The following is a 288,358-nucleotide window of genomic DNA, read 5'->3' on the forward strand; positions in this document are numbered from 1 at the left end:
TTCAAGGTGTGGGAAGAGTAACTATTCAGATTCAGGGTAATAAAACAACAATAGTAAATATTATCTCAGTACAAGTGCCGGCATATGCTGGGACTTTATGATTATAAAATATTATTAGGATGGATAGGTCATTGTCTTACCTGAGGGTAAGAGCAGCATTTCTAGAATTCATATGCATCTATAGTAGTGGTTAATTGTGACATCACTCTAAAACAATGAAACTAAATAACATCATTTTCTCACACTAACCAATATTAGCATTTATCTTTAACCATGTTATATATTGGAGTCTGTTTCTCATATGTTTAAGCCTAAACTATAGATATTAATTGATTTTACCAAAATCTGAAGTGTTATTTTTTAATTCTTATGCCATAGAAACTTTAGAAAGATAGAGCTATTTTATGTATGGATTAGTAGGCAATAGTCTTTACACATTACAAAGATTCTTTTAGGTTTTTTTTAAGATATGACAAAACTTTATTGTGTGTGTGTGTGTGTTTGCCTTTGTAAGTAATTTATTAGACACTTCTAGATACTGAGGCTAAAGAGGTGAACAGGCTAGATAAATGTTCTATCTTCATGGACTCGATATATTAATGTAGGGAGACAGATAATATAAGCATGCCTACCTAAACAAGCAAACAAACAGGACCACTTCACATAGTCATGATTGTGATAAAGAGGAAGAATAAAAACAAAGTAAGGACTCAGGGGATCTGCAGCTGTAAAATTATGTCTTCTTGTAAAGAGTGGGAAGACGAGAGTAGTTAATTGAACTAGGATCTAAATGGTGAGAGGGAAATAAACAGGTGAGAGTTGAGGGCACAATATATTTCACGTACCTAGCACACAGGTTTTTGTTGAGCTAACTAACATTTTGAGCTAGACTGAAGAATATAATGAAATAATCAGGTAATATAACATAAGCAACATTAATTAACAGCTCAATATCAGAGCTAAAACAAACAATTGAGGTAAAAGCACTTTTAAGAAGACACATCTCAAAACAGGCAATACATTTTTTTTTCTGGCAATGTTTTCTTCTCTAGGTGTGCTGTGAATGGAAAGGATTTGCATATATTGATTGATTTAAGAAGCTGATTTTCTGTAAGATGTAGGCATCTATACTTTATTTGTGTTCATGGTACAAATGATATATGTAGTGCCTGAGACAGATATTCAAGGAAAAGTGCCTACTTTTTTCTGACATGGAAATTCATATAGACTTAGGATCAAGAGGAGTGTGTTTAGAATCTTGACTTTTTTTTTCATTGCCTTGTGACCTTTACCAATAGTTTAACCTGATTCCCCACTTTCTTATTTATTAAATGGGACTACTGACACATTACTCTAAATCTATTGGATAAAATGCATGAGAAAAGTTATATAAAACACTTTTTCTAATGTTTAGTCCATCATTTGGAAGTTTGTAGTAGTGGTCAGTGAATAATTGTATAAAAAATAATTTTATAGCAGTATTTGGTGGAAGAAATACTTTAATATGTATAAATGCAAATGTTTCTCCATTAACTTAACATCTATAGCAGCAGTCCCCACATTTTTCCCACCAAGAACCAGTTTTGTGGAAGATAATTTTTCCATAAAACTGGTCCCTGGTGCCTGGTTCCCCCACTGGATGGAGAAGGGGGATGACTTTAGGACCAAACTATTCCAGCTCACATCATCGGGCATTAGTTAGATTCTTATAAAGAGCACGCATCCCAGATCCCTTGCAAGCACAGTTCACAATAGGGTTCAGGCACCTAAGAGAATCAAATGCTATGACTGATCTGACAGGAGACAGAGCTCAGGCAATAATAATCCCTCACTCACTGCTCACCTCCTGCTGTGTGGAGGTGTTTCTAACATGCCACAGCCCAGTACCAGTCTGCTGCCTGAGGATGGGGAACTCCTGTTCTATAGCAGATGTATATAATCCCTCTAGAGCTATTTTACACTGCCTTCAATCAACGATCATAGAAAAGCTGCAATAGTCAATAAATACTGAGTTGCATACCTAATTGACCCATATTTTCAATGTACATCAAATTACAGTTAGATAGAGATATAGATAACATGAAAATGTGAAAGGGAATATCTAGCTAAATAATACCCAACTAAAAATAATAATGTATTGGTAAACCCAAAATTCAAAATAAGTCAACAATGAGAGAGAAAACAAGTTATCATATTTTTAATTAGTAGAAATTCAAAGGGGATGTTTATATTTTTAGTAGATTTATAGTTTTGTAAATGATAATGTACTTGGTTTCTGGGCAAACATAATATTTCCTGGGGTTGACAAGTATGGTGAAGAGTTAAGAAAATAACATCATGTGAAATATGTTTGATGGTATGAAAAGAATTTTTTAAAAAAGCACATGACACCTGACTATATGTTTTTGAAGAGTGAATAGATGGACAAAAAGAATTGAAATTATTCTGTGTCTTTTTTTTTTTTTTTTTTGAGATGGAGTTTTGCTCTTGTTGCCCAGGCTGGTGTGTAATGGCATGATCTTGCCTCACTGCAACATCTGCCTCCCGGGTTTAAGCGATTCTCCTGCCTCAGCCTCCTGAGTAGCTGCAATTATAAGCATGTGCTATCATGTCCATCTAATTTTATGTTTTTAGTAGAAGTGGGGTTTCTCCATGTTGGACAGGGTGGTTTCGAACTCCCGACCTTAGGTGATCCACCCACCTCGGCCTCCCAAAGTGCTGGGATTACATGTGTGAGCCACCGAGCCTCGCCTATTCTGTATAGTTCCAAATACCAACAAAGATAGATCACAAAACTACAGTCTCCCTTGTAGAAAGTGAATTCTGGGTGTGATTTAAGAAATGGAATAATCATCTATTAGGAAAGCTGTAATCAGACTCCCTGTTCTAGGTTGCAAATTGATTACATAATTTCTATTACCCTTTCAAATTACAAGATGACAAGGTGTAAACAATTAATATAAATACAGTCCTCTTCATTATTTGATTAAATCTTGGGAAGCCTAAAGATTGCCCCCATCTTCTCGACACAGTGAACCTGAAGTAAAATATTTGTGGAAGTGTTACTTGCCTGTCAGTCACTGCTGGGATACTCAGTTGTCTGCCTCTAAAACAAGAAAATAACCAATGAGCAAAGTTATTTCTCCGCCACCTCTAATAAACTTTTCAACAGAACCCCGAACAGTAATCTTGCTCCTTCCCAGCATGAAAGATAATGACTTTGATTTCATCAGTTGAAAAAATTAGATGAATAGTTTAATCTCAGATTGCTTTTCATATTTGCCAACATTAATATTTCATATTTGCCTCCATTTAAGCTAAATATCAATAATACTATTCTAAATTAATGTGAAATTTATTATATTTTTCCCAGTATAAAACCTTGATAAAATTAAAAATTAATGATTTTTGACTAAATTATAACTGAAGTTCAATGTTTTCAATTTTCTATAATTATCAAAAATCATATAAAATTATTAGAAAAATGAGAGTATTTTTGAGTTTTTAAAATTTCTTCCAAATGCTATTTCTAGTGAAATCACACTTCTATTAGTACCTAGACTGTTTTGAAACATATAAGCTTCTGGCTTTCTTTCCTTTGTCATACTTTTAAACATAATATTTATTTACTATATTAAAATTGAAGAAAATAATTATTGTTTTTGCAGGAGATAATAGAACATATAATTCGAAAGAGAAATCAATATTCACTGCTGCTTATGTAACAAATTGTCCTCCAAAAAATATAAATAAAGAAGAAACAGTTTAAATTATTATCTACTGTCAGGGTCAATTAGAAAGCCATCAGACCAAATCTACCTTGAGGTCAATAAAAAGGTTTTAAAAATCATAACAAAATGTTTTGTAACTGTTATTTTATAATTAAAGTAATTATAACAGTAAAGGATTAATTATTAACTTTAAGAAACAGCTATAATAAAAATAATTAATATGAACACAATCTACATACACATATATAATTATGTATATTCGACTCTAAAACTGTTATGCAATATTTAAATGTAAGAAACTTGATAAGACCCTTAGAAAGAACTCACAGAAAGAATCTTCCTCTGCTTCCTTGAGCTGCTGTCTTTTTTCTCTTCTTGGTAATCTCAGGTGATTGCCTGAAGGAATCAGACAAATATCAATTCTGGGAATCTAGATGAGCTATCTCATTTTTTGTTTTTGATTTTAAGGATAAAAGTTTAAGATGTTTAAGTGCCACAAAAATTCTGTGTAAAATTAATATAAGTAAAAACACAACCATTTGCTAGTCTTATGAACTGCCTACCAGTAGACCAGTTAGTTACCTTAATCTGCTCAAATGTAAGCCTCTACATCTATAATGAGAGTATTAGTGCATGTTATGTTGACTAAAATGGTTAATAATAATATATATTTTAAAACAATTAGTACAATATTATTCACCCATTTTTATATATTCAATTTTTTTAAAAAAAGAAAAAATATCACAAGGGAAATGCAATTATGTAACAAATGATTTAGCATCGCTTTGCCAAGACTAGCAAGGTCTTCCTCTACGCATCAAAGCAATAGAATGCATTGCAGAGATGGAGAAACTGATTTTGGAGAATTATCGAGGAGAAAGATGTTCAATGACATAATTAAACATATTGGGGTGCGACATCTCTGGATATAACTTCAAAATGTGATTAGATAATGGTATTCAAACTTCAAACTAATACGGATGGTTTTCTCATAAGAATATTTTCAATTTACTTTAATATTGCACTTCTCTCTAAGTGCTTTACTTACTTATTTGGAAATTACTCATATCTAGCAGCTATAAGCCCAAGAAAATTTTTCCTCTGGCTCTAGTTCATTTAATTCATGAAATTCCTATTTTACACTGAGCATCACCTATAATTCACTGTAAGTACTATATTGTTATTAGTAGAAGATACACCCTCAGAAAACACCAAGTTTTAGACTTCATTGCATGAAATTAAGGGCTGGGTTTAGGAAAGAGCTTGGAATCACTACAAAGGCAGCAGATGTACTTAAAGAATTCATGTTTTTCCAAATAAACAGTCATTTGACAGCAGCTTCCTTTTTCAGATGTGAGTAGTCATTAAAATTTTTTTAAAAAAGCAGCTTACATAGACTTTGTGATTTTCTTTTAGAACAGGAACTCATTTTTCACTAAGAAGAAGCAAATATGAAAGTAAGTTGGGAAAGCTAAGAGAATACATGAATATCCATGTAACAAGGATGGATATTCATTGGATATTAATTATAGGTGGAATAGAATCAATAAGCAAAGATCATGGGTTGGGGACTTAGACACACAAGTTTAAATCTCAGCTCTGTGCAAAATTGAAGAAGTATGTAAAGTCTCGTTTGTATTTGAACACATATAAAGGTGTGAGGGACTGATTGCCATCTCTGACAAACAAATGCTCAAATATCCTAAGCAGAGTGACCATAGCAATGATGGCAATGGTGATGCTGGTAAAGAAAATGAGGTGTGGACTACTGAAACAAACAGTTCTGTTCTCAAAACTCAAAGTCACAATCAATATCAGATTTTAATATCGGAATTCCACTTCGACTTGTCAATTCATGTAGTGCTGCCATGATAGGCACCCCTGCCATTCTTGTGCATCTTATGCAATGAACTTTTCTATTTTATTGAACTCTCATTTTTATAATTATTCGGTTTTTCTTTTATCATCTTCATACTCTTCCTCTTCAATATTTCAAATTTACTTTTTGAAATGGTTACATCATATGAAACAAGTTCAACTTATATACTCAATCACATTCAGAATGCTCACTCCACTCTTGGCACGTCCAACTTACATAAAATTTAGCTTATACTTAAAATTAACTAGAGGAAAATATTTTAATCATGAAGATTTGTTAAAATGGGATAAAGATAGAAAGATTTAACATTGTTTCTTCATGTAAAAGACTGCAAATTCTATAGCAAGTGGCAAACCATATATCTAAATATTTAGAATATTTCAGCAACTTCAGCCTGGGTAACAAGAGGGAAACTCTGTCTCAAAAGAAAAGAAAATAATAGAATATCTCACCAACACAAAATGACTTTGTTTTAGAAAAGTTATTTAGGGAGCATAAGACAATTGGCAAAGATTTGGGTAGATAATTCTGTGTAACAAAAGAGGGCATCACCTTAGGAGAAATAAAGGGAGTATCAACATATTGCACAAAATGTTAAAAGAAACATACATATAGTTGCAGTAGACAAAGCCTTATAGCATAGAAACATTTCAGATGATCTTTAGATTTGGAGTTGCCAGTTTCTCTGGGCTTCTGTTCCTCAAAAAACTGTGAATGCTTTGTCATATTTTCTCATAGGTCAGTAGAAATCGGCAAAATGTGCTAAAGGAACCTTCCTGATTAGGAAAAAACCAAAGTCAGATCTGTTTATTACTAACAGGACTAGGTTATCAAAAATCATGAGATGAATAACTTAAATGGAAATGTACCATGTAATGCCTAGAAATCTAAGAGAAGTGTTTAAGAATTCATGTGCAACCATCATTCTCAGCAAACTGACACAAGAACAGAAAATCAAACACTGCATGTTCTCACTCATAGCTGGGTGTTGAACAATGAGAAGACATGGACACAGAAAGTGGAGCATCACACACTGGGATCTGTCAGGGGGAAATAGGGGAGGGACAGCGGGGGGTGGGGAGTTGGAGTGAGATAGTATGGAAGGCAGCAAATCACACTGCCATGTGTGTACCTATACAACAATCTTGCAGGTTCTTCACATGTACCCCAAAACCTAAAATACAATTAAAAAAAAAAAAGATATGCAATACTTGTTAGCTAAAATTATAATAAGGAAAGAATACTTTAACATGTAAATTTCTATTTACCTGTTATGTCCTTGGTTTGCTTCTTTTCATGGAAATTACAGAAACAGCCAAATAAAACTAATTATTAGATAAAAAAAAAAAAAGAATTCAAGTGCTAGATAAAAAAACAGAAATAATGCGTTTTTCCTATTAGGGAACTGCTAATCTTGAAAAATATCTGATAGTCTTTATATCAAAAGTGAGTATTTTCATTAAAAATTACCTTTTGAAGGCGGGGCGTGGTGGCTCACGCCTATAATCCCAGCACTTTGGGAGGCCAAGGCGGGTGGATCACAAGGTCAAGAGATCGAGACCATCCTGGTCCACATGGTAAAACCCCGTCTCTACTAAAAATACAAAAATTAGCTGGGCATGGTTGTGCGTGCCTGCAGTCCCAGCTACTCGGGAGGCTGAGGCAGGAGAATTGCCTGAACCCAGGAGGCGGAGGTTGCCGTGAGCCGAGATCGCGTCATTGCACTCCAGCCTGGGTAACAAGAGAGAAACTCCGTCTCAAAAAAAAAAAAAAAAAAAAAAAAAATTACCTTTTGAAAATATCTTAGACTCATAATTAGACTCATAATTCTGTTTACGACCCGTGGCAAAATAGTTTAATCATTAGATATAATTCAGGATCCCCAGTATATAAAACAAGATCTATATTTAATTATTTTTATTATTTATTTATTTGAGAGAGAGTCTCACTCTGTTGCCCAGGCTGGAGTGCAGTAGCTTGATCTCAGTTCACTATAACTTCTCCCTGGTTCAAGTGATTCTCCTGCCTCAGCCTCGCGAGTAGCTGAGACTGTAAGCATGCACCACCACACCCAGATAATTTTTTTATTTGTTTTTAGTAGAGACAGGATTTTACCATGTTGGTCTAGGCTGATCTCAAATTCCTGACCTCAAATGATCCGCCCACCTGAGTCTTCAAAATGGCTGGGATTACAGGCATGAGCCACAGCGCCTGTCCCAAAATCTATATTTTATTAACTTATTGTAGTTAAAGTACAGCTTTATCTAAACAAATCAGCTAGAAATATATTGTAATCTAAATGATAATCAGATCCTACTTACAATGCAGAAAAGTACCCCTTTGTTTCCTAAGCTATGCACTTAGAGAGGTTAATATGTTGGCACCTTTTGAATAGTTAGCCTGAATGATATTTATACAAAAGGGGTAATTCCGTTAAATGAGCATTATACAAAATGATATTACATTTAAAAGGTAATAACAATTTCATGGAAAATTGCTTTCCAAAATACACAGAGAGCCAACAATAATATGTTTCAAGTGCACAAATTACCGAAGTTGTCTCCAGTTGCATTTTAGATACATTTGAAAAGAGGCATTTGTTTGCTTACAATATTAAATATCCTATTCAGTTGGCTGACACCTAGACAAATATTATCTTCAGAAGGAATGGTAAAAATTTTAGGAGATTATTTCCAACTTCCATGAGAGAAAAGCAGCAGAAAAACTGCTCATTTTTTTTCCAAGAAGAAAATTCAAGTTACAAAAATTAAAGTATCCTGATATTTCCTGGGAAGTTTGACTTCGGAGTTTTTCATTGTTTCTTGGCACCAGCTTTTATTACAGGTATGTGGACAAATAGTTTCCCTAGTAAAATAGCAAATGAAATCTTTCATACCTATGGAGGTTCATGCTGATGCTTACCTAGAAAAAACTGATCTTCTGAATAAGGTATTCAAAAGCCTATTCATCCATCCACATATTTAGAATAAGGAGCCCAGGATAAGCAAGAAGAGCCAATGCTTTTCTTCTAGTGAATGAATAGATGCTTTTGCCAGGAGGGTTTTTATCATTATAGTAAGGACTAAGGATAAGCAGTTATACTTCCACAAGAATTTCCTGAGAGAATTTATCCCGGGAGAGACAAATTGTTCCTCTTAGAAGTAAAATCCTTAGCTGTGGATTGCCATATATTAGTAGGAGAATAAATTGTTACTAACTTTACTTTCAGTAGATTTCTTTGTTAATGTATAGTAAAGCCACAAAATACTACATTTAACATCAATGTAGAAGTATTTGAAAAGTCACAAAATAAGCATATCTTTTGGATAAAAGATACCACTCAGAGAATTTATCTAAGATAGTTAATAGTAGATGTATATATTTCTGCACAAGGATACTCACTGCAGTATACTTTATATGGGAAAAATGTTAAAAATAACCAAAGTGGTCAACAATATGATTTGCTAAATACATTATCATTAATAATTCTAGTTTAGATACATATTTACAGACATGAAGTTTTTTCAGGATATAGTTGCTTAAAGAAAGCAGTTCATAAAATATTATTTATGTGACCACATTTACAAAAATATTTTGTATACATAGACAAAATTATAATCTTTACAAAAAAAAGTGTTTAAATCTGGATTTTGAGGTTGTAGACAATAAAGATTCTATTATTTTCATTGTCTGTTTTAATTGTAATAAAATATGTATTACTTGCAAAACTAAGATAATGTTTAACGAAAAAGATGAATCCCATCAACTTCTTCAATATTACATGAAAAATAATATCAGGACAAAAGATACAAGAATGATTGAGATAAAAGGCAAAGCAGTATAGGAAAGATACTCACCAGGTCTAAAAATGCAAAATACTCATATATCGAATATTTATATAACTTAAACGAACAGCAGACAGCTTAATAGAAAATGAGAAGAAATGTCCATGTAGTTTTTATGCATACAAATTAAAACCATATATGAATAGCCAAAACACAAAATAAAAGTTGATTATTAACTCATTAGTCTTGTTTGTAATGCAAATTAAAATGACTAAAGGGGTTTTCCATTTTCTATAATATTAACATTAAACAAAACTACCATCCTCTAAAAGTTATACACTCTGGAGAAATACATAGATATGAAAAATAAAATATGAAAACACTAAAAACCTATGAAGAGCAGGCATAACCAGGAGAGTAGCTGACAGAAAAGAGAACAACAGAGGCGAATTTATTTTATTTTTTAATTTTTTTGCTTTTCATCTGAGGACATCCAGTGTTAAACTGACTCAAACTTAGATACCAACAGGTAATATTATTACCTGAAGAATCAAAGGACAGTGTTTCAGAGGACAGCACAGATGCTAAAAACTTGAGAAATCTCAGAAAGTACAGATCCAAAAAAGGATAGCTCCAAATTCTGCATATAAACCATACAAATTACCGGCTGATCTCCAAACTCCACATGGGTGGGGCAGAATCCAAGAATGAAATATCTGAATAAAGATTTCAAAAACTCCCCAGAGCAGAAGAGACAGAGTTTGGAGTTTTGCTTCAGCTGACTTAAGTGCCCATTAAAGCAAAAAAGTACTACTTTTCAGAGTCATAACAGAATCCAAAATCACTAACACATAATTCATGATGTCTATGATACAATTAAAAACTATTAGAACTACAAAGGTATATGTATAGCCATTCCATAAGAGAAAAATAAAACCGTAAGAAGCAGCTTTTAGGTAAGTAAGATGTTTGAATTAGTACATAAAGATTCTAAAGCAACAAATACATTCCTGTTCAAAGACATAACACACACACACACACACACACGTGTGTGTGTGTGTGTGTGTGTGTTTGTGTGTATTTGCCAATGAAGAAATCTCAGCAGGGAGGGGAAAACTAGAAGAAAAAGAGCTTCTGAGATTTTGAAAGTGGTCTATTTCTTGACCTGCTTGAAGTTATCTATTTACCTTATGTAAATTCAATGAGTTGTGACTTTATTGGGGGGGGGTGTATATTTATGTGTTTATGTATTTTACATTTTATTAAACTTTAAAAAACCAGGTTTCTGGTTTATCTGTAACATTCAAAGAGCTTGGAGCTTGTTGTTCCTATCCTTACAAAAACAAAAAGCTAGACAAATTGAAAATCAAGATTTTGTTTTTGAAGCCATAGAGAATTACTGCTATAAGAAAACCATTACTTTGATAAGTATAGGACCAAGAGCATCAAGAGAGATGGAACCAAGTCTATTTACCTGAATTATAAGACACTGAAAGTCACAAGTATTAAAAACACTTCACACACACACACACACACACACACATGTATGTATGAAGTAATAAATTTTTATGTGTGTGTGTATGTGTGTATATATAGAAAGATACAGAGACATGGTCTCCCTCTGTCACCCAGGCTAGAGTGCATTGGCACCATCATAGCTTCCTGTAACCTCGAATTCCTAAGCTCAAATGATCCTCCTGTCTCAGTCTCCTAAATAGCTGGCACTACAGGTACATGTCACCCTGCTTGGCTAATTGTTTAAAATTTTTATAGAGATGGTGTCTCACTGTGTTGTCCAGGCTTGTCTCAAACTCCTGGCCTCAATGATCCTCCTGCCTTGGCCTCCAAAAGTGTTGCAATTATAGGCATGGAACACCATGCATTCACTAATAATTTTTACGAATTATGGGTGAGTATAAACAAGAGTGAAAGTTTAAGAAAATGGCATCTGAAAGTATGTAGCTGGAATGAATTGTAAAATGGGTTTACACTTTTCTGAGGTTTTCTTTCAGGAACCCCATCTGGGTCTTATGGAGAAAGGGTTACACAAAGGCTAATACTAAAACCTGTATCATCTTAAGGTAGGGATTTCTATCTCATTCAAGATGTCACTGGCCTTCCTCTTTTATCTAAGGTAAAAAAAAAAATGGGCAGGGCATTAAACAAATATATTGAGGTTGCTGCAGTGAGGAAAGTGAGTAGGGGGTGTTTGTGAAGGAGGAGACATGTGGCTAGAAGAGGGACAGAATACTTGTAGACAGATGCAACATACTAGAATACTAAGACATAATCAAAAGATTATGGAATGTACTCCTTCCCTCATACCCTACTGCTGCACCAAAAGGGAGCCAGAAAATTAAGAGTGCATTATAGCTAAAGGTGCCACATGCTACAGATTCACTCAGAGGAGAAGTGCTGAGGGAAGCCCTAAATCAAGAGGAGTGATGGAAAGAAAAAATAGAAGACACTAGAATAATTTGACATCTCTAGTACATATAGAAACAGCAAACAGTAAACACAATCCAACTCTTAGACACACTAATATAAATTCTCATAGTCAAGGCCTATTTAACTGATTTATACTGTTAATAGAACATGTTCAGCTTTCAACAACAAAAAATAATTAGAAATTATGAATAAAATCCAGAACACAGTCTGAAGAGACAAAGCACCCATCAGAATGAGATTCAAATATGAGGCAGATGTTAAAAATTTCAGCCATGGGATTTTAAACACTTTAACTAATGTGTTAAGATTGCTAGCTGGGCAGAGTGGCCCATGCCTGTAATTCCAGCACTTTGGGAGGCTAAGGTGGGCAGATAATGAGGTTGTGAGATAGAGACATTCTGGCCAACATGGTGAAACCCATCTCCACTAAAAATACAAAAATTAGCTGGGCATGGTGGCACATGCCTGTAGTCTCAGCTACTCAGGAGGCTGAGGCAGGAAAATCACTTGAATCTGGAAGGCACAGGTTGCAGTGAGCCAAGATTGCACCACTGTACTCCAGCCTGGCGACACAGTGAGATTCCATCTCAAAATAATAAAAAAAAAAAATTGCTATTTGCAAAAGTAGATAACAGGCAAATCTAGATGTGTAATGTCAGCAGAGATATGAAAACTGTGAGAAAAAATTAAAAGGCAATCCAGAAAAAGCACTTAATTCTCAACAATAAGAAAACAACTCAATTTTAAAAGAGTTAAGGTATCTGAACAAATACTTCATCAAAGAAGATATACTAATGGAAATAAAAATATGCAAAATGCAACATCATTTTTCGTAAAAGAAAAGCAAATTCCATAATAATGGACTATCACTAAACACCTATTAGAATAGATAATAAAAAATGGACAACATCAATTTCTGGCAGTTGCTGAACAACATCTTTTTCATTCCTGGTAAAAATGCAAAATGCACAGTTGTTCTGGAGGACAGTCTAGCAATGTCTTTTAAAATTAAACATAGTCTTAATTATAAAATCTATGAATCACAACTGAAAGGTTTTCACCTGATCTATTTAAAAACCTATATCCACACCAAAACTTGCAAACAAATGTTTATAACAACTTTATCCACAATCACCCAGAACTGTGGATAAACTGTTACAAATATGCAAAAGAGTACTATTCATGATAAAAATGAGTGAACTATTAATCCACAAAACAATATGTATGGATTTGAAATGAATATTACCAAGTGGAGCAAGCTAGACTGAAAATGCTATCAAATGTGTGATTTCATTTATATGACATTATGGAGAAGAGGAAGAAGAGGGAGAAGATGGAGACGAAGAAGAAAGCAGATTTGTATGTGCATGAGGTGGAGCAAGAGGGGAGTGTTGAATAGCTTATGCACAGAAATATTTTCAGGTCAATAAAATTATTCTGTATGTTGCTGTAGTGGTGGATATATGACATTATGTATTTGCCAAAGACCACAGAACACTATAGCACAAGTGAGCCATAGTGTATACAAATACATTTTTAAATTAAGTCTGGGATCCCAGAATAGAATGCCAATTATAATACAATAGTGTAATTGTATGACAAATGTATGACAACCTCACTGAATGTGTTGTGGACAAGAAGTTCTGACCTAAATAACTTTGAAAATTAGTAGAAGTATAAGAATACAGGAAAAATAAAGTATCCATTAATACTGAACTCAAGTTGGTAAACATTTTTTTTTTTCCTCTGGGTAGGGGTTTCATTATTTCAAAACTACTATACATTTTTAGTGGGTTTGGGCAAATAAGTGAAATGGATAGCATATGGTGGGACTTATGTTCCTCACTCATTGGAGCAGCAGATTAAAAACAAATGAGAGAGAAAGTTGGAATTAACCATATAATATAAACAGAGTTGCAGATATAGATTGTAAATATGGAAACAATTACAGAGATCTTTGCATTGTATAAACAGATTAGTACACATGGATATATTTCCCCAGGCTCTGTCCAGTGAGAGACCCTAGAAGCAAACATACTCCAGTAACAATAAACACAACCAGCAACCAAAACTAGGTTTCAAATTCTGTTAATTAATAAAAGGTACAAGATCTCCTTAGAGAAATGGCTGATTCTTGTTCTTGGGCAGTGATTACATGAGATAAGCCTAGAGTCATTTGCAATGCCAAAAGAAATGCTCAAGAAAGAGAATGATGGGGATGCATCAAGGTGACAGAGAAGCCAAATAAAAGAATTCCCAATGGCAAAGCTGGGAACTATTAAAGCTACAAAATAATGTACAAAAATATTAGTGTAGTATTGTATTACAATACAAATTATAAAATAAATAGCTATGCTTCTAAATGAGTAAATAAAAATAAATGGAAGAGAATAGGCAAATCTCCCACATAAAAAGATTTAAAATAATTTATGTAGATGTTCTTCTTAAAGGTAGTGGAACATAGCTTCCACACCTTGAATGTAATCTGAACATTTCAATTTCCTTCTAAAGACTACAGTGTGGAAAGAAGGAAAATGGAGTAATTTGAGTGTGGAATGATCTTATAAGCCCTTCCTCAGAGCAGGTATTCAAGGTCAATATCAACAGTGATGAGTCACATTAATCATCTGTACCTTAGACATGATGTATTGAGAACGGTCCTTTCTCTTTGCAGTCTTTCTCTAAAAAACCATAGCTTATGTCTCAGTAGCAGAGAAATGTTAGCAAATCCATATTAAGACACATTCCAAAATTGGATAAGTATTGCTCAAAACTGCCAAGGTGATCATAAAAAATAAACGTGTGAGAAATTATTTTAGCATAGAGGAGTAGGCAACATGATATAACTAAACGTAATGTGGTGTCATGGATGGATCCTGAAACAGAAAAGGGACATTATTCAAACTAAGTATAAACCTTAGTTAATAATATACTGACATCAATTTAGTATATTCAATAATATACCGACATCAATTTAGTCAGGTGAGGTGGCATATGGCTATAGTCCCAGCTACTATTTGGGAGGCTGAGGCAGAAGGATCATTTGAGGTCAGGAGTTTGAGGACAGCCTAGGTAACATAGTGAGAACCCTGTCCAGGAAGAAAGAGAAAAGAAAGAAAGAAAAAGAAAGAAAGAAAGAAAGAGAGAGAGAGAGAGAGAGAGAGAGAGAGAGAGAGAGAGAGAGAAAGAAAGAAAGAAAGAAAGAAAGAAAGAAAGAAAGAAAGAAAGAAAGAAAGAGGGAAAGGAAGGAAGGAAGGAAGGAAGGAAGGAAAAAAGAGAGAGAGAAGGAAGGAAAGAAGGAAGGGAGGGAGGGAGGAAGGGAAGAAGGAAGGAAAGAAAGAAAGAAAAAAGAAAGAAAGAAAGAGAAAGAAAGAAAGAGAAAGGAAGAAAGGAAGGAAGAAAAAGGAAAAAAAGATGAGTTTATTAATGGTGACAACTGTTTCCTATCAATGTAATACGTAAAGCAACTGGGGGGTGAGATACACTGAAACTTTCTGTACCCTTTGCAACTTTTCTGTAAATCTAAATCTACTCATAAAAAAGTCTATTTTAGAAAGTAAAAACAACCAACAATATTTCATGACACATTCTAAAATATTCCACGATCAGATTTTTGTCACTATTTTTTGCTTTAAGTTGCACAATTGTTTTTTACTTGGACAGTGATTCTTTTCATCGTCTGCTTCCTAAATCCCTTGAGTATAAGGGCATGGTTGAGTCTCCTAAGTGACTGCTCATGTGGGCTGAATCAGCTGGAAGCATGAACCTAGGAATCTGTTCCTCATCATTTGCCAGGAATATCCAATATAATCATTTCCACTGAGGCCATAAGACTAACTTTTTTTGATTTTTTTCCCAAAAGTCACTATTTCAGTCAACGAGTTTTAGACAGGGCCTTAAAACATGAAGGAAGACATGAAACCATCCATGATTCCGAGTCTGAATGCCTCAGGTTAATTTATCATGGAAACTGAAATAATCAGAATGGGAGAAAGCTGAATCACTTTTCAGGATATTGTACATCAGGATATAGACCTAACCTTAATTATTTCATAAGGACTCAGTCAATGATTTCCCAGAAGGCAAGAATGAATTTCAGACAGCAAAGGCATGAGATAAATTGCCAGGGCTTACAATCTCTCTTGCAAAGGTATGGATAACCGGAAATAAAATCTTAGATTAAAAAAAGAAATCTTAGCTCTGTCTCTCATCTCTGTTCCCATTCATACTGGTTGTTTCACTTCATTCCATCCCCTTATCCCTAGAGGTATTTTATTTTTTATTTGTGTATTTGTGTATACTTTTAGCATTTATTTATTTGTGTATCCTTTTAGCATTTGTGAAAATACAAAAATATTTTTATGTGTGTATTTTATTTATTATTTGTGTATCCTTTTAGCATTTGTGAAAATAAAAAAAACACATATACGTTTCCTCATTTCATGCACAAAGATAGCATAAAATATGCACTCTTCTGCACCTTGCTTTTTTTGTTTCTGATGATGACTCAAGAGTCCTTTGCAAATCAGAATCTGTTCATTTCTATTGCTATTGCCTTACCTTTAGTGTGGCTTAGCTACTTACTGCCCTTGCTTCTTCAGACCATCTTCTATGTCATCTTCCATGCCCACTGCTAGAACTAAGTTTCTTTTGCTTTGTAATACCTGTTTAAATTTCTGAATACAGAACATCTGGCTAATTTAAGGAATTGCTGTTGTCTGGGTTTGAATTGAGCTTTTATACCCAAACACCTAATACTTAACAGTTTTCTTCCCCTTAAGTTAACTGTAGTCAGGTGATCGAGGTCAAGTGGAAGGAGCTTGGTCATTCTTACAAGAATATAATCAGCCAGCACTGCTCCCCAAATAGAGGCTGTGGGCTTCACTGTTTCTCTAAGGAGGGGGTGGTGAATATGAGAGAGAATTTGATTGGCCAACCTTTTCACCTAGCTTAGTTCTCTCTTATTTCTGTTACCTGTCAAATAAAAAACAGATGATAAATGTGGCATTCTAGATTTTTTTGAAACTGGCTTATTCTACTTGTTTATTTCTCACTACTTTTAAAATTTAAACCTCATATGTATAACAAATCACAATCTCTTCATAGATTCAACTTTTCTTTTTTTTATTTAGTTTTATTTTTTTGAGAGGGAAGGAGGAAGGGAGGAAGGCAGGAAGGGAGGGAAGGAGGAAGGGAGGGAGGAAGGAAGGGATGAAGGAAGGAAGGGAGGAAGGAGGAGGGAGGGAGGGAGGGAAGGAAAGGAAGGAATTCAAGCAATGAGAGAGACATTGCCAACCTGGATCTAGAGGTTTACAAGTTGATTTCTTTTTTTGAGAGAAGGAAAAAAAAAATGAGTAAAGGAGAGAAAGAAAGAGGAAGAGAGAGAGAGAGGGTGAATGGAAATATTGCTTTATTCTGAAAAAAAAATGGGTATTAATAATGGCCAATCAATGTTTCATTTAAACCTATGAGTAGGTGTGATGTGTTATTGGCAAGAATGTATATTTTATGTATTTGAAGTGGAGAGCTCTATAAATATTTATTAAGTTTACTTGTTCCGGATCTGAGTCTGAGTCCTTAATATCCTTATTAATTTTCTGTCTCATTGAATCTAAGTCTCTATGTATCTGGGTGTTAGGACCGTTAGCTCTTGTTGTTATATTGATCCTTTTACCACTATATCTTTGTTGCTTTAATATCTATTTTATCTGATACAAGAATTGCAACTCCTGCTTTTTATTTATTTATTTATTATTAATTTTTTTTTTTTTTTTTTTTTTTTTTTTGCTCGCCATTTGGTTGGTAAATCTTTCTCCATTCCTTTGTTTTGAGTCTTTGTGTATCCTTGCATGTGAAACAGGTCTGGATGTAACATGCCGTTGGGTTTTGGCTGTGTCTTTTGATTGGGGGATTTAGTCAATTTAAATTTAGGGTTACTGCCATTTGATGTTAACTGACTGTTTTATCCATTCGTTGATGAAAATTCTTCTTTATGTTGGTGCTCTTTACTTATTGGTATATTTTTAGTAAGGCTAATATTGGTTGTTTCTTTCTGTGTGTAATGCCGCTTTCAGAAGCTCTTGTAAAGCAGGCTTGGTGGTAATAAAATCTCTGAGTACTTGCTTTTTCATAAAAGATTTTATTTTTCCTTCAGTTGTGAAGCTTAGTTTGGCTGGATATGAAATTCTGGGCTGAAGGTTCTGTTCTTTGAGGATGTTGAATATTGGCCCCCACTCTCTTCTGGCTTGTAGAGTTTCTGCTGAGAGATCTGCTGTGAGTCTGATAGGCTTCCCTTTGTGGGTAACCTGACCTTTCTCTCTGGCTGCCCTTAGTATTTTCTCCTTCATTTCAACCCTGGTGAATCTAACGATTATGTGCCTTGGGGTTGCTCTTCTTGAGGAATATCTTTGTGGTGTTCTCTGTATTACCTGGGGTTGAGTATTGACCTGCTTTGCTAGTTCAGGCAAATTTTCCTGAATAATATCCTGAAGGGTATTTTCCAGCTTGGATTCATTCTCTCCGTTGCATTCAGGTACACCTATCAAACGTAAATTTGGTCTTTTCACATAGTCCCGCAATTCTTGGGGACTTTGCTCATTCCTTTTTATCCTTTTATCTCTAATCTTGTCTTCTTGTTTTCTTTCATTAAGTTGGACTTTGACCTTTGATATCCTTTCTTCTGCTTGAACAATTCGAGTGTTTAAACCTGTGCATACTTCTCGGAGTTCCTGTATTGTATTCAGTTCCATTAATTCCCTTATACTTCTAAGTTGTCTATTCTCAATAGGATTTCATCAAACCTTTTTTCAAAGTTCCTAGTTTCTTTATGTTGGGCTACAACATGTTCTTTTAACTCACAGAAGTTTCTTATTATCCATTCCCTGAAGAGTGATTCTGTCACTGGGATGCGCTCATTCTCCATCAAGCCTTGTTCCATTGTTGATGTGGAACTGTGATCATCTTTAGAGGGAGAGGCGCTCTGATTTTGAGTACTGTCAGCCTTTTTACGCTGGTTTCTTCCCATCATTGTAAATTTATCCTCCTGTCGTCTTTGAAATTACCAACTTTCAGATTAGGTCTCTTGATTGGATGTCCAAGTTTTTAGTTCCCAGGGCCAGAATGGCGGCGTTAAGACTGTTGGTGCTTTTCTGCCCAGGATTCTCCTGTCTGGCTTCCTTCTTGTGTCCGTAATGGGCGACTCTGCCTTCCCCGGGCTCCAAACCTTGGTCAGAAGGGGAACCAGTCTCGTTTACTCTGCGCGGAGAGCTGCCGCACTGAGGTGCCGTCTCAGCCACTGCTCGGGTCTCAGAAGTTGAGCTGGTGACCCGTGTGGTTCCTCCACTGGGGATCTTCTGCTCCGTGAGCGACGAGAATTTGTCTGAAAGTGTGGCGTCCTCTAGTTCTCTGCTTTGACTGAGAGCTGCAATCCCAAGCTGTTATCGATCAGCCATCTTGGATCATTCTCAGATTCGACTTTTCTTTTACTTTTCCCAGGATTTTCCTTTCATGTAAATCATCACGAAAGTGTCTTCCCTCATCTCCTAAATCAGTGTTAATTGTTTCTTTATCTGTAAACCCAAAGGTCTGTCTTTTTATTTCTATTTTGTATCAACTAAAAGAAATTAATAAGCAAAAAATGATGGAAATAATATGTAAGCATTACATATACAAAGGACCAGTTTGGTCCTGTAAATGCATTAGAGCTTTTAAGTACTGATGATCTCATGCTTCTCTCACTGACACTGGCTAGAACAGCGTAGGAATTAAATTGAGTGTGTACATGTTTGTAATGATTTGCTGATTTTTTCATTGTTATTGTTTCTAGGAAGAAATCATAGAATGAATGGGGACAAAACTGAACTACCTCACTATTGCCCTGAGTAGTTAAAACACCTGGCAGAAACAGTGTTTTCTCTTTTTTTTCCTCTAAGTACAAAAGGGACAGATAATTATGAAAATAAGTCACCAAAAGCACCTCTATTTATGGATGACATTAATTCAGACATGACTGCAGCTTCACAGTTCCATCTTGAGAACCAATTTTTAGTTCACTTTGCAGTTACTGAACACAAAATTACTTAAGTCTTCAAGGAACTAAAAAAAGAAATCCATGTCCTCTAGTTGTATGGCCTACAAATATGCCATTTGTGAGTTTATTAATTTCTAGTGATAGGTCCATGTTTAAAATTTTAAAGAAAATTAATCAGAGCATGTATTCAGGGATGATCTCTAACTTCCAAGGGATTAATGTAATTATTTTAGCTTTTAAAAAATGCACTCTGAATATCATGCATTAATCTTAAACAGTTATTACTCAACAAATCAGGGAACTAATTGAAACTACTGAGCTAACAATACTTTAATCAGTTTAGTCATTTCTATCGAGCATACCGCTATAAATACTACCTATTGCTGGGTAGAAATTCAGGGAGAGTTAACCAGATACTGACTCAATTTCAAAGATTGGATTGAGTTCTAGAAACCTAAAGCCAACATAAGAACAGAAAAAAGCAGCCAGAAATGTCTAAACTGAAAATACGCAGATACAGATATTGTTGCATATACTAACATAGACATGGATAGCAAGGATGGGGCAATTGATGAACTATGCTAATAAGCTGAACTACACTAATAGAAGAGGGTGGAGCCTATGGAACTGATAGTCGAGCATACATATTCTGAAAACAAAATGGAGCCTACAAAAAATGTGAGAATTTTGAACATCAATGAATGTTTTTTTTTTTTTTTTATTAGTTATATTTTCTTTGGGTGGGTTGACCTGACTGAAGTAGGGCATAAGAAAGGAAGAAAGATATATGTTTTAAAATTGTAAAGAAACTCCAAAGTACAAAATTCTACCCAGACAAAAACCAATTTTATGTCAATATTAACTAATGGCCATGCAACTTTTTTCTGGACAAGAATATCTGAGCTTTTTTACTGTTGATATTTGAGACCAGATAATTATTTCCTACAGGTAGCTGTCATGTGAATTTCAGGAAGTTTGCCAGCATGCCAAGTGTCTACCCACTAAATGCCAGCAGTGCCCCTTCCTTAGTTGTGATAATCAGAACTTTCTCCAGACATTGTCAAATGTCCCCTAAGAAGCAAAACTGGCCCTTTGTTTAGAGCCACTGGTCTAGACCATTTCAATAACTGAGAACCCACATGAATGCCTATTGGATTAATGAGCATAAAGAGAATTATCTGTGGCATTTGAGAAGTGATCCTTTAAACCAAAAATATTTATTATATAGACGTTGTCAAGCACTAAAAGCCACAGATAATGGCAGTGCTGCTAGGCTTAAAGAAAGAACAGTGAACCTATAATATATTATCCCAGATAGGTGTAAGAGGGTAAAAACTTCCCATCAATTTCTCTTGGAGTCACATAGTGAAGTAGGAAGTGAAACTTGACTCTGGAGTCAGGGTTCAGACACTAAAGCAAATTGAGGACTAGCTAAAACAAGGACCGGGTGGAAGCAGCCCTCCGTAAGACATGCCTGCTAGTGCACCATTGCAGTGTACCATTGCCATAGCAGCACCCGGAGTCATGGTTTTCCATGGTAATAGCCTGATAACCCAAAAATTACTATCCCTTATCTAAAAATTTCTGCATAAACTTCTCCTTAACCTACATGTAGTTAAAAGTAAGTATAAATATGACTGCAAAACTGCCATGAGCTGCTAATTTCAGTACACTGCCAATGGAGTAGCACTGTTCTGTAGGAGCAGTCATGGAGCTGTAACATCTCCATTTCAATAAAGTTGTTTTTTTTTCTATGCTACCTCTGGCTCCCCCTTGAATTCTATCCTAGGTGAACACAAGATCCTGATAGGCTAAGTCCCACTTTGGGGCTTGCCTGCCCTCCAGCAGTGAGACCTGGCTTCTGGGGATTCCTAAGCTGACTGTGGGCCTACCTGGGCAATAGAAATTAGCAGCCAGAATGTACCATGTCGGAAACTGTGATAACATTGGCAAAGGTAAATAGTTTCTGGACTACATAAGCAAGTTTCCACTCCTAATTTATATTTTTTAATTTTTTATTTCTTTTTATTTTTTGAGACAGAGTCTCACTTTGTCGCTCAGGCTGGAGTACAATGGTGTGATATTGGCTCACTGCAACCTCCACCTCCTAGGTTCAGGAAATTCTCCTGCCTCTGCCTCCTGAGTAGCTGGCACTATAGGAGTGAGCCCCTACACCCAGCTAATATTTCAACTTTTAGTGGAGATGAGGTTTCACCATGTTGACCAGACTGGGCTCAAACTCTTGGACTCAAGTGATACACCCCACTCAGCCTCCCAAAGTGCTATGATTACAGGCATGAGCCATTGTACCTGGCCTTACTCTTAATTTTTAGATAACTTTCTACTTATTTTAGATAAAAACAGAAGAGAATTTCACTTTTATCTTTCCCCTCCTCACAACTAGCAAAGGGGACAAGGATATTTTCTAAATTTATAAAGAAAGAAAAGATAGCATGTCATATTAAGGATGAAAGAAAATCCAAGAAGCAGCCATAAAATGTGACTGGCAGAATTTACTTGGTGCCTAGGCAGCTTTAGCCTAGACCAGATTAAGTAGTTTACTAAATTTCATTGTTCACTAAACAATTCAGTAATTTACTAAATTTACTCAATTTAATTGAATATTTATGAGTCAATGTTTCTAGAAAAGTTAGAATTAATACATGGGTTTTGCTGTTGATGAAAAAGAAAGAGTCATCTTCATTTTAATCCATTTGTTTCTTCCTTTGTTAAATATAAATAAAGCATCTGCTTACTAAATGCTCTATAATTTTGAAACAGGCAATATCAACACAGCCTGCTGAGTTTTGCTCAACTCTCATGTGGATGAAAACACTGGACTTACTTTCTAGCAAACATAAAAATATATCCACCAAGCACATATACAAGTATACACATTAAGGCCAAAATGGGGATAGTTTCAAACAGGAAAAACAAAACAAAACAAAACAAAAACAGGAAGACCTCATACAAGAAAAAAAGAGAGAGAGAGAATGAATGAGAGGCATCTTCACTTTTTGGTGAAGAATAATTATTTGCTGTTATGTCTGGCCCAGATCTTTTGCAACTTTTTTCTTTTTATATTTGTTTGGTGTACCTATTCCTGGGCCATTATATTGGCTAATGGTTCACACATGCAATTTTCTTTAAAGTGATGCTCTTGAGCTGACTGTAGTGATGGGATGTGGTGAATGTGCTGAGGTCTAGACGTCCTGCACCCCAAGCTCTGAATGTCAATGACTGACCAAGATTGCAATGATATATGCAGACCAGCACTCTTGATTCTAAATAGGAAAGATTCTGTGGTACAATTAATGTTCTGGTGCTTACAGTGGGATCAGCTTGAAGTTAGACTTCACCTGGGGTCACTATTTTTTGCAGTTCTTTCATCTCCTCCTGCTTCCTTCGTGCCCTTACTTGGTATTCCTAAAAAATAGTGGCTCAAAAAAATCTCATGCACACAAATCTTGTCTCAGGTTCAGCTTCTAGTAATACAACCTAAGACAATAATTTAGCTGAAGAACTGTGTATCCTAAGTTCCTGACATGTTTGAAAAATATTGAATAACTCTGGATTTATCTTTAAGTTTTGTCCTCAATAACAAATAGTAACTACCAAAATGTTAATATTTTTGTGAATTCATAGTTATGATTTAGTAGAAAGCTCTAACACTGCAGGCAGACTGCTTGTTTCAAATTATGTCCGGTTAACAAGGAATACTCAAAATAAATCAGCATATGACTCTTTAGTGCTTTGGATTTTTCCCTGTTGTATTTTTAAGTTTTTCATAGATATAATAGAAAGTCAACAACTTGGTATGATTCAAAAGATAACTTCAAGATCACCACCCAAACATTCTCCTCTGCCATGAACTAAATCTTCTTCATTATAATATTAAAGTTTTTTTTTTTTAAAAAAAACATCATTATAGATTCAATTACTCCTACTAAAGAATTGCCTTACCTAAAATTTAAGAATTTTCATTGAGAAAAAAAACCCTGCTCAATTACTGAAGATGTGTAAGTTTGCTGCATGACCAAGTTGTGACAGACTAAAGATCATGATCATTTTAAATTGTTGTTTGCTATTTTGAGAGAAATACAAATTGTTGCTCAAAATAATTTTTTTGCAGGCAACTTCTTCCAGAAAATATTCAAAATAATTAGATGAATGTACAAACATTTCTCTCAAAGAATAATTTAGTTTTAGCATGTAATCAACTACATAAGCATTTTCAATATACTCATATCATATTTAGTCATTACTTAAAACATATCAACATTATTTGCAAGGTACACATGAAATTTACTTTCTCCATCCTTCTCTTTAGCTATATTTATCCCAGTGGTGGGCATGTTTGCTTCACAATGTGTGCTCAGCTTTTAAATGCTGCTTTTGTACATAAGAATGCCACAGCCAGAAATATTTTTTTTCTAGTGAATAATGGCAAAGCATCTATGTCAATGCACATAATGAAAGACTTCATTTTTCAGACTGTGAACATGCAAAACAAGGAAAACTGGGTTTGATATGGAAATAATTTCAACTGATACATACACTTCTATGTTATTTATACGAAAATATCAACCATCATATCCTCACCATAAACTGTGACAAACAGTAGTTTTGAAAGATGAGAGATGAATCACTAAGACCTTGGCAGTTGAATTGCTTACCTTTTTCGTTAACTGTCTACAGAACAAATGGGTAGGAAGGAAAGGAAGTAACAACAAAGGGAGGGATGGAGAAAGAGAGAGAAGAGACTCATTCTTTCCAACAGGAAAAACCAAATCACAAATATGTTTTCTTATACTCTACAATGTTCATGTGCTAATTTTTTTCCTGGAACAAGGTTCTTGAAATATGTGTAAAAAACTAATTTGAACTGCCGTTTTTATGTGCTTGCTGCTGGAATTCAATAAGAGATTATTAGAATTTTCAGTATGTTAGTTACAAGTTTGAAATAAGCATCTATAGAGATGTTCTTTAAAAACATTGTTTTCAAAGATATTTCCTTTAATTACCATATTTTAGTTTCCATGTTTTAATTAGCTACCCTTCAGATGAGTAACATACTAAGGTATACCTTCATTCATTTGGTTTTAATGTATATTTTTACTATTTTATTATTCCCCAAGAGCTTAGCTTAAAAAAACTTAAATAGTAATTTTAATATAGAGGCAAATGAATCAATATTTGAGCAGGAGACACTGCTGGAGAATATGACCCAAAACTTCACATGTAGTACTCTTTTTAAAATAAGCAATTATAAAACTTCTGGGATAGAGCCGGAGGAAGAGAAAGGAATCTGCCCTTGAATTATTTATTCTATGCTGACAGCACGAAGAAAACTGTGTACATTACACTGAAAATTGTGGAGGTTACACTGTTTACCTAGAGACAGACCACAAATCGTATCTAATCTTCTTTTTAATGTTTTTATTTATGAAAGTTTAGGGAGTACAAGTGTATAGGTTTGTTACATGAATAGATTGCATCCTCCTTTTTATCCATTGTGTGCCAAAGTGTATGTTAGGTTCTTAGCACCTGTTATCTTGTTTATTCCTCAAATTAATCTCACAAGATAAACATTTATTTTCACATAATACAGAAAAATAAACTGAATTTCTGATGAGCAATGAAATGTGTCTGAAATTACTACCAGTCCTGGACTGATGGGATGATGTGAATGGAGGAAAAATAGAGCAGGAAGGTGAACCCCCTGTGGATAAAATAGGGGTTTCCCTCTTAAGAACAGAGGCCCAAGGTAGGACATGGCACAAAAGCAATCTTTTGAGTCTGTTAAACTAATTAATTATTGCTGGAACTTTAATTTTTATCTTATGTACAGTATGAAAATATTTTTAGATTTCTAATTGGAGGTCAGTATGATTGAAACAGCAAATGAAAGTTTAACAAACATTGGAAAAATGATTGATTTTCTTTCTAGACTAATAGAAAACACACACAAAAAGTTTACTTTTTCATGTCTAAGCAGTTATAAAAGTGAAGCAATGTTGCAGAGGCAAGAAGTCCTATTATAGAAACATAAAAGAAGAGGAGAAAATATAGCAAAGTATATCTGAGGTCTCGCAGCTTTCTATGGATCATCTAAACTGCTATCATAAAAGTAGTTTTTATATATTAAATGCAACACCTTACTTCAAAATATGTTCCTTTTCCAACATTAATCTAAAAAATATTATGTGAATGCTACCATAATCACAAGCAACCAGAATTAAACTCTGGATTTATCTTTGACTGAATTACTTCCCTTTTCTTTGATCTCCAGTCACCAAGGTTTTTTCTTTTTATTGTACTCCTCAATTTTTCACCCATTTTCCACTTCTATCATCTGTTCAAAATCTGAGCTAATTACTGCATTCTTGCCAATTTCATGACTTCCCAGCTAGCCTGTGTCCTTTTCCATTCCAGTCTGTACCCCATAATCATTCTGCTCTGACCTCTAAAACCCCTATTTCCTGTCACTTCCTTACCTCATAACTACAATGTCATGAGGACACACAGAAAAAATTCCAAATTCTTCCAGTTCTCAGAAAAATGTAACCTAATTATGATGAAGTCACTAGATTTGATTACTGATTTTCAGGAAACACAGGAATAGATGAACATGTTACACACACACACACACACACACACACACACACACACACACACACGAGTCATGGAGTGGCAGTAGGCAAAGCCCAGACTGAGAAACTACAGGACAAATGATTAATTTTATTCAAAAATCCAATTCAAAATAGAAGAGAAAAAGAGAGACAGAGATGGAAATAGAAACAGAGAAAGGGACAAAGATAATACAGACAGAAATAGTGATAAGCACAGAGATAGAGATAATAGAGATAATGGAGATAGAAACAAAAAATGATAACAATGCAGAGATAGACAGGGGGAGAGAGAGGAATGACCGTGAGGGAAGGAACCATAGACTGAGTATCTATAATAAACATATTCAACCAGTTTCAGTGCAGAGACTTTTATATTCTGTCTCAAATAAATACACTTAAAATATGTGAAATCATTTGAACACTGAGTGGATATTTATTGATAAAATGTATTGTTAATTGTATTAGGTTTCATGCTGAAATATTTATGGCCAAAATCAAAAGGTGTATAAAGATGTCTAAGATGTGCATAAAATTAAAAATTAATCTAGCAGAGGAAATGCATCTGTCCAAGTCTAGATCAATGGTCGTCAAGCAATACTGTGCATCAGAATCAACTGTAGGACTTGTTAAAATGCAAATTGATAGATTTCGCCCTCAGAGTTTATGATTGAGGAGGTCTAAGACAGAGACTGAAGATTTGCATTTCAGACAGGTTCTTGCATATTGTTGACGTTGCTGGTACAAGGACCACATTTTTGAGAATCACTTGATGGATGAAACATCGTTCATAAGCTGATAATTATTGAAGCTGGGAGGGAGGTGTACTGAAGCTGAGGGTTCATTAAGACATGATATATACTTTTACATGTGTTTGATATTCTCCATATTTGTTGAAACGTTTTAGAATATATTTCAATTTTATTTATAGTATCAGAATTCAGCATACTATTTAATTAAGAAAGGGAAAGAGGTGAGTGATTAGGAAAAGACCCATCAGGAACTTCTGGATACGATTATGTTTTATGTCTTAACATAGGAAGTGTTTACATGTGTATGTTCACTTGGTGATAATTCACAGAAGACTACATTATAATCTGTGTATTATTTCTTGAGTTTAACTCTTATCTTTTCATAAACATCTTTAAAAATAAATACTACATCTTTCATCCTATCATATTTCATGTAAGATGGATAGATACATAGGTAGATGTATACAGGTTTACTAGAATTTGCTTCTTACTGAGATTGAAGGACACTGGGATGCATTTGAATTAACATGTAAATACATTGCCTTTTTTTTTTTTTTTTGGAGACAGAGTCTTGCTCTGTGGCATAGGCTGGAGTGCAGTGGTGGCATAATCTTGGCTCACTGCAACCTCTGCCTCCCAGGTTCAGCAGTCTCCTGCTTCAGCCTCCTGAGTAGCTGGGATTACAGGTGTGCACCACTATGCCCAGCTGATTTTTTTTTTTTTTTGTATTTTTGGTAGAGACAGGATTTCATCATGTTGGCCAGGCTGGTCTCAAACTCCTGACTTCATGATCCACCCACCTCAGCCTCCAAAGTGCTGGGATCACAGATATGAGCCACCGTGCCCAGCCCATTTCCATTTTTAGAAGGAACAATTAACAATGAATACACCTGTCAGCATAGCATTTCTATTCTTCCTTTTATAGAAAAAAAGTACCTTAAAATAATATTTTAACATACTTGTGTCTTCCTTACCTCCCTCTCTCTTATTAAATAAATCTCTGGAGCCATTGGCCCCAGACACTCCACTGAAGTTGCTTTTGTAAAGCTAATCAAAAGTCTCAACTTACCAGTGCTAATGGCCAATTCTCAGCCCTCCCCTTATTTGACCTACTGGCAACATTTGACACATGGATTCCTGCCCTATTTTCTTAAAATATATTTTTACTTGATTTTAGGGACATCTAAATGAAAATTGTTTCCCCTCTTATCTGACTACATACGTCATCTTAGGGGTCATTTGCTAGGTTTCCACATCTCTTTGGAGTGCCCTGAGATTCAGACCCCAAACCTTTTAGTTTTTTTTTTCTTTTTCACTTTATTGTAATGGGATATGTGTTTGCATGACTTTGTACTTTATCTGTATGATAATGACTTCAAAATGTACATCCCCACAAATTCTCTTTCTTTTGAATCTAAACTCATATATACGAACACTTATTTTAAATGCATCATGTGCAAAACAAATGATCAATTCTTAGTTAGAAATTTTTCATTCTTCAATTCTTTTTTTTTTATTCAGAGTCTCACTCTTGTCACCCCCGCTAGAGTGCAATGGCATGATCTCAGCTCACTGCAACCTCTGCCTCCCAGATTCAAGCAATTATCCTGCTTTAGCCTCCTGAGTAGCTGGTATTGCAGGCCCCCACCACTGCACGTGGCTAATTATTTTATTTTCAGTGGACATGGGGTTTCGCCATATTGGCCAGGCTGATCTTGAACTCCTGACCTCAGGTGATCTGCCTGCCTCAGCCTCCCAAAGTTCTGGGATTACAGGCATGAGCCACCATGCCCAGCCAATTCTTCAATTATTTACATGTTAACATATCACTAGCTTTTCAGTTCTCAAGGTAGAACCCTAGACTTAAGCTTTGATTTCTCTTTTTTTAACCATCAAAACATTATAACTAATTTTATCAAAAAGTTTTAGTTCAATGCATGGAACAGAAGTACTGATAACAACCCCAGGAACTCACCCTGCATATCCTGGACTGTGACCTACATGTTAATGAGGATTCATCCTTCTCCAAGTAGGGATGGGCTCCAGTGCCTTCCTTAATCAGAAGGTCTGTGATTTCCAATTGTTCCCAAGGTAAACATGAGCTGGACAGCTGGTATTCCAAACACCTGTGAAAGGCTGGCAGCCAATATGGATTGTGTGGCATCCAAAGAGTTTATGTGTTCATTTTCTAAATAGGCTAACCTTCTCTAAGAGGAAACAGAAGCTGGAATTGTTACATGCCTTTTTTTGGAAAGCAAATCCATCCTGTGGATTAAACTCTGACTCCAGGACTTCTATCCATTTGTTAATTGGGAAATTGTTCCTTGTCTTCTTGAGCTGACACTGACTTTGCAAATTTCTCCATTAAGCCTATTCCTTCATCTATGTCATGGGATTCTGAAAAATTCTTCTTCTTACTCTATTATATAAGAAGTAGCTAATAATAACTCACTTTGCCACCTGATATGGTTTGGCTGTGTCCCCACCCAAATCTCATCATGAATTCCCATATGTTGTGGCAGGGAACTGTGGGAGGTAACTGAATAATGGAGCAGGTCTTTCCCATGCTGTTCTCATAATAGTGAGTCTCATGAGATTTGATGGTTATTACGAGGAGTTTTCCTTTACCAGCTCTATTTGTTTGCTGCCATCCTTGTAAGACGTGACTTGCTCCTCCTTGCCTTCTGCCATAATTGTGAGGCTTCTCCAGCCACATGGAACTGTAAGTCCAATTAAACCTCTTTCTTTTCTTTTCTTTTTTTTTTAATTTTTATTGGATTTTAGGTTTTGGGGTACATGAGCAGAGCATGCAAGACAGTTGCGTAGGTACACACATGGCAGTGTGCTTTGCTTTCCTTCTCCCCTTCACCCACATTTGACATTTCTCCCCAGGCTATCCCTCCCCACCACCCCCTCCCACTGGCCCTCCCCTTTTCCCCCAATAGACCCCAGTGTTTAGTACTCCCCTTTCTGTGTCCATGTGTTCTCATTTTTCATCACCCGCCTATGAGTGAGAATATGCGGTGTTTTATTTTCTGTTCTTGTGTCAGTTTGCTGAGAATGATGTTCTCCAGATTCATCCATGTCCCTACAAACGACACAAACTCATCATTTCTGATTGCTGCATAATATTCCATGGTGTATATGTGCCACATTTTTCCAATCCAGTCTATTATCAATGGGCATTTGGGTTGATTCCAGGTCTTTGCTATTGTAAACAGTGCTGCAATGAGCATTCGTGTACATGTGTCCTTATAGTAGAACGATTTATAGTCTTTTGGATATATACCGAGTAATGGGATTGCTGGGTCAAATGGAATTTCTATTTCTAAGGCCTTGAGGAATCGCCACACTGTCTTCCACAATGGTTGAACTAATTTACACTCCCACCAACAGTGTAAAAGTGTTCCTTTTTCTCCACATCCTCTCCAGCATCTGTTGTCTCCAGATTTTTTAATGATCGCCATTCTAACTGGCGTGAGATGGTATCTCAATGTGGTTTTGATTTGCATCTCTCTGATGACCAGTGACGATGAGCATTTTTTCATATGATTGTTGGCCTCATATATGTCTTCTTTCGTAAAGTGTCTGTTCATATCCTTTGCCCACTTTTGAATGGGCTTGTTTGTTTTTTTCCTGTAAATCTGTTTGAGTTCTTTGTAAATTCTGGATATCAGCCCTTTGTCAGATGGGTAAACTGCGAAAATTTTTTCCCATTCTGTTGGTTGCCGATTCACTCTAGTGACTGTTTCTTTTGCCGTGCAGAAGCTGTGGAGTTTCATTAGGTTCCATTTGTCTATTTTGGCTTTTGTTGCCAATGCTTTTGGTGTTTTGTTCATGAAGTCCTTGCCTACTCCTATGTCCTGGATAGTTTTGCCTAGATTTCCTTCTAGGGTTTTTATCATGCCAGGTCTTATGTTTAAGTCTTTAATCCATCTGGAGTTAATTTTAGTGTAAGGTGTCAGGAAGTGGTCCAGTTTCTGCTTTCTGCACAGGGCTAGCCAGTTTTCCCAACACCATTTGTTAAACAGGGAATCCTTTCCCTATTGCTTGTTTTTGTCAGGTTTATCAAAGATTATATAGTTATAGATATGTTGTGTTGCCTCCGGTGCCTCTGTTTTGTTCCATTGGTCTATATCTCTGTTTTGGTACCAGTACCATGCTATTTTGATTACTGTAGCCTTGTAGTATAGTTTGAAATCTGGTAGTGTGATGCCCCCCACTGTGTTCTTTTTGCTTAGAATTGACTTGGCTATGCGGGCTCTCTTTTGGTTCCATATGAAGTTCATGGTGTTTTTTTCCAGTTCTGTGAAGAAAGTCAATGGTGGGGATAGCATTGATTCTGCCCAGTCTTGAGTTTTCCTTTATCAGCAGCATGAAAGCAGACTAATATACCACCTAAATGTTAACAACAAAGAGACCCATTTTACAAAACATTTATTAATCCTAGTTTCAAAATATATTTTGAATCTATTCTATCTTGGCTGATATATTATGTATAAAACTACTACAATCTTCTTCTTGGACTACTGCAAAGGTAGAAATCAGCTTTTTCTCTCTGAAATGTGTCAGTCCTTTCAATCTGAGAGATCTTTTTATTTTATTTTATTTTTTGAAAGAAAGAAAGAGAAAGAGAAAGGGGGAGAGAACAGGAGTCTTGCTCTATTGCCCAGGCTGGAATGCAATCTACAAATAGGTATTAAAAACCTCTTTTATGACAATAATTGTGCTTAACAGTGGAGACGGGAAGGAATAAGGGAAGAAAATGACAACCAACCAACCAACCAATATTCCATTTAAGTCTGTGAAATGCTATGCAAATGCTGAAGAGTGATTTACTTCCAATTGTGTAGTCACTCTCAAAATAGGTGTAATGTGATACTGAGAAAAATGTATGTTCTGTGGACCTGGAGTGAAGAATTCTATAAACATTCACTGAGGTTACTTGTTCCAAGTCTGAGTTCGAATCGTAGATGTCCCTGTTAATTTTCTCTCTCGTTGATTCATTGAATATTAACAATGTGGTGTCAAAGTCTCCCGCTATTATTGTGCAGGAGTCCCAGTACCTTTATAAGTCATTAAGAACTTGTCTTACGTATCTGGGTGTTCCTATATTGGGTGCATATACATTTATGATCATGACTCCTGTTGTTTCATTGATCCTTTTACCATAATGTAATGTCCTTCTTTGTTACTTTCAGTCTTTGTTACTATTGAAGTCTATTTTGTCAGAGACAAAAGTTAAAATGCCCGTTGTTTTTTTTTTTTTTTCTCTCCATTTGATTGGTAAATCTTCCACCAACCCTTGTTTTGAGTCTTTGTGTGTCCTTCCTTATGAAATGGATCTGGATACAGTGTACCAATTCGTTTTGACTTTTTATTCAATTTGCCTGTCTGTGTCTTTGACTGGGGCATTTAATCTATTTAACTTTAGGATTAATATTGATGTCTGATTTTAATATTGTCGTTTAATGCTAGCTGGCTATTTTGCCCATTAGTTGATACAGATTCTTTATTATGGAGATACTCTTTACCTTTTGGTAAGTTTTTGGGATGACTGATACTGGTTATTCCTTTCTGTGTATAGTGCTTCTTTCAGAAGCTTTTGTAAAGCAGGCCTGGTGGTGATGAAATATCTGAGTGCTTGCTTATTTGTAAAAAAATTTATTTTTCCTTCATTTATGAAGCTTAGTTTGGCTGGATATAAGATTCTGTGTTGAAAATTCTTTTCTTTGAGGATATTGGATATTGACCCCCACTCTCTTCTAGTTTGTAGGGTTTCAGCTGAGAGATCTGCTGTGAGTCTGATAGGCTTCCCTTTATGGGTAACCTGACTTTTCTCTCTAGCTGCCCTTAAAATGTTCTCCTTTATTTCAACCCTGGTCTAATGATTATATGTCTTGGGGTTGCTCTACTTGAGGAATATCTTTGTGGTGTTCTCTGTATTACCTTGTGTTGAGTATTGTCCTGCCTTACTAGGTTAGGAAAGTTTTCCTGAACAATATCCTGAAGAATATTTTCTAGCTTGGATTCATTCTCTTCATGACATTTAGGTACACCTATCAAACGTAAATTAGATCTTTTCACATAGTCCCATATTTCTCAGAGATTTTGTTCATTCCTTTTTATTCTTTCTTTTCTAATCTTATTGTCTCATTTCATTTCATTAAGTTGGTCTTCAACCTCTGATATCCTTTCTTCTGCTTGATCAATTCGACTGTTAAAACCTGTGCATACTTCACGGTGTTCTTGTATTGTATTCTTCAGTTCCATTAATTCACTTATATTCCTCTCTAAATTGTCTATTCTCATTAGGATTTCATCACATTGGGCTAGAACATGTTCTTTTAGTTCTTAGTTTCTTTACATTGGGCTACAACATGTTCTTTTAACTCACAGAAGTTTCTTATTATCCACCTTCTGAAGCCTAATTCTGTTATTGGAACACACACATTCTCCATCAGGCCTAAAAGGTGAGACTCAGGTGAGCCCCTCTTTCTTTTCCTGTAGTATTAGAGCCTCTTCATCTAGTCTCCCTGTTAGGATATGTGAGTTTTTACCTGGCAGCTTAGGGCTCCAAGAGAAGGTGTTTCAAAATGCAGGAAGTACAACCTGTCAATCTCCTGAGCCTGATCTAAACATTGACTCCATCACTGTGACAATATATTGTTGATCCAAGTTGTCACAGAATCTGCTCATATTCAAGGGTGGAGGACAAAAATCCTCTCTCTTATTGGGAACAGGGCTAAATAATTTGGACAATTTTAATCTACCATATGGGAGTTTGCGTCCTTACCATGTTGCCTAGAGCCCACTCATGATGTTTCCCTCCTTACTTCCTTCTAACTTACCTAAATTGTCAACACCTTAGGTTATAATTTCATGTTTTACCTATCAAAAATAAAAATTTTAAAAACTATTCATTATGGCAATATCTTATTTATTGACTTTAGATATTTTAGCATATTCTAAATTGTTTTTGTTGGTATTTTTATTATTCACATTCTCCTTTGCTAAATGTATTTGCTAAAATAAATAAACTTTTATGTACCTTGTTGACTATTTTTTTCTCTAGCTCCTAGCACTTTACTCAGGACACTCAAATTTTTGTTTGTTTGTTTTTTTGATCGGGGAATGATAAGGACAGTGAGGCTAAGAATGTGAAATGTTTTCTGGAGTATATGAGACTATATAGTAAAAGATTCAAGACAACAGCTGTCCAAAAGAAGGAAAGAAGAAAAAGAAAGGGAAAGAAAGAAAGAAGAAAGAAAGAAAAGGAAGGAAGGAAAAGGAAAGAAGGAAGGAAGGAAGGGGAAACAAGGAAAGAAGAAAGAAAGGAAAGAAAGAAAGAAGAAAGAAAAAGAAAGAAAGAAAGAAAGAAAGAAAGAAAGAAAGAAAGAAAGAAAGAAAAGGAAGGAAGGAAAAGGAAAGAAGGAAAGAGGAAGGAAGGAAGGAAGGAAAAGGAAAAAAGAAAGAAAGAAGGAAGGAAGGAAAAGAAAAGCCAGCACTGGACAAGTTAATAGGCAGGAAAGACTTTATTCAAGACTCTTGCAGTAGGATGGAGAAATAGATTCAACTTTGCTAAAATGAAAGGCAGGCTGGCTTGATGGTTCATGCCTGTAATTGCAGCACTTTGGGAGGCTGAAGTGGGTGGATCACCTGAGGTCAGGAGTTTGAGACTGGCCTGGTCAACGTAGTGAAACCCTGTCTCTAATAAAAATATCAAAGTTAGCTGAGCATGGTGGCAGATGCCTATAGTCCCAGCTTGTCAGGAGGCTGAGGCATGAGAATTACTTGAGACGGGGAGGCAGAGGTTGCAGTGAGTCCAGATGGGGTCACTGCACTTCAGCCTGGGTGACAGAGAAAGACCTGGTCCAAAAAAAAAAGAAACCGCAAGAAGCTTTTGTTTCGTTTTGAGACAGGATCTCACTCTGTCACCCAGGTTGAGTGAAGTGGTGCAATCACAGCTCACTGCAGCCTTGAAATCTCAGGCTCAAGCAATCCTCCCACCTCAGCTTCCCCAGTAGCTGGGACTACAGGCATGTGCACCACCATGTTGGGCTAATTTTTGTATTTTTGAGGAGACAGGATTTTGCCATGCCACACAGTCTGGTCTTGAACTCCTAAGCTCAAGCAATCCACTCACCTTGACCTCCCAAAGTGCTGGGATTATAGGCATGAGCCACAGCACCTGGCTGGCAAAGTTTTTAAATCCTGGGATGAGATAGTAAAAAAGTAGTGGAGGACATTAAGGAGGAGTTTGGTCACTGTGATTGGGTCATCTGCATTTGCTAACATGCTGCTTATCTATGTTCCTACTTTCTCAGAGAACCAAAAAGTTGGGGCTCTATCTTTGTTATCATTTCAAAAGGGTGGCACACAAGTCCTTCAGAAAGACATTTCCTGAGTTTTAAAACTCATGAGAGGCTGGGAGAAGACTTAATCTTAAAATGACAGAGACAGAATTTGCAATTACAAGTTTTCTAAAGTAAATGCTGTAAGAAAAGGAAATGCATGACGTTTAGTCAACAAGAAAGTCTAAAGTTTAGTCATGTTGGGGGAATTTTAAGGCTCTCTTGGTCACACTCTGGGACTTTTAATCACTGATACAATAGGGATACCTAAACATCTCTTTGGCCTCTGCCCAACATAAGGAGTTAGGACCATAAACAGAAATATATAGTGAAGTAATATTAAATAATTTTATTGTTTTAACATATGTATAATATATGTATATATTGTTTTAATACATGTATAATCCAATATGCATAATAGTGTAATATACATTAGCAGATAGCTAAGCATAGACTTGAACAGAGTTTCTATCAGTAAAATGGAACACAAATCATGAGAAATAAATTTGGCAAAGAATTGGTAGAACATCTTACCACCTTCAAAGAGTTGCTAAAAGCCCTCAAAATAATGCCACTTATTTTTCAGCCAAGAATAAGCATCTAAATGAATGTAAATTAAGGAGGGGGAGAGATTTGTGTATGAAGAGAGATGTTACAATATTTCCATCTATTGTGCTGTTGTTTAAATTCAATCTGACACATAATTTCAGGGATAGGTTATTGGATGTTTTTAAACAAATTCAGAAAGGATATGAGGAGTATCAGGAATAGTAATATTCAGACGCTACATTTATTCTTAACAGAAGGATCTAACTTAATCAAATCACATCCAGCACAGTTTACCTTAAGAAGTATATTTTCATTCATTCATTCATTGAACAAATATCTATTTAACCATTACTTTATGCCAAGAACTGTTCTAACTTTTATAGATAAGACAATGACTAAAGCATTTAATTGTCTTGCTCTAATAAAGCTTATATTTTAGTTGGAGAACACAGATGGTAAGCAAACACACATAATATGAGAGGCAATAAAAATGAAAAAAAAATTAAGCCTGTTTAATATAATATCTGAAGGGAGAGTATAAAGAAATTAAGCAAAATAACAGTAGATGTGGACAGTGTTTCAGTTGGTGGCTACCATGATGAGCTTAGAAAGAAACAGTATGCAAATTTTAAAGAAAAGTTGTGGGTAGATAAATAACACAAGAGGAGTAGTATTAAACAGAAAAGTTGAAAAAGAAGATAAGGCCTATATTATTCCAATCTTTGGAGACAATTGCATAGATTTCTCACTTTATCATCGTAAAATTGAAAGCTATTCAAAAAACATGAACTCCAAATATATATACATATATATATGAGTTTCTGGATGTATACTACATTTTGAACTGAGGGGATGAAGAAGAGAGTGATTAAGAAATTATATTTGTTTATTGCTTTGGTATCAGGAAATAAATAGGATAAATTATTCCTCTATAAGTATCCATTCTGTTAACAATCTCTAAGTATAGTTTGAGAAAGTGTAAAGGCTGGTGAGAAAGACATTGGAAAATATATGACTCATTTTTTTCTTTTAAATAATTTCTATTCTTGCTGTTTAATTAATGAATCTTATGCTGGTAATAGATTGGGAGCTAGGTCCATTTGTGTTTTCTCTTCTTTGAAAGAGTTACTGATTATTTTCCTGTGGCTCCACCCTGAGATATTCATTTCTTTGTCAGGGTAAATCATTATAAGCTCTAATTTCTTTATCTATATAAGATGTATTGTTTTAGAAACTGGAAGGGCACCATGAATTTCCAACTATGTGGCAAAACCAGAAATATATGTATTCCCCATAGAGGCAGTCCTATACCTAGAAAATGTCTCTGTTTAAATAGGGAAAGTAATAGAAAAGAAACCTGGAAGAAGTGTATTTGCTTGTGTATTAGTCAGGATTCTCTAAAGGGAATAATAATAATTAGTTCTGACTAATTATATATATGTGGGAGTTTATTAAGGAGTATTAACTCACTCAATCACAAGATCTCACAATAAGCTGTGTGAAAGCTGAGCAGCAAGGAAGCAAGTCAGAGTCCCGAAGCTGAAGAACGTGGAGTCCAATGTTCAAGGGTAGGAAGCATCCAGCATGAGAGAAAGATATAGGCTAGCAGGCTAGGGCAGTCTAGTCTTTTCACGTTTTTCCACCTGCTTTATATCCTGGCCATGCTGGCAGCCAATTAGATGATGCCTATCCAGATTAGGGTTGGGTCTGCCTTTCCCATCCCACTGACTTAAATGTTAATCTCCTTTGGCAACACCCTCATGGACACACCCAGGATCAATACTTTGCATTCTCTAATCAAGTTGACAGTATTCATTATCATAAGTCTACCCTTTGTCAACTTGAACTCATACACATCTCCTGTGATCATACATAATCTTCAAATAAAGACAGTAATGAGGCCAGGTGTGGTAGCTCATGCCTATAATCCCAGCACTTTGGGAGGCAGAGGCGGGAAGATCACCTGAGGTGAGGAGTTCAAGACCAGTCTGACCAACATAGTGAAACCCTGTCTCTACAAAAAAAAAAATGCAGAAATTAGCTGGGCGTGGTGGTGGGTACCTGTAATCCCAGCTACTCAGGAGGCTGAGGCAAGAGAATTGCTTGAACCCAGGAGATGGCAGTTGTAGTGAGCTGAGATTGTACCACTGCACTCCAGTCTGGGTGACAGAGCAAGACTCCGTCTCAAAAAAAAAAAAAAAGAAAGAAAGAAAGAAAAGAAAAAAGAAAAACAGAGAAGACAAAAATGAGGTCGTATTACAGCTAACATGATACAACTATCCTTTATACAACTGAAAACTCACCAATGCCCAACCCAAATACTATTACATAAAGTTAACAATACTTAAATGCTGATATGAAGTCAATAAATCTGTCACATGATAAAAGAAAAAGGAAATAAAATGAAGATATTATCTTAGTACAAGTGTATACATGTATAGGAACATGTTTCATAACAAAAGAAGGAGGAAATACTCATGATAGTTAACAGTACCCATTTCTGTAATGGGTCACATGGTTGTAGCTGGTATTGATGACTATCTTCTTCTACTACCCATTCTGTAGTACCTTTACCTTCGGCAAGTACCCCAGCAGGTCATGGTTTTTTTTCCTGGTGGAGTAACCCAAATCTTCATTCCTGAAGGGTCTGGGCCATTTGTAGTCCTGCCTGGATTGGGTAGTTTCCCACTGACCTTAATCACAGGGCCCTAATAGATCTCCTGTGTTCCAGGCATACTCTTCCTTACCTTCACTGTGGAATAGTAGACTGACTTCATCTTGATAGTCCAGTTCAATCACCCCAGCCAACACTGCAACTCCCTTCTTAGCCTGTTGTCTTAAAGAAAGGAGGAGCTCAAAGTGTCCAGGTGGTAGTCTTCACTTCCAGTTTTCCATAAAACTGGAAAGTTTTGGGACATTGTTGTGCCTCCTAGTGGCAGTGTTCCTCCTTCTGAAACTAAGACATCTAGGCCAAAGTATTATCTCAGGAACAGGGAGCAAAAATATTGTTAGTGGATCACTAGGGGTGACAATGAGTGGTGCCACTTCCACTTTTATCCCTCGACACCTGGACCTGTGAATCCTGGCTATGGAAGGAACAGTACTGTATACTGGATGCTGATTCAGAGCACATTTGGCTTTCTGGATAACTATTCTCCAGTTCTGCAAAGTATTGTCACCTACTTGGCATTGTAATTGTGACTTCAAAAGGCTGTTCCATGGTTCTCTCAATCCAGCTGCTTCAGGATGATGGGGAACATAATAAGACCAGCGAATCCCATGAACATAAGCCCAGTGCTGCACTTTTTTAGCCATAAAGTGAGTGCCTTGGTCAGAGGCAATGCTGTGTGGAATACCATGACAGTGGATAAGGCATTTTGTTGAGTCCATGGATGGTAGTCTTGGCTGAAGAACTGCATGCATGAGAGGCCAAAACCCATATTCTAGAGTAAATGTCTATTCCAGTGAGGACAAATCTCTGCCCTTTCCATGATGGAAGAGGTCCAATATAATCAACTTGCCCCCAGATAGCTGGCTGATTGCCCCTAGGAATAGGAACATATCAAAGGTTCAGTCTTGGTCTCTGCTGCTGGAAAATTAGGTACTTATCAGTGGCATAGCCAGTTCAACCTTGGAGAGCGGAAGTCCATGTTGCTGAGCCCAAGTATAACCTCCATCCCTGTCACCATGGCCGCTTTATTCATGGGCCCATTAGTGATGAAATGGGTGGCTGAGGAAAGAGGCTGAGTGGTGTCCACAGAACGGGTCATGCTATCCACTTGATTATCAAAATCATCCTCTGCTTAAGTCACCTCTTAGTGAGCACTCACATGGGATACAAATATCTTCACAGTTTTTGACCACTCAGAGAGGTTTATCCACATATGTCTTCCCCAATTTTCTTTTTCACCAATTTTCCAATCATGCTTCTTTCAAATACCCGACCATCCAGCCAAACCATTGGCTACAGCCCATGAATTAATATACAGTCACACATCTGGCCATTTCTCCTCCCTTGCAAAATGCACATCCAGGTATACTGCTTGAAGTTCCATCCCCTGGGATGATTTTCCTTTACTGCTGTCCTTCAAGGATGTCCTAGAAAGGGGTTGTAGTACCACAGTTGTCCACTTTCGGGTGGTGCCTGCCTATCATGCGGAACCATCTGTGAGCCAGGCTCTAGTCTTCTAGTCCTCTGTCAACTGATCACAGGGAACTCCCCATGAGGCCATTAGTGCAGGAGTAGAGTGGAGACCATGGGTATTTGAGCCACTTCCTCATGGAACTTACTTGTGACTTTAGGTCCTGCTCAAGCCAGGTCACATATATATCACTTCAATTTGATGACAGAATGTTGCTGTGCACCCACTTCAGAAAACACCCAGTTTCTGATAGGCAGTTCAGGTAGCACAGTGACTCGATGACCCATAGTCAAACATGCAATGTAACCATCACAACTTGTTAATTAATTAGTTCTTTGTTTGTTGTTTATTGTTATTTTGCCAAAGATGAGAGAATAATTTGAAAACAAACAAACCACAGACACAGAATTTTGTTATATGGAATAAAGTCAAGATTGGGAAAAGAAAGAAACAAATTAGATATTAAAATATTTTCCTCCAAACTGACAATTACATTTCCTTTCAATCTACCTGACCATTCATATACTCAAACTATTTCTAAAGTATCATTCATGGGACTTCTGACTTTTATTTTGTAGGGAGAAAGCATTTATCTTTCAATCAACAGCATCAATCTCCCTTATAATTAAAAGGATAAAGGACTGTCCCTTCCTGGCAGTGGCTAAATTTATTTCCATGATTTTACTTCTCTTCTTTAGGAAATATTAAAATGAAAACAACCACTGTAATTCCAGTATTTCTTAATAATGCATGGCTTGATTTATTATGTCAGTAGAATCTTATGGGATTTGTACTACAAAGTAAGGGAACTCATTTACATGTTAAGAACCCATTTTTGGCATATTTAAAAGCCGTGAGATTTACTTTACAATGTGCCAGGCCATTTATGATAAGAGTCAATTTACAACTGCTACAATAACATTAGCAATAAACAGGCAAACTATGCCTATTGTTAGTCTTTAAAACTATTGCTACTAGAAATATTCCCCAGTCTCTAATCCCTACATACATCAAATTGGATATTTTTCTTTTTTCACTTTTAAAAAAATAACTACTAGACTTTATTTTTGGTACAGTTTAGATTTGCAGAATAATTGAGCAGCTAACATATAGAGTTCTACATAACTCTACACCCCTACCCACAACTGCTTGAAGTTTCCCAGATTATTTACATCTTGCATTCTTGTGGTACATTTGCTATTATTAATAAACTGATATTTATGCATTATTATTAACTCTCATCTATAGTTGAAAATAGGGTTCACTCTGTCTGGTGCAGTTATATGGGTTTTTATCTACCACCTACTATTTTCAGACACGTACATATTTTGGATCCCTCTGCATTATCAATTCTATCATTCATTCATTCAGAATTTATATTGAATGTCTTTTATGTGCCAAAAACTATTTATGTGCTATGAATATAACACAACACAAAAAAAGTAAAAATCTCATCTTTCTTCGAGCTTATATTTCAGAGTCACAGGCAGACAGCAAACATGATAAATAAGTAATTATATACAATATGTTAGTAGATAGACATACAGCCTAAGGAGAAAATAATTAGATACAAAAGGGAACTTGGAGGTATCAGCAAGAAAGATAAAATTTTTCAACAAGGTGGTTAGAGAGGTACTCACTAAGAAGCTGAGAATGGAATGAGAGAGCATGTGCAGCTTAGGGAATGGCATAGCAGATAGAGCACACAGCAAGTTCAAAGTTCTATAGGCAAGTAGGAGCTGGAGTTTTCCAGCAGGAACAAGAAGCCCAGTGTGCAGGGTAAACAAATAAGAAAATAAAGTAGATAAAGTCAGAGAGGCAGTTGCAGGGGTTAGAGGGAGACAGATCAAGAAAGGGATTTTAAATCAGAGCAGAAATACACATTTTTGTTTTTTTGGTAGAATGGGAAAACAGAAAATATTTTGAACAGAAAAAATAATATAATCTGACCCATGTTTCCAAAGGATTCTGCTTTGCTGGGAAGAGACAGAAAAGGGATAAGGATAGAAGGGGCCTAGTTGGAATGCTGTTGCAAAGATCGAGGTGTGAGAGGAGGGTGCACTGGGTCAGAGTGGTAACAGCATTAGGTGGTAAAAAGAGGTCACGTTGGGGGTCTATTTTGACGGTAGATCCAATAGGATTTCATGATGAATTGGATGTAAGGTATCAAAGAAGAAAGGAAGTCAAGAATATGACCAAAGTTTTGACCTGAGCAAACAGAAGCATCTTTTGTTCTTATTTCTTAACCTCTTCTCAAACAACTCAGTTCTCATATTCCCTGACCATTAGAACAATATCTGATTGTCAACTCAAGTGACAACAGATCCATTTGACCCCATACTGCTTAGTGCCTCTCCTTTCTTTTAGAACATTTGGAATCTTAAACTGAATCTAACTCGAGCCATGCTGTTTTATTCTCCCCATTAGAAATGCAGCCTGTTCATTCGGCCTCTACTTTCATCCTGGTCTCCATTTCTTTGGCCAAGTAACATTCAGTGCAGCTGTTTGATATAGTAATCTAATTTTAATTAGCCCTTCACCTTCCGCACTGAGCTTCCAACATGCCCATTTTTATCAGTGAGCATAGAAGTAGGATGAAACAGTGAAGGAAACGTACAAGAATTAAAGGACATTTCTTCATCCTCCTTTAGGTAACTGATAAGTCTGACAGAATCCCAGGGCCAAAATGAGATAGCTCTTTCTGTGACACATAAAAAATAAAGAATAGCAATAGCATCCTTGGAATCCAGACTGCTTTATCTTATGTTTACAAAAAAACAAAAATTATTCAGACATTCTCTCTTCATTGCTCTGCTACATTCTCCTCTGCTTTTGTCTCCGCACTACACATCCTGCAAGGTTCAGCCCAGGCCCACTGCTTTCATGGGGAAGGTTCCTCTAAATGCTGAGTGTTATATATATATATGTGTGTGTGTGTGTATATATATATATATATATATATATTTTTTTTTAAGATCTACAGAACTCTTCCTCTAGAGAGCTTCTTTGGAACTTTCTTACACTGATTAATATTAATTAGTTGTCAACATGCATTTATGCCTGGCTTTCCCATATTTAATATTATGCTCTGTGAGAGCATGGACTTTATATATAATGCAGTGCATAAAGCCTGTAAATATGGATTGAACTGTTTCACTCCTTTGTCTCACCAACTTCTGTTAGTTGAACTTGTTTTTATTTGGTTCAAGTTTGCAAAGCAGAAAAAACCAACAAGTCTGCATTGTCCTTCTCTCCTGAAAATGAGCAATGCCCTGCCTGTGACTTCCCTTCCCTGTGCCCTGCTAATGAAGTCCTCATTGCAGTTGCTTCACCCAACTGGAAGATTTGATCAAATAATGGAATAAATATTAAAATGGGACTCACTTTAGAGAATGGATCTCTTACCCAATGTGAAAAACTTCTAACTGCACTGTCCAATTCAGTAGCCACTAAGCCCATGACTAATTCACATTTCAAGGGTAACTGAAATTCACATGGAATTCCAATGCTTATGTAAGAATATAAAATAGCTCATTTTTATATTTATTATAGTTTAATGATAATATTTTGGATATTTTGAGTTGTCAAATATAGTTTGTCATTTATTTTAACTTCCATTTTTTCTTTTATAATGGTAAAGAAAAATTTATAATAAGAAACAAAATTTATAATTACATTATATGGCTCACATTTTTGGTTCACATTTTGGGGTTTCTTTTTTGGTCACTGTTTTTCTTTCATATGTATTATAGGCTGAATACTTAACAGTGACAAAGAACCCAATCCTTACCTTGGCAACAATACATTTCCTTCCCCAAACATAGTTAGGCAACTCACGTATGTCTAAACCTTAAATACTTCTTCTTTATTGTGAACTAAATCTGATTTCTTATAATTCAACTCCATAGATTCTAATGATGCTTGCTCTCTTTATAAATAATCTGATAAACTTTTCAAATATGTCAACTTCATTCAATTATGTAACATATTCATTTAGTCTGCACCAATGCAATAAGCCTGCCAGGTATTAGATTTATATTTTACTATATCTTGCTTTAATCTAATAGAGTAAATTTTGTTGACATTTCTGCAACTATGTTAGGCTAATAGGTATGTTTCTCTTTGTTAGATTAACCTTAGAATCTCTGCCAAATTATAGCTTGTGAGGAGACACTACTTTTATACCTGTGAAGTTACCCTGTAGTCTTCAGTCTGATTTATCCAAGCATCTATTATTCCTCTCACATTCTCCTGTTTATCCTGTTGAAATCCTCGTGATGCCTATTTATATTAGGGAAAGATAATAAAAAAAAACAGCCTTTGCAAATGTTTCTTCTGCATGATAAATTCACTTGATTATGGGGGATGTAACAAAGCTACTATAGAAGAACAAGAGAGAAAATCAATTCAATTGATAATACTAAAAAGAAATCAACAGCTCAAATTAAACCAATAGGGTTGGTTTCTTCTAACTCTGTTCCATCACATTAACCCCCTTGAAAAATCACTGCTCAAGGTATTTGGAGTGTATATTGACTTTAGAGTGATTTTCTTTTTCAATTTTAAAGTGGCCTGGTAATATAAAAAACTCTAAGGAACTGTGTGACCATTATGTGTGCTTTTCTGAAGATATAATTCAAGAGTCTGGATCTAAAAGTCACAATACGTCTTGGTGATAAACTTGAAATATGCAAACGACAAATTTTACTTGCTTCTAATATGGAGATGAAAGAAGATGTGAGAGATACTTGTTTCTCTGCAATTAACGGTAATTACATGTTTTGGCCTGATCATTCCTTTATACTCAGAACAATGCTAGGTCCTTCTCTGATCTAGAGGGAAGTTCAGTCTCCCTCAATAATTATCCCAACCATGTGGTGTGGAGAGTAGGCCCAAGCCCACCCTCGTAAATAAATTACATAAGTAGTGATGTAAGACTCTTAAATATAGTAGAAATGAGAATTAAAGCAATTGACCATCCTATACATTTGATGCTTTTAAACTAATATTGTGCTTTTCTGTACATAATTTCTTATGTCCTCAGTTTTTATTACAGAACATTTATGTATTATCATTAATATTATTATATGGAATCATACTGATTTAAGGATCCAACCACAAACAAATGTTTTTTTCATTTGTTTTTCATCCCAGTTATGCTAGAACTGGGATGTAGTGGGTTGTCTTTTAGGTTGCATGAATATGACTTATGGGACCTACTTATATTTCAGTTTATTACTTTTCAATGAAATTGGCATAGATTAAAAAGATAGTACAGAGATGAAAATAAAAGGTAGCTCTCTCTGGTGAACATAACAACCAGGATTTAGTAGGTTATCTGCCAAATTAAAAAAAAGAAAACTGAAATTTAAGAGAATGGAATTGAGAATAGGTAACTATTGTGATGGCATTGGTTGGGGGGCCATGATATGAGGATATGAGGGTACTTGTTGTGTGAGAAGTGTCAAGACATGGAAAAATAGAGGTGCGATTCAACAGACATCAGTGTGGCCGAGAGTTAAATCTTGTTAAAACACGCAACTTAGGAACATTTATAATCAAATGCAGGATAAAAGAAGTATTGGTTTTAGAGGAGGGGTTACTGTTGAGATCTTTGAGAACTGAGATCTATGTCATTCAGTAGCTCAGAGGTTTTAGGCAAAACACTTCTCCATTTGTTTTGCTGACATAATACGACAAATCACAGTGAATGATGTGGTAATAAAAGAAGCGTATGAAAGTAGTTGGGCAAAATATTTTCACAAAGGGGTCAGTTTCCATCATAACTGGGATATTTTAAGGCTGCTTCAATTGGTGCAACAGTTTAAATCCAAGCTTATTTGTTTATATTTTGCCTAAACTGATAGGAAACAAAAACAGAGGAGTTATTTTTGAAACTGGTTTTCTATAAACAATGACTACACAAGTAGTCAGTGGTTGCACATCTGATGGCTGTTTGCTATAACAAGTAGTCTAATGTGACTTAAGACGCTGGAGCTGAAACCTCTGACTTAAAGAGAAGACAACGCACACACTTCCAAAGAAAGAATATGCACTGTTGCCTTTAAGAAGCACCATCATGGCAAATTCTAGCTACTGTACCATCACCAGAAATCCTTGTGATGAAGTTAAATAAATTGAAAGCAAAGAAACATTTACTGTTATCTGTGTAAAGCTAAAGCTATTTTGAAAAGCCAGTGCTGTAGTAAAAATTATACCTGAAGCTTGGCAGATAGTGTCATTGCTTTCAATTTGCTAGTATTTAGAACAAATCAACAAGGAAATGCTAATCAGTATGCAGTGTATGCACAGCAACATCTAACACCAACCACAGGCAACAGGAATAAAAACAGGTATTGGGAACAAAACAAGGAGCAGGACAGATTCCCAAAGGGAACTGTGTCAGGATGGGATCCACAGTTAGCTTAGAATCCATAAGGCCAGGTGTAGATTATTCTATGCCTGCTTCTCTCACCCCTTGTTAGTGATATTCCTAATAAGCCAAACATGTTATACATTGCCCATATCAGCTATGCATATTTAACTAAGAGATTATGCTAGTAAATGGTGAAATCAGACCCTGTTTCTAGATCATGTTACTCCAAAACCCCATACTTATTTTTTTCTTTGTAATCTATACCATCAATGAGAAATGTCTTCCTAAAATGTCTACCCCATCTCACCATGGAAAGCAATTATGAGAGGAGTCTCATTTTTCCACTTGGTGGTAGAGAAAGTGGAACACTAAGATAATTGGATTATTTATCAAATATTTTGCCACAAATTGCCTTTATCAGAAGCTGCCGACACCAGAAGGTAGTCTACATTCCTACAAAATTGGTTCCTGCTGCAAGGCCCAAGTTACAAATTTTCTGAGCTCTAGGGATCCCCATAGTTACTGCCAAATAGATTATTATCTGAGGAAAGGGAGCAATTCAGGTCATCAGACATTTTCTAATATATCACCTATCTGGATCGGAACTTCCAACTCTTATTTTGCTCCATTCTGCTTTATTTATTAAGTGCTTATATTTCAATCACAGTTTTACATCCTAAAGATTGAGCAAGGACTAAACAAGAAATGTCTCTTTCTTTGAAAAACCTTGTGTTCTGGTGGGAGAGATGGAAGCAAAACAGACATATCTGTAAAAATATTCAGACTGCTGGCCAGGCGTGGTGGCTCATGCCTGTAATCCCAGTACTTTGGGAGGCTGAGGCGGGTGGATCTCCTGAGGTCAGGATTTTGAGACTAGTCTGACCAACATAGTGAAACCCCGTCTCTACCAAAAACACAAAAAAATAACCAAGCGTGGTGGTGGGCGCCTTGTAATCCCAGCTACTCAAGAGGCTGAGGCAGGAGAATCACTTGAACCCAGGAGGTGGAGGTTGTGGTGAGCTGATATTGCCCCATTGCACTCCAGCCTGGGTAGCAAGAGTGAGACTCCCTCTAAAAAAAAAAAAATATTCAGACTGCTAAGTGCAATGAAGAAAATGAAGCAAGGCAATGCCATGACAAGAGTTCAATTTCAATTGTGGATCAGAAGAAGTTTTCTTGAGCAGAGATCAGAAACAGGAGAAAATGAGCAATAGAAGGCAAAGATGACACCAAGAGCAACTTCCTGGATGGGAGCCAGTGTGACCACAAACAGCCAGTAGGGCTGGACTTGGACAATCAAGGAAGAAAATGTTAGAGGAGAAAATCTGAAAGGCATGCTGGAGCCAGGTCATGTAGGAAAATGGCTTTCTCCTCTGGAGAGCGATAAAAAAGTGAATGCTCAGGTCTTTTCCCTAGAGGATATAATTTGACTGCAATGGTCAGGCCCTGGGCACAGTTATATTTTTAAAGCAGTCCAGGTGGTCTTTATCTTAATATAAATGCAGATTTCAGAGTAATTAAAGCAGGATGTACAGGCTGCCTTTTTCTCCTACGCCTCTTGCACCTCCCCCTTCTCCTTCTTCTTTTTTTCCTAAATGTGATGGGAAGATCCTGATGGGTGTTAAGGAGGGAAATGGAAAGATCTTATTTATTTTTATTTTTTTATTTTAATTTTTATTGTAAAACGTTGGAGAAAGTGCAAGCATTAAAAAGATAATCTTGAGAAAAATCTTGGGGAAAAGGTAATTCTGAAAATTGCTGAATTTATTCTTCAAGTTTTCACCATATATATTCTTTGGAATGGAGAAAACAAGAACAAAATTATACTATAAGCTACTATATTTGTTGCATTTGCTGGAAGAGTGGGCAGCAGAACATTTTTTTCAAAATGTAGATTGATATTGACATTTATTTTATCATTCTCAGCTTAGAATTACATGAAATTATCTTTTACTCTTGATGTAATTATCATTACTATGGGCATTATTTGTACTTTTTAAAGAGTAACATAAGAATTATGATTCGGGCATTAATTTGCTTTTAAGTAATTATATATTCATTCATACTGGCATCATTCAAAATCATTAGTGCACATATGCACCAGATATAAACAAGCTTGGAGATGTATTGGTAAATAAAACACAGTTTGCTCTCATTTTTTATATATAAATAGTCATAGCATTATGAAATGTGTGCTGTTATCAAGGCATGTGAGAAAAAGGAGTGCGTATACCATAAGGGCTAAGATCATTTCACTAAAAATTATTTAACTTTTAAAAATGCATAAAGATGGTGTGTGTACACACACACACACACACACACACACACAAAACAACACACACACACATCCCAGTTTGAATCCAATGACCAGAAACTGCTATAGAACCAAGAAGAGCCTATGCCTCAATTCAAAAGCCATCAGCCATCAAGAGCAGAACTTTCTCTTCTTTGGGGCAAGGTCAGGTCAGCCTTTTGTTCTGCTCAAGCCTTTGACTGGTTGAGGCCCATCCATCATGGAAGACCATCTGCTTTACTCAGTCTATCAGTTTGAATGTTAACTTCATCCAAAAGCATCCTCATGGAAAGATCCATAATTATGTTTAACTACATATCTGGACTCCACGTAACTCAGTCAAGCTGACACATAAAACTATCGTAAGAACTTTAAGCAATTACTTATGTTTCTCATATTTTCTCATTTACATTATATAATAAAATATAATAAGCTAAGATTGCTATCAATTAAAAGAGAGAAATCTGAGACTAAAATGACTATTTAGAGAAACAATAAAATACCCAATTTTGAGTTCAGTGATTTTCTTTGATTTTCATGAGGATGAGTTGTCTGGAAAAGTTCTGAATGGCTACAGAACAGGTGGCCAGGCACAGAAAAAAAATAGCATCTTGGTGTTCTAAGGTATCAGATTGAGACCACCAAACACTGCAGAGTTTAACAGCAGCAGGCATTTGTAACATCCATTTATGCTATACATTATACAATTATACCTTTATGCTATTTATTTCTCTCTCAAACTTAATATCCCTTATTTTTATCTCTCTGTATATATCCACACATACGTACAAATATACATACATGTTGTATGTGTGTATACATATATATTCCTCAAAATAATCATACTAAATGTTTCTAGATATTCTCAAATGCCCCTGGGTTGCAAAATAGCTGTGGTTGTAAACCCTTGTCACAGATGGATGTCTGAACATACAGTGTTCTGTGTTACAGGAGAACATGAAACCAGGGGAACCCACTCCTGTTAATAAGCCTGCTTTATTCTGTGGATAGACATTTCCTTATTCCTCAAAGTTACTCACAGCAAATGCAATGGATGAAGAGCAAACTGGAATATATACTTAGGGCATACATAGACAGACAGTTTAGAGAAAAGGAAAAAATATAGAGAAGTGCACCTCAATAGCCACACAATTGGCTATAAACTTTCATTCATCAATAAATAATAAGAAAATAATATTTAAATATATTCCCTCCAAATTTGTATTTAAGTTCCCAAACGTAATGTTCAAGATTCTCTGTTCTCAGTTTTTAGATCCTTTGCTCTGACAAAAGAGCCTCGTTTAGATTTAATCTGTATTACTTCATCACTAGAGAATCCTGGGATTCCTTGCATTGTAGTGTGTTAAGCCAGCTCAGCGCTCCTAAGTATGTAGATTGCATAGTAGATAATCCACAGAGTACAACTAACAAATGTACTTTAGTCAATGATTATTTTCTGATGTGATTTGCACAGCTCACCACCATAGGTGATGGCTGTCATAAGGAGGATATGGCTAATAGGGATTTCTTCCAATGGCAGATCCACAAGATCAAGAATGAACAACGAAATAAATCTAATTCTTCTGAGTCTTCACATACTGAATTTCTTGAAGATGGAAACGGATAGCACTGAGTCACCTCATTAGCAACACAAAATCTATGAGGCCTACATTGCTTTTATTGGCCAGCACCAAGGCAGAGACTTAGCTGTTGTTGGGAGAAAGAAAGAAACAGAGCACAGAGAACTTGCCACACATTTACTAGGTCTTTCTTTTTTTTTTTTGAGATGGAGTTTCACTCTTGTTACCCAGGCTGGAGTGCAATGGCGCGATCTCGGCTCACTGCAACCTCCGCCTCCTGGGTTCAGGCAATTCTCCTGACTCAGACTCCCGAGTAGCTGGGATTACAGGCATGTGCCACCATGCCCAGCTAATTTTTTTGTATTTTTAGTAGAGACAGAGTTTCACCATGGTGACCAGGATGGTCCCGATCTCTTGACCTCGTGATCCACCCGCCTCGACCTCCCAAAGTGCTGGGGTTACAGGCTTGAGCCACCGCGCCCGGCCTACTAGGTCTTATTTTTTTAATTTTATTTATTTATTTATTTTGTGATGGAGTCTCACTCTGTCTCCTGGTTTCAAGCAATTCTCCTGCCCCAGCCTCTTGAGTAGCTGGGATTACAGGCATGCACCACCACGCCCAGCTAATTGCCAATTTTTATATTTTTAGTAGAGATGGGGTTTCACCATGTTAGCCAAGGTGCTCTCAAATCCCTGAGCTCATGATCCACCCACCTCGGCCTCCTCAAGTGTTGGGATTATAGGCATGAGCCACTGCACCTGGCCTACTTGGTCTTAACTCCTCTCTCAGTGAATGATATTCTAAAGGCTTCTTTCTTCCTGTGAATTCATCAGTTGAGATATTTGCAAGATTGGCAGCACTGGTCTCTGGACTCTAACTGCAGTTACCATATTTTTACAAATGTCTCCCCTAAACCTTTAAAACATTAAAAATATTATCTTCTGTTTGATCCTTATTTTTTTGTTCAAAGTGGGCAAATGAACATGAGCTTGGGGTGGAATATGCTGTCTGCTGGGGGTTCTTAAAATTACAATTTTAAGTTCTCTACACTGATCCCTGCCAAATCTGTCCATATCTTATTCAGCTACCTAGGACAACTTGGAGAGACTTCAAAGTATGTTTCCCTTTTACTTTATATGTTTTTATCTTTAAACACATTTAATGGATTTGGATCTGATAACTGTTTAAGAATATCTTGTACGTTCATTGTCTTAATTATTATTTAGTTATTATTATACTGTAAAATCAAGACCTATCCATTGCTCATCCCAGTCTTCATCTTTTATGGGTGCTATAACAAAATGCCATAGACATTTTGTTTACACATGTGTAGTCTATAAATTTATTTGTCACAGTTCTGGAAGCTGGAAAGTCCAAAACCAAGGCTCTGGCATATCTGGTGTCTAGTGAGGGCTTGTTTCCTGGTTCATAAACGGCTAACTGCTCTCACATGGTGGAAAGAACAAGCTGGCACTCTGGAGTCTCTTTTATAACAGAACGATTTCCAATCAAGGGAGGACCACCCTCATGACCTCATTGTGTCCCAAAGTCCGCACCTCCTAATAATATCATCCTGAGGGTTAGAATTTCAACATATGAATTTGAGGGGTGGATATAACCATTCAGACCCTAGTGCCCTCCTCACCACTGCCCCCCAATTTTAAATGCTTTTTTACTCATTATTCAGACTATTTTTCCAAGGCAAACTTCATTTGCGTTCCTGACTTATACAACTTGCTCCTTTGTGTCCAGGACTAAATCAGAACCTCAGGGAACAATAGGCTGTCTCAGGACCATATCACATTGACTACCCTTATTTTCTTTCATCTTTATTAATTCCTCTTCCGTTCAATTTCCTGTATTAAGAATTTATCCCTCTTAGGTCTCCACCTCTCCCATTTTTCCCATAATAAGAAAGTACTTCGAACTGCAAATAACAAGTTAGGTTCAACTGATTCTACTTTGCATCTCAGACTTTGTTTTTGAGATGAAGTTTCACACTGTTGCCCGGGCTGGAGTGGGAAAGCACAATATCCACTCACTGAAACCTCTGCATCCCTGATTCAAACAATTCTCCCGCCTCAGCCTCTAAGTAGCTGGGATTACAGGTGCCCACCACCATGCCTGGCTAATTTTTTGTAGTTTTAGTAGAGACAGGGTTTCACTATTTTGGCCAGGCGGGTCTTGAGCTCCTGACCTCGTGTGATCTGCCCTCATAGGCCTCCCAAAGTGCTAGGATTTTAGGAGTGAGCCACCATGCCTGCTTAACATTCTTTTTTTTTGGCAGCCTCAGGCATCTGCTAAACATCATTTGGTTTTATTGTCTGTGTAGTTTCTGATGGCTCAGCAAAGACAGAGAGAAAGAGTATCACACACATAAAAGAGAAAGAACTTGTACAATAGACTAAGATTTATGTTCCCTCAAAATATCTGAATTTAAATAAATATACCTTGCCAGCATGATTATTAATTCTGTTTCAAATTATTCCATTCCATCTATTTGAGTTTCACATTTGTTCTTGAGATATTACCATAACTACATATTTTGTGAATTGTGACCTTGTTCTTATTAAATTAAGAAATCAGTCAACCTCTCCTCCTAGGGTTGAGTTTACTACCAAGTACTTTATCATCAATAAATAAGGGAAGGTGAAATGCAGAAATATAAAGGCTTTTCTCTGTTCTTCGGCCACTACAGGTAAGCAGAGATAAATGTTAATCAAGGTTCTCCTATTTCAATAATAGCACTGCCATCATGATTTAAACCAATCCCACTCCCTACTCAAAACAACAGATAGAAATATCTGGAGCAGTATATCCCAAATCAGAAATTAACTGAGAAAGCTGAACATCGTAAATGTGGATCTAGAATGTCTTCTCTATATTATAGCTCCGTCCTTTCCCCCTCCACCTTGCTTTTCAGGATCTGATTGTAATCCCTCCCCTCCCCTGAAAACAGAACTACAGACACAGTGGCATTTTTGTTGAGCAATACAGCTCATGACTGTAGTTGGTGTGCAAATAGAAATGTTTCTTCAGGCTCTTTCTCTCTTCTTTGATGTCTTTTCCTAACATTCTACGAAGGACAAACTACACAATTTGCAAGGCCCACAAAATGAAAATGCAGGGTTTCTTGTTCAGAATGGTTCAATTTGTTGAGAGGGAGAAAACAAGAGACCAAACTAAGTGCTGGAGCCCTTCTGAGGGTGGTTTTCTTTGTGGACTTCACAGATCACACACCCCCAGCCTCAATTTCATCACCATTCCTTCAGAGCTTTGTCCATCTTTGCCCTTCTCCGCTCCCTCTTCCTCTCTCTGCTCTCACTTCTTGCTTCCTTTCTCTCTCCTTTCTTCTTTCTTTTTTGTAACTCATTTTATTTCCCTCTCCCTCCTCCTTATCCAACATCAGAGAGTGATACTGAAGATGAATACAGTTTATAAATTTAGAAATGTTTTGTAATCTAAAACCAAATAAATAATGGTGGCTAATATCTCAATGTTTTTCTTCTCTATGTCTATTATCCTCTGATTTCTTGTTCTTCATTGATTTCTTCTCTCTTCTTTAAATTTATAGAGTTTCCTTAGAGACTCTCCATTTCACTATTAGCCTTCCTTTTCACTCTCCCTATGACTTTATTTTCCAAAGGCCTTTTGTCACAGGGAACATATAGTATGTAAAGAAAGAATGGAAATAATGGAAGAATGACAGAATTGACAATGTTCTCCTTTTGTTTTTCCTTGGAAGCTTAGATGTCTAGCAATACTTGGTTATAAATAGTCTATGCACATCATATAAAGGCAACATTTCAAATGTCAACAAAATCAATATAAGTGCAAACTGAGCTCTCTTCTGAAAAATAAATGAAATCTATGTGGAATTGATTCTGGATATTTTGCATCTAGAGCTCCTAAAATCGTGATGTCACATCTTTCCTGTCAATTGCTTGCTATGCACATAAAACACCAAAAAGGGAATTTAAATTTGGTTTTATTAAAATGTGCTTTTCTGACTCAGGTCCCAGATCAATTATATTTGCATGAATATATGAAGTTCCTAGAAGCCAAGAAAAGAAAATATTTGTGTTTGGAATTTATTTGTATTTGTACAGCTATGCAAGGCTACATAGTTTAAGAACCTGACCTTCAGAAAAAAATCAAGGCAGAAATAAATTTGAAAAACAAACAAAGACTTTTGACATAATATTATTGCACAGATAGTACTTTACTACATAAGTGGCATGTAACATGTCTTGTACTAGGTTACACATGCATTTTAATAATTCCTTTAGAGCCATAGCATACTAGTGCGAAGGGAACAGATATCTTCACCCAATGACCACTCTAATGATTCAAGGGAGTCCAGAACTCAAGTGTAAGATTTCAACTTCTGAGATGTAAACCTTCTATTTAAGAATTCCAGTCAAGTCATAATCAGTGACTCTGGGAGATCCTACCAAGAAGAAGCTTAGCATTTGAGTTCCAATAAGGCACTCAGATTAATTCCAAATAGGGGTGGGGTTTACTCATGCACACTGACAAGAATATGCAGTAAGGCTCTCTGTCCAGAGGAAAATACAGATGTAGCCCCTGTTTTTCAAAGTCAACTTTGTATTGACATAGAACATACATCTAAGAAAGTGTACAAATTAGAAGTTCATAATTCAATGGAGGCTCATAAATGCATAAGGCTAGCTGAGCATGGTGGCTCGCACCTGTAGTCCCAGCTAATTGCGAGGCTAAGGCAGAATTGCTTAAACGTGGGAGGCGGAGTTTGCAGTGAGTCGAGATCATGTCATTGCACTCCAGCCTGGGTGACAGAGTAAGACTTTGTCTCAAAAATAAATAAATAAAAATTAAAATAAATAAAAAATTAAAAAATGCATATGGCTAGCCGGGCGTGGTGGCTTATGTATGTAATTCCAACACTTTGGTAGGCTGAGGCCAGCAGATCATGAGGTCAGGAGTTCAACACCAGCCTGAGAAATATGGTGACAGCCTGTCTCTACTAAAAATACAAAAATTAGCCAGGATTGGTGGTACACTCCTATAGTCCCAGTTACTCGGGAGGCTGAGGCAGAAGAATCACTTGAACCCAGGAGGTGGAGGTTGCAGTGAGCCGAGATTGTGCCACTGCACTCCAGCTTGGGTGAAAGAGCAAGACTCCATCTAAAATAAAAATAAATAAATAAATAAATAAATGCATACACCTATGCATTTATTCATGAAGCCATCATTCAACTTCAGTTGCAGAAAAAAATTATCCCAGAAAAATTTCTCTGTGTACTTCCAAGTCAAGAATCCTCATTCAGACTTAGCCATACTTCTCATTTTTATTAGCACAACCTTTCTTTTTTGTATTTTTGAATTAAATATACATAAATAAATAGAATGGCACAGAATGTGTTTTCTTGTGTCGTTCTATTTATTGTTTTGTATATTCTATTTTCTCGTTTCAGGCTCTTGTGCCCACCATCAGACCATGTAGTTATCCATGTTATGGTACATAACAGTACTTTGTGTTGATTACTATTCAAAGTCCCAGTAACAATAACATAATTATTCATTCACTGTACAGCTGATGAACCTTTGGGTTTCGTCTTGTTTGGGGCTATTGTAAATAAAGTTGTCATGGCCATTATTATACAAATCCTTTGTCTAGTTCTTAAAATTTAATGTTTATTATTTATTTATTATTAATTTATTTCCTTTTGCTCTACACTTAGTGAAAGAAATACTAAACATTTCTTGTATTTTTAGCATGAACAGATATCTACTTACAATTTTTCTAAGTGATTATACAAATGAATATACATTTACCTTCAATACATGGGTGTTTTAGCTGCTATAAACACTAGCTTGCTCTTGATGTCATTAGTCTTTTCAGTTGTTCGTAATGATATCTCACTTTGTTTTAAATTTGCATTTTGTAACGCATAATGATGGTGACTCTCTTCCTTACTGTCATTGGTCATTTGAATTTCCTTTTTTGCAAAGTGGCTATTCAAGCTTTTTACCAATTTCTTTTTTTAATTGTGTGTATGTGTGTAAGTGACTCTTTATTCTGAATTTGTCAGGATACTTTACATTTTATAAAAATTAGTCTTTGGTATTTATTTGCATTATGAATATTGTCACTCACAATGATGTTTTTTGATGAACCCATTGCTCATAAATTTAAAATACATTTATCAATATTTTATGTGCCTTAAGAAATCATTGTCTATCCCAAGCAGAGTTCACTAAGATACTTTCTTATATATATTTAGACATGTTGTCTTGCTCTGCCACCCAGGCTGGAGTAAAATGGTGTGATCATGGTTCAAGGCAGCCTAAAACTCCCTCTCAAGGGATCCTCTTGCTTCAGCCTCCTGAGTAGCTGGAATTACGGACGTGAGCCATCTTGCCAGATACCTATGCTGTCTTTAGACATTTTGTTACTTTACCTTTTATATTAAAAAAAAAAGTATTTTAAGTTCCAGGATACAAGTGCAGATGTGCAGGTTTGTTACATAGGTATACCTGTGCCATGATGGTTTGCTGCACTGAACAACCTGTCATCTAGGTTTTAGGCCCCACATGCATTAGGTATTTGTCCTAATGCTCTCTCTTTCTTGCCCCCTACCCCCTGTCAGGTTCCGGTATGTGATATTCCCCTCCCTGTGTCCATGTGTTCTCATTGTTCAACTCACAATTATGAATGAAAACATGTGGTGTTTGGTTTTCTGTACCTGTTTTGGTTAGCTGAAGATGATTATTTCCAGCTTCATCCATGTCCCTGCAAATGACATGATCTAATTTCTTTTTATAGCTGCATAGTATTCTACGGTGTGTATATGCAACATTTTCTTTATTCTATCATTGACGGGCATTTGGGTTAGTTCCAAGTTTTTGCCATTGTAAATAGTGCTGCAATACACATATGCGTGCATGTGTCTTTATAGAATAATGATTTATAATCCTTTGGGTATATACCCAGTAATGGGATTGCTGAGTCAAATGTTTACGTTTTATATTTAAAGTCATAATTCCTCTCAAGCTAAGTTTTGTATATCGTAGGAAGAGGGATCATGTGTTGCTTGTTTGTTTTATCTTGAGATAGTCTATAATTCTAATGTCATTCATTGCAAAGAAAAATACTGGTTTTTACTTTGTTTGCTTTTTCGTTGTGATAAGATCATGCTTACTGTGTGCAATTCCGAAAGGACACAACTTGTTCATCCAGCTAACAGTTGATAGGGCATTGAGTCCCAACACAGTGTTCACATTTTGTATTTTAACACTTCCTTATTTTATTTATTTATTTACTTTATTATATTATAATTTTAAATTCTGTTTTATTTATTCATTTCTTTTTGAGACAGGGCCTTGCCCTGTTGCTCAGGCTGAAGTACAGTGGCATACGCATAGATCACTGCAGACTCAAACTCCAGCTCAGGCTATGCTTGTGCTTCAGCATCCCCATTAGATAGAGCTACAGGTATGGGCCACCAGGCCTTCCTAATTTTTCTTTTTTTCTTTTTTTGTAGGGACAGGATGCATTTTTTTCTTTGCTCCACCTGGTCTCAAGCTCCTGGCCTCAAGTGATTTTCCCACCTTAGCCTCCCAAAGTGTTTAGATTATAGGCATGAGCCACTATGCACAGCCTTAAGACATTCTTATATTGCTACAACTGAATTTTTTTCCTATCCTATGCTACTTCTTTAATGGAAAGAGAATATATTAAATCAATAAGGATATATTAAATTAATTTTTTAAACTTTATTATATAGACCAATAAAATAGGTAAGTGGGGAGGTCATGGCTAGTTAGTTACTATAGTCTGACAAGTAGATATTTTACTCTCATCAGAAAATTATATTTCTGGAGGCAAAAAGCTACACAAATTTCTTAAACAGAGAATCTATTATCTCTCTCTCTTTCTTCTGAAATGTTAAAACATGATTTAAAGAAGTGATTGGGTCTCTCTTGATTAGGTGATACACTTGCCAATATTTCTAATTTTATGACTACAAATAAAATTGCTGCAAGATTCAGTTTGTGTGATTTCCATGCTTTTAAACTCCCCTTCCACAGCAGTTTGGTATCTAGCAAATGCAGTAGGCCTTTCAATTTTTTAAGTACAAGCAGGAGCTATGTTATGCGTGAGAAAAGAACTATGTTGATTTGAAACTCCTCAGCAGCATCAGAAGCAGAGACAAAGAAGCTGTATCTAAATTGGGCAAGAACAATGGGGTAAAAAGAGACCAGGTACATGGCTCACACTTGTGATCCCAGTGCTTGGGGAGGCGGAGGTGGAAGAATTACTTGAACTCAGGAATTTGAGGCCAGCCTAAACAACATAACATGACATTGTATTCACAAAACTTAAAAAAATTAGATAAGTGTGGCAGTGCATGCCTGTGGTCCCAGCTGCTAAGGAGGCTGGGGTGGGAGAATTGCTCAAGCCCAGAAGGTTAAGGTTGCAGTGAGACAAGATCACACCATAGCACTACAGCCTGGGTGGCAGAGTAAGACTTTCTCAAAGAAAAAAATAAGAGAAAAAAGAAAAATTAGATAGACATATGCTGCTAAGTGAATTTTAAAAAGCAATGCTAAAATGGTGTCATTTTTTAAATCTACCTTAGTTCTTAAGAACTTTTTACTTGATTAACTTTTTCAGGTAATTGTATGCAGGTTTGCTGGCTCTGCCAAAACTGCAGAAGATCATCTACAGTATTCTAAGACACTACTGGCTACTGTCACTTGATCTAGAGTTATTTTATCATTTATTCTATTATGGCGATATTGGATCAAGGACAATGTAAAAGACAAGTCTAAGGGAATAAAGTGGGAACCACCAGTCAGACTCTGAGGAAGCGCATGCTACTCAGATGGTACTAAAATTTACAGCCCACAACCAGCAAAATAAAAATAGGAAGAGAGAAGAGAATATTGCAAAGTGTATTTTGTAGGAAATTTCCATTCTTCTTATTGGAATAAGACCATAACACACAGCAAGATAAAATATCTATTCCCCTGTGACAACTTCCAGAGAACATTTGAGCTTTTTATAAAATTTAACCGCAGCAATAAAAACAACAAAAATACTCAACCAGAAAGGTAAAACATTTGTGCACCAAATGATAAAACATTAAAGAATTTTTAAAAGACATCTCATATTCATGGATTGAAAAAAATTAATATTGTTAAAATGTCCATACTACTCAAAGCAATCTACAGATTCAGTGTGATCTCTATCAAAAGCCCAATGGCATTTTGTTACACAAATAGAAACAACAATCTATTTGTTACACAAATAGAAACAACAATAAACTAAATATGAAACCACAAAATCCTTAAGTAGTCAGAACGAATCTTGAGCAATAAGAACAAAAGACAGAGGCATCATGCTTCCTAACTTCAAATTATTTTACAAAGGTATAATAATCAAAACAGTATGGTACTAGCATAAACACACATATAGACCAATGGAAAAGAATAGAGCATCCAGAAATAAGCCCATATGTATAAAAATCACCTAAACTTTGACAAGAGCACCAAGATTTACAAAATAGAAAACAAATAAACCCTTCAGTAAATGGTGTTAGAAAAACTTTATATTCCTAAGCAAAATAATGAAATTGCCACCTTATGTTACTTACACAAAAATCAACTAAAGTAGATTGAAGACTTAAACGTAAACCTGAAAATGTAAAGTCTCCTAGAAAAACAAAAAAGCAGAGTAGAAAAACTCTTTGGACAACAATTTTTTGGACATGACACCAAAACACAGGCAACAAGGCAAAAATAAACAACTGGACTACATCAAACTAAAAATTTTGTGCAGCACAGGAAACAATCAGCAGAATAAAAAGGCAACTTACAGAAACATTAAAAAAGTTCAATCCACATATCTAATAAGGAGTTAATATTCAAAACATATAAAGAACTCATACAATTGTATATTAAATAACCAATGAAAAATAATGGGCAAGGGACATAAATAAATACTTCTCAAAAGAAGAAATTAAAGTGGCCAAAAGGTATATGGAAAGATGATCATATTTCTCTAGTCATCAGAGAAATGCAAATCAAAACCACAATTAGATATCACTTCACAACCTGTTAGAATATCTATTATCTAAAAAATGAAAGGTAACTATTGCCAAGGACATGAAGAAAAGAGAACTCTTGCATGCTAGGTGAGAATGTAAATTTGTACAGCCATTACGGAAAAGAATATGAAGGCATTTCAAGAAATTAAAAATAGTACTATTAGTAGCACAACACACACATACTACTACTACAACACAGACACACACACATACACACAGACACACACACTGTCAGAGTACATCAAAAGAAATGAAAATCGGGATCAGGAAGAAATACCTACACCCTCATCCCTCATGTTAATTGCAGAATTATTCATGATAGCCAAGTTATGGAATCAACTTAAAGGTCCTTTGATGGAAGAATGAAGAAAGAAAATCTGTATATATATATATGTGTGTGTGTGTATTATACACACATATAAAATATACACACATATTACATATATATGTATATATATGCACTCATATATATGTGTATATATATACTGCCTAAAAAAAGGAAAATCCTTCTATTTGCGACAACATAGATGGAGCTGGAAGACACTATGCTAAATGAAATAAGGAAGACAAAGAAAGAAATATGACATTATCTCACTTACATTGGAAATCTATGAAAGTCGAACTCAGTACAGTAGCTGAATGTTGGTAGCCGGGGGGTGGGAGATGGGAAAAATGGAAAGATATTGGTCAAAGAATACAAAGTTTCAGTTATGTAAGACAAAGAACTTCTAGAGAGGTAATATACAGCATGGGGACAATAGTTAAAAATACTGTAATGTATACTTGGTATTTGCCAAAAGGATAGATCTTATATTTAATCTTTTCACCACATGCCTGCACACATGCAATGATACCTATGTGAAGATAGATATGTTACTTAGCTTGACTGGGGTAAGCATTTCACAATGTATACTTAAGTCAGAACATCAAGTTATAAAATTTTATATATTAGTATCTTAAAGCTGTTACCAAACAATGTCATTTTTAAATAAGGAATTTAATTGGAGAGGACAAGGTAATCTCTTCACCTGTTTCATGTTAAAGAACTAGCTCTGTTTAATGGTAAAAGGCATCCATTATCTGATCAGTTTTTATTTCTTTATAAAAAGATTTTGTATAAAGGAGGAGGTTGGTTTTTTGGTTTTTTTTTGCCTGGGAGCAGAGCAGTGAGATTGCATTAAACACACACATACAAACACATTCACAAAAGAGGACTTTTGCATTTCTCTCACCAGATATGGTTTCATCATGTCCTATTTCTAGCAAGATAATTATGGTATAACTCATAGAAAAATGTGAGTATGAAGAGCTTCATTTTCTCCCTAGCTTACTGAAGATCAAAGTTTGGTAACCTATGGAGAAAGCCTTCTAGTGTGAACACATCATCACATCACGAACAGCAAATATAGCATCAGCTTCCCTCCTGAGTCTTGTGATCATTCTGTGCTGGAAGGGGATAATCAGTAGAGGACATCCTGAGGAAGTGAAAATCAGCTTTGCCTTACTTCATTTGTACCAGCTTTCAGAATAAGATGATATTGCCACTGATGAGTTTCTTTTAAATGACTGTTTTCTCCAGCGGTATTTTATAAATGGTTGTTGCATTAAAGAGTAAATGAAACTTCCCTGAAGAACACACTCCACCATGCCTTTAGTGTCTTTTCTGACACATCTGTGAAGACGGATGGACCCTAAAGAGCTAGCTGCAAACTAAGTGAGTCACATTTATCTCCCAGGAATGTTTTATATGCTGCAAAATGTGACAAAGGCCATTACGGAGATTATATTTCCCAGTAATGAATCTGCTGTCCATCCTCTGCTATTCCAAACATTCAGAAAATTGCTATGGAATTACCGATGGCCCAGAAAGCAAGCAGTCATTGACTAGCTGCCCTAATATTTTCCCTGAAGATAGGGCAATGACAGTAAATTTCTTAAACTGAGAATGGCTTTTGAAATACACGAAAAAAAATAACTTTCTAAATACTACTCAAAGTTTTATATAAAAATATTTTTCACACATTATGTTGATAATTCAAGTACTATCAGCTAAATAAAAAATTTCAACATTGCGAAATATATATTCTTGTCTTTAGTCATCTTTGCCACCTACTCATTTACAGATGTTAAATTGTTTAAGTCAACAAAACCCTAGTACTATTTATTGAGAATTTTTAAGCTAGGAACACAGTCTCTGAACTTGAGAAGATTATTAAAATAAAATTTAATGACACATATGCAGCAAAAATGCTCAATTAAGAAGTAGACTATTAGATGCATATCTGAGCACATTAGCAGTAGATCCATTTACAGGAGGCAATAATAGTCGATGTTTCCAGGAAGCAAGTCCAATACACGGTGGTCATTAAAGGATGAACTGTTAATTTGGCAAGTCCAAATTTGGGATGCACTTTTAAGACTCTGATGGATTCAGTAAAAATGCATGTGTTGTTTATTAAAGCCACATCACATCCAGGCATGAAAGTTACTATTTGGCTCAATACACCCATCAGCGTCAACTACAGTTTTTCATGCTGCTTTTGGTTTACAGGCAGTGCCTGGATTCTCAAATTGCTCAGTTTCAAATCTCTCTCTGAATCACAGCTTTTAGCCACGGTTTTCGGCATTTCCACAATTTTGCTCTTTGAAACTCCCAGTAACACCTTTGTAAGGCATTTCACTTTATATGCAAGGTTCTGTTTCTCAAATAATGCGCAGAAACTCCTGATTTCTCTTCATTGATCTGTGCAAGTAACTTCATGCGCTCCAGGAATAGGACCAAGTTGTACTTATGGTGACAAACAGTAAACACAATGTCATTCAGAAACATAACAAAACAAAACAACAAAAACAACAACAACAACAATGTATATAACCTTACCTGGGCATTGATTTTCCTGAAACTAATTGTTTAGGCATATGAGAATGACTTTTGAAGCTCTTAACCATAACAGTATTCATCATCTATAGTGTTATTATGTTTGTGTTTTCAATCAATAACTGAAATCTTGCAGCTTCATCCTTTTACCAAAAAAAGCTTAATGCTCACTGAAAATCCTGATGTGGTCCCACAAATAGTCACATGAAAATAATTGATTGTAGTGAATGAACCCACTTTCTGTCACCTCAGAAGGACAATCAACTTTTAGGACCATTCTTATATTTAAAGGACTTGGAGTAGATATAGCTAGCAAGAGAAAACATAAAATGACTGAGACTTAACACAACATAGAATTGATCTTGAATAACTGTGAAAGCTCTAGCTCCTGCATATTCCTATGACTGGAAGATTCTGAACTTACTGCTTTTATCTGGGCCCCAGGTTACTTACTGCTATATTGAATAGTAGTCAATTGCTTAGAAACAATTAATACAGCTTGTTTAAATGAGAATCTTCTTCACCCTTAAAAACGTATGTGTGAGTGCATGCATTTGGGTGTGTAATGAAAGCATAGTGTATAAATATATGTATTCATTTTTATTACACAGTTTGCCCATTCTAATAAGTTACTGAGAAGGAATTAATTATCAGTCCATGGTATGGGAGGGGAAGGAAAACTTACTCTTCAGCAGTCAGACAAGCAACAAAGAGAAGTGGACTGAAATGACTCGGAACACAGCAGAAAACTGGAATTAATGTCAGGAGCTCAAGAAGACAGAGTAGAGCTAATAAATCAGTCCTGAACATGCAAGGTCATAATTGTAGAGAGCAGTGAAAGGATCAAGAAGTGAGCATGATAGAGCTGGATGAATCAGTAATTAGCCAGGAGGCCTAAAGATCTGAAATTGTTAGTTGAGCCTTGAGTGTTATCTGCTTCTACACCTCTCTACTTCACAAGCCAAACCACTTTTCAAAAAAGGTAGAATGTCTCCTATTCTAAAAGAATGTAGGAGAGAAAATCAATACATGATTCTTCATACATTATTTTTCATGTTATGTTTAGAAAAACATATATCCATATTTTATAGTTAAATATATGTATAATATATGTCTATAATTTATAATTATAAATTGTATAATGTTTATATATATGGACAGAGAGAGAAAAAGGAAGAGGGAGAGAACTGGAGATTGGAGAAGTCATAAGACATTTTGAAATGGGCTTCTATGAGAAATTTAAAGAATGAATGCATCCACAAATAAATGACTAAATCTAGAAGAGTTAAACAGGTACATATCACAGTAGGTGCCCTTGTCTTTATCTAGGCGGGAGGAATAATGGGCTATGTCTATGGAGATTGTCTCTACCTAGCATATTTTTATTAACCATATTTTTATGTCACAAGTTAATAACTGAAATAAATCATAGCTATTCATTATTTTACACCACATTTGGTTACCATTATCTCAACAGGTGATTACCAAACAGCTCCCAAATTTAAATCCTAGTTACTCATTATTCTTCCAAACTTTATGCTTAGGATTACTGAACTATTCCAGATGTAGCCTTATTTTCCAGTTTTTCCACTTTATAATGAATTGTTTTGTGTTATACTGAGATGATTGCTGTGAAATCACCTGGTATATGTCAGCATGTTATGACACTTGGGGTAATTTAATCTTACTTAGCACATACTGCAACTTGTTACAAATGAATGGATAAACGTATGAACTATGTACCCCCCTAGCAAATCATGATTAAATAAAGGCATTCAATTTTGTTTTTCCACAGGAAATTTGGAAGTAACTTCTCTGAATAGGCAACATGCAGTTTTGAACCCTGAACTCTGGGGTATCCACTGATGAGATCAGTTGGTGAAACAAAGATCATGCTTTCAACAGTAGTTATTTTCAAGTAGTTCTAATTAACAATTTGCTTCAGTGGTTCCTGTGGCTCTCTGTAAGAAAGGACCACCTCGAATTTCACGTAGGATCTCTCTGATGGAAGAGAGAAAACCTCTCCTTTTATTCAGCTTTTATAATATATTTATAGCTGTTTGCCTAGTTTACCTTTGGAATAGAAGCAATATGTTTTACTTCCATAATACAACTCTAGAAGATAGACACATAACTATAATTGTATAAAGTTGTATGATTTTAGGTGCTCCTAAAGTTGTTGGGTTGTTGGAATCACATGTTATTCCTTTATGATGAAATTCTTTTTCCCTCTAAGAGTCCACCATTATAAGGCATTTTCCCTGTAATTTAAGATTTAATTTCATGCTAAAATAAAGTCATCTGGATTTTATAACCATTTAAGTGTCCTTAGTTGCTTATACCATATAGCATTAGAAAAAATATAGAAATCAATACTTACAGGAAGGTACAGATAATCTTTTTTGAACTAACTGTGGTAATAAGGAAGAAATGTCCATTACTGCTTGTACATTTAGTCCCATAAGAATACTATATGTGAAGTTCCTATGTAAACTGTAAAGTAGATATTCATAATGAACTATTATTTTACAAAGGTAACTGGTATTCTTTTCATTTATTATGTTAAACCCCAGCTTCCAAGTGATAAATCAATGGGTATTAATGTGCTATCAGATATTAAAATAATTTTATGTCCAGAAACAGAGAAAGAATATTACCTTCAGACTTGACCAAACATGACAGAATCTCAATTCTCACACTTACCTCGTTACCTTGAACAAATCACCTCACTTCTCTGAGTAACCATCTCTTCAATTACAAAATATGAAGAATGATAGATAAGCCATAGGCCTGCTGTAATTTGTTCTGAACATTCTGTAATATATGACAGGTCCTCAATGAAAAGTAATTGTTGTTGGAAATATTGCAGTGTGGAAACTCAGCAAATATTTGCAGATAGACAAGCAGACGACCATACGCTGTTGCAATTTAGCATGTTAAATGCAAAACTGCAGTTTCTGAATTGCCACTCAGGAGACAAGAACTAGAAATTCCCTCTTTCTGCGGTTTCAATGAGAAAAAAACATGCTGTGCCTGGAGAGTTCTTATAAAAACAAGACAATTTCACAGGTTCAGAGAAACCATGCAAGGTAACAAAATGGATATTCAATCATTTGTGATTCAAGGCAGTAACTCAATTGTTAAATTCAGATATAAAATACTTTTTACTCAATCACAAGAAACAGAAAATTAATTATTGTTATCATTACTACTACTATTATTATTAGCTGATACTTTAGAAAATGTACCCTAGACTAGGCATTGTTTTAAAAAAATCTTTAACCTTTGATATCACAGCAATAAGGTGGTGGTCATTTGGATAAACCATCTCTGTTGTACAAATGTGACTTTTGAGGCACAGTGTACAGAATAGAAATCGACTGGATGTATTGAATAAATAAATTACTAAGTAAATGAATTTATTGAATGACTATCCCTGTCAGAAACATAATCCAGTGCCTGCAGTCTGAAGTTTGAAGGTACTTAAAACTAGGGTTCTCTGTAGAAGTAGAAACAGCATTAATATTAACCTGGTTTAATTTTCTTGGCCAGTGTCATTGCTCAAATTAAAACTAAATCAACCTCAGCACCAGTGCCTATATGTGCAGAATGAAAGGGAAGGATACAGGTTTAAAGACGAGGACCATTAAGGTCTTTGCATCCAAATGCATTCAGTTCCTCAGAGATTAGAGACTGATAATTCCGTACTAGCGTTCGTTCCTCTGGTCCACATTTGAAACATTTTAGACATACTGATGATTCCTGGCTCTGCTCCAGTGCCACCAAAGCAGAATCACAGGAGATTCTATACATCATCAGCCAGAATTGAGACTAGCTGAAATACTTGCCCTGACTGGAGGATCAAGGTGAAGGTTAAAGATTTTATCCTATCTGCTCTCAAGCCTGGAGAACAGAACTCTACTGGATCATTTGAATAAATAAATGTGTAGTTGAATTAATTAATTGAGTATCCCTGACAGACTTGACTTTCTAATTAACATTTGCATGTTTCATAACTAAGTTTAAAAGCACTTAGTGACTTCTATTTCCTATAATAGCTCTGATTGCTTTTCTAATCTCTTGCCAACCTGGCACAGCCTCATACTCCACTCCTGGGTGCCCAGTCTTCTAACTCCTCTCTAGTCAGTATCCCATGGGCAAGTAATAATACAACATATCATTCAATGATAATCACAATTATTTTAGCCACTTTAAACACTGAATGCTGTATGTTTTGCAGTTTTATTTCCCACTTATAAGCAACACAGCTATAGTTTATTAATACCAAAATATTCATCCACAGATGCACACTTCATAGTTCATACCCACAGCTTTTGCTCATGTTGGATCTTCTGTTGGCCTCTGGGTACTATTTTGCAATATAAGGGTCTCTGGAACCATCTCTACAGGACCAATACATGAAAGCTATAGAAAGTTGGACGGATTGACTTAACCAATCTTGATCATAGTCATCTGCCATTCTGAGACCACCATTGTCCACACACTAATGAAATGCTGTCTGCTGATGATAGCTCTCAGGTATCATGGTGAGCTCTCCAAATCACACCAGTAAATAGATAGTACTTAAGTGATATTTCTTCTCTTTTTTTTAATTGAATTTTATGTTTTGGGGTACATGTGAAGAACATGCAAGATAGTTGCATAGGTACACACGTGGCAGTGTGATTTGCTGCCTTCCTCCCCTTCACCTATTATCTGGCATTTCTCCCCATGCTATCGCTCCCCAACTCCCCACCCCCTGCTGTCCCTCCCCTATTCCCTGCAACAGACCCCAGTGTGTAGTGCTACCCTCCCTGTGTCCATGTGTTCTGATTGTTCAACACTCACCTATGAGTGAGAACATGTGGTATTTCATTTTCTGTTCTTGTGTCAGAGGGATATTTCTTATTTCTTCTTCCTGGGTTACATAAGCAATACTACTTTAGGAATCTATTGTACATGGGGGAAATGTGACTCAAATTAGACATTTCTAAAGCCTCATCTCCAGCAGTATAAAACTTTGAGATACTAGATTGTTTCTTCCTTTTTAATCATCAATTGTGAGAAACATATATATTTGCATGAAAATAGTACAGCTTAAATTTTCTTTTATTTTATTTAGCTTTTTTTGTTTCTTTGTTTTGGTTTGGTGTTTGTTTGTTTGTTTGGAGACAGGGTCTCACTCTGTCATCCAGGTTGGAGTGCAGTGGTGCAATAATGGCTCATCAAAGTGTTGACCTCCTAGCCTCAGCCTCCCAAAGTAGCTGGAACTACAGGCATGTGTTGCCATGCCTAGCTAATTTTTAAACTTTTTCAGAGAGGGTCTTACTATGTTGACCACGATGGTCTCAAACTACTGGGCTCAAATGATCCTCTCACCTTGGTCTCACAAAGTGCTGGGATTACAAGTCTGAGCCACCACACCCAGCTGAAATTTTCTTTATACCAATTAGCAGAATACATGTCACATTGGAGTTAAAGTACAAGACTAAATTAAGTTAGTATAATGTCTGTCCAGTAATGTTTCCAAAGCACATCGGTTTGTGGGATAAAACATTGTTATAGTGATGATGATGATGATATTAATCACTATAATTTTTGGCTATTGTACTAGGTCCTTTCTACTCAAATCCCAATATAATTATGCAATTAACAATTCAATTTTATTTTTAAAAAGAAAAATTTACTAATACAAGTTAACTCTTTAATTAACACTTAGCTACTTAATAATGACTCCACAATTTAATTTAAAAGTGTGATATGCCCAAAATGACCTACACTTGTACCTAACACTCCACTACACGATGGCTAAAAATAATAGTGACGTGTTAGTCCTGAAATGTCCACGGCTCCTAATCCTAAATAACTAGAAATTTAGTACCATTTGATAATTAATTGATTCTAACATCTAGTTTAGTTGCAAAATAAAGTTCAGAAAACTATTTCAACTATAAAAAGAAATGAACTAGTATCAAACATTAAGGATAATGGTTCTCCAGATATCCTCTGCAATGTCTTTGCAATAGTGAGATTCCTCATTCTTTGTCTTGTTTTGTTTTAAATCTTTATGTTCTGCAATTTAGACAAACTTCTTGCAAATATAAAGCAAAACTATAAAGCGTAATAAAAGAGTCAAATAACGTAAGTGCCTTTAATGGAAAGAATACCAATTATTATGCTCTAATTAGCTCAGAAATAAAAGAAATGTAATCCTACAACAATCCTGGATTAATCATAATAAAGTAAGTGGAAAAGAGAATTTCACGTTTGTTTTTGTTTTGTTAAATCAGGTGCAGTAAATTATAGAAATATGAATGAAAATTCTTATTAGCCTAAATTTTCAACTGTCATGATTAATGCATTATGACAAATAAATTAGTTAAAATTATACTTATATGTTCTAGATTGTCTTATTAATTTTTAGAATTAATTTTTTTCACTTCAATGGCTCAGTAATCTACCTAATTCCTGCAGAAATCCTCTAATGTAGATATAAGCAGATTTAGTGGCTTATGTAACTGTAACAAGGTTGCAAACACTTATGTGGTCCTTACTACTTGAAGCTGAAATTGTTTAGTAGCTAAAAACATGAATTTTCACATTATGTAGATGATTATAAATTCTTATTTCCCTACAATGCGATCTTAGGCAAATAATTCAAACTCACTAAATCTCAATGTGACACAGTAGCTCCTGCCTGTAGTCTTAGTTCCTCAGAAGCTGAGATTCCTCAGAAGCTGAGATGGGAAGATCTCTTGAGCACCAGAGTTGGAGTTAAACTTGGGTAACATAGCAAGACCTCACACCTCATCTCTAAAAAACAAGCTTAAAAAGAGAAAGAAATACAAACAACTCACAAAATCTCAATATTCTAATATGTTAAAAATGTGGATATTACCTTAAATATTTTTGTAGAAATTGAATAAGCTTATGGCATACGTGGTACATGTTAAGCATTTCATAAATAGTATTTTATTAAAGGCATTATCATCCATCAGCATAAAAAATATATCCAACTTACATTTGCTATATCCCTTCCACATACTGCTCTAGCTGTTGCATGTACAAATGTTCTTTTAAAATTTCTATAATCAAAAATTATATTTCTGTGATAGAATAGACACGCATAAAAAGTAATAATAATAATATATATTGTATTGGTTACTGGTGAGTACTATGATGAAAATAAAAGTGGAGAGCCCCACCAGGCTTCAGTTAAGAAATGGAATGTTTTGAAATTATAAATGAGGTGGATAGGCAAGGCTTCACTGAGAAGAAATATTTAAACCTGTGTACCTTTCTACATTTTGGTGTGTGTCAAAACTCATAAAAAGCCTGACATACAGAATTCCCCACTCCATTTTGGTTTAGATTTTGACAGGAAAAAAATTAGGTCCAGTTGAAATTATTTATATATATACTTCTGTACTGCATTGGCCATATTAATGGAGAAACACACTTGCACTCAGAAACACACATATATATGTAAACTATATAAAAACTTGTATATATTTTATATTATTTATACTTTTTATAAATGTATGCATATTTCCACATATTTACATATACTTACATACCCTTGCGTTGCATAATAGACTTCAAAGATATTTCAAATCTCATTGAATGCTCCATTAGAAATGGACAAACTGACATGCATGATAAATTTTATGGAGATAGAGCTTGCTAGACTTAGTACCTGACAAAAGCTGCAGGTTGCAATAAAGGAAGATGTCTGGAAGAATTCACAGGTTCTAGGCTGGGCAACAATGTAAATGTTCGTGACAGGCAAGAAATAAAAATGTAGAAGGAAAAATAAGATTGAATAGAAATATAACATGTTTCACCAGAATACACTGAGGTTGAAAGATCCAGGTAACATCAGATATAGATAAACGCCAGGAAGCAGCTTGTTACATACGCTATCATGTGTAATAGCCACATCACTCTCACCTCAGAAAGACTGATTAAAGTCATGTGAAGCAAGTTAGCAGAGGACGGTTTCAAGAAGTTTGATGAGCAAGTAAAAAGATCATTGTATGTGCCAATGATGAGATCATGGTTAGTTGGGGCAAGTGAAGACTTAGCGGAGTCTTGTGTGTAGATGGGAGTTAGTAGCTTGAAAGCAAACGGGTTGTGAGATGAGGAGGTAGAGCTTGGTTCTGAAAGATATATTAAGTCGTCCGTTAAGTGCCTCCATCATCTTGATGATTTTTTCTTTATGACTCTTCTACATCCTGTAGTTATTTGTCTCATGTCTATATCTGTAGCCAGAGTATGAGCTTGACATGATGCATTATTCTCTTCAGTGAGCCCACCAAAGTAACACAATTTTGGCACATGGGTATTTTTTAAAGAATAATGTGTTTGAATGGATCAGTAATGAGAAAAATAGGCAAGTTATTTTAGGGCCGCAAGGATTCTTTTATTTTTTAATTAAGTGTTACTGGAGTTAAAGTGTATAAGTACAAAGCAGAGGAAGAGAGAAATGAAATATTGAAAATATGGAAGCATGATAGGTAGATACCCTCAGTCTTGGTTGAAAAGACGTGTAAGGATTGTTGAGAAAGGAGAATAGGGGAGGGAATAAAATGAAGAATGAAGTGGGAGGGATAATCCTTGAAGAACAGTAGCAAACCTGCTCTGAGAGTTGAAGACAATATAAAGATCCAGCCACAGCTTTCGGTGTGGTAATGGAAAAATAACTTTGATGTTTTCTATTTCTTTGTGTAATAGAAAATAAGGTCATATACTGGTGGTAGGAGGGTAGGCAGAATAAAACACATATTGATTTTGCTTTAGCTCTGAAGACTAAAAGCCACCTGTACTTAAACAGAAAATTCAGATTTATTATACCAGTAGGGCTAGTCCTGGCTTCTATTTAGTCAGAACTTTTATTTTTCCAACCGCAGTTTTCCTACTTTCTTTTTACAGTTGACCACAGTATAGCCTAATGCACACTTTGATTTTGCATTAAAATGTAAGACTGCCCTCTTTCTGCAATAATTCAAACTGCAGGATGTTTGCATATACTTAAACACTGACACGTTGTCCTACCATTTTTCAACTGTGTGCATAGTAAAGCTCTAAGTTTTTTCCAGTTATTTAATTTATATATTAAGTTTGTTTAAGTATAAACTTAATGTTTATTGTGTGGGGGGTGTGGGGGAGAGAGAGAGAGAAAGAGGGGGTGTGGGAGAGAGGAAGAAAATGGACTTGAACAAGAATTAAGACACAGAAAACTTTATTGAGAATTTAAGAAAACAATACTTATTAATTTTTAGAAGTACAAAAAAAAGTGTAACGACAAACTAACATTCGTCTTTATTGTGAATCCACTGACAGGTTTAGTCCTATGTCTGGTAATTCTTCAAGGAGATATTCAGGAATATATTCCAAAACCCCATGTTTACTGTCTTCCGTAAGCTTTGGTTTGCATGCTTTGCAGGTAGGGCCATGGCACAGCTCACATGTGACTTGCTGGGCTGGCAAACTGCTGATGTGACCAATTAGTTGGCTCCATTTAGAAACATAAATATTATGCTTAGAAAATAGTGTTGCTAAGTGAGTTTCTCTCACCCTCTCTTATTTTTTAACTAATTGAGCCAGAAGGAATGGATTATACATATTTGTTGTTTTGCATATATATTGGAAATTACTCCTTTCCCCTACCTGAAGTTGCAAATAATGTTTCCTCCACTTTTATCTGAACAGGAATCTCCACTTTTAGATGAGTCCTCTCCAAATTATTGGAAAATTATAACATTTGCTGACAACCTTCTTCAAAGTGATCAATCAAACTTCCCCAAGAGAAAATTATATTTTTAAAGGAAGCTTTATAACATTAATGGCTTCAAAGGTCAAGTTATTTCTTTTCTTCAATTTAAGGGCATGTTCTTGAGTCAATCAATATTAATTCAACATAAGATCTTAGTCCCCAATTTCACCTCTTACATTAGCTAACATAATTAAACTGTGTTGCTGAGCAAAATGCCGTATACCTTTTTCTTATGGACAAAGTACTCCATCTGGGTTTTCTTTGTCAATTTTCATTAATTTAAAAGAACAAATTTATTGTTACTGTATTGAGCACAGAATAAAAGCTTACCCAGTTTGCTTCTGAATTTGATAATGAGGCTTTCCCTGTGCCCCCTACCCATCTGGCAGGCATAGAATTGGTCAGACTCTGGTGAGCAGCAGTCATTTGGGATGGTGCCTGTTCAGTTCTCGGTTCCAAACCCTCAGGACGACTCATTTAAAAACTGACCGAGGGCCGAGGCAGGTGGATCACGAGGTCAAGAGATCGAGCCCATCCTGGTCAACATGGTGAAACCCCGTCTCTACTGAAAATACAAAAAATTAGCTGGGCATGGTGGCGCATGCCTGTAATCCCAGCTACTCAGGAGGTTGAGGCAGGAGAATTGCCTGAACCCAGGAGGCGGAGGTTGCGGTGAGCCGAGATTGCGCCATTGCACTCCAGCCTGGGTAACAAGAGTGAAACTCCATCTCAAAAAAAAAAAAAAAACTGACCGAGACAGAGCTCAATGCACTAAAGTCTTCATGGCTCTCAGTTTCTCTTTTAATATCATGAGCATTGTCCTGAATTAGACTTACTATTCTATCTTGATACTTAATTTCTGCATAATGCTTTCCATGGAATTCTCTAGAATTCTCAATGTCTTCGTTTTAACTGTTGCCTTAGATCTCTAGTAATTTCTTCAGAAACATTTCTTCCCTTCCATTTTATCAGTACTCAAAGCCCAGTGTAATGTGCTTCTCAAATAATAACAATTCTAGGCCTCATTGAATCTACTGCACGCGCAATTACACATCTAGAATTTTCTTAATGCTATGAACAAGTTTATTCAGAAAAGAAAATAGGAGCTAAAATGTAAAATTAGATGGTACCAATAAACTAAATGTCAATAATGTCCATTTTTTAATATTCCATTCTGAAACAAGGCAGATAATTGTAATACTATCTGATATATTAATGTTGACTGACCTCTCTCCTGACATTTAGAATAAGAAATGTTCATATATTGCTTAAGTAAATATTATGAGATTGCTAATTGTACATCATTTCATTATGGATGTGTACACTCACACATATAAAATTATATACACTAAAATATTTGGACTGGTATGTGTGTAAATGTGTAAAGTAAAAAAATGATGGAGAAGACCCAGATTAAAATGTGAAGTTAATGAAGCTGCTACTCTACACCGTCTTTTAGTCCAAAATACTTCAGCCTCGTGAACATTACAGTATGTATTGGTTGGTTAGTTTAAGCTAAATAGTGTATGGACAGTTTCTCTTGTTAGAGAATTCAGAAGCATTTGACCCAACATTTCAACGCATTAATAATGACTTAAGTTTTTGGCTTTTTTTTTTTTAAGACAGAAAAATAAACCCCAAAACGCCCAGGCTGCAGCCTCCACCTTCTGGGTTCAAGCATTTCTCCTGCCTCAGACTCAGCTGTAACCACAGACACACGCCAGCACACCTGGCCAACTTTTTTGTATTTTTAGTAAAGACAGGGTTTCACCATGTTAGTCAGGGTGGTCTCGATCTCCTGACCTCGTGATCCACCCGCCTCAGCCTCCCAAAGTGCCTGGATTACAGGCGTGAGTCACCGTGCCTGGCTGACTTCCTATTTTTTATATTTCTGATGCTTTGACATCTGAGGCCTTGCTGATCCTAGAAACACTGTCCAACAAGGGCTAGGCAATTCCTAGAGACAGTAAAGGACTCACTAACCTGCAAGGGTGATTTTCATATACAAACTAACCAACTAGCCCACATTCCCACCACTTCCTTTATCAGACTCACACACTCAGGGTCACTGTTCCCCTGCACTAATCACCCAAGAGCCAATACCAGATAACGAGGGACAATCCCTGTGCCCCAAAACATACCGAAATTTTTCAGATCATCAAATCTTGAACCTGCTGAGACAGAAATCACAGTAAAGGCTCTTGCCCACATTCCACATTTTTCTTTCACTTTTGCCTGTTGACTCACCTTGGTGCTTTCCCCAAGTGGCTCTGCATGGCGTGGAATGCCCCTTCCACTTGGAAACTGTGAGTACCAGATTATCTTTTTAATGACAGTCATCCCCTAATCTGTTGACGTAACCATACCTGAGTAAGAATCAACACTCAGTACTTCACTCCAGGGTTATCATAAAATAAAAGCAAATACCCAGCACACTTCTGCATTTCATAATACATTTCAAGGCTTTTGTTCATTGTTCCATCTATCAAGCATAGAATTGGATAGAATGTGGTGAGCAGTGGCCACTTGGGATGGTGACTACTGGGATAGTGAATACACACACTTCAGATACACCTAATTCATATCTAATCCAGATTTTTGCTAATTGTCATTATAAATATTAAAAATAGATTTTCATTTGTGAAAGTAGACACATGTTTTTAACTATTGTGGGTGAAATGTATAATCCTTCTTTAATGAAATAAATATTATTCGAGACATGTGGATGAGCAAGAATAGTTTAGAGATAGTCTGCTAGCCTAAGTTGGATGTGCTACAATGAAAAGGCCCTGTGTCTGGTCTGCTTTGGAAGCTTTAGGTTGCCTACATTTTCCATACTCTTAGTATATTTAATCCTATCTCTATAATATTGTTGTGTTTTATTCTAATAAATGTTTAATGCCACATCAGAATACTCACAAGATAGAAAGCTGGTGCGTCATCTATCTTATTTAGAGGGCATGTTACATGATTGTGTTGTGAAGTTTTTCAAGTATTTTTTTTTCTCAATTAAATGTGGGGGCTATATTGTAGTTTGATATTGGATTTTATTACCTTAAAAGGATAACAGTGTGGTGAATTAACTAATTAAAATTTACCTTTAAGTATTCAATGGCTCTAAAAGTAAAAAAAAAAAAAAAAAATTCCTTATAATTTTGTATGGCCAAACTGACTTAGGTCAGTTCCAATTCTCTGAAATACAATATATATTTTTAAATTTCTCATCCTTTCTTCTTTATATGTTCCTATAATGAATCAATCCATTTCACACCCATATACTTCCTAGATCTTCTGCAACTACCATATATATGACTGATTATGTGTGTGTTGGGGGAGGTTGAGTTTAATGATTTAATAATGTTGATTGAAACAAATCTGGCTAGCACTCAGAGTCTGTACCTAGTGGTGGGTTTATTCAAATGGGCTGTTTTAAGTAAGTATTTTGCACGATACTAATATTTCTGCAACTTGATTATAAGCTCTCTGTGTATTTATGCTATTGTTTACTCTTTCAAAAACCCTAGCTAAATGCCCAAGTACAATTTCAAGTGTTTGCATCTTATGGGTGTATTTCTAGGAACAGTACTGTTATTTCCTCCTGCAATGTTGAATTAAATGGTTATATCAATAAATAATTTTCTGAGTGCTTCCACAGGAGTTACAAATGTAACTCTAGGAATCTCCATAGGCAAACTGTGGCTATTCTCATGGTATGTTTGAGAAAAATGATATATTTTTATTTGCATAAATAATCATTTGCTAAATATTTAAAATATGTAAAATATTACAAAGGGCACTGGGAAAGGAATATGCAGTGTTAGCAAAGCAGCCCAGGCTTTCAGGACACTTAAAATCAAATTTGAAGAGAAAATATATTTGAAAACAATTGTTTGTATCAGATGGAGGTGAATGAAGGCCACCTTTCACCAGTGGACTTCATATGAATGGTGCGTGTGCCAGCAAATATTTCTTCACCTAATGTCTTTTCGCCGAGAAAATACCCCACCTTTCCCTTCTGTTTAAGATTGTTCTCTTGCTTTCTTCTTTCCTTTTCATTCTGTTCTTTCTTTTCCCCTTCCTTTTTGTTCGCTTTTTTACTCATCGCCTAACCTGAAAATCCTTTACTTTTCATTCCTGGCATTGTCCAAGTTTACTTCCTTATATTTCAAACCAGGATTAACCCACGCCTCTGATAGGACATTTTGGTTAGTGTCATATTTGATGTGTGATAACATGCATAATTTTAAAATTGTTTTTATTTGTAGTGTAACATAATATCTATCTTCAAGTATATAGCTTTATAATTGGTTTGCACTCAGAAAGATCGGGTAATAAAATTCCAGAAATCATATTCATCTTTCTTTATCTAAATTATCTAGGAAGTTTTGTTAATTAATTAATAAAATTAACATGATATTTCTTGTGTGAAGTCAGTAACGTCCAGTCAGTGTGTTTGCTTTGAAACACAGTAAGGATCCCTCCGCTTTTTATAATAGCTATAATAATTTGCAGGCACAATAATTTTTGAGCACTAGGCAGTCACATTAGTTCTTCAATCTTGAAGGGCACACACAAAACTTGCTATTCTTCTCATAATACTGGGTTTTCTTGGAATAAACACTTTAAGCTATATATTATCTTGAATGGGTAATTACATATTCCCTATGATAAAAACAGGTGGCAGAGTTTTTAGTGAACCCACTTGCCTACTTGCTGGATTTCGGTAGAGGAATTGTTTTATTGTTGTTTACTCTCTAATAACATTGGGAAAAAAAGGAGATTTATAATGTTCATCTACCTATAAATGTGTTGTGCTGCCAATATTTATATAATAATTTTTTTGAGACAGAGATTTGCTTTGTTGCCAGGCTGGAGTGCAGTTGCATGATCTTGGCTTATTGCAACCTCTGCCTCCTGGATTCAAGCAACTCTCCCACTGTAGCCTCCTGAGTAGCTGGGCATGCACCACCACACCCACCTAATTTCTGTATTTTTAGTAGAGAAAGGGTTTTACCATGTTAGTCAGGATGGTCTCAATCTCTTGACCTTGTGATCTGCCTGCCTGCCTTGGCCTCCCAAAGTGCTGAAATTTTATATTTTTTAATGGTCAGAGAAGCTTATTGACAGCACACCAGCTTTTGATTGGATATTTTCCTGGATGAGATCTCTCTACCCTGAAGCAGAGGGACTGTCCTGACAAGTATCTTGGTCTGGACTTACATCAGAATCCCCTGTTTGGTTGGGGGAAAAAGTAGAATAAGTACTATACAGAAATGAACACAATGTACTTTTGAGGAGCCAGTATCAAAAGGTTAATGAAAAATTGTAGTCAGCTTCATAAACAAGTTTACTGGACCTGAGCCCTACAGAGTGAGTAGAGTTGCTCTAAGAGTGATAGGAAAGATCATTCTAGGCAATGGGAACACCCTGAGGCAAGCAAGCCATGAAAGCCTGAAAGTCCATGATTATTTCTAAGCTGTGATGGAGACAGGTTTAGATATATTTGAAGATATGTGTGGCGCTTTTTTACATTAATTTGAGAGTTTCAATGCTTGAATACTAATAAGCCAACACTTCCTTATATTTATAAAACATTATATAAAATAAAAATTGAATGAATAAGTTTTTAAGTTTCACTTCAGATACAAAGTTGGCATATAGGATTGCTAGGGACTGCACAAAGTTGAGAAAACAATGTACTTTGTTTATTTTTTAATGGCAAGAGAAAAAGGACAGGTTTCAGAAACTCTATAAACTATTACCATGAAGCAAAACTATACATTCAGTCATAAAGAATAACATGGAGGAACCTCCTCAGATGTGGTTTGTCCTGCTCTATGTACTACCAAGTCCCTTAATCTCTCTTGTTCCCATTAAAAAACACTAACCAAATCTCAAAGATCCATTCAATACCAGTCTTCTCTAAGCATTGTGTCTGTATTAGTTCATTTTCATGCTACTATGAAGATATACCCCACATTGGGTAATTTATTAAAAAAAGAAGTTTAATTGATTCAAATTCTGCATGACTGGGGAGGTCTCAGGAAACTTGTAATCATGGTAAAAGGCACCTCTTCACAGAGCAGCAGAAGAGAAAATAAGGGCCATCAGGGGAAATGCCAGATGTTTATAAAACCACCAGATCTCATGAGAACTCATTCACTTACATGAGAACAGCATGGGGAAAATTGCCTGCATGATTCAATTACCTCCTACTGGGTCTTCCCATAACATGTGGGGATTATGGGATTACAATTAAATATGAGATTTGGTTTGACACAAAGTCAAACCATATCATTCTGCCCCTGGACACTCCCAAATATTATATCCTCAAATTTCAAAACAAAATCATTCCCTTCCAACAGTCCACAAGTCATAACTCATTCCAGCATTAACTCAAAAATCCAAGTCCAAAGTTTCCTGTGAGACAAAGTGAGTCCCTTCTGCCTATGAGCCTGAAAAATCCAAAGCAAGGTAGTTATTTCCTGGATACAATGGAGATACAGGAATTGGGTAAATACACCCATTTCAAATGGGAGAAATTGGCCAAAATGAAGGGATTCCAGGCCTCATGCAAGTCCAAAATCCAGTGGGGTATTTAAATCTTAAAGCCACCTCCAAAATGATCTGTTTTGACTCCATGTCTCATATCCAGGTCACACTAATGCAAGAAGTGGGTTCCCACAGCCTTGGACAACTCTGCCCATGTGAATTTGCAGGGTACTGCCCCACACTCCCAGCTACCTTCACGGGCTGGTGTTGAGTTTCTGAGACTTTTCCGGGTGCACAGTGCAAGCTGTCAGTGGATCTACCATTCTGGGGTCTGGAGTACAGTGGCCCTCTTCTCACAGCTCCAAAAGGCAGCATGCCAGTGGAGATTCTATGTGGGGGCTCCAACCCAACACTTCCCTTCCACACTGCTCTAACAGAAGTTCTCCATCAGGGCTCTGGCCCTGCAGCAAACTTCTGCCTGAACATACCTCTTCTAACATCTAAGCAGTAGTTCCCAAAACCTCATTTCTTGAATTCTGTGCACCCACTGGCTCAACACCACATGGAAATGGCCAAGGCTTGGGGCTTACACCCTCTGAATCCATGGCTCGAGCTGTACCTTGGCTCCTTTTAGCCACGGCTGGGACACAGAACCAAGTCCTGACTGCACCGAACAGCAAGGCTCTGGGCCTGATCCATGAAACCATGTTTTCCTCCTAGGCTACTGGCCCTGTGATGGGAGGGGCAGCTGTGAAGACCTCTAACATGCCTGGAGACATTTTCCCCATTGTCTTGGTGATAAACATGTGGCTCCTCATTACTTATACTCATTTGTGCAGTTGGCTTGAGTTTCTCCTCAGAATACTGATATTTATTTTCTATCACATAATTAGGCTTCAAATTTTCTGAACTTTTATGCTCTGCTTCCCTTTTAAACTTAAGTTCCAATTCCAAACTCATTTGTAAATATATAAAACTAAATGCTTTTAACAACACCCAAGTCATGTCAGATATCCTAAATCATCTCTCTCAAATTCAAAGTTCCACAGATTCTAAAGCAGGGGCAAAATACCACTAGTCTCTTTGCTGAAACATAGCAAGAAGCATCTTCATTCCAGTTCCCAATAAGTTCCTCATCTCCATCTGAGACCACCTCAGCCTGGACTTCATTGTCCATATCACTATCAGCATTTTGATCAAAACCATTTAACAAGTTTCTAGGAAGTTCTAAACTTTCCTACATCTTCCTGTCTTCTTCTGAGCCATCCAAACTGTTCCAACGTCTGCTTGTTACTCAATTCCAAAGTTGCTACCACATTTTTGGGTATCTTCACAGCAACACCCCCACTACCCAGAACCAATGTACTATAGTTATGTACCAATGTACACTGCTATGAAGAAATACCTGAGACTGGGTAATTTATAAAGAAAAATTATTTGAGAGAGATCCAAGACGGCCGATTACTAGCAGCTCAGGATTGTAGCTCCCAGTGAAAAGCACAGAGAATGAGAGGATGCCAAACTTTCAGACAAATTTTAGTTGCTCACGAACCAGAAGATTCCCAGCGGAAGAGGCCCATGGGTTGCCAGCGTGACTCTTGTGGCCGACTCAGTGGTTTTGCTGGCACCACCGTGCAGCAGTTCTCGGTGCAGAGCAAACGAGACTGGATCCCCTTTTGGTCGACGTTTGGAGCTCCAGGAAGGCAGAGTCACCTATTCAGCTGATTGAAAAAGGGACTCAAGAAGGAAGCCAAACCAGAGATACCCGGGCAGAAAAGCACCACGAATCTTAATGCCACTGTTTTAGCCAGTGGAGTGGGTGGCTCAGATTCCGGCGCTGGGAATCAACAAGTTGGACGTCCACTCAGAGACCTAATTTGAAAGTCAGTAATTACAAAGATGACAGGTGGATAAATTTACAATGATGGGAAGAAACCAGCATAAAAAGACTGAGCATACCCAAAATCAGAATGCCTCTCCCTCTACAGGGGATCACAGTTCCTCATCAACAAGGGAACAAGGCCTGATGGAGAATGAGTGTGTTCCAATAACAGAATTAGGCTTCAGTAGGTGGATAATAAGAAACTTCTGTGAGTTAAAAGAACATGTTCTAGCCCAATGTAAAGAAACTAAGAACCTTGAAAAAAGGTTTGATGAAATCCTAACGAGAATTGACAATTTAGAGAGGAATATAAGTGAATTAATGGAACTGAAGAATACAATATGAGAACGCCACTAAGTATGCACAGGTTTTAACAGTTGAATTGATCAAGCAGAAGAAAGGATATCTGATGTCAAAGACCAACTTAATAAAATGAAACAAGAAGACAAGATTAGAGAAGAAAAAGTAAAAAGGAATGAGTAAAGTCTCCAAGAAATATGGGACTATGTGAAAAGACCTAATTTACGTTTGATAGGTGAACCTGAATGTCATGAAGAGAATGAATCCAATCTGGAAAATATTCTTCAGGATATTATTCAGGAAAACTTTCCTAACCTAGTAAGGCAGAACAATACTCAACTCAAGGTAATATAGAGAACACCACAAAGATATTCCTCAAGTAGAAGAACCCTAAGACACAATTGTTAGATTCATCAGAGTTGAAATAAAGGAGAAAATTCTAAGGGCAGCTAGAGAGAAAGGTCAGGTTATCCATAAAGGGAAGCCTACCAGACTCACAGCAGATCTCTCAGCTGAAACCCTACAAACTAGAAGAGAGAGGGGGTCAATATTCAATATCTTCAAAGAAAAGAATTTTCAACCCAGAATCTCATATCCAGCCAAACTAAGATTCACAAATGAAGGAAAAATAAAATTTTTCATGAACAAGCCAGCACTCAGAGATTTCATCAACACCAGGCATGCTTTACAAGAGCTTCTGAAAGAAGCATTACACATAGAAAGGAACAACCAGTATCAGTCATCCCAAAAACTTACCAACGGTAAAGAGTATCTCCATAATGAAGAATCTATATCAACTAATGGGCAAAATAGCCAGATAGCATTAAATGACAATATTAAACTCACAAATATCAATATTAATCCTAAATTTAAATGGATTAAATGCCCCAGTCAAAGACACAGACAGGCAAATTGAATAAAAAGTCAAAACCCATTGGTACTCTGTATCCAGATACATCTCATAAGCAAGGCCACACAAAGACTCTAAACAAAGGATTGGAGGAAGACTCACCAATCAAATGGAGAGAAAAAAAAAAAAAACAAAAAACTGGGAGTTGTAACTTTTGTCTCTGACAAAATAGACTTTAATAGTAACAAAGACTAAAAGAAACAAAGAAGGACATTACATAATGGTAAAAGGATCAATGCACCAACAGAAGTCAATGAGCATAAATATATATGCACCCAATATAGGAGCACCCAGATACATAAGATAAGTTCTTAATGACTTATAAAGAGACTTGGACTCCCACACAATAATAGCGGGAGACTTTGACTTCACATTGTTAATATTCAATGGATCAGTGAGATAGAAAATTAACAGGGACATCTATGATTTGAACTCAGACCTGGAACAAGTAAACTCAGTGAATATTTATAGAATTCTTCACCCCAGGTCCACAGAACATACATTTTTCTCAGTATCACGTTATACCTGTTTTGAAAATGACCACATCATTGGAAGTAAATCACTCTTCAGCATTTGCATAGCATTTCACAGACTTAAATGAAATTTTGGTTGGCTATTTGTTTGTTATTTTCTTTGCTTATTACTTCCCGTCTCTGCTATTAAGCACAATTATCAGCATAAAAGAGGTTTTTAATACCTATTTTTAGATTGCATTCCAGCCTGGGCAATAGAGCAAGACTCCTGTTCTCTCTTCCCCATCTCTTTCTCTTTCTTTCTTTCATTAAAAAAGAAAGAAAGAAAGAAAAACTATTTAATTGACTCACAGTTCAGCATGGCTGGGGAGGCCTCAGGAACCTTCAGTTATGGCAGGAGGCCCCTCTTCACAGGGTAACAGGGGAGAGAATGGGTGTCAGCAAAGGAAATGCCAGATGCTTATACAACCATCAGATCTTGTAAGAATGCACTCACTATCAAGAAAACAGTATGGGGAAAACCACCCCCATAATTCAATTACCTCCCATTGGGTCCTTCCCATGACACATGGGGATTATGAAATTACAGTTTGAGATGAGATTTGGGTGGGGACACAAAGCCAAACCATATCAGTGACCTTTCTAATGTTTTTGTCATTGTCCTTCACATTACTTTTTCTAAACTTTAAAGTATCCCCTCAATACACAACATGCATTGTTACTTAAGAATTCAAGCAAGAACACCTTATTTTTATGACTAAACTACAAACTCTTAAAGAGATGTGGGCAAGGATCACTTTAAATTCAACCTTGTACCATATTAAGCCTTATCAAATATTTGTTTAGTAATAATCATTAAAGTGAATCTATAAAGTAATATTGTAGTTCTTAGTCCCTTGAATCTTTTGAATGTGGATAATTTCAAAATGCAATGACACATATAGCAAATAAAGGTAAATCAGTAGGAAGCCTTAATTAATACTTAATTTTAGAAATCCATATATCTAGAGAGAATGGCACATTCTAAAACAGAGCCCTGGCTTTATGCACCTTCTCTAATGACCTTTCTAAAGCAAGAAAGTAGACTGAATAATATATATGGATTATGAAATAACAAAAACAATTTGGAAGTAAAGTCTCAGTTAACCCAACCTCTTGATTAATTACAGCTTTCCACTTATTAAGCTGTACTTTTAATTAAAATGTTCTTATTTAAAAATTCTAAGATGCTTTATTATTTAGAAAAAATAGTAAACATTGGACTTACATGCCATCTACCTTCCACAAATTTCCTGTTACATATTCTGTTTTCTAAATAAAGCAGCATTTAGAAAACAGTAAACAGAACTTTCAGAAGGTATATCATAATTCTATCTGCCTTTTGGATTGATACCATGATTAAGCAGTGTGAGTTTTATTTCCTCACTTAACAGAATTCCATATTACTTGGATATTAATAATAGTTGCTTAGCTTTTCCCTATTTCAATGCTGGATAAGTTCATTTCTGAATAATGACTACATAAAGTTGTTAGAAACATGTATTTATCACTTCCACAATTATTTATCCAATATATATTGAGTGAATACCTACCAGGTAGAAGATACTATGCTATATGTATGTGATACAAGGAAAAGCAAAGGTAAGATAGTTACAATCATACTAAAACTTCTTCCCTACCACTTGAGTATCTTTTTCAACAACTCTACCATATACAATCCTATTTATCCAAAAATGTTGCCCATACAAATGTAGAGATGATGAGTAATCTTACAAATTGTTATTTCTGTACTAATTATGTATCCTTAAAGAAATAGTATATATTTAATTTCTTCCATGTAGAAATAGCATGCCTTACTTGTTGTTGTTGCTGTTGGTACTTCTACTGAAGTAGATATCGGTTGATCAACTCATTAATTCACATAGTATTATCAACTCCACTGTTCTATTTTAATGTAGTTTTGTCATAACATATAGCATTACAGAATATTAGCACAGAAAGGGTCCTCAGAGTTCAAGTAGGGCAAATCCCAATTTTACTATAAACGTTGCCCAGAGAAGCAAAATGAATCATTAAATGTGTCTAACTCAATTACTTATTATTAAAACCGGTCACTATGATGCATTACAATACATTGTGAAAACTTATTGCATGCTTAGAATTTGAAAGGCACATGGTATCAGTTAATATGCACCATTTTGTCACATGCTCCTCAAGTACCATTTTGAGAAGTTTATCAAACCACTAAGAAGCATCAATGGCTTTTTAGTGATTTGCATTACCAATTTTTTAAAAATATTTATTTTAAATTTACAAGCAATAAAAAATTTAAAAATCACATTTTAATTCTTCTGAATTATTTAAATATAGACTTTTACTATGAACACCAGGATATTCCTCAAAGGAAACCAAATTTCATTCTATGTGAATGTATATTCCTAGCACAACATAGAATAGATTATATAATTTCTTCCATTTATGGAGCCAGAATATTAAAGGAATGTAACTCCTTCATGAGCCAGCTGTGATACCGCTATGAGATTTTTATGCCATCATATAAGACGAGTACACACTGCTACTCCCCTCTAATAATAACCAAGTCAGAGATACCTCAGCTCAACATTGTTCTCTCCACTGTTGTTGACTCCACTGAGTCAACCCAGGAAGACCTCAAATACTTTTGTCTTGGCAGCTACTGCTAATTGGTCAATTTTGACAACTAAAATAAAATCTACTTAATTTTTTGGATAAATTACATCTTCACATTAAATCACTTCTCTTTTCTATTTAATTTTTCAGAAGCCAGCATTTGTTACAATTTAACAGTAAATAATGTAGCATTATTGTAGCTGCTGTGATGCAATATAATGCAGCAGTTGACTACCCATATTGATATAAAATGTAGCTAACAAGTTTTTTGTTGTGCATATAATATATTTCAAATACTGTGCCCTTGTCTTAAGATTAGAGATCAGATTCTGAGGAGACTATATGACTAAGTAATTAAAATGCCAAAATGAATGTTAGGGTGTGTAAATTTGGTAAGAGTTCAAAGGCAGCAAAAATACTTTGGGTCTAGTAATTGCAAAGGACTTACTAGAAATTGTGGCATTTGAGTAAGACTTGAGAGGGTTAATTTTTTTTTTTTTTTTTTTTTGACAGGGTCTTGGTCTGTCACCCAGGCTGGAATGCAGTGGTGTGATCATGGCTCACTGCAGTTTTGACCTCCTTGGATTCAGGCAGTCTTTCCACTTCAGCATCCCAAGTAGCTGAGACTACAGACACATGCCACCATGCCCAGTTAATACATTTTTATATTTTATTTTATTGTTTTGAGACAGGGTCTTGCTTTGCTACCTAGGCTAGAATACACTGATGTGATCATGGCTCACTGCAGCCTCAACCTCCTGGGCCCAAGCAATCCTCCCACCTCAGCCTTCCAAAATAAACCTCAGCTTGGTCTACAAGTGTGCACCACCACACCCAGCTAGTTTTTATATTTTTTGTAGATATGGGGTTTCACCATGTTTCCCAGGCCAGTCTCAAACTCCTGGGCTTAAGCAATCTGCCTGTCTCAGCCTCCCAAAGTATTGGGATTATAGGCATGAGCCAAGCCTGTCCTAATTTTTCATTGTTATTTTTTATTTTGAAGAGACGGAGTTTCACTGTGTTGCTCAGGCTGGTTTCCAACTCTTGGCTTCAAGCGATGCTCCCACCTTGGTCTCCCAAAGTGCTGGGACTACAGGTGTGAGCCATTGTATCCAGCCCAAATTTTAAATTTTCTTCAAAGCAGATAGCAAAGGGTTTAAGATTGAAAAAAAATGTACCAAAATAAATCTACACTCTAGTAAGTGATGAAGCATATATACAGCAACCTAATTCTTGTAACAATAACAGGAAATAAAAGAAGACATTTATTTCATAGTCCATTGGGGATCACTATGATACTTTGGCAGGTAGGGTTTACTTCACTTATGAAAGTTCTACAAGAAGTAAAACATAAGTGCTTTCTTGAGCATAAAGCAATTCACTCCTGTGTTATTCACTTCTGCATAACCTCTGTGCATCTTGGAAATATGGGTGAAGAAAAACTAGTTTAAAATGAATTTTAGCCTTGAATAATGAAAATAAAACATTTTGAATTATTATACTATATTATTGGTGATACACTGTTAAGTAATTTCATGAATTATCTCCATCTTAACAGTAGACAAAAAATTTGAACATTAAAGATTAAATGACATGATTATTATCACATACCTACTAATTGTTAAATCCTAGGCTGGAACTCATGTTTCAGTAATTACATGAGAATGAGGTACTGAAATAAGGAGGTCTTCTTTTGTTATTGTTGTTCACCTTTGTCTTGTTTTTTGGATGATGACCTCATACGAACATCATCTTTGATGATCACTTGTCCTGCAAAGTGCCAGCTTTTTAATTCAATTCCCAATTCATAACTCCCTACATGAAAAGGATCTGGAAACATAATCTTTATTATAGCTATTATCACCACATAACACCCACAGGAATGATCACAAGTGAGGAAAGAAAGAAGGCACTTCATTTTTAATAGATTGGACCTAGGAATTATGGGGCTGCTTGAGTTATTCTTCTTTTACAAAGGAGATTCTGAATCTTTGGCTATTGTGCCATGCTCCAAGCACATTAAAATTTACAAAAATCTAAAACTTTCAAAAAAACTTTAAAAGCCATTAGCTTTAATAGATATAACATAGGGAAAATCAGTGTGAAATCTGTTTTCTGCTTGTAATGCTATTATTAAAAGTTATATTTCTAAAGATTTTGCTGTAAGACTGGGCTGATTTAGTTTATGCCCAAAGGAGAAGAAATTCAAATTTATTTTAAAAAATGAATTATGACAACGGACCAGTTAGGAGAATCTCAGTTTGGGAATTAATTTAATGTCTAAGTGTACCAGGGAATATGTCGTGATATTGTGCTTACATTTATTAATCACAGTCTCAAAATTAAAGAATAATCTCTCAAAATCATGGTATTTAAAAAATGAAATTTGGTAGGGAGGAGAAGCCATTAAGAAAATATATTTTATCAGTATCTCCAAAATAATAAAAGTATTTTTAAAAGTTTCAATTTTTTCTTAAGACTTTTAAAAATAATTTCAGCCATTATCACACCTTGAGTTGATGCAATCATTGAGGTATCTCCTGGCATGTAAATATTTGTTTAGTTGAACTTTTAATCTTTAATGTACTTCAAGTATGGAACTATTTAAGAGAATTTCTTCTGGTAGAATATGAAATCATGTTTAATTTAGTGAATGTCAAATGAATTTCAGAGTTGCTAAGAGATGTAAAATTCCAGAGGTTGAATATTAGCAAAAACTTTCATCTCAGCAATATACAATGCCAAAATAGGTTCTATTTACCAACTCTTTCTTGTCCAAATGTTTATCCTTCAACCAAGGAGACTTCAGAGCTTAAAAAAGATAAATAACTGGAATTACACAGATTAAATCATTACTATATAAATTAAAACACTAAATTTGAGATTTATTAAATGAGTAACACCACATAATAGCAAGTTTATGGCTAAGCCTAGAACAATAATTCTAGTAGCTCCTATCCCACTTTCCAAGAAAACTGAATATTCTTAATTATTTAGTTTGTGATGAGACATTTATACATATATTATTCTCTTCAGAACTTTGTTGAAACCAAGTCACCAGACCTGAGTAACATTCAAAATGTGAAGATCCTGATATTTTCTCATCCCCTAGCCTTCTATGTAGCATGTAATATGTATTTATTTAATCTGTACATTTTTATTTCAACAAAGAGCATACAACTTATTTGGTTGCATTGGCTTTTGTTCTATTTGAAGATGTAAAAAATTTCTAATACAAGATTGTTTGGGAGTAACCTGCTCAGAAAACACTACATTGTTTTATCTAGGGAGAATAAAACAAAGTAGATTACTTGAGGCTGATAGGAGCCGTGATCCTATAAAAGAAAATGCCCCTTAAAACTCTAAGATTAATTTTATTTGTTCAATTATAATTGAAAATAATCAATTCACAAGTGTGGCAGGTTTATTACATATTTTATTTTATTGTCCCAAGCACTACTTATTAAGCACTCCATTTTGTAGTTCCACTTAAAAATTCTTAAGTTAGATATGTACATGGTTGCTTTGTATTAAACTATGTTGGTATTTTAAATCTATAATTTGGGGTTAACATCGAATTAATTTAATTGATAGTTAATAAAAATCCAATAGTAATTTCCTTCAAATAAAAATGAACAAGAAAACAAACTCAAGCATTTCATTTTATCTTTTTCATGTATTCCCTGATAAAGTAATTATGCAATCCAGTAATTAATCACCTCTAGCCAACAATGAGGGTATTGTAATTTTGGAAAATAATGCATTATCCTAAAATGGTTGGATAGTAACCAAGAGAGCTTAGCACAAACACTGGGATAATAGAAAAGAGATGATGAAAATATGTTGTGCTTCACTGGAAAAGCCAAGACAAAGTAAATTAATATGCAAATATGCAAATAAGTGGAAGGATTTCTGAATGCACATTAAAATGGAGAAAACTTTGCTGAAGTTTCACTTGCATTTTCACAGGGATGATCTCCTTTGCCTTTGCCTGTTACAGATTAATAAGTTGTCTAACAATTTAATCTCAAAGACATTTTGGATTCTAACATTCCATAGGTTCTTAAACAAAATTCTGTGGATAACATTAAATAAATTGTGATTGATAGTGAATATTGTAGTAAGACAAAGCACGACACCATATAATATGAAACGAATTGCCATTTTCTACCCACTAGGAAAAAACAGTTTCCTTAACTTATGCCTATATCCTTTTAAAAACAGCCAGAAAATAACAAAAGAATAAGGGAATCCTACATCTAATACTTGTTTATCCATGATATTATTATGTTATATTAATTACTAAGCCTTTCATAATTTTGAGATATTCCACATATTTTGTTTAGAGCAAGTGTGGTTATTTGTTAACCCTCAAGATATAGATAGATGATAGATAGAAAATAGATACCAAGGTAGATAGATTTGTTTTCCTCATCATCTTCTTCAATAATTCCAGCTAAGTACCTTCCTGTGTACCTAATTTGTCCTAATGTCAGTGCCAACAATTTTGGTAATTAGCATAAACTTTTTGAATTTGTATGGGTTTTTTGCCACAATTATCTAAATTATTAATGGGTAATGATAATTTCTTAAGCTTCCTTATAACCTGAGGATTAGATATCCTTTCAGTCACATTTCCAGAAGTAATTAGGTAATGTTATAATTTCATAAGAAATATCAAATTTTATTGTTCACATTGTTAAAAAATAGAATTTTTAATAAATGAATTCATTTAATGTAAAAGCAACAATTTTGGAAACTCAAATAAGCACAGACCTGTCTCCTTTTTCGTTTGAAATATGACTTTCTCCTCTAGAAAGTTTGGTGCAAGAGAGAGAAAGATAAGTTGGTGTTGAGATAATAAAATAAATAAAGTGGCATTATAATGGTAAATATCGTTAAAATACTATAGGAGAATTGGAAAAATGAACAATTATGGAATGACTGACACTGACATAAGAAGCATCTGTGGTCTTTGTAATAAATGAAACCTATGCTCATTTTTGTTCCTTAATTAAATTATTAAAGTTACTTTCACAGTTAAATGCAATCTGATAACTTTTGGGAGAAGTTTTATTTATCATATATTATTTAATCTGTGCTTGGAGGAAGAATAGAAGAAGTATCAGAAGTTAGAGGAGGGGAGTCCTCTCTGGGCTTCACAAGTGCAGCCATGTGTACTAACTTCCACAGTCATGGTGAGACTCTCAGCCTCTGTTTGGTAGAAATATCCCACTTAAAAGATGGCCAGATTTCAGGCTAAATGGTGGGCTTGATTGCTATACTTTGTCCTTATAGACCCATATATGTGAAATACTTTGGTAGAATTATTTGGAGAGGAATCCTGTACTTCAATATCAGATTTTCATTTGAAAAGAGAAATTTACTAATATGCAAGATATTAAAACAGCCTGGGTGCGGTGGCTCATGCCTGTAATCCCAGCACTTTGGGAGGCTGAGGTGGGTGGATCACGAAGTTGAGAGATTGAGACCATCCTGGTCAACATGGTGAAACCCCATCTCTACTAAAAATACAAAAAAAATTAGCTGGGCACAGTGGCGCGTGCCTGTAATCCCAGCTACTCAGGAGGCTGAGGCAGGAGAATTGCCTGAACCCAGGAGGTGGAGGTTGCGGTGAGCCAAGATGGCGCCATTGCACTCCAGCCTGGGTAACAAGAGTGAAACTCCATCTTAAAAGAAAAAAGAAAAAAAGATATTAAAACAGTGGCTACAAAAGGGAAACATGAAATGTCATTGTGGTGGTGAAAATATTCTGTATCTTGATTATGTCTAAGCACTTTGTCAGCTATAAAAATGATCAAAAAATGAAAATTGGGTCATTTTTGTCATGCTGTATATTTAGCTATGCTTGTAGTTATGAAGATGATTATGTCATCTGATATTTTATTTGATTTTGAGTTAAGTTGGAAATGCTTTGAATTAAAAACCAGTAATGCTGTAGATTAACTTACTTGAATGAAACCGTTCACAATTATGTTGTGAGTGGAAATCATAGATAGTTGTGAGATACTGAAAGAACAGTAGGCATCAAATGAGAAGATCTGTGTGATCACTAATCCTCACAATAACACACACAAGCCACGGAAAGAGCATGTCACATAGTATTGCTAAATAAAAAGGCAAATTGATTTTGTTTTGAGACACCTATGGTTTAAAGGCATTATTCTGCTGAAAATTTCCATTATCTGATTCTAGGGCCACTTTGTTAATGACAATGATGATTTTGTTACCAGGAGATACAGAAAAAAAGTAAAAGGATTTTTTATTTCCACTAAGACTCCTCATATTTTTTTTCCTATCATTGTCAGTCTCCATGAGAAAATGTGGTAAAAGGCCATTTGAATAAAAGAGAAAGAAAACTTATCTCTGCATCATACATATATGCAGAGATGACTAATGGTTGGTCTGAATATTATCTATAAACACGTGGCCTAAACATAGCAAGGTTAAGCTGTTTTTCTATGTAAGTATTTACAAATTGTTCATAGATAGGTAGGAGGTAGATAGATGATGATATGGTCTGGTGCTGTGTCCCCTCTCAAATCTTATCTCAAACTGTAATCTCCATAATCCTCACATGTCAAGGGAGGTCCTGGTGGAAGATGATTGAATCATGGGGGCAGTTTCCCTTATGCCATTCTCATGAGAGTGAGTTCTCATGAGATCTAATGGTTTTTTTAAGTGGAGGTTTCCCCTGCTTTTTCCCTTTTCCTGTCTCCTTTTGAAGAAGGTACTTGCTTCTCCTTTGCCCTTGACCATGATTCCTGAGGCCTCCCCAACCATTTGGAACTGAGTCAATTAAACCTCTTTCATTTATATATCAACATTTACATTGAACTGAATAGGAATGAAAATATAACATATGATAACTAGTTGGGCACAATTAGAGCAGTGCTGAAAGAAAAAATTATAGCATTATATTCATGCATTAGAATAGAAAAACACCTCAGTTCAACAATCTAATCTTCTACCTCAAGAGCCCAGAAATAAAAAAGCAAACTAAATGCAAATTGAGAAGGAGGCAATAAAATAATATGAGCAGAATATATAAGGACCGCTCAAGATAAAATTTTTTTTAAAAAAAGAAGTTATTGTGATGGTTAATTTTATGTGTCAAATTGATTGCATTACATGGTATCCAGGTTAAACACAGTTTCTGGGCTTAGTGGTGACAGTGTTTCTGGATGAGATGGGCAAGGCAAAGAGGAAACATGGGGTTGAAGCCCTTACACAGAGTCCTCAGTGGGCACTGTCTAGTGGGGCTAAGAGAAGAGAGCCACTGTCCTCCAGACTCCAGAATGGTAGATCCACCAACACCTTGCACCAGGAGCCTGGAAAAACCACAGATATCCTATGCCAGCCATGAAAGCAGCCAGGGGACTGTACCCTGCAAAGCCACAGGGGCAAAGCTGCCCAAGGCCATGGGAGCACAAATCCTGTCATCAGTGTGACCTGGATGTGAGACACAGAGTCAAAGGAAATTATTCTGGAGCTTCAAGATGTAATGGCTGCCCCGCTGGATTTTGAACTTGCATGGTGCCTTAGCCAATTTAACCCATTTGGAATGAGAGCATTTAACAATGCCTGTTTCCCTATTGTATCTTGGAAATAACTAACTTGCTTTTGATTTTACAGGCTTATAGGCAGAAGGGACTTTCCCTGTCTCAGATGAGACAGAGAGACTGCCTAGAAATCAAAGATCAATCACTCCAGTGGAAGTTTAAAGGGACTCCTTTCATAGGATAGAAAACTTGAATAGGACAGGAATAACTCCCAGGTTAAAAGTCCCCTTCTCTCTCATCTGTTAGGACTCTATCTCTGTATCCCCTTCCACGACATCATGGGGGCTGCTTTTCTTTCTCCTTTTTCTCTCTCTCTATCTAAATAAATCTTTCTGCAAAACTCTTTGGAGTCCAATATTTATTTAAAATGAGCTCACCATGCCCAGCAAGGTCCTCTACCCCATTCTTGGGTGAGTGAGGGACCAAGGACCTGGAAGAACACATCCTATCAGGGAGCTGAGCCTCCCCAGAACCCCAGAACCCAGTCTCATCTTTGGTGAGCCAGCCAGGAGGTACAAACATCAGAGTGGTGAGGAAATCAGATGCCTCTCCCTTGCTAAAATCTGTCCTATCACTTTAAGGAGAAAGTGCAAGGTGCAGAGCCAGCCAGACCTATGTGGTACCTCAGGGGTCCTGGAGGTGTCTGCAGAAATCTCCAGCCAAATTAACAAGCATGCGGCACCCAGCTTCCTCCAAACTCATTCTCTGCTCCCTCTCTATCCCTCTGCTGTATCTCTGGGCCAAGTTACTAGGCGCATGCAGGGGCCTCAGTTACCAGTGCTGTGGGTGGGAGTAGATAGGCAGGGAGGGGAGGAGGTATGGCCTGGGCCTGCATGAGGCTTGTGGCCAACAGCACTCAGGGTGGGCTCCATGACTTGCAGTCCCAGCTCTTTAGGAGTGCAGCCCCAGAGGCCAGATTTTAAAGGTGCATGCTCCCTGAGCCAACTGAGGAGCACAGCAGCCTGGAGCACAGCCGGGCAAGCCTCTCCGGCATCCCCAGGTCAGAGGCAGTGGTGCAGGGAGGGGCCCAATGCTCATGTGGTCCCAGCATCCAGCTGTGGCTGGGCTTCCCCCTCCCTGCAGTGACACAGGGTGCAGCATTTCCATTCAGGGGAGGATTAAGGGAATGTCCCAAGGCCCATTTTTGAGGGGAGGCAGCAGTGCAAACAGGTGCCCAAGGTGCGCACATGGTTCCATATGCCATGGCAACCTGGGACACCACAAGGTTGGGGCGAGCTTTCCCCTTTGGTGCATAGCAGAGGCTGCCTGTGCCAGCTATGTGGAACACACCTGGCAGCCTTCTAGCATAGGCTGCCTTCTGGTGAAGGGGATAAGGCATTGGGCTGACAGCTGCAAAGTTGCCAGTTCAAATCCCTGGTAAGGTGCGACTTGTGTGGGGGAATCTTTTGGGGAATCCAGAAGCTGAAGGCTATGGGACATTGTGTTTCATGTCACCTGTACATTTCCCAATGCAACTGAATAGTGCCAGAATCTAATAATGTATGATTTGCCTTGCTTAGGATCGGTTCTCCCTGTAGCAGAAATTCTCCATCTAGAAGATCATAGTAAAACCAGGTCCTAACATATTCCTATAACAGAAAATGGGGTGGGGGAGGAGGCTTGGGTCCTAAGGGCATTGTTAGGGCCTTTGCCACGTGGCCCTGCCTTCTCTGCATCCTGTGCTCTAAGGTTTCTCCCTAGAAGTTTGTACTCCTAGGGCAGTTTTGTAATCTGGCCTACATAAATTGAACTCTTGTTGGGGCATATTAGTACCCATCTCCAGAACCTCACTGGCCTGGTTCAGTGACGCACTGATACAAACCACCCATCCCAGCATGTCTTTATGGTGGTCACTAAAGGCATGTAGTGAGCCTGAGTACCCACAGCACTGGTAACATGATTAAATCCAGTACATGAGAGGCACCAAAAAGATGATCACACATCTTGGTCACACAGAAATTATGAGGTGCCATGACTGGGGAATATCCCAGCTCTGACAGCATGATTGGGGGACGTCCCAGTGATAGTGATCACAAATTAATAGCCAGGGGTGTGAGCATTCCTGTGTTCGACTCCAGATGGGTGCTACTATTCCCAAAACGAGGTCCCCATTAAAGTACATTCTGGAGAACTGGGACCATTTAGCACACGTTCTTTGAAGAAGAAGTGGCTCAGTTTTCTTTGTCAAACAGTGTGGGACGACGGTTCCCAGGGCCTGAGGTGTCTAACAGATGATCGAACTTCAGGACTGAGGGTACCTGGGGCAAGTGCCAGTGCACGTCATCACCCTCACAGAGCCCTGCGTAAGCTGACCATAAGGGCCAGGAGGTCAATCTCCTCCTGGACGCTATCACAGGTTCTCAGTATTACTATTCTGTCCTGAACAGTTGCCCTCCACGTCTGTAACTGTCTGAGGAGTTCTAGGACAACCAGTCTCCCGACAGTTCTCTCAGCCCCTATAAAATGCTTTATGGTCAGCCCTTTCTTACTAATAACCTTGTATTAGACAAGGAAACAGTAGAACTAATTAAAAATACAACCTCCTTGGCTAAGTACCAACAGGCTCTTAAAACTTTACCTGAAGGACACCCTTGGGAAAAAGGGAAAGAATGGTTCTGCCCTGGAGACTTGGTGCTTGTTAAGTCCCTCCCCTCAGACTCCCTCTCTAGGCCCATCTTGGGAAGGACCATTTTCAGTTATTCTGTCTACCCCAATGGCAGTTAAGGTGGTAGGAATTTACTCATGGACTCATCTCACTGGATTAAAGCCTTGGAGACCTCCTGAAGAAAGTCATAAACTCTCCACTCCACAGCCTGAAGTGCCAGGAAACGACCCTTCATACACCTGTGAGCCATTAAAGGCTCTACATCTGCCCTTCCGAGAAGATCCCGAGGAAAGTAACTACTCATGAGTCTAATTTACATCCTGGCATTAACAGGACTACAACTCTTAACTTTTCTATCTCTCAAACTCCCATTATTCCTTCAATGGGGGGTGGAAATCAAAAAATAGAAAAACTTGGTGCTTGCATTGGAAAACTTACTACCTCTATTCAGTTACTAAAAGATATCGCAGGAGTTAAATAATAGCATAAAAAGGTTGCTAATTCTCTCTGCAAAGGCAGCTCACTCTGCAAAAGAGCTTAACTCTTTAGCTGCGGCAGCTCTTCAAAGCAAAAAGGCCCTAAATCTGCTAACAATAGAGAGAGAGGGAACCTGTCTCTTTCCAGAAAAAAATGTTGCTACTTTGTAAACCAATTAAGTGTTGTTGTAAACAAAGTTAAAGAACGCAGGAATCAATCTAACACAGGGCTAAAGCCCTTCAAGAAATAGTATTGCGAAGCTTAACAACTGGCTGTTCTTGTCATATCCTCTCCTAAGCCTGTTTATAATCATTTGATATTTTTTGGCCTCTGGGCTTTTCATCTTTAACCTCCCTGTCACATTCATTTCTTCTAGAAACATAAGGTCACATATAAGACTGCAACTGGAACCCCAGATGTCCTTGGCTCATGAGTTCTATCGTGAACCTCAGGAACAACCTGCACCCCTGAAAGGCTCCCCTCTAGAGGAAACCTCAACTACAAGGCCCCTTCTACACCCCATTTCAGCAGGAAGTACCTTAAGAGCGATCAATGCCCCATGTCCAAACAGAAGTTGGATTTTTCTGTTCAGAAGGGGGACTAAGGAAATGTATTCTCTTCCCGGGTCCACAGGGGAGCACAGTTTCAAAAGCAACAACTTCCCAACACCGTACCTCCACCCACATCTCCATCCAGGAGCTTAGATGTCTTTAACTTTCGTGGCCACAGGAAGATAGATAGATTTAGGGGATGCACATCTGATTAATTAAACACTGAACATGAATGTGAAGGAGCAGTAACAGTTAAGGATGACTCCAAACTCTATAACTTGGAAAACTGTGGAGTGGATTGTGATATAGGAGAGAACACATGTTTAGCAAATAGAAAAATCCAGAGAGCCATTTAAACACACACACATACACACACAAAATGGTCTGTGGAATAATCAGTTGGAGATCAAGCACACCTGCCAAGTCCATGCCATCAGGTGCCTGTGATGGTTACTAATCATCTGAGGACTTAGTCTCACTCAAACCATAAACCAGTGAAACCTTAATTGATGGGATGCCTGTTGTTGGCTCTATTAGTCAGTGCTGTTTTGTAATAATCTGATCTCCTGCTACCTGGTTTCTGTTTTCCACTTGCCTTAAAGTAAGTAGTGCCCTAATTTACATAATACTGTATACTAATCCTCCGACTCAGATGGTCTATCTGACAGACTGATCAGCCGAGCTTGTCTTTATGCCTGTTGCCTAAGTGGCAACACCCCCCTTATTCTATAATTTTATCCGCTTAGTTGCTCTGGGTGTTCTTGCTTTGCTAGACCGGACTTGAAATGTCCCCAGTTTCAAACTTTTCTTTAGCCTATCAGACACTATCTAAAGTTGGCTCATTTCTCCAGCCAATATTTTATTTTAAACATACTTACTCAGAGCCATCTCTTTGACAGGTGCCCACTTGTTTTGAGATATGGTACTGCTCAGGAAATCTATATATTATGGAAAAGTTCCAGGAGTCACTGATCAATATGGATTTTGTCTCTAAGAATAGAGGTAGCATGATCTAGATTTGGCTAAACAAGAGGTGGTAAAAGTTGAGGGAACTTTCAAAACATAGAAACCCAGCCTCACAGAAGGTGACCGAAATCTATAAAGTCAGAAACTACTCTGTAAAAGAGTAGGACACAAACGGAAAAATCTAGAGATCAGTTTTCTATTTAATAAATAGTTCTGCGGAATCATTTTTCTATTCCAGCCTCAGAAAAGTATCTGGAATATTGTAATTATGATGTTCCTGCTTACCGAGAAAACCTAATTGCTTAACAAAACTTCTTTTTATTCATAATTAGATCACTCATAAAGCATATACCTTCATGTGAAGGAGAGACAGAAAAGAAAGCAAAACAAAGCTAAAGTAAAAAAGAGAGATTCTTTTATATTCTGTTTGGCAATTATGTTTCTGTATTCTAATCTAGTTTATGTAAAAAAATTTGTTTTAAAGTTTCATAAAAAATCAGTTTCTTTGTTTGCACAGAATAGCTATAAATATTTATCAAATAAGTAAGAAACAACTTTGATTTTATTGGCATTACCTAATATGTTTTATAGTAATATTTTTGAGCATTTTCAATTCTATAATCTCATTTTACACTACAGCATAGCTGATGGTCCTGAATGTTTATTCTATTGGTTCCTCAATGGAGAGTGACTACGTTATTATCAATGTGTTCTATGGATTAGATCAATGAATTCTCCTGCTAAAAAGTTTGCATCGTTTATTATATTCACCTGCCAATATTGTAAAGTAATACAGATGCAGTAGAAAATTTATCAAATGAGTAAAGCATTTCCAAGAGAGTGGAATATAGATAGATAATCCTTTACTGTCATTATGTAAATGGAGGTGAGGGCAGGGGATTTCAGGTGTTATGGAATAAAGAGAAACACTGTCTCCTGAGGGAAGAGAATGTGGCGCTTTGGAATTCAAAACGCCTGAGTTCTAATTCTGACTCTGTCACCTTCTAGTTGTATGACTGTTCACAACCAACTTAATCTCCTTGAATACCAATTTTACTATCTGCAAAACTGGGATAATAATATATATTCACTCAAGTCAGTATGAAGTTTTATAGAATAATGCATGTCATGGGCTTAAGTCAGTCCCTGACTTACAGCAAAGTACTTTATAAATAGCTAAGTAACATGATTTTCTTTATTTTTTCCATGGATGATATTTTAATATGTAGATCTGGAAAACCAGGCAGATAACTGTTGAATAGAAAAAGGGAATGTCTGAGGGTCATGGGAGAGAAGACTACTAGACACACTCAGAACAAGCTTCACAGTGCTGCGTGGTACTGCCTTTACCTGCAGGAACCCTAATTGTATCTTCTCACAAAACTAATGTCCTGATTCAATTCCGGTCATTTATCAGAAATATCTTTCTTCAGACTCTTAATATACAGACAATTAGAAATGAGATCAGCTGACTTCTCCATCCTTCTGTCCTAACAACCATGCAAATGCACATCAATATAGATTAAGGCAAAGGAAGAAAGGACAAAATAACTTGCTGTCTCCTACTGGTCTGGCTTAATTCTACTCTCTACTCTAACCTGGCCTGTTTATCACCATAATTAGAATCATTGCTTTGTTTTCACTGAAAAATTCTGTAGACAAGTCAATATTTCTTCTTCATTATTATGCATTTAGATGTACAACCTCTGTCTAGTATGGTTGCCTCTGACAATCTCCACCTCCATAGTTGTCAACGAAAAAAGGAAAGGACATTCTGTGAAGACACAGTGTATGCTACACATTTTAGTGTAAGAATTAAATTGATTCATATCTTAGCCTAAATGAGATCTTGACTCCCTCTTAGTGAGTTTTTCTCTTGCATAACTTGAAAACTGTGGGCTGGGAGAGCTAGCTATTCCTGTTTGAAATATATACCAACCTGAAAATGCCCAAGGTGAGCAGATTGGATTTGATGGCTTGATAAAATTTTGTGTCCTATTACATCATTTACTCTCACTTCCATCACCTGGTCTGTTCTTACTGTATGGTGGCAAGTCACAGAAGATTAAGATTAGGCCTTGGACTAATTAAGAAGTCTAAGTTAGCACCTTGCCCTGTCTCTAAACTGGGTAGAATTGGGCCTCCACATGACCCGCACAGATTTCAACATGGCCAGCATATGACAGGCCCATAGAAGCTTTGCAAAAATTACTTATTTGTTGTTTATATTCTACACAACTCAAATCAAATCAAAATGTATGTGATGGAGCTCAAGCATAAGTTTACTTTTATAAAATGATGTTTAGGTTACTTTAATATGTAACCAAGCTTCAGAATCCTTGCTTTGAGTCTTAATGTAATTATGGTGCACACTTAGATTTAGGGATCCATCTGATTTAGGGCTCATATAATGCCCACTTTAAGCCTCTGTGCACATTTATCTGTGGTACTTTCAGAAGAGTAAAAGACAGTGACTTGTAGATAAGATTTGACTGTTCACATTCTTGCATTCCTACCATTTCTCTTTATATCTCATATGGTGTATCTATCAATAAGAATATATATTAAATACATAAGTCATTTGTATATAAAATTATATATACAAATATAGATTATATATTTATTAGTAGGAAATTGTGGGGCTTACTGAGTAGCTGCATTGCTGTCCTACATCTAATGCCACAGCTTTGAGTCCACAGGCATGCAGAAAAGAACATGTGCAGCCTGGATCACATAAGTATGAGACGAAACCTAACAAGGTTGTTCTGATAGCCTGTGTCAATTCTTGTTTGCTTCTCATCTAGTGAGGTATCCTATAGAAACTGGGTGCCTTTCCCATGGTACTGAACCCACACATACACATAGACACACACACACACACACACACACACAAACACACACACACCCCTAACCCAGGAATCATCAGGAATCACAGAAACTGAAGAAAGAATCAGAGAGAGAGCAGAGCAATCATAAGCCCAGCTACCACTTCAGACAAGGTGAGTCACTAAATCAACAGCAGCAAGGTAGGTGTGGGGGTTTTAGAATGTAAACAATTCCACTGTTTTCTCTCTTCTCTGCATCTCAGAGAGAGGGCCTTAGTCCCTTTTAAAAGAGATTCAACGTAATGAAGTCTGGGACAACAGAATATTCTACATTTTGATGAACTCAAAATCAACTGATAATGGAGTTTAATTATATCTGCAAAATCCCAAAACAGCACCTACACTAGTGTTTGATTGAATAACTAGGAGAAAGCATCTGTATTGTACATAGTAGCTGCTGCCTTCCTCTGTCTGCCAACTCCTGTGAGACAATCTCCCTTGTAATCTGCTCTAACTAAAAAAGACTAGAAAGGGAATTCTGGGGAATATATTTCAACTCAGTCAAGTTGACATATCATAAAGCTATCATAAATGGCTTTTGTGTATCAACAGCAGTTTCCTAAACTTATTCCAGTGTGAGGGAGACCTCTGGTTGAGATTGACAGCTACTCAAGACAAATCAAATCAGAGTACCTAAGTTGTATAGCTGGTGATTGAAAGTTTGTTTAAGTTGTATAGCTGGTGATTGAAAGTTTGTTTCAAATTTAGTGCATGCCTCTCTTCTAAAGGCAGGCACCTCAGATCAAAGCTTCACATCTCGCTTATCCCTTACTTTCTTGTTCATGCTCTTTGTGTCTTCCAAGTTTTATAGGGCTAATTAATAGAAGTACTGGACTTAAAATGACCTCTTCAGTCTTAGCTTAGTTCTCCTTCCTTTATGCTTCTGTCACTAGAATAAGCAAATCAAAACTCCATTGATTTGTTACATTTATACAGGCATCCTAGAACTCTCATAATGCTAAACACACTCATAATGTTAACACCACTGATAATGAGAAGCCTGGCTTTTTTGAAGTAGGTCAATTTGCTTGTGGGATTGCATTGATTGTGCAATGATCTGTTCAATTGCTCACTCACCGAACTATGAAGAATCAGTCCAGTTAGTCACATAGATACGCTCATGCTCTTGCTAAACACTACAAGTGATTCAGTTTTTATTTAAAGTGGTCATAAAGGGCAATTTTGAAAAAAAGACAGAAATTCAAGAGCTATTTGGGAGGAAATCACTTATCCTCCTGTATTCATATGATAGCTTATGTTGCAATTACAACTGGCTACTGAATGAGTTATAAAGATAGGGCTACTTACATGTCCCCAGAATGGACTAATCCTAACCAAATTTATGAAAGGGCTTTTTATTTTTTTTTATTAGTGCACCAAGTCTGCCCTTTGGACAAATACTGGCAGAAAAAAAAATAGTAATTCCAATACATTCTGGTGAGTAGCAGTGAATTATCTTCTTCCACATTCTCTCTCTTCAAAACTATTTTGTATATGGTATGAATATGTTCCATCTCAGCTTGAACACATTTAATGCCACATGTTCTGAAGAACCTACTGTAACATGGACAAAATACTTACGTGGATTAAATTAATGCAATTAAGTTTTAATGGTGAAGTGTAAATCATAATTAACAAGTGAAAATAAACATATAAAAACAACACAATTTTTAGGCAGGATATATTTAAACTTTGCTAAGTTGGGACTCTAAGACTGCCTAGAACTTTTACAATTGTTCCAAATGTGCATATAAGTACTTGGTGGGAGGTACATGTCTCTAGATCTAGCAGTCAGAGCAGTGAGACAGAAACATCATTGGAAAAGTCATTTAAATTCAGTCCCATAGTTACATGATCTGTGATAATTTAATCTTAAACTCAAATACCTACATCTCTGAATTTAAGATATGACTTCTGTTCTTTTTTTGTTGTGGTTTACTTCACAGCATTTTCTTAGTTCCAAAAACCAAAATAAAATAATACATTGGAAAGAGCCATGGATATTACATTACATTGTACTTAGATGAGTTGATGTCTCATTTAAATCTTATACATTATAAGCAGGCAGGGGCACAAAATCCTTCAAGAATTTGTTCTAATATAATGTAGTATCCAATTTACTCATTGTTCACTTGCTAGGTCTTGCATAGTCAGTAAGACTGTTCTATTGATTATTGTCTTTAATGCAAATCTTTAAATTATAAACAGTGTAAATTCCAGTTAGGTTCTGTCTGCATCATTTCAGAAGACATTGCAGCTTGGCAGAACATGAGTGTAGTGTGACACAAGTAGCTTAGCACCTGGTTTCTTACAACAACCAGCTGTGTTGAGACTATATGCAGCTGTCATTCCTACCTAAAGTGGGCATACAATTTGAAAGAGTGAAAATAATGTGACTTCAAAGCCACACAAAGCACTCCATCATAGATATAGGCATGATTATGCAGATTCATCTTTTTTTCTTTCATGGCTATATGAAAATTATACCAAAAAAATTAAAAGGTATAAATATGACAAGATATGAAAAATAAAATAGGGGTCATCAATTGCTAGGGGCTTAACAAACTTTCACAAGACAGAATAAATTATGCAGTATTTGCTAAAACAAGGGATACTGCATCCTTGATCGTGTGACATGAAGAATCAGAATGAATGAGTGGGGCGCTTAGCCCAGAAGAAATTTGGGCAAACTTTCAAGTGCCAGATACCAAAGAGATGAGCAAGAGAACTGGAGTTTGAAGGAGGGGGAGTAATTGAATGTCTGGGTATGAAACAGTTGACCCTTAACCAATCCTTTCCTCTACAGGTATGGACTTCTGGCCAAGTACACCTGGGGTAAAATCTCCCATCCAGTGAGCTCTAGAGACCACTGTCATCATTTAAGAGCTTTTTGTGAAACACACACACACTCATATATGCACATACAAGGGCACACATTCACGTGTACATCCGATTATCAAACAAAATGACAGTTATTTTAAGAAATCATGGAGAATAAAAATTAGAGATTATAGACAACATAGATACATATTGAAATATCACATTATACCTCCTAAATATAGATAATTACAATATGTCAATTAAAAAATAAATTTAGAGACAGGTGGTGGTGTGCACCTGTTGTCCTAGCTACTGGAGAGGCTGAGGCAGAAGGATCACTAGAGGCCAGGAGTTCCAGGCTGCAGTGAGGTGTTATCATGTCACTATCTTCCAGCCCAGCTGACAGAACAAAATCCTACCTTTAAAAAATTTATTTATTTATTTATTTATTTATTTTTAAAATGCGCTATTAATCCCCCAAAATAGCTTGTTCTGAAGGAAAAATGATTGGAGGAAATTTGATTTTAAAATGATTCTAATATATACTTTCAGAGAGAATTACAAAAATACCACATCCATATGAAAAAAGTAAAATTATTTAAAAAAGGAACAACTTAGGGCTATTGGAAATTTAAAAATGTAAAGAAAAGTTAAAAAGAAAAAAGAAAGTCAGAAGAGTCAAAGCAAAGTATATACTTGAGCTACCAATAGTTGGGCGCTATGGGAGAAGTGTAAGTGAAGAATTAATTTTCTTAGTAGACACATTTTAGATATTATGCAAATGATTAAATAAACAGATAATATGTTGTTGACATATAGCAATGAGAGTAATACGAAGAAAGAGATCTGGAACTGAAAGTGTTGCTTTTCATTATGAGCCTTTTTGCACTATTCAATATTTTAAACAAGAACAATGCATTGTTTTCATCCTAAAAATAAAAATCATGTACAAAACATAACTGTATTTTATAAATCTATATAGTATATCACACTTTAGGTTTTGAGATAAGACATAATTGATGTGATGATTAATCTCTGCATGATCACTCATTAACGTTGTTTCATGTTTCTATTATTTTAGTACCTCTGAATCATTGTCATGAAGTAAAAATAATATGCCTGAACCAGGTAAGAGAATTTGTATTCATAGGATGCCACAGAAAAATATTATTATTATTACTGAGTTGTTAAATTCATCCTATTTCTTTCTTCCTATCGGCATCACTTTTAAAGCCATGGAATTATCTCTCCATTATTGCAATGATGTGTAGAGTTAAAAGAAAGGGGAGCATTGTTGATTCCTGTGTCCTCTGTCTCAATAGAAAGGAAATGCTTTTTTGCTACATACTATAGTGAAGTCCATGAAACTTCACACAGCTATAAAGAAACCCTGCTGCTAAAGAGAGTATGTTTTGCAGTCAGAACAAAGGTTAATTTTTTTACCCATTTTCAAAAAGCAAAAAAGACAGCTGGCAAGTATCGTTCTCATTGGCTGAGATGACAGCTTCTACATCAAGCCTAAGTTTAACTTATTTTTTCTCAGAAAATTGTATTTCTAAACAAATACTAGAGCCTGTTGTTTTTCTTCGCCAGTTTGCTGTTATATTTTAAAATATACTAATGGGAAGCATTCTTGCACATCTAACATGTAGTCAAAAGAAAAAAACAAAATACATTCTCAAAAGGCAATGACATTAAGTTCATCTGAAATGTATTTTTAGTTTTTAACTTAAGTATAATAATAAAACCAGTGCTGTGTGGATGTCTTTGCCCAGAGGTTTCTATATGAAAAGAAACTGAATTGAGCAAAAAAGCCTACAAGAAGTACCATCAAGGTAAACAAAGCCATTAGATTTGTACCAAACTAAAAACTATAAAATAGAGGGAACATGGGAGAAGAAATGTGGGATTTTGTTATCTATGTGGTCCTCTTCAAGAAACAGATACATTTCCAGGTGAACAGCACGTTTTGAAGACCAGTCCCATGGTCCTCACATTCTGACATTGTGGAATTAGGAAAACAGCTGGCAGGGGCTTCTTGAGGGCCTGATTGGATTTATTTTCTCATTCATTCATTTATTTATCTACTTTAACAACGAATAGTTATACCAAGCATCCCCTATGCCAGGAGCTGTCCCAATCAACGGAGAATAAAAAAAAAAAAAAGGTAGATGTGCTTGGTCCCCATGGACTGAATGCTCTACACTGCTTTTATCATGGGTGGGGGAGACAGAGGAAAAGAAGTATGAATGTCCTTGAGCTCCCGGTTCAACTGACAGTCCAGGAAGTTTCACTGTGGCCAGTTAGTGTTGAGTGAATTCATATTAACAAATGCTTGTTTAGAGATCACTCTGTATTAGACTTTGTGTCTGGGCCTATATATATTATTAAAGATGTCTTTCATATTTTCTCTCACAAATAGATGTTTATTAAAAATATTTACACACACTCAAGTCTCCCCCATCTTCAAACAAGTATAAACCAGTAAAAAACAATGCAACCAATAAACTTGCCACTTGCTCTGCTCTTCTTTATTCTTCAAAGGGCATGAAAGCAGGATTGGGGATGTTCTTGTTTTGTCTCCTTCTTTAAAAGCCAAACTTGTCAAAAACTTGTTTTTCCTACATTCAGCTTTCATTATTTCACCTCCTGTTTTCTCTTTATTCAATTTATCATAATTCTCTTTGGCCCTAATTATGACAAACACAAATATGCTTGCTAAAATCACTAACTACATGTTGCTGAACAAAAGCAACATATTTTGTCTTTTTTTAACTTTATTTTTCAACAATACCTCAAATACTCCCCATTACCTACCTCTTAAAATTTTCATCCTTTGTCTTCAATACCTCTGTAGTCTTCTCTTGCTTTGGAAGCTTTTTCTTAGTCTCTTGTATTTCATTATTCTCTACAAGGCAGTGAATATTGGCATTTCTGAAGCTAATTTCTGGAATTCCCTCTTCTTTTTAGCCTCCTTGTTCTCCCTCACATGTCTTATTTATGTCTTTGGTACAGATTACTCAATTCTGATGATTTCTAAACTATGATTTCTTGTACAAACCTCTTATGACCTGATGTGTTAGGTACACAATCTGGCAAAATGTTTCACTCAGACATTTTGAGATTACTTCAGAAGGAAGTGTCCCCAAACAGAATGCATGTTTTCTCTGGTGGTTTTCTCCTTCTCTCTGTTATCTCTGTAAGTGGCATCAACATTCATCCGATTGCGCAAGATGGAAACTTGAATTATCCTTGAAATTTCTTTTCCCTTCCCTTTTTACAAACAACCCATAACATAAGCCTATTGCCTCTATCTCATAAAACTATTTTGAATGTGTCCACTTCTCTCTTTCTCCATGAAGACTCTTTTATATATGGTAATAAGCATACTAGTGGTCTTTTATCATCCAATTCCATCTCATTAAAATTTATTATTCATTTTATAGCCAGACAGGGCATATACATATGCCTATTTTATTGTTACTCTTCTGCTGAAAGCTCTTAAATTGCATTTCAAATTCCTAAACAAGGCTTTTAGTTTTGCTGTGTAAACCTTGGTGATAATGGAGATCTTGCCCAAGATGTGTAGGTTCTTGAGTTTATCTTCTCTCTGTTTCACTCATTCGATAAATAATTATTTAATTTCTGATTATATAAAAGGTATTATTCTATGCACTAAAAATATACTGCTGAGAAAGAAAGATAGCCTGGAAAAGCCTTTATAAACAAGTGTTCTCAGGTAAAGGAGTGGCAGTGTTGTAATTGTCTCATTTGCTACTGTGATAGAGGACACTGCCATAGAAAATAAAATCACTTTACTTGCTCTCATGAAAAATCAGCTCCAAGTAGTGGTGTGGATCCCCAGAGCTAAGGATCATTGTAAAATGAGAGTTCCCCTTAGTCCTAGATGAAGGAACACAAGTGACCTGGCTAGATCCTTCATTTTTCTGGAAGTAGCTCTGGTTTTCAACATAGAATACACTTCCCTGTGATGGTGAGGATGCCTCAAGTCCATCTTTACATATCACTCTCAAAGGTCAATGCAAATAAGGCAACATATTTGTAGAAAGTGTGAGTTCAGAAGCCAGAATCTAAAATATTATAGGTATTCCCTATGCAATAAGTTTAAGAATTTTTTGTTCCTTTCACACTCAAACTTTGGTCCCTAATGCCCAATATTTTTCTAGTATTTGAATTATGTTAGAGCCCCTCCATGGCAGAGATGAAGTGGTGTGTAGGTGGGTAAAATATCCATATTTCATATATAATATATGTATACACTTAGAGAGATAAAGAGGAGAGAGTAGTTAAATGTTATATAGAAACATGAGAATGATGAAAAGAGAATTATAATCAATATGTAGGTAAGCCCACTGATGGAAAATTAAAAAAAAAAAACAAGAGACTTATAACAAGTGGAGGAAAAAAAGATTTTGTTGAAAATAAAGATTGGCATGTACTTAGGGACCAGATCATAATTATTCTGGGCAGCACGCAAAGAAATATGGATTTTATTCAAAAGGCAATTAAGAGGTTTATAGATTTTTTTTATAAGAAAGTACAATAAGATAAAACCTAGCAAAACTGTTTAAAACTCAGAAAGTTAACATTTGTACTAGACAGCCAATTGAATATTTTATATTAAAAAAACTATTGGTTCCATTAGGGAAGCCTAGAGGCAAAATTTCAGACTAAAAGACAATTTTGTGAGTAGAGGAATGTAAATAATAAAGCATCCTATTGGGCTATTCTTGTCACAATTTCTAAATTTTACTGTTTGATTTAGCATCCTTCTTTTACCAAGCAGATCCTGAAATGTCCTTGCTGGTTTGATCATGCTGGCCTCATTAATCTTCTCACTCTCTGGACATATTTTGGTCATCTATCTTTGTATTTTAATCATTGAATCTGCCTCCTCCTAATTTTTGCTAATCAGCGAGTTTCTTCAAAGCCTGCCTCTAACCACAGTTTCTCATATAACATTGACTAGCGTTATTTTGAATATCACCCTATGAAGTGCATTTGTGTTTGTGCTTGTTGGTTCTACTTCAATTTTATTATGTCTTCTTGTTTTTATTTCCTCATAGCAGCAAGTACAATGCTGGGCACAGAAGAGGCACTTTGTGGTCGCATTAAATTAATAAACAAATTATCTAACAGTTCTAAATTAATGATTTATTTTATCTGGTATGAGTCATGTGTGATATCCAAAATAATAGAAGTTGTCAGAATTTTTGAAAAATTTAAGATGTGGCTGAATAATAAAAAAAAATTCAGGAAGCAAGAAAAACATAAAACAATGATGCCTATCTCATTGTGTAAGTCTCTTCATGGTGGTAAATTAGGTAAAAAATGTTCCTGACACCTTTTATTTTCTAGTTAGCAATATAGAAAAATGACACAGATTCATAGCAGGCTTAAGAATATTTCTGATTTTTTTTATTTTAATGTAGCAAAGAGAAGCTTAATTTCCAACCTATATAATCCCCAATGTGGCATTTTCTTCATTAGCTCTGGAAGCTGCACTCCTCCTTTCATCTCAGTTCCCACAGCAATTAGTTAATGCACTAATTTATATTTCAAAATTACGTAATTTCTCATAAACTTTGGTAGGACCATAAAAAGAGCCAAATCACAGAGTGAACGTAGTGGCTCAGACCTGTAATCTTAGCACTGTGGGAGCCCAAGCGGGGAGAACTGCTTGAGTTCAGGAATTTAAAACCAGCCTGGACAACTATCTCTACCATTTAAATAAATAAATAAATAGACAAATCACAGAATCTGACCTGGAATCTAATAAGCAATTCTTACTGTTTCTTAATATTTCAATTTTTTAGCAGCTTTAATAATGAGCATTTATCTGATAATACATTTTAAGATCCAACCTTCCTTCTTTCCTTCTTCACCATCTGCCCACATCTGGGGAAGCTGAAAAGAAACTTCAGTTGCTCTTTGAAATTCCAAGCATGCAAGACCCTGCTTTTGCACAAGAACTTTCACCCCAAACTCAACTCCAACTCTTCATTTACCATAAAAAGCCAGTCCACCAATTTCCCATCTCTGCTCTCTAGACTTACTTTTAGATCAGCTTGAGAAATCTGATTGCTCTCCCAAAAAGCCACATTATGTGAATAAAAACCTTTCCAAATTTTTGTGTCTGTGTTTATGTAGCATTATACGTCTTGACATCCAAATCAAATTTTGGGTGGGAGTCCATCTCATTTCTAAGTGGTATAATATGGACTTTCTTAATTTTCAGACCTTTTCTCCAGAATATGTTTTTTATTTTTCTTAAAATAAGTCTATGATACTCATCAGGGCTCTCATTTTCTTGAGGGTTCAGGTCTCTGATGAATTCCTTTATTTACCATGAGCTAAGTCAAGAGACAAAAATTTTTAATAGTAATTTATATTGAATTTTATGTGTTGCTTTACTTGGAGCAATTTTTAAAAATAAGCTAGTTTGTTCTATGGGCAGAAGAATACCCTTGCCATATCTTAGAAACTACTGCACTATCCTCTATCATTGATAGTACAAAAATATTTTCAGAGTACAGGAATTAATATTTGTTTGTTTCATAATGTATACATTTAATTTAATATCCATTATAAAATACATATACATGAAAATTTGCATAGCAACTTTCTGTCAAACTTCTGATAACATGTATTTTATTTCATAGGTATAGAAAATCTACCCATCTATATATGCATGTACATTCATACATATTTATAAGTTGTATGTAAAAATATAAATTATTTTTTTCACAAAAAGTATTGCATAGGAAAAAGAATTTACAGTTAGCTTACATTTTATGTAAAGAAAACAGAGGGAGTTAGAAACCTAAAGGGCTAACAAGAATGAAGTAAGGAAAACATTGCTCTATTTTATTCTTTCTCCCAGGCTTTGAAAATCTGTGTTTAAGTACGCTAACCTTGTCTTTTCACTTTCAAGTTTTAGAAGCTTCTTTATTGATAGTTCAGACCTGTTAATGGGCCATGCAATGCAATTGATGCTTTCAATTTACCTGCTTCTCTATTTTCACCTCTAATTTCTACCTCAAAGACCTGCACTGTAGTAACAGATTTTACTTTAATTCCTAAAATGTGCTATGGACTATAAAATACTTTCTTATACTATTCTCTGTGTTGAAAAGGAAAGTCCTCCTTATTTCTGGCCTACTAATAAAATTCATAATCGAGCTTCTGACTCAGCCCTTCAGGAAAGGGAAAATCCCCAGTCTCTTTCCCAACAGCAGTAGCTATCTCCTTTGGTATGTACAAGGCAAATTACATAGGCCTCTATTATAGTACTTGCCAGGTCAAATAGTAATTATTTATCCATAGTAGGTCTTCCATACTGTTCCCTTAAATCCAAATGGGAAGTGTTTATTTCACAACCATCAGTAAGAACCCTAGCACAGTGCCTTGCACACACAGCAGATAGTCAATAAATGTTTGGAACCATATATAAAAATCAACTCAAGAAGGATTAAAGACTTCAATGTAAGACTTGAAACTATAAAAATCTTAGAAGAAAACCATAGGAAAATCTATTCTAGACATTGGCCTATGTGGCACATATAACAAAGTTCTCAAAAGCAAATGCAATAAAAACAAAAACAAATAGATTAATTCAACTAAAAAACTTCTGCAAAGGAAATTTAAAAAACAGAGCAGAGTAAAAAGACAACATATAGAATGGGAAAAATTATTTGCAGACTATGCATGTTTAACAAAAAGCTAATATCCAGGATCTACAACGAACTCAAAGAACCAACCAAACAAACAAACAAAAAACAACCCATTAGAAAGTGAGCAAAAGACATGAACAAGCATTTTTCAAAAGAAGACACACAGGCAGCCAACAATCAGTTTAAAAAATGCTCAATATCACTAATCATCACAGAAATTAAAATTAAAATCACATTGAGATGCCACCCCACATAAGTCAAAATGATATTATTAAAACTCAGAATCAACAGATCTTGGTGAAGATGTGGAGAAAAGGGAATGCTAATATACTTGTATTGGGCATGAACATTAGTACAACCTCTAGGGAAAACAGTACAGAGTTTTCTCAAACAACTAAATATAGAACACCGTTTGTTCTAGCTATCCCACTACTTGATATCTACCCCCAAAAAAATAAATTGGTTTATCAAAAAGACAATTGCACTTACACATTTATTGCAGCTCTATTTACAATAGCAAAGCCATGGAATCAACCTAAGTGTCCATTAATGGATAATTAGATAAAGAAAATTTGGTATCTATCTATATATGTATATATATTATAGATACGCACACACACACACACACACACACACACACACATACACACACACACACCATGGCATACTACTCAGCCATGGTTTTACATGATTTTATAACAAAGAATAAAATCATGTATTTTGCCGTGACATAAATGGAACTGGAGGCCATTATTCTAATTGAAATAATTTAGAAATAGAAAGTCAAATACCATATGTTTTCAATAAGTGGGAGCTAAACTATAGCTACTTATGGACATACAGAATGAAATAACAGACATTAACAACTCCAAATGGTGGAACAGTGCAAGTAAGATAAGGGTTGGAAATTACCTGTTGGCTGCAGTGTTCACTACTGGGGCAATGAGTACATTACACGCCCATATTATGCCACTATGCAATATATCCATATAACAAAACTGCACTTGTACTCTCTAAATTTATAAAAAAAATTAAGAACATTCTCTTTTAATAAAAAAGCTATATAAAAATGTTTCATTTATCTTTCATAAAAGCTTAACTTTTTAAATGTTCCATTAAGGACATTTAGGTAGAGGATTGTTTAATGGAATTAATGTTCTTAATAGCTTAACACAACACTCATTTGGTATTTTTCCTCTAGATTCAGAAATGTTTTTGTGATGACAGTGTCTAAAGGGGCAGAGTATAGCCTGTAAGGACCATAACCCTTTTCTTCTATGTCAAAAAGAGTTAATATAGAAAGTCTTACTATCATTCTTTCAAATGCCTCCTTATAAAGTTGGCTCTTAGCTGGTATCTTGGAACTTAGCTTTCAGATTTCCCACCATGCTCAGAAATGATAAGAGTAAATGACCATGTCTGAACTGTTTGTACAAACAATATGATTTATACTAAACATCTGTTTTTCTTGTGGAAGCCTGCAATTTTTGCATGTACGAGTAAGAGCTGGCTACTTGACCAGACTCCAACAAAAATCCTGAGTAGTAAGTATTAACAGCCTTCCCTAGTTGTGACATTTCAGAAATGTCACAGCTTATTGCTGGGGGAATTCAGTGAGTCCTATGTGACTCCACTGGGAAAAACCTTTAGAAACTTGTGCTTGGATTCCCCAGGGCTTCACCCTATGTGCCTTTGTTTTCTTTTCTTTTCTTTTCTGTTTGTTTTTTTTTTTTGTGTGTGTGTGTGTGTGTGTGATTTTACTTTATGTGCACTTGCCACAGTAAATTATAGTCATGAGTAGGATAATATGCCAATATGCTGAGTTCACCTAGTGAATAATCTAACCACAAGGGTCTTGGGAACCTCCAACAATTTCAAACCACCTCTTCTTCTCTAATACTTTCTTATTTTTGCCCTCACTTAAAGCCGCCTTATATCTGCTCTCCAAACTTTATTTTTCACTTCCTTTTTTTCTTCCTTTTCCTTTCTTCTCTACATAGAAAACAGAACCTGTTAGCTGTACACTTCCTTGGAAACTGATCCATTTATGTATTCATTCTTACACTCAGCTATGAAAACTCACTGATTTATTCAATAAGCATGTAACAGGTGTTTGTTACATTCCAGGCTTTGAGAAACAAGCTCAGTAAGAGTCCTATTTAGTCACTTTTTAGCTCACATGTAGTTCTCCCTAGTAGCAACTTTATGCTTTAAAAGCATTGATTCTTAGATTTCCATTTGTCGCACTTACTGAGACAAGTCTTTTAGTGATTGATTTAAAAACCTTCATTTAACATGATGCACTTAAAATTTGGTTAGTTGTCTGTAATCTTAATATGTCTACACACTAGATTAGTGTCAATAATATAGCTCATTTTGACATATCTTTCATCTTTGACTTTCTGAAAAGGTATTTTATCTAAATGGCTGAAATCATGATACACAATTAGTTCCAGATTGCAAAGAATTGTCCCCAACTACATTCTAAAAATTATCATATGCTCTGTGTGACTGAGAATAGCAAAAGTCTCGGTTTTGACAGTAATGTTTCTTAGAAAGGAAAGACAAGAATGAGTCCAAAAGAATGTCTCACTTTTCTAGCCTCTTATCATGCCAAATAACATAAGGCCCAATATTGCTAGTAAACTAAAGGGAAGTCCTACAAAATTAATTTTCTTGTATACATTTGTTCTTACAACAAATATTGATCAAGCAACTTCTATATTAGCCTTACCATATCTTCATATATAATCCCAGGGTCAAGCTGATATTCTATATTAAGTTGTGGCCTGTTTGGTTTGTTTTATCTTAGCCACATTTTGTAATGTGACCCTCACATCATCCTTGAGAAGAACACTAAATATGTAGAAATCTATAGTAGGTGGAAATCTATAGTATAGAAGTGATAAATGCCTGCAGGCTCTGAAAATATTCCCTTTCACCCTGAGATTTGTGTATTGACAGGTTTATAACTACTGGTCAATGATTCCTTCCTTGGCACTGAAGTATGTTCTGGACTTTTTTAAAGATAATGGTCAGAATTACTTACAGGGAAGAAAATTAGCCAAATATTGTATATCGGAAATAAACTCTAATCAGTTTCTGAAATGTAATGTTTATAGACAAATGCAACTTTTAATTATAAAGTACTGGGGTTTTGGCAACAATTGTAACAATTATTTTCATTAACTGTCGTTGAGTGGAAGACCACATAACATTAAAGGCATTAATTGGAACAGTGCAAAATAGATTTGACTTTCCTTCTCAATGAAACCAGACGTCTTGAGAGATTAACTAACTAAACAAGTGTTGGACAACTCCTGAGAAGGTAGTTTATAGTCAGGAGATGGTACAAAGGGTCAGACTAGTATAAGACATTTGTTTTATTAACACTAAGCATATTGTCCTATTAAATTTCTGTAGTAAAAAATTTATGGGTAAAAATAGGAATAACCATGTAACATAAGAAATGATGTTTCAGCATTCCATATATCTCCACAACTTCTTTTGAGTATCCTTCCTCTACTGAGCTTTGTCAACATCAAGGTCTGCCTTTTTGTCCTTGAAACATTGATGTTTGACATTTATTGCTTTCTTTCTGTCTAAATAATTAGTGCTTATAACTAATGGGCACTAGGCTTAGGCTTAATACCTGGATGATGAAATCATCTGTACAACAAACACCCATGACACAAGTTTACCTATATAATGAACCTGTTCTTTCTGCCCTCTTCAGTGTATCTTTTCTTATTTCTGTGCTACATCCAGTTACTTGAAGCCACCACGTGAATGGATACTGGTTCCTAAATGACCCATAGAGATTATGACTTGACTAATATTATTATTAAGCTACTGATATTAGGGGATGCTTGTTTCAGCATTTGCCATTATTTGCCCAGACTGATGCAACTTTTCACTTGCCATTATTAGACTAGAAATTGAGTAACTGTCATGCTCATTTGCAGATGTGTATCAGATTTACCTGGACACTTTTGAAGATAATGAATATCTAGCCCAGTCCAATTAGGTTGATAGTGAATACATAATACACATGTGTGTGTCTCAAAAACTTACATATACAGTAGTCCTGTCTTATCCAAGGGCATACATTCCAAGACTCTCAGTGGATGCACAAAATCATGGAAGGTAATGAACCCTATATGTACTATGTGATTTTCTAACATATGCCTATAATAAAGCTTATAAATTAGGTGCAGTAAGAGATTAACAACAATAACTAATAACATGAAGCAATTATAACATTCCAACATCACTACTATTGTGTTTTAAGATCATAATTAAGTGAAATACAGAACACAAGTGCTGTAATATCAAACAGTTGATGGGATCAGCAAGACAGCTACTATGTAGCGTATAGAGCACCAGTATGCTTAACAAACAGATGAATGGAGCAGGCTGGGGCAAGATTTCATCACATTAGTCAGAAGAGTGCACAATTTAAAACTTATGGATTGGGACAGGCACGGTGGTTCATGCTTGTAATCCCAGCATTTTGGAGGTCGAGGCAGGTGGATTACCTGAGGTCAGAAGTTTGAGACCAGCCAGGCCAACATGGTGAAACCCTGTCTCTACTAAATATGCAAAATTTAACCAGGTGTGAGGGCAGGCACCTACAATCCCATCTACTCAGGAGACTGAGGCAGGAGAATTGCTTGAACCCAGGAGGCTGAGGTTGCAGTGAACCAAGACCTTACCACTATACTCCAGCCTGGGCAATAAGAGTGAAACTTCATTAAAAAAATATGGATTATTTCTGGGATTTCCTATTTAATATTTTTGGACCACAGTTGTTTCTCTTGGGTAACTGAAACCACAGAAAGTGAAACCACAGAAAAGAAAGGGCTGCATAATTCTGATCCTTACTTATGGTGAGGAATTTCTCTCTAAACTTCTTTCTTAGGAGTATATTATCCTTCATAAAGACCAGCTTACATTAATCATTTCAAATTTATTATACATATATCTGCAGCTATCACTGTAAGACTTGGTATTCTTAAAATTTAAAATAATTATGTTTGACTTATCCTGGGTCAAAATTCTAGGTAACATCATGTATAGTAATTATCAGAAGTAACCTTAAATATTTTAGATAAAAGGAAAATTCAATCTAATATGGTCACCTGGCTGACCACTTTGTTGAAGGTAACTCAGTTTTCTGAGATGCAATTTAGACTTACACATCTTACATTTACTTTTCATCTTAAAAATTTCTGCCAAATAACAATGAATAAATTTAGCCTACTTGGTAGGATATAAAGGAAGACAGTTTTTTTAATCTCATATTTCATCTCAGAAACTGACTACATTTATTGAGGACACAAAAAGACAAGGAAATATTGGGATAACGAGGCTATCTAAAATATCACTGATGAGTCGGTGGATCCAAAAATACCTACATAATGCATAAAGATATAGATTGATAATCCATATGTAAACTGTAGGTTAAATTGTCAAAGACCTCCTTTATTCATTTATTCTTTTATTCATTCAAAATTCAAAAATATTTATTGGGTAATTCCTATTTTTCAGGTCTAGGATTTGATAGTAGAACAGTGACTACAGTGTCTTTCCTTTTTAATGAGATACAGTTCACAATATGTTTGCTGTCTGGCATCAAAGAGTGAGCAAAGAACTTAACAGTAAGAAAGACATTCTTACTTCGAGTTTGGAGAAAACAAGTGATAGGTCTGGGATCCATCAAAAAGAGTCCACTCTTTGTTTAAGAAAGATAGTATCAAGGTAGCAAGACAGGAGCCCAAGCCAGGAAAAATTTGGAAAAGAATTAAAAACCCATACACTTGCTTTTTGCTGCTGCTTATGCTATTGTTGATCTATTGTTCACAAACAATTTTTAAAAAATCAGCACTAGAAAAGTAATAAAGAATCTGGAAAAGAAGAGGAATAGTGATTCAGTCATGTAGGTAGTTTGTTAAATGTCTCTAGTCTTATGGGTTGGAAGGCTGTGGAAAAAGACTCAATCAGAATCATTATTACAGTTTGGATGCAAAAGAAAATTCAGATAAAATCGAGAAGGAGAACATTTTATATTTTTATAAGTGTGTTTATAATTTTTAATTAGTTGAAGGGTAGTTTTATGCCAAGATACATCACACCTTAATGCTTTGTATTGCTGAGTTGTACATTTCAAAGTCATCAGTAAAAACTTTTGATTTTGAAGTGTATGACAGAGTATAAATTTGTTAACAAAGGCCTTTAGGCAGTCACATCCATCGATGGCGTACCTCTAACAATGCAATGGGTTTCTCACCTAGTTGTATGCAGAATCAGTAGGTATGTGTCACCTTATTATGGAAAGTAAAACTTGAGCAGTAATGGCAACCTGCTTTCCATGTTTTGAGACTAGTCTAGATCACAGTCATTGACTCTACCTGATTTCTCTCATAGCCCATGTGTCTGTCAGTTTATCAAGCTGGAATATGTGATGTCCTATGGCAGAAGATTAAATGGTATAATTCATGTGGAAATTCTGAAAGTTGTAGACTGCATATTAGTTATTGCACTGCATTATTCATGAACGAATATGATGTTTCAGACCAAACAAGCTTGGCAGTAAGTTACTTGTTATTTTGTTGGCACTAAAAATGAATCTCTGCTTAGTATTTTTCCAAACAAGTTGCTGTAGGAACCTATATTTGTGTGTGTGTGTGTGTGTGTGTGTGTGTGTGTGTGTGGTGGGGTCAGAGGGAGGGGGTTAGGGATTATTCCTCTAGGGAAAATGAGTGTTCTATTTGTAAATCCTCTTGGGAAGTTAACACGCTAAGTAAGCTACCATCCATTTTCATTTAAGAATAAAACAGTGTATTTTTCTTTCCCTTTGAGAGCAAAATATTAAAGAATTTAAGATGCAATAGGACAAAATTCAGGAAGTTTGCAAAGCAGTGTAGACTTTTCTAGAGAGAGAGAAAATAGATGAATGTCCCTGGCAGCAGGAAAAAATTAGTGTGAATGAGCCCTGGTTGGAGGTAGGAGAATCCCAGCTGCATCTTGGCCTTGCCATCAATGGCTTTTATATCCTTAGAGGTATCTACTATTCATTCTAGATGTACGTATTTTAATGGCAATATTGCCAAAGTTTGAAAATTCTGAGCAGTTTAAAATATGCAAGAACATTCTAAGGAGTATTTACCTCTTTGCACATAATGTAATCATAGACAGCCTTAACGTCATTTATTTCCCTAAACTTTACATTTCATATCTACTAGTTCTAATAGTATACAAATTTTCATTTGGTCTATTTTTTTCAAATTCATTATTCTAATTCCTGAAGTAGAATTAAACCAGGCTAATTATTAACATGTTATTGGTTTATATTAAATATAATTAAACCTATTTAAATAGTAAATAAAAATTGTTTTCTAGATAATTACATTTTTAAAAAGAATTCAAACTAACCTTAGTAAACATTGATTTCGTGATTAGATGAAAATGAGTAAGAAACATACAGATTAAGTGGCTTTAAAGAAAAGTAAAAGCAGCACTGCAGAATGGAGGCTTTTTGCTTTAAAGTTTAAGATGTAGATAACACTAGATTTATTCTAGTTAACATGTGTTGTTCACATTAAACAAAAAAAGCGAAACTAAAATTTTTACAAAGAATTTTTTTCACAAGCATCTTTTAGGTTTATCTCTGCTGTTTTGATTAAATTGTTTTGATTGAGAAAAAATTTATGTTTTACAGTTATTTTTTTCAGAAGAAATTCAGCTTTACTTTACATGTGTTATTTCTTTTTAAGCTATTTCTCTCTCTCTCCTCTTCTTTAAGCCACTTTATGTTTCAGTGTTTCCTGTTATACCTCATTGGGTTCTGATTATAAACCAAAGGTCAAGTAGTCAAAGGGAAGAATTCAAATTTTAGGTTTGCTTGTTTTTGTGTATCATTTACTATAATGTTCACTTATCCCACAGAATGTACAGTTTTTAAGATCTTGTATTCTGGCTTTTCCAGCTTTATCAGGGCATAATTGGCAAATATAAATTATATCCATTTAAAGTATACTCTTGGCCAGGTGCAACGGTTCACACCTGTAATCCCAACACTTTGGGAGTCCAAGGTGGGTGGATTATGAGGTTAGAAGTTCAAGACCAGCCTGGTCAACATGGTGAAACCCATCACTACAAAAAATACAAAGATTAGCTGGGTGTGGTGGTATGCATCTGTAATCCCAGCTAGTCAGGAGGCTGAGGCAGGAGAATCTCTTGAACCTTGGAGGCGGAGGTTGCAGTGAGCCAAGATCATGCTACTGCACTCCAGCCTGGGAGATAAGAGCTATACTCCATCTCAAAAAAATAAAGAAAGAAAAAATAAATTATGTGTATTCTTTCGTTGTTTTATTTATTTTGGTTGCCTAAGTTATGTCAAACCTATATGAATATGACTTCTGAGCCTATGAGACTCCTTTTAGGTACCAAATTCACCACCACAGCATGCATTGAACACCATGAGAAAAAAAGGCTTTCCTGTGCATATGCACTCATGGTATTAGTTTCTGAAAGAACCTCCACAAATTCTTACACACATCGCAGACACTTCTGCCACTGACCTTGTATTCAGGTCTTTGTGCTAATCCTTGTTTTATACTTCATAATTTGATATCTTGCTTTTGGATGTTTGAGTCTGCTCAACAGTGATTATCTTTCTTCTGACCCCCTATATCTCCTTCTGTTTCAGTGATCCAGAAGCCAATCTGAGCCTGAATCTACTCCTCACAGGCTGTGCAACAGCTGGGTAGCCGTTGTTGTCACTACAAAAAACAAGATCTGAGGAAGCAAGACTTCAGCATGTACTTTCATAATTTTGAATCCATGTCAAATGGATTCTAAATATAGCATGGTACCTCTAAGTCAGTTAATAATAATATGCATTTATTAAATTACTGCCAAGACATGATAATCAGTACATTTTATGCATCTTACCATTTACTTCATACAACAATATTAAAATACTTACTTAAAATGAGGAAACTAAACTATAGAAAGATTAAATAACTTTGCCCAACCATTTAGCAATGTCAATAAACTGGTAAATAAAATGTTTAGATCAATTATAATCGTTATTTCTGACACCAAAGTCTATGCACTGGTCCTTTAAAAACATAGATATACTTAGATAGACCTATAGATATAAGCACAAATAGAATTTTAGGTACTTAAAGATATGGATGCTAATATATAGTTTTCATCATACAAGTAATGCTTCCTTTTCTTTTTGAGATGGAGTTTTACTCTGTTACCCAGGCTGGCTGGAGTGCAGTGGCACAAACTTGGCTCGCTGCAACCTCCACCTCCCAGGTTTAAGCAATTCTCCTGCCTCAACCTCCCAAATAGCTGAGGCTAGAGATGTATGCCACCATGCCTGGCTAATTTTTTTACGTAAGCCACCAAACCAAGCCACAAGTAATACTTCCTTAATATGAAAAATTTGTAAGATTATAATGAACTAAATAAACATTAATAACAGAGGGCACTTTTGCAATGTAAGAGTAAAGTACTCTAAAAGTCCACTTGGCATAACGACAAAGAGAATAGTGGCAAAACTTGTCTGAACCAACTTCTTTTAAAACTCTTTTATTAAATGCTTGAAATTATCTGAAGAAAGTTAGTTTTTTTAAAGTGACTGGATCTATGTAAGAGCAGCTAGCTATGTAACATTTTAATCTACGCTAATCCTATCACCCTCCTCCCAATTTTTTGGCAGCCTTGAAAACCAACAAACTCACAACCAGAATATCTATGAAAACCAGCAGCATGGGACCACTGGAGTAGGCAGGGTGAGTATGGTTCTCCCCAGAAGTCCTATCACCAGAAATATTTCACTCTTTGATCTGACTGACGGCTAACTGAAAAGCTTGGTATTACTTGTTCTGATCCAGAATGAGCTCTCTATAACTTTACTCTGTGTGCATTTGTCAAAAAACAACCAGCAGCAATAGTTTAAGAATTACAGCTGCCTGAAATGATAATACCAATTAAGTCTATGGAAGTCTACAATATTAAAAGAAAATCTGTGAAATAAGATGTCCATAAAAGGTTTTGAAACACTGACATATTATTGAGAATCTATACAACCACACTTATGTCCAGGGCCATGTGAATGTCCATGAAAAACCAAAGACGTTCCTAGCCTCTCATCTCCAGCTGACATTAAGTCTCTGCACAAGCAGAAAGTGAAGACAAAGACAGACGTTAGTTGCCTGTTGAAGAATTAAAGAGGTACCACAATACACACACGGACTGGAAAATAATGATGTATCTCAGGTATTTGAGAAAAAGCTGTCCAATTATGAGATGATCAAAAAGTTACCCAAGTACAGATTTTAGTGGTTGCATAAAATAACTCACTAAACTTTACATATTAGTCCAGTAAAGTCATTAAACAAACAAAAAGCAACAAGAAAAAAAAATTAGCAAAAGCAACAAAGCTTGGAGATCTGATTACTAGGATTGGCATATGTTATCTAAAATGTCTAGTTTTAAGCAAAAATGTATGAAAGCTATGAAGAAACAGAGTAATATGGCCTATACAGGGGATAAAGAGATACAGAAAAGCAGTCAATAATATCCATCTTTAAGGAGAATTAGACACTGGACTTACAAGACAAAGATTTTAGTGCCATTATAAACATGTTCAAAGAACTAAGGGAAACAGTGTCAACAGAATTGTAGGATAGCATGAGAATAACTCTTCATATAGAGAATACTGATAAAGTGGTAGAAATTATAAAAATAGAACCAAGTAAAATTTTGGAGTTGAAAATTATGACAACTGAAATATAAAACAAAATGAAACAACAAAAACAAAACTCTAAAGAAGCATTCATCAGCAGTTTTTAACTTGAAGAAGAAAGATTTGTTTTTAGGAAAAATACCTTGAATTTCATTCTGAGGAACAGAAATCAAAAAGAAAAAAAAAATGAACACAGCCTCAGAGACTAGCAGGCACTATAAAGAATACCTGCATATGCAAAATAATTGTGTCAGAAGGAGAGAAAAGAGAGCAAGATAAGGGGATAAAGAAAGAGTATTTAAAAATCGAATGTCTGAAAACTTCACAAACATGATGAAAAGCAAATCTACACATCTAAGAAGTTAAATAAAATCCAAAGAGGGTAAATTTAAAAAGATCCACACTGAGAAACATCATAATCAAACTGCTGAAATCTAAGGATAGAACATACTAGTTTTCTGTTTGTTTTAGCTCCTAGCATTCCAGTTACTTTGTGTCAAAACGCTAGCAGGGCATATAACACACAAAATCAAATACAGTAGCTGTAAAAATAATTTGGAAAGGTCACTAAACAGCCATTAGCAATTTAAAAGATAAAGAAAAATCTCAAGTTTGAGAATATTATTTGAAGAGTTATCACATTCAAGTGTCCAATTTTCTTTTCTTTTTCCTTTTTTTTTTTTTTTTTTTGAGATGGAGTCTTGCTCTGTCGCCCCAGCTGGAGTGCAGTGGTGCAATCTAGGCTCACTGCATCCTCCACCTCCTGGGTTTAATTAGTTCTCCTATCTCAGTCTCCTGAGTAGCTGGGATTACAGGCGCATGCCAACAAACCCCACTAAGTTTTTCTATTTTTAATAGAGATGGGGGTTTCATCATGTTGGCCAGGCTGGTCTTGAACTCCTGACCTTGGGATCCACCTGCCTCAGCCTTCCAAAGTGTTAGGATTACAGGTGTGAGCCACTGTGCCCAGCCTCAAGAGTCCAATTTTCAACAAAACATTGCAAGGCATACAAAGAGAGAAAAATATAGCAATTTTCTCAAGGAGGCAAATCCGTTAAAAACATAAATGCAAAATCAATAAAATATTAAAATAATTGAAATTAGCAACTTTTAACAACGATCATATACCATGACCTAATGAGATACACACCAAAGAATACAAGTTTGGCTTAATATAAAAATTAATGTAATATCCCATTTTAATAGAGTACTTGACAAAAAGTACATAATCATCTCAATAGATGTAGAAAGAGTATTTTTTAAAACTAATGCTTCATGATTAAAAGACAACATTCGGCTATACTCAATTGTTCATGTCTGTAATCTAAGCACTTTGGGAGGCTGAGGCAAGTGGATTGCTTGAGGCCAGGAGTTTGAGACCAGCCTGGCTAACATGGCGAAACCCTGTCGCTACTAAAATTACAAAAATTAGCCAGGTGTGGTGACTTGCACCTGTAATCCCAGCTACTCTGGAGGCAGAGGCATGATAATCAATTGAACCTGGGAGGCAGAGGAGGTTGCAGTGAGTGGAGATTGTGCCACTCCAACCTGGGCAACAGAATGAGACTCCATCTCAAAACAAAATGAAACAAAACATGACATTCAACAAACTTGGAATTCAAGGGAACTTCCTCAGTCTGATAATGGAGATCTGTTAAAAACCCATAGCTAAATGTTATATATAATGGTGAAAGATTGGCTGATTTTCTTCTAAACTCAGTGAAAAGCCAAGGATATCTACTCTTGCCAGTTCTATTTAACATTGTCCTGGATGAATGCACAGAAAAGAGAAAAAGTGTGTCAAAAATGAAGGGAAGAAGTAGAACTATTTTTATTTGCATAAGACATTAATTTTAGTATAGAAAATCATAATTAATCCACAAAAACTATTTACAATAATGAATGATTTTAGCAAAGGTTGCAGGACATTAGATCAATATACAAAAATCAATTTTTTTCATATAGTAGCAGTAAAAAATCTGAAAATGAAACTATATAATCAATTCAGTTTATAAAAGCAAACAGAATAGAAATAATTTTAATAAACTCAGTGTAAGACTGCAATAGATCATTGGAAGAAACTAAAGCCATAAATAAAATTTTAAAAATTCTGTGTTCATGAACTAGGGGGCTTAAGTCATTAAGAATGCAATGATTCCCCTCAATTTCTGGATGCAATTTTACAAATAATTCCAGCTGCTAATCACAACAGAAATTGACAGGTTGTTTCTAAATTTGATATGAAAATTTAACCACCGATGAGTTCACCTTGCCCACTTCCTAGACAGAGCCGATTTGTCAAGATAGGGGAGTTGCAATGGAGAAAAAGTAATTCACACAGAGGTGGCTATGCAGGACACTGGAATTTTATTATTACTCAAATCAGTTTCCTGGAGCATTCGGAGATCAGAGTTTTTAAAGATAATCTGATGGATAGGGGCTTGGAAAGTGAGATTGGAAAATCAAAATGCTGATTGGTCACATTGGAAATGGAATAATTGGAGGTCAAAGTGAGGTTTTCTCGATGTCTTCTGTTCCTGGGTGGGATGACAGAACTGGTTGAGCCAGATTACTGGTCTAGGCGGTGTCAGCTGACCCATCCAGAGTAGGTCAGACCTACAGAATATATCAAGACAGCAGAATATATCAAGTGCTCATCTTAGGTTTTAAAATCATGATCTTATACTGAGGAACAATTTGGGAGTGTTCAGACTCTTGGAGTCAGAGGCTGGATGACCCCTAAATTGTAATTTCTAATCTTACAGCTAATTTATTAGTCCTGCAAAGGCAGACTAGGCAAGAAGAGGGTATCTTGGGAAAGGGTTATTACCAATTTTGTTTCCAAGTCAAACCATGAACCAAATTCCTTCCCAAGCCCAGGAATGAACAAGATCAGCTTAAAGGTTAAAAGCAAGATGGAGTTGGTTAGGTCTGATCTCTTTTACATAATTTCCTCAGTTATAATTTTTGCAAAGGTGGTTTGAAAAAATGCAATGAACCCAGAATACATAAAACGATTTGGTAAAAGCTAATTTGGATAACTTACATGTCTTGATTTCAAAACTCACTACAAAACTGTAATAATCAAGTCAGTGTAGTACTGTATAAGGATAGATATCAAATCAGTGGGAAAGAACTGAGAATCCAAAAATTAATCCTTATATTTAAGGTTAAATTGTTTTTGCACCAGTGTAAAATATATAGATAGTGCAAAATATAATAAAGTGGGATCCCTACTTCAAATCATACACAAATAATTAACTTAAAGTGAATCAAATACATTAACCTAGATATAAAAGTATAAAACACTTAGAACAATACATATAAGTGGATCTTCATGACCGTGGATTAGTCAATAGTTGCTCAGACATGACATCAAACATACAAATGACAAAAGATAAACAGTCAAATTGAATTTTATTAAAACTAAAAACTTTTGTGCTTCAAAGGACATCATGAACAATGTGAAAAGAAAGCCCACAAAATAGGAGAAAACATTTGTAAATCAGATTATCTGGAAAAGGACTTGTATCTCAAAATGAGAAAATAGCAGAAAAACTCCCAAGTGAGAAACACTCTATTAAAATAGAAGAAATGGAGACTATATTCTTCAAATATCTCAATGCTCTAAAAGAAAAATTGTGTGAATGCTACAAACTAAAGGAGACTAAAATGATGTGGTACCTAAATGCAATACTTAGCCCTAGACTGGATCCTGTGCTAAAGAATAAAAAATACTATAAAGGGCATTGTCGGTCAATTGATGAAATTGGAATATGAATGTTAAATTAGAGCAAAGCTTTGTATTAATGTTAAATTTAATCAAGTTAATAGCTCTAAAAGTAATAATTCTTAAAATAATAAAATTATAATAATCCAATTAAAAAACAAGAACTTAAAAAGAGGTTTCTCCAAAGAAGATATATATACCATGTCAAATAAGCACATGGAAGTTGCAAAACATCATTAGTCATTCATCATCATCATTGCATTTGCAAAAATGCAAATCAAAACCACAAATCAAAAAAAAAAGAAACAGTTCACACTCACTACAATGGCTATAATTTGAAAAAAAAATGAAAATCACAAGTGTTGGCGAGAATGTGGAGAAACTGAAACAAGTATACATTGCTGCTGAGAATGTAAAATGGTTCAGCCTCTATTGGAAACAGTCTGGCAGTTTCTCAGAAAGCTTTTAAAGAGTTACCATGTAGTCCAGAAATGTCATCACTAGCTATAGGCCCAAAATAACTGAAAACATATGTCTACAAAACACTTATACATGAAAACTTATAACAGAACTTTTATAATAGCCAAAAAGTAAGAATAATCCAAATGCCTATGAACTGATAAATAAATGAACAAAACGTGGTATATTCATGGAATGAAATATTTTCAGCTATAAAAAGAAATGCTATGCTAAGTTGTGGAATAAACCTTTAAAATACCATGCTACTCGAAGGAAGCCAGACATTTATAAGGCCACATATTGAATGATTTCATTTACATGGAACGTCCATGATAGGCAAATTCACAGAAACAGAAAGTAGATTCACATTTCCTAGGAGCTGGGAGGAGGGTCATAAATGGCTGCTAATGTATATTAGGGATTTTATCTAGGAGGCTACAAAAATTTCTGAATTTACAGAGTGGTGATGGTTGCACAACTCTGAATACACAAAAAGTATCAAAGGTTTTATGTTGTAAGATGAACTTTATGGCATTGGATTATATCTCAATAAAGCTTTCAAGAAACAATAGACAAACAAAAAGAATAGCAATTATTTCTTACTCACTCCCACCTTTCCTCACTCCAGGAATTATTCTTTTTTGTTTAGCTCTATTGAAATATAATTGATATATACAAAATTGCACATATTTAATATATAAATTTTGGTAAATTTGGGCATATGTATAGACCCATGATACCACCACCACAATCATAATACTATTCATATCTGTCAGCTCCAAAAATGTCCTTATGTGCTTTTGTGTTCTTTCTGTAGTAAGAACATTTCAAATGAGATGTACTCTTTTAACATATGTTAAAATGTACAACACCATATTGTTAACTATAGGCACCATGTTGTACAGAAAACTGGAATTATTCATCTTGCATAACTGAAACTTTACATCCAATGAGCAAAAATTCCCCATGTCCTTACCCCAACCCCTGCCAACTAATATGTATTTCCCTGCTTCTATGAATGAGTTTGACTATTTTAGATACCTTATATAAGTGGAATCATGCAATGTTTGTCCTTCTATGACTTGCTTATTTCACTTAGCATAACGTTCTCTATGTTCATTTATGTTGTCACAAATGGTAGTGTTTCCTGTTTTAAGGCTAAACACTATGCCATTTTATGTATATGCCATATTTTTAAATCCATTCATCTGCTGGTGGGTATTTAGTTGTTTTCATATTTTAGATATTATAAATAATGTTGTAGTGTACATGAAAGTACAGACATTTCTTCAGAATCCTGATTTCAGATCTTTTGAATATACACCCAGAAGTGATATTGCTCATGAAAAAAAAAAAAAGGAAAGAAAAGGACCTTAGGAGTAAACTTAAGTAATGATGTAAAAACTTTTATAGTTTATAAAACATTGATGACAAAAATTTAAGCAAAAGTTTAAACATTTATCTTTGTTGTAAAGATAAAAACAAATGGAAAGAGGTCCCATGTTCATGGGTTAGAAGATTTAGTTTTGTTAAAATGTCCTCAGTACTGAAAGCAATCTACACTCAAGGAAATGCCTATCAAAATTCCCATCACATTTTTCACAGAAATAAAAAAAAAATCCTAAAAGTTGAATGGAACAACAACAAAAAACCATATACTAACATGATCTTGTGAAAGAAGAAGAAAGTTGAAGGCATTATACTTCCTGCTTTCAAAATATTACAAAAGTATGATAATTAAAACAGTATGGTACTGACATTGATACATATAGACCAATGAGACAGCACATATAACTAGAAAGAAACCACACATATATTGTCAATCGATCTTTGAGAAGAATTCCAGAACACACAATGAAGAAAAACATTTTCTTCATTAACTAATATTGAAAAAATGAAACATCTACATACAAAAGAATAAAATTAGATGCTTGTCTTATACCATACACAAAAATAAACTCAAAACAATGACATAAACATAAGACCTAAAATTATAAAACTCCTAAGGAGAAAAAAAAAAAAAAGAAACTCAGGGGAAAAGCTTCTTGACATTGGCCTTGGTAATCATTTTTGGATATGACACTAAAAGAACAGGGAAAAAAAGCAAAAAGCAAAAAATTACAATTACTACATCAAACTAAAGAGCTTCTGCATAGCAAAAGAAACATCAATGAAATAAAAAGACAGCCTATGGAATGAGAGAACATATTTGTAAGCCATTCATCTGATAAGGGGTCAATATCCAAAATACAAATGAATTGCCAACATCTCCATAGCAAAACAAAACACAAATAATGTGATGTTTTAAAAGGACAAAAATTTTGATAAGCATTTTTGGAAAGAAGAGAAACAAATGGCCACCTGATTTAGGTTTAGGAAAAAGCGTTCAACATCACTAATCATCAGGGAAATGCACATCAAAGCCACAGACATCATCTCCTGCCTTACCTGTTAGGATGGGTATTATTCACACCTAATGTATGTGTGGACCTACCCACAAAGAAAAAAAGTGTTGGCAAGTATGTGAAGAAATCAGAACCCTTGCATACTGTTGGTGAGAATGAAGGATGATGCAGATACTATGAGAAACTGTATAAAGGCTCCTCAAAAATTAAAAAATAAAACTGCCAGCATCATTCTTAGTAAATAGATTTCCTATTTTTTTTTAATGCATCCACATGTTTCCTTAGCTGTAACATGAAAATATATTTGTTATTTTTCACTCCCATTTTTTTAATGTGGTATTCTTTTTCTAAATGATATCCCAAACATGTTTTCTTTTCTTTAAATTTAGATTACCTTCTCTGTAATTCTGGGGCCTATTAAGAGCTTGGCAAATAATCAATATTTTGCAAATGTTGAACCAAATGAAAGCAATGTACTGTAGTCCCAGCTTGTGTTAACTCATTGATGAGTTAGTAATATTATCTTGCTTAGCCTCAGTTTTCACATCTTCAAAATGTGTATAACAATAAATCATTTCCATAATTTTACTGTTTAGATAATTAAAATAACTGAGGACCTCTATTCTCTTGCATCTCTAAAACATAGTCAGATATTGATATCATGTGGATAAACCTCATTGCTAATTTTTTCATTTCCATTATTATGCTTAATTATTTTAAAATTATTTTTACAAACATGTATTATGCTTATGACACACTAGATTTGATTCTAAGTACTTTATACATTTTAACAAACTTCATCTGACTAATTACCCTATGATTTGGGTTCTATTATACCTATTTTATAGATGAGAAAATTGAGGTACAGATAAGCTGCCTAGGTTCATACCATCATTCATAGAGCCTGGATTTAAATCCATTCATGGTGTTTAATCACTCCACCATTCTGTCTCTTGGCTGGAAGAAACATGTATTCTCTCAGGATATCCAGCAAATGCTTTTACAAAATGCTAAAATATGAGAAGCAAAGGTGGTACATACATTTTTCAATACATACTCACAATTTCTGCCCCCAAAATGTTGCTCAGCCCTACATAGACCACTGGAGGTCCAGAACTGTGCTCTCCACCCATAGTATGTATATAAATCACCAAGGGTCTTGTTAAAATGCAGACACTGCTTCACTAGGTTTGGAGTCGCCCAAATGTCTGCATTTTTAATAAGTTCTCAGGTGCTGTTGATATCACTGGTGGATGGGTAAGACCTTTGGCAGCAAGATTACAAACCCCTGGAGGTTATAGGCCAGAATAATAATAGTGATGAAGTTTTAGGATGATTCTAGCCATAAGTATGCAAGATGGCTTGCTGAGGAAAACGTAAGGCTAAAGAAATCTGAACACCTTCAGATTTTTTCTTCTGTATTAAGGCTTTTTGCATTTTCTTGCAGTATAATTACTTTAAGCCTTTCAAATTTTATTTGATATAATATAGAAAAATAAAATTATTATCTATGTCCAAATTAATTGTCACAATTAGTCTGGAAATACCTTGCAGTTAGAATATGAATTATATACCTTAATATCACCTGGGACAAAGAAAATTCTAATATCCATGATAAAAAAGTAATCACCTTCAGAAAGAATGGAAGGCTGAGGTTCAGAGTTATTAAAATTCTACTAAGATGGTAGCAGAAGAAATAGAGGACATAAGGTATGCAAAAGACCATGGAAAAAGAAGTGAAATTCAGTTTAGGAAAAGTGTGTATGAGGTGGTGAAGGGATCTGGCCAAGATCATTTTAGGCAGTTCCAGGACCCACTTAATGCTCCAAGAATGTGACTTTCTGACAGCAAACAGCTTCTTGAGAGGGGATACCACCCTCAGGAGTGATGCTGATAGCAGAACAGGGACATCTGGAAGAGAAACACTGGAGTGAGATGTCTCCCTTGTGGCAACCCAGGCTGTGTTTCAGAAAATGTAGTGCTCACAAAACTTTTACTGCTTCCAAAAGCACGACTCATAATTATGAAATCAGGAGCATTTGTAGTTATTTTATAACCTTAATTGCCTCATTTGTGATAAATTTTTAGCAGCATTTCTCTCATGATTTATATACACCAGGCAGGGGAGAAGGAATAGGAAGAGAGAGAAAGAAACAAGGCATAGTCCCAAACATCAATGTACTCTTTGTCCAGAGAGAATAGAAAATTGTAATTAAAGAGGATTATTTCTATAATGCAGTTGCTTTCAGGCCCAAGGGGTAATCATACTGGGAGAGTCATTCTGCCTTAATCAATTGAGAAAAAGGACAGTTTCTAGATTATGTAACCCAGGGAACAATAAGATCTCTGCTTCTCCAGATCTTTCCCAATAATATAATTTTTTAAAAAGCACCTGCTTTAGATCTGTAGATGGAAAATGTGAGGTCAGTAGCAAAAGCAGCCTCTGTTAAAATCTAGCCTACCTAGGGTGCATTGCCAAGAGTCCTTGGCCTAATCTTGTTTAGAATAGCACATTAATGACTTTGTATGAATCAGAGATTTTATTAAACTTGACAATGCTGTTTCATTAATTAACACAATTTTCCATCAACACTCATGGATTCATTCTTTTACCAATTCAGAAACATGTATTAAAGAATTTCTTCAAATATACCAACCTATCATCAAGTTTCTTCACATGTGTGAAATTCATTATATGTTAAACCTGTCTTTACATGCCTATTTTAGCAATTTATTTGAAGATGATGAAATATTTAGACAAATAATTCCATAAACTGATAACACACAAACCTTTCCTATAAAATGCTAAAAGTCAAATGCCTCTGTTCAAAACATCATAAAAAATAACACTGGGCTATAGCCAACCTTAGAGGCTGTAAAAAAGCAAAACTGAGATCCATAGAAGAGAGTGACTAGGTAAAGGTCACACTGCTAATTGGCAGCTGTGACATTTAGAATTTAGGTTCTGCTCCAATGAATTTCTTTTTGAGAAAATGGATTTTTGTAGAAATCAAGCAAATTACTTGACAGCGTAGAGATTTCACGGATGGTAGGTGGGAAAGCTTCAGAAAGACTGGGAGAAGCTGAGCGAAACAGCAGAGAAGGAAAGGAATTGTGGTACATGTGCTGTGTCCATTAGGGTTTGTTTTCAAGGAATCCTGAGTCTGTCAGTGAGGTGGCAGATCATCATGCATTGAAGGACAGATGATGACTGGTGATGTGACCTTCGCCTATGTATTGAAACTTTGGGTCTAGATACCCCATCTGAAAAGTGCAGGAAAATAATACACTATCTCACAAATTACTATGAAGATTAAATATTCACACATTTTAAGGGGAGCACATAGCCTACTGTAATCTCCAAGATATGTTAATTCATATGAATTGTGGCACTGACTTCCAGGAGGACTGTGTTTGTCCCAAATTTGCTGCTCCTATGGAGAATTAGAATCATTGAGGAGGAAAGCCTGAATGATGAAGACCTTAGGGACTTACTGTTCAACATGTAAATTTTGGGTCCCAAGGTGAGAGACGGAGTAGTAGAGTATATATTTTTCTGTGTCACTAGAAAGTCAATCACATTGATGTCAGTGCATACAGCAGTGCAATCTGGCGATACAAGGAGAAACGTTTAAAAGCATGTGTAGCACAAATGGATGAAAGGCTAAAACACAATGCCCTCATTTGCTATGGTGCAATAATGAAACCCTAAAACATCAGACACGTTAATGATCATTGTAAGTATATTAGAGATCAGTTAGTCAAGCAGGCCCTTTTACGGCTATGGATCCTGATATTTTGGAAAGCAATTTTTATCAAGATCACATATTACCACATAGAATAATTGGAAGACAACTCACAAGTTCTTGACTTTCAGTCTAGTAAACCCAAGCAAGCGAAGCTGGTCCTAAACAAATCAGCATGGGCAGCATTAGTGTATTTTACATGTGAATTTCCTATTTTTTTGGTATTGCACCCTGACATACCGTCTAATTTCTCTTTTGTACAATGGACCAAACCAGAATGTATCAGAAGCTAGTGACTGGACAGCGTAGGGAAGACAAAAATCTAGCTCTTTCCTCTTAGCATCCATAGCTGGGCATAGTGATTAAATAAACATATAATAGATTAACAAAGGAAAAGCATAGATGTATGTTTAATATGACTTGGGGTCCTCATAAGAAAATGAAGACTCAAAGAATTAGCAAAACCTAAGTACTTTTATATTAGGTTGAACAAAAAGACACAATTGTAGAAAAGTAACTAAATTATGTTGTAATACGAAAGGGTAAGAAATTATTTATTTGTTATTATTATTATGTTTTTGAGGCAGTCTCACTCTTTTCCCCAGGCTGAAGTGCAGTGGTGTGATCTCGGCTCACTTTGCAACCTCCACCTCCCAGATTTAAGTGATTCTCCTGCCTCAGCCTCCTGAATAGCTAGGATTACAGGTGTCCACCATCACACCTGGCTAATTTTTGTAGTTTTAGTAGAGGCAGGATTTCACCACGTTGGCAAGTCTGGTTTGAACTCCTGCCCTCAAGTGATCCACCAGCTTTAGCCTCCCAAAGTGCTGGGATTACAGGTATGAGCCACTGTGCCTGGCCAATAAGAAATTATTTTAACAAAGCCTGTACAGAATTGTCTCAGTTATGACTCCCCTTTGAGGGTAGTTTCATTTTCTTTAGATTAAGGAGGGCATCATTAACATGGGAGTTTTGCTCTGATGCTTTCAAGAAGAAAAAAGAAGATTAGAATGCTTTTCTTACATCTGCTGTTTTTCAAGTAACTTTAGCCCAAAATAACCCTAAACCAAAGTACCATATGTGAAGTGACATATTCTGCTACTCTTCATCAGTATCCAGGGACAGGAAAACAGCCAGGAGTCCCTGGAGTTAAGCCTTCCATATAGAGTAGCAAGATCATCAAGCAAGCAGGTTATCAGCACAGCCCCTGCAACCCAACATGAGTGAGCGAAGTACACTCCAAACTTCAAGATTATATTGGAAGCACAGCATTAGAGGAATGTCTGTATTGAACTGTGAATAAACAGCAAGGGCGTTGCCTCTTCCTAGAACAGTAGAATTGTATGAAGTTGCAGGAACAAGAATTAAAACAAGAACCCAGTTACAGTTACTAGAACCAAGCCATAGGGTCATAGTAGTACTAGCCAACAGACTGACTTAATGTTGAACCTCAGAGGCAGCCTTAGGCCCTTTATATTTCTGCTGGTTTTAAGAGTAGGTTGCTGAACTTAGGGCATATACAAACTTGTAGTAGGGCTAAGAATCCTCAGGAATGTCCATTTAACTGTGTGTGAGATAAAAGTCATGAAAATGATTAAAAGTGCCTGACTATGTGCTTATAATCTTGAGTACAAATTAGATGAGTGGTTAATGCAAACTGAACTGCATTAACACTAGAGTTACTCAGAGACACTCGTGGCTTCTAAGGTACAGGCAAAAGGGTCAAATAGTTGTTGATCCCATTTCTCATTCTCCCCTTTTCCCCCCTTTTTTTTTTTGGAAGTCACCAAGGCTGGAGCTTAGTGGCATAATCACAGATCACTGAAGCCCTTGGACTCAAAAGATCCTTCTGCCTCAGCCTCCTGAATAGCTGGGATTATTGGAGCATGCCACCACTCTCAGCACTTTTTTAAAATTATGGGGTCAGCTATGTTACACAGGCTGGTCTCAAATCCTGGCGTCAGGAAAGCCTCCCACCACAGCCTGTCAAAATTCTGCAATTAGAGATGTGAGCCACCAAACTCAGACTCAGTCTTCTTTTATCTATTTCATATGTAGGGCTTGATATACATTTTATTTAAGGAAAATTGCTGCTGCTAAACTCTTCCCCAAAGGTCCTAGATCTGATACACAACTTTAGAAAAGTTTCAGGATGCAAAATCAAGCTACAGAAATAAACATTTCCATACACCAACAATGTCCGAGTGGACAGCCAAATCAAAAATGCAATCCCATTCGCAATAGCAATAAAAAGAATAAAATACCTTTTAGTACAGTTATCAGGCATGCGAAAGATCTCTACAGTGAGAATTAAAAAAATCCTGCTCAAAGAAATCAGAGATGACACCAAGAATTGGAAAACATTACATCTTCATGGATAACAAGGACCAATATAGTTAAAATGGCCATATTTCCCAAAGCAACTTACAGATTCAATAGTATTCCCATTCAAACCACCAATGACATTCTTCACAGAATTAGAAAACAGCTATTTGAAATGCACGTAGAACCAAAAAAGAGTCTGAATAGCCACGGCAAATCTAAATAAAAAGAACAAAGATGGAAGCTTAATGTTGTCTGAGTCAAACTATGTTACAAGGGTACAGTAATAAAAACAACATGATACTAGTACAAAAACAAATACATAGATCAATGGAATAGAATAAACAAAGAGTCCAGAAATAATGTCACACATCTACAGCCATCTGATCTTAGACAAAGCCAATGAAAACAAGCAATGGGGAAAGGACACCCTATTCAACAAATGGTGCTGGGATAACTGGCTAGCCATGTGCAGAAGATTGAAACTGTACCCATTCCTTAAACCATATGCAAAAATCAACTCAGGATGGACTAAAGACTTAAATGTAAAACCCAGAACTATAAAAACCCTGGAAGATAACCCAGATAATATTATTCTGAGCACTACAGTGGACAAAGATTTCATGACAAAGATGCCAAAAGCAATTGCAACAAAAGAAAAATTTGACAAGTGGGATATAATTAAATTAAAGAGCTCTGTGCAGGAAAAGAAACTATCAACAGGGGAAACAGACAACCTACAAAATGGGAGAAATTCTCTCTAACTATGCATTGACAAAGGTCTAATATCCAGCGTCGATAGAAAACTTTAATTTACAAGGAAAAACAACTCCATTAAAAAGTGAGCAAAAGATATGAACACTTCTCAGAAAAAGATATACATGCAGCCAACAATTATGAGTAAAAGCTCAACATCACTGATTATTAGATAAATGCAAATCAAAACCACAGTGAAATATCATCTCGCACTAGTCAGAATGGCTGTTATTAAAGTCAACAAATAGCAGATGCTGACAAGGTTGCAAAAAAAGGGAATGCTTATACTCTGTTAACGGGAGTGTAAATCATTTCAACCATTGTGGAAGACAATGTGGTGATTCCGCAAAGACCGAAAAAAAAAAAAAAAGAAATACAATTCAATCCAGAAATTCCATTACTGGTTATATACCCAAAGGAAAACAAATAATTCTGTCATAAAGACACATGTACACGTATGTTCATTGCAGCACTATTCACAATAGCAAAGACATAGAATCAATCTAAATGTTCATCGGTGGTAGACTGAATAAAAAAATGTAATGCATATACACATGGAATACTATGCCACCATAAAAAAGAATGAGGTCTTGTCCTTTGCAGGAACATGGATGAAGGTGGAGGCCACTATCCTCAGCAAACTAATGCAGGAACAGAAAACCAAATACTGCATGTTTTCACATTTCTCAAAGAACTTAAAACAGAATTACCATTCAACTCAATAATCCTAGTACTAGGTATATATCCAAAAGAATAGAAATCTTTCTTTCATAAAGACGTGTGCACAAATATGTTTATCACAGCACTATTCACAATAGAAAAGACAGGGAATCAACCTAAATGCCCATTAACTGTAGACTGGAAAAGAAACTGTGCTACATATGCGCTATGAAATACTATACAGCCATTAAAAGGAATGATATCATGTCCTTTGCAGGAACATGGATTGAGCTGCAGGTCATCTTCCTAAGTGAAGGAATGCAGGAACAGAAAACCAAACACCACAAGTTCTTCCTTATAAGTGGGAACTAAACATTGAGTACATAAGAACACAAAGAAGGGAACAATAGATACCAGGCCCTACTTAAAGGTAGAGGATAGGAGGAGAAAGAAGATTGAAAAACTACCTATTAAGTACTATGCTTATTATCTGACCGATGAAATAATCTGTACACCAAACCCTCATGACATGCAATTCACCTATGTAACAAACCAACACATGTAGCTCTAAATTTAAAATAAAAGCTAAAAAAAACTATAAAGTTGCAAAACCACTATTGAATACATGCTCTCTTTCTCTTTTCAAATCTTTCCTGCCCTGATTCTTATTCTTTCAAGTTCAAATGCTTGTGAATATGATTAACTTTATTGAATTCAGATATTTACATGCAATAATAGCATTATTCATTCGTTTCTTTATCTGTTATCTATCTATTCATCCTGTCAGCAAACACTGAGAGGATATGAAGCACATAAGATATGAATCACAATCCTGTGTGCTGACAGACATCCAAACAAACAAAACAGTGCTGTCAGTAAAGTACAGATATAGATTTCTGCCAGAAAATGTGAAGAAACAAGCTCTTCTGGGGGTGTGGTGGGGGGTGGGGGGTAGGGTGACAGTCAGGGGCCTCCTGGAGTAGATAACATGGATTTTTAAAGGGTTGTATCGATCACACAATGAGAAGTAACTTATAGTCTAAGAGAGCAACAGGTTCAAGGACATGTTGAATTTTTTAAAAATAATCAATAGACCACCTCTGTTGGTTGCTACATTATCACTGTAACAGGCTCCTCCTGACTCAAGTTAACTTTTGAGAGTCTTTGTGGAAGGTTGCTGGAAGCCTGTCTTTGGTGTGGCTCTGACCACCACCTAGCCCTGGATAGTACAAAATCCTGGATTTCTTGTACCGATAAATTTTTTTCTGATTTTTTAAAAATCATGGAAACTATCATCTAATGCAATAAACATAGATTGAGCTGGAGGTCATCTTCCTATGCAGGAACAGAAAACCAAACACCACAAGTTATTCCTTATAAGTGGGAACTAAACATTGAGTACATAAGAACACAAAGAAGTGTTCTTCCTTATAAGTGGGAGCTAAACATTGAGTACATAAGAACACAAAGAAGTGAAGGAAATTATTGTCAAAAAATAATTTGTCAATAAACTACTACCCCAAGTTAATGTGAGTTTTGAGAGAAAAGACCTGATAATGTGACCTTTTAACAACAGAATATAGGAATTATTATTATCTTATTCGATGTGATGGCTTGGCATTGGTATAAACACATGCCCGATTTAAAAGGTGATCATTCAGAGGGTCTGATTTTCACAGCAATATCCTTGAGTTCCAGCCTCAGAGGTGGCTTATCTAGCAGGCAAGCGAGAACCCTATATCATTTACAGTTGTAGATGTTATGATATTTAATTTTTCCAAAAATATAAGAAGCATTCATTAAAAGCTTGATGGGATCAATTTATTTATAGACAAAATAAAGACTGGAGAAACTTCCGGGAGAAAGAACAGAACAGACTGTATTAAGAGAAAATATGGATTTTAAGAAACAAAAATATGGAGCTGTTTTGTGCCATGTGATGCCATCCTGTCACAAACAAGGGAAGCAATCCCAAGTGTATGTACCTGTCCTCTCTCCTTCTCTTTCCCTCAGGAGCTTAACCAACATCTATAAGAAAAGTCCCGGTGTGAACTTCACTTTCACATCTGCACAGCAGCTCCAGACACTGATGAACCTCATGAGCAAAGGGCTCTCAGCAGAAGAACATGATATGTCAGTGTTGACAGCCATAGAGCAAGATGAGAGAAGCACACACCTGTGAGTTATGACTCAGAGCCTTTAGGGGTAGGCTGTTTTCTTAGTGTTGCTTTGTTTTTGTGGTTTGTTTTGTTTTGTTTTTTGCCTTATTATCTCTCTGTAGACTAAATCATATTTATGATATTTACAATACCTTCTTGGTCTGTGACTGCTTAGCTCAGATAATTAAACCAAGTGGAGAGTTCTAATGGGATCCATTTCATGGAGTCAGATGTTTGTGAAACAGGCTTTGAGGCATTATACTATTCCCTGGTCCTTGTCCCTTAAATGCTATTACATAGTTTAAAAAGGTGACAGGTCTAGGTGAAAACAAAATTAGAAATCAAAAGAAGGCTGGGCGCAGTGGCTTGCACCTGTAATCCCCGTACTTTGGGAGGCCAAGGTGGGCAGATTACGTGAGGTCAGGAGTTTGAGACAAGCCTGGCCAACATGGTGAAATTCCAGCTCTACTAAAAATGCAAAAATTACCCAGATGTGGTGGCAGGAACCTGTACTTTCAGCTATTTGTGAGGCTGAGGCAGAAGAATCACTTGAACCTGAGGTTGCAGTGAGCAGATATCATGCCATTGCACTCCAGCCTGGGTGACAAGAGCAAGACTCCATCTCAATACAGCAACAACAAAAAAATCAAAACAGAAGCATCACAACTACCAGACAACATACACTATAATAGCTCCTTCCTTCCTTCCTTCCTTCCTTCCTTCCTTCCTTCCTTCCTTCCTTCCTTCCTTCCTTCCTTCCTTCTTTCCTTCCTTCCTTCCTTCCTTTTCTTTTTCTTTCCCTCTTTTTTAAACAAATTAGTTTATGAATAACATCATCTGCAGTAACAGAAATGCAGTGAATATCCTTAGCCCATCTGGTACTGAAAGAGTTCCAGGATGTATCTAGATTTATAACTGGATAAACATAGAAATCTAGGTATATTCTAAATTGTCCCTCAGTGAATGGAAGTCAATGCTTTTCCCTCAGTGAATGGAAGTCAATGAAAAGTTCAGCATTGACCATAACACTGTGGGACTTCTTTTCTTGGACCCACTAGGGGTACGGTTTCAAAGGCAGGAGTTTCTCAGCTCCAGGCCTCCATCTAGGAACCAGAGAGGTTTCAAATATAAAGTTCTTTGTTTGCCCACAGGCTAGGTAGAGAAATCCAGGTGAAGCTCCTTTGTTCCCCCCCAAAAAACCCCTGAAACTCTGGGAGGAAGCGGCTCCGTGTAACTCAGGGCTGTGGACCAATCAGCGAATCCGATAAAGATCAATCACTCCAGAGGACGTTTGAAAGAACTCCTCTCATTGGACTAGAGCATGAATAGGAAGGGAATAACTCAAGGGTTAAAATTCAGCGGTTCCTTACCTGAACAGATTCCTTCTCTCGGTCCCCTGCTATGACAGTGTAGGATCTCTCTCTCTCTCTCCCTCTCTCTCTCTCTCTCTCTCTCTCTCTCTCTCTCTCTCTCTCTCTCTCTCCCTCCCTCCCTCCCTCCCTCCCTCCCTCCCTCCCTCTCTCTCTCTCTCTCTCTCTCTCTCTCCCTTTGTCTAATAAATCGCACTTCTGCAAAACTCTTTGGGTCCACGATATTTATTCGAATAGCAAATTCACCATGCCTCCAGGGCCCCTTTCCCCATTCTTTGGGGTTAGCAAGTCCAGGAACCTCTTAGGAACTGGGAGCGTCTTCTGGACGCTCCCTGGGTTACACCACCAGAAACTATATTTTGATTTTAGCCTCAAAAATTCAGTCAGATTATAGAAAGAGACAAAAAACAACAAACTGAAAACTTGAAACAAGGCCTACAATGAGACTATCAAATACAAACAAGTCACATCAATGGACTGGACTTCAAAATCGCATCAGACTTGTAACTACTAATATCAATAATGTACAATGGCTACAATGCCTTGTAAAAGGAATATATCTTGGGCCCCCAAATCACTAAGCTAAAAGGAAAATGCAAGCTGGAAACTCCTTAGGGCAAACCTGCCTCCCATTCTACTCAATTATCCCTCTGCTCACCGAGATAGATGCATATTCTGATTGCCTCCTCTGGAAAGGCTTATCAGACACTCATAAGAATGCAACCATTTGTCTCTCACCTACCTGCGTATATTGATTGATGTCTTGTGTCTCCCTAAAATCTGTAAAATCAAGCTGTGCTCTGACTATCTTGGGCACATGTCATCAGGACTTCCTGAGGCTGCGTCACAGCCGTACCTCCTCAATCTTGGCAAAATAAAATTTCTCAATTAACTGAGAGCTGTCTCAGATTTTCTGGGTTTACAGCCTTCAACATTCTGGGAAAAAATTATTTTGAAGCCTAATTTCTATATCCAGTTAAACAGTAAAACATGAGGAGAACTATATTAGTAAACGTGCAATTACTAATACAAAAACAAAAAAACAAACCTTGAACGTTTTACCTGACCCAAGTAGAGAGCTAGGACATAGTCTTTCAAGATCAAGGAGATAACCTAAGAACAAAGAATTCATGTGATCTACAAAACAAAGAGCCAAATGCAGAAGGGAGGCGAGCTAAAGTTGCAAATTTGCAGGTCCATGGAAAAGAACAGTGACAAAAAGAACACAATTAACCATCCCACATGTTTATACTTATAGATAGTTGATTTAGGCTGCTGTCCTATATTTTGAGATACAGGAATTCCATAAATAAAATGTGACAAATATTAATTACATGTGAAAAAATTAACAAGTGTTATATGTAAATTTTTGGTGCCACAAAAGAAGCAGCACTCAAATATAAATTTCTTCAGCAAGGCAATTTGCTTCTATAGAAGCGTGCATCTCCCAGATGGAGCAATGGCGAGTGCACACCTAGAAAAGGGAGGGGAAGGGGTTTTTTTTCCAGACACAGGTAGCCCCTACTGTTGTGTCATTCCTCTATTAGCTAGTGTTAGACCACACAGTCTAGGCTAATTCCAATTTACTTTCTTAAAGAGAGCAGGGGTACGAGCCAGAGTGGCAGGGCGGGTAGTTTGGAAGGAAGGACAGTTACAGGACAGGTCAGATAAGGTAACCAGGGGTAACTCAGGTCATAGCAGGTGATTGGAGTAGGTGACCAGAGCAGGTTACCAGGATGAGTCAGGATGGAGAAGGGGACCAGGGAAATAGATATGAACTATCTATTTATTTCCAGCAGGAGTGGCCACGAGAAAGGATCTCTTGGACACGGAATACAGGAGGAATGAATTCATTTCAGCTGGGAGCAAGATGGCATAGGTACCTAACAGCCAAGCTCCCCTAACAAAGGGAGGTTCAGCCTTTATATAGGCTTATACTTTAGATGTTACACATGGAAGAACCTTAGGTTCATAGTTCTAGGACTCACATGTGAAAAGGTTTTAGTTTACAGTTTCAGGAATTACGTATGAAAGGGTTCCGGTTTACAGTTTTAGGACTCACATGTGAAAAGGTCTCTGTTTACAGTTTCAGGAATCACATATGAAAGGGTTCCAGTTTAGTTTTAGGATTCACATGTGAAAAGGTCTCTGTTTACAGTTTCAGGAATCACATATGAAAGGGTTCCGGTTTACTGTTTTAGGACTCACATGTGAAAAGGTTTCTGGGTTGATCTTGTTTTAAGTAAATATAGTGCCTTCTGGAGAGTTTCCCCAAGGCCTAGCCTGTTGTTTTCAGGAAAGAGCTGAGCAAGGAGGTGCCAGCTGGCCTACTCTCTCTTCTATTGAGATGCACAGGGAATGACAGAGGGGGAGAGAATCCCAAATGCCTGGGTCTCCCTCCTCAGAACTACTGATTAGAACTGGTGGGGAAGATTGTTTACTGAAACTACAAAGAGGTTAAACTTTAAAATGGAGGACAAAGAACTGAACATACTGACATGCTGGTTCTTTGAAGAGAAATTTAGAACTCATTGTATTCAACACAAGGGAAAAAATATAAGCCTAGTTCATAACATGAGTCAGCAAGGAACACTAGTTCAGACTCATGGTAATATAGACTATTGATTTAATCAAATGTAAGCAATATATTCAAGGATGAAAAGAAGAAATGCATTTACAGAAATGCAACGTGTATGTGTGTTTGCCTGTGTGTGTGTGTGTGTGTGTGTGTGTGTGTGTGTGTGTGTCTGTGTGTGTGTGTGTTATTTTGAGGGCAAAATGAAGTTAGATTAATGTGGACATTGTAAGGGAATGGCCACGCTTCATTCTAAGCCTTAAAGCTTAATGTCATAAATTATAAAGCACAACATCTACTTTGATTGAAATATAAATTAAGGCTGAGCACAGTGCTCAGGCCCATGATGCCAGCACTTTCAGAGGCAGAGAAAGGCAGATCACCTGAGTCCAGAAGTTCAAGGCCAGCCTGGGAAACAGAGTGAAACTCTGTGTCTACTAAAAATATAAAAATTAGCTGGGAATGATTGTGCATGCCTATAATCCCAGCTATTCAGGTGGCTGAGGCACAAGAATAACTTGAACCTAGAAGGCAGAGGTTGCAGTAAGCAGAGATCGCACCACTGTTTTCCAGCAGTGGAGAACAGTGACAGAAAGAGACACAGTCTCAACAAAATAAAAAACAGAAACATAAAGTAATCTATTGGTCATTTTTTCAGAAGCTGTTGATTCAGACCATGGTGTTCTAGAGTTGATGTTTTGAAGGAGTTACATGCTATCTCTGATGATGTGTAACATTACTAAAAAACAAAAATCTGAGAAAATTTGTGGAAATAAACAGAATGAGAGAAAAAGGGCAAGACACTGGGAATTGCTGCTTCTCTCTTCATAATCAGCCTGTGTGTCATTCTAACATGCATGCTGTAAATTGCTTATTACAAATTCTGAAATATGCATGCAACTCAGTTGGGTCTTTTTTCTTCTTTCCTCCACCCCTGGCTCTCTCTCCTCCTGCTCAATAATCTACAATTTTGAAAGTCACTTTCGTAAAACTGCTCATGTATCCCCTTTTAAAAATCTAAGGTATGCTATATAATAATCTATTTTCTCTGAAAGGTGTTGGGAACTGCTCAGAGCAAATCTGCCTCCCATTCTATTCAGAGTCATCCCTTTGCTCACAGAGACACATATCTGATTGCCTCCTTTAGAAAGACTTAACAGAAACTCAAAAGAATGCAACCACCTTTTTCTCACCTGTGACCTGGAGGCCCCCAGCCAGGGGGCCTTGCTTTGAGTTGTCACTGCCTTTCTGGTTAGAGCTAATGTACTTGTTACATACATTGACTGATGTCCCATATCTCCCTAAATTATATAAAACCAAGCTGTGCCCTTATCACCTTGGGCACATGCTATCAGGACCTCCTGAGGCAGTGTCACAAAGGTGTTTACAGCCTTGGCAAAATAACTGTGACCTGTCTCAAATTTTCCACATTTAGATCCCTACATAACTTACTCTTATTTATTATGAGTAAGCTGGTTACTTTTTCAAAAATAAATGTGAAACATTTTGTCTGGGTTTTGTTGGTTGGGAATTTGAGTTGAGCTTTGTGCTTTGTGGTAAACAGTTTTCCTCCTGGAAAATAAATTGTGCTGGCAGATTTAGGATTAGCCAGTGTTTGAGGCTATTTCTGCCCTCCAGCTCAGCCTTTCAAATAGCATTTTTTTTTCCTGAGAAATGATAATGTTAAAAGTTTGGCCAGGCGTCTTTTTTGGATGTTAAAGACCCAGACAGACCAAGCTTAGATTTACCAGTCAATTACTAGAGAGGAACTTCAGAGTTTTATTTTGGAGATCTAGCTTCACTGATTCACTGGCTTTATATCTGTTGCATGTGTCACTATAGTAACAACTTATCTAATTTGTTAGGAGCATGTGTGATCCTCACTGTTATTAACTCAATTTCAGCTACACAAATTTGTGAGGATTCAATATATTGACGGATTAATGTCTGGTTCACAATCTATTGTGAGAAAATTTGATGAACAACCCTGTTTGTAAATGAGATTCTGTAGCGAATGTTTGGCCTTCTTAGGAGAGCAAAAATATCTAATGGCTCTCACATATTAGCTATCTCCATGCTAATTGATTCTGCTTCTGATATGGCCAATAGATATATTAAAAGGGTTGCTCCTTGAAAACAGGTCCTAAGCAATATATTCTAATTACCATATGATTTTGAAAGTAAAGTTGTCTTTTATGTACAAAGGCTTACTTGCCTTTAGCTAGATCTTTTTTTAGCTGTTAATTTATTTAGGTATTTATCCAACACAAATTTATTCAGTGTTAGATTTCATAGATGAATGAGACATGTTCTGTTCTCAAAGTTTGCATAGTTCATTAGAAAACAGATATGTAAAAGATTAGGGCAAATTTATTATTTTATAAGTGAAATTGTTCTATTTAATTAAGGTATGGGTGGCTTAAAGAAACAAAAATGCTAAGATTTTCTCCTAAAGGGGCAGATGACATAGAATGGAGAGAAAGTATCTACATAACTCAAGGAAACACATTTCCTATGGCTAGAGAGATAGCTGTATGCCATATGAAAACCGTTCTTATAATAAACTCTAGGACCTGAAAGTGTAGACAAAATGAGATGCCAGTGGAGATCTGTTGATGGTCACAAACAAATGAATAATGTGAATAGAATTTCAATCAGAAAGCTGTTCGGAATGGCTATAAACCTGTAGACAGGGGCTTTAGTTAAGGGACCAAGTAATTCAAAAAAGAAAAAAATGTAACAGACATTCCTAAGATCAGTGTCAGAATTTTGCTTTCTCTACATTTTCATCAATACTTGTTATTTTCTATTGTTTTTGATTAGATGTGAAGTAGGTGTGAAGTGGTGTAAAATGATATTTTATATGTCTGTTATATATATTTTTATATATCTGTTTTATATATATAACTTTTATTCAATATGTCTTATATTACCAAGCATACAGCAGATTTTATATATTTATGTATATGTATTATGTATATACTAATTATAAAAATGTATAACTGTCATTAACTCAATTTGAGCTACACAAATATTTTAAATTTATAAAACTATATATCTGTTATATATATACACACACACATTCATATATATAATATGTCATTTGATTCTAATTCAAATCAGGACAAATCCTTAAAAGCTTTCCTTAGGTGTGTATTTACAGAAATTTTGAATATTTTTGTAGCCAACATAAAATATTGTGGATGTACAGTGACAAATTGTGGATATTCCTAAAAGAGAATACTAACAACAATGAGAATGAGCTAGCTATTACTACTTGAGAAAAGAATGAATAAAAGTCACAAAGATAATGTTCAAAAAAAGAAGCTGCACACAAAAGACTACATGTTATACAAGATCATTTATATTTTAAAAACATACAAAACTATATCATGTTGGCAGTCAGGATAGATATTTTAGCCTTAGGTAACTAATACCTGCAAATTCATATGAGGAGGGTCTAGTCATGTTCTATTTCTTCATGTAGGTGCCTGTTATACATGTGTGTTCACTTCACCAAAATTCCTCAAGCTGTAAATTTATATTTTTTGTACTTTTCTTCATAGGATTTTTGCAATTAGTGAAAAAAAAAGGGGGAGAGGAAAAACAATAAGAATTTTCTATTTGATAAAAGTTTTCATGGATTTTTTCTGAAGTTGAATTATACAAGTCTAAATCTTGGTTGGCCCAGTCCAGCAACAGCCATGAGGCATGGATTATCACATGTCAACTATCAGTGCCTCAGCTGCTGTAACTGTAAGATTGGAGAACACATATTTCCTTGAAGGGTTTGTAATGAATAAAATAAAATACATAATATGTATATTTTCTGCCACAAGATAAACATTTACTAAGTGTTGCTCCTCTTTCTCTCCATCCATCATACGTGTGGTATCACAAAGCTGAAGTTATTTTCAGCAGTTAACATGATGAAATTTTAATATCATCTTGCAACCATTTAGGACATTTATGATTAATCTATTTAAGAGTCAATTAAAAAGAATCAGCCTTTCTTTTAATTCTCTCATTTTAGACTAGCTTAAAAACATAAATTTTTAATTAAGATCTTTGTGTGGTTCTATGAATTATAAATTATAACTTAGATAAAGAAAAAAGATTCCTGAACAGATTTTCTATAGCCATAGTTTATGGATATTCTCATTTTAGGGCACAAAATAATTTTTTAGCTCATTATATATTCAGGTTTTTAAATCATACTCCATCAACCCTGAGGTTCTGAATAATAAGTCATGATTTATATCTCAGAAGTTTGCATTTTCAAAGTTGTTAGGTGACTGCATTAGTTACTCTGTGGATTATATTTTGGGAAATACCGTTGTTCTGGTCTTCATCCTATTTTAACTCCATCCTTTTTGTTTTTTTTAACTTTTTCCCCTGTTCTCTCAGTATTGCTGGGATTACACAGTGAAAGAAAGAGAAAATTAGAAGTGTCCATCTTTCTCACCTCAGAGCGGATATCTAACAGTCCTTGTGTGAGTTGGGACAGAGCCCCATCCATGACTCTATCTCCTATCTGAGAGCTCCACCTTGGTTCCATATTCCATCAGTTAACCCTTGATTCTCAGGCTCTATGACATCATAGCCTCCCTTTGTTTCTCCACCCTGAGGAGTGAAAGAGCTTTCCTGCTTTGAGTAATGCTCAGATTGCCACGCTCTCCTCTTTTTTGTTCTTAGCTATTCCCTCACATTTTAAACCAATTCCCTATGCTAAGGTTCATCTACTTTAAATATTTAATTGAGTTTCTCTTTTCTGGTTTTGAACATGACTGATACAACTCCCATAGTTTATTGCCCTGATATTAAGTTCATGATTTCAAATGTCACTTGAATTAATTAATTCCAAGTTTAAACTGCACTTAATGCCAGCCAACTGGAGCACAGGAACCAAATTGGTGACATGGAGCCAGTATAAGAGAAACTTCTATGACAGGTCCTATAGAATTAGCAAGTAGGGATTTTATTTTTTCACTTAATACATGTATTTATTGAAGTACAGAAAGTAGCAAAAAAAGGTAAAAAGAAGGACAAAAATAGGTAAAAATACTCACTGATTTGTTTTACTCATTAAGGTTGCCACACAACATAAAGCAAATAAAATAACATTCAAAGACTGCTGGAACTGAGACTCATTAAATCTTTTTTTTTTTTAATTGCATTTTAGGTTTTGGGGTACATGTGCAGAACATGCAAGATAGTTGCATAGGTACACACATGGCAGTGTGATTTGCTGCCTTCCTCCCCTTCACCACATCTGGCATTTCTCCCCATGCTATCCCTCCCCAGCTCCCCTCCCAGCTGTCCCTCCCCTATTCCCTCCAATAGACCCCAGTGTGTAGTGCTCCCTTCCCTGTGTCCATGTGTTCTCATTGTTCATCACCCGCTGATGAGTGAGAACATGCGGTATTTCATTTTCTGTTCTTGTGTCAATTGCTGAGAATGATGTTCTCCAGATTCATCCATGTCCCTACAAAGGACACAAACTCATCATTTTTGATTGCTGCATAATATTCCATGGTGTTATATGTGCAACATTTTTCCAGTCCAGTTTATCATTGATGGGCATTTGCGTTGGTTCCAGGTCTTTGCTATTGTAAACAGTGCTGCAATGAACATCTGTGTGCATGTGTCCTTATAGTGGAATGATTTATAGTCCTTGGGATACATATCCAGTAATGGGATTGCTGGGTCAAATGGAATTTCTATTTCTAGGTCCCTGAGGAATCGCCACACTGTCTTCCACAATAGTTGAACTAATTTACACTCCCACCAACAGTGTAAAAGTGTTCCTATTTCTCCATATCCTCTCCAACATCTGTTGTCTCCAGATTTTTTAATGACTCCCATTCTAACTGGCGTGAGACGGTATCTCAATGTACTTTTGATTTGCATTTCACTAATGACCAGTGATGATGAGCATTTTTTCATATGTTTGTTGGCCTCATATATGTTTTCTTTTGTAAAGTGTCTGTTCATATCCTTTGCCCATTTTTGAATGGACTTATTTGTTTTTTTCTTATAAATCTGTTTTAGTTCCTCGTAAATTCTGGATATAAGCCCTTTGTCAGATGGGTAAACTGCAAAAATTTTTCCCCATTCTGTTGGTTGCTGATTCACTCTAATGATAGTTTCTTTTGCTGTGCAGAAGCTATGGAGTTTGATTAGGTCCCATTAGTCTATTTTGGCTTTTGTTGCCATTGCTTTTGGTGTTTTGGTCATGAAGTTCTTGCTTACTCCTATGTCCTGAATGGTTTTGCCTAGATTTTCTTTTAGGGTTTTTATGGTGCCAGGTCTTATGTTTAAGTCTTTAATCCATCTGGAGTTAATTTTAGTGTAAGGTGTCAGGAAGGGGTCCAGTTTCTGCTTTCTGCACATGGCTAACCAGTTTTCCCAACACCATTTATTAAACAGGGAATCCTTTCTCCTTTGCTTGTTTTTATCAGGTTTATCAAAGATTGTATGGTAGTAGATATGTTGTGTTGCCTCCAATGCCTCTGTTCTGTTCCATTGGTTTATATCTCTGTTTTGGTACCAGTACCATGCTGTTTTGATTACTGTAGCCTTGTAGTATAGTTTGAAGTCTGCTAGTGTGATGCCTCCTGCTGTGTCCTTTTTGTTTAGAATTAACTTAGCTATGCAGGCTCTCTTTTGGTTCCATATAAAGTTTAAGGTGGTTTTTTCCAGTTCTGTGAAGAAGGTCATTGGTAGCTTGATGGGGATAGCATTGAGTCTGTAAATTACTTTGGGCAGTATGGCCATTTTCACGATATTGATTCTTCCTAACCATGAAGATGGAATGTTTCTCCATCTGTTTGTGTCCTCTTATTTCGTTGAGCAGTAGTTTGTAGTTCTCCTTGAAGAGGTCCTTTACATTCCTTGTGAGTTGTATTCCTAGGTATTTTATTCTCTTTGTGGCAATTGTGAATGGCAGTTCATTCTTGATTTGGCTCTCTTTAAGTCTGTTATTGGTGTATAGGAATGCTTGTGATTTTTGCACACTGATTTTGTATCCTGAGACTTTGCTGAAGTTGCATATCAGTTTCAGGAGATTTTGGACTGAGACAATGGGGTCTCCTAGATATACAATCATGTTGTCTGCAAATAGAGACAATTTGACTTCCTCCTTTCCTATTTGAATACCCTTTATTTCTTTTTCTTGCCTGATTGCTCTGGCTAGAACTTTCAGTACTGTATCGAATAGGAGTGGTGAGAGAGGGCATCATTGTCTAGTGCCAGATTTCAAAGGGAATGCTTCCAGTTTTTGCCCATTCAGTATGATACTGGTTGTTGGATTGTCGTAAACAACTTTTATTATTTTGAGATACATTCCATCAATACTGAGTTTATTGAGGGTTTTTAGCATAAAGGGCTGTTGAATTTTGTCAAATGCCTTCTCTGCTTCAATTGAGATAATCATGTGGTTTTTGTTTTTGGTTCTGTTTATGTGGTGAATTATATTTATAGACTTGCATATGTTGCACCAGCCTTGCATCCCTGGGATGAATGCTACTTGGTCATGGTGGATAAGCTTTTTGATGTGCTTTGCAAGTGGCTTGCCAGTATTTTATTGAAGATTTTTGCATCTCTGTTCATCATGGATATTGGCCTGAAGTTTTCTTTTCTTGTTGAGGCTCTGCCAGACTTTGGTATCGGGATGATGTTGGTCTCATAAAATGATTTGGGAAGGATTCCCTCTTTTTGAATTATTTGGAATAGTTTCAGAAGGAATGGTAACAGTTCCTCTTTGTGTGTCTGGTAGAATTCGGCTGTGAACCCATCTGGACCTGGGCTTTTTTTGTGCAGTAGGCTCTTAATTGCTGCCTCAACTTGAGACCTTGTTATTGGTCTATTCATAGTTTCAGCTCCCTCCTGGTTTAGGCTTGGGTGGACACAAGTGTCCAGGAATTTATCCATTTCTTCCAGGTTTACTAGTTTATGTGCATAGAGTTGTTTGTACTATTCTCTGATGATGGTTTGAATTTCTGTGGAATCTGTGGTGATTTCCCCTTTATCGTTTTTTATTGCATCTATTTGGTTATTCTCTCTTTTCTTTTTTATCAATCTGGCTAGTGGTCTGCCTATTTTGTTGATCTTTTCAAAAAACCAGCTCTTGGATTTATTGATTTTTTGAAGGGTTTTTCGTGTCTCTATCTTCATCAGTTCTGCTCTGATCTTAGTTATTTCTTGTCTTCTGCTAGGTTTTGAGTCTTTTTGATCTTGCTCCTCTAGCTCTTTCAATTTTGATGATAGGGTGTCAATTTTGGATCTCTCTACTCTTCTCATATGGGCACTTATTGCTATATATTTTCCTCTAGAGACTGCTTTAAATGTGTCCCAGAGATTCTGGTATGTTGTGTCTTCATTTTTGTTTGTTTTGAAGAACTTCTTTATTTCTGCCTTCATTTCATTGTTTATCCAGTAACATTCAAGAGCCAGTTGTTCAGTTTCCATGAAGCTGTGCGGTTCTGAGTTAGTTTCTTAATTCTGAGTTCTAACTTGATTGCACTATGGTCTGAGAGACTGTTTGTTATGACTTCAGTTCTTTTGCATTTGCTGAGGAGTGATTTACTTCTAGTTATGTGGTCAACTTTGGAGTAGGTGTGATGTGGTGCTGAGAAGAATGTGTATTCTGTGGATTTGGGGTGGAGAGTTCTGTAAATGTCTATCAGGTTTGCTTGTTCCAGGTCTGAGTTCAAGTCCTGGATATTCTTGTTAGTTTTCTGTCTGGTTGATCTGTCTAATATTGACAGTGGAGTGTTAAAGTCTCCCACTATTATTGTGTGGGAGTCTAAGTCTCTTTGTAAGTCATTAATAACTTGCCTTATATATCTGGATCCTCCTTTATTGGTTTCATATATATTTAGGATCATTAGCTCTTCTTGTTGTATCGATCCTTTTACCATTATGTAATGTCCTTCATTGTCTCTTTTGATCTTTGTTGCTTTAAATTCTATTTTATCAGTGACAAGAATTGCAACTCCTGGTTTTTTGTTTTTTTTTTTTTTTTTTTTTTTGGTCTCCATTTGCTTGGTAAATCTTCCTCCATCCCTTTATTTTGAGCCCTTGTGTATCCTTGCATGTGAGATGGGTTTCCTGGATATAGTACACCGATGGGTTTTGGCTTTTTATCCAATTTGCCAGTCTGTGTCTTTTGATTGGTGTATTTTGCCCATTTACATTTAGGGTTAATATTGTTATCTGTGAATTTGATACTGCCATTTTGATGCTAGCTGGATGTTTTGCCCATTAGTTGATGCAGATTCTTCATTTTGTTGATGCTCTGTAGCATTTGGTATGTTTTTGTAGTGGCTGGTACTGGTTTTTCCTTTCTATGTGTAGTGCCTCTTTCAGGAGCTCTTGTAAAGCAGGCCTGGTGGGGACAAAAATCTCTGAGTACTTGCTTGTTCGTGAGGGGTTTTATTTTTCCTTCACTTATGAAGCTCAATTTGGCTGGATATGAAATTCTGTGTTGAAAGTTCTTTTTCTTTAAGGGTGTTGAATAGTGGCCCCTACTCTCTTCTGGCTTGTAGGGTTTCTGCTGCTGAATCTCTTGGTCTGGCTTACTGTTTAAGTCCCATTTAATCAGATGAATGTGCTAATCTGCCTTCCTAAATCTCAAATTGCCAGTTTAACAGGGCAACCAGACCAGTGTATTTTGTACGGAGTGCCACTGCGCTGCAGTGCTGGCCGAAACAGCCACACCGGCCAAAACAGCCGTGCCAGCCGAAACAGCCACGCTAGCAGCCCATGGGGCTCCTACACCTGGGAATCTCCTGGTCTGTGGGCAATAAAGATCCATCTGGAAATGCGGTGTCCACTCATCCTTGAGCTTTCACTGGGAGCTGCAATCCTGAGTTGCTCCTAAATTGCCATCTTCTCTTCTCCTAGACTCATTAAATCTTTTAGGAGTCCATCATGATGCTTTGTATTAAGACTCCATGGAGGAAGAGATAACTTCGATGCCTTTTTTTTTCCACAACACTGGCTTTTTATACATTGCTTTAATTCATCAATACAAATTGTATGTGTAAGGTATACAACATTATTTTTTGCTGTTGTTTTAAGAGAGACAGGGTGTCACTCTGTCACCCGGTTGGAGTGCAGTGGTGCAATTATGGCTCATCGCAAACTCCTAGGCTCAAGCAATACTCCTGTCTCAGCCTCCCAAGGTGCTAAGACGACAGGCACATGCCTCCATGCCCAGGTATTTTTTTTAAAATATTTAAATGTTTTTGTAGAGGTGCAGTGCCATTATGTTTCCCAGATGGTCCCCTGGCCTCCCAAAGTACAGGGATTATAGGTGTGAGCCACCACACCCGGATATCATAATGTCATTGTGGAGGGGCAATTCAAACTAATTAACATGCATTAACTTTATGTACTTTTCATTTTTACTGTTAGAACCCTTAAAATATACTCCACAATTTTCCAGGGTAGAATTGTGAAAGGAAAATAAAACTTGGGATATTAATTTCACTAGGTCAAAAGAAAAAATAAAGTAAGCTGAGTTCTGTAAGAAACTACCTTTTCTTTTGTTTCTAAGCAAATAGCTACAAATAAAAAGTTAAATATACTTACAAGTAGCTACTCTGTGTTCACCTTATCTTTTATAAAGTGTCAATTTATGAAGCATGAGACAAACATATAATTGACTATTCCCCTACTTGTTCCTTTTCTCTCTTGCAACAAGTCGATTCAGTAATGTGACCATAGTCTTCCTCTTTCCCTTCCTGCTTGCTTCTCCCTGTTTAAATACTGAACCCCTCAAAGTCATCTTTGGAGAAAGACATCAACCTGTCTCCCAGTCATGTATCCTTAACCTTCTCCCAGGCATATGTCCTTAACTTTGGCAAAATAAACTTCTAAGTTTATTGAGACCTGCCCCAGATACTTTTTGGTTTACAGAATACACTAACTATAGTCACCAAGATATTCAATAAATATCTTGAATTTATCACTCCAATAACTTTTATTTTTGTTTCATGCTGCAAAGATTCCGGACTAGAACTGTGAAGCCATGGACTCTTATCCTAACTTTGCCACTAAGTCAGCAAGTGACTTGGGGCCTTGTTCTGTCCATATGCAAAATAAGGGAGTTCTAAGGAAACCTCTACCTGTAATACACTGTGATTTTTGCTCATGCAGCTTTTTGGTTTTTTTTTAATTTTCTTTTGTTTTTTGATTGGTTGGTTATTTTTCTCCTTAGGCGGCAATAAATAGCTGACGTTAAGTGACTCAATGCTAGTGTAATGTATGAGTACTTATAATGCCAACAGAAGAAAAATTAATCACCAAATAACTGCACACATGCGCTTTCTGTTTAGAGAGTCTGTGTAGCAAGAGCCCTCTTCCAACTACATTAGCCAGGCTACACAATTGGACGGAATTATGATGCAACCTTGCTTAACTTGTGACAGATAATTGTATTACATTTGCACAGAAGATGTTTTATTCTACAGTAAAAAAGACTGAGTTTTATACTAATTCTTAATATATTCTTTGAAAATATGCTTTAAAAAATTTTTGAAGAAATGTAAATTTCTCTTCAAACATATTTATTAGTAGTGATGCACAAAATAAATCTAATTGTGGTAAGTTCTCTAGTCATCATTTTTTGTGAATCAATTTGAAAATATTTTAAAAATAAATTGCCAGAATTACAAATGAGGAAAGAATTAAAGAGCAAGTGAAATACTTTTCTTTTTAGGAAGAAATTCCATACATTCTCATCTACTCCTTTGATTCTCTAATCTGATGTATTAATTAAGCTCTGGAATTCCCAGACCTTCTGACCCATACAACATCTCTGCCCATTTCTCTTATCAAACTATCAATTTCCTTTAGCTTTTTCTTGAACTTCCCTTCTAGCATTAATTTGTATTCACATAGAGTTTTTGTCATTATTACTTTACATTTACTAACTCTTTTTTATGCTTCTTAAATCCGTATCATTTACTTCCTTCTTCTTAACATCATAATGGGGGCCCATACTTCACTATTAGAGTGTTTCCTGTACTCTGTCACTCATCACTGTTTTCATCCTTCAGGGTTGCACCTTCAAGGTAAAGAAACAAGGATGAGGCCTTGCACGGTGGCTTACGCTTGTAATCCCAGCACTTTGGGAGGCCAAGGTGGGCTGATTATGAGGTCAGGAGATCCAGACCAGCCTGCCCAACATAATGTAATCCCGCCTCTACTAAAAATACAAAAATTAGCTGGGCATGGTGGCAGGCGCCTGTAATCCCAGCTGCTTGGGAGGCTGAGGCAGGAGAATCGCTTGAACCCGGGATGTGAAGGTTGCAGTGAGTTGCAATCGTGCCACTGTACTCCAGCCTGGGCAACAGAGCCAGATTCTGTTTAAAAAAAAAAAAGAAAGAAAGAAAAGGAAAGGATGTATGCTTTTTCACTTTTGGCAATGATCAAATGCTACATAAAATTCATAAGACTACCACAACCACATATATATATATATAAACACCAACATACATAAATATGTGTGTATGTGTCTGTGTGTGTGTGTGTGTGTGTGTGTGTGTGTGTGTGTGTGTGTGTATGGTTCTGGGATATATATTTTATATATATAATTCTGATATATATAATACTGACATATATAATTCTGATATATATAAATCTGATGTATATGTACATCAGAATGAACTATTCTAGAACCAAAAATGATTAACATTTTGTCATATTTGCTTTATGTCTTGTGTATACATCACTTAAGTCATCTATTATTACCTAACAATGAAATTCTACAACCTATAATTAATCACTATCCATAAGTGATGTGTGATGTGGGTGTTTGAGTTCGTTGTCACTATTCAGCGAATCTTGAATCTAACACCTCTCTCTTGTTTATCTCCAATTCCATTGCCCTTCTTTAATACTGCCATTAGGAGAAGCTCAATATTCTACCTAACTCCATTCTAGACTTTTCTTCAAAATTAGGATGATGGCAAGAGAATATTTTATGTTTAGGGTATTTTCTTTCTTAGGAATTTGAATTCCTATTTTGATCCAGCTGGATGGTAATAGCCTTCTCATGATTAGGCATCTCCTATAAAGATACTTCGGTTATCTAATTTTAAAAGGCCTGCAGCAGGCCTTTGGGAAAAAATCTTTTAGTGCTCCATTGTTTTTCTTTGTTTAGATTTTCTTTTATTTCCTTTTTCTCACCATTGTATTAATAAAAATTCTGAAGATTCTAAATTAAGGCACAAGCCTAAGAAAACACCAAGAACTAGTCTTGACACATACTTTCATGGTTGTAAGACCTAGGTGTACCTGGAGAAAAAACAGAAGGAAACATCCTACTTCTACATAATTAAACACAGTTACCTGGACAAGAAGTGATGGCCTGAAGGAGATGCTTATAAAAAAATGTAATGTTGCCTGGAGCATTCTGCAATCATTTCTTTCATAAATCTAGTACAGATTTAAGCAATTTCTCAGTGACAAGGTTTCCCTATCAGCCAAAAATATTTTGATGAAGGTGTTTACTTCTTTTTTATGTGGTATGTTAAAGCTTGTTGGTGTTTCCTGCTCTATTCAATCTTCAAGAGTACATAATTCCCAGAATTCAAACTGTGATTCTGTTTGTTCTTTGCTTTGTATTCACCTAGTGACCTTATTTGTTTGCAGTTCTTCAACTGCTATCTCTATGTCATTCATTAAAATTCCGTAGTCTTATCTGAAAATACTCTCGTGATAAACATATTTTATAATGCCTAGTGGACATTTTTATCTGCAAATTCAGTGGCACTTAACATGTATGCAACATAATTTATTATCTGTCTTACAATTTATGTCCCATTTATGACCCAAATCTCACATTTCTTTATTTCTCTTAATAATACTACATTTCAAAAAAAATCCTTAAAGTTAAAAGCACAACAAAAATGACAAAAAAACTTGGTGCACAATATGTCTCTCAACTCTATGTAAATAATCACTATATTTTGTCAATTGTAATTTAGATGTATCTCTGAATCTGATTTTTCTTTCTATTCATGCTGTCACTCATTTTATTGAGTACTTGTTATCTGCTGTTTGAATTTCTTACTGCTGTCCATGCCAATGAATTTATGACCACTTCAGTCCATCTAGCACATGGCTTTTCACTTCCCACAGCCATGGGGTAAACTTTATGCCTTATTCCTGTCTATATTTCTATTCTCATTTCTCACTACTAGATTAACACTGAATTTCTCTCCATTACATTGATTAAATAGGACCAAATTTCAGCTCTATAGCTTTGCATGTTAAATGTCATTTGCCCTAAATGTTACATGTTACTCCTTACTCATACATGTGACATACTCATGCTCATTTTTTTAGGATTTCAAAAAAGTGTGTGTACATACACACACACGCATACACATACACACCCACACTCACATATATTCACACATATATTTATGAGGTGGAGTTTCACTGTGTCACCCAGGCTGGAGTGCAATGACATGGTCTTGGCTCACTGTAACCTCTGCCTCCTGGGTTCAAGCGATTCTCTTGTTTCAGTCTTCTGAGTAGCTGGGATTACAGGCACTCACCACCACACTGGCTAATATTTTGAATTTTTAGTAGAGAAGGATTTTTACCATGTTGGAAAGGCTGGTCTCAAACTCCTGACCTCAGGTGATCCGCCTGCCTGGGCCTCTCAAAATGCTGAGATTACAAGTATGAGATACCACACCCAGTCCAAAAATGTATATCTTTAATAAATTTTTTCTTAGCAACTAGAGAGTGAGTTAGTAGTTCAAATATCACATCCAACTGATATCTCGTTAATAACATATTAATTTAAAAATATGTTTGTATGAGAATTCAAGTGTACAGACATTGGATCTTCTTCAATCCATCTATATACATTGTTGAATTTATCCTACAATAGGGAAAGTTTATTACATATGCCATGCTAGATAAAGAAAAGGCAGAGATAAAGAAATACCTACTGTATGCCTAAAATAAATTATCCATGATTACAGAAAAGTCATATAAACAAACTTGAAGAGTACATGTGTGCAATGTAAAAACATATACATGATATCTTGATAACTCTAAGGAGAGAGTAATTACTTCTGTTTTGTACATGACCAGAGAAGGATTGCTTTCAGAAGTGATGTCTGATATGAAATTCTATGGATGAATTAGCATGGGCTAGCTGTACTGAACACAGGTTAGAGAAGACATTTCAAAGACAGAGGATAACACATACTAAAGCATTGTCTGTCTGTTGAATTAATTGTAATGTTGCATTCAATCATTCACCCAATGTTTCTGATAACTATTATGTGTAAGGAACAGGTGATATTAAGGATTAAGGATTTAGACATGCTCTTGCATTCAGAGTTCAAAATGTAATATTATTACTCACTATCCAAATGATAAATATAATTGCCCAAATAGTAGGGATCAGCTTTCTGCCGCATTAATGCTTGTCATGGTTTATCAATAAGGCAGCAAATACACTACAAGCGATTCATTACACATTAGCAAATATAAAATTATCAGAGAAAGCTCTGGCAACCCAAAATGCACTAAACTACAAAAACAAGAAAGCAATGTTCTACTAGTTGGAACTCCCAAAGTTTTATTTTCCCCAGAAGCATAAAGATGGATGGGCTTTTTGATTTTTATCCCAGCACCTGTTCATTCTATTCACCAAGCTGCTTAATCATGTGCTCCTGCCAAAACAGTGGCAGACCATATTTCCTAATATGCTTTAATAGTTAAAATTACGAAATAGTAGATGTGATTTATTTGATGTAGCAACTACAATTTGGGATACTCCCAAATGTTCTCCTAGGCTATTTTAGGCAAAAATCATCCTCTGGAAAGGGGAAATGTTTTGTATAAATGCAGTCAAATCTTGATTGAAGGCACTAAAATTTAAGGAGAAACAGTGGATAATAAAAGAACATGTTTTTTAAGCATATGCATATATTAGCTGTGTCTAGCAACACATTACTCTTTAGTTTTTTTTTAATACTTGGACATTTAAGCTGATTTATAATCTCTAGCTAGGTACCTACTGACTCAAAACCACCATTTAAAATGTTTGGGTCAGGTCAATGCAGCCTGGCAGAAATTAGAACACACATTTGGTTTTATACATTTCACTCTCCCTTAGAGCTTCTGTTAGATGTGGAGTTTCTCTCCAAGGACATGTCAGAGCTGGACCTGTGTAAGAGCTGATGTGGTCTAGCAATAATAAAAAAACAAAACAGGGAAATCATAGGCAAAATTTTTACTATGGCAGGCAGGTACTTTCTCTCTTCAAGAATAGCATTCTTATGGTACTTAAAGAGATGGAAATGAACACATAAGCAAAAGGATGTTCAGCCAACCTAGTGGGCTTAGATGAGTAAGTCCCACTTTAATTGTCAAAAATAGTTGAAACAAACTTTCATCTAAACACAGGAAATAAAAATTCCCGTTGCCTTGTCAGATTGGAGATAGTTCAGCAGGAAATCTTCCTTGATTTTCTTATTAGTCCATTCTTACACTGCTGTAAAGAACTACCTGAGGAGACTGGGTAATTTATAAAGAAAAGAAATTTAACTGACTCACACTTCCACAGGCTATACAGGAGGCATGGCTGGGGAGGGAGGCCTCAGGAAACATACAGTCATGGCAGGAGGTGAAGGGGAAGCAAGCAGGTCTTCACATGACAGCAGGAAAGAGAGGGAAGGGGAAGGAGGAAAAGGGCTATACACTTTTAAAAGTACTATACACTTTCAAACAACCTGATCTTGTGAGAACTCATTCACTATAACCAAGAACAGCCCTCTTAACACAATCACCTCCCACCAGACCTTTCTTCAAACGTGTGGGAATTACAATTCAAATGAGATTTGAGTGGGGACACAGAGCCAAACCATATCAGTCATCCACATGTTAAAACAAGGAAGTAAAACAAAAACAAACCTATTTTTAAAAATTATCTTTTTTACTACAATACTCTGGAAATTCAATGTACCTTCCTAGAAATTCAGGTGACCTTCCTGTAAATTAATCATTGTTTGTCTAACTGTTTAACCTCATTAAAATCCTGAAAGCTCTGTTTTATCACAATTTTGATAATGCCACACACAGGCTGATCTACAGATTAGAGGAAGTTTTGATTATTCTTTTATGATGGGCAGTTAAGAATAAATGTCACAGACTCACAAAATCATTGTAAGTTTTAAATATACTCATAAGCTCCACATTTACTCACACACACACAGCACAAATATTAGAGTGGCTATTGGTTACTCTTAGCAACATTTGTTTTGTCAGATGAGAAAATGCCAACAAATTAGAGCACAACCTACAACTCTGCATTATGAGCTTCTCAAACTTAACAATAATATCCAACTGACAAATAACACATCACAGTTGCCTATTTTCAAAGGGTAGTGACTCCCAAGAGGCTAATCTATAAAAAACTGTCTTCTCATCTTTCTAAAACATGAAGGCAATAGAGAATTAATGTCATGTTTTTCTCTCTCAGATGATGAAGGGAAAGTTACTATATTGTTATTTCCTTTTCAGGGATGTAATCTGTTCTGCTCTTTCAAACAGGATGGTCAACTAATTCTCAGTGGTTTTGCAGCATAAGCCAAACAATGGGTTTCTGGGCAACCTCTGCAACCAAGTGATTAAGAACTTTATTACCGTAGCACAGTGGCTCACGCCTGTAATCCCAACACTTAGGAGGCTGAGGTGGGAGGATCACTTGAGCTCAGGAGTTTGAGACCAGCCTGGGCAACATAGAGAGACTGCAACCTTACTAAAAACAAACAAATAAAAAGTACCTAGGTTGATATTATTTGACTGTATCCCTACCCAAATTTCATTTTGAATTGTAGTTCCCATAATCCCCATGTTTTGTGAGAGGGACCCAGTGGGAGGTAATTGAATCATGGGGACAATTTTCCCCACCCTATTATTGTAATAGTAAGTTCTCATAAGATCGGATGGTTCTATAAGGGGCTTCCCCATTCACTCAGCTTTCATTCTTTTTCTCATTGCCATCATATGAAGGATGTGTTTGCTTCTCCTTCTGCCATGATTGTAAGTTTCCTGAGGCCTCCCCAGTCATGTCAAAATGTGAATCAATTACACCTCTTTTCTTTATAAATTATCCAGTCTCAGGTATGTCTTTATTGGCACCATAAGATTAGACCAATACATGGGTGTAGTGGCACATGCCTGTAGTCCCAGCTACTCTGTAAACTGAGGTGGGAGGATCTCTTGAACCTGGAAGATAGAGCCTGGGGAGTTTAGGCTGCAGGGAGCTATGAGGTGAGGATGCCACTGCTTTCCAGACGGGATGACAGAGCAAGACTCTGTCTCAGAAACAAAAAGCAAACAAACAAAAAAGAACTTTTTGAAAATTGTGGCTGCCTTGACACCTAAATAGGACAATTTATTTTGACCTTATTTATAATTCTTTGTTTAAGAAATATCTTAGCACAACATTGTTTATCCATAGTTAATCTAAGAAATTTTTTGAAGAAAACCAACATGTGACTTTTGAAAACTTGAATCTGGCACTGCATTTTTTTATTCCAGCCAAACACCAAGTGCTCTTTCTCTCATCCTCATTCTCTTATCTGTAAGAACAGGTATGAAACAGAGATTTGGGAGAAAATGAATTGACAGTTATTCCTTTCCAGGTCCCTAAAAGGCAATATACCTTATACCTAAAAATGGAATTAGCATTGACCCTAACCTTCAATAAGTAGTGACAGGTTCACAGAAAATGAGTTCCTTCCTTCTTAACAGTGCACTCACGAAGCCTGTTCATGAAATGGCCAGGGCTGAAAAGAAGCTGCATAAATCCCTAATTGATTAGTCCTATGACCTTGTACACATCATTTCATCTTTCTGAGGCTCATTTTTCTTCATCAGGAAAGTACAGATACTGCTCTAGTTCCCTTCTGCCTTCAACTCATCATATTTATATAAGCAACTTTTTAGATGAACTCACAATTCATCATATAATTATATAAGCAACTTTTTAGATGAACTCACAATTCATGTATGATGCTTTTATTATATTAACTCATAAAGAGATGTGATAAACGGTATTGTTTATCAACAAAACAATCTTTTTAAAGTCCTATTGTCCCTCACTTTCCCCCAAAATGCTTATACTCCTAATGTTGGAACTAGCATGGCCTAATTACTTTTTTTTTGAGACAGAGTTATCTTACTCTGTTGCCCAAGCAGGAGTGCAATGGCATGATCTCAGTTCACTGCAAACTCTGCCTCCCAGGTGCAAGTGATTCTCCTGCCTCTGCCTCCCAAGTAACTGGGACTATAGGCACAAATCATCATGCCTGGCTAATTTTTGTATTTTTATTGGGGACAGGGTTTCACTATGTTGGCCAGGCTGGTTTCGAACTCCTGACCTCAAATGATCTATCTACCTCGGCCTCCCAAAGTGCTGAGATTAAAGGCATGAGCCACTCTGCCAACCCTAATTACCTCTTAAATGTTCACCTCTTAATAGTGTCACATTGGCATAACCTGAATTTTGGAGTGGGTACATTTAAGTCGTAGTGCTTAGCCATTCACGATTTTGACTTATTCACTCATGCCCTGTGGCTACTGGCTGGGTTTGGACAATAGGTGGCAGTAGCAGGAGTCAGAAGTGCGGAGAGACAAAGATGTCAAGAAGATATCATTCCTAGCCCTCTTTCCCATTCTCACAGTAGTTGCACTCCACAGGACAGATAATATCAGATGGCCATTCCTTTACCATGGAAATTTACTTTACTGATTCAGTCCCTTCTTCTGCTGTCATTTTAGGCCCAGGAGTGGGTGATAAGAGCCTTTCTGTTATTTCTAGTTTCTTGAACTCCACTACCCTTAACTATGCCTGCACCACTTAAATAATCCCTTAATTATTCTATTCATTTTGACCTTCAAGCTTGGCAATTGTTTCCTATGGGGTACTCAGTGCTACAGTACTCTGTATACTCTTTTTTTTTTTTTTTGACATGTATCTGTCTAAATGCACAACTTTTTTTTTTTTTTTTTTTTTTAAGGGAAAAAGAGAAAAAGAAGGGAAAAAAAAGAAAAAGAGGGAAAAAGGAATATTACTTCATTCCTAAAATGGGTTTCAATAATGGCCGATCAATATTTTGAGTGTTTAAAGTGGTTAATGCATATTTTATGTGTTTAAAATGGAGACCTCTATTGTGTTTATTTGTTCTGGCTCTGAGTTCAAATCCTGGATATCGTTATCAATTTGTTGTCTCGTTGAATCTAAATCTCACTATGTGTCTTAGGTATCTGGGTGTTAAGATCTCTTATTGTTACATTAATCCTTTTACCCTTGTATCCTTATAGCTTTGAAATCTATTTTGTCAAATGTGAAAATTGCAACTCCTGCTTTTTATTTATTTATTTTTGCTCTCCATTAGGTTGGTACGTTTTTTTTTTTTTTTTCCAACCCTTTATTTTGAGTCTATGTATATCTTTGGATATACCGTTGGATTTTGTCTGTATCTTTTGATTGGGAGATTTGGTTGATTTAACTTTAGGGTTGCTGCCATTTGATATTAACTGGCTATTTTGTCCTTTTGTTGATAAAAATTCTTCTTTATGTTAATGCTCTTTACTTTTTGGTGTATTTTTAGAAAGGATCATACTGGTTGTTCCTTTCTGTGTATAATGCTTCTTTTAGAAGTTCTTGTAAAGCAGGCCTGGTGGTAATAAAATCTCTGAGTACTTGCTTGTTCCTAAAAGATTTTATTTTTCCTTCAAATGTAAAGCTTAAATTGGCAGGATATGAAATTCTGGGCTGAAAGTTTTGTTCTTTAAGTATATTGAATATTGGCCCCCACTCTCTTCTAGCTTGTAGGGTTTCCGTTGAGAGATCTGCTGTAAGCCTAATAGGGTTACCTTTATGGGTAACTTGATCTTTCTCTCTGGCTGCCCTTAATATTTTCTCCTTCGTTTCGATCTTGGTGAATCTAACGATTATGTGCCTTGGGGTTGGTCTTCTTGAGGAATATCTTTGTGGTGTTCTCTGTATTGCCTGGGGTTGAATAGTGTTCTGCTTTGCTAAATTAGGAAAATTTTCCTGGATAATGTCCTGGAGAGTATTTTCCAGCTTGACTTCATTCTCTCCGTCACATTCAGGTACACCAATCAAGCGTATATTAGGTCTTTTCACGTAGTCCCATATTTCTTGGAGACTTTGCTCATTCCTTTTTATCCTTTTTTCTCTATTCTTGTCTTGTTGTTTTGTTTCATTAAGTTGGTCTTCGACCTCTAATACCCTTTCTTCTGCTTGATCCATTCGGCTGTTTAAGCTTGTACATATTTCACTGAGTTCTCGTGTTGTATTTTTCAACTCCATAAGTTCATTTGTATTCCTCTCTATATTGTCTATTCTTTTCAACATTTCATCGAACCTTTTTTCCAAGTTCTTAGTTTCTTTACATTGGGTTAGAACAAGTTCCTTTAACTCCCAGAAGTTTCTTATCATCCACCTTTTAAAGCCTACTTCAGATAATGGAACACAGTCCTTTTCCATCAGGGCTTGTTCGGTTGCTGATGAGTCCTTTTCCATCAGGGCTTGTTCGGTTGCTGATGAGTCCTTTTCCATCAGGGCTTGTTCCGTTGCTGATGGGTTCTGATTTTGAGTATACTCGGCCTTCTTAGGCTGTTTTTTTCCCTTCATTATAGATGAACCGCCTTTCTAATTAGTTTTCTGAGTCGACGTCCGACTTACTGATTCCCAGTGCTGGGATCCGAGCCACCCACTGTGGCAGCCTAAATAGCAGCAGTAAGACTGATGGTGCTCTTCTGCCCGGGAATCTCTGGTCTGGCTTCCCTCTCGAGTCCGCAACAAGCGGCTCTGACTTCCCCGAGCTCCAAACTCTGGTCAGTAGGGGAAGCAGTCCCGTTGGCTCTGCATGAAGAGCTGCTGCGCCGAGACGCCGGCAAAACCGCTGCGGTGGCCACAAGAGTCACGCTGGCGACCCGTGGGGCTCCTCCACTGGGAATCGGCTAATCGGTGAGTGACGAAAATTCGTCTAAAGATGTGGCGTCGTCTCGTTCTCTGAGCTTTCACTGGGAGCTACAATCCTGAGCTGTTAGTGGTCGGCCATCTTGAATCGTCTCCCTCTGTATACTCTTTTAATTATTCCAGATAAACCATTTATTCTTTTTGTCTTATCCTAAAATAAAATTAATTTTAACTGTCATTACAATTTTATTAATCACACATGAATGCAACTGAAGAAAATCCATGTTTAACTTCTTTCATCAACCCATTCACACATAAAGCTCCAATATGGTTCTCTTTTTATTCAAATATGCATGTTTTCTCTCAACAAAAATGTCTGCCTGTTTCACTGAGAAGATATTTTATATAGTTTTATGTCTTTACATTTCTTACTGCTGTTGAGAATTGGATTTCATTAAATTTTGTTTCTAACTTATGATTTCTGGCATAGAGTCACATTGTTTTATATAACTCTATTGTATGCAGTCACTTCCAATTGCTTTATGAAATCATTTTATGTAAAATAATTATATTTCTATATTTGTTTCTATATCATGTATACAAAGGCTGGAATTTAAACAGTGATGTTTAATGTAAATGCTTCACTATGCATGAAAGAAGAAACCTAAACTCACCATACTAGAACTTCCCTAGAAGTGGCAGCTTCCATTGTCTAAAATATCAAGATTTTTCTATAATTTTCAATAATCTTCTTACTGTCTTTCATAAGAGTAATTGGGGAACAGCAGTTGAGGAAAAACAATAAGACCTTTATATTCTTTGAGCCATGTTTCCAAGAGGACAGGTCTACCATATTGAGTTTGCTAGGCTTGCCTTGCTAAAGCATGAATCTATAAAGCAGACAATAATCTCTGTGTAGCTGGCTGTTAAGTATACTTAGACTCTACCTTATGACCTAGATTCCCCACAGGTAGATTCCTCACAGGTAGATGTCATGATATTGATTCAAGATGAGACAGTAAGATGTCTCTAACTTTGGCACTGGGCTTCAGCATATATTTCAAACCAGTTGAAACTTGGCAATCCATTATTTTTTGAGAAACTTTATTTAAAGACATGATAGCCCATGCACATTTTACTCACTGTATTCGTTTGCTTCAAAAACACTATTCCAACCACAGAGAAGTAGTAACTAACATATTCCAACACACAGTTGTATTATGTTTCTTATTTTAAGAGACAGGACTGCTGCGTGTGGTGGCTCACGCCTGTAATCTTAGCACTTTGAGAGGCCAAGGTGGGCAGATGACCTGAGGTCAGGAATTCAAGACCAGCCTGGTCAATATGGAGAAATCCCCTCTCTACTAAAAATACAAATTTAGCCGGGCATAGTGGCACATCCTTGTAATCCCAGCTACTCAGGAGACAGACAGGAGAATCGCTTGAACCCAAGAGGAGGAGGTTGTAGTGAGCTGAGATTCTGCCATTGCACTCTCCACCCTGGGCAACAAGAGCAAAACTCCTTCTGGGGTGAGGGGTGGGGAGGAGAAAGGATTTTTAGCATTTCACTGTTTAGCACAACATAACTGTAGCATATCCAGAATTCAAAGCACTTTCACACATTTTCCATGGCAAAAATCTCATATGCATATTTCTCCATTCTGCCTTTCAATGAATGCATGATTTCTCAAATCAGAAGCTTCGCCATGTTGCACATTTACCATATATATATATTCTAACTCCATCTGTCTGGCATACCATCTCTGATATTTCTGAACTCATTTGTTTTCAAAATTCCGTCTTGAAGCATTCATTAATTATTCTGGTATGATAACATTCTGAGTCACATTGAAATTTCAATGAAACCTTGTTTGAGCCAACATATTGTAATAACAAGTAAAACAATTATAGTATCTAAATACATTAAATTCTTAGTATGACTGAAGCACTAGGCCAAACATTGGCCTATATGTAGACACAGAAATGTATGTGCATCCTATGCTAATATACACACAGATTATATATTTATAATATATTTGTAAGGTAGATACATTTTCATTTCTATTTTGAAAAACTAGAAACTTGGATCAAGATATTAGCATTAAATTATTTGTTTATTGGTCAACATGAATGAAGTATAAGAGTTGTCTTTTCATTTTTTAATCCTAAATAATTTTTATTTTATATGCAAATGGAAAGCTTTGAATGTATTTTTCTTCACACCCCACCCAGCCTGAAAAATATTTGTTATAACAATGTGCAAATCCCTATTTGAGAAATTTGAAATGACTGGTTTTCAGGTCTTCGTATGCAAGCCTGAAGCCTGAAAGTCTGAAGTCCTGCCTGCCCCAGCTGATGTCTCCCACCCCCTGCCTGCATTTGCCATTGTCCCTGATCACCCAGCAGAGCTTCCCTGGACAAGCCCCTCACCCAACACTGCCATCTTAACTGTTCTTATGGTAATGTAAATACCTCTCACTCAACCCCACCACTGTAACTGAACTTACTCTGCAACACCCTGCCCCCCAAAAAACTACCCAAATCTATAAAAACAACTCCTATCCCACTGCCCTTCGCTAATGCCCTTTTCAGCCTTAGCCCACCTGCACCCAGATGGATAAACAGCCATGTTGCTCACACAAAGCCTGTTTGGAAGGTCTCTTCATTCAAAGTGTGCATTTCTCAACACTGGTGATATGTGCATTGGACTGGAGAGGTATGGAGAGAGTTAAGAATATCACTGCAGATAGCAAGGACAAGTGCAATAAAATGTAATCTCTGCATTGATTTGTAAAATATTTCATTTTTTCTGTTACTTTGTGAAAGAGATTAAGAAAGCAGAAGGAGTTGACCTTGTCGACTGCACTGAAGGGGAAAAAAAATGGACAAAGGGTGTACTCACTGCTGTCTCCAGAAATTAAAGGAGCAAACATGCTCTAGCACAACCCTTCCAAAAAAGTGCACTAAGGAAAGACAGTTAATTACTCCAAAGTGATCAAAAACAAAGCACTTACTAATGGTGGCATTTCCTCTGGAATTTTGTAGAGAGATATTATATTGACAGAGAACACTAGCCTGGTATCCCTGAAATCAAACATATAGGGCAATTTTATATGTAAATGTAATTATAGATGAATTAAACCAGCCATGTGCACAAAGACTTTCAGGTTAATGCTGGCTGGAGGATCTCTGTAAAGCTGGCTTGGCAGATTCCTGAGTTGCCAGTATATGAAGCAGTTTTCACTGTTTTACATCATATCATCTTTTCTGTTCCTCAAATTCCAAACGTTGCTGGCCAAATGAGAGATGATTTATGAAGATGATATTTGGCTTCCACTTTTATCTCATTTGTGTTCCCCTAGACAATGAACTGTATTCCTGAAACCCTGTCTTTATGGAAATGTTTTCAAAACTTTTTGAATATTACAAATCAGATAAACATGAAATAATTGACCACCATAGACTCTTAATGGAAATTCAAAAATAAATTTTCATGAAAGAAATACTTCTCTCTTGATATAGCATTAATAATTATAACTTAAAAGATTTCCTTTTAGGACACTAAAGTGTTTGAGGTAAGGAGTCTAAACATTTGCTCTTGCATTTATGAAGTGAACGGGAATATTGGCCCTTAACAGTTTGGTCGTATAGGCATTGCATCTATTTAGGTAGTTTGTCATGACGGTGAGGACTAAGCTGTGATTTTTCATCTCACCCAAATTCCTTTCTAAGGGGTCTGGGGAGTCATGCCCTACAAACCACAAATTTTCATCATATGAGTTTTATGTAAGCCTGTATATCGTGACTTACTTTCCAATCTAACGCTGACATAATGAGGAAGAAAATCAAAATGTTTTACTCCAAAATATATTTCCTTGCCATACCTTAAAATTCCCTTGCAAAGTCTCTTGTGGGAAAAATCCACATTCTATAGAGAATCCCCTTCACCCTTTGTTTTCCTTCCTTCCTTCCCAGATCCAGGAGATAATCAACTAGGAGCCCTTAAGTCCAATATAAAACAATTTACAGCAGCTCTCTCTAAAGTCTGCTATCTAAGAGCTTCCTCTGCACAATAAAACTTGGCCTTCACAATCCTTTATCTTCAACCTGAACATTCCTTTCTACCCATACCAGGTCTTCAAATAACCTCAACTGTCAACCAGAAAATGTTTAAATTTACCTATAGCCTGGAAGCCTCCTCTTTGAGTTGTCCCACCTTTCTAAACCAAACCAATATATTTCTTAAATGTCTATGTTTGATGTCTGATACCTTCCTAAAATACACAAAACCAAGCTGTACTCCAATCACCTTGAGCACATGTTCTCAGGACCTCCTGAGGGATGTGTCACTGGCCATGGTCACTCATATTTGACTCAGAATAAACCTCTTCAAATATTTATAGAGTTGAACTCTTTTAGTCAACAATGGTAATTGCCCTGGCTGCATGATTTTCACTGGTGAGATGGTGATTCATATGGCCTTAATAGGCAGGGCATGGTGGCTCACCCCTGTAATCCCAGCACTTTGAGAGGCCGAGGTGGGTGGATCATCTGAGGTCAGGAGTTTGAAACCAGCCTGACCAACATGGTGAAACCCCATCTCTACTAAAAATACAAAATTAGCCATGTGTGGTGGCACACACCTGTAATCCCAGCTACTCAGGAGGCTGAGGCAGGAGAATTGCCTAAACCCAGAAGGCAGAGGTTGCAGTGAGCCGAGATCCTACCATTGCACTCTAGCCTGGGCAACAAGAGTGAAATTGTCTCAAAAACAGATGGCCTTAATGTCCCTCTCAGTTTTAAAGAAACTTTACACAAATTTTTTCCTGACTATAGTTCCCTTATCTCACTTTTCTTGGAGCATTTACATTAATACTGGATAATTGCAAATTTTCTCTCTGCCCTTTAAGGATGTAAATTTTTTAAAAAGCCTATTGGCCAGTTTTAAGACCCAGGGGTGTCTTAAAGGCCTGGGAGCCATCCCTTTGAAATGAAATCATCAAGGAATAGGGAGTTTTCACCTTTCAGTTTTTATGGGAGGGCAGGAGCCTAACTTTTGAATTTCATAAGCAACAATTAACAAGTAAAGATGGCCAAATCACATTGACCAACCTCTCCCCAGCTTCCTCCAATACATTTTTACTAGCTCACCCCAACATTTAAAACTCTTTTAGTCTTTTGTTTCAGTGAAATTGATTTCATTCTCTCTCCCTTATTGAAATAGTCTTGAATAAAGTTTTCTATTTAACTCAATCCAGTAAATTTTTCTTTGACAATGGCTAAAGGATATGTGAACCTGTCTCAAGAGTCAGAAAAGAGAGTTTATTCTGAAACCTGTGTTTTCAAAATGGAGTTTCTTATACTTTCCAATCTCTGAGCATCTAGTTATAAATGTTTTTTCTTTCTTTCTACTCATATATTGACAATATAAAAGCTGAGAATTTAACTGCCGATAACTGTGAAGTAAATTTTATAGTTGACTTCATTCTTATGGCCAGGGATAATCTTAGCAATCTAACCAAGCATAACATAACCCTGATATTTGCAGAAGTGAATTCTGTTCATGCATACATCATTTCTTCCACAGTTTAGAAAAAAAAAATCATAATTTAACTACTGTTCTAATTCACATAGTGACTATTCTTCTAATACAGACATTTAAAAAAAATCAGAATGCATCTTCTAGTTGGTGTTTCAGATAGGTTTTTCTTTTCTCTATAGTTTCAATGAAATATGGTGGCAGAAGAGAAGAGTTCTACAAGTGATATTCTGGGCCCAGATACACAAAATAGTCTCTGATCTTGTGTGATTGCCAAGAAGACTTTAGGGTCACATCCCGCTAAAATCTACCCAGGTCTGACTTTTTTATTATTAGAAGTAACAACAAAATCTGTTACCTCAGAAAGCCTCAGTTGAAATTACAAGTAGTAGCTAAGGAAAGTTATCCAGACACTTTCCATTAACATGAGAGTATGAAATAGAGAAGATCTAAGTGGGGGATTGGAGAATGAAAGGAGTGAGACTCATATAGGGAGAAGGTAAATTAGCCAGCCATGAGTAGCAGGGTTTCCAAGGATGCTAGACCATTAGCAGTCTTTTTACAAATTATTAAATTTTTAAATGTCACAAATGAAAATTATAAATCAGAAGTTGATAAATTATTACAACTATAGTTCCTAATTTTGAAATTTCTGTCTAGGTTCACTAACAAAACAGCCTGTATGTTTCTATTTAAGAAGACCAAAGATAGACACATTCACCATAAGAACAGCTATTGTTTGGGTTTTTCTAGTTAATTGCTAATTTCCTCACTTTGAAGAGACAAGGAAGAGTAGATTCTCTGTTCAGACCTAGTGAGAGCTTATTCGTAGAATGCAGATTTACCACACATAAGGAAATCTAAATTAAGCTTTGTTGCATTGCCACCTCCTGGTCCAAGAACAGAGAATAGCATTGTCTTTAGTGCAAAAACAAGTTTTTTACTACCATGTAGAGAGAGCAAGCCCATAGCAGGGAGGGAAGTGATCATGCTTTCCTAGGTTTGACAGACCTTAGGGAATGGTGAGTCAACAGAAACCACTCAGGATGGACAATAGAAATCCCACAGTTGGTTCCAGCCAGTGCAAGAAAATAAAAGTGAATGCATTTCTATTCATTACTATAAAATCTATTATTTCAGATTACGTTGGGAAGAAAACTAAAGGACTTTGCTTAGATGGGATTGACTGGATTTTGTTTTAACTCTTACCTACAGCAGAAAATTCCTAACCCTCACTGTTCAAGAACAGTCCACCCTTCACTTCCCTCAAATTCAGTCACTAAACAACCATTCATACTCTTATTTTAACAATCCATTTGCATCTAAATTAAACAAAAATAAAAACATCATTGTAGCATCTTATGTACATTTTAGGACCAATGAGCTTCCGCAAATTTAAGATTAAAGTTGACAGTCAAAGATACTAAAAGAAAATTATTACCAAGTAGCCTTTACTAGGAGGGAGCAGGTGCTCTCAGGATAAACTATGGATGCAGAACTCCAATGGCAATGGTCTTCAGTAGTCAAGCCCAGGCCATAATACTTCCTAAGCAATGTTGCAGATGAAATCTAGCCCTGATTTCCATTGTCCTAACAGATGAATTTCTAGCCACCAAATGCCACAGCCAACTCTTGATTTTTTCATCATGCTTAATGACTTCAAAACTTGAAATTAAAAAAAGCCAGTGCCACTGTTTTGGATTTTTTTAAACATGTACATTTTGGGAATCAGATTTAGAAAGCAATATAATTTAACATACCTCCTACCACTGTTGGTTAAGAGTCATCAGTTTGAAGCCACACCTGGACATGTGTAGCTGACTCTGATTGGAATATAGAAGCCATGTTAAGGTCAACATCATTTCTAACCATGTTTCCCAATTTCAACCCAGGTGTCCAGAGAAGGTCCTGCCAATTCCAATCTTACTGTTTCAAAATAGATATTTGGCCCTTATTAGTACTACCAAATCTAGCTACCCCTCCAAATAGGGTTCTATTTTCCTGTTATATTGAAGAGGAAAGGAAGAGGCATCTCAGATCAACTTCCTCTTTGACTATCACACTGCATTTCAATAGAATAAAAGGCTGACTGACTGGCACCTCCGGTTTTACCTTTCTGTAGGTGGCAGGCTGGGCCTTGGGGAAACTCTCCAGAAGGCCTATTTTTACTTAAGACCAAATCAGAAACCTTTCACATATGAGTGCTAAAACTGTAAACTGGAACCCTTTCATATGTGATTCCTGAAACTGTAAACAGAAACCTTTTCACATGTGAGTCCTAAAACTATGAACCTAAACCTTTTCATATGTAATTCCTGAAGCTGTAAACTGAAACCCTTTTCATATGTGATTTCTAAAGCTATGAACCTAAGATTCTTTCATCTGCAATATCGAAAGTATAAGCCTATAAAGGCAGAATCTCCCTTTGTTAGATGAGCTGGGTTTTGGACAGATTACCGCCAAGGCTCCGGGCAGTAATAATAACAATAAACCCTTCTTCCTCCTGTATTCAGTATTCAAGAGATCCATTTCCTGCGGCTACTCCTGCTACAATATGATTGGCAGTCAGCTGCTAGGCAGATTTGTTTCAGGCAATGTCATAAATTATTTTTCTTAGTTTAAAAGGCACTTAAGTTGTTAAATCTTTTTATTCAGGAAGGAAGTCTAAGCCTTTAAGAAAACCTTCTGGTTTAAGTTAATACATTTGAAATCATGAGCTGTGATGCCTTCTAGAGAAAAAATTAAAAAAAAAAGAATATGTTTCGAATCTAAGATGCATGAACATAAACATGTTTAAGTCTTTCATTTTTACAATTATAAATGTAAGAGGTCAATAAACATTTCAATTTTTTCCAATTTATAATGAATTGAAATGTTTATTGATCTCTTAGTTGAAATTTAAAATTTTAATTTTTGAATGTCTTATTTAACTTAGGGTATCCATGAAGTGACCAATACATGTAGCTGCCAGTGTTCTACACAAAATAAAATTATGATTGGGTAGAAATCATATAGATAATATCAAGAGTTCCCTGTTATTATTAGCCTGACTCAGTAAGCCAGCTACTTTCAGCCCATTTTTCAGATAAAATATCATAACTACTCTCTGCATAATAGGTTGAAGCACATGAAATTGCAATATTTGAACTTTTTTTTATTTTCAAAAACAGCAATTTCATAAGGCTCAATTTAATAGCTATCCTAGGCTCTATTTTGCTGACAAGGAAAGTGAGGACTAAGAGGTTAAGTAACATGTTCCGAAAAGCACAAAGCCTGCAGTTAGCATAAACGGTGCTCAACACAGTCTCTCTAAAGTTCAAACTTCACTAAGTTGAGGGTCTACTGACTTGAGGTAGCCTGAGGGTCTACTGATTTCAGGATTCTCAAACTGCGATTGCCTTTTTTCAATCAGTTCAGTTTGGCAAACTGCCTGAAATAAGAGTCATAAATGAAAGTAAGATTTTTTTCTTACTCTGTATACTATATGCATTCAGGCTTTTTGGGCTTGACTTTGAGTACAGAGCCACTCCTTTAGGACCACAGAAAGAAAATTGTGTATTCCCAAATAAATCAGGCAGAAGCCTTCTTGATTCTAAGTACCATTTTGAGCTGTTTTTTTTTTTTTTTAAACAAGATAGGGGTTTTCAATGCTGGAGAGTGGAGTTTCTGCCTGGTGCACCTGCTTGCGCAAGTGTTATTGTAATCTGATATGAATAGCATCACAATTAGCTTCTGTGATGCAGACCTTTGGTTTGCCATATGTCTCTATTTCTGTCTTGTTCCAGACAATCCCATCCCAGATCCCCACTGCTGGCTCCCTTTTGGCATGTTCGTATATCATTATAGTTAAATGTTACCAAATTCAAATACTATCAATAAAACAAGTCATATGCCCAACTACTGGATATTATAAAAGGAAGTGCTATGAATAATCAAAGCTTTAATAATAGCTCTAGACATTTCTGGTCTTTAAAACAAAATTTAAAAAATAAAACCAGTTAAGTTTACTTTTCCACAAAACTTTATACTTACTTAGGACCATTTAAATTCTATGACCACAAAATATGCAATTCTTTGTGGGCCATGAAAAGGTTTAGGCTGTCATGAAACAAAATATATAGCTACTAAAAATGAGATTAACAGATGATCTAATATGCAACCTGGGATCTGAGGAAGTTAACTCTATTTGTTTCTTTAGTTGTGATCTCTGAGACAGTGCCAATGAACTGAGAGCAGATTTCCCAAATAGTGTTTGTAACATGATGTATTTCAAAAGACATTAACAAGTGTTCCATGTAGGAAAAAATATGGTCCATATGTCTGGCAAATACCATATAACTTATTCCCCTTTGGCAGATTCACATTATATGACATATTAAAGTCTTTGCAATTTCCCAGGGGTGAAATAACCTATGCAACTTTTTTTTTTTTTTTTTTTGAGACGGAGTTTTTTGCTCTTGTTACTCAGGCTGGAGTGCAATGGTGCGATCTTGGCTCACTGCAACCTCCACCTCTTGGGTTCAGTCAATTCTCCTGCCTAAGCCTCCTGAGTAGCTGGGATTACACGCACGCGCCACCATGCCCAGCTAATTTTTGGTATCTTTAGTAGAGACGGGGTTTCACCATGTTGACCAGGATGGTCTCGATATCTTGACCTCGTGATCCACCCGCCTCGGCCTCCCAAAGTGCTGGGATTACAGGCTTGAGCCACTGCGCCTGGCCCCCTTATGCAACATTTTTTAACTCATGGCACTACAATCCAATACACAGATTTTCTCTGACCCTGGCACAGGTTTTTCCCCCCCTCAGAAAAGAGATCTTTTTATTAAGATGTGCTGCAACACTACTGTTCAGTAGACCTCATTTTGAGTGGCATTGACATAGAAGAGGAAGATCTGAATCAGGATCAATCAGAATCTTTATTAAGCAATTATTATGCTAAAGGCACTCTGCTTCATGCTCTTTGTGAAACATGCATATGAAGAAAAAGGTCTTGCCCTGAAATTGTTTACTTTCTCAGCAGAACAGTTAGACATTACCAGGGGTTGAAATGTGTTCTCACAGGAGATACTGAAGTCTTAACCCCCAGCATCCGGGACTGTGACCTTATTTGGAAATAGTCTGAGGTCATTAGTATGGACCCTGATCCAACATATAAAGGCAAAATTTGAACACGGGGATGCACACACACGTAAAATACCATGTGAAGGTTGGAATTATTCTGCCACACACTAAGAAACTATAAGAAGCTAGGTGAGAAGCCTGAAACAGGTTCTCCCCAAGTACCTTCAGAGGCAGCACGGTCAGGCCAATACTTTGATCTCAGACGTCTAGCCTCCAGAACTGTGAGACAATAATCTTCTGTGATTTAACATCCAGTTTGTGATATTTTGTTTCAGCAGCCCCAAGAAATGAATGCAGAAATATTCACAAAATAGCAGCTAGTCATATAGCTCATTATTTAAACATCAAATGACTAGTACAGGTAATATTTATTAAAGGAGTTCAGAGGAAGTAAGATGGTATGAAGTCTAAATATGAAGAGAAGGCTGAGGAGTGGAGGAGGAGAGGAAGAGGCTGCTGGTTGACTACTGACAATTCAACCTCATCCTGAAAAGAAAAGTTACTACAGAAAGTGATGGATATCTTAAATTGCTTACTTGTAGTAATCATTTCAGTATGAATATGTATATCAAAACACCATACTTGTGTACCTTAAGTTTGTACAATACAAATTAATTAATTAATTATAAAAACTATCCACTTTCTCTTATTTTTCTCACTGACCGATACGGTTTGACTGTGTCTCCACCCAAATCTCATCTTGAATTGTAGTTTCTATAATCCCCACTGGTTGTGGAAGGGCCGGGTGGTAGGTAATTAAATCATGGGAGTGGTTTCCCCCATGATATGCTCATAATAGTGAGTAAGTTCTCACAAGATCTAATGGTTTTATAAGGGATTCCTCCTTCACTCAGTTCTTACTCTTCTCCCTCCTGCCACCTTGTGAAAAAAGACGTATTTGCTTCCACTTCCACCGTGATTATGATTGTAAGTTTCCTAAGGCCTTCCCAACCCTGTAGAACTATAAGTCAATTAAACCTCTTTCCTTTATAAATTACCCAATCTCAGGTATGTCCTTATAGCAGCATTACAGTAGACTAAGAAACTGACTGAGCCTGTCTTCTAGGATGAATATTGAAAACAGCAGAATTTTGTCTTTCTACCCTCCCCTCTTGCAGCAAGAAAAATGGATGTGACCCAGTGCTGGTCAAGGGGAACTGACAAAGTCTTCAGGGGGTTCCTGGAAATCTTTATTCCCCAGGAAAGAGACACATGAAGGGAATTCCCCATTTCTTTTTCATGATATATGGTTATATTTAAGTGAAGCTAGAATTTCTATGCTCAGCATTCTCCCATGAGGGAAGAAATTGGTGAAAGACCAAGAGTAGCAGGTATAGGAAGCATCAGGGTCAGTGTGGTATTTCCCCAACTCTCAACACACCTTTTTTTTTTTTTTTGAGACAGAGTCTCACTCTGTTGCCCAGGCTAGAATGCAGTGTCGCGATCTCAGCTCACTGCAACCTCCGCCCCCCTAGGTTCAAGCTATTCTGCTTCAGCCTCTTGAGTAGATGAGATTACAGGCATACACCACCACGCACAGCTAATTTTTGTATTTTTAGTAGAGATGGGGTGTCACCATGTTACCATGTTGGTCAGGCTGGTCTCGAACTGCTGACCTTGTGATCTGCCCTCCTCGGCCTCCCAAAGTGCTGGGATTTCAGACATGAGCCATGGCACCCAGCCTTGACACATCTTTTATACAGACTCCTTACACATAAGCTGATATAATTCTTTATCAGTTTTAGTTAAACCTTACGCTATTTGCAGAGATAAAGATAATTCTAAATGACAAGAAAGAAAAGGAGAAACAGAAGGGTAAAACAATGGCATAATCACAGATGTAGAGTCAGGGTACTTAACCTATTCTCAGGGCTCACCTCAACGTTGTTAAAGACCTTTTCATTTCAAGGATTTTACTTAAATACCATGCCATCCTCTAGGCCTTAACTGATTTGCATTCCTCCTTTTATGGAACCAATTTCCTGTCTTCCAACTGAGTTGCCAAAGTACCTAATCTCTATCTTCTTAAAACATAATTTTACTTTGTCCCTATGTTGTGATTGCCAATACACAACACCCTTGTTCAACTGCCTACAGTTTTATACCGAATCACTGAGCATGTTACCAGCAGAGAATTCATCTGTGCCTGCATCAACCTCAATTCTTGCCTCTTCAGAAGAAAGAATGTGCCTGAGGAGTATAAGGCAGAAGGAGAAACAAAGGCAAGTTTTAGAGCAGGAGTGAAAGATTATTAAAAAGCTTTAGAGCAGGGACAAAAGGAAGAAAAGTACACTTGGAAGAGGGCTAAGTGGGTGACTTGAAGGACAAGTGCAGTTTTACATTTTGATTTAGGGTTTTATTTTGATTTAGGGTTTTATGTGTTGGCATATTTCTGGGGTCTTGCATCCCTTCTCCCCTAATTCTTCTCTTATGGTGGGCTGTCTGCATGCACAATGGACAGCTAGTGGTTGGGAGGGGAGCATAAGCAGTGTTTACTCGAGTTGTACTCATGCTCATTGAGGGCTTTCTTCCCTTTACTGGTGGAATGGCGCTAGAAGGTCACACAACAGTTTAAATCTGCCATTTTGCCTTTTAATGTACCTTTGTCTTTTAAGCCTATTCACCCCACTCCTGAAATCTTAGGAAGCTGCTAATCAGCAGTTTCAGGTATTTTCTATCTATAGAGAGACTGCCTCTCCCTGGCACTGGCTACAACCAGTTATTTTAGAAAGACAGTTAAACAACTGACTGGCCATCACCTGATGGTCACCTGACATGCTTGGTTGTGGAAGAGGCTTCTTCTGTCCTTCTCATGTTTGCCTGACTATCTACTATAACAGGCATAGGCACCTGACACCATGCAGGAACTCAAGCAACTCGCATTGTTTGAATGTACAGACGAACGAATAAGAATGAATGGGTGCCTCTGCTGCTTCAGTCACATAGTCCTATACAAAAGTGTCTAAATCCAGATAGTTTTGCTTTTCTGTTATTTTCATGCTAGGTACATTTGTAAGTGTTAGGGATACAGCACTGATTTGTGGTACTATGCCCAAAGGAAGGCCATTGAGTACCTCTGACAGGATTAACTTGATCAGATTTTGGCAGAAGCTTTAAGCATGGAATAGAGGGGAACTATTTAGGAGAAAGTTATGAACAAGTGACTCTGTAATAGCACTGGTCATAGATAATGGAATTTTGCTGACAATCAGTAAAAAGAGTCCTAAGAATAACAAAAAGAGATGGAGGAGGTAACATGAAGTTGATGAATACCTGAGAAGACGTAGAGTCTGCAATTTTATATAGATTTTTGGCTCAGGTTATTAGCCAGCAAAGAAGTAAGATATGAAGTAGACAAGAGAAATCAGAGTTGTTGTTTTAATGGGGAAGACATCAAGATCATTCGAGGACATTCTCTGTCTCTGTGCTAGTCTGAGGGGAGAGCAGTACATTGCTTGTCTTGCAGTAAGTCTGAACATGGAGGGAAATGTGCCATACCATTATACTTCACATAAAAGATGGGAGCTTATCATGGGATCCAAAGCCACACTGACTTGGGCACATGATCATCTGAATATTATGTAAAATTTACATTCAAATTTATTAGTGTTATTGTTAAAGGAAACACACAGGTCAATTGAAAGATAGTGATGTTTTATATTTTTAAGGTATTTTGGTTTCACCACACTATAGATAACATATGATGCTGATAAACATAGAGAATTATAGAAACTATATGCTTTGTTGTCAGTTTTATGGCATAAACTTAGAGCTCTTTCCTAGGAAATATGCAAAACAAGTTCTCTCCTAATGGCTTCAGTAGAAAAAAATGCACACAGATATCTTTACAGTATCACATTTCTAGTACTATAACTAAAGGTCAGTTGTCATATTTACTATCATCTCTGATATTTCAAGCGTTTATAGCTTATCAAATCACATCTGGCAGAAACTTGCTCTGAGGCTTTTCAGCTTCATTTAAAAAGGTTTGCATTCTGTGAAATACGTATTACAGTAAATTTTATAAAGATAATAATTTTGTCAAAAATTTCGAGAAATTTTGGAGATAACTCCTCCTCTCTCTTTTAAAACACAAACCTGGGAGGGATATTTTGCACAAATACTTAATTAATTTTAGCATTTGACACTGCAAAGTTAGATTTGCATATTTACAACTAATTCTTGGGACATCACCCGCTGATACCATTATTGTGGTAATCTTGACAAAACTTGGAATGTTGTCATTTACATTATTTCAAAAGGAGCAGTGTGTTTGGATAACAAAGACAGTAATTAGAATAGTACTCAGATGATGAGAACTACCATACAATAGTAAAAAAACCAAAATCCCTTGATACCGTGTTTTTCATTTCTCTGGTGATATAGAGTAAGAGGGAGATGACTTGCTAAATTCAGAAGGTCAGGGTAAAAGAGCTGGATTAGTCATCTAGTATAAGTCACTACATAAATTAAATATAATCTAACCTAGGTAATAGGTCTGAAAATATCCATGAAGAGTTAAGTGCTTGAAAACTGAAATTTGACATGCAGAATTGAAACACAGCATACACACTGAGTGGAGACAAGTACCACAATAGCATAGTTCATAAGTAAGGCAGGTTTCAGGGGAAACTTACAAGTGAGTAGCAGCAAAATATTCATGGTTTCCTGAGCCTTCATCCTCTCACTATGCAGAATGATCTGGAGAATGCCATCTGTTCTTGAGCTATTTCACAAATCAAGCAGGAACCTGAAAGGCAACAGGGTCATGATCACTTTACTTCACTCTTTATTCTTTTCTTTTTTGCTTTTCAGACTATAATTTCAAGTAACCTGTCTTCCTGTTTGGTGTGTGTGTGTGGCGGTGGGGGGGCGGGGTGTTTTAATTCTTATTGTTGGAATCTGCTGTATTAAACTTGAAATTTAATTATTGTATTGTCAGCTCTAGAATTTCTTTTTTGTTCTTTGTAAAAATAATTTCTCTTTGTTGTTATTCTTGTTTTGTTTACATCTCATTTTTCTAATTTTTCTTTAATTTTCTATTCATGGTTTCCTTTATCTCACTAAGCAAATTTATGATAGCTATTTAAAGATATCGTCAAGTAGATCTGAAACCCGTGTTTCTTTAGGGTTAGTTTCTAAAGATTTATTTTGTTAATTTGGATAAGTCGGATTTCACTGTTTCTTTGTATGCTTTGTAGTCTTTTGTTTAAAACTAGACATTTGAAAAAGCAGCTACTTCTTCTAGTCCTTGTAGATTATATCTACACAAAAGAAAACTTTCACTAAACAACCAGTATGAAAACTCAACGTCTTTTCAAGTCTTTCCCGGGAAATTGTGCATGTGTGTGTGACTTCCCAATCTTTTCATATAGATGATGTGTTAAAATGTGTTAATTTGCTTAAGTGTCTCACCCCTGTCTCTTATCAGGGTCTTAGACATTTTATTGCATTCCTCGGTCTACAATGTCTTTTCCCCAGACACTCACAGGTCTGGAGTCCCCTGCAGCTGGCACACACTGCAGCCCCGACTACTGCTTTCAGTGACCTCCAACTTCATACCCAAACCATGCCACTTTGTTATCAATGCTCCCAGTTAGGCAAGATAGAAACCAGTTACTCAAGAAGCCTACAAATAAGCTAGAACATTACAAACAAGTTCCATGCTTTTCCTTCCGGTCCTGAGGGGAAAACTGGAAAATGGACAACTTTCTCCTGACCATGCCAGGCCCCACTGGATAAAGAGGGTGGGGCAAGGGTGAGCAAAACGCCACACATTTTTTATCATTTTGAATGTGGTGTTTTCTTTATTAGGGGTTTCTCCTGGTGGCAGAAAATTCTTACCTTGTTTTTAGAGTTCTCACAAAACTACTTTGGACTATAATGTTGTTGTTTATTTGATATTTCCATTGCAGAGCTGGAACCTGGACTTTCCTATTCTGCCATTTTGCTTGACTGAATTCTGGACCATTCATTTAAAAATTCTGTTTTATCACTCTCCTTAAAATTCAAATAATTTCCACTTCTATCCTTAAGTTTACTGATCCTTACATTTTCCATATCCAAACTACTGCTTAGTCTACCTAACTTGTTAAAATTTTATACACATATATTATATTTTTAAAAATTATTTACATTTTTTGCTGAGCCTTATTATCTTTTGTAGTCTGTGAAAATATTTATAAAAATCTGGTCTAAAATCTTAATTTTGTAACTCCAACACATGGTTCATGTCTGTGTTTATTCTATTGACTGCTTTTTTTCTTAAATTGTGGGACAGATTTTCCTGTTTCTTTCTATAGTGGACCTTGTAGACAGGATCTTAAAGATCATACTTAGTAGGGACTCTAGATTCTCTTATCTTCTTATGATCATTTCGATTTTTTGTTCTAGCAAATATGTAAATTACCAACTAATTACTTGGTAACTGTAGAGGCTTAGTTTTATGCTCTTTCTCTTTGAGTTGTGCCCTTATTCATATTGCAAACATTATAGCTCAGTGACAAATTTTACTAGAAAAACTTGGTTCTATTTAGGTTTTCATGTTTATTCCAAGGTGCTAGTTAAATTGCTGTGACTTGGTAGGACATGAATTATAAACTCGAATTCTAAACGGTCTAGCAGTTAAAGCCTCTGCCTGACACTTGCATCCTTCTAACTGTTGCTACATATTGGGCTCATTGAAGTCTCCACTGCACATGCATAACTCATCAAACAACAATGAATTTGAGACGGTTTAAACAGAAGTTTTGAGATTCTTCCCTCTGTGGCTTTCTCTTATCTGGGAATTCACCTGTCTCCCCAAATTTCAACCAGTGTGGCAGCATTGAAAAATACTCTCTCCTACCTCAAGACAGTAAGACTTCATGTTTGTATTGGGTTCTAGACATTAGATAGCTGAAACTATCCAGATAAATTCCTTTGCACTCCCTTGTTATCTGCCCTTTGCCATTTGCCTCAGGGTAAGAACAGAGGCTCATGTTTCCCTGAAACTTTGCAAAATTTCCCTGCCTTTAAAGAAGGTCTGGGTCTTTCTTGTAATTTTTTTCACCACCCTGACCCATCTCCTACAAAAGTTTATTTTTGTTATCTAAACGATTGATTTGATTCTAGCTTCTCCACTGTTAATAAAATAAATAGCCCATTAAATATCAATTTGACACCATTAAAGTAAAGAGAAATCAATATCAGGCTGAAGAGTTTCTGAGCAGACAAAGCCAGTTAGGCCTCATAAGTTACCTTAGGCTTCTTGATTTGCAAACATAAGCAAAACTTAACTTGAGCTATTTCTTGTAAATGGCCATATTAAAATCAACAATGACAATAACAGAACTTAAGCTCAACCAATCAAAAACAGCCATCTAACTTAGAATATGTAACTAGAAACTTTCCAGTGGAATAGACTAAATAAGGCAACCCAATAAGGTTATACCTAAGTATAAACACTGTTATACTGAATAAGGTATAATAATAACCAAACAAATATTTTCTATCCTTTATTGCAGTGCTATAAAAGCCTCTTTCTTTTTTCTTGTTGGAGCTCCTGGACCAATTCTGATTTGGAGCTGCCCATTCATGAATCGTTTACTTAAATACACTCTTCAAAAAAAAAAAAAATTTACTGTGCCTCAGTTTACCTTTTAAACATCATTATATGGAACATCTCAAATAGAAGGAACAAGAAGATAAGAAAGTACGGAATGTAATCTGGAAAATATGATAACCAGTATTATATTAGCTATTATCTAGGTTTGCATTTATAATTCCTGGCAGAAATAAATTTTCCCCATTGTCCTATAATAAAATCATCTGACAGAATGTAAGTGAGCTGGATTTAGTGTCCATTTTTTATTTTTAAGGGTAAGTAGCAGTTGACAAAAAACTAAAATTCATTGATTATTCTTAAGTACAGCTCTAAAGTGTTACTAATAATTATACCATCACATAGTTATTAACCTAATTTGGATTCTCAATTCTTGCTGGTTTTGTTTGTATGTGAGAAATACATTTTATTGTCATTCTAAATGCAGTAACACTTTGTTTCACTCTATTACTTCTCTCTTATCTTTTTGTGTGTGTGTGTGTGTGGAGAGTTAAAGAGAACAAGCCATTTCTTCTATTTTGGTTTCCTGTCATACAAAAGAGAAAAAGGATTTTTTCATTCCTTGTTTTATTTTACAAATGATGGTCAACATTACCAAATCCATTGTTTGAGGTATAGTTGCCAAAATATGCCATTTTCTATGCCTGGCAAAAAATACAGGGATTGCTTTGTGGCTATAACCACATGCAATTAGCATATTTTGCTTATAAACTGAGATTGCATGAATAAACATCATAGGCAGATACGAATCATTCATAGAATACTTCCCAGTCACTTGCAAAATATTTTAGCATCAGGAATAAGCTCAGTCAGGAGAATTCACTAATGTGTAGATACTGTGGATTGAAAACTATTTGTAGAGATCAAATACCTAAAACACCCATTGTTTTTAAGTCTATAATAAAAGATAAGCAGTTACAATTTTTAGGATTACATTAAAGAAAACAAAAAATAGTGAGCAAAATTGTTCTTTATTCAGTCTGCTTTAGTATAATCAGAGAATATTTTATGAAATTTTACTGTAAATAATTTTAGTTCAGGGAATTTAGGGAAAAATACTTTAGGGAATTTTGTTATGAAAGAATACATGACAATATATCATTTAATCACATGTGTAGATTCTTGTAACTACCACCATTAGCAGTGGTAAAAGTCCTGACTTTCACCAAGCCCTCTTCTGATTTCCCCTAGAAAGGAGTGGAGGGCTGCCACATTTCCACCAGGTGAAGATGGAAGTCCAAACTCCCCATCTAGTTCCCGACTGACACCATGGGAGGGAACCCTTTTACTGCCAGTGTAAATGAAATTTTAGCTGCCTATTTGAACATATCTGATACTCATCCTCATGGGGAACTGGGGTTGTCTCATTGTAGCCTAGCAAATGTGGAAATCACAATCTCTACTCAAACTTAGTTGCTGTGAGTGGGGTGTCATCATAATTTTTCATGACAGGGTAGAGCAGTTAATGTCTAAAAGTTTTCTTTCTGCTAGGCTACCCCATTTTCTATTCTTTTTGGGATATTGTTTGTCTTTTGGCTAGAAAGAACATTTATCCAAAAGAACTTATTTAATTATTTATTTATTCACCATTACTCTGCAATGCCAGCTTTTACACAAATCAAATCTGTTTTTCTGGGACTCTTTCTATTTCATTGTTCCATTTATTTATCTTATACACATATCTTAAATTCCTAATTGTATAATAGTCTTAATTTCAGGCAGAGTGTATCTGCTTTGCTCCTATTTCTTCTATTAATTTTGGTCTTTTAAATATCTTTCTATATTTTAATTTTTTAGTTTAGATGTCTTACGCATTTTTGTTGGAATTATTCCTAGTTTATTTGATTCTTCTTTCTGTGCTTATTTTCCATAATTGAAATTATTGACAATCTGATAAATTATATTTATGGAATGCAAACTCAATATTATGTTTTTTTCTCTCCAAATCAATATATATTTTTAATAGAATCACAAAGAAGATACTCATAGATTATTCTATGCCAATATGAATTTTAGCATAAGAAAAAGATTAACAGTTTTTTTTCTGAGATGGAGTCTCACTGTGTCACTCAGGCTGGAGTGCAGTGGCGTGATCTCCGCTCACTGCAACCTCTACCTACTGGGTTCAAGCAATTCTCGTGCCTCAGTCTCCACATTAGCTGGGATTACAGGTGCATGCCGCCACACCTGACTGTTTTTGTATTTTTAGTAGACATTGGGTTTCACCATGTTGTCCAGGCTTGTTTTGAACTCCTGACCTTAAGTGATCTGCCCACCTCGGCCTCCCATAGTGCTAGGATTGCAAGCATGAGCCACTGCGCCTAGCTAAGATTGACCATTTGATACATTTTTCCCTAAATGTTATAAAAATATTAAGCATCATTGAAAAACTGATTCTATCAATATATGGAACCATCTTTTTAAACATTCCTGTATTGATTGGCATTTTGAATAGATTTCAGTTAGTTTAAGATTTACATTGACAAGTTTGAGGTAACTTCAATTTTCTTCGCAGATAATTCATCTATGTTATCTTATTCTCACAGTGACATTGATGTAATGACGCAAAACATAAAGCTTTATGAAGCGGAGATGTTAGATTCTATGGCAAGACCCTTTCCTATTCCTATTTTACTTACTAATCAGAATTAGGGAGATTATAACTTTTGGGGTTTTTGGGCTGGCTGAGGTAAAATGAAGGTGCAATCTGATGGATAAGAGTTTTCAGATGCCAGCTGAGAGTAGTTAGAAAGGGCAGTGCTTGACAAGAATCTACACTTGAGTGGAGAGCAAAGCCTGTAGCTCAGAAAAATAATGACTCTGCTTAAATCCAATCTGATGTTCATTTTATAACAAGCAAAGGGATTTTCAGTAGAAACAGGTAAAATATGACCAAATCTTTTTACCTTTTTCTCTTAGAATTTTTTACTTATCTAGGATAAATTATTTCCTCCTTCAGATGTGTATTTATAGTAGTGGGGTATCCAGTATTTAAACTTAGATAAACACATAAATACACTACTGGAAAAGGAATTTTATAAATAAAACAACACTGGAATGTAAGTCCTGATGACAGAATTTCATGTCACCATCATACAAACTGTACACAGCAACAGGCAATTCATAAAAATCATGTTGAATATTTGGGCTTATTATTTAATATATGTAGGATTCACTTTTCCACTTTAGAACATAAAGATTTGTTTATGGAAAAAATAAAGTTCTGATTGAGCACACACATCTATTATCTTCCTTCTGAAAATTTTATTGTGTCATTCCCCAAACCATTTGCTCACAGTTTAAAATATGCTGCTCTAGGCCAGGAATTAGCAATGTATTCTTTTACTCATTTTATAAAATCAAAAAATTGAAATCAATGGTGCATAGTAACGGTATAAATAATGCAGAATCAAAGTTACAGTAAGTGTGGAATTTTAACAAATTTTTATGTATAACTGAGAGAAGCACAACTATTTCTTTTCTCTTTAGTGCCATTTTTAACCCTTTTAGCTTTTCGTGCACACATTTTACAATCTAGATCTTTATTAGTCTCACTTGTCAATCACAGTATTTTTTAAATAGAATCACCTGAAAGCAGTTTGTTTTGGGTCAACTATTGCATAATTCATTTTTATATTCATGAATTATTCATGGAGTTTCTTGCAATGCCAAAGAAGATTAAAGTGTAATACTTTGTAAGAGTGTGTGTCTGTGTGTGTATGCATGCACGTGTGTGTTTGAAAGAACGGGGGAATGAATATGAGCGCAAACTACAGGTGTTGAGGGAAAAAAGGTCTTACTCCTATGAAATGGAGCTCATTTATCTTCCTTCCCATTTTATCCTAGTTTCTTCATCTTCCTCCCACCAAAATGTAATGCTAGTATGGGTTAGTGTTTCCCAGTATGATGAAATGTAGTTGCTCATTCAAATTCCACAAACCAAAAAGCAATCAATACACTATGGCAGGTATGTTGTTCTAGAAGAAAATTGTTTTTGTGCGTCTTAAAGGAAGAGCAATGAGTATCTGGGAGAAGAAAAATCCAGCCTGAAAGTAACTACATTTATCTTTCTTGAAGAGAAAATTTATAAAAAAACAAAAAGTTAACTTTAAAACAATGATTAACTTAAATCTCTTTCATAGGCATTATGTAACACCATACTAAAGGAAAAATACATCAGTAACCTACAGAGAAAGTAAGAGAATGCTATGTAAAGATCAAGGAAAATGTGAATGTTTAGTGCATTTAAATCACGTACCCAAGTTTACATTCAGTTTATTTAGGGATGCATACATTTCTTTTTTAACGTATATTAAATATGCAATAGGATGAGTAGCAATGAAAGCCTAAGTTTAAGATAGGTTCCTGCTTGTTAACACTAAATTGACTCTATAAAGCTTTCAACATAAGATGAGGTGGGACTTAAGGCATCAGGGAATAAACATCATTAGACTTATTGAGGACTCTCCGACACTCTTACATATGACTATATCTGAAGGACACATACATAAATTCACATATAGGTGAAAGACTTTGAAAATAAAAAACATTTTTAGAAACTGATGGGTTGAGATAGTCCAAATTGAAGTTGAATTTGTAGTAAAAGTCCCTCCCACAAAACTCATCAAAGAGATTACATGACCAGTTACATAGACTTTATTTTATTCAAAATCATTAGTAATATTGTGTCCTAAATAACCTAGTTTTATTCTATATATCAGTATATGATTTACATATGTTATATATGACCAGGACTAGGGGCATGTGACAGGGACTTTCTTGAGTGCAAAATTTAATGAGATGACAAAACAGTAATCAAGATAGACACATATTTTTAAAGACATATTTTATTTAACTTAAGGTATATAAAACTGATAATTTTTAAAAAATAATTTCAACTTTTATTTTGATTCAGGGGATACATGTATATGTTTATTAAATGAGTATATTGCATGACACTGAGGTTTGGGGCATAAATGATCCCATCACCAAGGTGGTGACCCTAGTATCCAATAGGTAGTTTTTCAGCCCTTGCCCCTACCCTCTCTCCTTCTAGTAGATCCCAGTATCTGTTGTTCCCATCTATATGTTCATGTGTACCCAATGTTTAGGACCCACTTATAAGTGAGAACATGTGATATTTGGTTTTTTGGTTTGTGTTAATTTCCTTAGGATAATGGCCTTCAGCTGCATCCATGTTGCTGCAAAGGATATGATCTCTTTTTTTTATAGTTGTGTAGTATTCCATGATATATACATACTACATTATATTTTTGCAGTCTTCCATTGATGGACATTTAGATTTATGCCATGTCTCCTATCATGAATAGTGGTGCAATCAACATATGAGTGCAGGTGTATTTTTGGTACAATGATTTATTTTCCTTTAGGTATATATCCAGTAATGGAATTGCTGGGTCAAAAGATAGTTCTGTTTTAAGTGAGGATCAAAAGGTAAATTAAAGATAGAATAGGCATATGCTTATTTATGCATTCCAATATGCTGTACCTGTCTGGTTAACAAGCTTGTGGACCCATGACCAAGGCCTCATCCTAAACAGTTTAATAACTTTTGAACACAAAAACACAATCTTAAATTTGGCATAATTTCACAATTTTCTTAGCATATGCATGTTCTTAGCATAACATATCCAGTCCTTCTCAGCTTCACAGAGTACACTGTTCGGTGGTGGCAATTCTAAGGCATCTTTCTGGAAAATCAAGGCACCTAAGGAGCCTCCTTTTGCATTCTTTCCTAACATGGATGGCATGAGTAATACTCATTTCTAATAACATTAAACTGTGTCTCTATTAAAGAAGCAATCAGAGAAAATACTCACTTCTCGCAGAATTATGCTATGTATGTATATATGACTGAAAGCTGCTGAGATAGTTTATGACCACAAAGCAGAACTTTGATCTGTTAAGTAGAATTGATGTAGATTTTAGCATGGAAACTTTACTCTTAGATGAACCAATGAAGAGATGAAAAAAAATAGGTTTTAGTACAGTCCTTAAACATCAAAATTAAGATCCTTCCAAACAGAAATTACCTCCCAAATTTAAAACATTACACAAAATATTTTTTTATTGATGTAGTTAATTTAAATTGTATCTTATCAGACTAGATAGTGTTCTAATTGATATTAGCAATTTATTTGACATCATTGTTTTGATATTGAAATAAGATTGTTCTTTAAGTGATTGTGTGTTGATATTATTTTATCTTTATTTTAAATGTAACAGTTGACATGCAAATAGTGTTTCTATAATATCTATTTTATTTATATAGAATGATAATACATCAACAATCATGAACATAACATTTGTGAAAGGAAAATACATCTTGGGACCCCAGAATCACTAAGCTAAAAGGAAAAGTCAAGATGGGAAATGCTTAGGGCAAATTTGCCTCCCATTCTACTCAAAATCATTCCTCTGCTCACTGAGATAAATGCATAGCTGATTCCCTCTTTGGAAAGTCTAATCAGAAACTCAAAAGAATGCAACCCTTTGAATCTTATCTACCTATGACCTGGAAGCCCTCTCTCAAGTTGTCCCACCATTCTGAACCAAACCAGTATACATCTTTCCTATATTGATTGATGACTCATATCTCCCTAAAATATATTAAACTAAACTGTGCCTTGAACCCCTTGGGCACATATCATCAGGACCTCCTGAGGCGGTGTCATGGGTGTGCATTCTTAACTTTGGCAAGATAAACTTCCTAAATTTACTGAAACCAGTTAAGATATTTAGGGGTCACACATTTACTACACTAAATGAAATGTGTGTACCTGACATATATTTTATTTATAGACTCCATCACGATTTCCCAACATTTAATAAGGTTAACCCAATTAAATTTATTGTGATTTACATTAAAGTTGGGCTCACTATTTCCATGTTTCCTTGTTACTGCCTTTTTATTAATATTTGTTTTATTATTATAAAAATTTTGTTGGCTTTTTAACTCAATTTATTTTTTATCTACTGGTCTAGTATTTATATAGACTAGTCAGCCATAAAATTTTACTGTGCATATTTAATGATATCTAAATTTAAATAACATTCTAAATCCTCTTCTTCATCTCTTTCTGTGTATCCTGATCTTGGCACTCCAAGCCTTGGACCCAAGATATGATTTTTTGAGTGAATGGATGGGTTCTCGCAGACCTCTTTTGCCACCTCTGGGTTCATCAGTCCTACAAAGAATGTATCTTATGCATAAAATAGGTGCTATTGGCATAGGTAACTTCAGGGCACCTGTCATACCATACACACATAATTGGAAGTGTGTTTATATTATCTTTATCAGGTCATGATATGGCTTTATATGGCTATTTTGAAATCATTTTGTTCTTTTTTTTTTTAAAACTCTCTACTGATTATTTTTTTAATATATTTGAATTCCGATCTTTCTCAATAGATTGGAGATGTCAAAGTCACCTGATATTAAGCTTTGTTTAGATGATCATTATTTAATAAAATTATTTATTTTATATATATATAGTGAAGTGATTAAGACAATTAAGTTAGTTAACACATCTATGACCTCACCTAAGTACCATTTTTCTTGTGTGTCAAATAGTATTTAAGATCTATGACCTTAGCAAATTTCAAGTATACAGTACATTATTGTTAACTGAAGTTACCATTCTATGCATTAGCTCCTTGGAGTTTATTTATCTTATAACAAAGTTTATACCTTTTTGCAATTATCTTCTGATTTTCTTTACATGATTGCCCATGAAACCATCATTTTCTTCTGTTTCAGGAAATTCTAATTACACCAAAATTAATCGGTGTATTCCTATTTATAATGTCTTCTGGGCTCAATCAAATTAGTTTATAATTAAATAAATCATACATATGCTATTGTGACTTTTAATGGGCTTCTATGTTCTTCATAGTCATTATCAATTATTCTAAATTGCTTTTGTATCTCTGTAGATTTCTTATCCATAATTATACACTTGCAAGTTTTTTTTGCAATTTTTAAAAATATTTTTTATTATTTTGGCTTAAATTTACCTATTAACAGAATTCATTATTAGTTTTGGTTATCAGTTATAGTTTTCTCCCTCTTTTAAAATTCATTCACATATTCTTTAGTTATTTCCATATCTAGGCACATTTTTGTTTACCTTATAATATCTTGCTTTAAATGGTTAAATTCTCATCTCTGAGGCATTCCTGAAATCATTTCACATAAGATTTAATCATATAATTGCTGTCTTAGTGACACTGCAAATCTTGCCTCTTCTCTTACAGTCACTGTCCTTGTGACCTTTGGCACATCACCCCTAATTTGCCTCTGTTAACTCTTCCCTAAGAAAAAATTGATAATAAGGATACAAGTCCCTTATAGAGAGGTTATTAGGATGAATGAGGTAATAAATGCAAATTGCACCTGGCAAACTATAAGGTTTACATAAATACTACATTTTAGAGTTGTCATTATTATTATAATTTTTTTACATTATAAGAATCTCTTAATAAAGTGTCTATAACAGCTTTAGTGCTTAAATTTTACTATTAATTTCTATGTGTATTAGCTATGTTTACTGCTGTGATTCAATAATGAATTCTATTTGTTTTTGCTATTTATTTTCATTTTCAATCTGGCCTTATATAGAATTTTATAAAACATGAGTTTCGTTAAGACTACAAAAAAGTGTACTGTATATGTGCATGTAAACTTTTTCTTGACATTATTTAGATCTTGTTTATTATGTATTTTTATTAAAATTTTTATGTTGCAAGTATCCTGTCTCTTCATCTATCAGGCACATGAGGAAGTTAAATTCCTTAATCTCTTTGTAGTTAAGACTGCAGTTATAGGACAAGTTCTAGTCAATAAGTAAGTAGACAAAAAAAAGTAGGTAGAGGTGACGTGGGTTATGTTAGGACTTAAGCATTTAACAGTCACCCAAATATGGCAGCCTCTTCTCCCCTTTTTTTTTTTTTCTTTTCCTGAGACAGAGTTTTGCTCTTGTTGCCCAAGCTAGATTGCAATGGCAATAGCTTGGCTCACTGCAACCTCTGCCTTCTGGATTCAGGCAATTCTCCTGAATCCATCTACCATCACAGCCGGCTAATTTTTTGTGGTTTTAATAGAGACAGGATTTTATCATATTGGCCAGTCTGGTTTCCAACTTCTAACCTCAAGTGTTCCAGTTGCCTTGGCCTCCCAAAGGGCTAGGATTACAGGTGTGAGCCACCATGCCCTGCCGCCTCTTCTCTTCTTTTGTGACAAAAGTGAAGGAAGTCTTTGTTAAAATGTCAAGTCAAAGTATCCAACAGCCTGAACCAATGAGTCATCATATGCAGGACTATGGCTTTGAGGAGTCCTCCAGTCTGCAGGGGACTTTGAGTGAATGAAAAACAGCTTTTTGTTTTACTAAGCTACAAAGACTGGGATTCTTTGTTAACTAACTAAGTCATAATGTTATCATACAAGACAATAAAAAAGTAAAATAAAATGAAATAGATTAAACTTGAGTTAGAACTTTAGGGCAGAACGTATTTGAATTAATGAGCAAAAAGGGCAGTGTGTCAAGCCAGAGAGTACAGAGTTGCTTGGAGTTGGTGTAGCGATCAGCCTCTCAGCATCTAGAGGGCAAGAGTTTGGACTATGAAAGTTGGCAAGAGGACTGGCCTGCACAGAAGGACTTGCTTCCAGGATTCATAGCTGGTCGAATCAGTGACAGAAAAAACTGAAACTCAGCTGTAAAGCATGAGTACAGGAGAGATGCAGAGGATGAACAGGCTTCCAATCTTTACTCAGATCTAGGCATTGATTCAGTTTTCCAAGATTGCTACTCTTCAGAGAAATGCAAAACTATCCAGATTACTAATAACTATTGATTGTTGCATAGCAATTAGCAAGAGAGATTATAGGTCAACTACTCATCCAGGACAGAAGAGAATAATACATTATAAATATATCACATATTAAAATTGTGAAAAGAAGTAAATATATCAATTATTTATTCTAAAGTTCAGTGCTAATCAACTTTTCTAAAGAACTTACTGCCTTACAAAAAGCCAATCAAATCTCAGGTGACTAGGTCAGAAGGATGAGTTAGTGACACTGTGCTACTGCAGTTGTTTTATTTACCAGACTCAGTGGGGTGAAACTGTAAAACAAACTAGCAAAACAACAAAAAAGACTATTGATTAAGTCTATTTCGGTAAATTGTAATCTTCCTTATATGTGATTTGACTATGTAGAAATGTTGAGTTTGTCAAGGACACAATGAAACTGGCAGAAAAGGTCAAGTAAGACATAATCATATGGAAGGATGTCAAAAAATGGCCTTTAAAAAGAAAAAGTGGATATTGGTGCCTATGAATAAGAAAAAGATCTTTATTCCAGTAAGCTGGGCAAGAAAGATGTAACTTCAAACTTTGAAGAAAAACAGCAATAAATAAATAAATACATTTAAAAACATCATAAATTGTAAATTATAAATTTAAATTTGTTCTTCTTACCTTTAAATACAGTATCTATTGATTTTTGCCAAAAATTCTTAAAAGATGAAAGAAAAAAGAAGACAATTCCATCAAAGATTATTTATTGTTAAGTGTCAGGCTCTTTTAAAAATGCAGTAGATGGATATAAGTGTGAATAAGATTAATAAAGTCTTTGCTGTCAGGGTGATGATAAAGGGAGCACTTTCAGAGTAGGATTCTCTGCAACATGGGCATTCTGCTGCACTTTTAAGACATTCAGAAATATATACCCAGTGCTGGTTATTGTACTTTAAAGAGACTCCATTACCAATCTGTTTAGGATTGTTTTTCCCTCAGGTTTCATTCTTTTTATTCTGAGATTAGCTAGATTCTAAACCTGTAATTAGTCTTTTCTCATGTATGAAGTATCTTCTTCTGTGGTTAAGACTATTCTTTTCAATACCCATTTTAGTCTCTAGTTGGTGGTCATCAAATAAGTCCTCAGTTAAACTAAACTAGCTCAGAAGTGACAGCTCATGTTAAATAGTTCTACAATTTGGTCCAATAAAGGAAAAGTAGATATTCATCAGCTGATTTAATTGAAGATTTTTTTTTTTTTCTTTTTGATGTTATAATTCTTGTAATACATCTTATTTCAAAGGTTGGCTATTCCTATCCTGTTGATGTATACTTAGGTTTCCTAAGTTATTTTTCTCTGCTTGATATTAACAGATTTTCATTTAAGGAAATACAAAAACAGTGCATTAAAATGTAGGAGAAGTTTTAAACAATAGTCCAAAAATACTTTAAAGTATTAAGACATCAAATATTTCTGTTTTAATACAATCAAGAAGCAAAATACTTTGAAGAAAGGGAATTTTGTTTATAAAGAACTTTAATATTTGGATACATATCTTGGTCTTATAGATAAACTATCAAAGAACAAACTTTAGCACTGTTTCTTCCTTTCTATATGATTTGGAGCAAGTTATTTAATTGCTCAAACATGGTAATCTTGAAGAATTGCCTTTGTCATTACATGCAATAGCTAAATAGTTTTTTAAAGGTATTTTATGGAAATTTGGATGAAAAAAAGAAGAAAGCCATATTTAAGAAAAACAATCTTTTATATGCTATATAAATACCCAACTTCATTATCCAGAAATGTAATGCCAACAAGTGATTAGCAATATTTTGTTATATCATTGTATTATAAACTTACTAGTATGATACTTTTTATTGTTTCTGTATTGAGAAATGGCCTCTTAGGGCAAATATTTGATTTTTATAACTTGTCACCTTACAGCTCCTTTATTTTCACTTGTATAAAGAGCTAAAAGAAAGAATTATCAAAATATAGATGAGAAGCCTGTGCAGGTAAAGTATTTGAGATCATTATTCACCCAAGAAACCCCTGAATCAGCAGCAGAAACACTTTGGCATAATACCTTGCCTTTTAGCTGTGTACAGAAAATGGACTAAAAAGAGGAGATTTAATGTGCAAATCTCTTGTTTGAGTTCACCAAGCAACATGTTACATGATGTTGAACTCTCCTGCCAAGGGGAGGAATACGGAATTCTCCTTTCAAGGAGAGGAATACTTTAGATACATGAGTTAATGTTTTCAAATATAGTTGTTATTCAGAGGATAAACATAAGAAAGTGAGTTTTTAAGGAGGGCACTACCATGTTGGTTTATTCTCCATTTACTCCATTTTTACCCCAGCCCCAGGCTCCAGATATATTAAATAATGGCAAATATCCTATCAGCTTGTCTACTCTAGTCTTCCCTATGAAAAACAGCTGCTGCAATGAATTAAAACATAAGTAATTTTGATAAATAGAGCTATTAAAGTAACTCTCCTTCATCAAGAATGCCAGAACTGGTGCTACTTTTCTGGTTAATATAGGGACGGTTTTCCCAAGTGCTTCTTTTTTTCTCTCTCTCTCCACTTCTTAAGGAGCACTTTAAGGGTCACTTTGCTGTTTTGCACAATTCCCATTGATTGTGACTATGCCCATCACCCTCCTCACTATTGTTACCCTTCAGAACCCATACACTATCCACTCCCTCAGGCACTGGCTCTGGAATTTTCAAAATTCTGAATCACTTGATATAGTCAACTTTACAAAGTATTTAAAATAATATTATATCAAAGTTAATATATAATAATGTTGGTTTTGATATAAAATAATACTATGCCCATTGTAAATATTATACTGTGGATTTTTTTTTTTAGTTTAATTTTATTTTTATAAGACTCTAAAGAAGGCACTCCTTGATTAAAGAGTCATTCCAGAACCCTGGAAAGTATGTTTAAAATTTAGGCCTAGCTACGCTTTTTTTTTAATTTGAACCCTCACTTTTGTTGCCAGGGCATGAGTGCAAAGGCATGATCTTGGCTCATTAAAACCTCTGCCTCCCAGGTTCAAGTGATTCTCCTGTCTCAGCCTCCCAGTTAGCTGGGATTACAGGAGCCTGCCACCATGCCCAGCTAATTTTTTTTCTTTGTTTTTTTTTTTAGTAGACATGGAGTTTCACCATGTTGGTCAGGCTGGTCTTGAACTCCTGACTTCAGTGATTCACCTGGCTCGGCCTCCCAAAGTTCTGGGATTACAGGCAAGAGCCACCGTGTTTAGCTTAGCTGTGCATTTTTAAATGAAAATTTGTATACAAATTTCTCAGTAAAACCCTGCAGGATAAATGCACTGTGTCATGCTTCACATCTTGCTATGCTCTCTTGGTTCAGTGCTATTTGGACAAGAGCACTGTTGACTGTGATCCTGTGTCTCATGTGATTGCTTGTTTAGTTAAATCAACATACGCAAGTCCTGTCACAACATTTTGATGGTTTCGTGTAAGATTTGGAATTTAAGTTGGTGTGTATTTGTTAGATGTCAATAACACTGCCAAATAAATGATATTTTCTCCCATTGAAACTGATAAACAGTTGAAATACTAAATCTAGCATAATATGGCTGGAAAACAGAAAGACAATACTGTCTAAAATGTGTTCTACTGGTATGTCAATTGAAGAGTTTGCTTTTATAACAGAGAAAAAAATAAATAGAATTTCAGTAAAATTTCCAAAATAGTGTCACATTTCAACTCTGGCATACTCAATGGAATAGTATACAACCATTAACAAAATGATAAAATCATAATCTTGAATGAACAACTATAATGGAATGTAATTAAAGAATGACCACACTTATTTAAGAAAAAACACAACACATGTCAGAAAAATAAATCAAATAAAATCAGACCTTAAAAATTTGATTAACCTACTTAATCACTGTGGTCTACTACACTTTAAAATTGTGACCATCTACATTCACATGGCATATCTATTAGGACTATACATTGAGATAATCTCTGTCACCATGACTAATTCTTTGGTCCAGGGAAATTTTCCTGTGAAAGATAAAACTCTAAGCCAATAAATAATTTTACTGTTCCTATTAGAAATTTCCTGCAGACTAATTATCTGATACAACAGTCTCCTGACCTTAGGAAACAATTTATTTAAGAAACTACAGTTTAATATTTAAGACTAACCATAAGACCTTTGCTTTGCAATGCCCACTAATCCTACAGTATTACATCAGAGACTTTGTCCAGTCTCTAATAGTGCCTATCTTGGGAAAATCTACCATAAAATACCAAGTCCAGATACCAAAGGTTATAAATACCTACTTTGGCTCCCAACTTCTTAGACACTATTGTTTCCCTCATTCTTTCAAGCTGGTGTTCTCCTTTACTGTAGTGAGTTCAAACAAATTTAACTCTGCTATATTAGTATGCTATATGTTTAGGAGAGAGTTCAGTGGAATGTTAAAAGGCAAGCTGACTTTGACTTGACCTTGAAAGTCAAGTTGACCTTTGTAGCGATAGACAAGGATATCAACCCATTTACTCATATTTTCCAAAATGTACTTGCATACTTTCACTCGATTTTGTGTCCTTCAGTCCTAAATCTTAACTCTACATCAAAAATCAATCTCTAATGAGGTTCCTACCTATATTTGAGGGTCAGTTTGATTATTTACCTCTTACACACTTTTTCTCCTCTACATACACCTTTTAAAAATACTCATTTATTCGATATTTCCATTTCTTAATGAAACCTAACTCCATAATCACATTTTTGGATCCAAAGAATTTCATTGTCATATAATTATTATTTTTTAGTATGTCTGTGCTGGACTTTCTGCTTGAAATAAATATCTCAAATAGTTCTTAAGAAAGTGAATATTGACAAATTTGAAATATTTTTTTCAGATAACTAAACCTGTATTTTATTAAAATTAATTGCTCAATGGTTTAAGGAACTCTTTCACACATTGTATGTTTCAACCTTACCTGTATGATTATCCCTGTGGTGTATGAAGAAACAAGGTTTCTGTATTAGATAATTAATTCAATTATATGACTTAGTGATATTTTTCATATGATCAGCCTATAGCATCTTCCTGTCATTACTGAAATAAAATGTTGTACAATTTCTTCTTTATATTATTTACCTTTGTTTCTTTAACACCACATAGCCCTAAAGTTCAATCAAATCTGACTTTTTCTGGATAATTTTGTTGTAGAAAAGAGAAAGTAATTGAAAAAAAATAAATGAATGTTTCCATATAGAACTCTGCTTTGTCACGACTTTACCCTCAAAAGATAAGGATCTTCAGATAAGGATGATGTCACATGTTTCACTGACTCTCCCAAAATAAACTGCTTATTAAATCTTATGGTAGATATACACGGAATTGATCAGGCAGCTTTACTCTTATGTAACTATGACACTATGGATGACTAAAAAGAACATTCGGGAGCAGCTGTTTCACAAAGGCTTCTAATTTTACTCTTCATCTCAAAGTTATTCCTTTAAAGTTCCCTGAAGAAAGGAAAGTGATACTTACTGTACCTCTTCCATGTAGCTGCCTACTATTCACCTTATGCTTCTCATGGAGACTTTCACCCACCAATTCTTATGTTTTTTAGAGAGATTAATTAGTTCACAAAGTATTCTGGTAGGCCTGGTACATACAATGCAGACGTAAGGAAAATATTGAGGTGGAACCATTTATTCACAGTGCCTGGCCTACTATTGAAAGTTAAAAGCCAAAAAATATCACCCCAAGTTCCTGATTTTTAATAATATATGAGATTTTGTGAAAGCCAAGATTTTTATGATAGGTTCTTAATTACTTCTACACCTGTGCAGTAACATAATGTCTTTCAGACAAAAGGAAAGTCAAGGACATTTCTTAACCATTAGCAGGAAATCAAAGACACAAACCAGCTAGAACTAACTTTGTCCATTATTTTCCTACTATAATTTGCAAGGTAAACTATGTTTGCATGTAAGATATGAAGCTGAACAATATACAGAGTTGTTGGTTTTCTACTTTTCTTTAAAATTGGACCATGTGCAGTCTACTGCACCCGACAAAAAGTTGATGTTCTCTATAAGAAATTTTTCAAAAGCTTGGTAAAATCATCAGCCCTCATTTTAATAGCCAGTACAGTAAGTTTTGAAAAGAATATGACTGCTATGCTTTAATCAGTTCATATTTTGTTTTTGTTATGTTTCAAATTTAGGAAAATGTACTCTCATTTGTGTGTGATGAAATGAAAGTGAAGGATGTGCATGGTGACTCATGTCTGTAATCCCAGCACTTTGGGAGGCTGAGGCGGGTGGATTGCCTGAGGTCAGGAGTTCAAGACCAGCCTGACCAACATGGCGAAATCCTGTCTCTACTAAAAATACAAAAATTAGCTGGTCGTAGTGGCAGGCACCTGTAATCCTAACTACTTGGGAGGCTGAGATGGGAGAACTGCTTGAACCCAGGGGTGGGGGCGGAGAGCAGAAGTTGAAGTAAGCCAAGATTGCACCACTTCACTCCAGCCAGAGTAAAAGAGTGAAACTCCATGTCAAAAAAAAAAAAAAGTAAAATGAAAGCAAATGTAGACGTCATGTTGAGAATTATTCAAGAAATTATCTACTTAGTGAAGACCTGCCAGTAGATTTATAATCTAAAGTTGAAATTGCCTCCATGAACTGTATGTGTTGTGAGTTCTGGGAATGTAAAACAATCTCCATACTAATCTTCACCAAACAGAAAGATGGAAAAGCAAATGTCCTTTATCAAATGACCTGATAATTATTAAAGAGAGATACAACGATTTTGAACAACAAAAACAACTTGTGTTACAATTTATGATATGCTTTTACATGCATTATAATCCCCATAAAACCTAGTGAGGTGGATATTATTTTTATCACTGCTATTGTCCCTCAAATTAACTTAAATGATGAGAGAATATTGCTTTATATACACATAAAATACAATTCATGTCTGAGTAATTCTATTTGTCTCCATGATACAACTCTTTTCTCCAGTGCCATAACAAAATTTCTGTACATACAGACTGTATTTAAACCAGAAATACAAAAATACAATAATCGATGACTCTTAGCCTTTGCACCTAAACTAGCTTCATTCTAGATATTTAAAGATTGACACAGCACGTAGACTATAACACTATTGTGTTACAGACTTTGATCTCTGTATTCCTAGGAATTCCTATAATACCTTGGGCATCAATATTAGAGATTACACAAATTTCATGACTGGGATTCTGTTGTATCCCCTATGGATATCAGCTTTTCACTAGTGCTAGAGTCTATTCTCTATTATAACTTAATTATCTTAGTTCATTATCTCTCTTTTTTCATCCAAGGCTAGTTACTGCTTCAAACCAGATGGGCACTTCTAGCTCTTAGCACCATTGTTTTACTACCTACCTGAATACATGAATGGTCACGTCTAAGAAGTTCTTCTACCACCAGCAAACATCACATTAAGCTCTGGATATTCATATGAGTCCAGATTGTACCATCATTTACTACATATACATTTTGACTTTCACCCTTGTTACCGCACTACAGCAAGAGGACTACTGAAGGCATCCTCCCATGTCTCTCTCCTCACTGCTCTATCTTGGTCATTCAATCAATTTGGCTCATTTAATCTGTGTTTTGTTCTTAAAATAAAACATAAAACAGCACAGTATCTTTCCTGTGCATCAGCCATTTTACCTCTCTAAATTTTTGGTCTACCTAGTTATTCTTGTTATTTCCTTCTTTATTTTAGATCTCTAGCTTTATAATCAAACATTTTTGTATGACCTGGATTCTTTTTGTTTCTCAGCATCTTGTATCTCTTACTTATTGAGCTTTATCCTTCTACTTAGTATTGAGCTTATTTATTAATCCAGTCATACTGTTTATGTAAGGTCATGTAATATTGACCCAATTTATTTCTTCATTTTTATTATTGTATAAGGTAATTCTCCACTCCAGAATTCATTTCAAAAAATGCCACTAGATATACTAGCACTGTCACATTCACAGTGGAGAGAAACCTGACCCATTTCATGAAGCCCAGGTTTCCTGAGGGCTTGCTGCCCATCTGATATTAGAAGTAGCTCAGAAGCTCATGTTTTGCACTTGATTATAGTGATCTTTTGACAAACTAGAGTGGAGTCATTTGTGCTAAGTGCCATATAATCATATTGACCTTTGGGCCAATTTAAAAACAAACAAACAAACAAACAAACAAACAAACAAACAAACAGAAGATTTCAGTCAACGTGAGTCAGAAAATTAGAAAATCCCCTCTCTTTAAACTTTGAAACAGCCAATTTTGTTATTTTGTTCTTCTTTCTTCAGCTCTTTTCTGCTTATAAAGCCATGTTCTTCTGCTCAGTTCATTGGAACACTCATTCTATTGTATAATGTTATTACCTATTATAGAATTGCAAATAAAAAGCAATTAAAATCCTTAAAAACTAAACTTGTTATAATTTTGTCTTTTGACACATATTATCACAAATTTGAGTTAAAAAGTATTATGACAATCTCAGTGTATTATAGAATCTCAAGCACTATCAGGTATCCAAAAAGCCTATACTCTCATTTGTTTAGGAATTAATAGACAGAAGGCCTCATAAATTGTATCCAATCTACATAAATGCATTCTGATGCCATTTGGCCTGTACAATGTCACTCTCATTTTTCTTCCCAGTAACTTTGACATAGAATTTGAATAAGCTCTAAACTAAAGCTTCGCTGTGTTCTTATGTAACATTCTAGTATGCTCTTTAGTTCTTATTTCTTGTGATCCCTCAGTAAGAGATGAAATTTTGAGGCTATAGTATTTAAGATACTCCATAATATTAACATAGGCATTGCATGTCTTAGATTGGGATATTTATCACTCTAGAACAAACAAAGTTAACCAATATCCAGTTCACCCAGGACAAATTAATATACATAATTGAGATGCTGCAGTTGCTCAAAACTCTGTGCTTTCATACTGATTGGTGACTAGCAATTCTGAAGCAACCCCCTATCATTATACCAAAAATTGTTGCTGCAAAATGAATGTAACTTTGGTTGCCTCGATCTTGGTCAAAGTTAATAAACCCATGTAAATGTAAGAATTGCTATGAGGAATATAAAGCAACTCCATCTTTGATGCTAATCTGCCATGGTGATTTTTAATTAACCCCTATTCTAGGAGTGCTTCTAAGATTTCTATTTTATCCACTATTTCTTGCATGAGAGTAAGTACTTACTGTAAATCCTACTCTTAAATCAAAACCATCCTTGATATTATTGTACACCATAAATTTTGCCATTAAGTAATTGTCCTGCCTCTCCCTTCTGAAGCAGGTATACTCCTTACTGGGTCTAGGGGGAAATGGTAGGGGGATATGGGAATTCGTCTTATCTTGTGGTTGTCTGGGATATGGTTTCTGTTCAAAAGTTCTTAATTTGATGTTTTGTTCTGAAAAATTAGATATATCAGCCTGTTTCTTCAGCCTCTCAGCTCCTTGATCTTTGGAGGTAGATTTGCATAGACCTCACTGTAGATCATGATAGAAATAAAGGTTTCTTTTAAAATACAGAAGAAAAACCTCAGAAGAGGTTGGCATTCTTCAACAATTTGTTCTGATCTCTCTACCCTGGATCATGTGACAAATATAGAAATTCAGTTCTGGTATGAAGTGAGTCTGAATTAATTGGAATTTATTGTCCCACCAATTGCATGCCAATCAACTAATTATGAATGAGAATGCTCTTATGTCTATCATTGATTACCTGTCTGGGACAAATCTCCCAGCCCAAGAATGGTAGGACCATGTATTTGTGATTAGCATAATGATAATTATGAAGATAAAACTGGCTAGTTATAATGACTCTTCCAGAGAAATATTACCCAGATAACAAAGCTGAACTTGATGCAACTGTTGACTCCTTTCTGAAATCATGTCAATAGCCAAATGATCTTAATCTGTCTGTGAAGAATGTGTTACTATGAACATGTTGAGTCATTTTTCTGTCAACTATTTGCTAGATTATAAGTCCCAGGAAATAATTTTCTTGTTGATGATGACACTAGTTAGGAGTGCATGTTTAATATGTTCCAGTATTAGGGGAAAAGATTGGAAGTATAATTACTCAACAGGTTCTTCCTGCCTGCTCCACAGAAAACAACAGTTTATGGAGACCATGGTATTGCAGAAAAGGAAGTTTAATTAATAAGACGCTGGCCATATAGGAGAACTGGAGTCATCACTCAAATTGGTCTCCCCAAGGCTCGGAGGTTAAGAATTTTCAGGATAGTTTGGTGGGCAAGGGTTTAGGGAATGGCTGTGGCTGATTGGTTGGGGATGCCATGAGGGGTGTAGAAAATGATTCTCTTGCATTGAGTTTGCCTCTGGATGGAGGCCACGGGACAGGTTGATTTATGAGTGAGTCATGAGTCTGTTGGGTCAGTGGGTTGCCAGAACACACACATCTGATGAACATCTCCAAAGACCAATATTAGAGTCTACAATTGTGATGTTATCTGTAGGAGCAGTTGGGGAGGTCAGAAATCTTGTTGCTTCTGGTCACATGACTCCAGAGCAATAAGATATTATTGAAACCACATCTACATTTTAGCAGAATTCAGGCCCCTCCTATAATCATAATCTTAAGCTCTTTTTATGAGTTTTACAAATGTAGTTTCAACCACTGAACATAAAGAGGATTAGTTTTTGAAGAGACTGTAATGTTAGCATCTTTGCTTCAAAGTTAATTATAAATGAAATTCTTCCCATGATTTGGCCTCTGCCCAGGAATGAGAGAAGACAAGCAGCCTGTGAGGCTAGAAGCGAAACTGAGTCAGCCATGTTAGATTTCTCTTCCCGTCATAATCTTTGCAAAGGCAGCATCGGAAGGGTGAAAAATCTACGCAGACTGGACTTGAATAAAAGAATGAGTTTCATGTCTGCCAGCCTGATGAGAGGAACATAAATACACAGCTGAGTGTTACACTTATGAGGATGCAAAGAGATCTCTGCTTGTCAGTCCACTCACAGCACTCCAAGACTGACTGCCTCAGTCTCATTTAAGAGCCTACTTACTGGTAGCAGGGAGTTTTCAGAAACCCCAGCTTTGATTTCTATAAGCTCTGGGCCTGAATTTAGTCTCTAGCTATGGTGACTAAAAAAATAATACAAGTTTCAGAGTTAAATGTGCCTGCATATGACTCTCATTTCTGGTACTTTTTGCTGTGTACCTTGGTTGAATTACTTAAATCCTCTAAAATTTCTTGTTTCTAAAAATTATTTTAAATCTCAACTTATTGGATTGTTCTAACTATTAAATAATATATTTTATGTAACATACTTAGCAAAGTGCCCTTAATAAATAATGAAAGTCCATTATACTAGAAACAATAATTTTAATAGTAGTAGTAAAAGCAGTATCTACCATTATTATTATTTTTTTGAAAACATAACTCTAGTTTATTATTTATATTTTTTTGCCATTGGTAGCAGTTTCTACTGCTCATAAATCTCTGACATTTTTCTTTTCAAATGCCATGGTTAACTTGATATTCAATTATAAACATTTAAAATACATGTTCTCCTTCATTATACAAAACTTCCAAAGTAAATTGTATGCAAGAGTAGAATAAAATTTGCTATTTTCTCAAAATGCTATGTAGCAGAATATATGGATTGTTTCTTTGTTTCTATTTCTATATTCCATCCACATTATATTATTGATTTATCAATGTGCATCTATAGTGTGACACTGTTAAACCAATGCTTCATCAAAAAAGGCCAGAAGTATCATCCCTGGTTTGCCTCAAGGTTAACTTCCCTGTCAAAGCAGAGAATTGGGTTAGTTCACGGTAACAAATCAATGAAACCCACAATTTAATGATTTTATGGTTTTTAATGTTCAGTGAAGTGTTCAGGGAAATATAAAGCAATAAATAAATGTTGCTGTTTATTGCTGCTCTTTGTAACACTTTGGTTTTGCTATTATTTCCACCATGTGGAAGTGGAATTTTTCATGAATCATTTCAGAATCTTGAGGAGGTTATAATAGAAAAACAAATGAAAAAGTGGTATTCAGAAATTCAACAGCTAATCCTGTGTTTACAAATTGCCAGTTGTGTACTAGCCTCTTAACCACACTATGCTTTGATGTCTCCCTCTGCAAAGAAAACATAATAATCCTGCCTTGCTCAAGTCACAGGATTGTGGCTGTTATCAAATATGCTAATAAATAAGTGATTCATAAATAATACAGTTGTGTTAAAAAGTCAAACTCAAGCTTCCTTGCTGTTTTTAATAGACAATGAAAATACAGGTCAACATACTGTGACCTCTTCTTTCTACTTGACTTACTTAATTCCCATTTTCTCCACTTGCTAATTATATAGGGGCAAGGGAAGTATTGGGAAGAGAAGGGCATGATCCCTTCAGATGATAAGGAAGGGAGGAAAGGAAGAGTGTGGTCCCTGGCTAGGGCTCCACCTCCCAGCCTGCACCCACAGACCTAAGTGAGGAGATGCATTTTTGTTTTCCTGCCCAAATGTTCCATTTCCCAAGACCACCCTGGCCTGCCACACCTTCATTCTGTGCCTCTAACAACCCCAAGACCATAGGAGGCACACACAGGTAGCTGTACATTGAGAGGAAGCCACTGACAGGCACCTGCATGCCAGTAGGCCAATGAGGTGGAGTTTGGCTGGGGCAGTCAGAAAAGAGCACAGGCCTCTGAACACCAGAGTCCAGGAGAAAACCTTCCCACTTTATCCTTCTTCTGGCTTCCCCACTTGCTGAGAGCTACCTCCACTCAGTAAAACTTTGCACTTATACTCCAAGTTCACCTGTGATCTGACTCTTCTAGTACACAAGGCAAGAACCCAGGAAACAGAATGCCCTCTTCTAACTGAGCTAGTTAACACAAGCTGCCTGTCGTACAACCTGCGAGGGGGACAAGGGAGGTTTTCCCATTTCAACAACATATGCCACTTTAAGCAGATGTTCAACTGAAAAATGAGATGTCATTCTCTCTTTTGCAAGCATTCTTGCTATCTAAGAGAAATATACAAGTGATGCCTACAAGCAATGGGAAAGTGTATGATCCAATGCTGTTTTGTAAAGGTTGGTTACAGAAGGGTTGTGCATTATGATGACTATTTATTTGTAATATGAGTGGGTGTGGGTGTGCATATGTGCATTCATACACATACAATGAAATAATCTGTACCAATATCAGAGAAGTATTTATGACTTATGGGCAATCTATCTGTAATGTGTACAAAGAAATATGAATATATGCATGCTGTTTTGTTTTTCCAAGTTTATTTCAATTACTATTCATTATCTTAGTAATTAAAACAGTTACAGGGGCTTGACATACCGTAAACATCATAAGAATCATGTGAAAGTTAAGACCCTTTGGAAATGTGTATTAAACTACTTTACTTTTTTCTTTACTTCAACACTCAACATGCCCTCTCTATGCAAGCCAAATTAATGATTTGCTGTCTTAAGGCTGCATCATGTAATTTCTTTCTCCCACACTATTTCTACTTTTTTCTCCTATAAAATTATTGGGATAAGGAATCTTGCATTTTATACTCTCTCACTTTTAGTGTTTATAGTAGCATATATTCATAGCAGGCACTCAAATATTCTTTGATTTTTCCTGGTCCAACTGATTAGTTCTTGAACATAATTATCCTCACTGGATTTAAATAAATATACTTCTAGCTTCTACTTAACCACTTTTTCTGACCCCTGAAACAAGTGCAAAAACAAAACAATAGAAAATTTCCCACCATTTGCCACTTTTATTTCTATCTCAGTGATCAAAGGGGTTTGTTTTTTAAAGACAATGACCTTAAATTATTTTCCTCCATTTACTGCCTTAGAGGATCTAAAATAATGAATCGAAATAAAAGGTACAAGTTTGGTGAGACCCATCACATAAAATAGAAAATCAAAACTAATGAAAAGAGGAAAATAATGTTAATCGTCAACACCAGTGATTTACAAACTGTTGGTTTATAACAGTTTTAAAAATAGACGTTTTAACAAATAGACATTCTTTGCTTTAAACAAGATCTTTCTTGAAAAACCAACATCTTTAATAGGTTATTTGGAGCCTTCCTAATCCGAGTGAAGCAAGGTAAGATCCAAAAGTACTAAAAAATATACACTTCTGGAACTCCATGTTTGGAACCACTTCCATGAACACTCCCTTCATGGAAGCCTGTTTTCCCCTCCTAAACTCCATCTCTATTCCCTTCCACTCAGTGTGGAAGCTGCTTTCCTCTCCTGGATTGCATCTTTCTGGATTCTCTCACTCAGTGTGAGAGTTAGCTGTTTCTTTCTCTCTCCTTCTCCTGTTTCTCTAAATAAATCACTTTCTACAGACTTTTGAGTAGGGCATTTACTGCACACTGCACCATGGTCCCCTCTCTCATTTGTGAGAGGGCAGGAGGCCAAGAATCTGGAGAAACATCCTCTCAGGGGAGCTAAGGGCACCCTGAACTCTTGAACCCCAATATTACATTTTGGCAAGCCAGCCAGGAGAGGGGTACACCAGAAGAGGGGTACAGCCAGGAAAGGGGTGCAACCAGAGAAGATGACCATAATTGTGAGTAAAACCAGCCCTATTCTGTCCTGTCTCTTCAAGAACACCGGAAGCGGCTGCAACCAGGCAGGGCTGGGGAACCTGAGTGGAGGTGCCTCAGAGGCACGACCCAGCCCCTCTCAAGCACGGCCCAGCCAGAATTAAAAGCACGGTTTTTTACCTTCAAGCTCTGTCTCTACTTTCTGTCTTCTGACCTTTGGATATTATCTCTAGGACCAAAACCTGAGGGAGCCTGTGAGGCAGAGTGGGCAAGCACTGCCCCCCGCCCCACCTTTTGCTCTTTGCTGGTGGGAACAGCCCAGCCCCAGGGGCAGAAGCCAGCTTGCAGCGCTGGGCTGGAGAAAACAGCGGGGAGGGGCAAGGTACAGCTGGAGCCTGAGGGGGACCGCGGAGGGTGGCAGCCTGGCACATGGCTCTGGCAGGCCCCTCCGGCATTCCCCAGTCCCAGGAAGCAGGGTAAAAAGGCTCCCCAGTGCGTTTACCTGCTGGCCATGGGTCCCTGTGCGGGCAGTAGCTTGGGAAGTGGCCCAGGAGTGCAAGTGGTTCTGGCGGGGGTCAATATGGCAACGAGAGGGCAGGGGAACTAACGGCAGCCCAGCAACGGCTGTGAACAGGGCTTTTAAACTGACATGGCAAGCTGCTTTTTTCCTCAGCTGGTGCGGCTCTGAGGGAAAGGAAGCGGCCAAAGCTGCTGCTAGCCATCAGCCCTGCTCGGCTTTTAGGCAGGCCATGTCACCTCAGGGTGCAGCATTCTCATTCAAAATACGGCTTAAGGAAACTTTCTGCCATCCCTTGATGTAAGTGGTCTGTTTGCACACTTAGTAAAGGTGTAGGGCCTGTAATTGCAAGGTTGCTGGTTCAACTCCCTGGTGGAGTTAGTCTTGGGTTGGTGAAGCCTTTTGGGGAAAGTCAGAAGCTGAAGGCTATGGGACTTTGTGATTACTGTATTATTTGTCATGCTTAGGATTGGCTCTCTCTCTGGCAGAAATTTTCCATCTAGAAGATCTTAGTTAAATCGGTTCCAGGCCCAAATAGTCAATGGCAGGACTCACAACCTTAAGAGCATTTTCCTACAAAGGAAAATGGGTTGGGGAGAGGAGGCCCCGTCCTGAGGGTATTGTTCCAGCCTCAGCCACGTGGCCTGCCTTCTTTGAACTGTGTGCTCTAACGGCCCCTCCCTAGAAGTTTACCCTTCTGGGGCAGTTTTATAGATTGGCCTGTGTAAATTGGACTTCTGATGGGAAATATTGGTACCCATCTCCTGAGCCTCAATGGCCTCATCGGGGCTTATTGGTATGTGAATATCCAAACCAATAGCTCCTCTTGTTCTATGTGTCTGTGCTATTTGCTGGAGGTCCAGCAGGCAGTGAGAGTGGTCCTATAAAGCTGGTAGGTCGTGACTCAAATTTAGTACATAGAAGGCCCTCTGATAAGATGAATCATGCATCTTGGGCACATGAAATATCGGGGTACTGACTGAAAGACGTTTCATTTTAGTACCCATTTTACCTGGGGGACACCTTGGGTCAAAGCAGCTGTAATTTCTTTAACCGGGGATGTGGGCATCCCTTGTGTTTAATTTCAGGTGGGTGCTTCTATTCCCAAGCTCAAGTCACCATTAAAGTGTATGATGGAAAATTGGGACCAATTTGACACACAGTATTTAAGGAAGAAGCAGCTCATTTTTCTCTGCCAAATAGCGTGGCCAAATTACCCTCTGCCACATGGAAAACCTAACCCCCAAAGGGAAAGGAAGAAAACCCGACAGTTTTCCTTGAGTGATTGTGGAAGGCTGAAGGCAGTACATCCCCTGTCACCAGACTCCATAGAGGGTCAGTTAATGCTAAAAGACAAGTTTATTACTTATTCAGCAGCGGATATAGGAGGAAGCTCCAGAAGCTGGCTTTGGGACCAGAGCAGAGCCTAGAATCATTACTGAACCAGGAAACCTTGGTATTTTATACTAGAGACCAGGAGGACCAGGCTGAAAGAAATACGAGAGATCAGGCTTAGTCATGGCTTTCAGGCAAGCAGACCCCAGGGGCTCAAATGAGGGAAAGGCTTGGGTTAGCCACCAGTCTGGCAGAATTTGTTACCACCAGTGCGGTCTGAAGGGACATTTTATAAGAAATTGTCCCCAGAGGAATGGACCACCATCTCGTCCATGCCCACTGTGCCAAGGAAATCACTGGAAAGCACACTGTCCCAGGGGACAAAGGTTCTCAGGGCCTGAGGTCTGACCAGATGATCTTAAAAAATGAAAAATGGCCGGGCGCGGTGGCTCAAGCCTCTAATCCCAGCACTTTGGGAGGCTGAGGTGGGCAGATCACAAGGTCAAGAGATCGAGACCATCCTGGCCAACATGGTGAAACCCCGTCTCTACTAAAAATACAAAAATTAGCTGGGCATGGTGGTGTGCACCTGTAGTCCCAGCTACTTGGGAGGCCGAGGCAGGAGAATTGCTTGAACCTGGGAAGTGGAGGTGGCAGTGAACCGAGATTGTGCCACTGCACTCCAGCCTAGTGCCTGGCAACAGAATGAGACTCTGTCAAAAAAAAAAAAAAAAAAAAAAAAGAAAAGAAAAATGTCTAACTCTCAAGAGTTAGGTTAGTATAGGTTAAGAAAGAATTTTATGAGGAGGGGTCAGTTTTATATGTAATGCTGGAAGTTTGTTTATTCATAGATCTTGATAGCCAAAAGTCTATAAATACATTTCTTTTTATATTTGGTGAGAGCAAAATTAATGTTGTGATATGGGAGGGAGAAATAGTGAAAAAGAAATTCATATGAAATAATAAAGAGGTTTAGCTTTATTCTGCATTATTTGCAGAATAAAGTGATGGGCAGATAATAAAAAGGTGGTGAACAGGAGATGAACATTTGAGATAATATTCCTGGCATAGGTATGAAGGGCTGAATGAACAAAAGCCAGTGGAGACTAGAAGATTACCTAGGAACTTATTATGAAAATCTAGAGAAGAGACAATGAAAACCTGAGTCAAGTCTGAAATAGTGAAAAAAATATTCAGATACAAATCTGTATAAATCAGTGAGTGACTATTGATTGAAGATAAGAAGTGGCTGAGGAAAGAATTACATGACATTTCAAAATGTTTTATATAAGAAGACAAAATGAATGTTGCAACCATTGCTAGCATTTAAACAACTCAGGAAAACAAGGAGAAGAAAGATTTGGGTTCACAGATATGTGTTCAGGTTTGTTATTATTGTGATAGATACAGCCAAAAGAACATTTATCTCAGCACTTTGCTTTATTCATTTCTCTTTTACATAACTTTGTTTCTATATTTGTCTCAGCATGAAAGAGTAGCATAGGCATATAGGTTCATATTCCAAAGCTAGACTGCCTGATTTTATAACCTGGCTCAAAAATTATAGCCTGTATGAATTGGGCATGTTATGCCTCTAGTCTGCTTCAGTTTAAAATCTGTAAAAGGGATCTAAAAATAAAATTGGCAATGCCTGTTTCATGGAGTTGTAGGGAGAAATACATTACTAATATGTGTAAAAAGCTTATATAATTGTGAATTATTATTATACATTTGCTTGATATTTTCTCAATACATTCCACTGAAATATTTTTGTTTACATAACTCACAGTGTTTTAAGCACAAATTAATTATTGTTGCCCATCCCTTCCCCTGAAAAATAACCAGTATTGTCTGCCCCTTTACTATTTGCCCAGTATTATACCTGGTATTATATACATCCCATAAAATATGTATTTGCCACATGTATGCAGCAGCCTATATAATTGATAGGAGCCATGGAGGTGAAAAAGAATGTTAAGTATTAAGAATAAACTGAATCAATTACACTTGGGGAGATGGAACCTAGAATTATCTGTATTAGAGTGAAGTTTGAAGACCTCAAATTCAGGGTCTTGTAAGTACAAAAATAATTTTGAATTTCAAAAAGAGGGCAAAGACAAAGAACCTTATGTGAACGGAGTTCTAAATGTAGAGCATTGCATAAATAGGGAAAGAAATGGGAATCAGTATTGGGATAACAGCGATAAACCTATGGACTCTGAACTAGAGATGGAAAGTGAAGAAAAAGCAAATAGAAACCAAATCAGAAGAGTTCAATTGTCAGCAAATGGCAAACTGAGTATTCTGGGAGTAAATCCCTGCTGCTAAATACACAGAAATGCTAGATAATATATTTTTAAGAAATGGTTATAATAAATGGATAGTGAAGTGAAATGACAAAATAAGATAACTTTCCAGGGTGGGTTGGTGGGAGGAAGAATAAATATGAAGAGTAAAACACAAAACTGAGGGATAAACCTGAAGGTCTTTGCCAATATCAGAAACAGAAACTTGGTGTTTAACTACCACTCCTGGAAAGTTAATAATTCCTTGAGCTCCTCAAAAATAGAAAGCTAGAACTGAAAACTCCACCTGAAGACTGAAAATTTTTCTTTCTATAAAAGAATAAGGTAGGAAAAAAAATAATTCTAATTGACAACCAAAATGGTTTCTTTTTATCTTAAATTTAAGTGAAAAACCATATTGAAAAGTAGCCTCTGGAATTCAAAATACAGCTCTGCACTCATCTGCATTTAGTATTTCAGTGTATAACACTTGCATGAATAGAAAAATTCCAAGTCCATGCATGAATTTAAAATCTGTTGAACTTGGTAGTCTGTGGAGGATGATGTAAATCTGACATGGAGAAAGTAACCATAAAACAAATCCCTTGAGATGCCTGATTAACTTTAAAAAATATAAGTTCAAGCACAAATATATGTATGTGTGTATGTATTTACATGTAAATATATACAAACTTGCCCCCATAATTGACACTTGGAATAAATAAATGATCTTTAGACTTATCTTCTCAGAAGCTACATATATTTAAATAGTAAGTAAGTATGGTTACTATATTTGAAGAAAATACACAGCATTGATTATAGGTCTAAGAAACAAGAAACCATTAAAAATGACAAAACCTATTACAAAGAAAATTACAGCAGTTTTTCTAGAAAGGAAAAATGAAATCAGTGAATTAAAAACACCTCAATTAACAAAATGGAAGCAAATTAATAACAAGTTACAAATTAGAAAATAAATAACACAAAATACACAAAAACATGCAAAATTTAAGAGATAATGGTAATGATTATGAATATACTGGAAAAAATATAAGGCACCAAACTTTAGATTCAAGAAGTCTAGTGAATCTCCACAAATAAAAATAAGCAGAAATTTCTACCTAGGAGTTTCTTTTCAGGACTCTTTCCTGAAAGTCTTAGGAAAATCTAGAAAGGTGGAAGAAAAGCAGATGACTGTCAGATTAGCATTAAGATGATATAGTAACAGCAAAAATATTTCTCTAAACACAGTGGGAAAATAACTTCAAAGTTATGAAATTACCATGTACTATTACTGATATGTTCTATAATTTCATAACAGGAATTTAGAACTACCAGCAGACATTCAATTTAAAAAAATATATAACTTTTTCCAGGAAGAAAATAAATAATCCTATAAAAAATTCTGAAATACAAGAAGGAAGAGTCTACATAATGTAAAAGAAGCTAGGCGCTGTGGCTCACACCTGTAATCCCAGCACTTTGGGAGGCTGAGGTGGGTGGATCACCTGAGGTTGGGAGTTTGAGACCAGCCTGACAAACATGGAGAAACCCCATCTCTACTAAAAATGCCGAATTAGCTGGGCATGGTGGCATATGCCTATAATCCCAGGTAATCCCAGTTAATCGGGAGGCTGAGGTAAAAGAATGGCTTGAACCTGGGAGGTGGAGGTTGCAGTAAGCTGAGATCGTGTCATTGTACTTCAGCCTGGGCAACAAAAGCAAGACTCCAACTCAAAAAAAAAATGTGTTAAAGATTAGCACCAGCATATGCTTATCTATGAATGATCAAAACACATTAAACAAAACAAAAAAGACTAAATGTAAGCAGAGACCAATAGTAGCATAAAATTCATCAGTGGAAAAGTGGGATGCTAAGCATCCTAAAGTCTTTGAATTGTCTTCAAGTTGAATAACAACAACGGGTACATTTAGATTTTTAAGTGGTATCTTAAACTTTAAGGGTAAAAATAAAAGGATAAAGTAAAACAGAGAAATAATAGTCACTACAGATGAGAGATAGAAAAGAAAAAGGTAAAACTACCCCCCAAAAAAAAAGCCTATAACAAAAAAGAAGAAAGTATTCAAAATGAAGATCAACAAAATAAGTTGATAGATTTTAATCCAAATATATGATAGCAAATTGGGTCTAGAAGATGTTCTTAATCTGATTATGTATATTTAAAAAGAAAAAATAAATATCTAGAGGAGTAAGACAAAACTATTTCCTTTACAATAAAATACAATTCAGATGTCTTCTATTACTGATTCAATTTATGGTGCTGATGGTTTAAAGCAGCAGAAAAAAATACATGTTTTATTCACATATCTCTAAGGAGATTTAATTTGCCAGCAAAAGAAAAAAAAAAGGTAATCTAAATACAAATCATTCAAAGTAATAAGAAATAATAGCAACAGTATTTAGTATAAAGATAAGCATATCTTTGGATTAAGCATATGATAAAATGAGTAAGTATAGAGATAAAATAGTGAATCTTATAAATCTACAGTTGAGCTTAAAATACTATTTCTAAAATAATACCAATTAAATAGTCAGAAAAGAAGATACCTAGGAATAAATCTTACAAAAGATATTCATAGCTTTTATGGGGAAAATAAAATGAAGTTACTGAAACATTTAAATAAAACCAAAATAAATGGTGCAATACATTATGATTACATATATAAGAAGAAAGCATGGAAATGATATAAATTTCTCATATTAATCCATCATTTAAAATATTAAGGAGAGTAAATATAAATTTGCAAACCTAATAAGCTTACTCTAAATATTACACAGAAGAACACAAAGTCCAAGAAGGACAAAAATAATTTGAAAAAAAACAGAGCTGGTGAATTCATCTTACCGGATATCAGCTAGAGAAATCAATAAAGTGAGGTGTTGGTGCAGTGATAAACAAATAATTTGCATGTAGTACAGACACACAGAGCCCATGAATATGTGAATATTGGTACATACCATTTGTGTAGTTCAACACACTGAAGGAAAGAATGAGCTTTAAGAAAATGGTTCTGGTGCAGTTGTTTTGAAACAAGCCACTTGGGAAAACCAGTTGGTTTGGATTAAACCACTGCATTCAAAAGCTGCCTTTTGTAAGAAAAAAATTATATAAGCATTTATCTTTATAACAAGAAAATGACGGAAATGTTTTAATTAGGAAAGAAACAGCTAAACCATAAAATGAATAGCGATACTTCATACTTCAAAGCATAGAAAAGGTAAACAAACAAACACCTATAAACCAATAGAACAGAGAAGAGGGAATCCAGAAATAAATCCACCAACTTATAGTCAATTTATTTTTGACAAATTCATCAAACATGCATTGGAAAAGCACACTCTCTTCATTAAATGGTTCTGGAAAAACTAGATATTCATATGCAGAATGAAAATGGATCCTATCTCTTCCATATACAAAAATCAACTCAAAATGGACTAAAACCTTAAATGTAAGACCCCAAACTATAAAACTACTAGAAGAAAACATAAGATAAATGCTTCATGACATTGGCCTTGGCAAAGTTTTTTTTTTTTTTGGTTAAGACTTCGAAAGCATAGGCAACAAATGCAAACATAGATAAATAGGATTATATGAAACTAAAAGGCATTTGCACAACAAAGGAAACAATCAATGTGAAGAGTGAAGAGACAACCTGTAAATTTAATGAAAATATTTGCAAACTATTCATCTGACAAGGGATTAATATCCATGATATAAAAGTAACACAATAACTCAACAGCAAAAACAAACAAACAAATAATACAATTAAAAAGAAGCAAAGGATCAAGCATTATATTCACCTGAATTTAGAGGGCATCTTTGTTCATTTCTGTCCCTGGTAACTGCACTTCTGTAGTAGCAAAAACCTGCCACTATGTCTGGAAGTTAGAAATCCAGCTGGGCACTCAAAGAATAATTTAAACCCTAAGTCTATGAAAGACTTATCAATGTGGCAGATGATAGTAACCAAAACAACCAATCAGTTGTTTTATTTCTCTTCTTTCAGACTCTAATGGACTATCTTTTCTTTATTATTATTATTATTAAATTATACTTTAGGTTCTGGGGTACATGTGCAGATCATGCAGGATTGTTGCATAGGTACATACATGGCAAGGTGGTTTGATGCCTTCATACCTCCATCACCTATATCTGGTATTTCCCCCCACGTTATCCTTCCCCATCATCCCCACCCACAGCTGTTCCTCCCCTAGCTCCCCCCAACCGATTGCAGTGTGTGATGCTCCCCTCCCTGTGTCCACATGTTCTGATTGTTCAACACCTGCCTATGAGTGAGAACATATGGTCTTTGGTTTTCTGTTCTTGTGTCAGTTTGCTGAGAATGATGGCTTCCAGATTCATCCATGTCCCTATGAAGGACATGAACTCATGGTTTTTTATGGATGCATACTATTCCATGGTATATATGTGCCACATTTTTTTTATCCAGTCTATTGTTGATGGATATTTGAGTTGGTTCCAGGTCTTTGCTATTGTAAACAGTGCTGCAATGAACATACCTGTGCATGTGTCTTTATAATAGAACTATTTATAATTCTTTGGGTATATGCCCAGTAATGGGATTGCTGGGTCAAACTGTATTTCTATTTTCTAGGTCCTTTAGGAATTGCCACAGTCTTCCCCATTGGTTGCACTAATTTACACTCCCACCAACAGTGTAGAAGTGTTTCTATTTCTCCACATCCTCTCCAGCATCTGTTGTCGCCTGATTTTTTAATGATCACCATTCTAACTGGTATGAGATGGTATCTCAATGTGGTTTTGATTTGCATTTTTCTAATAACCAGTGATGATGAGCATTTTTTCATGTGTTTCTTGGCCTCATAGACATCTTCTTTTAAACTATCTTTTCTATCCCATTCAGATGTTTGTTGTTGCTTTAAGAAATAAAGTTTCTGATTAGTCTTTTTTTTCAAAAGGGTAAAGAATCAGAATAGACATTTTTTGAAAGAAGACACACAAATGGCCAGCAGGTACATGAAAAACTGTTCAAAATCACTAACCATCAGATAAATGCAAATGAAAAATGCATTGAGGTATCATCTCATATCAGTTAGAATGGCTAATATGAAAAAGATAAAAGTAACAAATGCTGCCTAGAATGTAGAGAAAAGGGAACTTTTATGCACTGTTGGTGGAGCACAGCCATTATGGAAAACTTAACAAAGATTCCTTAAAAAACTAAAAATAGAACTACTCCATGATTGAGCAGTGCCACTAGATGTCTATTTAAAGAAAAGGAAGTTAGTATATTGAAAGGTATCTGCACCCCTATGTTTATTGCAGCACTATTCACAGTAGCTAAATATGGAATCAACCTTTATCCATCAACAGATGAACAGATAAAGAAAATGCGATATGCATACACAATGGAATATTAGCCATAAAAAGGATGAATTCCTGCCAAACTCAACAAGTTCTGTCGTTCTATAGCATTGTAATTTGATATTAGTTAGCAAGAACTTGTATTATTTTTTCAAACAGCTAGAAGGGAGGATTTTGAATGTTCCCAATACAAAGAAATGATAAATGTTTGATCTGCTGATACGCTAAATATTCTGATTTGATCAGTATGCATTGTATACATGTATCAAAATATTACTCTGTACCTAATAAATATGTAAAATTATTATATGTCATTTAAAAATGTTAAAAAGCAAAATAGCAGCCACCCAATAAGCACAAAAAATACTGGGCATGATGGTGGCTCACACCTGTAATCCCAGCACTTTAGGAGGCTGAATCAGGAGGATCACTTTAGCCCAGTAGTTCAAGACCAGCCTGGGTAACACAAGCATATCTCATCTCTACATCTTTTTTTAAATTAGCCAGGTGTGGGAGTGTACACCCGTAACCTTAGCTACTCAGGAAACTGAGGTAATAGGATCACTTGAGCCCAGGAGTTGGCCACTGCCATGAATTATGATTGCATCACTTCACTCCAGCCTGGACAACATTGCAAGATCCTGAATCTTAAAAAAAAAAAGAAAAGAAAAAGAAAATAAAGAAAAAAAAGAAGGATAGCCTCAATTTGAGGGACTGTATTTATGAAACAGTTAAATAGTGAAGCATAATTACTAAAATTATATATACATATATTTTCTCTTATATTTTTTCCTGATAACAGGAAAGAGCCAAAAAACCTATTAGAAAAGCTGCAAATATACATGAAGTATTTAACATCATAAGAAAGGAGAATGGCAGAATGGCCAATTACATATAAATATTTTTCTATTTTTTTATAAATTTAAACAATACAAAATAATGAGATATATGTTTTTAAAAAACAATGTATTGAGAAAAAATTGAATTCTGACAATAACAATTATTGGTGAGGGTACAGCTCAATATAAAATTTTATATGCTGCTAGGAGAACTATAGTTTGAGATAGATATTATAGTGAACATTTCTGAAAAACCAATTATTGCTTTTTTTTTTTTTTTTTTTAGATGGAGTTTTGCTGTTGTTACCCAGACTGGAGTGCAATGGCACGATCTCAGCTCATCACAACCTCTGCCTTCTGGGTTCAAGCAATTCTCCTGCCTCAGCCTCCTGAGTAGCTGGGACTACAGGCGCGCACCACCATGCCCAGCTAATTTTTGTATTTTTAGTAGAGACAAAGTTTCACCTTTTTGACCAGGATGGTCTCGATCTCTTGACCTCCTGATCCACCCGCCTCGGCCTCCCAAAGTGCTGGGATTAGAGGCATGAGCCACCGCACCCGGCCAATTATTGCTTTTATTATTATACTCTCATATTTTTTAAGAACAACTCAGAATGGTTGAATTCAGGAGGTAGGATTCTGGGTATGTGATTACTTAGTACAGGCAGATGCTGAATTCTTTCTTTGTATCTAAGAGGTGTGGTAGTAGGTAAGTTTATGGGATATAAAGAACTCAGAGTGCACCAACATAGATGTACTTTGCATAATCACTATATTTAAATAAATATAATTGAATATAAAAGCTCATTACTGAAAATAACTCTGCTTAGCATAATCATTTTCTGAAACGAAGACACATAATCTCTCATGTGCTCTCTCTGCCTCCCATTCTCGCTCTCTTGAGATCACTTTCAAACATTGACATGTCTAATGATCTTACAGACTGGCTTATACTGGCTAATCTCTTGGGTTCTGGAGTGCCTACTGGTGTGATGTGCCTCCATAACAATTATTTAAACTAATTTTTCAGACATAGTAAATACCATAAATAGAGGCAGAGTTTAGCTGTTCATTTTAAGATTCTGTTTTTAAATACAGAAATGTGCCCTTTGTTCTCTTCACTGATTAATTTCAATATGTGCTCACTTCCGAGGCTTTCATATAATACAAATTATTCTGCAAACAAAACCTAGATAAGATAGTATTAACCTCTATAGCCTATTTTTTTCTATTTTAAACCTGAGCATAGCAAATTGTTTTCCTGAAAACAGAGAAAATTCAAAGAATCATAAAATTACTAGAGCCAGCATTTGAAAGTGTACATATGATAATCTAATTATAATAATCAGGAAGCCTCATTTATAAAAGAGAAGTCTGAGCTCTCACAGCCAGTTAGTTCAAAAGCAAAAACCATGTAACAAGTCCTGCTGCTTCTCCTGGAATCCTCCCATTGCACATCAACTTCCTTGGATTAAATTAGCATTCATCTCAGCATTTTACTGGATTCAATAATTTGTTTGGATTTGACTGGAAAATTCAGTCGAGGGTCTAAACTAAAAAAAAAAAAAGTAGCATAATAAAATTTGGCCAGCACTCCTAAATACTGATGAAACACTTGGATGGGCAGTATAGGTAAAAGGGGTCATAGACTATGAGATAATTTGTACTCTTTATGGGGCTTGATAAATATGCATGACTGTAAACATTACAGTTTCCTCAACTGTAAAATTGGTGCTTACACAGAGAGCCTGTTCGGAGTCCAGCAGGCGTGTGATTTGTGAGGGTCCTACACTCAATGATAAAGCATTCTTTGTCCTTTTGACTCTCATCAGTTCTCAGTCTCAAACTTGTTTAGGGAATGGAACTGGTGAACTAGTGCACTTCTTTATATTAGGGTACAAATGCTTTTTAAGGGATTGTCATTTTCAGTTGTCATCTTGTCACTTTCAAAGTGATTGTGCAGTTTGGTTGGGAACAAAATGTTAAACCAAGAGAATAAATAGTTATAGTGTGTAAGCTATAAAGGAACAATGGAGAGAAAAAAATTAAGGTAATCAATATAATAATAAAAATATGCCAGAGATATCATCCTATTTTCATATCCAGAAATATGATATATAACAGTATATATAGTAATTCTGTCCATAATTAAACTAGTTAGATTAAAAATAAATTTTTTAATATCTATGCCTCGGGCTTTTATAGATTGTATTCTCCAAGAAAGGCCCAAAGAAAGGACAAATAAGAGTTTTAAGGAAATGATAGAACTACTAAACTTATTTATGATTTTTGCTCAAGAATTGCAAGACTGGCTTAGGCATGGTGGCTCACAACTATAATCTCAGCACCTTGGGAGATGAGGTGGAGCATCGCTTGAGGCCAGGAATTTGAGAAACCCCTAGTCAACATAAATCAATCCCATCTCTACTAAAAAAAAGTCGTAAGACTAGAAAGCCCCTTCATATAAGGATAGTGACTGACCAAATTTAGGGATAGGATAGAGGCTGCTGTAAAATAAGGAAAAACACAAAATAAATTTAAACTTTGGACTGAGAGAACCTAAATCGGAGTTATGATGCTAATAATTACTGTGTCTTATCATGGATGATTCTTTAGTCCTTCTGAGCAAGTTAATTGAGAGTTAGAAGACCACATACCAGTGATAATATGATATGAGGCAGATACTATGATATAATAACAAGTCAGGGAGAAGTTCATGGGTAGTAAACCAACCTGATCTCTTATTAACTCAGTCACTAAGAAATTGTCTTTAATTCTCAATGTCTTTGCCTGAAATGGAGATAATATTTATCTAAACAGTGAGACTTGAGGAGGATCTAACTTATATGCAAAATACATGGTAGTTATTTGTAAGAATGTTGAATAGTTGATTATCATTCTGGTTGAGAATGTGGAATTGTGTAAATGCAAATTAGCAGTGCCTACACCCTAATCTAGACTACCTAGTCCTAAACAGTCTATTTGTATGCCCACTAAGAATGCCATTTGTCACTATTGTCCTTTAAGAAGTGGGAATTACCAGATGGAGCAGGTTCCCTCCACTAGATCACAGACCCACTCTGCATGTGTAGCAGAGCAAAATGTCCCTGGTACTTCTCTCAGTGGGACAAGAGGAAGATTAGGAAGCCTGATTCTTCTCACCTTTAGGAGTCTTTTGCTTGCAAATTTCCCATGGAAGCCCTTTCCTTCTGACCTAATATGTGATAGTGAAAATTCCTCAGGCTCTTAGCTAACTGCAAATAAACCTATTTTATACAAAATAATAACTTAGAGAAAATGGTGGAGTGTTGACAAAGGCTGTATCACTAATAGTATTGATGGAACAGAGGATGATCTCATAAGGAAGATAAAAATGATAAAGATTCTCTACCACAAGATTTGGGTTTTGAACGTAAAGAGGCTTTAGTAATACCTTAGCAAATTATTTTGCTGAGAATTTACTATTGTGTATGCATAAACAATATATGATGACACTTACGTTTAAATAACTAAACATTTTCATTCAATATAAAATATAAAATAGAAATGCTAAGATATTTAAACAACATTGAATTGTGGTTTAACTTAAAGACTTGATGGTTTCTTAGTGATTCAGAACATTTGAAACATGATTATAATTGATAACATCATAAATTTCATGAAATACACAAAAACCCTATGATAAGGAGAGTAGTACCCTCAACAATATGACCACTTTCATTTGTAAATAATTCAATTTTATTAAAATAATTTCAGGGTCTTGGTGCCCATTTGCACTCTAAGCACATGTTGTAGCCACCTGCAGAGCAGACACACCAAAAATTGGAACAAATGATAAAGATTTTGATGTTAAGATTCATGAAGTAATTATTATTTTTAAAAAATCTGAATTGGTAGATAACTGTAATGTTGAGGCTAATAACTGATTTAGTTATATGTAAGAACGGAGTTTGAGATGAGGATGTTAATAATTTGACTGTACATGCATACCACTAAAGCTTTTTAATCTGTGGTTTCTACTATTTCTAGAAACCATTTGGTTTATGATTACCCAAAGTAATAAGGTAATTAAAAGGAAAAAAGAAAAATTAAAAGATGACCTGCTAAATTACAGAAGTATACATTAGATATTCTCCATGGTAACCTTTTCTTCCAAATCCCCATACCCTTGACTGATGCCATGAGATCGTATCTTACAACACAAATATTTTGCTTGCTTGGAGTGGTCTATGTTAGTGTACACTCCCAGATATTGAAAAGAGAAAATTAGAGCCATTGCAAGAGTGACAATTTCCAGCAATGGCTATATCCTCAAACCCAACACAATTAAATAACAAAGTTCTTTTTCTTTTTCTTTTTTTTGAGATGGAGTTTCACTCTTGTTACCCAGGCTGGAGTGCAATGGTGTGCTCTTGGCTCACCCCAACCTCCGCCTCCTGGTTTCAGGCAATTCTCTTGCCTCAGACTCCTGAGTAGCTGGGATTACAGGCGTGCGCCACCATGCCAAGCTAATTTTTTTTTGTATTTTTTTTTTTTAGCAGAGACGGGGTTTCACCATGTTGACCAGGATGGTCTCAATCTCTTGACCTCGTGATCCACCCACCTCGGCCTCCCAAAGTGCTGGGATTACAGGCTTGAGCCACCGCTCCCAGCCAGAAATGACCCTATTTTCTGTATCATATTTTGGTAATGCTATTGAGTATAAAGGATAATGGGGTACCCCCAAGCTAAGAATCCCAACCAATCCTCCTATTGGCCTTAATCAGAAGTACCGTGTATATGTGCCATATTTTCTTTATCAAGTCTATCATGGATGGGCATTTGGGTTGGTTCCAAGCCTTTGCTATTGTAAAGGCCAATTCTCTCCATTCTTGGATGAAAGAATTCTGAAGGCAGTCGATGAGTGTTTTCCCATATCCTCTGCTTTAGGGCTATGGAGTCTAAACTATAGAATCACCAGTGTTTCATCGTTATTATCTGATGCCAGATTAAGCAGATGTGTTGGTGGTGGTGGTGGTGGTGGTGGTGGTGGTGTGTGTCATGTTTAATCCAGCAATGGTTATAGAGGTTGTTGAGCCAAGTCTCTTTTATTTTCAAAATACAATAGCAAGTTGTAAAGGCTAAGTTTTCAATCTTACTTCAGTATAGATGAAGAGGTATCTCCTCCAAATTACCAACACTGCAAAGAGTTGGCAAGATGTTTTCAGCTTGGCAGATAGAACCTAAGACTTTTTGCACTGTGTATTTAAACTTGTCCAGTGGCAGAACATGCTTTATGATACCACTAAATTTTAAGTATAATGGCTCTAGCAATGACATTGTTTACATGAGTAATTTCCCTTTTACAAGACCTGTAAAAACTGTGCTAAAATGTGAATAATCTGGACTAATGAGAACTAATTCCTTAAATAAATAAAGCCATGATTTTCCAAAAGGGCTCTTTATAAAACATGCTTACAATTTCACAATAAAATATTGAACTATGTGACTATCAATACTAGGAAACACAATAATTCTACAATGGGCAACTTGCTCACCAGATATTTATGCTTCATAATAGTAACATCAGATAAAACATATAAATAGCTTTTGATACCTCTGGTTATAGTGTAGAGAGTGTTGTTTTCTGTTTATTCGTGGTGTCAGTAGTGTCAATAAAATCATTTATGCAAATATTTAAAAATACAGGTTTGTATAAAATAACACATATAAACCTTATAGAACAGATTCTCTAAGTGCTTAAGGGACACTACAATTTGAGGTTTATTTATAATCTCTACAAAGCCAACTAACAGATTGTAATTATGATTTTATGTCTAAAATGTAAAAATAATCCTAAAAATGCTGGTGATATATAGTGTACAATTTGAAGATCAATTATTATTGTTCAAAGAAATTTCACTTGGCTTACCATATTTCTTCCTAGAAAATATCCCCTTGCAGCAGGTAGAGTTGATGTTATTTACACTTTACATTACGTAGCTGATGGCCAGAGAGCTACTGTGTACAAGAGACAGGGCTTGCCCCATGACCTGACTCCCAGGCACCTGTGCTTTCCATTGGAATCATCTTTGTCTGACAACTCTGCTGAAAATCTCGCTGGCCAGAGGAAGATTTTTGAATGATTTTGGAAATGATTCAGCAGGTGATGTTCACAGAACACTCCTCCATAGTCTGCCTATTAGCAGTACCTCCATCTCTCTTTCTCACTCAAGAAAGTCTATCAGAATGTGAATCAGGAAGAGGCTATTAGAGTTTGATCTGGTCAATCTCTACTATTATTACGTTAAAATTATTAGTCTTCACTCCTTTGAACACCAAACACTTTTTCTTTGGACACTAAAATAATGAAATTTTCATTAGCCAGTGTTGGAAATTCGGAGACAGGAAAATCAAGACATCTTACTACTGGCCTTGAAAGATGCACCAAGGCTTCAGATGTAAGTTGGGGAAGACTTTAAAAATATAAACAATTTAGATGATGGATTTTTGTTCCTGCTATCACCATTATCTGTTATCGCAACCTAGAATAACCTTGAAATTTGGTAAAGAGGAGAAGGAATAATTGGGCAGAGAAGAGAATGCAATGGAACGTCTGTCCCCAACTCACACCTCTGGACTACAGCCTAGTGGGAGAAGAGATAAGACACGTCAGGAAACCTTAGGGAAAATAACGAGTTCCACCTCAATCCAGGCAAGAATGCCTGTGCTGAGCACATGATTTGCCTGGGTGATTCTCAAACTTTATGATCTCAGGCGCCATTTTCTTCTTGCAAAGTTATTATTATAGACCGCAAAGAGTTTTATTTCATGATATGTGTGAGTGTGTGTGTGACATTAAAACTAAGAAATTGTTTGAAATAAAAGAATACATAAATACTCATTTCATTAGCCAAAAAAGTGGTGCTATTACATGATATGTAGTCTCTGCAGAATTCCAGTAAAATAGGCATATGACACCTAAATATTATTATAAGAAGGATTCTGACTTCACAGACCCCTGAAAGGGTCTCAGGAAACCTCAGCATTCTCTAAACCATTCTTTGAGTACTGTTGCTTTAGAGGCCCCCTACAGATCTCTCTTTCTCTCTCTCTGTCTCTCTCTGTCTCTCCTCTCTCTCTCTCTCTCTCAGACACACACACACACACACACACACACACACACACACCTGAAATACAGATATCATTTTTTGTTTGTGGTTATGTGAAAAATATTTTTTGAAAATTTGGTGACCAAATGAGTACTACAGAAAAGCAAGGTGAATTGAGGACTTATCTTTACCCCGGAGTATACAGGCTCAGATTCCAGGAGTGTGAGCTGCATATAGCAGGCCAGGAGTATGGAGAAAATCACAGTTTCTGCCCTGACAAGGCAGAGAAAAAGATCTTGCTTTGGCTTAATATTAACTGCCTCCAATCACCAGAGCCAGTGTCTAGGTAGACTGAGTTCACCACACAACAGAACATGGTGCTTCTTCCTTCCTCTCTGTTAGATTTGGGAGACCCTTAGGACTACCTGGAAATACTGGGTCAGAACATTTAGATAAAGAGCAGGAAAACACCTGCTTGGTTCAGCCACCCAAAAACCTAAATACAGGTCCATGTATTAGTCCATTCTCAGATTGCTATAAAGAGCTAAACATTACTCTCTTCAGATCTGGGGTAGGAAGACGACTATGAACTTGAAAAAAGAAAAAAATCTATATCTTCAAAATATTTTGTCATAGGGTATGTGGGTACATTTCTACACTTTCCCCAAGCCCATTAATGCATGTGTGTGTACACACACACACACACACACACACAGGCTGGAGAGCAGAGATGCGATCCTCGCTTACTACAGCTTTCAGCGTTCACCTCCCAGGCTCAAGCTCCCGCCTCAGCCTCCCTAGTAGCTGGGAACACTAGCATGCCACCACATCTGGCTAATTTTGGCATCTGTTGTAGACACAGGGTTTCATCATGTTTCCCAAGCCGGTCCCAAACTTTTGAGTTCAAGCAATCTGCTTCCTCTGGTCTCCAAAAGTGCTGGGGTTACAGGTGTGAGTCACCATGCCCGTCCCCAATAGTTTTACGTTCAGCAGCCCTGCTGTGCTCCCCAACTCAACAGAAATCCTGCTGTCAAAGAAAATGATGGCAAGGTAGATCTGGATGCAACATTGGCTAGGGACCACCCCTGAATTTTTTTCATGGCTTTGAAGAGATTTGTTGGAGAGCCTAATTCCTTGTAAATAATATGAACTAGATATGAGAGCAAATAGCCACCAAAATGCTGCCAGACACAACAAATTTTACACTGCACATTTCCTATTTTCTAGACAAAGGTGAATCTAGAGTGAGCCTCCAACCAGGAACATAGAGGGAAAATTGAAACCTCAGAGGATGGCCAATGGCAGGACATTTATACAGGGGGCTGGATTAGTGAGGGAAGACTAGTCACTAGGGGCCCCTTCTCTCCAAAGCAATCACAGTTCAAAGCACAAACCAAAAGAACTGCCAAGTCCATTAATTATGCTAAGTACAGAGAAGTAACCAGGGCTCATACACTATCATCATGAAATTGTTTGATTTATCTTAGACATGGTGCCACTTTTGGTAGAAGAAGATAGAAGGGAGGACCTGGAAATGAATATAATGTAGTTTGGAAAAAATAGCAAATAAGTCTAAGGAAACCATGGATAGAACTGACTAGATTAGGTATCCTATGTCTTCCCTTAAGAGAGTTAATTATAAATTCATCAAATAAACATAAGAAAAATTACTTTTTTATTCACTGCAGATGGTCACTATGGAAATTTCTAGTTATGCCATTAGTAATATTGAATCTTCTTTAATTTATTCAAAATCTAAGAGGCGTTAGGAAAGATAAAATTTGTAAGTTAGCTCTTAATTAAAACATTTAAAAAGCAGCAAACAATGCAAAGTATTGGAGATGGAGTTTAGATTCAATAAAATAAGAGTCACTTCCCTGATATGTGTTTTCGCTAATGCTGACATTTTTTTGGTGTGTGGGGGAGAGGTGAGGGTTCTGCTGTTGAAGATGTTTTTTCTTATCCATTAAGGATGTCTAGCTTATACATTCCAGTGCAGTTAAAATAAAAATCTCACCATACGCAACATATTGAAGCGAAGAGTTTAGAACTGCACCTAGTAAATAATAGGTGCTAAACAAATATGAGCTACCTTATTACTCAAACCATTGAAAATTCCTTTATCCACCTGAAATGTACTTTCACTGGCCCACTTATCCCAGTGAAAATTTTTCTCATACTTTCTACTCTCAGTTTGGCATTTTCTTTGCACAATTGCCTTTTACTCTCCAGGAATGAATAATAACATTTTCTCCTAAGACCTAGAATGTGCTAAAAATGTGTCTGTATAGCAATTACAAGCCTCTCAGGGTTTTAGTCTATTCCTCACAGTGGGTGCTCAATGAAGCTTTCTGCATAAATAATTAGTAAATTGTTTTTACTTTACTAAAAGTGTCTATGTGATAGCTACTTTTGGCCTGGGACCATATGATGCTATTAATCTGTTTATCTCTTATCAGAGAATTGTAATTCTTAGGACTGGTTTCTTTCTGTAGTAAGCCAGACCCTCAATATAGAATTGAGTACCTGTGAGTTTACCATATTTCTTCCATTCAAACTTTCATAATGGTAACAATAATAGTAGTCATATCAGATAAGTTTTAGTTATTTTTTTGAGCTAAACATTGAAATAAGGGTTTTTGGAGGATGTTCTTAATTATAGTCATATGAACTTTATCATTTGAGTAGTGTATTGTATCCATTAGAGTTCATCAGATGAACTCTATAATTTGAGTAGCAGTTTTGATCCATTAATTGGATTCATTGTATCCAAATTAATACAAATTAATACACATGAGAAATGAGAAAATTAGGCTAAAGATGAATTAATTTGCCGGAGTTCATATAGTTCATAAGTAGCCACGTCACATTTTTACAACCAGGCCATGTTGTAAAAGGACCCCTTTAATTCTGATTGCTAATGCTATTTTAGAGACAAGCATTAATTATGAATATGATGATTTTAGGTTTTTGGCTAACCGTCATGTAGATGTTAATAACCTTGAAGAGTATTTATTTATGATGGAAATAACTTGAAACTTTTTTTTTTATATATAAGGTACATATGTGTGTATTATTGCTTATATACACGATTATGAGCAAGAACAAAAAAGCATAATCCATTCACTTATAAATGAGGAAATTGAAAACCAACTATAGCAATAATAGTATCGCTCATAAGATGAAGCAACACTGGATAAAAAGAATTCCAGAATTAGTTTTATTTGGGGGTGTTTCATCTTATGAAAGGTATCATTCTACAGTTTTCCTTCTTATCTTTATCTGGTTTTGGTTTTAGGGTAATCTTGGCTGAATAGAATGAGTTAGAAATTAATCCTTCTAATTTTGGAAAACAATGTAGAGTATTGGTATTGTTTCTTCTTTAAATGTTTTGTGAAATCCACATGTGCAACTATCTGGGTCTGGTGATTTTTGGAGAAGTTATTCATTATTGATTTAATTTATTTAACAGACATAAGCCTATTCAAGTTACATATTTTTCCATGTGTAAATATTGGTATTTTGTATTTTTCAAGTTCCATTTAATCTAAATTTGTGGGCATAGATTAGTTCACCAGTTATTTTCTTTTGCTTAAGGCTTAATTTGTTCTTCCTCAAAACTTCTGAGATAGAAGCTCAGATTTTTAATTAGATCTTTTCTCTTTTCTATATATGTATTTAGTGCTACAGTTTTTAAAATTTGTGTTTCATGGTGTAGAATGTGGCCTTTCTTGGCAACTATTCATTTGAACTTGAGAATATATATGGGTTTTGCAAGGGCTGTAATTCTTACACTTTTTCCTTGATAAGTAAGCTGGGCTTTTTCTCCTGGCTTCTTTCAAGATTTATCCTCTTGGTTTATCTCCAGTTTGAATATAATGTGCATAGCTGTGATATTGCTTGGCCTTCCATTGTCTGAGATTCCAGAATCGGTGATTTAATGATTGTTATTAATTTTTTGAAAGTTATTATGTTTCTTTTGTTTCATTGTCTCTCTTCTGGTGTTCAAATGACATTATGTGTATGTATTTTGAAATTGTTCCACATTCTTACATATTATTTTTTTTTACTTTTACTTTTTTATCACTTTTCAACTTTATATTTAAGTCTGAGAAATTTGTATTCACATACCTTCAAGCCCACAGATTATTACCTCAGTGGGGTCCAGTCTACTGGTAAGTCCATTAAGGCATTCTTTATTTCTATTTTGTGTTCTTGATTTCTAGTATTTTCCTTTGATTATTTCTTAGGATTTTGAGTTCTCTGCCAACATTATTCACCTAGTCTTGCATATTATCTACTTTTTCTGAGAGCCCTTAATAAATTAATCATAGTTATTTTAAATTTCCTGTCTAATAACTTCAACGTCTATGTCACATCTAAATCTGGTTCTTATAATTGCTTATCTTTCCTGACTGTGTTTTATGTTACCTTTTGGTATGCCTTGTAATTTTTTGTTGAGAGATGAGCATGTACTAAGTACTTGGAATTGGGGTAAATAGGCCATCAGTAGTGAGAATTTATTTGAATATATCAAGAAGTTGAGCTATGTTTATTGCTTTCTGTAGCTCTTCCTACAGGATTCAATTTCTTCTAGTGTATTTTCTTTTTCTCCTCTATTGTTTGGAGTTACTTAAGTACTCCTCCCCAGAGACAGTTTGCATCCTTGAGCTTTTTCATTGTAATCTGCTGCTATTACTTGGGAGCCTTGCTGGTTCACAGTAAGGGAGAGAGATGGGAATGCACTTTATAATAATCTCAGTGCTTTAGTGTGCCTCTCTCTCTGGGATATTACCTACATAAGCGTTTTCCCATGATGAAGATTTTTTTTCCTCCTTGCTCCCTACTCTGTAACCTGACCTTTGTGTTTCAAGTCTATTTTTGTGAAACGCTGATTCCTGTTGACTATATACTCACATGCGCACACACACACAAACACATATACACACCTCACTTCTTAAGATGGGAAGGCTAGAAGAGTTTGAAGAAGGAGAACCGGCCTTTGTTCAGCTAAGAGAAGGCTCACAAAGTATTTTCCCAAAAGAGTAGGTCTGTGTTATGGAGAAGCCTCTAGCTATATTTCACAGTGATTTCACTTCTCTTTCCCCTGCCAGAACCATTAGGCATTGTTCTGAGATCTTTACGGGGAGATGCTGATGAGGCGCCTAAGAGGTAAGTTTTATGCAATTGCTAGGGTCCTCCAGAAACTGCTGTCTTATTGAAAGTCTCGCTCTCACACTTATCCTTACTCAGACTCCAGCACTCAAGTAGTTCATCAAATTACCATCTAAGCATCCCTAGCAGTTTATGTTTCTACAGTTTCTGCTGCAGATGGGCAGATCTTGGTTGTGACTCTCCTTTTGGTCATGTCTCTCTAGATTTTAGGAAGGCAGGTAGTTCTGAAACCTTAGTTCCCTGATGTGTTTAACAAAAAGCATTAATTTTCAGTTCAACCAGGCTTTTATTGTTGCAAGACAGGTGTGCAGCTTTCTAAGGTCTTTACATTTTGGCACTAATGTCCCTTTATAATTGTTCACTAATTTTGCATCCCTTTCCTATACTCTAATTCCATTGTGTGTTAATCTAAATTTCATGTATTCCTGCATTTATACAACAATTTGATGCTGATGTACTAGTTAGTAACTGCTCAAAGGATGAAAGTAGTCAATATCTCATCCTCAGTGACCAGAAACATAAGATCTATTGTGCTTATGCCAATCTGAATTATTTTCTTGTTTTAAGCCATCATGTGTGATCTGAGTGGCAATTGTGGAAAGAATTTTTCAAAATTACCAGTCACAATGAAGCTAGTGTTCAAAATTAGAAAATTAAATCTGAAAATATTTTGAGTATCTAGAAATTAAAAGACAACTATTCGTGTGGAGGTTTGAAGATATTGGAATGAAGGTAATCCTAAAGATATTAGCTATTAAATGCTAAAATTGATTGTACAGATCAATTTAAAATGGCAACAAATGGGAAATATTATATGTAAATGTAATAAGAGATCCTTTACTTGCTATGAAATTTCAGACAGAGAAGAGAGACTGCTATGTTGTGCCAATCTAGGCCTACACAAAGAATATAGTATCTTAATCACATGCCTGCTTTTTACATTCATAAATGGAAAATTTCTATGTACACATGAAGCTTTTAAATTTATTTTGTTTAAATTTTGTGTATTCAATATCTTTACAAAAATAGTATATGTTTATGTATATGCACAGAAACCAAGCATTATTTTTCATGCTTAAGAGTAAAATGAGAAAAATTAGCTTCCGTAATCTGTGTGTGCATGTGTGTGTGTGTTTTTCATTTTGGATTCCAAATTTAAATGATGTACAAATAAAAGTAATGTTTAAAATTGCCTCACATTTATTCCGGCTTATGGGACATCAGTAGACTTCGCACTGGCTCATTAGTGGTGCTTATGAAACAAGAGCAGTTGAAAGAGGAAGGAACAGCTGTTTGGAAATGCAAGGAGAGAAATTAGAGCAGAAATACAGGTAAAATATGGACACTTTGAAAATAATTGTAGTGACATCAAAAAGGTACAATTTAAACATTATTTAAAAATACCTTGCAAACTACTTTAAAAACTCAGGGATCCTGAGTTAAAAATGAGTTTATGCATCAGTTACTCCAAATATAATTGAAATGTGGAGAATGCTGTCTGTGTTGTTCATTAAAAACTCCATCCCAGCTGGGTGCAGTGGCACATGCCTGTAATCCCAGCCCTTTGAAAGGCTGAGGTGGGTGGATCACTTGAGGTCAGGAATTCAAGACCAGCTTGGCCAACAGGGCAAGACCCCATCTCTACTAAAAATACAAAAACTATCCAAGCACGGTGGTGGGTGCCTGTAATTTCAGTAACTTGGGAGGCTGAGACAGGAGAATCACTTGAGCCCGGGAGGCAGTGGTTGCAGTAAGTGTGATCATGCTACTGCACTCCAGCCTGGGCAACAGAGTGAAAGTCCGTCTCAAAGCAAAAACAAAAATCTTCATCCCATTGTGGAGGAGGAAAGTAACTTCTCCTCGGAGAACACTTTAAGAGTTTGAAATTTAAAACTACCACAGAGGGTCACTAAGGCCTTCAGTGTTTTAATTCATGACTTGAAGGATATTGTGTATGAGGGGAACCTGGTCTCATTCATCTGCTACCTTTCATTGTCAAAGAAAGGGAATTGGAGAAGCAAAATGGAAAGAAACTTAAAAAATTAGGTTAGTGAGATTTATTTTGTGTATTCTTCATATACAGAGAGTGATTTGATTATTGTAATTGTATTCAAATTTGTTAGAACAGTAATCTGTCAACTTTACTGTCTTGCACTATGAATTTCTCTCTTTCTAATCAAAGTCCAACTCAAACCCCACGTTTCTGGGACCTAAATTCTGCTGTTTCTGAGTTTAATTCCTTCAAACCTATGTCTATTCTGAACTTACAGAGTTCTCACATTCTCATGGCAGCATGCAATAGCTGTAATTATATAACCTACAAGTCAAATGTAATCAAGATGGTTTTGCTCAATGATGTTTGGAGAAAACAATGGAGTGGTATTATTATAATGAAAAATTTATTACAATATATTTTAATCTTGAATGCAGTAGTATGACTCTTCTAGTTGTTTAAACAAGTATATGTCAGTAAGTGGCATTTGGAAAACTCTCCTCAAACATAATTTACTCTACACAATTCTATGTGAGTACCATTTTTGTGCATGTTTTCAGCAAGCCAAGTGTTTTAGATTATGTCCATGCAAAGAATCATTTATTTATTAATTGAGCTTCAGAATCTGAAAGGTGCCAAATAACATAAGTGAGAATAACAAACAGAAAGAAAAATCCCTCTTCCTGGTCATATCATCCATGTAGCAAGAAGTCCAGGTTTAGTTTAAGCAGTGCCTATTCTAAAGGAACTTCTTCCCTTTCTGAAAGCCAGAAGAGCTATGCTCCTTAAGCAAATAAGCATTTCACACAACCCACCTTGGTAGACAATCAAGCACATTTGTATAAAATTAAGAAAATCATAGTGACCCCTCGTCTTTCTAAGCCTTCACCATCAAATTCAGTGCCCCCGGGTTAGGTCTTCATATTTGGAATTAAAGTCGAGCCCCATAGGCAAAACTGTTCCTTTTCAGGTTATTATTGTCGATTTTGTTGGGTACCAGCCCCAACCCTGTACGTGAGTGCCCTTAGTCCAGGTGGTGATGAGGGTGTGAGAAAAGAAATAAAGCCAAAGACATGAGTCTTGTTTCACAGTATGGGTCTGGGGACCAACGCAAGTGCAGGGACCACGTTGGCCCTGAGCTCTGGGCTCCACACACTTTTATTAGGTGCATTATCTTATTAATCTTGCAGGCTGTGGTGAGGGGAGGTGAGAAGGGTAAACTAAAAGCTATTGTGGGGTAAGATAGCCAGGGAAAGAGCATGCGTCTGCAGTATTCAATTGCACATGTGGTTCTTCTAAGAAATGCTAATTTAGGACACTGAATTTGACTACCGATTGTTATCAAAGTGCATCTACATAGAAGCCCATCAAGGCACTAACAGAGCTAGAGCCAAGAACACTTCTCTAGTTCTACATAAAGGATTAGAGAATGAAATTTCTAATTCTCAAAGACAGTGCGGAACCCACTTCCAGTTTTTTTTTTTCCCCCTTTGTCCTCCTATGGCTGGCAAAGGGAGCTCCTGGGAGCTTTAAAGTACCCAGGGTATTTATACAGAGAAAGAAAACCCAAGAGATAAACTCACAAAATTGTTTAAGATCTACTGGTTTCATCTCAACTTCACATACATGAACCTGATCCTAATCAGCATACCAAAGACTTTGAGAATGGATCACAACCAAGGACCCAGGTTGACTACAGAATAGTGCACACTGAGACGGCTATGGATTAGTAGTGCAAATAAATTAAAAAATGAACAGATATTAAAACCACAACTCACAGAAGCATTTTGGAACTAGTGACTTGAAACTAATAGGGCATGTTACCAATTAAATTAAAAAAATAGAATTTAGATAAAAGCCAGAGCTCTATAATATAATAATAAAAGTATACAGGATATAACCCAGAATTACTCAGAAAAATATAAAAACAAGGGAAATATCAAACTAAGATGGGAATAGACAATCAGATGTTACAAACAATGAATTGACAAAGATTTGAAATGTTCTACCAAAGTATTTAACTAACTCATAAATAATAATCCAACAAGCAATTATGAACAATAAAAAATGAAAAAATTTCAAGTTTGGTAATGAAATAGAGAATATAAAGAAGACCAAACAGAATTTTATAATTAAGACTGTAAAAATAAATATGAAACCTTCACTGATCTGGATAAATAGGAAAATAAAGATGAGAGAATGAAAGAGTGAACTTAAGATCTAGCAATATAAATTGTCTAATCTGAACAACAAAGAAAAATATTTTAATAATAAATAATAAGCAGAGCCTAGAGGTCTTTGGGACTAACAGGAAATATCTCACATTTGTGTTATCTAACTTCCAAAAAGATAGGAGAAAATAGTGCTGAAACGGGATTTGAAGAAAGAATGATAGAAAACTTCCAAATTTTATCAAAAGACATAAATGTTTGGATTCATTCAAAAAGTCCATAAGTTCCCAAACAGGATAAACTCATACAAATTCACACCAAAACACATTATAATCAAACTGCTATAAACTAAAAACAAAGTATTTCAAGAGCACCAAGAGAAAATAAAAAATGACATATTACCAATGGAGAAAAACATTTTGAATGACAGGATTTTATTTCAGAAACTATGGAAGTAAAAGAAAAATGACACAAGTGTTAAAAGAAAAGAACCATTATTCTGAAGTTTATAACTAGCAGAAACATCTATCAAGAATGAAAATAAAGAACTTCTCAAAAAAATTAAAACTAAGAGAATGTGTTTTCAGCATATCTGATATAAAATAAATGCTAAACCAAACTCTTTACACAAAGAAGTGATATAAGAAGGAAATATGAAACATAAGAAACTACCTATGCTAAAGAGGACTGTTACTTAATGATAAGTCCTAAATAGACGGGTGACCAATAGCAGAACTTCAAAATATATAGCACAAACACTGAGAGGTGGAAATAAAAAATATATAAATATGCAACTATCAAATATGACTTCAACACGCCTTTCTCTGTAATAGATATAAATCGTAGACAGAAACTAACAACAATATATAAGTACAAAATGACATCATCATCCGAATAGATCTAATTGACATCTATAGAATATTACTCAAAGCAACAGGAGAATATGCATTTTTCTAAGATGCACATGAATCATTCACCTGTATAAACTCTCTCTGTGGCATAAAATAAGTTTAACAAATTTTAAAGAATTGAATGAATACAAAATGTTATCAAGTCATACTGAAATCAAACTAGAAATGAATGACAAATATATTGAAAATATTAATGTTTTAAAATAAAAATAAATTTGTGTGGAGTTTTTTTGTGGATATGTTTTATTCTGTAGTGTAAATAGCACGTGCATGTTTAACTTTACAAAAAAGTGCCTATTCATAATTGTCCAAACCTCAAAAATGCAAATATTCTGTGGTAGAATAGATAATCAAATATGGTACATTCACACAATGAAATACTACTCAGGAATTAAAGTCAACAAATTATTGATATGTTCAACAACTTGGATGAACATCATAGGCAATACATTAAATTTTAAAAGACCAGTTCAAAATATTGCATAGTGGATAAGTCCATTCATATGTCACTTTTGAAAAAGGCAAAATAATAGTGATAGAAAATACATCAGTGTTTTCCGAGTGTTAGGAATTGGATTAGAGTGTGACTGTCAAGGGATTATACCAAGGATTTTAGTAGTACTGTTACTGCTCTGTATCTTGATTGTGGCAGTAGTTTCAGATCTGTAGATGTATTAAAATCTAAAACTCCGCACCCAAATCTAATCAATGTTATTATATGATACTTTGAAAAAGAAAACATTGCTGAATTATTAAACCCAAAAGAACAGATTATTTTCTTTCTTGTATTAAACCCGACAGGTAAAGATAATATGTGACTGCAGAGATTTAACCTAATGGGAGTAGACAACATGTGAATCTTACTGATATTGAACTATTGGAGCCAAGATTAAAATGCTGAATTACATTTAAAATATCAATTGCATGATTGCTTTCAAAACCATTTCTCCAAGTAAGATCTTTATTTTTGTTTTGTTGTTAAGTAAAAGGTTTTAGGCAAATAAGAGTTGGTTTCAGATTTGCTTTTATCATCTTTTTTACTTTATCAAAGGTTTGAAAATAGTCAACACATACAAGTATAGATACCTGTCATTGTGCTACATACTCTGGGGGAAGCAGCTTCTAGTTAGGGGATTGAGAAAGTAATAAGAAAATGTAAGGGAAATTAAAGCATGAATGGTTCTTTTAAAGTATCTTACAGTATATTTAATAATTTAGTTCAAGAGAGTGAGGGAGAGGAGACATGAAAATTAGTTTCAGATATATGACAGGTATTATACGTTATTTCATAATAACTATTCAATAGAAGTATAATGTAAGACATGCAATTATAAATTTTGTAATCACATTAAAAAGTAAAATAAAGATTAAGAAATTAATTTTGATAATGTATGTCATTTATTTCTTGTTAAATATATAATAAATATATAATAGTAAATTTTTATTAACATAACATACTCAAAATGTGACCCAACATATAACCAGTATAAAATTGTTTATGAGCTATTTTACATTGTTTTTTAGTACTAAGTTGTTTTCATACTGTTTAACAATTTTATACATTTCAATCCCTATACTAGATTGTCATCAAGAATACATGATCTGTATTTAGAGTTGATAAAATTAAACATTGAGAAAGTAGGTTCACATGCTCAATTTGTTCCCAATGTCCTTCCTTATACATTTTCCAATAACTAAATTGAGACGCCATTATGAAATGTAAACTGATGAAACTTAAATTAAATTTAAAATTCTGGTTTTTTGGCCCCTTAATCACATTTCAAGTGCTCATTATTCACAGGAGACCTGTGGCTTTCATTTTGAACATCACTATCCTAGTACATACACTTAAATAGTGTCTAAATGCATACAGATATTTTGCAGTAGGTTATTTTTGTTTTATAAATGATTTTGCTTCTTGTATGTTTTACAATAAAAACTCTTTTGTCCTATTGATCTCTACTCCTGGAAATAATAATTTGTGACCTTAAGTGTAAGAAAATACATACAAAAAGTGACCAGTGTTTATAATTTTACTTTCTGTGCTATTACTTTGACGAAATCTCACTTTTACCTATGCTGGTACTTCACAGTGTAGCAACCAATCTGGTATATTCCACCTCACGAAGCACATTCTCCCTTCTAATATGTCTGCTCAATTGGGATGCAAAATGAAATGAAATAATTACTTGCAATTTGTTTTCATTTAAATTGATTAAAATTCTCATTTCTCAATATTTGAAATGATACAACTGTATCATATAAAATTATTAGACTGATTTTACTTTCCACAAAGTACAAATGTCATGGCAAAATCTTCCTCACCTTGTGAAAAGAAGTCATTATCTGCAAAAGACAACTCCACGGACAAGCAGAAAAGTGGGCAATTTAAAAATACAGATAATCTCCTACTTTACATTTTTGACATTTCATGTCCAATTCCATGCTTTTACTACTCCAAGAACCCTTTTAAAAATATTTTGAAACATTTTTATTGATATATAAAATTTTATATATTTATGGTGTGCATGTGACATTTTGTTACAAGCATGGAATGTGTATGGATAAAGTCAGGATATCTGAAGTGTCCACCACTTTTTATCATTTCTATGTGTTGAGAACAATTCATGTCTTCTCTTATAGCTACTTTGAAATATACAATTCGTTGTTGCCACTATAGTCACTCCATATCAAACAGTAGAGCTATCAAACAGTAGAGCTCATTCCTTTTATCTAACTGTATGTTTCTACTTGTTAACTTACTTCTCTTCATCCATTCCTCCCACCCACTCCCACTTGCCAGTCTCTAATATCTAACATTTACTATCTACCTTTATTAGATCAAAATATTTGGCTATTACATGTGACTAAAAACATGCAATATTTGTTTTTCAGTGTCTGGTTTATTTTACTTAATGACTTCTAGCTCTGTCCATGTTGCTGCAAATGACACAATTTCATTATTTTTTCAATAGCAGAATACTATTCCATTGTGTGTGTGTGTGCGTTTGTGTGTGTGTGTGTGTGTATGTATATATTATACATTTTCTTTATCCATTTGTCAATGAACACTTAGGTTGATTTCATATTTTTGGTATTATGAATAGTGCTACAATAAACAGGCAAGGACAGGTATGTCTTTGATATACTGATTTATTTTCCTTTACATAAATAACCAGTAGTAGGATTTCTGGATCGTATGATAGTTCTGATTTTAGTTTTCTGAGAAATCTCCAGACTGTTTTCCATAGTGGCTGCACTTCACATTCCCACTCAATGTTTGAGAGTTCCCTTTTCTCTGCAGCCATGTCAGCATCTGTTATTTTTGGTCTTTTTATTAATAGTCTTTCTTTTTTTTTTTTAATGGAATCTCGCTCTGTCGCACAGGCTGGGGTGCAGTAGAGGGATCCTGGATGACTGTAACCTCTGTCTCCTAGGTTCAAGCAATTCTCCTGAGTCAGCCTCCTGAGTAGCTGAGATTACAGGGGTATGCCAACATACTGGGCTAAATTTTTTGTATTCTTAGTAGAGATGGGGTTTCTCCATGTTGGCCAGGTTGGTCTTGAACTCCTGACCTCAGGTGATCTGCCCACCTCGGTATCCCAAAATGCTGAGATTACAGGTGTGAGCCACCACACCTGGCCTAGTAATAGTCATTTTGACTAATATAAGATGATACTTTATTATGGTTTTGATTTGCATTACCCTGATGATTAGTGATGTTGAGCATTTATTCACATATTTGTTACCGATTTGTATGTTTGCGGAAATGTCTATTTATTTCCTTTGCCCTCTACTTAATGAGATTTTTTTTTTAGTGTTGCGTTGTTTGAGTTTCATAGGAAATTAGTCCACTTTTCAGATATTTTCCCTAATGTTACAGGTTGTCTCTTTATTACGGTTACTGTCTCCTATACTATGCACATGCATTTTCGTTTAATATAGTTCTATTTGTCTTTTTGTATTTTGCTGCCTGTGCTTTTGAAATTTTTGTCATACGTTTTTTGCCTAGGTCAATGTCTGGAAGAGTTTTCCCCAGGTTTTCTTCTACTATTTTTAGTTGGGGTCTTATGTTTAAATCTTTAATCTACCTTGAGTTGATTTTGCATATGCTTAGAAACAAGAGTCTAGTTTTATTCACCTACATATGGATATCCAAATGTCTCAGCACGTTTTCTCATTGTATATTTTTGACATCTTTGTTGAAAATTAGTTTTCTGGAAATATGTGGATTTATTTCTGGCTTCTCTATTCTGTTTCATTGGTCTATTTGTCTATTTTTATGCCAATACCATGCTGACTGGGTTAGTATTGCTTTGTAATGTGTTTTGAAGTTAAGTAGTGTGATATCTCCAGCTTTGTTCTTTTTGATCAGCTATGGCTATTAGGCACTTTTATTTTCCATACAAATAAAATTCATTTTTTTCCATTTCTGTGAAGAAATGGTGTTGGTATATTATAGGGATAATATTGACAGATTGGTTTGGTAAGCATGGCTATTTCAAGGATTCAATATTTCAATCCACAGGCATGGAATATTTTTCCAATTGATTATGTCATCTACAGTTTCTCTCATCAGAGTTTTGTAGTTTTCCTTGTGGAATCTTTCACCTCCTTGGTTAAACTTATTCCTAGATGTTTTATTTTATTTTATTTTTGTAGCAAAATGCAATTGCTTTCTTGATTTCTTGTTAGCTATTTTAGTCTTAGTTTATAGAAATGCTTTATATGCTATTTTGTAGCCTACAACTTTACAAAAATTTATCAGGTCTAGGAGTTCTTTGTTTGAATCCTTAGGATTTTCTACACATAAGATTATATTATCTGCAAAGAGGGATGATTCAACTTCATTTTTTCTATTTGGATTTTTTTATTTCTTTCTCTTGCCTGATTTCTCTGTCTAGAACTTCTGGTACTATGATGAATCAGAATGGTGAAAGTAGGCATACTTTCCTTATTCCTGTTCTTAAAAGGAAGGCTCTCAGCTTTCCCCCATTCAGTATTATGTTGGCTCTGGAATTGTCATATATGGTCTTTATTATGTTGAGGTATGTTTCTTCTATGCTGAATTTGTTGAGGGTTTCTATTTTGAAGGACTATTTTATCAAATGATTTTCTGTGTCTCTTAATACAATTATATGTTTTCTTCTTTTATTCTGTTGATGTGATGTATCGCATTTATTGATTTGTGTATATTAAATCATGCTAAAATTCCTGAGATAAATCCCATTTAATTATGGTATATTATCTTTTAATGCACTTTTGGATTTAATTTGCTAACATTTTGATGAGGACTTTTGCATCCATGTTCATCAGGGATATTGGCTTGTAGTTCTCCTTTTTGTTTTTTGTTGTGCCCCTATCTGGTTTTGGTATCAGGGTAATGTGGGTCTTGTTGAATGAATTAGAGAATTTCCCATTCTCCAATACTTTAGAGTTGTTTGAGGATAATTGATATTAGTTCATCCTTGAAAGTTTGACAGTGAAACCATCTGGTCCTGGACTTTTTTGTTGTTGGGAGGCTTTTAAACACTGGTTATATGACTTTTCATAACTGATTTTATTAATTGATATTATAACAGATTCAATTTCATTACTTGTTATTACTCTGTTCAAGTTTTCTATTTCTTCCTTGTTCAACTTTGGTAGGTTGTATTTTTTCAGGAATTTGTCTATTTCCTCTAGGTTTTACAGTTTATTTGTATATAGTACTTCATAGTAGTCTCAGATGATCTTTAATATTTCTGTGGTAGCAGTTTTAATATCATTTTGTTTTGTTTTGCTTTCTGTTTTAATTTTGTTCATCTGAGTTCTCTGCTTTTCCTGGTTAGTCTAGCAAATGCTTTGATTTTGCTTAACTTTTTGAAACAACAACGTTTGTTTTATCGATCTTATGTATTTTAAATTTTTAGATTCTATGTAATTTAAAGTTTTATTTGAGATAAGACAAGTCCCTTCCACCTGTAAGCCTGTAAAATAAAAAACAAGTTAGTTACTTCCAAGATATGATGGGGATGCTGGCATTAGGTAAGTACACCCATTCCAAATAGGAGAAATTGATCAAAACAAAGGGGCTAGAAGCCCCATGGAAGTCTGAAATCCAGCAGGGCAATCATTAAATCTTAAAGCTCCAAAATAATCTCCTTTGACTCCATGTCACACATCAGTGCCATACTGATGCAAGAGGTGGGATTCCAAGGCCTTGGGCAGCTCTGCCTCTGTGGCTCTACAGGGTCTAGCCCCTTTGGCTACTTTTATGGGCTCATGTTGAATGCCTATGGCTTTTGTACATGCACAGTGCAAAATGTCAGTGGATCTACCATTCTGTGGTCTGGAGGATGGTGGCCCTTTTCTTACCGCTCCATTAAGCAGTTTCCCAGTTGGAACTCTGTGTGAGGGCTCCAACCCATCATTTACCCCTTGCCTTGCTCTAGTAGTGGTTCTCTATGTGGGCTCCACTCTTGCACCAAACTTCTACCTGGTCATCCAGGTATTTGAATACATCCTCTGAAATCTAGACAGAGGCTCCAAAACATTAACTCTTGAATTCTGCCTATCCCCAGACCCTATACCACATGGTAGCTGCCAAAGTTTGGGGATCACACCCACTGAAGCCATGGCCCAAGCTGTACCTTGCCCCACTTTAGCCACAGATCTAGCAGGAGCTGCTAGTACACTGGGCATTATGTCCCAAGGCTACACAGAGCAGTAGGGCCCTGGACCCGGCTTACAAAACCATTTTTCCTTCCTAGGTCTCTAGGACTATGCTGGAACAGGCTGTTGCAAAGATCTATGAAATGCCCTGGAGATATTTTTCCCATTGTCTTGGCTATTAACATTTCGCTGCTTGTTACTTATGCAAATTTCTGCTGCTGGATTGAATTTATCTCCAGAAAATGGATTTTTCTTTTCTACAATATGGTCAGGTTGCAATTTTTCCAAACTTTTACAAACTCCTTTTAAACACAAGTTCCAATTTCAAACCATCTCTTTGTCGATGCATATTAATTGTATGCTTTCAGAAGCAGTCAGGTTATATCTTAAATGCTTTGCTGCTTTGAAAAAATGCTTTGCTGCATTTTTTTCCAATGGATACCCTATGTCAAAGTTTTACAGATCTGTAGGGCATGGGCAAAATGCCACCAGTCTCTGCTAAAGCGTAGCAAGAGTAACCTTTAATTCAGTTCCCAAAAAGTCCCTTATCCCAATCTAAGACTATGTCAACTTGGACCAAATTACTATAGTCCATATTACTATGAGCATTTTGGTCAAACCAATTAAATAAGTCTCTAGGAAGTCCCAAACTTTTTCACATCTTCCTCTCATCTTTTTAATGGGTTGCTCAAACTGTTCCAACCTCTGCCTATTACCCCATTCCATCATCAATTCCACATTTTCAGGTATCTTTATAGCAGTACCTCACTCCTGGTATCCATTTTCTGTACTAGTTCACTTTCATAATGCTATGAAAAACTACCTGAAACTGGATAAATTATAACAAAAATAGGTTTAATTGACTCACAGTTCAACATGGCTGGAGAGGCCTCGGAAAACTTATAATCATGTTGGAAGCCAAAGGGGAAGCAAGGTCCATCTTACATGGCAGCAGGAGAGAGAGCACGGGGAAACTGCCACACTTATAAACTACTAGGTCTTCTGAGAATTCACTCACTATCATGAGTACAGCATGAGGAAAATCTACCTCCATGATCTCATCACCTATTACATTTCTTTCTCCTGAGATGTAAGGATTACAGTTCAACATGAGACATGTTTGAGGACACAGAGCCAAACCATATCATGTAGAATTTATATTTTTCATCATATAGAAATCAAGATATATATTTTCACTCCATTCAATTTGTAACCAGAATGCCATTTTTAAAAGGAAAGATTTATACAATCTGAAGAGAAACCAGAATATTGGAATGCCATTCTTTAAAAACTATACTTTTAATGGAATTGCCACAGACCCAGTAATTTCAACATGTCTTTTTATTCTATTTCATTTTCAGTAGTATCTTACAACTGTCTGTATTAGCATAACTCATACTTCATATATATGTAAGTATATGTATATATACACATATATGTATGCATATGTACACATATACACAAACACACATGCACACATATATAATCTGAAAAAATTACATGTTATTTACATTTCAAAAATTTTCTTCAAAGTAAGCAATGAAAAAAATAGCTAAAGCAAAGTTTATGACTTCTTTAGAGATTTCACTTGACCACATATACTTTGTTAAATTTTGAATTTATTTTATTCTATTTTTTAATAATGGGAGTATTTCAAAGATTTCATATGACAGAATAAGAAATTTATCTATTTTTAACAAAGGCACTGTTTGGCTATATTTCCACTCTTCTGTTGGTCCACATACCATTTAACTATAGCTGTACATATATTCTTTGAGAACAATTTTTCTCAATAGTACTACCAAATGCTAAATTCTGTTTTATATACATTAATACTCTCCTTCATAAGTCTGGTGAGATTTTTTTATATCACTGGTTAATATTTTTTATATCAATTGCAAATAAAGATTATGATGCCCTGAGAGCAAAATATAATATTGATTAATTATGCACAGTGAAAGTATCATATGTTATTAATAAAAGGAGGGGAGTAACAGGGAAGCAGAGATAGAGACTGATAATTGAAGAAGATTATTTCTTGTTGACTATATTTTCACTGTGAGTCAGCTGAGGTGTTTTAATCATTGGTCTCTCATGAACTTCAGATGATGAAATATTTATAACCTGGATCATTGCCAGGAAAAGAGACTTCCAGAATCTCATGTGTGTAGATCAAATTACTTTTATACAGAATGCATTGACTGTAATGTTGTCATTCAGCCCATTCCATCTACTAGGAGCTGGAAAACAGTTTGTGATTAGCACAAATAAGCATTCCCTACTTTGGGCAGATTTCTAGGTATAGAAATCTAAAATAAAAGATTAAACTTAAAACAGTATAAATAATTTAGTTAAGATTTAACTATTACTAGCAATTTATGTGGGCCCTTTTCCTATTAAATAAAAATAACATGAAAAGTATTTTAGCTTATTAGTTTTCTCACAGCATAGTTAACAAAAAACACATGTTTCTGCTTTGCCTTCAAAGACAATACAGTGGGAAAAAAGAATAATATAATTGGGGTGTCATTGTTAGTTCCAGGCACGAGAAACTTCTTTCTCAGCCTCTGTGTTTTGCAGTGTTATAATCCCAGCATTTTGGGAGGTCAAAGTGGCAAGATTCCTTAGGGTCAGGAGTTCAAGACTAGCCTGGGCAAGGAGGAGAGATCTCATTTCTACAAACAGTTTACAAACTTAGCCAGCTGGAGTGGTGTGTACCTGTAGTCCCAGCTAAGTAGGAGGCTGAGGCAGAAGTATTGCTTGATCCCAAGAGTTGGAGGCTGCAGTTAGTTATGACCATGCCATTGAACTCCAGCCTGTACAACAGAGTTACACTCTGTCTCAAAGGATTATGAATCATTCTATTATAAAGACACATGAACATGTATGTTTATTGTGGCATTGTTCACAATAGCAAAGACTTGGAACCAACACAAACGGCCATCAAGGAGAGACTGGATAAAGAAAATGTGGCACATACACACCATGTAATACTATGCAGCTATAAGAAAGGATGACTTTATGTCTTTGCAGGGACATGGATGAAGCTAGAAAGTATTATTCTCAGCAAACTAACACAAGCACAGAAAACCAAACACAGCATGTTCTCACTCATAAGTGGGAGTTGAACAATGAGAATACATGGACACAGGAAGGGGAACATCACACACCAGGGCCTGTTGGGTGGTGGGGGGCTAGTGGAGGCATAGCATTAGGAGAAATACCTAATGTAGATGATGGAGTGATAGATGCAGCAAACCACATGGCATGTGTATACCTATGTAAAAAACCTGCACGGTCTGCACATGTACCCCAGAATTTACAGTATAATAAGAAAAATTTAAAAATTAAAATTTAAAAAAGAAAAAAATTAGGATCTCTGTATCACAAAGAAATCAACTTACTAAAAATTTATCAGTGTTCTGTTAGTCATCATCTTCTTCATCCTTCTCTCCTTCCTTCCCTTCATCAACATATTCATCTTCTTCACTTCATCCTCATCCTCTTCATCAATATCTTCTAATCCTTCCTTGTCATGATCATCATCATCATCTTCTCCTTCTCCTTCTTCATCATCCATATTGGGAACCAAGTAGTATTATAATGGGTTTGGCCAAATATTGTCTTTGATGACCTCTCCTAACTCATCAGCACTTGCATCAGAATGGTCAGTAAACCAGGTAAAGCACCTCTCTGGTTCCTCATGCTGCCTCTTTTTGCTGGCTTTATTCTGCATTTGACTTGAATATTTCATCAAATCCTTTCAAGATTACCATTTGATTTCAATGGACTTTGAAGATGGATCACCACTCTCATTCAGATGAAATTATTTGCAGAGAACTTTATTTTCAAAGTAAGGATTTTCATCAAAATAAAAATCTATTCTGTTACCTGATTTAATATCTTCAAACTCTGTCACTTCAACTCCAGTCAAATAATGCAGTACCTCTTTGTCCTCTTCCCCAGGCTGTGCAGACACTTGTGGATGGTTGACAAATGTCAACCATTGTTACCCATAAATTTGTTATTTTGTGATCAATTATGACCTCTTCTGAAAAAAATGGTTGGCAAAATTTGTTATATTTCTGTTCTACTTTCAAAATCTCCTAACTAGCTTGTTCATTAAGTCTGCCTATTTCTTTTTGTACTTCATCAATGTGTTCAGTTGCTTGTTGTTCTTTTTTTCCCTTCTTTGGTGAGCCTGCAGAGGCCGATGTTGCCTCTGGTCTCAGGGCAGCAGGTGGTCTTGGTTTCTTCTTTTGAGGTAGAAGTGGAGACTGGCATTTGGGGGCCATGCTGCTGGGAAAGTCCAAGAGCCAGAGCACAAGTCTCTTTGCTCATCTGGAAGCAGGAAGAACACTCATTTACTTTCCAGTTTAAAGATGAACTATTTTTTTTCCTCAGGAGAGTAAAATTTATTTGTGACACCTCAGAAAAGTCATTTATTTTACCATTATTTTTAATAAAACAAATATTATATAAAATATTGACTATAAAAATAAATTTAAATTTTTGCTAAATGAATATTAGAAAGGTAAATTACAGGGAACCAGCTATCCAACTAGCTATTATCAATCATTGTATTCTACTGCTTTTCTAAACTTAATTTCAGTGATTGTGAAAAGGACACACAGACATTTTCAAAAATAATTATCTTGTATTCTCTGAGACATTGATTATTTTAGACATTAACCTAAAGCTTTACACATGTTTAAATTTTATAAATTTTAAACCATTTTTAAAGTTAGATGATAAAATATACTATTGAATGTATTTATTATATTTATATTTTTAAATATTTAGAAGTATGGTCTGAATTTAGAAATATATCTTTATTTATACTCATTTCTGGAACCCACAAAAGATAGTGGTAGGCCTGAAAGAAGCATAATATTCTCTTTATATTATATTTTGTAGCCCGATACAATGTAGAGAAAATATGACTCAAAAGGAATCTTTTAGAAAGCAGTTGAGGAGAGGACAGAAGACAATTCAAGTGAAAGATGTAACAAAATCAGACACTGAAGTGAAAGCAACCAAGCATGTCTATGGGAATTAAAGTTTCTAAACTATGCATCCAACCCTAATATCCTGAATCTATTAGGAACATTAAAAAAATCAACAAACAATCTCATTAAAAATTGGGCAAAAGACATGAACGGACACTTCTCAAAAGACATTCAAGCAGCCAGTCGTGAGAAAGATGCAAATTAAAACCACGATAAGATACCATCTCATACCAGTCAGAAAGGCTATTATTAAAATATCAAAAAATAACAGGTGTTGGTGTCGCTATACAGGAAAGGGAACACTTATAGAGTGCTGGCAGGAATGTGAATTAGTTCAGCTGCTGTTGAAAGCAGTGTGGAACTATCTAAGAGAAGTAAAAATAGAACTGCCATTCAACCAGCAATCCCATTATTGGGCATATGCCCAAAGGGATACAAATCTTTTTTTCTGAAAAGATACCTACACTTGTATGTTCATTGCAGCACTATTCACAATACTAAAGACAGGGAGTCAACTCAGGAGCCCATCACTGGTATAATTAGATAAAGAAAATGTGGTACACATATACCATGAAATACTATGTAGCCATAAAGAAACACAAAATCCTCTCCTTTACAGCAACATGGATGCAGCTGGAGGCCATAATCCCAAGCGAATTAATGCAGGAGCAGGAAACCCACTATTGCATATTCTCACTTATAGAGATAGACATTGAGTACACATGAGCATAAAGACAGGAACAACAAAGTAGATACTGGGGACTTCCTGAGGGGTGAGAGAAGAAGGGAGAAAGGGTTGAAAAACTACCTGCTGGGTACTATGCTCATTACCTGGCTGATGGGACCTTTTGTACCCCAAACCTCAGATAAAAAAATGCTGAGGATTGCCAACAATCAGCAGAATTGAGAAAGAAGTGAGGAAAGATTCTTCCCTATAGCCTCCAGTCATAGACTTCTCCAGTACTACAAAAGAATAATTTTATGTTATTTTTAAGCCACCCAGTTTTTAGCAGTTTGTTGCAGCAGTATTGGGAATCTTACACAGAATGGCTCTGTTAGATTATATAATTATTTGTTTAGTTTTATGGGAAATTATCAAACTATTTCTTTTTTAGCATTCCCATATCGATTCTAAAGTTCTAGTTGTTTCACATCCCATCCAGCACATGATATCATTACTCTTTTAGATTTAGAAATTTCTCTGGGTATATAATGGTATATAATGTGGTCTTAATTTTGCATTTTCCCAGTAATTAATAATACTAAACATTTTTGATGTGGTTATTTGCTATCCTGATATCTGGATTAGGTCTTTTAATGCTTGTTTAACTTTTTCCCCATTTCCTAAAAACTGTTACCCTTGTAACAGATTTTAGTTCCAGAAGCAGGTAAAAGCTCAGAGATGGACTCTTCTACCTAATGATAAAGTGGGGCTATTCTTGAGTAATTAGGCAAAAACTCAAAGGTGAACTGCAAACAGTATGCCTTTAAGTAATGTACTCTTTTTCTGTTATTCACCTTACTAGTGCCATTCCTAGAAAGTCATATCTCTCCTCTACTTAGCACTACCAGAACTGTCAGAATATGCACTGAGATGAATATGTTACTCTTATTATCTTTAACTTAATAAATTTATATCAATTTTAAAAATATTTCATATGTCACAATGATGAGGTTTTGGTGAGGAAGAGATAAAAATACACAAATTCAATTCACCATCATTTCCAGAACTCCAGCTCTGGTTTTTACTCAAGAAACTAGTTATAGATTTTAAGGTTGGAAATTAATAAGAAAGTTATGATAAAATAGACATATCAACAAAAATTGCATTGCCTTTGAAATTAACTTTCTCTTATAACATATAGACCTGTCGTGTATATTGACTGCATGCCTATTGTCAGTAAGGTGTGAGGTAAAAGTATATGTTATGTATGCATAACATTTCGCTTCTTGACTCATGAGACATTTCAACATTCTCAGTCAGCACTCCTAAACCATATGCTTTTAAAACATGTTCCAAATTTTTAAAGAAGTGGTGCTAAATTTATCCTTTCTTGGGTATGGGCTAGACCCAATGATTTGTTACTAATGAAAATAATTTGTTAAAAATGATAGTGTGTCTTATAGCTTCTTTTTCTAGCCAGCTAAAGGGCACTGTGATTTACCTCTTACAATATGACTTCAATATCTATCATACTGGCCTCTTACAGTATTTTGGAACATCCTAAGGAAACAAAGGGGGAATAAAAGGCATAGACAGACAAAATAAATCCCTCTCCTGTCTCTTTCTCCTTCTTTATTTCCCCTATCCCATTCAAAATAATGTTGATTTCTTTATCTTGAGTTTTCTACCATTTAATTATACTAACTACAATGGCAAAATCCAATGGTTCAACATTTGACTTGAAAAAGAAAATAAATAATTCAAAAATTCAAAAGAAGGCTTGTGGACCTAAACCAACATGTTTTTCTGCCTCTATATTAAATAATACTGATAAAAAACAAAAAATGACATAGCTACTTGCTACAGCTAAATAAGTTAAATATTATCTAAGGAATTCAAGACCAGGAAATCTCTAAATAGCTAAGAGGGTAATTAGCTTGATCATCCAACTAGTTTCAAGATCCCAGTTTTTCTGATTTCACAATTGAAAGACACTATTTTGTAAACCCTTCCCAATTCTGAATTAAAGTGTAATAATATCTTCTCTTGATTTAGCCCTTCTAGGGATGACACTGCTATGTCTCTCCTAAGGGATTGCTCTCCCTTACTTCAATAAGGCATATAAGCTTAGCTTTGATCAATAAGTTTCCTGAATATCTTTTAAGAATCAACATTGATTTTCAATATTAACATTTTTCTAGAATAGGAATTTTAAAATATTAAAAACACAATTTAATATCCAAAGCTAAGTGATTATTTGATTTTAGCCTGTATCTATTTTTCCAATGAAATTATATATCCTATATCTCTAATAAGTTGAATCATAGCAAGAAGAAAACAAAGTTCACAGAAAATAAAAGCAGAACTGAGATTATTCTAAAGGTTATTTCTTTGAAATAATCTTGGTTTATCTCTAAATCAAATGACTTAAGGCTCTAAAAGGTACATAATTTTTTTTTGTTATACATCTTTTAAATATGTAGTGAGTAAAACTCACAACAGCAAGAAGAAATCTGCAATTTCTACAAGGAGCAATCATTCTTTAGCTCCTTTTCATGTCTATTTTAGTGCAAATGAATCTCAGATTATCATCTCAGTGCATATTCTGACAGTTCTGGTAGTGCTAAGTAGAGGAGAGACATAACTTTCTAGGAATGGCACTAGTAAGGTGAATAATAGAAAAAGAGTACATTACTTAAAGGCATACTGTTTGCAGTTTACCTTTGAGTTTTTGCCTAATTACTCAAGAATAGCCCCACTTTGTCACTAGGTAGAAGAGTCCATCTCTGAACTTTTACCTGCTTCTGGAACTAAATGCTTGGCCATATTTGAATAGTTCTTCAGTCATTCAGTCATGATTTCCACCCATGTGGGAAACTTAGCATCAGAAAATTTGCTCTCGCATTAACTGAAATTAAGGAATTATAGTTAATTTAAGTAAAATTGCATTCTGTCTTAGGTTCTTTTTTATCCTTTATCTTATCCACATTATTTGAAGGCCAATGTTAGTGTTAGGTTGGTGCGAAAGTAATTGTGGTGTTTGCCATTAAAAGTAATGGCCACGGCACTTACTTTTGCAACAACCTAATAGTTAATCCTCATAACATTTTAAGACTGCTATGAAGCTTTATCCCTCTATTTTTAGTTTCCTCCACCATTACTAAAAATAAAATATTTAGTTATTTGGTCTTTGTTTATTTTTAACTTTCTATTAATTATTTCAAGTATCTCTTAATTTAGGCTAAGATATTTAGTACTTTTTATTTTATTTATTTTATTTTAATTTTTTCTTATTTTTTTATTATTGTAATTTAGGTTCTGGGGTACATGTGCAGATCATGCAGGATTGTTGCATAGGTACATACATGGCAAGGTGGTTTGCTGCATTCATCCCCCATCACCTATATCTGGTATTTCTCCCCTCATTATCCCTTCCCACCCTTCCCACTTCCACTCTCCCTACCCTAGCCACCCCGCTACTGACAGCAGTGTGTGATGCTCCCCTCCCTGTATCCATGTGTTCTAATTGTTCAACACCCACCTATGAGTGATAACATACGGTGTTTGGTTTTCTGTTCTTGTGTCAGTTTGCTGAGAATGATGGTTTCCAAACTTATCCATGTCCCTATGAAGGATGGGAATTCATCATTTTTTATGGCTGCGTAGTATTCCATGATGTATATGTGCCACACATATCCAGTCTATCAATGATGGACATTTAGGTTGGTTCCTGGTCTTTGCTATTGTAAACATTGTAAACAGTGCCATAATGAACATATGTGTACATGTGTCTTTATAATAGAACAATTTATAATTTTTTGGGTATATACCCAGTAGTGGGATTGCTGAGTCAAATGGTATTTCTATTTTTAGGTCCTTGAGGAATCACCACACTGTCTTCCACAATGGTTGAACTAATTTACACTCCCACCAACAGTGTAAAAGTGCTTCTATTTCTCCACATCCTCTCCAGCATCTGTTGTCTCCAGATTTTTAAATTATTGCCATTCTAAATGGTGTGTGATGGTATCTCGATGTGGTTTTGATTTGAATTTTTCTAATGACCAGTGATGATGAGCATTTTTTTCATATGTTTTTTGGCCTCATATATGTCTTCTTTTGAAAAATGTCTGTTCATATCCTTCACCCAATTTTGAATGGTCTTGTTTGTTTTTTTCTTGTAAATCTGTTTTAGTCCTTTGTAGATTCTGGATATTAGCCCTTTGTCAGATGGGTAGATTGCAAAAATTTTTTCCCATTCTCTTGGTTGCCAGTTCACTCTAATGATTGTTTCCTTTGCTGTACAGAAGCTCTGGAGTTTAATTAGGTACCATTTGTCTATTTTGGCTTTTGTTGCCATTGCTTTTGGTATTTTAGCCATGAAGTCCTTGCCTACTCCTATGTCCTGAATGGTTTTGCCTAGGTTTTCTTCTAGGGTTTTTATGGTGTTAGGTCTTATGTTTAGCTCTAGTACTTTTTATTTTGAAACAATCATAGATTAACAGGAAATGGCAAAGATAACAGAAGATTCAAATAGCTTTTACTTGGATTTTCTCAGTGTTTACATCTCACATAATATAGTACAATATCAAAACCAGAATGATACATTGATACAATATGTGTGTGAAGTTCTGTGTCATCACATGCACAGGTATATATAAGTACCTAAGCACCATTTTAATGAACATACAGAACTATTTCATCACCATGAAGATTTCCCTCAAGCTATTGCTTTATGGTTGTACCTACCTTCTCCCCTCCACCATCCCTAATCTCTGGCAACCGCTAACATATTCTCTATCTCTATAATTTTGTCACTTAAGTAACGTTATATATATGGAATTGTAGAGTATGCAATCTTTTAAGATTGAATTCCTTCACTCTGTATAATGCCCCTGATGCTCATCTAAGTAATTGAATATATCAATAGTCTGTTCTATTTCATTGCTGAGAATCTGATTGGTTTGTTTAACTATAAGTCTATTGAGGGATATTTTAGCTGTTTGCATTTTTTGGCTACTATGAATAAAGCTGCTATGAGCATTCTTGTATAGGTTTTATGTGGACATAACTTTTTATTTCTCTGGAAAATCATTCAGGTGTAATTGTTGAGCCATATGTTAAACATACATTTAGTTATTTTTTTAAAATTGCCAAATTATGTTTCTTAGTGGCTCTACCATTTGACACTCTCACTGGAAATAGATCTATTTTCTCTTCGTACTTGCCAACATTTGGTTCTGTCGTTGTTTTTATTTTAGTTTCTTTAATAGATGTGTAAGTGATATCTCATTGTGATCTTAATTTGTATTTTCCTAATAGTTAAGTCGAACCTGTATTTTTGGACATATTTTCCCTTTCTATGTGAAGCCTACGTTTTGTTTGTAATGTTCTATTTTATATCTATATTTTACATTTATATTGTGCTAGTGTATGTGTTATATGTATGTAATAAATTATCATCAATTGGCTTCCTGGAAAAATACCATTCCATTCATTTTATTCCCTTTGGCCATAAAATACAGGATTATTTCTAATTGTGTAAAAGTCATGCTTTTTATTCTATGATTTCACTAAGGATTGAAAGCTATGAACAAATATAAATAGGAAAATCATAGTTATCAGATAACTAACCAAGCCTCCTAACTAATTTAATGTTTTTAAAGCTTACTCAAGCCAGAAAAGCACAAAGAAGATTTATTGATTGAACTGGAAGTGCACAGTCTGCAAGGCAGAGACTATTCAGGTTTAAATATTTTTTAGCAATGCAGTTGGCATTGTAAATTACACACAGATCTTGTAACTCCAATGCCAATTTACTGTTTCTAGTTTCCAAGGAATTAGTAATATCAAAGTTGCAGCTTTATATAGGATGCCAAATATTTTTCTTTTGCCATTATATTTAAAATAAACAAATAAAATTATATATTTATCCAAGGAGACATATTTTTACATATAAAACTGACAGTCAAATTAAATATCACAATGGTCTAAATTCTGATAACAGCAAAATTGTAATGAGTTTTTCTGCCTTTGCTTTAATTTATGCACCACAAAAAACTCTTTTAAACCCTGAACCTGTTTGACATACAGATTAGACATTTAAGTCAAAATTTCAAGTTTACTAAAACCCAGAACTTCACAGATAATATTAAAGGAATGCTCTGATCATGTTTGGTTCTTAGGTTTGTTTGCTTTCTTGTTTCCACTTTCATATTGTCTCCTCAATAGTAGGATTAGCCTAGCATGCTGTGTGGTTTAATCATCTAGGCCTTTATTCTTATAGGCCTAGAGTGGCCTGTAGACTTGATAGACAATAAAGTTTGGGATCCAGGGCTCTTAGGTTCCAATCCTGGCTCTCAGGATTCCTCAGAAGGAATCAGGGCATGTTATTTTAGCTTTTCCATTTCCACTTTTCATTTTACAGTTTCCTCATCTGTAAAATAGGAAAGCAATGATGCATAGCTTCTTCAGTTTGGGAGAGTAAAAATTGAGTTGACAAGTATAAACAGTTCAAAACAGTGCCGAACATCCAGTAAAATTCTCCATAAATGTTCCCTGTTGTTTTATCGTTTAAAATAATTACCAACAATTAATAATTGGAATTAGAAATTAAATGAAAATTAAAAACAATACTATTCATATAAGCACCACAAAATGAAATACTTAGATATAAATCTAACAAAGTACAAGATATATATGAGCACTACTACCAAATTCTGATGAAAGCCAAAAATACATAAAGAGATGTTCTATGTTCTTTGATAAGAAGACATGATAATGCCAAGATTTCAGTTTTTCCCAACTTTATCTACAGACAATGCAATTCCAAAGTTCCTCAAGTTATTTTGTGAATATTTACAAATGATTCTAAAATTTATAAAAAGAGGCAAAAGGCCAAGAATAGCTAACATAATTTTGAAAGAGAAGAACAAAATTGGAGACCCGACAGTACTTGACTTCAAGACTTACTGTAAAGCATAGTAATCAAGAGGGAATGGTACTGATGCATAGAAAACTACATCAATGAAACAGGATAAAAAGCCCAGCAATAGGCTTACATAAATATAGTCAACTCGTCTTCAGCAAAGAAACAAAGCAATGTCATAGAGAAAAGATAGTGTTTTCTATAAAACTAATAGAAATAAACATAGAGGAAGTGCTTTATGAAATTGGACTGGGCAAAAACATTTTGACAAAGACTTCAAAAGCATAGGGAACAAAAGCAAAAACAGACAAATGGGATTACACTTAACTAAGTTTCGGAACAGCAAAATAATCAATAAAATGAAGAGAACACCTATAGAAGGGAGAAAGTGTTTAAAAACTATGCATCAGATAAGGGATTAAATTCCAAAACATCAAAGGGACTCATACCACTCAACAGCAAAAAGAAAACCAAATAATGCAATTTTAAAATAGGCAAAAGACCTACATAGATGTTTCTTAACAGAAGACATGCAAATAGCCAACAGATACATAAAAAATGTTAACTATCAATAATCATCAGAAATATGCAAATCAAAATCACAGTTAGGTATCACCTCATCCAACTTAGAATGGCTAGTATCAAAAAGATTTTTTTAAAAACTGCTGGTAAGGATGCAAAGAAAAACAAACTCTTATCTAGCATTTATGGGAATGTAAATTAGTGTGGCCTTTATAGAAAACTGTGTGGAGGATGTTCAAAAAATTAAAAATGTGTACCATATAATCCAGCAATTCTTTACCAGGTGTATATCTAAAGGAAATGAATGAAATAAATATGTCTAAGAGACATCTGTGCTCCCATGTTTGTTGTAGGATTATTCACCATAGCCAAGATACAGAATTAACCTAAATGCCCATCTACAGATGAATGAATAAAGAAAATGTTATATATATATGTGTGTGTGTTGTGTGTGTGTCTGCATGTGTATGTGTGTGTATGTATATAACATATATTACATGTATATAAGGGGTTGACTATAAAAGAGTCAACCCCTTATTCCACTAAATATAATATACATATAGGACACTATATTACTCTGCTAAATTACGTATATTTTTAGTGAAATAATATTTAATAATATTTAGCCATAAAACAAAATGAAATCCTGACATTTGTAGCAACATGGATGAACTTGGAGGACATTCTGTTAAGTGAAATAAACCAGACCAAAGGAAGGCAAATACCTCATAATCTCACTCATAGTTGAAATATAAAAAAATTTGATGTCATAGAAGCATAGAAATATAGAGTAGAATAATAGTTATCAGAGGGTGAGAAGGATAAAAGGAAGTAGGGAACCAGGAGAGCATGATCAGTGGGTACAAAGTTATAGTTAGACAAAAAACAATAGGTTTTGGTTTTCTATTACACAGTAGAATGACTATAGCAAATAACCATATAATATATATTTCAAGATATCTAGAAGAGATTTTGAATTTTGCCACCACAAAGAAATAATTTAAAGTGATGAATATGGTAATTATTCTGATTTGATCATACTATGTATACATTCATTGAGACATCACATTTACTCCTATATGTACAAATATGTGCAAACTTTTTGTTTTATAACAGCATAGAGTGACTATACTAAGCAACAATGTCTTGTATATTTCAAAGTAGCTAGAAGAGAGGACTTCAAATAGTACCAATAAATATGTACAATTATTATGCATATATTATAATTTGGATTGGTGATAACTTGAGATGGAGTTTTTTGAGTTGGAGTCTTGCCCTGTCATCCAGGGTGGAATGCAATGGTCTGATCTTGGCCCACTGCAACTTCCGCCTCATGGGTTCAAGCAACTCTCCTGCCTCAGCCTCACAAGTAGCTGGGAATACAGGCACCTGCCATTATGCCTGGCTAATTTTTGTATTTTTGTAGAGATCGGGTTTCACCACGTTGGCCAGGCTGGTCCTGAACTCCTGACCTCAGGTGATTCACTCACCTCAACCTCTAAAAGTGCTAGGATTACATGCATGAGCCACCGTGCCTGGCCAGTGATGACTTTTTAGGTACAACATAGGAAGCATGATTCATGAAGGAAGTGATCAGGTAGTTCTTACAAAATTTAAAAATGTTGGATCTGATGAAAGGTATGTCTAGAGAATGAGAAGGCAATTCACAGACTAGAAGAAAATATTTGCAAAACATATGTGATACAGGATTGTTATCCAAAATATACAAAAATAACCTCTTAAAACTCAACAGTAAGAAAAAAAAACAGCCCAATTAAAAATGTGCAAAAGATCTGAAGACCTGTCTTGCCAAAAAGGAGATATGGATGGCAAGTAAGCAAATGAAAGGGTGGTTAACACCATGTGTCATTAGAGAATTTCAAATCAAAGCAGCAATGAGACACAATTACACACCTATTAGAATGGCCAAGATCCAAACCACTGATCATACCAAACTTTGACAAGGATGTAGACCAACAGAAGTTCTCACTCATTACTTGGGGGAATGTAAAATAACACATTCATTTTGGAAAACAGATTGACAGTTTCTTACAAAAGTAAACACCCTTATCATAACATCCAGCAATGGCTCTCCTTGGTATTTACCCAAGTGAATTGAAAACATGCTCCCACAAAACCCTTCAATATGGATGTTTACAGCACCTTTATTTATAATAACCTAAACTGGGAAGCAACCAACCTGTCCTGCAGTATATAAACTAATAAATGACTGTGGTATATCTAGACATTTGGAATAGCATTCAGTGCTAAAAACTAAAGAGCTATCAAGCTATGAAAACGCATGGGGAAAACTGAAATGTATATCACTAAGTGAAAGAAGCTTCAGAAAAGACCACATTCTGTTTGATTTCAACCATATGACAATCTTGAAAAGGGTGTAGAGTTAGTAAAAAGATCAGTGGTTGTCAGGCACTATGAGGTTTGGGTGGTGAATAGGTGGAGTAGTGAGGATTTTTATGACTGTGAAACTGTTCTGTAGGATGCTATAAGAGAAGATACCTGCCATTATACATTTGTTAGTGCCCATAGAATGCATTAACACCAACAGCGAACCTTAATGTAAATTATGGACTTGGATGATAATGATGATGTGTCAATGTAGGTTTATTCATTGTTAAAAAACATATGACTGCTATGGAATGTTGATAGTGGTGGAGGTTGTGCAGGTGTGTGCAATATGTGGCAACTCTGTAGTTTACATTCACTTTTTATGTGCAGATAAAACTGCTCTTAAAAGTAAAACAAGACTATGAAAGTGAAAGAAATGGAAAAAAAGTGACATTTAAAAAATAATTATGTAATATATAATTTTATACATATAATCACATGAAAACTTGACATTGCTTTTGACTAGGGTCTGATGAAGAATCAGGAAGCTGACTTATGCTTCCTTAAACTAAGCCTTACTTTTTGTATATATGACTTCAATTTTGTGCAGTCTTTTCCAGTGAGGAGATTTTGTAGTTTCTTTCTTGATGCCCTTTCAATTCAGAATCATTAATGACATTGTTCTGTATTGCTATGTATACTGTAGTAGGGGTTGGGAGAACAAAGGAGGATCTGTTATTTCATTGTTACATTGGAAAAACCTCTTCCCTAATCCCTTTGATTTGAATCTTGCATATCATTTTAATACAAATATGTATGTGTAAAAGCATTGCTGTTTTCATTTTATATCAGTATTTTATAACATTATTTTTCCATCTTTTAAATTTCATTTTAATACTTTTTCATGTACAGAGCTATGTTTTTAAAAAGTAGATGGTTTGTGACTACCACTACCATCAAAATACAGAGTAGTTCCATCACTTCCAAAAAACGTTCATTATAATATCCTTTTGTTATCATACTTTCCCCCGTAAGCTAAACACATGCAAACTTCCTGTCTTTTCCCAGTTCCCATAGTTTTCTCTTTTGAATAGAATTCCAAAATACAGCCTTTGCATCCACCTTCCTTTGCTCACATTAATGCATTTGGGATCCATCCACATTGTTTGTTCCTTGTATCAATGTTATGTTCTTTTTATTTTTTAATAGTATTCCCATGTATTGCGGTATCACAGTTTGTTTATCCATTCTCCATTTGAGAGACAGTTGAGTTTCCTTCTTTACATTTATAAAGTAAGCCACTCTGAGCATTTGTGTACAGGTTTTTGTATAAATATGAAATTTTATTTTATTTTGGTAAATATCTGTGGCTGTTCATATGGTAAATGTATTACTAACTGCCAAACTGTTTTCCTAAGAGGCTGTGCCATTTTGCATTCCCACTTGCAAAGCATACAAGTTCCAACTGTTCAACATTCTAATCAGCATTTGGTATTATCTGGGTTTTATTTTGTCAATCCCAGTCACTGTGTTTGGGTATTTCCCTCCAGTTTATGGTCTAAAATTCTTTAAATCATGCTTTTCATGAACAAAAGGATTTAATTTTGATGAGGTCCAATTTATTTCTTTTTTACATTTCATGTTTTCATTGTCATGTCTAAGAATATTCAACCTAACCCAGTCATAGATTTTTTTAATACAAATGATTTTACATTTTAAATTTATGTATATGATCCATTTTAATTTTTAAACAGGTAAGGGGTTGGTGATTTTTTTGAATATAATCAACTACTTTTTTCATGAGTATGTTTTCAAAAATATATTATTTATCCATTTAGTTGCTTTTGTATATTTGTCAAAGAACATTTCTGAATACATTTTAGAAGGTCTGTTTCTGGGCTACCTATTCTTTATCACTCATCAGTGTGTCTGCTTTCACCAACATTATACTGTCCTGAGTGCTTTATATTAACTATTTAAATCTAGTGGCTCAGCGCTTTTTAAATTTTTCTTATTCTATTTTTTGTGTTAATTTTAGTTTTTTTTCTCTTTACTTTTAAGTGTCAGAATCAGCTTGTCAATAACTACCCAAAATGCTTTTGGGATTTTGTTTGGAATAATATTACATCTATAGATTAATTTGAAGAGAACTGATATTTTGAGAATATCGTCTTCTAAACAATGAACATGGTATATCTCTCCTTTTATTTATGCCTTTTTTGATCTTTTCATCAATGTTTTGAGTTTTCATCATACAGACCTAGCACATATTTTGTTAGATGAATTTGTAAGTATATTTTTATTTGGGAATTCGATTAAGTCACACATAAAAAACAGTATAATTTTGATTTCCAGTTGTACCTTGCTAACATATTGCAATACAGTTGAATAATTTCTGTTGGCATTAACTTTTTATAATCTGACCTTCCTAAACTTACTTATTATTTGTGTTAACATCACAATTGTGAAATCCATCATAATTTCTAGGGAGTCAATCATGTCATATATGCATAAAGATAATTTCATGTCTTCCTTTCAATCTCTATGACTTTTTTTCAATATTAGTTTACATGCTAGCAATTTCCACATGGTGTTGTATAAGACCAGTGAGAGTATATCTATGCCTTGTTCTAAATTTTAGGTGAAAAGAATTTAGTCTGACTAAGAAGGGTGAAAGTGCTAAAATTTTTATGAATGAGTTTTATCCAATTAAGGAATTTTCCTAGAAATTAGTTGGATAAGAGTTTTAACCATACATGGATGATGGATTTGGTCAAATTATTTTTCTGCATCGATTAAAAAAGTGATATAGGTTTTTCATTTATAGGGTGTTAATATTATGAATTAGTTAACTGATTTTTGAATGATAACCTAGTCCTGCATTGCTGGAATAAACATTTGATGAAAATTTATTTTTATTTTTACATATTAGATTTTATTAATAATATTTTATTGATGATTCAGTGAAATATTTTATTGATTATCTTCACTGAAGATATTGGCCTGTAGTTTTATCACTGGCAAAGTATTAGGTTGGTTTTAGTGTGAGAATAATTCTGGCATTATAAAATAAGTTGAAACAATGATGTCCTTTGTTATTTTCTGAAGAAGATTATGCTTTAAGTCTATTACTCTTAAATGTTTGGCAGAGTTTGTCAGTGAGATCATCTTGGTTTGAAGTTTTCTTTACTGAGTAGTTTTACCTATGAATTCAAATTATGTTATAGAAATAGAAATATTTGCATTATTGATATCTTTTAGTAAGTTTTGTTACTTTGCATAAATTCAGGAAATCATTTCATCAAGTCATTTGAAACTATGGACATATATCTTGGTCATATTTCTTTAATACCAATTTAATATATGCAAATATTTGGTGATATCCTATATTTTTTCCTGATACTGGTAATTTTTATGTTCTTTTATTATTATTGAAACACTCATCTAATGTTTTAACAATGTTGTTAAATATTTAAGCAATTACATTTTGATTTTTTGGTTTATCTCTATTCTTTTTTAGTTTTTAATTTCAATAAAAAATTCTGCTTTTATCATTGTTATTTCCTTCTTTCTGCTTATTTTGGATGTACTCAATTTTTCTAGTTTCTTGCTTTTGAAGCTTAGACTTTTTATTTCAGACCCTTATTATTTTATAATATTGGCATTTGCTGTAATAAAATTTAGGTCAATAACTTTTAGCTGTATCCCCCAAATATGTTGTGTTTTAATTTTACTAATATTTCTTAAGATTTCCTCCTTGGCAAATGATTTATCTAAATTTTTGTAGTAGTTCCAAATATTGGTAATTTTCTAGGTTTTCAAAATATATGCATCCCTAATTTAATTGCTAAAATTAGAGAATATTCTTGCATTATTTCCATTATAATTCCAAACATTTTATTTTTGCTCAAATGTGATCTGTCTTAGTGAGTGTCCCATGTATGCTCGAGAATAATGTGTATTCTGTTATTGGATTCAATGTTGTATAAATGTCAGCTTTATGAAATTGGTTAATAGTCTTGTTTCAATCTTCATATACTTGTTGATTTAATGTTTCCTTGTTATATCAATAGCTAAAAGAAGAGTGTTAAAGTCTCCAAGTAAAATTTCAGATTTGTCTACTTCTCCTTGCAGTTCTTTCAGCTTTGCCTAATGTATTTTTTAGCTTTGTTGTTAGGTGCATACACATTTAGGATGAGTTTTTTGTGTATCGGTATTTTATATTTATTATTATGAAATGCTACATTTCACCTTCCTTGTTATGAAACTACTTTCTATGATATAAATAAAAATGCACTGAATGTGTGTATATATATATATTTTTGAGATGGTGACTCACTCTGTCACCAGGGCTGGAGTGCAGTGGCTCACTCTCAGTTCACTGCAACCTCTGCTTCCTGGGTTCAAGAGATCCTCCTCCCTCAGCCTGATGACTAGCTGGGATTACAGGTGCCTGTTGCTATGCCCAGCTAATTTTTTGTGTTTTTAGTAGAGATGGAGTTTCACCATGTTGGCCAGGATGGTCTCAATCTCCTAACTTTGTTATCTATGTGCCTTGGCTTCACAAAGTGTTGGTATTACAGGTGTGAGCCACTGTGCCCAGCCGGTTTTTTAAATCAAATATTAGAATCTCTCTTAATTTATGTGTTTAGATAATTTACACTGCATATAGTTATAATATGGTGAGATTTTTCTATAAATTTTTCTCTTTCATTTGTTTTTTATTACTCTATTTTCAATTTCCTGCCTCCCTGAAGATTATTTGAACATATTTTACCATCCTTTTTTTAATTTATTTATTGGATTTGTTTTTTAATATAATTTTTTAGTTGTCTTAACTTTTCACATCCTATTTTAATGAACTATTTTACCACTTCCAGTACATGAAAGATTTACAACTACAGTATATAGATTCCTTGATCTTCCATTTTATATTTGAGTTTCATATATTTTACATCTATTTATATTATGAGACAATGTTAAAATATTGGCATACATAGTTTAAATGACTTTAGTAGAAAACAATCATCTTTTCAATTTATCTTGATAATTAGTTTCTATTTCTCTGCTGATAACTTTTTTCCTTTCATTTCAACAGTGTTTATTTTCATCTTTTGGAGGATGTTAATAATGACTTTTTTTGTTGTTAAATAAATGAGAGGTTCTTATCTTGCCCAGGCTGGCCTCGAACACAAAGCCTTGCCTCCTTATGCACCAGGACAACTGGCCTGAGCCACCGCAGCTCCCCAATAATGACTTTCTAACAATCTTTGCTTAATAATTCTAACATATGGGTCATTTTGGGTTGGTAGCTATTAACTGTTCCCTTATGAATTGTTCAGATATCCTAGTTGTAATTTCATATAATATACTGGATAATTTGAAATTATCATCATAATGTTAAAACTAAATTAACACAATATTTTGAAATTCTGATTCTGTTAAAATTCTCTGTAGAATTGTTTATTTCCTTTTCTTTGTTTTACAAAAGAAATCTAGTGAACTTGATGCTGTAAATTGTGTGTTATATATTGTGGGTGATGGATTAAAATGTCAATTCAGTTTCAGATTCCTTTTGAATATCTTTGACTCCCTCCTATTTGCCAGTTCAGGTTCATTCTTAAACTTGGGTAGTTGTTTATGTTGTAATTCAATTATCAAAGGCTCTAGTGGAATCTTTTGAGTGTATACTACAAGTTCAGTGATTAGAGGAATGGTGTTGGTTCATATGCAGAGTTAGGAGATTAACATCTTTAGCTATTTTCTCTCTGCCCTCAGAGACCATTTGTCTGGTTTCTCTCAGTACTGTGATAGGGTTCTTTTAGAATGTTAGCTTCACACACAAGTGTATAATGGTTGGCTCTTGGTTAATGTGGCTACAGAAAAAAAATAAGGAATAAAAGATCAGGATTCTCTTCACTCAACAGGTGTTTTGTTTGTTTGCATTGTTTTGTTTTCATTTTTCTATTCACCCATTAAAATAGGTTCTTTTGGAGTTTTGGGTGCCTTGCTCCCATTTCCCATGACAGTAGAGTTTTTGGGTTTTGTACAATGGGGCAAGAACATGGTAATAAAATCAAAAAGAGAAAATACCAAATAGATCACTCTATTTACATTCTTGGGCTCACAGATTTTCCTTTTCCAGATCTCACGCTAGAAAAATAGACTATTCTTAGATGTTAATGTGTCTGTCTGTTATTCAATTCCCAGAATCTACCCACTCAAGTGAAGCCTTGGGAAATGGGAGGAAAAAAGGAAGAATCTCACCATCACTACATGGGTATTTCTTCAAGTTTTGACTTTCTTCACTCATCAATCACTTAATGTTTATTTTCGAGAGTCCTTTGGGAGTTTATATTTGTAATCTGTTGGCAGATTTTAGTCAGAGAAAGTTAGAAAGAAAACTTGAAGTGGAATAAATTTGTCTTGGCTTGTAGTAAAATTCTTACTAACGTCCTATTTTTAAAATATTTATTTAATATAGTTTAGCTTTATAGAAATTCAACTAATATACAAATAACTACATATATTTAATGTATAAAATGTGATGATTTTGTACTTATGCATATAGCCGTGATACCATCACCACAATTAATGTAATAAAGATATCCTACATAACAAGACATTTTCTTATGTCTCTTTGCTTTTTTGTGTGTGTTCTAGGAACATATAAGATAGATCTGCCCTCTGAAAATTTTAAATGCACAATGCTTTATTGTTAAATATAGGCACTATATATATAGCAGATCTCTGAATTTACTCCACTTGCATAACTGTAATTATATCCAGTGAAAATCTCCACTTCCCCTCACCCCATGCCATGACAATCACTATTTTATTTTCTGCTTCTAAAATTCTATTTTGGATACTTTCATATATGAGGAATCATGTACTATTGGTCTCTCTGTGATTTACTGACTTCACATAGCATAGTGTCTTCATTTTTTGAAGACTGATAATAGTTCATTACATATGTATATACATATGTAATGCCATTTTATGTCATCAATATATCATTTTATACATCGTACATCAATATATCATTTTGCCATTTTATATATATACACAGATAAATGTGTATATATGGTCTTTCTTTTTTAAGGCTGAATAGTAGTTCTCTCTCCATATAGAACTATAAATATTTGAGACATGTTATACTGAGAACTTAAGGCACCCATGCTTCAGAGTCTATTGCTAAGTTATTTAGCTCAGATGGTTTCTGAAGTAAATGTATACATTAAAATTCCTGGAGATTGAATGGCTTTGATCTATTTTGTATGCTTATGTTAATGACTGAATCCATTAAAAAGTATATCTGCCGGGGAGGAGGACTCAAGATGGCGCTGTGAGAACAACCCAGGATTGGAGTTCTCATTGTGTCCGTGGAAAGGTGAGTCTGAGCTGCATTTCCAGACTGATCTTTGTTGCCCACAGAACGGGGAAATTCCCAAGTGAAGAGGAGACGCGGGACGCCAGGCAGAACCTCCGCCTGGCGAAGCCGGCAGCCGGGGTGGCGACGGCCGGCCCTACCCAGCGCTCCCCACAGGGCTTGCTTGTCTGGGTGCCCCGTTGAACCGGCAACCGGAGATGTGAGAGGGCTGGACTTGAGACTGAGCTAGACTTGGAGAGTGGGCCAGCCAGGGGATCGCAGGGACAGAGCGTTAGGGTTGGCCCAGTGGGACGAACAAAACCGCGATTTCAAACAAGCCCCGGGCAGATGGCCCGAGACGCTGAGGGGGAGGGGCGTCCAACATTACCGAGGCAACCCGCCCCAACTGAGATACACGCCCATTGCTGACGCAGCCAGCCGTTACCGAGGCAACCCGTCCCTACTGAGATACACGCCCACTGCTGAGGCCGCCTGCTGTTGCCGAGGCAACCCGCTACAACAGAGAGACTCTGCCGCAGGGCGTGGCAGAGACCACAGCAGAGCCTGCAGGAACAGGGCGAATCACACAACAGCAGGGCGGAGCCTCGGCAGCCAAACAGTGGCTAGTCTGCGTCCTAGCTGGGCAGGACCTCAACAGACATCCAAAAATAAAGCCCAAACCCCTCAACACAGAGCATTTGAGAAAAAAAAAGGGTTTTTTAATGAGCTCTGTTGCTGCAGAATCAAACATAGCAGCCTAACAGCCCTGAATGAACAACAGAGCTCACAGCTCAGCAATTAAGCCCCTATAAAGTACAAACTGTCTCCCCAAGCAGCTCCCTGACCCCTCTATATCCAAAAGACTGACATTAGGCAGGCATTATCCTGGGACAAAGATAGCAGAAAAAGAAACTGGTAGCATCCCTCGCTGTGCCACAGCTGCTAGAGGTGCACCCCAGACAAGCAGGGTCTGGAGCGGACCTCAGCACTCGTACAGCGAAGGGGCTAGACTGGTAGAAGGAAAACCAAGCAAGAGAAATACTTCATCATCAACATTCTGGGTGTCCACTCAGAGACCCAATCGAAAAGTCAGCAACTACGCAGACGACCAGCGGACAAATCCACAAAGATGGGAAGAAACCAGCGCAAAAAGGAGGAAAACACCCGAAACCAGAACACCTTGCCTCTTAGAAAGGACCAAAATTCCTCACCAGCAAGGGAACAAAGCTGGACGGAGAATGACTGTGAGGAAATGACGAAATTAGACTTCAGAAGATGGATAATGAGAAACTTTTGTGAGCTAAAAGATCATGTATTAAATCAATGCAAAGAAACTAAGAACCTTGAGAAAAGATTTGAAAAAAGATTCGAGGAAATGATAACAAGAATGGATAACTTAGAGAGGAATATGAATGAATTAAAGGAGCTGAAAAACACAATACGAGAATATCGCGAAGCAAATACAAGTTTCAATAGCCGAATTGACCAAGCAGAAGAAAGAATATCTGAAGTCGAAGACCAACTCAATGAAATAAAACGAGAAACCAAGATTAGAGAAAAAAGCGCAAAAAGGAATGAACAAAGTCTCCAAGAAATGTGGGACTATGTGAAAAGACCTAACCTACGTTTGATAGGTGTACCAGAAGGGGAAAAAGAGAATGAATCCAAGCTGGAAAATACTCTTCAGGACATCATCCAGGAAAATTTCCCCCACCTAGCAAGACAGGCCAACACTCAATTGCAGGAAATACAGAGAACACCACAGAGATATTCCGCAAGAAGAGCAACCCCAAGACACATAATCGTCAGATTCAACAGGGTTGAAATAAAGGAGAGAATACTAAGGGCAGCCAGAGAGAAAGGTCGGGTCACCCACAAAGGGAAGCCCATCAGACTCACAGCAGATCTCTCGGCAGAAACACTACAAGCCAGAATAGAGTGGGGGCCAATATTCAACATTCTTAAAGAAAAGAACTTTCAACCCAGAATTTCATATCCAGCCAAACTGAGCTTCAGAAGTGAAGGAAAAATAAAATCCTTTGCGAACAAGCAAGTACTCAGAGATTTTGTCACCACCAGGCCTGCTTTACAAGAGCTCCTAAAAGAGGCACTACACATAGAAAGGATCAACCAGTACCAGCCATTCCAAAATCACACTGAATGCTAAAGAGCATCAACATAATGAAGAATCTACAACAACTAACAGGCAAAACAGCCACTTAGCATCAAAATGGCAGTATCAAATTCACACATAACAATATTAACCCTAAATGTAAATGGACTAAACGCACCAATAAAAAGACACAGACTGGCAAATTGGATAAAAATCCAAAACCCATCAGTGTGCTGTATCCAGGAAACCCATCTCACATGCAAGGATACACAAAGGCTCAAAATAAAGGGATGGAGAAAGATTTACCAAGCTAATGGAAAGCAAAAAAAAGCAGGAGTTGCAATTCTCATCTCTGATAAAATAGACTTTAAAGCAACAAAGATCAAAAGAGACAAGGCCATTACATAATGGTAAAAGGATCGATACAACAAGAAGAGCTAACGATCCTAAATATATATGGACCCAACACAGGAGCACCCAGATACATAAGGCAAGTTCTTAATGACTTACAAAAGGACTTAGACTCCCACACAATAATAGTGGGAGACTTTAACACTCCACTGTCAATACTAGACAGATCAACCAGACAGAAAATCAACAAGGATATCCAGGGCTTGAACTCAGACCTGGAGCAAGCAAACCTGATAGACATTTACAGAACTCTCCACCCCAAATCCACTGAATACACATTCTTCTCAGCACCACATCACACCTACTCTAAAATTGACCACATAATTGGAAGTAAAGCACTGCTCAACAAATGCAAAACAACTGAAATCATAACAAACAGCCTCTCAGACCAATCAAGTTAGAACTCAGAATTCAGAAACCGACCCAGAACCGCACAGCTTCATGGAAACTGAACAACTGGCTCTTGAATGTGGACTGGGTAAACAACAAAGTGAAGGCAGAAATAAAGAAGTTCTTCGAAACCAATTAGAATGAAGACACAACGTGCCAGAACCTCTGGGACACATTTAAAGCAGTCTCTAGAGGAAAGTGTATAGCAATAAGTGCCCATATGAGGAGAATGGAGAGATCCAAAATTGACACCCTATCGTCAGAATTGAAAGAGCTAGAGGAGCAAGATCAAAAACACTCAAAACCCAGCAGAAGACAAGAAATAACTAAGATCAGAGCTGAGCTGAAGGAGATTGAGACACGAAAAACCCTTCAAAAAATCAATAAATCCAAGAGCTGGTTTTTTGAAAAGATCAACAAAACAGACAGACCACTAGCCAGATTGATTAAAAATAAAAGAGAGAACAACCAAATAGATGCAATAAAAAATGATAAAGGGGAAATCACCACAGATTCCACAGAAATTCAAACCATCATCAGAGAATATTACAAACAACTCTATGCGCATAAACTACTAAACCTGGAAGAAAGGGATAAATTCCTGGACTCCTGTGTCCTCCCAAGCCTAAACCAGGAGGAAGCTGAAACTATGAATAGACCAATAACAAGGTCTCAAGTTGAGGCAGCAATTAAGAGCCTACCACACAAAAAAAGCCCAGGTCCAGACGGGTTCACAGCCGAATTCTACCAGACACACAAGAAGGAGCTGGTACCATTCCTTCTAAAACTATTTCAAACAATCCAGAAAGAGGGAATCCTTCCCAAATCATTTTATGAGACCAACATCATCCTGATACCAAAACCTGGCAGAGACCCAACGAGAAAAGAAACTTCAGGCCAATATCCATGATGAACATAGATGCAAAAATCTTCAATAAAATATTGGCAAGCCAATTGCAACAGCAAATCAAAAACCTTATCCACCATGATCGAGTAAGATTCATCCCAGGGATGCAAGGCTGGTTCAACATGCGCAAGTCTATCAACGTAATTCACCACATAAACAGAACCAAAAACAAAAACCACATGATTATCTCAATTGACGCAGAGAAGGCATTTGACAAAATTCAACAGCCCTTTATGCTAAAAACTCTCAATAAACTCGGTATCGATGGAACGTATCTCAAAGTAATAAAAGCTATTTATGACAAACCAACAGCCAATATCATACTGAATGGGCAAAAACTGAAAGCATTCCCTTTGAAATCTGGCACTAGACAAGGATGCCCTCTTTCACCACTCCTATTCAATATAGTACTGGAAGTTCTAGCCAGAGCAATCAGGCAAGAAAAAGAAATAAAGTGTATTCAAATAGGAAAGGTGGAAGCCAAATTGTCTCTGTTTGCAGACGACATGATAGTATACCTAGAAGACCCCATTGCCTCAGCCCAAAAACTCCTGAAACTGATAAGCAACTTCAGCAAAGTCTCAGGATATAAAATCAATGTGCAAAAATCACAAGCATTCGTCTACACCAATAACAGACTTAAAGAAAGCCAAATCAAGAGCGAACTGCCATTCACAATTGCTACAAAAAGAATAAAATACCTTGGAATACAACTCACAAGGAACGTAAGAGACCTCTTCAAGGAGAACTACAAACCGCTGCTCAATGAAATCAGAGAGGACACAAACAGATGGAGAAACATTCCATGTTCATGGTTAGGAAGAATTAATATCATGAAAATGGCTATACTGCCCAAAGTAATTTACAGAATCAACGCTATCCCCATCAAGCTACCATCGACTTTCTTCACAGAACTGGAAAAAACCACCATAAACTTCATATGGAACCAAAAGAGAGCCCGCATAGCCAAGTCAATTCTAAGCAAAAAGAACACAGCAGGGGACGTCACACTACCGGATTTCGAACTATACTACAAGGCTACAGTAATCAAAACAGCATGGTACTGGTACCAAAACAGAGATATAGACCAATGGAACAAAACAGAGGCACCGGAGCCAACACAACATACATACAACTATACAATCTATGATAAACCTGACAAAAACAAGCAATGGGGAAAGGATTCCATGTTTAACAAATGGTGTTGGGAAAACTGGCTAGCCATGTGGAGAAAGCAGAATCTGGACCCCTTCCTGACACCTTACACTAAAATTAACTCCAGATGGATTAAAGACTTAAACATAAGACCTGGCACCATAAAAACCCTAGAAGGAAATCTAGGCAAAACTATCCAGGACATAGGAGTAGGCAAGGACTTCATAAACAAAACACCAAAGCATTGGCAACAAAAGCCAAAATAGACAAATGGGACCTAATGAAACTCCACAGCTTCTGCACGGCAAAAGAAACAGTCACTAGAGTGGATCGGCAACCAACAGAATGGGAAAAAATTTTCGCAGTCTACCCATCTGACAAAGGGCTGATATCCAGAATTTACAAAGAACTCAAACAGATTTATAGGAAAAAAACAAACAAGCCCATTCAAAAGTGGGCAAAGGATATGAACAGATACTTTACGAAAGAAGACATATATGAGGCCAACAACCATATGAAAAAATGCTCATTGTCACTGGTCATCAGAGAGATGCAAATCAAAACCACATTAGATACCATCTCACGCCAGTTAGAATGGCGATCATTAAAAAATCTGGAGACAACAGATGCCGGAGAGGATGTGGAGAAAAGGAACACTTTTACACTGTTGGTGGGAGTGTAAATTAGTTCAACCATTGTGGAAGACAGTGTGGTGATTCCTCAAGGCCTTAGAAATAGAAATTCCATTTGACCCAGCAATCCCATTACTGGGTATATATCCAAAAGTCTGTAAATCGTTCTACTATAAGGACACATGTACACGAATGTTCATTGCAGCACTGTTTACAATAGCAAAGACCTGGAATCAACCCAAATGCCCATTGATAATAGACTGGATTGGAAAAATGTGGCACATATACACCATGGAATATTATGCAGCAATCAGAAATGATGAGTTCGTGTCATTTGTAGGGACATGGATGAATCTGGAGAACATCATCCTCAGCAAACTGACACAAGAACAGAAAATGAAACACCGCATATTCTCACTCATAGGCGGGTGATGAAAAATGAGAACACATGGACACAGAAAGGGGAGTACTAAACACTGGGGTCTATTGGGGGGAAAGGGGGAGGGCCAGTGGGAGGGGGAGGTGGGGAGGGATAGCCTGGGGAGAAATGCCAAATGTGGGTGAAGGGGAGAAGAAAAGCAAAGCACACTGCCATGTGTGTACCTACGCAACTGTCTTGCATGCTCTGCTCATGTACCCCAAAACCTAAAATCCAATAAAAATTAAAAAAAAAAAAAAGTATATCTGCCAATACATGAACACACACACACACACACACATTGACAGACATACTACATTTTAAAGATCCATTTATCTATTTTTGGGTTGTTTCCATAATGTGGCTATTATGAATAATGCTAATGCAACAATAAACATGGGAGTGCAGACATTGTTTCAAGATCTTAATTTTAATTCTTTTGGATACATACTTATAAATGAAAATGCTACATTGTATGATGGTTTTATTTTTAAATTTCTGAAGAAAAAATATATAACATTATATGTATTTATTATCTATAATTATATATATATACTAAATTGCATAATATATTTATCTATTAAAACATAGATTTATTATACATATATTTTCTTTATTAATAAAAATAAATACAATTTCTTTACTTCTTAATAAACATATTTATTATATTATATACTGAATGTATTTATTATATATTATATAAATATAAATTTAAATATTAGTTTATATTTATATAAATATGCATATATTATGTTTATTATATATTTACATGATAATTATTACATAATATATAATATATAACATAAGTAATATACATATTATCAAGTGTGAGGGTTTATCTCATTGTGATTCAGATTTGCATTTTCTGCTAATTGTTTTTTATCTATTTTCTTTATTCAAGGCAAATGACCCTTTTATTTTACAAACAAAAACAGATATCCCACAAGCAAACAAACCTACATTCATATATAGACATACATTTTTCTTTACTTCTGATTAAAAGTATTGGTGCTAGTCTTAGAAAACTGTAGCACTAACAGTAAGAGGAAAGAAAAGACTATAATATTGGATGATGATTTAGTTTATTTCAAAGACAATTTTATTTCTACTTCCTATGTAATATAGTTCTTGACTTCTTAAATCAAATTTTCAGGATTCTTGACTTTCCAATGTAAGTAGGGAAATAAAAATTACTGAAGTTAAGGTGAACTGTGCTAGTAGAAACATAATTAGCAGAGAATTTTGTAGTAATTCTGCTTTCCTCTGCTTTCTCTTTTCACTTGATTGTGTTCTCTGAGATTCACATTTTTTTAATGTGATAGTCCTATAGAATATGTATAAATACACATATACATATTTTTAAGTTTTATCTGACAGATGTATATTTAGAATATTTTACCAATAATGTTTGTGTCAGAAAATAATAATACCAAATGAAAAATTATTTTTTCAATATGGCTGCAGATCACTATGGTGGCTAGAATGATAGCTAAATGTATTTCATTAGGACAAAGTATTTCATAATTTGCAAAATAAAATCCAGAAGGATATTTGTTGGTTGTTTAATAAGTGAAGATAATATTTGCCCTAAATTTGATAATTTCTGGTTTCTTCCCTTCTGCTTCATAGTCTCAAGGGAAATTCAAGGGAACACATGTTATTTGCCCTCACCTTTAGCCTAGAACTTAGAGGCATGCAGCTGCATTGCAAGGTAACTTCCCTTTGCATACCCTAGGTAATTTTGCAAACCAGATTTGGCTTTTACCTGTATACTTAGAGAGACAGTCAAATTAGAGGACTGCCTCAAGTAAAGATCTGAATGATGTGAAGTAAGAGTTTGCCTTAAGTGCCTGAAAAAAATATTTCTAAGGCTACAGTTGTGAGAAGTGACACACTGTGAAGCTGGGAGAAGATTAGGAAGAAGAGGACTATCAAAGGTACCTTGAGATGTGTGCAGTGTTGTACACTTTGTCTACCACAGCTGGTGACCCTATGAAAGGTCTTTGTATTTGACCAATCTAAGTAAACTCTCTACTTAGAGTGGACAGAAGTGTGGAAAAAGTAGGATGTCAAGAAAGGGTTTTTTCTTTAAAAATGAAAAAGAAACACACAAAAATGAACATGTACATATATGTGCATACTCCAAGGAAGAAACAAAACCGCAATAAAAAAGTACAAAAAACGGTTGTCCAATTATAAAACAAGTTAAAATATGGTAAAATTTTGAGCAACTGATTAAGTTAAAGTCACAAATTTTGTTTGTTTAGTTTCTTGTTTTGTTTTTATGTTTTTCTACTTTGTGTGAGAAACATAATAACCTTTTGCAATGAAGAATAATGATATTTTTTCATAAGTAAAATTTAAGTAAGAAGCTAATGGATGTGTCATTACGTCCACAGGCTCATTTCAGTTAGTATTATTTATTTATTTTCCATCAACATCTATAGAGTTATTATTTTAAAAAAAATGTAATTTCAAATCTCAGGTTCAAAATTCTGTGTTTTTTCCAAAAACTATATTAAAACATTTCAAAAGGTGCTTCTATTTTTCTAAAATACTATGGTAGTAAAAACTTCTTTTCAATGTTAATCTTATTAAAATATCTCAGATTCATAGATCTTTCAATGATATACACACATATCTATGTATATATCTGTATATATGTGTGTGTGCATGACTCTGTTTATGTGTGGTTGCATTATTTTCGTGTGTGTGTGTGTGTGTGTGTGTGTGTAGTTATCTATATACATATGGATAGATAGATAGACATGGGAAGAAATATACCCACACAGACACACAAACACCATACATCTATCTAACAGATAATAGACATAACTGGGGAAGTAATACACCCCTTTTAAAATTTTACCTGATTGTCATAAAATATTTTTTTTAATAGCATGCCAATCTCCGTCTTTCCTGTCAGTTGAGATTAGTTGATATTTCCAATCTTTGAAATCAGTCAAGGAAAACAAAAAATTGTCATCCATATAATTATTTGCCTCATATATATTCTTGTATAAAACAATTCTTATTGCCAGGAACAGTGGGTCATTTGTAATCCCAGCACTTTTGGAGGCAGAGGCGAGTGGATAGCTTTAGCCCAGGAATTGGAGACCAGCCTGGAAAACAGGGCAAAACCCCAACTCTACTAAAAATCCAAAAATGAGCTGGTGGTGGTGGTGCACACCTGTCATCCCATCTACTTGGGAGGCTGAGGTATGAAGATTGCTTGAGTCCAGGAGGTGGAGGCTACAGTGAGCTGTGATTGTGCTACTGCATTCCAGCCTGGCAACAGAGCAAGATTTCATCTCCAAAATGAAACAAAACAAAACACACAATAATTACCTTATTTTTGATAAAGCTTCTTAAGAAATCTGAAAACATTTTAATCTTATATATAATTGCCATTCCCAGTCTTGTATATACATTGGACTTAAGATACAAGATAAGCTATATGTAGCAAATTTCAATTCTTCACTTACTACATTAATTTTCCAATCAAAAGTATTTAAAATTAGAAAAGACATTGAATATGAACCCCCAAATGCCTCATTTAAAAACAATTTAATTTTTGTAATTATCATAAATCACTCTAATAGGGTAATTTTCTTTCAGTTATGACACCATCGCATTTGAGTGCGTTGGGGCTTTTCTAAATAAAATATAACCTTTCATTGTGAGATAATGTCAATTACTCTTCTGTATTTTGATTCAACTAAGTGTCAACTCATAACTCTGAAAGAGTAAAATACTTGATACAATTTTGCTAAATTTATATGAATTATATAATTCATATAAATGAGTTTCATAGTTATCTATCAAACAAACCTTCAGTGTATTTCTAAAAATTTATATCATTCCATTATGAATATTTAGACATTGTAGTCATGTTATGCTGAGGACTTAACCACCCATGATCCAGAGTCTGTTGCTAAGTTATTTAACTCAGATGGTTTCTGAAGCAAATGTATAATTTAAAGTTGCTGGAGATCAAATGGCTTTGCTCTATTTTGTAAGCTTAAGTTAACCACTGAATCCATTAAAAAATATATCAGCCAATGTTTTAAGCTCTATCACAAGGGGTTTTGTAAAGATTTATATTCATTTTCATTAAGCTCAAACTCAAACTCAAAAAAGAAGACTTAAGGACCATAATCTAATTAAACTAACATTACATAGGACAAAACACACGCTGAACATAAAGCCATTTTTCCTTACTATATTGTAAAGGGAAAATTAATTTTTCTGAGTTGTTAGTAGCAAGCCAGGTATTTTCACTTGATTCAAAGATCTAATAACTTTACTACATTCAGAGACTTATCACTTCCTGTATGAATATCTTCCTCAATCAGTAATCTCTGATTGAGATTGATAAAAGCTTCGGGAAAGTTTAGTCACCTTATTTATACTTCAGGTTACTTATCAATGAATTTGAAACTAAGGCAATTCTAGAATAATGAACATGAGATAGAACAAAATAAACCTACAAGTGCAAGGGTAGAAAAACATGAACTGATGTTGGAAAAATGAGATCAGATCAAGACAAAGTATCAGCATACTCCCATACCTCAGAAAGGGGTATTACATTGACAAAAATAATACAATTCCCTATTTCTCTTATTAGCAAGAACAATCTAGAATTCTCCTTATTACTGTAAATTATATAATTCATATAAACCTGATATGGTTTGACTGTGTTCCCACCCAAATCTCATCTTGAATTCCTACGTGTTGTGGTAGGGAGGTGGTTGCTTCATGGGGGCAGGTCTTTCCTGTGCTGTTCTCATGATGGTGGATAAGTCCCTGGAGATCTGATGGTTTTGGAAAAAGGAGTTTTCCTACACAAGCTCTCTCTTTGCCTGCTGCCATCCAGGTAAGATGTGACTTGCTCCCCCTTGCCGTCCACCATGATTTTGAGGCTTTCCCAGCCATGTGGAACTGTGAGTTATCCATTAAACCTCTTTCTCTGTAAATTGCCCAGTCTTGGGTATGTCCTTATCAACATTGTGAAAACGAACAAATGCAAAACCCTTTTAGTATAATTTCCCTTTCCACTTCCCCACTTAGTTATTTCATGACTTGTTACACTGTCCTTACCACAGATGCTCTTTGCTTTGAGGTTTCTTGTAGGATTCTAAACCTTAAATGAAAAAAAAAAAAGAATGAAATTTGGGAACAATAACAATATTATTCACTTTACTGTTCCAGTATTTTGAATTTGGATCTGAATGCAATTCCAAACTTGATTCTTAAGCCAGTTCCTAAATATTCATAAGTGGCTCAACCTTAATGAAGATGATTTAAATGTTCCAATGTCCTCTAAGAACAATGCAAAGTATCTCTGGATTTCAAAACCATCATGAATACAATGCTTAAGAGTGTGGGATAATGATTTAGACTGACTAGGCTCAAATTCTAGCTAAATCACTCAATGATTTAGGAAAATTTGCCAAATAATATTCTTCTAGAACTTTAGTTTTCCATTTATATGTCACTATGATAATAATAATAACAGTAACAATATAAACCTGTATATAGCAAATTATAGAAAATGCATGAAATTAGTGACTATAAATATAATCATTTAATTTTATTATAAGTAGTAGTAAAAAGAAATCAAAATTTGAGCACTGGAAGGAGGCCATTCAAGGAAAAACTGCATAATCAAGTAATGTCAGTTCAATGTCTCCTGTTTTAATTTACCCTAGCATTTATGTAATTTTAATTACCTCTGCTCTTCACATAGAAAATCCTCCAAATGCAATCAGTTTGACTGTAACTTCTTTGCCCAGTGAATCCAACTCGGAACTGTTCTGTTCTGTTCTAATTGTATTCCTGAGAACTGTCCCTCTTCCTCAGACAACTTCTAGGGTTATCCTAAATGCTGCGTTTTGCAGAATTGTTAAACTATTTTTGTCTGTCAATCTAAAGTCTTAGTACATATTTGTAGTATTTTTCTCATTCTCATTCTTTATATAGTCAACTAGAATCTTTCTTTTCTAACTCAGGAGGTCCATTTCTTGTGTATCTCTTAGAAGTGCTTAACTTGTATTTCTATTCCTTCTGATGTCACGTCTGTATTATTGGACCACCTTACTTAATAGTGTTGATGTTTCCATGCTTTCATCTAGTCTAGTCCATGATCATCAGTTCCAAATTTTTTTCTAAAATGTAAATTTAATTACACTATTAAAAAAATTTACTTTATGTTACATTGTAAACACTTGCAGATATATTTTGATCATCTTAACGTTGCTATTGTTATTATTTCTACTAATTCAAATCAAGCCCATTTAAACAGGTAAAATGTAGAAGTAAATGATACAGAAAAGTTCTTGTTGGGCACTGTGGTTCATACCTGTGAATCCCAGCACTTTGGGAAGCTACGGTAGAAGGACTGTTTAAGGCTAGAAGTTCAATACCTTCAATACCAACCTGAACAACCCAGTGAGACTCCTTCTTTCCAAAAAAAAAAAAAAAAAAAAAAGCTGTGTATGATGGCACACACCTGTATACCTGTATGTAATCTCAGCTATTCTGGAGGCTAAGATGGGAGGATCGTGTGATCCCAGGAGTTTGAGGCTACAGTGACCCATGATTATGCCACTGCAATCCAGCCTGGGCAATGAGCAAAACCTTGTCTCTCAATAAATAAATAAATAAAAAGAAGAGAAAAAGAAAATATCCCCTCATAATCGACATTCCCAGTTAAACTCCTTAGAGGTAATTCTTTTTAGAGTTTTACATAAATACTTTTAAAGATATTTTAAACACAAACACACATATTTACAAACACACACACACAGTTAGCATAGGTATGTGTACATATAGATATGCATATGAAGTTGTTAGAATCAGAGATCTTATGTAGTATAAGCCTTTCCAATAATTTAAATAATACCAGTAATCCTAAAACACAGGTGAAGAGTAGTGAAGCTTGAACTTCCAAGGTTGCTCCCAGGTTGGGTTCCTGTGTCAAATTTATGAGATCTATCCCAGATATGATACAAGTGGGCACATCTTACCCAAAAGAAACCTGCTTGAGTTCTGAAACATCACTATTTTAAAGTAGCTCTTATATAACATGTTGAATTTTTCCTATGATATTACACAACATATACTATTTTCCCATTTTTTTTCTTAATTTTTAAATTTTTTTTGAGATGGAGTCTCACTCTCTTTCCCAGGCTGGAGTGCAGTGGTGCAATCACTGCACCCTCTGCTTCCCAGGTTCAAGAATTTCTCCTATCTCAGCCTCCTGAGTAGTTGGAATTACAGGCGCATGCCACCACAGCCAGCTAATTTTTGTATTTTTAGTAGAGACGGGGTTTCTCCATGTTGGTCAGAATGGTCTCGAACTCCTGATCTCGTGATCTGCAGGCCGTGGCCTCCCCAAGTGCTAAGATTACAGCATAAGCCACCGTACTCAGTCTTAATTTTTATTACTATTAATATCTAAAGTTTTATTTTTTACATCTTATGTGTAATGGCTTCCCACTATTCTTTTCTTAGAAGATATACTATAATTTATGTTTCCCATCCTATAGTGATCTATATTTTAGCTGTATTTTAATACTTTAATGCTACCTAAATTTGTACATATTTTTATGATTTGTACAAATGTACATATCTAAAGAAAGATTTTTAAGGGTGTTGTAGATTTTAATATTGACAGACATGGTAAAATTTAACTCAAATCAGGTATTTCAACTTAAATCCTCATTAGTGGAGTGCAGTACATATTTCACTTGATATTATTATACTTTTTAATCATAGTCGAATTTATGAGTAAAAAGTGTCATGTCACAATTTCTGTCTTATTCATCCAACAAACACTTTTGGAGTGCTTATAATTTGCCAGGCACCATTCTGGCAGTTAGAATATAATGAATAAAACACTAAAGTTCTCATGGAGCTTCTGGGAACAGAAAGACAATTAAAAAAGCACAATAAAATAGAATGGGAACTAGTGATGAGTTCTATATAAATGCTCTAAAAAAATCAAAGCAGTTTAAATGGATAAAAGGATATGGCAAATTGCATCAAGGGAATCCTCTCTGGGTAGTTAACATTTACAAAACAAAAACTTTAAAATTTTGATTTTCAGATACATTTAAATGACCATCCAGAATTTGTAATTATTAATTACACTTAAGATTTAGTACATTTCAATATATTTATTTGTGTTTGATTTTTGATGAAATGTTAACACTGATTATTATCCTATTAAAATGCATATTTTATTATACAATTTAATAATTGGTCTTTTTATCAGAAGTAAGTAACATATAAGGACTTTAAATTCCAAGGTTTTATCTCATCTCTGGTACATCTTATCACATGTATTATACAAAAATTATGTAATTTGAACTCTATGCTTCTGTCAATATCGCTCCATAGAGAACACTCATACCCATTTGGTAAAACACAGCTCATTCATCTCCTCATCTGTGGAAGTATTCTTAACTTGCCAAGAAAGAGATGTCTCCCTTCCTCCCTCAGTTCTCCCAGTATCTTATTCTTATCTCAATTATTGTATTTATTACCCTATATTGTAAGCATGTGCCATTTTTTACATAAACACTCAATTGTGGCCTCTTATCCATTTGCTTCTTAAGATTTATCACAATGTATGACCTTTAGTAGGTTTTTAATGATCATGTCTAAAAACAGATAAGTGGTTGAATAAATGCAGCATTCAGCTCTGTAAGACAGAGTGACAATAGTTAAGATATTCACTTGTGGGTTTAAAACTTATCATTTTGTGTCCTCTACTCCTAAGAAACAAATTCTAGTTGGATATGAGAGCTACTTTTAATCTTCTTCAATTTGTACTGGCCTTTTGCTTACTAAATAAAACCTGAAGTTAGCCACATTTATCTGATTGTGTTGATATAAGCCCTCTCACTATGTCAATTTCATGTTTACTCTGTGTTTTAATTCCTTCCACCAGAGCATCCCATTTCCCTGGTGATTCAGCATTAGCTAGAAGTTTAATTAGTACCATCCCTACAATCTTTTTACATTCTTTCTGAATACTACAGCAAGAGGAAAAGTTGTAATAACTACCTGAGGTAACCTAACACCTCATGATTATTGCCTACAAAATTCCTAATTATTCCATGTCTGTATCCTTGAGTTATGTCTAAAACTAACCTTTGGTATGCTTTCACCTCAAGATGATAGATAGGTTTGCAGCATAAGAATAGTAAGAGTGGACACTGTAGGTGTTGCTTCTAGGCCACTATCTCCATAGCTATATGCCTTGGAATAAGAATCTCAATTTAATCTCAAAGTGTTTATATTTTGGATATGAAGATATCAGATTCCTTCAGCTGTGCAGTAGCAGGAAAATTGGTTAAGTGCTTGGAGAGTGTCTAGGAGTCCATTTGCAGAAGAAGCACTTGCTAAGCAAGTACTTGTTCCAAGCAATCTGGTTAGGAAATCATGGTACAGTTTGTGCCTCATTACAAGCAACAGTGTATCATAAACATACTTTCTGGTTGATAGAGTTTTCCCACAGTTATTTGTTAATTAAATAACGAATCTGAAAAAAAATTAAAATGGGAGATTATATTGGAGAGAGGGGCGGATAATTCTTAGATATCAGGACATCTTGATAGATATGGGCAAATATTTTGTGTAAAACAGTCAAATGGGAATGTCAATATTAGTATAATACCTAAAAGGAGCACTAGGTCTCCAATGAATATTCTTCCTAATGTACTGTTGTGGATGTGGAAGTGCTTTGAGATATTCCCTGCATTCGAAAATATTGCAATTGGGCCAAAAACACCTTATTGACGATTTAAGCTCCCAACCCTTAAAAAGAGTTCATTGCAATTCACATAGATGAGTAAATCTCTCAGTAAGATTGAATGTAAACTATTTGTTGAATTTTTTCAGAGACATTATTTTGTAACAGATAACCATCCACTTATGTCAGATTGCCTCTACTCTTCTGCTTTTGGAATGAATAATATATGAAATAAAATTTATGCAAATTTATTAAAGTTTCCTATGTGAGAGTAAAAGTCACTAAGATAATGTTAAGGAAGATGTAGATGGTGGCTATGGATGTAAGACAATTTCTGGGTTATGTAGAAAGTTATTGCTAATACAGTTAATTATATAATTTATTATTTAACAATAAATTGGTACAGTGATAAAAGCCAGAAATGGAAAAAATAACAGATTATACAAATTTTTAAAAAGGTTTATACACTTTTTTTTTTTTTTTAGTTGACCATCAGGTATATTGGGGAAGGGAGAGATGGAGGCACCTTCATGAGTGCCTCCCGTGGGCAGCAGCCTCTACAACTTGCTGGGGGTTTGGGGGAAGCAGGGAGTTCATGGGGCTCCTCCAGCAAAGATGAGCTCCAGGGCCACTTGGATGTCCCCCCCGGCGACCTGCAGGGCCCGCAGGCTCAGCTCATCGTCCTGGATGCCCATGTCATGTAGCTGCTGCAGCTGGGGCTGCCACTGGCTCTGGAGGCTGGGCTGCCGAGAAGCCTGCAGGGCATACTGTAGGGCTTGGCTGAAGAGATCATTGGTGATGGGCGTCCCTGACTGGACACCAGAGGACATTGGAGAGGTCCCTGAGAAATGGCCCTGGGTGCCAGGAGTCGGTGTGTGAGAACTGCTCTCCGGAATGCTGGCCAGGACCAGGGCGGTTGCCAGCTCACTCTGGGTGATGGGCCAGGGCCCAGCAGCTCCGCTGTACCCCAGGGAGGCTGGGCGGGAGCTGGGGGTGCTGCTGGAAGGTGTGGACCTGGTGCTTGGGTGAAAGTCGTCCTCATCATCTGAGAGCCCTTCAAACAGGAAGCCACCTGGCATATCCCTATATGAGCTGGAGGGCATGCTCTGGGAAGAGGAGTCAGTTCCCGGCATTGGGGCACTGCCTGCTACCGAGTGCAGAACCAGGACAATGGCATTGACGAGGGCTGGGTCAGCAGGCACCAACGTATCAAGCATACTGGGATCAGCAAAGACAGAGAAGAGGTCCTTGTCTTGGAGAACCCCAAGAGCAATGGGGTCACTGCTGAGGCCTGGGGTGGCCACAATGATCTGATCCAGAGATTCCTTATTGCTGAGTATCTTTTTTTTTTTTTTTTTTTTTTTTGAGACGGAGTTTCGCTCTTGTTACCCAGGCTGGAGTGCAATGGTGCAATCTCGGCTCACCGCAACCGCCTCCTGGGCTCAGGCAATTCTCCTGCCTCAGCCTCCCGAGTAGCTGGGACTACAGGCATGCGCCACCATGCCCAGCTAATTTTTTGTATCTTTAGTAGAGACGGGTTTTCACCATGTTGACCAGGATGGTCTCGATCTCTTGACCTCGTGATCCACCCGCCTCGGCTTCCCAAAGTGCTGGGATTATAGGCTTGAGCCACCGCGCCCGGCCCTATTGCTGAGTATCTTAAAGACTGCCTCCCTGTAAGAGGAGCTGCTGCGCAGGGCAGTGTGCAGTACCCGGAACTCTCTCATGGCAGCCACTTTGTCCACAGGTTCCGGTTTTTGATCAGGTTCGGGCCAGGACTTTCGCAGAAAGTGGACAGTGGACCCGGGTTGAATGCCATAGAAGTCAAGTGTCTGGTCATCTTTTAGCTTCCGACCACAGTAGATCAGATCAATCAGTTCAGGGTCTGGAACAGATTCCTGGAGTTTGCGAGCAATAAGCTGCTTCAGAAATGAAATACTATAGCCCCCTATCGAGTATTCTCCCAGTTCTGTCTCTGGCAATCGAAGAATAGACTTTGGAGCAAGTGGCTGGTCAGCCAGCTTCACCGCCAGGTGCCAGTCTGAGAGAGACATCCTCTCTCTTTCTCCCGCTCCAGTGGTGCCAGCTGATTAGCTGACATACATCGAGCCCGCGAAGCCCGGGTGCCCAGCGCCCTCACCCGTCCGCGGCTATACACTTTTTTTCTTAACATTTAGATCAATTTCTAGATATATCAGATTTCAACTCATTAATTTATATGCCGTTCTACTATAAGCAATCTCATTTTCTAAAACCTCACATTTCTAAAAACAAAAAAGGATTGATTTGTGGATGAAAATTCATTTCAAAATGATTTATTAATTTTAAAGAAGATTTTCTGTGGTGTTACTGCACTTAACACAAATTCCAAGGAAGAGGAGGCTGATCATTTTCAAGATACTTCCATGAACCAAGATACAGCGTGAGGCATGACACTTAATGGAAGGAGACGATCAGAGCCATTACAGGAAAATGCAACAAGGCGTGCAATACCCTAAGAAAAGGCATTTTAAAATCATGACTAAATATATAAAATATGTTGTCGAAGCCTCACATATGTTTTTAAGTATTGTTTTTATCTGTGTGGAATTACGTTTTAAATTTTTAAAGTAGATTTTTTTTTGAGAGGGAGTCTTGCTCTGTCGCTAGGCTGGAATGCAGTGGCACGATGATCTCGGCTCACTGCAACCTCCGCGTCTCAGGTTCAAGCGATTCTTCTGCCTTAGCCTCCCGAGTAGCTGGGACTACAGATGCGCGCCACCATGCCCAGTTAATTTTTGTATTTTTAGAAAGACGGGATTTCACCATGCTGGCCAGGATGGTATCATCGATCTCTTGACATAGTGATCCGCCTGCCTCAGCCTTGCAAAGTGCTGGGATTACAGACGTGAGCCACGGCATCAGGCCTAACTTAGACTTAAGTTTGAAAGCTCTGCATTGCTTTTACTTTTTCTCTCTTTCTCTCTCATTTGATTTATGTTATGGCTTTTACATTAAAAATAATAATAATATATCACTGAAGTAGTTGAGAGATCAGAATAAAGTCCAGAATTGAAGATGTCAGAAATGTATTCATTATGGCTCACTCCAAGGTATAGGGTTAGGAGAGAAGTAGATAAAGAGGACATGTATTTTTTATTGCCTGTGATTTCTTCTTTGATTCTAGCAAAGGGACGAAGGAAAAGATTCAGGGCAAATTCTCAAAGAATAACGATGTTGCATTTGCTGCAATTTCCTTTACACTCAGATATTCTCAGTAGCCCGAATGTGATGAGTAAAGAAGAGTAGAAGAGTGGTAGCCAGAAAATCCAAAATTAAAAGTATTTATTTAAAAACTTTGGCCTGTAATCCCAGCACTTTGGGAGGCTGAGGCGGGTGGATCACGAGAGATCGAGACCATCCTGGTCAACATGGTGAAACCCCGTTTCTACTAAAAATACCAAAAATTAGCTGGGCATGGTGGCACGTGCCTGTAATCCCAGCTACTCAGGAGGCTGAGGCAGGAGAATTGCCTGAACTCAGGAGGCGGAGGTTGCGGTGAGCCGAGATCGCGCCATTGCACTCCCGCCTGGGTAACAGGAGCAAAACTCCGTCTCAAAAAAAAAAAAAAAAAAAAAAAACTTTGATTCTCAAATCACTTCTAGACATGATTCAGTGTTTCAGACTTTATTCTAAAGAACAATGTTTCAGCATATCAGAGATTAGTAATAACGAGTGTCACTGGCAGGTTTACACCTTATAATAAGAAGTCATAGAACCAAATTGCAATCATTTTGACATCGTAGGATAAAGAGATATTTGGAAAAAGACACAGGCAAAAATGAAAATATACTTGCAAATATGTATTTATATTTGCTCCTATGTGCCACTAAATTTCCATCATTTTGTTATTTTTATATAAAAAAGAAACATAGCTTTTGAAAAATTCCTAAAATATTTTCGAAAATAAGTCATTTGTGTATCTTTTAATGGCTTCTCTCACATACAATCAAAGGAACAAAATGTTCTTGACCATAAAACTCAGATTCAATTTTGAAAAATATCTTAAACCTGTTGCTCCAAATCTTTGACACTTTCCATGATCAAATATCTGATGCTTCTGGAAAATAATGTTTCACAGAGCATACGTTTACTCAGACTTTACTTTTTTTTTTCAATTTTTTGATTATTATACTTTAACTTGCAGGGTACATGTGCAGAATGTGCAGGTTTGTTACATAGGTATACATGTGCCATGGTGGTTTGCTGCATCCATCACCCTGTCATCTACATTAGGTATTTCTCCTAAGGCTATGTCTCCCCTAGACCTTCCCCCTGATGCTATCCACCCCCTAGCCCTCCAACCCTTGACAGGCCATGGTGTGTGATGCTCCCCTCCCGATGTCCATGTGTTCTCATTGTTCAGTGCCCACTTATGAGTGAGAACATGCAGTGTTTGGTTTTCTGTTCTTGTGTCAGTTTGCTGAGACTGATGGCTTCAGACTTTACTTGAAGAATTACAAAGTCTAAAACAAAGCTAAAAAAACGTAAGTTTAACAACAACAGCTGCTGCATACTACAGACATTTAAAACAGGAATGCATAGAAAATGAGTCAGATGAGGCTTGATAATTGGAGCCAACATAACAATAGTTATAGCAAGGAACAGGTTTTGTTTTTTCCTGATTGCCAGACATACTGTATTAGAGACACTGAAACAGAGGAATTAGTCCTGTTTGCTTTAATGACTGCTTCATTTGAAATTACTCCAATTATGTTGTCAAAAATAGTGCTGAAAGTATTGAACAAGGATGTTCAATGAAACATTTGTTACTTATTCTAATTTTATACCTTGCTCTCTTTCTGTTGCAATATTTATTATGGCAGAAATTAATGGATTTGAGATGTGAAAATAAAGATTATTATAATTAAATTATCAAGGAAACATGAAAAGATATTAAAACTACTTTGAACTCTTTGAAAAAAAGAAAAATGTTTATCATTAAATCATTATAATTATTATTTTTTGAGACGGAATCTTGCTCTGCCTACCAGGCTGGAGTGGAGTAGCATGATCTAGGCTAACTGCCATCTTCACCTCCCTGGTTCAAGCGATTCTCCTGCCTCAGCCTACCAAGTATCTGGGATTACAGGCATCTGTCACCATGTCCAGCTAATTTTTTGTAATTTTAGTAGAGACGGAGTTTCATCAAGTTGGCCAGGCTGGTCTTGAACTCCTGACCTCGGATGATCCACCCAGCTCGGCCTCAAAAGTGCTGGGATTACAGGCATGAGCCACTGTGCCTGACCACATTTCTTAACCGACACATTTTTTAAAACTATTTTATACAGTCTGAAATCAGTAACCTTTTTGTTTATCTTTTCTATTAGATAGAAATTTACAAATTAACATTTAACTTCTTATTAGGGGTTCTAGAGATATAAGAAGAAGCAATATCAAAAATTCAGATGTATATTCCTGAATAATTCCAGACATGTTTCAAATTTAGATGTGTACTTAGGAGTACTTCGATAATTTTATTTTGAAATAAAACAATCAAAAGGACCTGCAGTTATCCTCATGTTTTTTTTTACCAAGTTTTGGAATTTTTTCTTGATAATTTTTCCTAGATAGCTAGTGTTGTTAAATGATCTTATAGGGAGAGGAACACAGGAAAACATTTCTGTTCACTTTTAAAATTACCATTTGGTCCATACTAGGGTGACTGTATGGAATAGAGAGTGCAATGGTACTTTCAAAGTAGAATCAGATTTCTGTAGGGAACTAAATGCCATCAGATGTTTGCAAATGGAAGAAAAAAAGTGTTTCCTCAGTTCTACAAAGATTGTTCCTAGAATCATGGGATTTATAATGATTAGCAAGATATTTAGTATATTTTTACTTAATAGTTCAGGTAATTAATGGTGACAGAAGACAAGAACAGTTGTTCTCAGAAGTTGTGTGTTTATGACATACTCTAAACTTTGTCCTACAAACTGCTGAGTTGAACATTAAAAACAAAGTACACAGAATGAGTTGTCCAAAACTAAGCTATGATTATAATGCAAGTGGTTAATGTGGAAAGCTTGGCTAAAAGCTGTCTTTCGAGGCCTTTTTTTTAAGTGCCAAATCAGAACACTTGGTGACTAATTATAAATAGAGATAAAAACAATTAGGAATAATTCTGAAGATGCTAGATAGCAGTTACTGAAAAGAATTTTGTTACTATATTAGTAATGATAAATTTACATTTATTAATATAAAGCACCTCTAATTGATGTTTAAGTAAATTAAAATAGCCTTTGAAACAAATAATATTTAATTTTATGTCCATTTGATTATTTGTTCCATAGTCAGTTAAAGAAATGTATCTTTTTGACACAATCTGGCAAACAACTAAACTTAAACGTGGGAATCAGTCCATAAAAGCAAACTATAATACTAATAACATTTCAAATAATTGTATATTCTTTAAAAAAATATGACTAAGTGTGGTTCATGCCTGTTATCACAGCACTTTGGGAGGCAGAGGTGGGTGGATCATGATGTCAAGAGGTTGAGACTATCCTGGCCGACATGGTGAAATCCCGACTCTACTAAGAATACAAAAATTAGCGAGGCATGGTGGCGCACACCTTTAGTCCTGGCTACTTGGGAGGCTGAGGAGAAGAATCACTTGAACCTGGGAGACGGAGGTTTTAGTGAGCCGAGATTGTGCCACTGCACTTTATGATGACAGAGAGTGACTCTGTCTCAAAAAAACTGACAAACTACGATGAAAAATTACTTAAAAGATATTTATTTGGTGGCAATTGAGAAAACCTAGAGATCACAAAAATACCAAAATTTAATGTACAAAATTCATTTGTAAAGTAAATAATTAGAAAATCACAACAAAAAGGCTTCTAAGAAAAGACCGACACTTGCATACTACACTTAGCACTGGTTTCACAATAATAATTTAATATTCATTAGATATTCATGTTTTTACCCCTAGATAACTGTAAGGTGACTAACATTCTTGAAATGTTTACTATAATGGCCAAGAAAGGCCAATAGAAAATGTAGAAAAGCATTTCACAGATGCTAAAAAAAAACCTCACTCCTTACTTTCTCATTAAAATCATTTTGACTAACTTTGAGAAAACTAAAATGACTCAGATATATCTTTGAGAAAACTACTTTCATTTTAAATAAAACATGGAGAGATTTGAGGAAATCTAGTAATCATATACAATTCAGTTCAAGTTCCTGAATTGTTCATGGTCTAAATGCAAGGGGCATTTTTTGTATTCATGGCATCTAAGGGGAGAATATTCATGCTATTAGAAATCCTGCTGCATAGTGCCTTTTAGAAAATACAATTTTGATCTGGACATTTAGATTGATTTCTACATAGAGCCTGCTTGCATGTACACAAGTGTCTCCTGTTTAAATTTGTTCTAGCTTAAAAATAAAAAATGCAGCCATGATTGTACTTTTGCTGTAAATCAGCTTCAAATTATGAAACTGAGCTTTTGGTGCTTTTCAGACATAGAAAGAATTACATGCAGTTTACCTATTCTGTTGGATTTCTCCCCTGAAAATCAAATGCTTATAAAGGATTATTTAACATGTATCAAAAAACAGCAATAAAAAGAAAACATTTTAAAAAGAGTATACGGCAAATAGATGGGGAGTTAACATAATAGTTATTTGCTAGTTAAAATTTGACATTTTCTGAACTGAAAGCAAATTCCTTCTGGAGACATATTCTAAAACTCAAAACGATAATCAGTAATGTTTTAACGATTATACTTTATACTGATAAATGACTTTAAAATTTCAGTACACTGAGAAAAGGTGGCCAGTATAATATATTGCATATTTGTGCAATTGTTTGTGTGACAAGAGTATCAGTAAAATTTGTTGTGCTTCTATCTGGTTGAATAGCTTTCAATAAACCATGTTAGTAAACAAGTACATAAAAACAAATGAGTCTTATTCTTATATATTGACATTGCATATCAAGACTTTAATGCTGAAAAATAAATTTTAATTTTATTCCTTCATCCTATTCAAGGGAAGAATATGCTTGACATATCTTACTATACATTTGAAAAGCACAGGAAAACCCTTATTTTCTAATGATACAGAGCTGAAGGCATTAACTGCGGGTTCTCAT

The 288,358-nt window shown here is 35.7% G+C and overlaps 1 protein-coding gene and 2 long non-coding RNA genes across 3 annotated transcripts; 1 reads left to right on the plus strand and 2 right to left on the minus strand.

Annotated features, from left to right (window-relative positions):
• Window positions 1-2,982: 2,982 nt before the first annotated feature.
• Window positions 2,983-179,939, minus strand: LOC144579377 (uncharacterized). The gene is made up of 3 exons (XR_013526799.1): window positions 179,824-179,939; window positions 4,059-4,127; window positions 2,983-3,106 (listed from the first exon to the last, which is right to left on the minus strand). It is a non-coding gene; the product is annotated as an uncharacterized LOC144579377 (long non-coding RNA).
• Window positions 179,940-207,876: 27,937 nt separating this feature from the next.
• Window positions 207,877-263,659, plus strand: LOC118147469 (uncharacterized). Its single transcript, XR_004733898.3, has 3 exons — window positions 207,877-208,065; window positions 235,736-235,886; window positions 263,271-263,659. It is a non-coding gene; the product is annotated as an uncharacterized LOC118147469 (long non-coding RNA).
• A 17,024-nt stretch (window positions 263,660-280,683) lies between these two features.
• LOC100405549 (ubiquitin-like protein 7) lies at window positions 280,684-282,272 on the minus strand. Its single transcript, XM_002757608.7, has 2 exons — window positions 281,859-282,272; window positions 280,684-281,540 (listed from the first exon to the last, which is right to left on the minus strand). The coding sequence occupies exons 1-2, from the start codon at window positions 282,267-282,269 to the stop codon at window positions 280,809-280,811; spliced, it is 1,143 nt and encodes a 380-aa protein (XP_002757654.2). The 5' UTR covers window positions 282,270-282,272; the 3' UTR covers window positions 280,684-280,808.
• Between the last annotated feature and the right edge of the window lie 6,086 nt (window positions 282,273-288,358).

Source organism: Callithrix jacchus, chromosome 14 (assembly GCF_049354715.1).
Source record: "Callithrix jacchus isolate 240 chromosome 14, calJac240_pri, whole genome shotgun sequence".
Lineage (NCBI taxonomy): Eukaryota > Metazoa > Chordata > Mammalia > Primates > Cebidae > Callithrix > Callithrix jacchus.

Coding starts and splice junctions, on each gene's coding strand:
- LOC100405549 (XM_002757608.7), bottom strand. CDS start 282,269: ATGTCTCTCTCAGACTGGCACCTGGCGGTGAAGCTGGCTGACCAGCCA. Junction 281,541..281,858: donor TTAAGATACTCAGCAATAGG/GCCGGGCGCGGT, acceptor CTCAGCAATAAG/GAATCTCTGGATCAGATCAT.